The sequence below is a fragment of the Channa argus genome, chromosome 16, assembly GCF_033026475.1.
Source record: "Channa argus isolate prfri chromosome 16, Channa argus male v1.0, whole genome shotgun sequence".
NCBI classification, from domain to species: Eukaryota; Metazoa; Chordata; class Actinopteri; order Anabantiformes; family Channidae; genus Channa; species Channa argus.
The window spans coordinates 22,526,828-22,808,908 of record NC_090212.1 but is presented as its reverse complement, the minus strand read 5'-3'; the positions used below and the strand labels follow the sequence as shown (position 1 = coordinate 22,808,908).

Genomic DNA, 282,081 nt, shown 5'->3' with positions numbered 1-282,081 from the left:
AGCTTCACTGCAGGCTGAAAGGGGTCCATTTATTTATTTATTTTCTATTCTTTCAGCTTATCCCGTGAGTTCAGAGTCGCCACAGCGGATCATTGTCCACGTGTTGATTTGGAACAGTTTTTAAGCTGGATGCCCTTCCTGACGCAACCCTCCCCAATTTCTACCGGGTTTGGTCCGGCACTGCACAGCTGGGGATGGGAAAGGGCTGTTAGGGGTTCAGTGTCTTGCCCAGAGACACTTAGACATATAGCTGGGACCAGGGATCAAGCCACTGATCCTGTGGTCCGTGGACGACTGCCTTACCAACCCGAGCTATGGCCACCTCCCAGGCTGAAGAGGGTCTATAACAGCCTATAATTGTGAGGAATTGATCCTTTGGGAATTAAAGTTTCAGGAAAAGAATTTCACAAGTACACTTGTTTTGGAATGCACACAGAGGATAGGAGAGTAACGTCAAATGTATTTTTTTTTTTTATATGACTACACCCCCACCTTTTCTAAGGCGATCACAACGAACGACATTGTAACCGGATATAAAAATCTTTGTCCGAGACTACTTTATTCAACCCGATTTCAGAAAACAAGACCTATGAACATTTATATTATTATTACCAAGGCCTGACCAAGCTCTGCATTCATCAGAAATACCAGTGTTTTTACACAGGGGGCCAGGGTTGGGTTGAACATTGCCTGAAAGCAAGAGTAAAAGTAGGATAAGGCATTTCCATCTAACAACAGATTTTGACATGATCTCATCATAATTTGCAAGGGAAAGGTTAATGAGAAAAGTTTGATTATAAAACATTTACTCAGAATAAAAGTACACATTAAGCGCAGCAGGTTAATATGATGAAGATGGTTTAAAACTGGCCCACAGTGGGACAACTTTATAGTAAAATTAGCGGAAAACGAGGTAGTATAAATGACATGTAAGAGAAAAAGACACTGGATTTAAAACATTTTCTAAAAAGAAAAGTTCTTCACGCCATAAGCTGTAACACAGCCCAAATGACCACCAAATCAAAAAAACTTTACAAAAATGCCTGAAGACGGCACAAGGGTTTTAAAATAAGGCATGAAATACTTGTCATCATTCAGATCAGTGCAGTATCTGTGTTTTTTTTTTGTGCTTGTTCGATACTGTTTCCATAGAGATAAAAGAGCGAGACATAGGGCGGGAAGGGCAAATGACATTTGTTTATATACAGTCATGTCAGAAATTCCTTCACCGTGAGTGGCAGAAGGCTTCAACTAACAGGTTGATATACTTGTCTATGCTTTTAGCCAAATCCTTTGAAAACCGTAAGTCTCAAACTGAGAAGCACATTTTCTGAAAACTGACAATATTCTCTACCGTTTTATTTATAATTTGTCCGTGTAAACTGAAAACAGAGAAAAGAAGAGAAAAACGGAGGAAAAAAAAAGGGTTTAAGAGCAGAAGTTAGTGCGTGAAATCATCACCACTCTGCTGGAGGAGAGCATAAATTTTCAAAAACTGCATAAAACTAAAACTGCAATTATTCAAAAACTATAAAAGATATTAAAAACATTTACTCAAAGTTTTAATGGTCTCTCTAGGCTGAAGTATGCCCTACTACTTAAAAGTGAAAGGGATCAAAATCTATTAAAAAGCGGATGGGAAGATCACATGTCCCTAATAAGCTGTACATTAATGGTGTTTGTAGCTGAAAGTAGGCTGAAGTAGTCAAGGGCCAAATATGTAGGGAAGACGGAAATCAGAAGAAAAAGCATTTCCATAAAGAGAATGCACTGTCAATGCTTCAGCAGTGAAAGGATTTTCTATGCAAAGGTGAAAAAGGGGTGAACTTGCCTTTTAAAAGTTGTGTTTCCTGTCTGTGTGGGTGTCACTGGATCATGAGGGAGAAAAGCTGTCAGATAAAGTGTATGGACACAGCTCTGAGACTGATAACATGACCTGATCAGCTGTGTTTGTTACCATGGTAATGACTGCTTTGAACCTGCTGAATCACTCACATATGCTGAAGACAGGCTGCAAAATGTGAAAAGGTCCTATTAACAAAATAAAAAACTGAGCAGTAGAAGGTTTTTTATGGTCAAACACTCACCTGTGTTTCCTGCCTTTACATCTTCCAGAAGTATCTCGCTGACATTCAGTCTAAGCTCCAGAGCTGAAGGGGAAATCATTTGATCAATATTTTCTTCTAAAACAGTGAGTCTCCAACTGCTAAACATTTAGGTATATATACTGTGTCCAACTTCACATCTCCATTAAATCAGGTGAGTAACATCAGTGATAATGAAAAATTGATAAAAAATCTGAAGTGCTCTTGGCACTTTCTATGAGCAACAACAAGACACAAACCAGTGGCTTAACTTAATGTTACAGAAATCGTTTCTATTGTAGGTGAAAAATCTGATTTTATTTTTAAAAAGTTTTTCTGTGAACTCCATGAAAGAACCAAGAGGTTAAATAGTCTACAAGGGAGTTCCTCGGGGAACCATAAAGGATCCTACATGGTTCCAGTCTGAAGAATCTCTAAACTTTAACTTTTTTCAACACATTTCTCCTGTAAGTCAACGTCTTTGACTTCACTTTACCTGAGTTGTCAGTCTTCAGATCTTCCAGATGTTTCTCGCTGACACTTAGTCGTTCGAAGAGCTCTAGAACAAGAAACGTCCTCTTCATTAGTCAATAACACTAGTGCCAGTATGTGTAAAGAAATACCTGTAGTACCTGTTGTGTTACTGTGTTGTTCTCTTAGTCTGGACTCCATCAAGAGAAGATCAGCAGACTGAACTGATACACAGAATAAATAGACAAAACAGAGGTGGACTGAGCATTAGGGTTTTGAGAGGACCTCCCAAACAAGAACCATGGTTATGAAGAAGATTCTCTTAAAGCTTCAGTGACACCTGTGTTTTCTGTCTCCAGATGTTCCAGATTTTTCTCGCTGACCCTCAGTCTAACCTTCACAGCTGGACAGGAAATTACTTGTGTAATTCATTAATCAATAACTAAATGTACCGCTGAACAGTTAAAGAAATTACCTGCAAGGTGAGTTTCCAGTTGTTCCAGATGTGTCTCAGTGGATCTCAGTCTGATCTCCAGAGCTGCTGAAAAAAAAACCCCACACCTTATTTGTTCCATTCACACATTAGGCGATGGTGAAAATACTGAGGGACATATATGGAAGTGGTGTTGTCAGTCTGCACTCCACCAGAGAAAGCTAAAGGTCCATTAAAACTCAGCAGGGTTCAATAAAAACTACACTACTGTACACTACACTACTACTATTACTATAAAAGAGTAGTTTTACAACCAGGAGGTCCTCAGGGTTCCTCAACATTTTACAGTCATTCTAAAGCTGTTTAACCTGTAAACAACGTTTGGAAATTAAAATGAATTTAGCACATTAAATGATTAGTGTCACCTGAGTTTCTGACAGTTTCTTTATGATACAATAACTCTACCGAGATAACCTCAGGTTCTTTGAAGAACTCTTATTTTCCAAACACCACCACCCACAGGGATGATTACTCTCTGCTGTACACACAAAGGAGCTCCCCAGGGAACCTCGATCCTCTGAACGTCTGCTTGATATAAAAGCTTCAGATGTCACACTCAAACAACTGTCTTCAGTTATACAGGCTGTTACCGGTGTTTTCAAGATATTTCTTCCTTATGCTCAGTCTATGTCCAATTTGAACAATCCAACAAACAAATCAATAATAAATGTCTGCTGTCATGAAAACACTCCACTAGACTGGACTCCACTAAAGACAATTTGTATAAACTTCATTAAAGGACAACCAGAAGAGTTTCACCTGAGTTCTTTGTCTTCAGAGATTCCAGTTGTTTCTCACCAACACTCAGCCTGATCAACAGCTCTGCATAGAGGAAGGTTTACTGCAGACAACAATCTGATCATGACTGTGGTTCCTCTACATTTTCAGCTCACCCACAGGTGAAGGAACAGGCTTTTGGACTGTACCATTGTTCAGTTTGATCTGCAGACTCTCAGTGGAGTTTAGTTTTCTTTCCAGCTTCATCAGTTCTGTGCTTTGTTCTGAAAACAGTGGATATTTGACTCAGTCAGATGCAGTCTGTTAGCCCTCAGCTGTCCTGCCAGTGTACAAACAGAAAACTCTGATCTAATGAGATCTGTGTCAGTGTGTTTGTACCTGTTGTATTTGTCTCCAGCTGCAGCAGTTGGGTCATCACAGTGGACAGACTGTCCTCCAAAGACGACCAGTTCCTTGCAGCTGAAGGGACAAAAACGTTTTATTAGGCTTCACTTTCTCTGTGCCTGTAGCTCATGTTTCATTAGAAGTTTAAAATTGTAGGACTTTTCCAACATTTCTGACCAGGTCAGAAAGTTTGTTTGTTTGTTTGTTTGTTTGCTTCACGTTTACCTGGGGTTTTTGTCTGCAGCTCGTCTAGGTGATGTTCACTAACCCTCAGTTTGTTGTTCAGTGCTGAAATCAATTAGACTACATAAAGTGAAATAAATTGACCCAAAACTGAAAATACTATACAACCACATATAAATGGGAAATGCATAATAAATAATAATAAATACACAACTAATGAAACAACAACAAGAAACACAGCAACTCGGTTTAGCTGTGTTAGCACCAAACTTGGGAAACTTGTGCTTGGTGGCTTGGGAAAGATACCAAACCCGGAGTTCCGCCTGGTGGTTCATGTGTGTGTGTGTGTGTGTGTGAGAACTTATAAAGTAGAAAAGTTCTACATAAATGCAGACCAGTTACCATTTACTTTGAGGAACTGGATCCAGATGTTCCTCACCTGTATTTTGTCTCTTCAGCTCGTCTAGGTGTCTGTCTGCTTCCTTTAGTTGAGTCTCTACAGAAAACAATTCCTCTCACATTTTTACACATTAACTGACTTCCCCGACCAACCGTATGATGTTGGGAAGGAAATTAACAGTAGATTTCAGAGAGACCTGTACCCACTTTACCTCGGAGCTGGTGTCTCTCTGCAGACCGGTTAAGTTTTTCCTCCAGATCGTCCAGTCGACTCTGCAGATCTGAAACACATGTTCACTGTTTACACCCACACACTTGTTTCTCTCAGTATTTGAGTTTTGTGGATAAATTTACTTTATTCAATGACAGTGACTTCGATCAAAGTGAAGAATCATCATTCAGACTAAACGAGGAACGAGGGAATCTCTGCAGTTTAGTTGTAGATTTGTTAAAGCTAATGATAACTTTTTATATTTTAAAATGTAATATTTGAATTTGTACAGTGAGGAATGACAACAGTTACCTGATACATGTAAAAAGTACAATATTTGATTATATAGAAATACAATGTATCATAAAATAGATATGTTCTAATATGGTAACAAGTACCTCAACACTGTACTAAATGCAATACTTCACAGTTTATGATTCTGTGACCTAAATTAAGAGTTTTACTGTTAAAACTGCTTCTCTGTCAGTTCATTGCTGAAATGTTTAGAGGACATTAAGGCCTGGATGGCTTTTAACTTTTTACATTTTAAAGACTTAAACACTGAGGTCATTATGTTGGGAATTAACTTATCTAGTGGGACTACCCCTGTAGACTAGGAACCCTTGGCTGAATACGCCAAATCTGACATTATTAACCTTGCGTTTAAAATGGACACTGACCTGAAGCTTGAAAGCCAGATCCGGTCTGTTGTTAAGTCTAGTTTCTTTCACTTGAGGCAGCTGGCCAGAGTCAAGCCCATTCTCACAAAGCAGCACTTTGAAACAATAATCCATTCCTTCATTACCACCCGGCTGGATTACTGCAATGCACTTTATCTTGGCATAAGTCAGTCGTCAATTTCTCGACTGCAGCTCGTCCAAAATGCTGCTGCACGTCTTTTAACCGGCACTCGAAAATATGAGGATATTTCTCCTATTTGATCTTCACTTCACTGGCTGCCTGTGCAATTTAGGATCCATTTTAAACTTCTTTTATTCGTTTTTAAATGTTTAAATGGGGCTGCCTCACTTTACTTCTCTGAGCTATTGCACCCATATGTTCCATCACGATCGCTTAGATCAGCTAACATACTGCTTCTGAGTGTACCAAAAACTAAATGTAAGCTCAGAGGAGACCAAGCTTTTGTAGTTGCTGCTCTAAAACTGTGGAAGGAGCTGCCCTTGCACATCAGACAGGCCTCATCCTTACCCGTTTTTAAATCCCTTCTTAAAACCCACTTGTTTTCATTGGCCTTTGGCCCAGGCTGAGTTGTTGACATTATTTTATCTGTTCGCTGTATTATTCTGACTGATTAATTGTTATCACACGTTTTATGCTATTGTATACTTCTTATTTTATGTTTTTAATCTGTACAGAACTTTGGTCAACCTATTTTTTTTAAAGCGCTTCACAAATAAAGTTACAAGTTACAAAACCTGATTGTCTTCACAAAGACTACTGTACCAACAAAGGGCTGTTGCCGACCAAGATGTGAAGCAGGATCCACTAACCCACATCTACGGTCCTTATAACTGCTTTCATATAGGTTGATGAGGTTCTGAGAACTGATGAAAACATGGCTCTGATTGCTCAGTTTGATCACCTTCCGTGTTTGACTTCAGTCCACCGTCCAGCTTCGATTCTTTAGACGAAATGTTGGAGGCTGTGGATGCTGCTGGGGACGCTGGTAGAGACTCAAGTGGAGACAGTGATTGAGATGCAGCTGAAATGATTTAAATCATTTTAAACAGCAGTTTCTTTTGCCTTGTCCTCGAATGCATTTTTTAAGACTGACTCGAGATTATCAAGTTGGTTTGAATTATTCAAACTTAGACTACAAGTCCTGCCTGTCAAAGTCTGAAAAGAGCCAAACAAGTCCAAACCAAGTGCCAGGTTAAGGCAACGAGTCTCAAATGCACATGTGAAAAACCCATGTCAACAGAGATAAAGTCCTACATCTGGATTATGTTCCATCTTGAGACAACTAGACCAGGTGACAAGTGATAAATTAACACAGGTAAGAAACAAATAAACACAAAAAGATTCCAAGATCAAACTGAGTTCAGAGTTTGACCCACGTTCCAAGACAAGAAAAGTAGTCAACAGTCAAAGTTTTTTTTTTTTTACTTTGTCAGATTAAGATCCATGACTTGGATCCACATCACTGCTGCTGTAGGTCCAGTTCTGAATGTAAAGTGCTACTGGTCATTATAAAGGAAATAAAGAAGTGGGTCTGACCTGAGACCTGCATCCTCAGCTCCTCCATCAGACTCTCAGAGTTGCATAGTCTTGCTGCCAGGACTGAAAACCAGCACAGAGAACACAGGATACACTGACAACACTACATTGGATATTTGGGGTTTTAGCCCCTGGATTGAACTGAACCATGTTTACAGATCTGGACATGGAAGAACTACTGCACTGTGATGACGATGACCTGCATTCTTCCTCCTCAGCTGCTCCAATGTGCTCTCACTCGCCCTCAGTCTTGTCTGCAGGAAAGGCAGCTCTGCAGCCAGAGCTGTGGAGGAACGAAATGACAGGGTTACCACGGCAACTGGACCAGTGCCCATACTGAGGCATCTGGACGGTTTGTGACTGTGAAGGCTTTTTTCTGACTCTGTCTCACCCGTGTTCTTCTTCTTCAGGTCATCCACTTTGCTTTCACTGAGGTTCAGTCTGGACCCCAGAGACCACAGTTCAGCTGCTTGAGCTGAGACACAAACAAACAGTTCAGACCAGATTGAAACAAGATCCTCAGGCTCAATCACATCCTGTCACATACAGACCCCACCCACCTCTGCTCTGCTCCTCCAGCTGCTCCACCTTCATCCTCAGGTCAGAGTTCAGCTCGGTCAGCAGCCTCCTGTCAGCCTCAGTCCTCTCCATCGCCTCCCTCTGCTGGACCACAGCCTCCTCCAGCCCATCCAGGCTTCGTCCCTGCCTCTCGGCCTCTGCCTCTCGGTCCCTCAACCGGCTCTCCAAGCTCCGCAGGGTCTGACGCCGCTCCACCTCCTCCGCCTTCAGGCTCAGGACCAGCTCGTTTAACCCCTGCAGCTCGTCCCAGAGGACGGGGAGCCCCGGAGGGGCACCCAGCCCTATCAAGGCATCCTCCACTTTCCCCTGACTGACTTGTGGAGACAAAGAGAGGAAGAGCAGCAGAAAGCGAGCAGCTGACTTCATACTGGACTCAAAACCTGCTGCTACACCAGAGTCCAGCAGCTTATGCATGAACACTAATCTGAGCGAGAGCAGCAGGAAAAACTGTTTCCTCCCATCTGGACATGAGCAGTTACTCAGTGACTGTCCAAACAAACATGAAGGTTTACTCTGGGACTTTGAAAATAAAGAGAAACCGAAGAAATCCAGTCAGTTTGAATAAAAACCTAAGATTAAATCTTCAAATGTGTTTAAGGAAACATTTTGCAAATGTTTGGTCGTCCTCATTCAAAGTACAAACTCACGTGTTAGAATTGGAGTGTGCCTTTTGTTTTTTTTTTACCTAAAACAAATGATCTGATTTAGCTGACACGCTAATCTGCAACTCACAGAACAAAGCCCTCAGTGATCAGCTCACATGCACACTCACGTGCACAGTAGCCACTCCAAGGATTGTTTGTTTCAACTTTAATCTGCTTCAGCTCTGTGGGGAACAGGCATGTGGACGTGGACTTTGGAAAAAACGATCACTTCAGAAAATGAATCAGTACTGGATTTCTGGATTCTGGATTCCTGCAGTTTTCATTAAAGAGGAAAGTTCATTTAGACTGTGCTGAAGCAGCTGAGAGTTCAGCAAAGTGCCTCTCATCAGTATCTGACCCATAGTGTGTGCGCGCACACTGTCTACTTTTTACACGTTCTCCTGTTTCACGGCCATTATCACAGTTTTAACTCTTTATAGCATTTTGTTTTTGCTTGTGCAGTTTAACTTTCTGTAAATATAAATTTTCTTTATACGTCTCATCTACATTAACTATTGTATTGTGCAAATATTTTACTGTGTCTTAAATTGTCATTTCTTATTTTTACCTCCTAAGCTTATAGCAATATGTCTCACGAGGAAAAACAAGTTCACATCACATGTAACAAAGCATTAGTATCACTAAGCAGAGGAAAATGGGCAAAAACGTATATAAATGTTTAAATAATATAACCAAAAGGAAAAAGTATTTTCTTAAAAACCAAAATCTTTAATGGCAACTCAGTCAAATTAACAATCTTTAAAACACTGTTGCTTTAATGCAGTTGTTCTCAGTCCTGGTTCACATGGACCCTGCTCTGCTTGTTTCCCCATCTATTCAATGCGGATCACCTAAATCAACAGCTTTTAATCAGAAACTGGAAGATACCACTTTACTTTGTCTGTCCGCACTCCACCCAGATTTGAGATGGCATCTTTCAGCTTCAAAACGACTAAGAAAAAAAAAAAGTGGGTAGTTTGAAAACAAACAGAGCAGGGTCCATGAGGACCAGGATTGAGAACCACTTAACAAATCAAACCATCATTGTTCTTCACTTCCCTTCAGTGTGTGAGATGTTGCTGCAGATCTGTTTCAGACAAAGATGTTGTCAGTTCTACTTACACATACAGAACTTCACTGCTGGGATTTTTTTTTTAATCCTCCTGACTTTTTCCAGCTTCAGTCTCCTGATGCTCTAAACACTTTTCTATCCTGAGAACAGAATGAACATTTGATTTTATTAAAAGAAACTACATATTTTATTCAAACTGACTGACCCAATCGATTGTGAACAGGGTCAAACGCTTTCCACCACGTTCACTTTGATCGGGGTGTTTATCACCTTGGTAACCACTGTTCAGGAGTCCGTTTGTCTTATCACAGAGAACCCAACAAAATAACAATAAAAAAAAAAAATTAAAAACAAAAACCATAAACTTTCCCTTTACAATGAGGACTCAGGCTGGCAGGTCGACAGGAGGACGATCATCACACCTCTGCGGAAAGAACATGAACTCCACCTTTCATCGTGGTTTACCTACGATTATCTAAACACGTAATAACTAGTTTTAACACCACAATGTGTTTATTAATGCTCAGCACCGTCTACCGGCTTGTCCTTTATTCTCTGGTTCTGTAGCAGGAGGAGTTAGAGGTTTTAAACATTAAACACTTTGTTCTGGTCTGAATGATCAAAGCTGGTGCTGATCCATGGATATTTTAGTAGCCCACAATAAAAACAAACTAAATCTGATGCCTTTCCTTAATCTACTGTGTTTCTTTACTGTGTGTCGTCCTCCGTAGTGTTGCAGCATTTTACAGTGTAAATGTTAAAAATCCCACATCTGCTATATGAATAATCAAAGTCATTGTTTCAGTCTCTTCCTGAGATGACTAAAAATATAGAAAAATCACAGCTCCACCTGAAGGAAACTAAGTAATTCATTTAAAATGTAAACTAAATGAAATTTGAACTTATTGTGTTACATTCATGTGGTAGAATTGTGTGTTAAATGTAAAACAGTAACAGCACTGAGTCAGTCTGCAGCAGTGAGATGTGTCTTCACATAAGCTCAGGAGTCACATTCTCCTTTTATCGGGTCACTAATTTAAGATTACAAACGTGGTACTGGGTCTAATTTTATAGCTTTTCGCATCTACAGCAGATCAGTCAATGTCAGAAAAATAACATGTACTGGTTTTAGTTGTAAAAAATTCACATTCAGCAGACTCAAGATCAGCAGATACCCGATATCATCAATGACTAGGATCGAGATCAGAAAGCTAAACTTCAGGCTACATTTCACTGAGTCAAACCCTAAGTTTTTAAAAATTTGTTTAAAATTTAGCAGCTCAGGTGAAAGACGATAACAGACAGTTTAGTGTTTAGTAGTGGTTAACAGGATGTGTGTGTGTGTTTGTACGTTTCAGTTTGTAACAACTTCTTAAAGCTCAACAAGAGGAAAGAAACACTAAAAAAAAAAAAGAAAAAGAAAAAGCATCCTTTAGTTCGCAGGGAGTTTAGACCAAGTTCTACCTGTTTACAAGTCTAATTTAATGTATCATGTAAAACAAATTTCAGTATCTGGAACCAAATCAGCTCTGAGCTTTCTAATTGATTCTCTCGTCTCAGCATTTGTGGACAGTTTTAGTTCTGTATGTTGAGACACATGTGAGAGACACCTGTTTTCTTCGTCACATGACTGCGATTGTATGTTCAGTGTCTCGATGACCTGCTGACCTTAGACCTGCCAGCCTGACCTCTGACGCCAGTACACTCCGCGCCAAAACCTCTAGGAGTCCAAGATCTGAACCAGTCTAGTCCTGACTGGTTGATGTTAGACGATCCAGTTGAGTCCGGTTGCTCAGCGCTGGCCGGTGTAGGCTCTGAACCAGGAGGTGACGGAAGCAGCAGCGGAGGAGATCATCCCTCCACTGTTGGCAGAGGGCTGGGAGACCTGCAGTGCACTCTGAGAGAGTTCCATGGACTGCAGGAAGATGAGACAACCGTGAAGAACAGACTGAGGCTTTAAAACCCCAATTCCGTCATTATAAAAATGTTTCTTAAATATTTCCCAAAACCAATCACTTTTAAAATGATTAAAATTAAAATCACTTTTAAAATGAAAAATCTTTTAAATTTATCATTATTACTGTTTTATTTTTATTGTTGTTCTAAGAAAATTTTACACTATGTGAATCACTTTGGATCAAGAGAAGCTGGCTGCAAACAAAAATGGTTGACTGCAGGATGTATTAAATTTTAATTTCAATATAAAGACAATTAAATATACAAGCTTTCTACTGTTAGGCAGTAGATTGATGTTTAAGTTAACCTAAACCTGGTCTACTCCTTCAGACCAGCCCATGTCTCTGGTGTGATGCGGGGGTTTCTACCTGTGATGGGATGTCACAAAATCGTGGACTGGGCACGGTCTCCCAGTCTGTCCCCAGGTCTGTCTCCTCATCAGTCACTGCCTCATCTCCACTCTCCTCTGCCGGCCCTGCAGCCTCCGGCTCCACAAATTCCATCGACTCCTCCAGGTCAACGCTCACCTCAAAGGGACCCGTCCTGAACACAACAACATGAAATTTCTCTTCAGTGTCTGCCGCTGAGCGAGGCTGATCCAACAATGTGACAGATGTTTCCAGAGGTGGGACAAACTGCAAAGTCTAAAACGTCCAAGTGCTAAAATTTCATCACGCGCTCACCAAACTCGCCAAATAAATACAGGGTTCGATTTTTAAACAGAGTAAATGAGTACAGAAATAACTTATACTAATCACTACATTTGAAACTTATTTCAAAATAACAGTTTAAGTTGAGGTAACTGTTGCTCAGCTGTTACAGAAAGTTGTCCACGATAGCGTCAGTGATCCCTGGTTCCTTTTGTCAAAATGTCTGACGTTTTGAAACCTAGTTTTGTCCTCGTGTATCAGGCGCTTTAATGGCTAAAGTAAATAAATAGTACATAAGTGTGTTCTACTTATTTACTATTTAGTTAAAGCAGGTGTAACTAAAATTGTTGTATTTTATGAAGCCAACTGATCCAAATGCTAGCGGACCTGATTCACAAACAGTACATTTTTCAGCCATTCGCTGAGCTCATTCGCTGCACACATTTTTATAGCGGAAGATTTATTGTTTGAGCAGAGAGCGGGGAACAAGTCACCTCAGGTCAAAGGGCTAAAGTTAAAGTAAAGCCACGATTTCCCGTGACTTATGATTTTGTCAAGTCTAAAGTCAAATTCATGATACAGGTCTTCACCTCTCTGTGTATCTCACCTGCCCAGGTTGTCGTTGTCAGGGGAAACCAGAAACATAATGTTCCTCAGAGTGTGATGAGGATGGAGCTTCTCACTGTCGACAAGCTAAACACACACACACACACACACACACACAAATTCAAGCAGTTTTTAATAAATTACAGTTTATTTTAATTAGGTGTCCATCACAGATTAATTTGTGTTAAAAAAAATTCAGGTATTTTGTTGAGGCAGAAGGCCGCAGGTTCAGTTCTATGAGTCCCCTCAAGGACTACAGTGGGATTTGCTTTTCCCTCTTAAATAATTCTGAGCCCAAACCAAGAGTCAGTTTAAAAAGACTTCAGCTGCTAAAAAAGAAGCAATAACAAAATAGTGAAAAGAAAAAAAAAAAAAAAAAAGTGTCTGACCTGTGAGAAGCAGAGATGGAGGATGTTGGTGTTCAGTTTGCTCAGAGCTCTGGTAAAGCGGTATCTGCTCAGGTTCTCCCCACAAAACTCACTGAGGAACAAACACATTCAAAAATTCAGGCACAACCCAACTCACACGTTTTCCTGAGGAGATGAAGGCTGCAGCAGGTGCATCTTACCTGTTGCAGAGCTTTTTGGGCAGGTTGACGTCCAGGATGTGAGACAGGATGGTGACGAGCTGCGTGGTGTAGCAGAGAGCAGCACTAATGGTGTGAGCAGGGTTAATGTGGTCCATCTCTGTGGCACAAGGGAGGTCAAATGATTTTTTAAAAACTTTGATCAGTAGTGAGATTAAGTCCGAATGTTCAAAGTGGATTGTTTGCACACAGTGCTGCCACTTTCAACCTTTTCTTGCATTCTGGCACTTTTTGCAGGCTGCTGGTACTGAGGTTGGTCTGTTTGCCAAGATCTGCATTCTGTGCTGAAAGCTCTGGCAAAGTGCTTGCTGTTGATTGTCGCCGTTAGAAATTTGAAGGCCTCAGGTTCCCCCACTGATGCGGTTCTACCACAGTTTTTTAAAGAGGTTATCACTACTCTGGGGCCTTCTGCTCTTGGTGTTATGAACAGCAGCCTTGCCTCTTGTGTCTTCCCAAGACACTAAACACTGATTAAAAAACCAGCCCACTGTTGTCCAATTTTAGGCCCATTTCTAAACTTCCTTTTCTGGCAAAAATTCTGGAGGAAAAAAAAAAATTATACGTCCAATTGAAGTATTTTTTGGAGGAAAACATCATTCTTGAGGTTTTCCAGTCTGGCTTTAAATCGCTTCACAGCACTGAATCGACAGTGCTGAGGGTTTTTAATGATATACACTTAGCTACAGACGCTGGGGACTCAATGCTACTGGATCTAAGTGCTGGCTTTGACACAGTAAATCATAGCATTCTGATTGGTCATTTAGAGCAATGGACAAGCATCCGTGGCACTGCTCTGGAGTGGTTCAGGTCAGACTTGGCAGAGAGAACATTTTGCATACAAATTTATAATGTCCAGGCCTCTTCTGATCCTCTGTTATAAGGGGTTCCGCAGGCCTCAATTCTTGGGCCTCTGCTTTTATCTCCCTCTTTCTGCTCCCCCTTGTCTCCATTCTTAGAAAGCATAATTATCCTTTCCACTGTTATACAGATGACACCCAGGTGTATGTGCCACTGAGATAGAAGGACGGCTATTCCATAAGCTCCCTGATGGAGTGTCTTTAGAAATTAAGAGCCTGGATGGCTCTTCAATTCCTCCATTTTAATGAAACATTTAACACAATTTGTTAAACCTACTGTCACAAATTTGGGTGTTTGGATGAGCAGGATAGTGCAGTGGTGAAATCCAGCTTCTTTCATTAAGACAATTGGCAAAAGTTAAATCGTATATCAAAAAAGCACTTTAACCCATGCTTTTGTCACAACTCGGCTGGATTACTGTAATTCTCTGTATTTTGGTGTCTCTCACTTGTCCCTGTCCCGTCTTCAGCTGAAACAAAATGCTGCTGCACGTTTGTTAACTGGAACACGGAAGAGAGACGACATCACCCCGGTTTTAGCATCGCTGCACTGGCTGCCTGTTCATCTTAAAATTAATTTAAAATGAAATCTATTTGTTTTTAAGTCCTTAAATAGTCTTGATCCACCCCATTTCTCTGAGTTGCTATATGTGCAGCCCCCACTCCAGGTTGCTCAGGTCTGCTCCACAGATGTTTTACGCTTATGTTGCCTATCTATTAAAAGATTTTTGGGCATCCTGACCTCATTTCTAGACTTTCTGATGTTTCATCAGTGATCATGTTTTTTTTCTTGAAATACCCAACAGTTCAAGAACTGTTGTAGGTTATTTGGTTCTGTAATGTGATGTTACAACATGAGTAGTGAACTGAGACCAAAGAAGGATCAGATCTAACCCAGACCTAATTTGAATTGTAGAGGACGAGGGAAACACGCTATAACAACTTGCTCAAATCAATCAACGTTTATCCACCAAATAAAAAAAAAGGACCTTAAATAAAATAAACATTAAAACCAGACAGTACATGCTGCACCTTTACCCTGTTAAACTACCCAATCTGATGTTCAGCCTGACCCCTGACCTTTCACCTGCCTGTCCCTCCTCACCTGGGCCCTGGTTGGAGCTCTTCTCCTCCACCCAGGTGTAGTAGGCAGAGCAGTCGCCGTTGCTGGGCAGGGTGACGGAGGGTCCCGTGATGCTGATGCTGGTCTCACCGTTCTGATCATCCCAGATCCAGCGTCCTGACAGGTAGGTGGTCCTCCGTGCCTCGGCCAGCTCGCTTACCGTGCTGGAAGTCAACACCACGTCACACTCTGCCACCACGTCTGCAGGGTCTCTGAGTGACAAACGCAGGGGCAAAGGACCCGCAAACGGTGATTTCTAACAAAGAACATGTTAATACTTCCTACTACAAAACTGCAGTTCCTTGAGTATTTTGAAATACACAGACCAATACAACAACCACCCCTCCAGATAGTCTAGTCTGATCTGCTCTTCAGTAAATAATGCCTTAACATCAACCCTCTCTGTGGACACACAGAGACGCACAGTTTTTTGATATTAAGTTTATTACCAGCTAACCAGTTATATTTTGTACAAAAACTCAATCACTACATTCCCACAGAATAGAGGAGTGAAAAAGCTGCAGCTCGGTTCAGGTGTGTGTGGCCTCACCTGCTGCCCTGCTTCTCCTCCTGTGTGGGGAAGATGTGTGTGGTGAGCTCCAGGATGTGCTCTCGTCTCAGAGCTGCCAGCTGGTTCAGTCTGTTCTGCAGATCCCTGCCGCGTCTTTCCAGAAGTTCCCCTAGACGGCGGTTGTGACGCTCAATTTTGTCACGTTTCTCCTGGTGACGTCCGGCCCGACGCTGAAGCCTCTGGCTCTCCTCCTGCGAACGCAGGAGCAGCTCCTTGTCTGCAGGAGGAATGGCAATTAGGACATTACTCCCAACTTTGCCCATCATTCCATCTTTATCATCACCATTATAGACAATAACTAGCTGATGATGCACAAAGACATACCACTCTTCACCTCCTCGTTTCCCCAGGCGACCGCCTCCTTCAGCTGCTCAATCTTCATCTTACACGACATAATTTTCCATTTCTGAGAGGAAACAAAACCTATTTTCAGTCATCTGATTAGCTGCAGATGTTTTGAGTTTCACCATGGAGGATGATGCTGTCCAGATGTTTCAGTCTCAGGAAGAGAGAACCTGTTGATGCTGCTCATCTTCATTCTGTTCTTTAATTTTCTCTTGCCAGCCTCAAATGCTTCTTTTTCACATTTCTTCTCAGGCACTGTTTAAAAGGGCTTTGTCTGAAGTTAGTTTAAATGGTGAGTTCTTCTCTAAACAATCTGAGCTTTATTTAGATTATAAGCATCATTAGCTTCTATCAGTATCTTAATTTTTGTTCCAAATACAAAGTAAGAATTAACTGGCTCAGTGAAGTTTGGCCCTGTTTCAGCAGCTGCAGGTTAGTGGTTGGTGGAGCGAAGAAAGGGAGAAAGCAAACTAAACCTGGTGAAATCAGATTCAATACTGAACCTTGTTTCAGTACAGGGAAGCTGTGTGTTATACCATGGTCCGTGTGAATGTGTGTCAAATGAAAACAAACAATCTGTGTGATGAGAACGTCGGTGGGTATCAAAGAAATACAGTGATTGACTAGAAAGACAGAGGGACGAGCATTTCCACTTGATACTAAGTCATAATGTAAAAGGTAATGACATCACATTCTATATGAAATACATAAATATCAACCCTGATGTTGAGATATGTCATTTATTAAAACACAATGATTGCTGGATTACACTGATCAAGTGCATTAATGTTTAGTGGCATCAAAAATGTTTTATGTATAAACTCTGTAGACGACATTACTTATTTTGTCACATGTTGCTCATTAACATTTACTTTTATTAAGCACTTCTGTTTATTTCTCTATACAAACCAACATTACAAATCTCAACTATTGCTCAACAGCCTTCATGGTCTGTAAACCATAACAAATGAATATTAACTTTAAATAGCATGCAGCATCCTGGACTTTTGTTACACATACATCAGACTAACCTGTTTAGAGGTGCTGAGTATTATAAACCACTGTGCTTGCTTTAAGGAATAGTTTAGGTTTTTTAAACTGCTTTTTAAAGAAACCTGTTATTTCTGCATCTGACTGAGCCTTTTGGTTTCTACAGTGTCCTTAAGGTTTCTAGAACATAACTACACTGCAATAAATGACATCCCCACTATACAGGACTCACCTCAGGAAAAATAAAATACAGCACTTCAAAATTGATCTGACACTTATAGGAAATTTCAGGGGTCTCATTAGCTATTTGGAGTCTGTAACTTTAAAAGTTACAGTCTTTTAAAGATCAAATTCACTTCTTTTTCTTCTAAATAGTCCCTTTACTACAATGGGTTTATGTGGTGCGAGATGCTGAACCAGCACCTCATGGCTATTGGTGATCTTTTCCTTTGAGCTGTTCCCATTTAGGGGTCGCCACAGCGAATCAAGTGCCTTCATCTAACCTATCTTCTGCATCCTCTTCTCTCACACCAACTAACTTCATGTCCTCTCTCACTACATCAAGAAATCTCCTTAATGGCGATCAACTTAATGAACATTAAACCACAATACACTATGCTGACATTATTTCTCAATTTTCACTCAGCTCTATAGTAACGAATGTTAGTGTCTGTCAGCCAGGTGCAGATTATGGTAACCAAGAGAGACTGCTGAGGTTTCACATGAGTCTCAGGTGCGTCAGGGTTGTGAACCTTGGGCCCCATCTTACAGATTGACCACATTCTGGGTAAAAACATTTGCGGACAGTGTGAAAAGCAAGAAAGCTTTTGGCAAATAAGAGGCTCAGTCAGACGCATAAATATCACTCAAGTACTTTTAAATCCCAATTCCTCTAAAGCCATGGTGTTGTGAATGTTTTTTCAGCAATCATAAAGCGCAAAGCTCCTCAGGCTTCATTCTCCATCATACTGAAGTTTAAAATCAGAGTGCTCTCTCTAACTACCAGAGCAAACTGGATCAGCTTGTGAATAAGGGCCACCTGTTGTCAGAAACTACAAAACTGAGGTCTGTACTCACCATCTCATCAGACTGCAGCTTCTTGTCCATGGTCTGGATGACTCTGTGGACAGTTGAGATATTCACTTAACTGAGCTTTATTTGGACAACTCCATGTTGATGATGTCAATTTCCTGCGACTCATTAAACAAATAGAAGGAACAGCACAAGATTCTGTGGTATATGACCACATATACAAATCAAAACACTGTCACTTCAGCTTCGTTCTTGCATCATGTTTCATTCCTTCACAAGTGAGAATGTATCTCACACAGATCATCTTCCGATGTTGGCTACATGTCTGAAAGGAAAACTCCCAAAAGAGTTCATGTCTGAAACTGGCTTTAGTGTGAAATGACCGTTGATAAATTGCATTCCCTTTGGTCTTTTTGTTTGGCTCAAGCTGCAAACCTGTGTGGCTTTAATAATACATAAATAAGTAAGTAAGGAAACATTTATACGAACAGTCTATACAAGTTCTACCTTAACCAACTCCCTGATTTCAAGTCCCACACCATCCTGTCTGTATCAGATTTTAGTAAAACCGCAGCCGTCGTCATTGTCACTAAGACTGTTTTACCTCTGTTGCAGCTGCTCCTTTTCCTCCTTCAGCTTTTTCAGACGCTCCAACTTTTCTACATATCTGGAGGGACGAAACACAAACAGCCACATTAAAAATCTATTGCTATAACCTCCATTACAATTCACAGAGCAGAGGTTGTTTTGGTCCTTGAAAGCATCTCAAAGAGTCAGAGAACCAGCCCCTGACATGAGAACTATGAGGACAAAGTTATTTTTGGCTTCCCAATGTTGTGTAACTGCAGCCAAACACCTAACCTTTCTAAACATTAGCACAGACACAGCAGTGAAAAGCTAACAGCTAGTCCAGTAACTGGTAAGTGTCAGTCAAAACTGGCCTTAACCAGATGTAACTGAGGAGGATTTACTGCTAACTAGGCTAAACTGTTAATAAGGCCTCAGCATAGTGTGTACATTATATATTACGTGGTTTGGAAACACCTTTCCGAATTGTGTTGCGGTTTAACTTGGACAAAACACCTCACTATTAAAATAATTTCACATGTAACGCAGGTTCTGACGTCAGCGAGCGAAACCTTAACCTAACGTTTTATTCACGAAACAGATAAAGTAGTTTTTCTTCACAACATTTCGATTTTCTTTTCAGCATCAGTGACACCTCCATCAACAGTCGTTTTATCAAAGCGCTGAAGAGTTGCTGGTATTAACAATAAAGTCCTGACACTGATCGTAGAGCTCTTTATAATAATAACATTGAAAATCTGGATGTGAAGTCCCGTGTACGTGATGAAGAGACAGGGGACCACGGGCTAAAATGTGGAGTTTTCAGGACCCAACACTGACTCTTACCTCTCAGTGTTCCTCCCGTCGAAGTAAACGAAGTCCCCGGCCTGTACGCAGCGGGCACAGATGAGCCTGCGGCGGGAGGTGCTGCACAAGGGGCACCGCTCCACCGCAACGTACAGACCCTCTGCGTCATCCACCGACTCCACCATCACACAGCCCGGGGTCGAGTGAGCCGGGGGAGGAGGGTGATGGGGTCGGAAAGACGGCCTGCCCCCGGAGAAGGAGCAGGAGGACGAAGCAGCTTGGTCCGTTCCAAGTGGTGGAAGTCCAGCTGAGGACGCCATGGAGCGAGAGAGCTAAGCTAATCAGCTATCGACACTTAACGTTCACTTTCAACCTGTTAAAGCTGAAAGCAGCTGAGGTCCGACTCTATACCACGTACGACTCCATGCCGATCGTCTACCTGTTATAATGGCTGTATTGTCGGTGTCTTACGTTGAAAACTGCTACTGGAGGTAAAACCGACTGACACACAACTGGTTTTGTTTTGGTGCGCAGAAACAAGTCCGCCACTTCCGGCTTCCGATGGAAACGTGACGCGTTTGTTTATGTAATGACGCCACATCTCGCATGCATATGGCCAGAAAACAAATAAAAAAAAACAACAACCAAAAACCCTGCACAGAGCCAACTATTTTAAATATCCATAATAATTACCTAACAACATTGAGCAGAAATTGTATTTCAATACAATCTAGAACTTCGACTTCCCTTGTTAAAACCATTTCTATAACATTTTAAGTAAACAAGACGCAGTATAACATTAGACTTCTAGACTAGACATATATTTCAGTTGTAACATATGTTGTTACATCAATACAACATCATTTTAGATATGGACAATGAACAAACGGCAAGTAAATTCTTACTTGCAAAAAATCTCACTTCAGATATCTGCAATTGTTTTACCACCTGTTACCAGAAATGCAAAATTAAAAAAAAAAAAAAAAAAAAAAAAAAAAAAAAACCACCAACAGATATCTACAATACATTTGTGGATATCTGCAGTAGCATTGCTGCTAGTTACAATCCCAATTATAGAGCTCTGAAATTACATTTTGACTAGATCAAATAGGAATTGTGAAGACGTACACTGACATTTGTACTAGTCACAATGTATTGTGGATATTCAAAGTGATATCTGGAATTTGTTTTTCATGTTGTATATCTAAACTTAACAGTATGACTAGTAACAATTAGATTGTAGATACCTAAAATGGGAGTTTCTCCTAGTGAGAATTATTTTGCAGATATCCAGAATGAACACTTATCTAACATGACCTGGTGGACATCTGAAACGGAAATCCTAATACACATGAAAGGCAAAAAAAAACATAATGTGTCCTAAGAAGGATGACTGAGCAGATCTAAAATTTTCTTTTTGTCTTTGAAGAATTTATAACAGATATCTGCAAACATATTTCTATCCCGGCTAGCGATTAAATGTTGCTTTACCATTTAAACTTTGCTGCAAAAAAATAAAAATAAAATTAAAAAAATAAAAATTCATTGAGCAGTTTAATCAAATTCTGAGAGAGTAATGACTATTCTTTCCTTAAATTATTATTAGGAAACATTAAATTATTTTAATTAGTTCTAGGTTTGGTTAAAAATCAGTTTAACAGACATTTTCTGTACAGCGATTTGGAAAACTGTTATTTATTAGTTATTTTTAAAGGATGGTGAAATTTCAACCCAGACTCTAAAACAAACAGCCCACTTATTTACCATCCAGAACTCTGCTGCACAACACAAAATAAAATAGAGACACGTCATTCATTCTATGTACAAGTGAACAGGAAGTCCTCACTGTTTCTTGAAGCCTCTTAGGATCGGATAAATGTTCTCAAAAGCTTCGTAGATCTCAGCTCGTTCTTTAGCTCCTGAAATTCAACATACAACTAAATAACTATTTCAGCTTTATTTAAGATTATTTAATAATGTGCACTAAGTATAAGATATTTTGATTTCACCTATGCATTTAATAATTAATTCAATTTTTTGTCATTAAAGCTCTATTTCATACTTACGAGATGAATATGTCAACATTATTTGTATTTTATAATCAGAATAATATTACAAGCAAGATTGGTGTTCATCTGAATGAAAAAGACTTTTGGGTTTGTAATGAAGAGCATTATTTTACTGTAAATTAATATACTTAAGATGCAAAACACACAGAAATCTTCAGCAAAATGGCCTTTATCAAACAGTGTGTTTCCACAGTTACAGGGACGTTTGAGTTTCATTACCTGTCAGAACCACCTTCCCAGAAACAAAGATGAGCAGGACAATTCGAGGTTTCACCATGCGATAGATGAGGCCTGGAAACAGCTCTGGTTCATAACTGTGGGAAAAAACAGGTCCAGTCAGTTAAAGTGGCACTGTTTAAGTGAAGCTCTGTGGTGCTAAAAATAAAGCTGCCTAATAATTACAGCACCACCCAAACTAAACAAAAATAAATAAAAAATCTGCCAAACAACAAAAAAACACTACAATGAGCAACTTCAGCAGATTGTTTAACAGTTACTCTTGTTGTTAAAACCAGAAAACCTGAATCAGAAAAGACGGGTAAGTCCTCATTACAGTTTTCAGGTCACAGGCTGACAGAAAGTCTGAACTAAATCTGCTTTCTAATCCAGCTTCAACAAAGTTAAATTTCACTTCAGGATAATTAATGGTAGAAAATAATAACACCTAATGTAAAGCTAATGTAAAGCTTAATATATAACAAAGACCAAACAGAAGAAGTCCTTCATTTTCATAATTCTGATGTCTGACCTCAACCTTCATTCAGAAGAACCCATAAACCAGTATCCTGTATGGTTTGGCTTCAAATTAATCAAACTTAATGTGTCAGTTGAAATTAATTCAACCTTCAGGGTTGGACAAAATCCTTCAGCCCTAGTCTGAGGCATGTTAGCTTAGTTTTAGATCCTGGGTCACCGTTCTTCAGACCAGAGGTTGATTTTAAAGATCTGTGTTGATTTATTCCAGCCCTGTTCAATGGAACTGACTTCACCCCAAAGGTGAACCTGTTTGGGCTTGTTGGAAGCTCTTTTTTCTTTCATTAACACAGCAAGGCTAACACCGCCTCCTCAGCAGTCAGGGTTTGTACCTGCTGAACTGCTGGTGGGTCAGGACGAGTCCTTCCAGTCTGATTGGGAAGCAGACATCACAGCTAGCCACCATGTTCTGGATCTTGAAGTCCAGGAAGCGAGCGGGGAAGCCAAGTTTCTGCACCACCCGGGCATATTTCCTGGCTGCCAGCCGTGACTGCTCCTCACTCCAACACACACAGAAAAAAAATGGTTGATAAGCCGGCCTCAGTCACGTCTAAATGGAGACAAAATCTCACCAGCTTTTTGTAACCTGAACTTTAAAAACCTTAAAATGTCTGCCCCTCACAAGGTAAGTCATTGGAGTCAGATCAGATCAGGGTTGGTCACTGTTTTTACAGCAGGCAAAGAATACCAGAACCAATGACAATGCAGCAGCTTCATTAGATTCATTGGTTCAAGTCTAGCTGTGGTTTGAGACTAAATGAGACTGACTGACCTCTTGGCCCCTGTACAGACCATCTTCCCTGAGCTGAAGATAAGAGCTGTAGTTCGAGGCTCACGGATCCTCATGATGACTGCTGCAAACCGCTGAAACACAACATCATCTGTATCCTCACCCTACTCTGAAAACTCACAAAGCAGTCTGACCGGGCCATGTTTGGGTACCTTTGGGTTGTATTCAGCATTTCTGGCTTGAAGGGCAATGAACTTCAGGTCCAGAGGACAACCCAGGTTCACTGTGGACACAATGTTCCTATGAACACAAAACAGAACTCTGTTCCAAGTCTCAAAAGCTTTTCTTCACGTCAGCAGTGAACATTCAACATGCTTCAAGTTTGCTCGCAACAAACTATATGCAAGTATATGGTCAGAAATGCTTTGAGCTTTGGTGCTATTCTTGTAATCATAGCTCAGTTGGTACATTTTACTCTGTAAAAGGAAATTGGTAATAGTTATATCTGGAGATTTTTCTTTGACCAATTCTGCATTTATTGGAATTTTTAAGAGAGAATATTATATTTTGAACTTTAGCAAATGTCACTGGAGTTAGGAAAAACTTTGTGAGGTAATAACTAGGTTGAATACCGTCAGTGTAGGATATCATTGGAACAAAGTCTGTGACTAGAATCACAATACATCTGTAGAAATCCCCAAAAGATCTCTTGTAGGAAACAGGATTGTGTTCATAAAAGGTAAACAATACTTCTTTCTAAATTTGTTTCTATTTCAGAAAATTTTTGGGTGTCAGTGTGTTTGATGGTGGACAGTACAGAGAAACAGGACACCAGGTCAGAGAAAGACAGCAAGTACCACTGTGCATTTCTAATAACCATAAACCTGGACCTGTAGTATTTGTACTGCTAGATAAAGTAAAAATATCAGTACTGTGTTTATGTCCGTAACTTACTGTAACTGTGGGATGATTCCTGATCTCTCTGTCACAGGGGTCATGGGGGTCATGGGCGTCATGGGGGTCATGGGATAGAAGGGGGAAGCGCTGGTCCCCAGTCCTGACATGGACGTCCCCTCCTGGGGATCATCTGCTGCTGCAGAGGCCTGGGAGCTGAAGTCTAGGCTGACGCCGCTGTCCTGAGACACGTCCAGAGCTGCCGTCTGACACCCTGCTGCTTCTGTGGAAATTCAACAGTTAAAGAACAAATCCACAGGTCTGTTTGTTTGTCCTGCGTCAGTCTCACTCAACAAAGATTCATTTCCTGCCTGGGCCTGCCTAGGACTTATTGGACCATCATCTGTAATGTTGTACCTGGGTCATCCTGCGTGCCAAGTTCATCAGGTAGAAAACTGAGGTCCAGCTCCTCCCCCAGTTCCCTGTTCGGCTCTGCCTTCTTCTGTGGGTACGAGGGGTCCTGCAGCGGGGTGGCTGGGCTCTGGAGGCCCAGCGTCTCTCCCAGCATGAAGCTGGAGTCCTGCAGAAAAAAATAAACTTTAGAAAGGTGTGGAATTCACAGAAAGGGAGAAACTGTCCGTCCTGTTCAGACAAATGTGTTCAACACTAATGTACATTTAAAAGGTTGTGATAACAAACATTTAAAATCATTTATCATCAGAAAAAAAGGAAAATTTCACAGATTTCAGAGTAAGATGTTCTGTGGACTTTATGGAGCTGCATTGATGATGTGTTTACTCGCTGTGATGAAATCTCCTGATGCATCTAAAGCTACGTGACGGATGAAAAACTTTTTACTCTCTTCATGAGTTCATAAACACTTCCACAGCTCTGTAGTAAAGATGTAAATCACTCTGACTGATTTACGAGGAATCACAGCCAAATAAAGACAGAAACTAGTAGAAAGTTCTTCTAGTAGTGAAAACAAATTAGGTCTTAAAGTGTCTCTAAGAAGCATTAAACCCCAGGTAGGACTTACATCTGCAATGGAGTCATCAAAATAACGCTCCAACGCTGACTCATCCATGACCGAAGAACCATCTGACCCGATCTATGGTCAACCAGGACCTGGTTCCAGGCTGAGCCCTGCAAAGCTTCACAGCTGCATCCAATTCACACTGATGTGATCCTGAATTTATCAGACACAGGTGCTACAGGAGCTCAGCAGCCTCAGCACTATTTAGACACTTGGACTCCTTGTACTAAAACCTTTCTCCTGTTTGTCACATCTTAAAAACATTTTAAATAAAAAATAAAAATAATAAACTGAAAGCGCTGCACTACAAGTTAAAGTACTAAGTATATACTGAAAACTGTACTTAATGTCCAAAAGTATCAGTACTGCATTAAGGAAGTAATTTCTCTGAGTTACTAATTAAAATAAAGTATTTAAATACTCCTCAACCTGATGCTGTTTATTACTTGAACATTAAAACTCATCCAGATGGGAAATGGATGTTTCTGTTTAAGATGTGCAGTGGTTTCCTGTTTGTTTTATATTTTTTCTGTATTTATATCTTATAATTATGGCAATCGCTTGTTTTTCAATTGTCTTCTGACGCTCCTTTAAGAACAATTGCTTAATATGTCTATGTTTTGTATGTTCAATAAAGTTAATTTGAATTTAGATTTCAGCAGAAATCTTAAACGTTCTTGCTCAGTTGGATTCATCCTCCCTCCTGCAGGGGGATACACCTGCTGCCACCATACAGCAGCAGGGGCTCTGCGCATGCGCGGCGGATGTAAACAAAGAAGCATGGCAGCGTGAGGTTTGGACGAGTTAATGTTAAAGTTATTAGAGAAATCACAACCGAAACAAGATGGAGTCTGTGAAGAAGCGTTTGGCTGAGTTTTCACTAGAGGCTCATGGTAAGAGGAGTACTTCTGACAGTACTGCCGATAGTATTATTACTACTGAAGAGAGCAACTTTATTGCTGATGATACTGTTACAACACGTTTAATAGTGTTTTGGTAAATTGCCGCTTATATAGCGTATTAAAAAATATCAACCTTAAACTTAAGGTGTTAACCCACACCTGCGGACAGTTACAAAATCCTGTAATAATCTACGAATTAGTTTTTTATGTGAGCTGTCACACTTGTCTGAATACGTTTGTCTGGCTCTACTGTTTCCTGTTACAACCGGAAGTCTTTCTCGTTGTAACACTTAGGTCATTTACATGTCAAATAAGTCATAAAACGATGAACATGTTTCTTTAAAATGCACATCTCCAAAACTTTACGATGATCCATTCATTAAACTGAACTGTTGAATTTCATTTTTCTCGCTGATTTCTGAGGATCACACAGAAAGAAAGTGGCTGTGGAATCAAGACCTGTACAGGGAAAATAAACATATAGTCACTGATTATTATTAACAATTTTAGAACTCTACCTGAACCAATCAGTTCCGTACCTGGACAAACCACCTGACCCGCTCCACTTCTACCGCAACTGGATTAGTCCAAATAAGCCCTGCATCATCCGCAATGCTTTCAACCATTGGCCAGCTCTGTCCAGGTGGACGCTAGATTACCTGAGGTGAGGAAATCACACTCACAATACTTGACTTCTTCTGTGGTGGGATAGTTTTCATCCTGTTTCCTGTCTGCAGGGAGAAGGTAGGGTCAAAGGTCATCAGTGTGGCAGTGACTCCTAACGGCTACGCCGACGCTGTCAGTGGTGATAGATTTGTGATGCCAGAGGAGAGACAGATGAGGTTTTCTTCTGTTCTCGACATCATGGAAGGGAAGGTGAGGGAAAAGCCCCCTCCCCAGCATGTTCACTTTCACCTTTGCAGACATGCAGAGTTATGCAGAGATTTCTGAGACAAGCTGACATAACAGTAATGGACGTCCTCTGGGTGTTTTAGGTGGAGAAGAGCGGAGTGTTTTATGTACAGAAGCAGTGTTCCAACCTGCTGGAGGAGCTGCCTGAGCTGACAGACGACCTGGAGCCTCATGTTCCCTGGATGAGCACTGCCCTCGGTAAGTTCAGGACCATCTTTGACCAGGACTTTTACTTGTAACTGAGCATTTACATTTTCCAACCTGTAGTCTTCAGATCTGAGGAAACTGGAGACACTAAAAGCTTTTCACAGACTGGCTTTCACAACTCTTATTGTGTCATTTTAAAAACCTCTTACTGGTACCTGACATGTTGACTGCGCTTTTGGGAAATATTAAGTAATTTTTCACACAAACAACACAAAACTCAAGAGCTGCTTCAAACTCTTTATTTACTCTGCAGTCAAAATACAGGCTAAAAAATATCAGAGTTACAGAAAAATGACTTTGATATTTACAGAAAGACAAAATATACTCTTATAGTCCCTAAATCTTCTTGAAGTGTCGTCATAGTGAGGTCTCTGTCCTCAGAGTTTCTTCAGCTGCTGCAAAGACAAAACACGATTCGGCTCATCATGGACTCTGACATTTTGTATTTAAGAAAAGATCCGAACACTCACCAACTTGACTTCACTGTCCACATTTCACCTAAAGCTGAGTTTGCAGCTGTACAGACAGAAATATTTTTAAAAGAAGTGAGGATGTTATAAAGGTGGTTAGTGAGCAGAAGGAAGAATCTGACTTAGTTTCTGGCTGTTGACTCTCACTTGGGATCATTTTGTCCAAATGCCTCGTGTGTTGAGGTATTTCAGTTACTCTGCAGGAATAACTAACGATTCAGGACTTTAGGGGTGTTCCCCCTCTTTAGGTTTACCTGCTGGTTATCATGGCTAACGTTCAGTTCAGAGCTCTGTGTTCATCGCACTGTGTGTCTATAAAATGCAACCTCATTCATTTGTTTAGTTCCTGATGTGTAGGTGAAGGGACCATGTTGAGATAAATATACAAATAGTTCTGTTTCTCTTTGTATTGTACTTTCTCCCTAATGGACCTGATGTGCAAAACATGTGACCGAATACAAACAAAATCATGTGATTACACAGACAGCTCAGAGACATAACTTAAGGTGTGGTTTAGACACTGAGGTCATGTGACTTACTCACCGGTGGGTCTGAGATGATCATGTCTCTACGTCGGTCCAGCTGCTCAGCTAGACTCCTCAGCGTTCCTCCCATCCTCTTAGGTCCCTTGACTCTCTGGTGGTAGCTGAAATTGTTGAAGCCTTCATGTTTCCGTCCTGGTTTGAACCGGAATAGTTCGTCTTTCTTGAACTCTTCTACAAACCTGGACACGTCCTCCTTCCTCCTGCAGGACGAGGACGTCAGGCGGGACACATACCAGGACAGGTTTGCTGGGTTCCCTCCTATAAAGAACAGTCTGTCTAGGTCTTTGGCCTGAGGTCCAGCCAGCTGAGCGCTATGCTCCACTTGCTGCTTGGTGAAGCTGCCTTTACCAAACTGGATTACAGCTGGAGGGACAGAAACCACATCACAGTGACATCACTGCTACTGCAGTAACTTTTTTTTTGGGATATATTTTACAGTATAATAATCAGTTTTACTGCAAAATTCAGCAGCTACCCAGCAATACCAGAGGTAATGTTATAATTATTAGATACAGAACATATGATCATCAAAACTGTGTATATGTTCATAAAATCAGCTCAATTTTTTCCAACACATTAATGCAGTGATAAATAGAGGCATTCACTGATTCTGTATAAAGAGTTCACTTGGAGCAAATACTCCTGGATTACTTTCAGCAGAAAAAGCGAGTGAACACGGATTTATAACAGATTACAGTGATATGCTGAACCAGCTGCTTTTTATTTGCACCTCCAAACATCTGAAATATGTTAGAACTTTGCACTAAAGACTGACAGGGTTCTTGCAGGGACAAATATAGATCCTTGTGGTGTAATATTTATTAAAACAATGCAGATGATCTGACCTTTAAACTCAGTGATCATGAGCTCTGTGAGCAGGTCCAGACTGATGTTTCCTCCAGGTTTTCCCTGAAGATTCAACACTCTGTTCCACTTCATGTCCTGGGCAACTCGCTGCGGGTAGAACCCCTCTATCCCTGTCACGGTAACCATGACAACAGGCGTGAATCATCCAGTAAAAACACCTGGAATAAGATGTGCCTGTTCTCTGACTCGTACCGGTTAGAAGCTGGTGGCCGCTATTGAACAGCTGCAGGTGTTCTCTGTTCCACAGCAGAACCAGGTCCATCCTCCAGAAGTCCGTAATGGCGTCTCCGTCCCCCTGCTGGATGGCGTCCCGTCGAGCCATGTGATACAGACCCTCCCACACTACTGCTCTCGTGTAGTTCAACAGGAAGTCCTCCCCTTCGGCAGCTAACAAACAAGACTCGGAACAGAACCACGGAGCTGAATCAGAAATAAACCATCACTTGATGAAGCAATGGTGGACGTCCATGTGATGAACAAATATGAAAAAAAGTCTCACTCTGTTCAGCTTTTATCTGCTCGGCTGCTGTCAGACAGTCTCTGTGGTACCACTCATGTCTCCGGCACTTGTCCACCAGTCCACACTGGACCATCTCTCCTCCTTTCTGCTCCTTACAGTGACAGTAGATGTAGGTCCCATCTGAACTGCACTCTGGACTACAGAACCAGTCTTCATGGGGGTCTGAAAGGGTGTGACCCCGAGCACAGGCTTCATGGAACCAGATAACTGGACACAGGTTACTACAGCATCGCACCAGCTGCTCATCAGTTTTCTCTGCAGAACAACGGGGACATGAAGAGGAAACAACTTTTTTGAACATGAAGAAAAAAATGAGAATTTTTCTGCTATCTGATGCACAGTCTTCCTGTTGTGTTCCTACCGTCTTTGCAGTAGCAAAATGGGAATGTTTTCTTCTTCACTCCATCACACTGAGCGACAGCTTCAGCAGCTGCAGCCACAGTGTTGATATCCTCTTGAGGTGGAGCCAACCACACCAGATCCACCAGTCTGTGAGCCAGATTACTGAGCCATTCCATCTGCTCAGAGCTCTGAGATGGATAATCAGAGGGTTTCTGGGTCAAAGAGTCCAGACCACAGTCCGTCACAGCAAACAGAGTCACGTATGCAGTTGTGACAAACTATATCAAGAAAAATACAGTTACTGTCTCACAAAATCCAGAGCTAAATAGAACAATAGTTTCACAAATTATTAGTATACAGAAGGTGTTTCCTACGGAATTTATTTGCACATGAGGTAGTGTTTGCCTGGGCGTGAGTGTGTATGTATTGTGCATGTACTGTGTACTACATGCTTCAAATAGACTACTGACATCCTGATTCAGAACCACAGTTTGACTATTTGACATGATTTGAACATTAGCTGCTGGTTTAACTAGAGAAGAGGTTTTGAGAGTTTTGGGGACAACAGATGGTTCGTCCTCACTGGTTGTTCAGTTTTTTCAAAGTGATAACTCTCACAGCACATATACAATCTTTGGCAGACAGTGGTGTTGCAGCCTTTTTCAAGAAGACAATTCATTTCGTTGGTCTTGTTAAAAATTTGAATCATAGATAAACGTTACCAACACCTGATGTCTTTACTAGGTGGAGTAGAGTGAGGGAAAATATTCCTCTAGTTGATCACGGATGTCCTCGTTCTCTGACAGATTAAAAATACTTGGGTGGTTTCGCCAGTAAACTATGCGTGAAAACACTGTCAGACTTTCTTCAGTGAAATTATTAGTCATGTCAGAAAATTGTTTAAATTCTCACTGCTGATTAGATTACCATCAATCAATTTTGTCCTCTAAAAGCATCTGTTCATTATAGCCAGTCTAAAAAAACAATAATGCGATAATTTATTTGTTCTTAAAGACTCTAGATGTTCATTATTTCAGTCAAAGTTTGTCCTCTGGGTGATGCTAAAGGTCTTTCAGAGCGACAGCAGTTTATATTTCCAGAGTGTTACCGTGATGAAGTCCCAGATGTTGAGGAAGTAGTCTTTGGCAGTGTTGTTAAATGTCTTGAAGGGAAAGAGTGAGATGATGTGATGAAGGGATCCTCGAGAGTTCTCACTTTTCTCACTGAGAAGCATCTTTATCATATCCTGCAAAAAATTCAAGCAACACAGTGACAGAAATGACCACACTTTTATCTAAGTGAAGCATCTGCAGTGCTTTTTATTAAAGTGGAACAGACGGAGCACTTTTTTCTCAGCGTTTTTCTTACTGTAAAGCTGACGGACACTGTTTACTACATTTAGGTCCTTGAATGTTTCTACTATGCAGCTGCTGCAGACGTGATGACGATGTAAATAAATGTGTTCTTGGCTTATTAGTGAACAGATGGGAAATTAGAGAAATTCTTATCCTATCCTATTATTATAAATGTCAACACACTCATTGATTTTTTTTTTTTAACCACACATTGCGAAGAAAAACACCACATATTCTTAACTCTTTATTACTATGAAGCAGTCAGAGGATTTTCAATAATTAAACATAATGCAACAAATATTCTTAAAACTGCTTTTGATGCAATTTATTTCTAACCTCGTGAAGGAGGTGTTCCTTCTGAAACTCTTGCGGTGCTTCTGCAAGTCCGTCAAAGTTCAAGTTTGGATTTCTTTTGGGCGTTTCACTGTTCTGGGTTTTGCTGCCCAGCTCAGTCTTGTCAGTGTTCAGGATGTCCCCACAACACAGGATGGGGTACGGTTTCCCATAATATACAGGAATGTAGTCTTTAAGGCCATATGCTACACTAACCGAGTCCTCTGTGGTGTTTGGTACTATCGCACCCAAACTCACCTGTAGGGAAAAAAACGGACTGCGATTAGAAGCATTTAGGAATTATCTGTTGTTTGGGGAAGTCTTCTTGTGTTTCCCAGTAGGAATTTACTATTTGTTCATGTGGACTTACAGTGGTGCTCTGCTCTTTCATCAGGTGGGAGTAGGTATGAGGTATGTGTTTTACCACTCGTGGTTTCACTCCTTTCAGCACCTTCAGGTTGTCTGCTAAGATTCTCATTACAATGGTCTTCATTCGCTGTCGAAGAGACTCGTACGTCTGAGAAAAAAAAAAATAAAAATGTGTTTGAAGTTTCCTCAGTGACAATCATGTGATGGTTAAACCAACCATATCAGATGTGTGTATCGCATTCATCTATCAATGGTTGGCACAAAAGGTGATTTAGTATCAGCATCATTATTTTCCAGGGTTCCGCCAAAACCTGAAACACAGAACAGTGTTTTACCTGTTTTGATGGGAGAATGCTGTACGGAGACACTTCAACTGCTTTTATCGGAAGTCCGTGGAAGTAACGAAAGTTAATCCGGACCTGATGAGCAAAGCGGAATGCCCAGGTCTCAAAGGTGTACCCTCGCTCTGTAGAGGACACAGAGGGTACCTGCAGCAGACAGACAGGTGTGTGGTTTTACAGTCGGAGTCGCTTCATTCAGTGACGAGCTGATAAATCTAGTTTTAAGTCTTACCCGAACTTTTCCCCAGGTAAAGGTGTACGCGGCTGCCCTTTTGGAGTCATCACAGCAGAACTGCGTCCTTTTTGTCGTCTAAATGCCAACATAATTTTTACTGCTTTGTCCTTTTTTTTTAAAGTACCAACAGGGTTAAAGATGACTTTTTATTATGATGGAAAAGGCATCCAGACAGTGCAAATTGTGGAATTGGCATAAAAACAAACAAACCATATAAGTGGTTTAACTGGTCGATCAGTTTGTGTCAAAAATCTGAATAAAAAATATTCGAAAGTAGAAATGAATGCAAAACTAATTTTAAAAAGAATTGTCACCAATCACACATTTTATTGTATAATTTGCTACAAACTTCATAACTTTCAGGACTAATGTTTTGAATTGATCACCACAGATTTAATTCTGGTCCTCTCCCAACTAAAAACTCAAAGTCTAGCAAAGCCCAACGTCCCCCAGTTTACTGTGTCATGTATCTCCCTCTGGAGGAAAGCAACTTGGCTGCACAGTGCAAACTATATTCCATATGCCCAAGGAGCACCTTTTGCTGATCAGCAAATCCAAAGACATAATTTCTCACCTGGATTTCATCTCTCCATCGCTTCACCTGTTTGTCATGCTCCCCCGCAAGTCTCTTGCTGTGGATCCTGGTGGCGGTTTTGCACTGTGAGAGGCCAAGGCTGTTGGTGATGCTGAAGAGTCTGATGGGGGAGCGATGTCTCAGCATCTCCACACTGAATGCTGTCTGAAGGAAACCACATTTGTAGGTGCTGGTGTACAGAGGCACAGAGAGGAGGAGCGTCACCCTCCGGTCCAGCATCTGCTTCACCTCCTCTGGTGTCATCTGCCTGAAAAAGCAGAACTATCACATTAGTTTCATGACTCTGATGATGTTAATTATTATTAACTCTAGTATTAACCTAGGAATTTATAATGTTGCTTAAGCCCCTTTCAGTGAACAAATATCAGAACAAGCTGGTTGGTTCAATGCCTGGCTCCTCTGGTCACATGTCAAAGTGTCCTTGAGCAACACACTGAACCCCAACTTAGTTGTTCTCGGTGACTGTTGGCCAGCTGCATAGCAGCTCCCCTATCTGTGTGTGTGATTGTGAGTGCGAATGGGTGAATAAGAAGCAGTGTGAAGCACTTTCAGCTCTGTGTGTGACTGCAATGACTGACATGAAACAATTAATAGGTCAGGCTTATCTTGACTGTCATATCTCAAATCCACTGTAGTGGCTTTAAAACAAATGATTATGTTACTGTCCAAATATTTATGGACGTGACTGTAAATCAGTGTTTTTCTTAGTTTTGACCCACCGCACACTACTCCCTTTGCTGTAGTTTTGCTTCTGTTTCTGAATCTTTTTGGTGGGGGGGAACATGGCTCTGAGGCAGGCAACAGTGAGTGGAGCCTTCTCCTCAGCCCATGAAGTAGTCTTATCCCAACTGAAGGCGGACAGGTTCTCGGGGGTAAAGGTCTTTCTGAGTGGTCCATCCAGGTCATTCACCATCGCTTTACGCTGCAAAAACAACTCAAGTCAGGGCATCTTTGTTTTCATGTAACAATATTTCTTGTATAAACACCATATCAGAAATTCAATACTGCAAAGAAATGATAACTGTCCATTTTAAGTTCCCAGAGGGAGGCCAACAATACAGACATTCGATTTAATTTCACTGAAAACATAAGAAAAATATTAAATCTTCATCGTCACAATACGCTCCCACTGACACCTCGGCTCGTTTCAGGGCTCAGACCTTCTTACAGTATTTACTTAGCTCAGCGTGGACAGATGATTAGGGCTCAGCCTGGTGCACAGGACCAGACCCACAATTGAAATAAAGGTTATTTTGGGGCTGTTTTTGATTTTATATATATTTACCCATTTTCCACATTTTGTCCACATGTATGTAGACACATTTGTGAATGTTTTTACTTATTTACATCTGTTTAAAAATGAATCGTCTCTTTGTGGATGGTCCCCATCGGTTTTAGACATGTGTATCCCTCACATCCCGCTCCATTTGTCTTTAATGATCTAAAACCTTTCTGACATACTCATGAACAGAAACAGATTTCAGTGACTCAAACTAAACCCATATCCTGTTGAGTCTGAATGCAGCTTGCAGCTCTTGTGCACAGTGATGAAACTCGTCTCACCTCGTTGGAAATGATTTTGGCACAGATTTTGATCAGAGCCTCCTTGAAGCCGGTCACCTGCTGCAGCCGCCTCAGGTTGGAGGTCAAGTTCTTCTTCTGCAGCAGATCGCAGACTCGGGGGCGACCGCTATTTCTGATCCTGGCCGTCTGGAGCCGAGGGGCTAGAGGAGGCTCCTGGGAGGCGTAGTCATGATCGTTTACACAGAGTCTCTTCACGGGCTGCCTGGGAGCCGTTGGTTCTCCTGGGGCAAAGGCGGCAGGGGGAGCAAAGGGATCCGGGGGGGGTCCGGGCTCAGGCTCGACATAGACCCGCCGTTTTCCGCATCTCTTCGTTTTCCGAGTAACCACACTGACACAGTCGTAACATAAAAACGCGTCTTTGGGGTTCAGGTCCGGGAACAGTATCTGGGCGCTCCGTATGTCCAGCACCTTCAACAGGGACCGTCTCTTGTACCCTTTAGGTGTGTTTACTAACCGGGCGTCACAGTGGCTGCAGCGGTGCTCCCTGTTTCCCCTGAATCCGACCGGGGCTTCGGCTTCGTTTGGAGAGCTCCTAGGTTTCGCGGGCGGTGGTTCCCCCGGGGCGGAGGGAGGAGCAGATGGATCCGGGGGGGATTCGGGCTCAGGTTCCACATAAACCCTCCGTTTCCCGCATCTCTTCGTTTTCCGAGTAACCACACTGACACAGTCGTAACATAAAAACGCGTCTTTGGGGTTGAGGTGCGGGAACAGTATCTGCGCGCTCCTCTGGTTGAGAACGGATAACAGAGACCTTCTTTTAAATCCTTTAGGACTGTTTTCTAACCGAGCGGCGCAGTGGCTGCAGCGGGGATCCATGTTTCCTCGCAGTCCGAGCGAGGCCTCGGCTAACTGGTTCACAGAGCGGGGACTCACCGCCTACAATGACAATAACTTTCTTCACGCGGGAAGGAACACTCAAATACGCTGCACCGTTAAAGTTGAACTTCTCAGTGTCTTTTCAGGCAGATTCAGGTGGAAGTGAAGTCATCATAAAGTGAATAAACTTGACTTTTTCAGGTGAAGTGCGGCTCAAGTCCATTTTCCAGAAAGGAACTGTGTAAAACCCAAGATGGCGGAGGATGCTCCGCTAAAAGCTCGGTGTGCCCCCGGCGGCGAGGAGGAGTATTACAACAACACTGCAAAGTCCTGCACGTGTCAACTGTAAACAGAGTAACCACCTTTACTCAAACAGATTACTGCATAGAAGAGCCTTTAGATGCCTCTTTACATTTAATACCATTCAAACCTGAGACAAAAACTTGTGTTCCTCCTCTACATTTATCTGAGAGCCATAGTTAATTTAAGAATTCGGATGTTTGCAGATGGCTCATATGAAGAGCCTTTAAAATCTGACGTTTTCCTATATATTAAACTACCCAGCAGTATATACAAATACCAGATTAATCCACAAAAAAGGTTGATTGCTAAGTCTGTACTATGATAAAGGCTGAAGTAACATTTCATGTCTCTTCTCGGGCTTTATTGCTTTTCCTTTAAACTGTTTTAACATTTTAATACTTTTAAGTTTTGGAACAAACAGATTTTTTACAATGTCAAGAGTGAAATGAGAACATTGACCCTTCATAAAATTATTACTTACAGTTTGGAGCTAAATTTTAAACTGTTTATTTTAATGTATTTATTTAAATCTGTGAAGTAACTACAGAATACAAAACAATCAGAAAAAAGAGTCGAAGGACCACAGAGAGCATAAAGTCTCCATAAAGACACAGAATGAGTCACTGGAAACACAGTTATTATTAGAACCGCGTTTGTTGGTGTAAAGGAATGAAACTCACCTCACTGGAAATAATTCTTTCACGTTTTTATCAGAGCCTCCTTGAAGCCTTTTATCTCTAGCATTCGGTTCAGTGCGGTGGTTAAGTTCTTGTTCCACAGGTACATGCAGACTTTGGGGATTGGTCCACGGCGGATGTGACAGACTGGGGGAGGGTCAGGCTAGGCGGAGGGGGAGAGCGCAGGATCCTGGGAGGCATAGTCATGTTCTTTCAGGTTCCTCTTGAGCCGTTTTGAAGGGGGTTGTTCTCCTGGGACAGAGCAGCCGAATGAGCAGCGGCAGATTGGGAGAAGAGAGGGCGGCATCCCACGCAGATCCGCCTGTTTCCACTTTTCTTTGTTCTCTGACAAACTAGGCGAAAACAAGTGAAACATAAGAAGACCTCAATGGGGTTCAGATCCGGGAAAAGTATCTGAGCACTTTTCAGATCTGTTACTGATAACAGAGACTTTCTTTCATATCCTTTCTTCTTCCTCTCTATCAGAGCATCACAGTGGCTACAGCGGGGCTTTATGGTGGGGATGGATGGTACTGATGGTGCGTTCACTCCTGTAAAGAAAGACGGCAAAGATTCTTAGATGTTTTTTGTTAGACTAAAAGTGTTATCACCCGTTTCTGTTCATGCTGGGTTTCCTCCAACTGTAGGTGTGTTCATATTCTAATCGAGGAGATCATTCAAATTTTATATTTGATATTTATATAACTATTATTTTATTTACATGTGTATCACAGTTTCATCACATGCTTGTATTAATTACTTCACTTATTCTAATTAACAGTCAAACTAAACCATTTCTTTCTACTCCAGTACATTAATCTGATAACCATAGTTACAGCTTTTCAGGTACAGTGTACTTTGTAGACTTTATTGTGATATTCAGCAGTACATAAGATTGACGATCAGAACAGCTGTAGCATTAAAGTGATGAACACATTAATGCGTTAATTAAACGCAAGACAATTATCTTCACTATTGTGAGATGAAGTGTACTTTTACTTTTAGTACTTCAAGTAGTTTTTGAGCTAATTGTACTTTTACCTGAAACTTTATACGCTGTGGTAATGATAGTTTTACTGTAGTAAATTATATCAGAACGTCTTCCACCGCTCCCTGATCTAAATTTGTCGTATCTGGAAGAAACGCCGGAGTCAGAAGAACCAGGTCTTAACCATCCTGGTACCAGTTCTGAACCATGACACCCGGCGTTAGTCTGAGTAATCCGGACTAAATTAAACCGCGTCCAATGTTCACATCCTTCGTCTCCGAGCGAACTGACACAAAAGACATATACCGGATTAAAGCTGGACTTCACAGATACTGTTTAAGCGGTTTCAGGTGGACGTGAAGTCATCGTGAGGAGAATACACTTACTCAGGTGAAGTCCGGCTCAAGTCCATTTTCCTGAGACGCGCTGTGCGATATCCAACATGGCGGCTACTGCTGCCGGAAGAGGATTTTCTTCTTTGGTTAGGCAATGCAATTCCATCCTCCATTGGTTTGTGACAGTTGTTTTATTTTTCATTTATTCCAGTATTGTGTAGCTGCTCCAGGAGCATCTCACTTTTCCTCAGGTCTCTGTGCAGCTCCTTCCTCTGGTGATGATCATAAGAATAAATCGGTTTCGGCTGTTCCACATTTACGTGTCCATGTGCTGGTACCCAAGCAAACCCCACCACACAGTCTGTTTTACAAAAACTGGGACTATTTCAGCTATTGTTTTAAGTGGCCTCTTCAGTAGTCAGGTTAAAAAAAAAACAATAAACACAGATTTAAAAGGCATCAAAGATGAGAAAAGTTGATCCTAATACTGTACAGAACCATAATAGAGAAAGACACACAGTATTTTAGAGCACTACCACAGATACCCAGAATATTAAAATATCAATGTCTACTCTATCAAAAGCAGCAGTGAGATGCAGCAGAACAAGAACCATAAAATCACCAGTGTCAGTTGCCAGTAGAATGTCATGAAAGACCTTTAGTAGTGCTGACTCTGTGATTGAAAGACCTCCACAACATTTTACTTATCCAAAAAAGATTTCAACTGCACATAAACTACTTTCTATAAGATTTTCAAAATGAAGGGCAGCTTGGAGATGGGCCTAAAATTAGCCAAAATTGTATGATACAGGGCTGGTTTCCTAAGCAGCAGTTGCACTACAGCATGTTTAAATCTTACAAGGGCAACACCAGAAGTCAGACTACTGTTAATAATGGCCAAAACTCACTGCCCCATACTGGGGAAAAAATTAGGAGGGATGGGATATTGAGGGGAGCCAGATGGCTTAAATTGGCCGATCACTTCCTCTAAGAGTGAGAGTCAGAGGCTCAAACTTCTCAAACACAGCCAGGCATAGGACACAGTCAGAGGGGTTATTGGCAGGAGCCGAGATATGGGCCCTTATAGTGACAAACTAATAGTAACAACCTAATGAAAACTGTTTTGTCTTCCAGACTTGTAATTTTTACATCTGCTTTTAGGAAAATGTCCTGATGCTGTGAATTTTTGGCTCGGAGAGGCGAAGGCAATCACCTCCAGTAAGATCTGAACTGTCACATACTGTCTGTTTAAAATGTGCAAACACATGTTGATACTGTGTGATTGTTGTGTTTCTGTGTCAGTGCACAAAGACCACTACGAGAATCTTTACTGTGTGGTTTCTGGAGAGAAAACCTTCATCCTGCTGCCTCCGACAGACCGACCATTCATCCCCTATGGTAACAAAATTAACCAACTTCAATCCAACACTGTAACCATAGCAACCAGCCTCCCCACCCAACACACAGGAACCAACTTCCACCCAAAAGCCTCTCCTTATGGAACTAAATACAAACTGATTATTTGCTCTCCTTTCTCAAACCATGTACTGTAGTTCTCAACACATTTAAACCCCTGCTGGTTTAAATCGCAGCATTAGCAACATCTTAATTTAATGAGTGGTGCTAATCCTGGTCAGTAGATGTCAACTGAACAATCTGCAGGATGATCTGAGTTTCATCCACTGACTTATCTTTAGTAAACAACAACGGTATTTACAATTATGCCAACAAACTGTGTCACTGTGACCACCCAGCTTATTAATGTTTTGTTGGACAAAACATGTTTTGTGCACCAAGAGTGCACTGTTGGTAGTGTGGTCCTCATCAGAAACAGACATGGAGACCTCAGTGTTTCCTTTTTGTTGGGCTTCTCCTACAAATACCTACATTAACTTATTCAGCTGTACTTGTATCTCCTTTATTTGGAATGGCATGTAATGGTATTTTGAACTGTTGGCCTATATTTGAACATGAGAAGTGATGTCAGCTTGAAAAAGGATGGTGACCACTGCTTTAGGATAACCATGGCAACCACACAGCATATTGCAAAAAAGGCCCCAACCCACATCCACCTAACCATGGTAAACATTTCTGTGTGTCAGGTGTGTATCAACCGGCTGTGTACCTCCAACGGGACAACGGTGAGTTTGAGGTTGTTGATCAGAGCGACTCTGAGAAGGTGCGTTCATGTGTTTGTCTGTTATTCTTATACCTCTCTGCTCTATTTAAAGCATACCAGCTAACCCCTTCCTTCCAAACCTCCTGCTCAGGTCCCGTGGATCCCTCTGGACCCTCTGGACCCAGATCTGGAGCGGTATCCTCAGTACTGCAGAGCTAGTCCGGTTCGCTGCAGCGTGAAAGCTGGAGAAATGCTCTATCTGCCATCTATGTGGTTCCACCACGTACAGCAATCACATGGCTGCATTGCAGGTAAGAAGAAAAGATTTCTTATTCGTTCGTTCTCTCCAGCCCACGTATCTGACAGCTTTAACTCCCTTGCTGAAACAAATTACCTAATAAACGCTGACGTATTACTGTGGATGAAGCAGCTGTCAGTGCACACAGTGGTTAAAACCAGTTTCACCTCAACCTGCTGACATATTACTGATGTTTACATATTAATGAATCAATAATTTTAATCCAATAACACAATAAATGGGTCATTATAGTTATTAAAAATAGTTTCTCTTTTAGTACATTGATGCAAATATGGTTTGGGATACAGAAGGCTGTTGGATCGAATCCCACTGCAGATGTGGCCCCACCCGGCCATTAAGAGCCACCTTGGTGCCGGTCCCGAGCCCAGATAAAATGGCTGGGCAGAATCCACGTGAAAGACTCATGCCAAATCAATGTTCAGAACATGTTCTGCTGTGGCAACCCTTGAAGGGACAAGCCGTTGATGCAGATACAGCAAAAACTAGATGTTTACATATACTGCTTAAAAAGATGCATCTGACTAAACTGACGCAATCATCTGATGCAAGCAGACTAAAATTTTCCTGTTTTATGTCAGTAAGAATTACATCTATTTTCTATAAATGCCAGAATAATGAGAGAGAATTTTTTAATTACTTCCTTCAAATTTGGAGGTTTACATACTCTGAGATCACTATGCCTTTAAACAATTTGGAAAAGCACAGATGATGATGTCATGGCTTTGGAAGCTTTTGATAGGGTTGATTGACAACATTTGAGTTAATTGGAAGCACACCCAGGGATGTATTTGTAGAGCACACCTCAAACACACTGCTTCCTTTTGTGACATGGGAAATTAAAAGAAATTAGCCAAGATATCAGGAAGAGAACTGTGGTCCTCCACAAGTCTGGTTCAACCTTGGGTACCATTTCCAGATGTGTGAAGGTGCCACGTTCATCTGTTCAAACTGATATTCTGGATTTTATGGGGAGGTAACAGAGAGAAGCTAATGAAGAAGAAGTATGATGTCTTGATAATTCCTCTCATTAGTCTTGCTGAAGCATTTTGGACTAATTTTTGCTTCATACCATCTCCTTCTGTTGGCTATAGACACAGACTTAACAATAACATAATCAGAGTAGTAGTTAGAATATTTGAACAGAACGTTTTAGGAAATGTTTACTATTATGTGTTTTTACATAGTGTAAATTATTATATTAGTGTAAACATAACCACAGAGCTCAGTATGCAGACTTACTCTTCCTGTTACCTATGTTACTATAATACTTTAATCTTTGTTTGTAAATATTCTGATTTGCTGCTTTTATGTAAATTGGGGTATGTTAGTTCAACACTTCCTTCAGGATGATAAAGTCGTGTCTCATTTCTTATTTTTGTTGATATTATGGTAAATGGTCTGGACTTTCAATCACTAAATTTGTTTTCTTCCTGCAGTGAACTTTTGGTACGACATGGACTATGACATCAAGTATAACTATTTCCAGCTCCTGGAGACGCTGAGTGAGGTCACTGGGTCCACATGACATCACAGCAGGTGACAACACAGTGACTGAGTAATGTCACAGTGACTGTGTGACAGATTTAGTGTTTGTGTCATGTTTAAAAGTTTAAACAGTAAAATAACGTTTAAGTCTGATTTATTTAAATGTCTCGAGGAGGACATTAAACTCAAAATATGAATGACTTTAACTGAATCTCTCAAGAGGTGATGTGAGAACACAAATGTCCCAGTGAGATGCTCCTGAGATTATCTGGACGTTATCCTTCCTTTAAGTACCTCCGTACAAAGTCCAGAATATGTGTATGAGACCATCTGTGCAGCATGTCGCTCTGTCCGGAATTGTCAGGAAGATATAAAGCGAGTGAAGGGACGTATTGACTTTTGTGCTTTGGCAGTCGAGTGATAGAACCTTTAGATTCTGTGTGTATTTTCCATGTAAATAAAACATTTCATTATTGTACATGCTTATGTTACAAGTGCAAAATGGTAAATAGTCTAGACCTAAATAAATCTTTCTATGTTATCAGCAGCCAAAGCACTTCACACTGCTTCTCATTCACACATTCACACACACATATGGGGAAGCGGCCAGGACCCAGCGGATGCAACTAACGTGGGGTTCGGTGTGTTGATCAAAGACACTTCAACCACATGACACGAGTAGCCAGGAATCAAACCACTGAAGCTGTGATTGGTGGAGGACTGTTGAGAACATCATCTGCATAAAAATAAGACACATTCTTAAAACAATGAATAATCTGACCAAAACGAAATAGATACAACAAGAATAAAGTTAGACCCAAAACAGAGCCCTTTGGGACTCCACATGACAGAACAGCCACCTTTGCCATAATGTTGTTAAGAGCAACATTGAAAGACACAGAGAACCCTGGTTCAAACTGAAGGCTATTTATCAAGATGCTATGATCCAACATATCAAAAGTAGACGTTAAATTAAGTAAGACTACGACTTTATAACGAACAGAGGTTGAAATTGGACTGGGTAGCATCAGGAAGCATCCGGTGTAAAAACTGTGCCAAATCAACATTTGGACTAATGATCCAGTGTAGCAACTCTGAACTTACAGGATAAACTGAAAGTACAAAAAAAATAAAATAAAATTTGAAATAGTGCTTAGAGTCCAGAGCCATCATTATAAGCAGTCTCAGTTGAATGCTTTTTTCAGAAACCTGACTGAAATTTCTGTTTATTCTGCTCCATAAAAGTAGTCCTTCTACCCCTTTTTCCAGGATTTTTGACTTAAAAGGAAGCTTGATATTGGACTTAAGTGTATACAAACAAAATCAATGATGTGTCTGATAAGAAGTTACAAACTGTACATCATACTATGGTTTCTTCTTACTAAGCAATCGCCCAATCAGAGTGGTCTTTCTCATTGATGGGGTGATGCTTACCCACTGCTTGGACTGACATTACAGTACAGGCTATAGACTGGGTTACAGATGCTCCCCAATTGTCCGATCATCGCTGCCAACTGACAACCAGTTTGGTTTATCCTGGCCCTTAAAGGAATGGTCGGCAGGAGTAAGTATTTACTGAATGTTTTGTTTATATCTGTTTTATGGCACAAATGTATTATTTTTATGGTTTTATATTCATGCTTTTATTGGGCGCTGACAACACTGTGACTGGGACACACACCTCACTGTGAGAACTGATTGGTTTTTTCGTGGAAGTGTCGGCTTTAAAAAATGGTGCTAAAAAATGGAAACTAAAGCTTTTACTATGGAAACTAAAATTACCTGAGCTTGCAGTTGAACTGCTCTTGACCAGATGTCTCCTACTCCTCCTGAGCTGAAACTGCTCCTCCTGCAGATCACACTTCTTTAGGATGATCATTAGACTGAGATCAGCTCCCGCAAGTCGTGCATCCTCAAGTGTTAAGATGAGCTCAGAAAAACTTTCCCTGTAGAGTCAAACTCTGCACAAATTTCATTCTGAGCAGAAAATACATATAGCAGTGAAGGACAAGAGACAAGGTGAACTATAAATAAATATAGACGAACAGTTTTTAGCAAAGATACATTTTCAGACTGAATCTGTGAACCAAGTCGTATTTTTTTAAATCCCAAACAAGAACCAGTAAGAAAGCACTTTATTAAAGCAAAAAACAGAAGATAAACCACAACAGCCAGCAGACAAACTAAAAACCTTAAAAAAAGGGGGACAAATCTCTGTGTCTCCCCTGATATTCTTTTAATAATCTCTATTTTATATTGCATCATCTCTGAGAAACACTCAAGGCCCCATTTGCTCATTTCCCTTAAAAAGAATTATTACACATGATTGATTATCAGTCAGCTCAACACCAAAATAAAAGCATGAGATTATCCCTTGTTCCAACAGATGCTGCTCATACACTCTGATTTATGTACAAATGTAAACACAAACAAGGTGCAGATAAAGTTCAACCAACCTGACCCCCCCCAAACAAAACAAAACACAATTAGAAATTATTGCAATGTTTCTTTTAAGTCTTCTTTGCTCCATAAAATATCAGAAGAGTAAAGAAATGACCTGAAACTGAAAATATTGACTTTAAATTCAAATCAGATGAAAGCAGCCAGATTCTCACACTTTCTCCTACACAAACTTAAACTGATGATATAAACTGTTGTTAACTAATTCTGTGATGATTAGTCAGTTTAGTTCTGACCTTAGGTGAATTAGATTACAATAAGAGGTGATGATGATGATAAAACATCTGCAGTCAATGAGAACCTGCAGAAAGTTTAATACTGAGTGAGTTAATTTTAATAATCACCAGAGCCAACACAAAATTACTGTGCAACTATTTTCATTATCATTATTTTTATAATATAATTCTTAAAAACTCAAATATTCAATCTAGCTGTAAAAATTTACAGGTTTTCTTACATTTCTTAAAATGAATGTTTGTGTTTTGGACTGATGGTTGGGAAAAATAACCCACATTTCAATATATTACGACCAATTTTCATTATTTTCTGACATATCTAACAAAGAAAATATCAGATGCAGATTTACATCTCAGTTTTGCAGAAATGTATTGTTCATGGAAAAATTAACTGAACAGAAATGTTGGCGTTTTTCAGTAAATTAAATATCTGAAAATCAAAAATGATTCAATAAAAATCAAATTATTAAAGGGAGCGATACCTAAATCAATACGTCAATATCAACTCTACAACACATCCACTTTCCATTTCTTTGCCTGTTCTGGAGCTTTCAACCATTTCCCACAGTCCTCATCAACAGATACAACCGACTCAGTTGCTACAGAAATTTAAAAAAGTGAATAACGTGAAAAATAGAGACGTATATGAAGTAGTAGAAGGATTTAAACTATGTTTAATTGGCAACTGCTGATGTCCTGCTGATGAAGATCATGTTACACAGCTGAAAGTAGAGCTTACAGTCAATCAATTAATTGATCAACAGCAAATAAAATCATACCGAAAGAATACTCTGATGTGAGTTTCTCCAGGTTCTCAGATTTTCTCTTTAGTTTAAACACCAGCTCTAGTGTAAGTGGACCTTGAGTTGATATTTTCAGCTGCTGTTTGTACATGCTAACTTAAACTACAGTGATTTAGGATTAAAACACAACAGTCACATGATGATACTGTGACCATGTGACTGTGGCTTGTGTTCACTTCACCAACCATATTTCCATGTTCACGTCATTAAACTTTGAATGGATAATCAGCATATTGGGACTAAAGAGTGCTGCCGACATGAATCATTCTGAGAAGATGAAAATGTCAACAGTGATGTGATCAGTCACGTGAAGTTACAACACATTTAAAATATGAAACCACTCAAAGATTTCAGCTGCAGCTCTGTTTGACTGTTTGACCAGAAATCAGCTCAACAGAATCTATCATTAGCTTTTGGTTATTGTTTCGTCAATCGTCTTTTTTTCACTGAGCAGCTGCAGACAGACGGAGGAGTCCTGGCCGGGACCCTGGTATCCCATCATTAGCGAGCTGCTGGTAATGAGCGATTGTTTGTTAACGATGTCTTAACCTTTTAACAAGCTGCAGATTTTTTACCAATTAATGAGCACTCATTTATAAACATAATACAGCTGCAGATGATTAAATAGTTTTAGTCATGTTAACAAGCTGCTAATTTGTCAATAACTAACAAAATGATATTCTGGTAACTAACAGGAAAATGTTATTTGCTGGAAAGAATTACAGCAGTATGAACTAACTCAAGTGTTACACACAAGTGATGAGGTGAGGCTGTGAGCAGCAGGGGGCACTACACTGCTGTCCTCTCAGACTGAGCAGCTTTAAAATACTTAAAGGTAATCTCAGATCTAAGTTCTGTATTTCAGAAAATTACCGTCTTGAAACAAAGTTAAAAAGAAGTTCAGTTTAAAATGCATTTTAAATACCTGTTTGCATCTCAGATGTTAACATAATTTATATATAATTATTATTGAATCTCTCTGGGTTTTCAGCTTGGGCTGGAAAGGACAATTGGGACTTTTATCTATATTGTGACGTGTAAAACAAAAATAGTGGAACAACTGACAAAATTATCAACAGATGAATCCATACTGAAAACATTTGATAGTTGGAGCTTTAGTCAGATGCTCCAGAGACAGACCTCAAGTTTGTGTAGCTTTTTTTAAGGCAATAACAGAGTTTTAGAGCAGTTATTTTTCACTTAAATTGATCATTTCAGTCATATTTTCAAGCTTCTCCACTCTAAAGATATTAAGCTTTTCTTTGTCTTTGCTTCCTACTGAAGCTGAATATCTGAACTGTTCTTTGAATGAAACAAAAAAACTTTCAGACTTTCAATCATTGTCATTGTTGTGGGTTCTTCGATAGATAGGCAAGTTAACACTGTGAAATGGCGGCACCCAACGGTTGTCATGGAGACCCACATTGCATCCAGGCGTGTCCCTGTGGGCGCCATGGCAACACATCCAGTACCCAGGCCCGTAGGGTAGCGCTTGGCAGTAAGGCTTGTGGTGCCAGCGGCACAGCGACACATCCCCGCGGCCATACCGCTTCTTGCACTGCTTGCAGGGGTCGTCCCGGTAACGAGGGTCAGAGACCCAGAGTGAGTCAGCGGGCCGCACACCATAGTTCTCAATCACAAACTTGAAGTAATGGCAGGTGCACTTGAGTGCGGCGAGGCTCTGCGTGGGCAGCAACAGGAAGATTTTCACCAGCAGGTGATGCGGCAGCATGGCCAGATATGGCTGCGGTGCCAGGAGCTGCTGCACCCGTTGACGCATCTCCAGGAAATCCTGAGACACCGACGGATGGCGGCTCAGAGGATTCGCCTCCACACACCCTGCTTCTGGACCAGTCTCGTCCCCCTTATCAGACTGGATGGTGGAGTAAGTGGATGAGCTAACAGCAAGGGGCCGAGGCTGGGAGGGGGCAGGCTGCAGGTCTGAGTCTATTTTGTGGTGAGGGGGTTGGGGCTCTGAGTCTGTTGGGAGAGAAGATGAGTCTGTTTTGGGGAGGTGTTCAGCATGAGAAGACAAAAACAGCAAACCTGGCAAAGGCTCCTCCTCTTCAGATAGAGGGGGTGGGGCAACAGTCTCCAACACAGGGCTCTGAGTTTGCAAACAGTTTCTGCCCATGGGCTTCTGCGACTTACTCACAAACTCACCTGAGAAGGGTGAGGATGGTGGAGTCGAAGCTGAGGCACGAGTGTCTGGTCTGGCTGTTTCTGAGCAACTGATTGGCTCCTTGATCTGACTCTTAGCTTCAGGTAGAGATGATGAGGAAGATGATTTCATTGATAATTTCACCGATGATAATGGCAATGCAGGTTGGGAGGAGGCAGGGCTCTGGTCCCCGGCAGCAAGTAGGACTCGTCCCACTGTCCTCCTCAGGCTGTTGCTCCTTGACAGATCTCCCTCTGTTCTCCTCCTCAGACACTCCGACTCCAGCTTTGCCACCATGTCCAACACCCTCATGGTCTCTGGCTCCCCTCCCCTAACCTCTGATCCCTCTCTCACATCAGGATGTGGACCTCTGGAGAGTGTGATGGAGGTGGAGCTCCTCTGGAGAGCAAGCAAAGGTTTGCTGTCTAGCTGCTGCTCGCTTGCCTTCTGCTCCAGGAAAGCTACTATCTCAACCACTGACACCTTGTGCTCCTCCTCCTCCCCTGATGTCACTGCTTCGCCTCCAGAGTGACCACTGCCTGACTGCTGAGTTGAGTTTACAGACGGTTTGAGGACACACTGAGGTGAGTCAGGGACTCGAGTCCTCTGGGCCTGCTGGAGGTTTTGGTTATGGCTCTTTCCAGACCGGCGGCGGCGTTTGGGACTGCAGTTTTCTTCCCAGCTACCTTTTGCCTTTGCAGCCCGTGAAAATCCCGTCATGGTTGAGTTGTTCATACACACAGCCGGCGTTCTGTCCTGGCTGCCTGAGGTCCCAGCTGAGGTGCGCTCGCTGCCCCTGGTGCAGTCTCTCGGTTCTGTCTCTGATGCAAAAATGGCAATCTTCTCGCGGACATGTCCAGGCTTGATAACGGTCCAGATGTCCAGTGGGGTGTCGCCATCCTCTGTGGCAGTCTGGTAAAGTCTGAGTGTGTTGTTATCGCACCCCGGTGAAGGGACGACAAGCTGCAGAGCAGGGCTGGATGACACCTTCAGCCACAGTGATGGCACAATGCTACCGACAATGTTGTTTGTCGGGTTGGTGCTGCGCAGAGTGTTCGTAGAGATGATGCTGAGTGGGAGGCGGTTGCTGATATTGCCATGGTTACTGCCGCAGGTCCTCCGTATTGACACTTGTTGGCTCACAAACAGACTGCTCCGCTGTGATGGCGTCTGAACACCAGCTGCATCCAAACGCAAATCTGAGTGGACAAGCTTCGGACATGACTTCAGATGCATGGTGGTGCCTGAAAGAGAGAGAGAGCATTTGGGGTGGGGGGCATATATGGACATTAATTTATCACAACACAATACACATACATGAAGTAACTTTACATGGCATTGCTTTGGACTCCAGTACTACTGCAAGGAACCTTGGAGTTATTTTTGACCAGGATTTGTCCTTTACCTCAGATATAAAACAAATCTCTAGAACAACCTTCTTTCACTTACGGAACATTGCCAAAATTACGAGCATCATGTCTTAAAGTGATGCCGAAAAACTAGTCCATGCATTTGTTACCTCTAGGTTGGACAGGTTGGCAAGAGTGCTGACTGGAACTAGCAAGAGAGATCATATTTCATCTTCACTAGCTTCTCTCCATTGGCTTCCCATTAAATCTAGAATAGAATTTAAAACCCTGCTTCTTACATATAAAGCTCTAAACGGTCAGGCTCCATCATGTCTAACAGACTTCACCATATCACCCCAGTAGACCACTTCAGAATGCAGGCCTACTTGTGGTTCCCAGAATTTCCAAAGGTAGAATGGTAGGGAGTCTTTAGCTATCAAGCTCCTCTCCTGTGCATCCAGCTTCCAGTTCAGATTCAGGAAGCAGACATGCTATCTACTTTAAGTCTAGGCTTATAACATTCCCTTTTAAAATATCTTATAGTTGTACAGACAGCTCCAAAAGCTAGCCAGCTAAATTGGCATTGACATTAGTCACTTTAAGACATCATATCATTTCATCATATCAATGTGGGTAGTTGCAGACAAGCACTATGAGCTGCTCTTCATTACTTTCCATTGAGAAAGTAATAAAGTTTGATGTTCTAGAAAAGTTAAAGTTGATCCAACGTTTTCTTAAGATGAGCCTGAATCACCCTCTGGTGCTGGTTTCAACATTTTAAAAATTAAAATATCAGCATTGCAGGTCTTTCGTAGCTTTTTGCAGCTCATTTCTTAATGCTGTGGCTGTGTAGTCAAAATGATGTTTTTTAAATTTGCTTTTGTATTGTCCATTGACACTAACAAAACAGACCAACAAGATTTTCTCTCTCTCACTCTCTGTATAGATATATAGATATAAATAATTGAATCTGGTAATACTAATCCACACTTGGCATAAATCTCACATTATAATGGTAAAGTGCTGCTCTCTCTTGAACAAGACCTAGGCAAAAACAGAATAAACACAGTTAAAGATCTTTCAAGGGCAGATCCCAGTCTTCTGACTGAAAACACACGCGTGAGCATCACTGCCTGCTCATCACATGGCAAACAATCACACACTTCATGCACATTCATGTTTATTATCAAAGCTGCAGATGAAGAATGCCTTATAAGCACCGGTTAGTCAGATACTTACAGAGACTCTGAGGAAGTACACTTGCTACTTTTACTGGAACACAGAGTTAAACATTAAACAGATTTTACTTCTCTACTTCTCTCTCAACTGTTTCTATAACTGGAAATGTCCGAGGAGGAAGCTGCAAACAGCTTTCCTCTCAGTTTCTGCCTCAAACGGGACGTTTATTAATCCTGTGTGCAGAGTGTGTAAAGGTTAAAGTGCACGACTCAAATCAGTGTTACTGTAGGTCGTCTGCTCTTGATGTTTACCTTGTTGTCAATTCCCTCCACTCACAAACCAGATGTCTTCATATCTGACCAACAATGGACTTTAAGCAGGAACAAACCGATCCACCACATACAAGCAGTTTACGAGAACGTGGCATTGACACTTTGATTGATTTGATTACACTTCAAACTTTTGCTTATGAAATTCATGATTGGTACAGACTTGTTGTGCATGTCATGGAAATACAGTTTACCTTTCTCCGTTTTGGGAAAACACACTAAAACTTCCAACAGTGACGATATAAAACTTGTCCGCTCAGCAGAAATTAAGTTTGCCCTTGTTGTCTGACTAACGTACATCCAAACTCACATTCTTGGTGTACTAGTAATGTGAATGTTGTATTTCTGCTGTTTACCTCGAGATCAAACATTAAACAGTTGTTGCTGTCTATGACTGTAACAAACCACTGTGCTGTTGTTTGGAGCCTAATAAGCTTCAAAACACATACATTTGTTCCTAAAACTGAACATTGTGTTGCTTTATTATAGTACTGATCTGTGAGTGAACACAGCCAGAAGGTGCCAGACTCCATGTGGTTCCTCTTGGTTCCCCCTTAACCACATGTGCAGACATGTGCAAGAACATAGTCGAACATTTTAACTACAGGATTACATCATGATCAACACACACACCCACACAGCTGTCTGCTGCTCTCAGTTCAGCCTGGACTCATTCCCAAAAACACACCCACTGTGAACAAACCTGACACACATTTCGATGAAGAAAAACCTCTGAGAAGAACCTGGTCGTCACAGATTTCACATAGTTGCTTTCATACTTCAGTTCTTTCTACTTCTCAAACACAGAGGGATCCAAAGTGTAAAACTGAGGAGCCGCATCTAGAAACCATGTCTCTTTTCCCTTCAAGCAGTTTAGAGATGCAAAATCTGAAATATTTCTGTCAAAACTTCTTATCTACACATACTACACAAAATTTTCAGGTTTGTATCAAAATATATGCTGAAGACACATCATTGCATCCAAAAATCTTCTGTATCAAATATGTATCAGAGTAGCAACCAACCCCTCCCTGAATGATAACTTACACCTTAGTGTTATTTGCTGAATGACATCATGGCTCAGAGGTGTGGTTTTTAGTTTATCATTTGTCCCTCAGTTGCTTTGTCGGGAAGGTGTTGAAGAGGGTTTTGAAGCTTTGCTAGGGTCTCATGTCACAGTGACAATGCAGGCATTAGTTATGAGTTGTTGAATCATGTCTGAATGTTTTTTTCACATTGCAGAATGTACTGATGCAGAACTAAAACTAAACATTTTCACTTTTGTTAAGGTAGTGCAACCTTTAGTGTTTTATGGGAAAAGACAACAGAAGCTTGTAGCTTAAATAGGATTTTTTTTTTTTTTTTTTTGGTCCTTCTGGCTTATCTGTGAATTCAGGGTCGCCACAGCGGATCTTTGTCCACATGTTGATTTGGCACAGTTTTTACGCCGGATGCCCTTCCTGACACAACCCTCCCCAATTTCTACCGGGCTTGGATGGGCACTGCACAGCTGGGGATGGGAATGGGCTGTTAGCCGGGACCGGGCTCAAACCACTGAACTTGTGGTCAGTGGATGACTGCCTTTACCAACTGAGCTACAGCTGCCCTTGTAGCTTAAATTGGATTGAACTGTGTTTTTTAATATTGATGTGGAGTAAAGAAAATGTAATCCTATAACTTAATAACAAATCAATCCTCAAATCTTTAGCATTTAAAAAAAAAATAAAAATTCTGATTAATAAAGAAATCTAGTTAATGTGAGGTTCTGCTGATTCTTTTCTGCAGAAACCAGCTCTGTGCAGTCAAGTACAGAAAGGAAAAAACTTAACAAATATATATATATGACACTGCTTTTTTAATGTGCGTGATAAAGGCTAAAAACTGCTGGGAAACTTCTGAGACTCTACAGACGATAAGTGAGTTGTTTGACTTTTGTTCGCAGCCTCAGTGATTTAAACATTATGAAACAAACACTATGTTTCTGGCTCTGACACTGCATTGGGCGGGGGGTCAGATTGTATAACTGTAATGAGTCACTTTCCATGCAAAGTTTTTTTTTTAATCTTACGTCACCCACTCCATGTGTTCACCCAGCATCTGTTCTTTGTTCACAGTTTGTGATGAGGTTCTTTGTGCTTAAACTCTGTCAGGATCAGAGAATAATGTCTTTTAATTCAGGTTTCTTGAAGTTCACCAAATGGTTTTATTACGAGGCTCTTCACTCAAATCATCTTTAGATCACACTTAACCTATTGAAAGACTTTTCCATGTTAAAATGATAAAAGCTAGGTGCAGTGACTATGAGTATTAAACTGGGTTCGGAGATGAACGATTAAAAGAAAACAAGAACTTAGATATGTATTTTCTGTTTGGGTCTAAATGGTACCAGAAGGATTTTTCATAAGTCCTGTTTTTTGGTACAACCATTCTGTAAACAACATGACTTCTTGGTATCTCCATTTTAATCTTTCAGTGACATTCTTCCTTATTTATTTGGCACAAACAAGTCAGACCTAATTTAAAAAACAAATATATAGATCTTCCACTTATTCTATACTAACAGAGTTAACAGTTAAGTTTGTCCTGCAGATGACGTGTTAATATTCTACTTTTTAGTAAACCAAATAGTAATTTTAGGTATTTTTAAGCAAAAGTAAGAAATATTCGATTTCAGCTTCTTAAATGTGAAAACTGTATTTATTTTATTTATGATACACAATAGTAAACTTAATCTTTGGTCAAACAAAACTGGACAACTACAACAAGCATTGGTCAGTTTTTTTGTACATATGGCACATTTTATTTACTTCGGAAGTCAAAAGTTGGAGCTTAAAATTACATCAGACACGAGTTGACCACCTTAAAGCTCAACGGCAACAATAGTTGTAGCCAGATTAGCAACACTAGTTTAAAATAACGGATTATGCTGTATGTTGTGCTTAAAAACGTTGTGGCAACATGTCCACTGACAGAAGGGAGACAGTACTGTTATAACTGCTGATACTCCAGTCTTCGCTCTACTGACGATCAGAGCAGCCATTACAATGTGAGGCTGGGGTTGCTCTTGTCCGCCCAACTTTTCAAGTTACAGATCCGACTTCAGGAGGCGTTCTACTTAAACTTTATGCCTGGGAACTCAGAAATTTAGACTTCGGAGTACAAATGGAATGCAACAATAAAGGAGATATGGTTACCTCCAGACTGTGAGTTGATTGGCTGGTGGTGGTGACAGGGGTGTTGTCCAGAGTTGAGTGACAGCTCCTCTGATTCTTTAGCTTCACATGACTCTGGCTTTCACGGCAACTACTCCCCGACAGAAATGAATGTGTCTCCTGAAGTCAAGATGCTACGATGCCGACCTGCAGGGAAACAGATACATCACAGATTAAAATGAGGATCTTTGTCCTCCTGCTCTCAGACTCCTTTAAATCATTTGGTTTCCTAATCTTGGTCCTTGGTTTTTTCCAACTACCAAATGCTCACCTCTATCAGGTGTTTTCAGTTAATTAGGAGCTGGAAGATATTGTCTCAGATGAGGGTGAGATGGGGGAAGACAAAATAAATTTGTATCTTCCAGGTACTAAATGACTGAACACACCTGATTTAATTAGCACTGGGTAATGCAGGTTCAGTTGGAAAACAAGCAAGGGGCCCCTGAGGACCAGGATTGAGAGCCACTGCTTTAAATGTTGTTTAACAAACTTCATACTGGCTGTGGCTTCTGCTTGTTTAATAGTGTTGTCATCCTTTTATCAGGTTCCCTCAAAGAAGTTCTCTGTAGAGAACTTGTGAAGCTCTGAGTGACTGTTGGGCTCCTGGTCTTTAAACGACCTTCTTGACCAGTATCTAACATCATCCTTCAGTTCTCGTTGTTCTTCCAGCTGCAACACCGGAAGAATCTCATCTAAATACCACAAAAGAAAAATGTTACAGAACATTAACATCATTAACTCAGGTTAAAAAAAATAAAATAAATAAAATAAAATAAAAAAAAAAACACAGTAATGAAAATGTGATCCTGGGTTAAATTGTGTAAAGATGCTGCTTATGCATCAGGTCAGGGCTGGTAGCTGGAGCCACTGAACTGTTCCTGTTTCTGTGTCTGACCATCTTCAGTTATTTTTATGCCGAGTCCCAGATTCATAGGCGGAATGGTGAATCAGAAACCCAGGAACAACCCCGCGCAGTCCCAACTCAGGGAATGTATAATGTCAACGAGCAGCCTCACAGCTGTAGAAAGACCAATGTGTCATCCAAGAAGCTGCTCTGCTACACTGTGCATCTCAGATGCCCAATCAGCTGCCTGAGGCCGCTCCTTTTGTCTATATAAGGCAGCAGGTAATTAATAGCGCGCACTAACACTCACACAAACTAAAGGACTCCTACTTGTGCCCAAAAAAAGTGGCACTTGTGCACCCTGCTTCACTACAGTCCTAATATAAGTTTTAGTCTTTTCTTAGTCTCTCTGCACATTAGCAGAGAGCAAAACATTAGTTAAAGTCATGAAGTCACATTTCACAGCGCAAATGTCACAGAGACAACGGAGGCAAAGGGGATTTTCTGGATAAATCAAGTCAGTGTCTGCGATGATGAGACAGTTGTCCTCATGCTAACAGTGTGGAGGGAAGTTAAAACTGTATGAGGCTCTACCAAGGTCTCCGCCTGTGCTGCGCAGGTTTCTGTCTCAGACTTTACTGGATTCCACTGCTCTCAGCCTCTCCCTCCTCACTGTTTTAGTGAAATCAAACCATCTGACGCTTGTTTCAGCCTGTTCAGACAGACAACCACACCCTCTGCTCAACCACACAGCATGCTGGGAAAACACCAATCACAATGTGAATTCAAAACCTAGTCAGAGCAGAAACATGCAAGCACATGGGCTTAACACACTCATTAATCTCGAACCTAAACCTGAAACCAGATCTGAACCATTAAGAGGGGGGGGACCAGAAAGCATGTCCTCACAAAAACACACAGCATCCACACTAACAGTGCTGCAACTAACAAGTATAATTAGCAGTTACTGAAATGTAATTTAATTTCCTACAGTTCAAATTTTAAAATATCTAATTCTGTCCAAACAACCGAGTAAAACCCACAGTTACACTTTACACATCTTTAATCTTCAAAATATAAAACATAAAAATCAGAGCTGAAAGGTGTGGTGTCAAACACACAGTCAGTAATTAAACCTCTCTGCAGCTAAAAGAAGCTGCACCAACTTTTTCCTTAAGTAATTTATTTTAAATAGAATCGCCACAGCAGTACAGCCGTGTCACTTTTTTCTCACCATAATAAAAATACTCTTTTACTATAAAAATATTTTAAATATCACCACTAAGGCGACTAGTAAATTGAAACGGACTCATTATTTTGCTTCTATGAAAGGAGAATCGATGACCAAACTGGTGTAATGTAGAAAATAGGTCTTCAGACTTCATAAAAAAATGTAGAGATTCTTTATAAAACAGTGTTGTAATTCTAAGGCCCTTAACTCTCACTGATGTCATGTTAAAGTGTTTTATCTGCAAAAACTAATACATGCGAGTCAGGCCCCTCAGTATTTGGACCGATTAGCTTGTCAAATCTAAACATCCTTATCCTAAATCTTATACATACACATTTAATCAACATCTTATTTTTTCTACTGCTCATCACTTTCTCTGGTTTTATAATACCTGTGATCCGTATTCATGTTTCACTATAACACTGGAGTATTCCTGCCTTCTCAATCAACAAAAATACTGTTCAAAATACAGATTCAATGTTGCAAATTTTAATACAAAGGCTCACATCTGCAGCCAAATTCATGAACTGATTCAAAACTATAATCCATAAGAATCAGTATTATTCCTTAGTCACAGGAATAATACTTTTTTAAGACGATAAGCTTAGTGGACAACCCTTTCTACCAGCTGAGCCACTATTGTTTCAACTTGAACTTTTATTTAGAAAAAAGAATTCGGAAAAGTAGTGATTATATACTATTATTATCTGTCAATTTTCACTTATGTATGTTTTGTCCAAATCTGTTTATTTTATTTTGGATAATCAAGTCTGTCCATATTACAAGTTAAATATCTCAGCTACTTTTCTGAGGGAGGAGGTCTAAAAGCTTAATGTCAATCCCAGATGAAACACATTATAAATGTTCCTGTTGACCAATTGTTTTCTAAGTGGAACTGAAGATGAGCCTGCACAGACTCACCTGCTCAGAAGAAAAGACCACACTAACATACATTCACATGCCTGAACAGGCCAATCACCCCGAATCCCTTTTCTGCTTATTATTAGAGGTTTCTCTCTAGTTTTCTCAACTCCTACAAATACTTAAAATATGATAACTTAAATGTCTGTTTCGATATCCATTCTGTAGTTTGTCCCTCTGAGAACAAATACAGCGAGGGGCAGATTCAGTTCCTGGTGATTTTACTTGGCCCAAAACACAACTCAAATGAGTCTAAAAGCAGAGAAGTGAAATCAGTTGTCTGCTGCTGCTGACATCACTACATATTACTATTGACATCTCACACACACACACACACACACACACTTCTGATTAAAATCACAGGACAAAGTGCAGGGAGAGCAGGTGATCACCTCAGAGGAACAACAACACCACATCTGATCAATAAGAACTGCTGTGAAATGACAGCATCATCTCCACCACAGGAAGTGATCAGAAATTATCTGCAGTCATCAATCAGCTGGAGGAAGACCTAATGGAAATTAGGTCTATTATTCACAACAACAACAAGAAAAAAAACCTTAACATTCAATCCGCTTACAATTGGTCACTGATTAGCTATTTTATCATTTCCTCAGTTTCCTCTGACGGAGATGTTGTAAAAAATACACACAGTATGCAGTAGCACTGAAACTAGTGTTGCACAATATATCAATACCTGATAATCTGAGTCATTTTCTCTGATTGTGAGCTGTGTGTGTGTGAGGAGTGTTCTGCTTCCACTGCCCATTTACAAGCACAGTGGGCATAACTGTGATCTGCACACTCACTGTGGGCAGCTCTCATAGTGAAGGAGAGACATGGATTCAAGTATAAAAGCTCTCCCCGATCACATATGACCTGTAGAAAAAAAAAAACAGATGCACAAAGTAAAATTATTTCGCATATGCAGCTGCCTGTCACAGAGAGCTGACACACACCACAAAGTCGGTCTGTAAAAGATTTAGAAGAAGTTTTAAACTGATGCAAACCAAAGGAACTAACATGTCCAACTAAGCAAGCCACCTCATCAAAACTCAAGCTGACTTTAAAGAGCAGCAGGTAGAGAATGTAATAGAAAATCCAAACACACCTTAAATGTAAAGTCAAACAAAGGTGATTTATTTTGGTACAAGCAAACTTTTTTCACCACTAGCGTTTGTTGAGGTGAATAGGGACAAAGATCTGTTTTGGCTTTATCTTTTTAACCAACTTACATACCCTGGTGATATTAACTTTACCCCCAACTGTTGCCAAAATGAGTATGTAGATCAAAAACACAAGTTATAAATGATCAATTTATACTCAACTATTAAAGACTATCACACAGGCCCAAGTAGGGAGATCAGATTATGGAGAACATGTCAAAGCTTCTTTGAAATGCTTTGAAAACACACGTGAGCATGAAAGTAAGAATTAGAAATTATATTAACTGTAAGTCTGGCACTCAGACCCAAGATTAGCCTGCACACTGCACTAATGTATAATTATCACAAATTACCACTTCCTTGATAAAGATACTCAGAGTGCATTTATTGTTTGTGTTTTCTCTTAGGATTTTTCAAAATTTCATAATGACCTTTTTTTGCGTTTCTATAATCTGTCATTGCTTTACTTTTCCTGATGTTATGGATTTATACCAGGTATTGATTCAGTATCTAGATATTTAGGTAGGCACAGTATTGGTATCAAAGTCATAATTATGGTGTCATTACAAGACTACAGAACAGTGTTACAAACATTATCATTAATTATCAATAGAGTTGCAAATGAATTGCCATCGATCATTGCAGGATTAGTTCTTCTTTGTCACACTGCCCCTTTCACCAAATATCATAGACATTTTTATTGAGCTCAGAGAAAAAAGTAAAACTGATTCTGTTCACGTTAACAGCAATGATCACGATTAAAGCTGTCCTGTTTTCCTGGGAACCTAAAAACAAAATGCTGAATGATTCTAGGACAACAGGAATAAAAATATTTATATATAATTTCTGTTTTAACGTTACATAGACAGGTTTAAATAAACGTAAATGAGATCGTGGGCATGAAGATGTTGGTTGTTTCCTGTTGTGGATCAGGTTCTGTTAAAATACAGCATGAGACAGAACAAGCAGCAAGTACCAGCTACAAACACACAAACCCAAACTGTACAACACAACACAGAGGTGACTCACTGCAGGACCACCTAAGCCATAACAGCAAAGAGCAGTTCAGTTTCTACTAGCAAGGATAATATTCATAAACTGTAAATAGTCTGCTTCTTGGAGCTTTTATGCAAAGTGCCTAACAATGTTACTTTACATTCACACAGTGCTTGTCTGACCTACTAGGAGCAACCTGAGTGTCAGTGTTTTCCCCAAGGAATTTTGAACCTTGATATCCCAATAGGGATATATATTTCAAGGCAATGGAAAAAATTAAATACCACATAGGAAGGCCAATTTGAATAAGATGCTTGACAAAAATATACTTATTCATATTTGACGATTTTAATGTTTAGAATGTAGATGTATTTTTACGAAAATCTACAGTTTACTTCTTTGGCTTTTGTCCGATGTATTGTATGACGTAAGTCGACTAGTACAACAACAAATTAAACTTTATGGAAATAATCTTTTAGATGAGGATACTCTAATGCTGGTTCATTTGCTCAAAATCTTAGCTTACTGAATCCTGGCTTTCTGAATTAGTCACTTCTTTCACCTTCAATCTCCTTATGTGTTTGTGTCGCTACACTGCTGCATCTGCATGGTGTGAAAGACAGCTAAGCTCTGTACTGCCATAAAGACTGATGTTCGAAGCAATAATAGAAACAACAGAGCATAATATGAAAAAATAGATGGTTTTCTATAGTTACTCAATATATATTAACATATCAAGCAGCCCTAGTTCTAAACCTGAACATTTAGCTAGGAGGGACCAGAAAAAAAATGTCCTAATTTGGAATGATGGTTGATACATTTGGGACAGTTAAAAGTAGGACTAAATACAGTTGTGAGACACGGAGAAAAATCTATTTTTACTCTCTGCTTAACACAGAGCTGAGATTTTGATCATGGATGGGCTGATCCAGTTTTTTGACCTAGATTTGAGTGGTTTAGCCCATCATGTTTCTATCAACAGTCTTTTAAGGGGCTAATCAGTCTCTAGTCAGCATTTATGAACACAAAAACGATTCGATGTCTTGATGCTTTTTAGCCATCAGTGACAGGCAATGGCATCGGCGGGCAGCCTCTTTGTGTTGTAGTTTTGATCCCAGTTTCAGGACATCCACACGACCAGAACCAGCACAACTAGTGTTACCTCCATCAACCAGTAATGCCTGTCCAGACTTATACTCCATTCACTTCCTTCATGCTTTGTTCCAGACAAAATAAAATCCCTTCCAGGTGTTACCACAGACAACATAAAAATAGGATGCCATGGCTCTCACCAACACAGCTTAAAGTATACTTCCACATTTACCCAGAAGGGGCTGGGAGTCGAACCACTGACCCTTTGGTTCCTGGATGACTGCTTTATCATCTCAGTACACAAAATGGTCGGAAATCTCTACTTACAATAAGTACTTAGGAAAAAGTAGAGGTAAGAGTTCTTGTTCTGGAGTAAAATTCCTCCAGTTATTTGATATATCATTATGATATTTTTAGTTTGTTCTTATTATTTCTGTATAGAACACAAACAAATATCCACAGCTGCAGAGATAGAATTTGGATAAATGAGTCCTTACAAAAAATATTCACCTCCATTAACCAACATAGATGTAACATCTGTATATTGATATGTATGTGTGTGTGCAAACATTACAAAAGTCTGGAGCAGCATTTTTATGGTAAATCTGGTTGACCTGGCTCTAGTTTTAACTGGTTTTACACACTCTCTGGTTCCTGGCCTGAAGGGTCACATGATGGGTGAAGAAAAAAAGTAAAAGATGTATTTACATTTTTAGTCTTTTTTCCAACCATATCTGCAAAATATTGGACAATGTTACTTCACTCTGATTTTTTAAACAAGCCCAAAATACACTTATGATAAGTTTGGAAAACACTTCACTAATAATAATAATAATAATAATAATAATAATAATAATAATAATAATAATAATAATACATTTTATGTATATATTGCCTATATAAAAGATAAAATGTCCTTTTTTTACAGCTTCATTGCACCTTTTTAGTTATGTGCCCATTACAGAACAAATACAGACAAATTTCAGTTTTAGTAGGTTCAGTTAGTTGTATAATAAATGATTGAGTTGCAAGTGGTAAATGCATTTAATCTATAATGACATGCATTCATTATTGTAAACCTGTTTCAGAATTTGCATGTTCAGCGACCCCTGTCACCTCTAAATAAAATTCTCCAAGTAGTGACCACTCCTGACTGTTAAACGTACCGACTGATGTCGCTCTATTTTGTCTGATTTTAGCACCAAATTCATATAGTATGGTCTCGTTTGATTACTTTACATATGTGCCCATACTTTTATCAAGTAAAAACAACTAACCATCCCCTTATTGTACAGTAGTAAAAAACATCATAAATGTATCGTACAAGTAAAAAGTTGCATAAAATGGAAATACTCAAGTAACCCTAACTTCCCATTACTTACAACAACTGCAAGAACAGCTCAGCTCTGGAGCTGCTGTAAACTTCAGGCCTCGTTTACTGATACTGTCCGACAGCGTTTAGCACAAAAAAACACTCAAAATGTGACTCCGAATAGTGTTACGGTCTATTTACCTGAGACAAATAGCCTGCTACCACACAGTCTCATGCAGTTTTCACATGCAAACACACCATCTACAACTGGAGCTCGCTCTCGTCACAAGTCGACAAACTTTGCTAGCTGCAGGGCTAATTAGCATGCTACTAGCTGCGGCCGTTGGATTACATTATACACCTGGCTAACAGAATAGCCCTTGTGGCTAACAACCACAGAGCTTAGAGGAAAACTGCGCGATGACATTTCAACAGACCAAAATTAGAATGAAAATAATTTTACAGTATTTCTTTTGGTTTATTTTCTCACACAGACAAAGTGTGTTAGCATCAAAAGCTAACACAGGGGCCGAGGGTCAGACTAACCTGCACTAACCTCTCTGAGTCCAGGAGAAAAAAAAGCTGCTGGCAGCGACGACAGCCGTTAAAATCCTCCGTCCCCAGTTGGTCCCGTTAATGTGAGATTCTTTAACCGAAAGTTCTTCAAGATATCCGCTGATAAAACGTTGTTTTAGAAAGTTAAACCACAGTTTGAACGAAGCACCACGGTTCAGAACCTGTTTCTTCCTCTATCAGCTACTACTGACCAAGCAAAGTGATGCACTGCTACAGCTGCTACGTCATAACGTCGCAAAAAGGCCAAAGATCGTCTATAACCAGGAGGAGTTACAGACTGTGTATGGCTCCTGTTTTCCTTGAAGACGAAGCCTGTCTTCAGTTAGGTGTTAATTAAGAACAGGAATCTGAACTCTTAGCGACAGCCCTTATTTACTAAGTTCTCACTAAACTGGCTAAATGTTACATTAGTGAAATGAATTAATTGCGATGCTTTATGCTTTTCTATAAGGAAAACAAATCTTGTTTTTATAATGCTCTTTATGTCTTATTTACTTTACCAGTGAGCTGCATCTAATTTTTTGTTGCTATTCTTTTTTAAATCACATTTTAAAGTTATTGTGAGAAATCATTAACATGATCCGTGTCTTCACATAGATGAATATCATTAATTTAATTAATTATTAATAATATCACATAATTAACGGTAAATTGAGCAAATTTGTTATTTCAAAAGTGCGTATTAAACTTGTAGCCTTTTCCATTAATCGGTACCCAAGAAGTAGCTCTCAGTTTCAAAAAGGTTGGTGACCCCTGCTCTAAATGTTCCGGTTACATTCAAATATTTGTAATGTATTTCAAGATACATTTTTAAAACTAATCACAAATAAAATTTTCACACAAATAGCTTTATTAGACTCCTTTTATTTAATGTTTAATATAAGTTTTATTTTTCATTATTACTTGATAACTAACATTAGAAAAACTTGAAATACTGATTATTTGTACAATAATAAGCTTTGTGGCTCAATGGGTAGAGCAAGAAAATTAGTGCTGCTCACCCAGGGACAATGGCTTAGATGCAGTGAAAGAATTCCATTGTAACATGTTTATGTAACATGTATCCACTTTCAATGACAACAATAAAAGCTTCAAGCTTCAAAAAGCTTAATAAATAATGTAACTTTTGTTACCTGATCAGGGACTCCTGTTAGTCCTCTCTCTATATGAGGAGAGGGTAGTACTCCACGAAAGTAGTTTTGTGGAGTACAAATACTTGGTGTCCATCCAGACAATAAACTGGACTGGTCAGTTATTGCAGCATCCTTATATAGGAAAACACAGAGTAGGCTGTATTATAAGGAGACTAATGTCCTCCAACATCTGCAGCACCATAGAATAGCAGACTGGACAAACTAATAAGTAGGGCTGGTTCTGTTCTGGAGGAGAAGCTGGATCCTCTGCACGTTGTGGCTTAGAGGTAAATGTTGTCCAAACACATCTCAATCCTGAAAAATCCCTCTCACCCACTCCACTGTGTGCTGGCTGCACAGAGGAGAAATTTCAGCCAGAGACTGACATTGTCAAGTGCTCCAGAGAACATAACAGGAGATCCTTTCTCCCAGTGGTCATTAAACTGTTCAACTCATCCCTCTCCTGTAAAAGGAGGGGGGGACTTAATGGTCAAAATGGACAAATAATATTGTTTTTATTTAATTTATTATTTTTATTTAATTTACGTTCACTCCTCTAGTTGGGTTTTTTCTTACTTATTGATCAGTAGTTTGCACATATACTTTCCTATTGTCTTGTTTTAGTGGAAGTTTTTTCTTTTCTTTTTAATTTTCACAAGAATAGAAGCTGTAACAAGGCAACACAATTTCCCTATGAGATCAATAAAGTTGTTTGAATTTAACTGAATAAAAAAACACATTTAGCTGTTAATGTTTGAAACATGACAAAAGTCTGAATGTCTCAGCAGTAAGGACAGTCAGACCTTCTCTCTGTACAGTTTGCAGAACCAGAAACCAGGAAAACCAGCAGAAAACTGGCTGTAGATCAGTTGGTAAGGGAGTTGTCCACGGACCGCACAGGTTAATTGGTTTGATCTCTGGACCTGGCTATGTGACGATGTGCCCTCAGGCAAGAGTTGGAACTCCTACGGAAGTTGCTCCTGTTGGGTCAGGTGAGCACCTTGCATGATAGCTATGACAGCGTGTGTGAATGGGTGAATAGGAATCAACATTGCCACGTGGCTTTTATATAAGTGCCATTTACCATTTACCAAAACCATTGCCCTTTCTCCAGTCAGGGGTCAAACCACCACTGAAAACAGACCAACCTGATCAGGCATTCAAGTGTCGCCCTCTGGTGGCAATGTAGAGAAAACCCTCCATCACACAGAAGATGGTTTTGATGTCACAGAGTGGCTTTTAACTAGATTTTAACAGTTACAAAAATGTAGCAAAAGAGAACACTTAATTCAGCTTAGAAACGTTAAAAGTTAAATTGCCTTAACTGAACTGGTTGATTAATTAGTGTAAATTAATCAAAGATTAATGGCTTTCATCTTGTCCCTTCAGAGGTCACCGCAGCAGAACATGCTGAGGACATTGATTTGGCATCTGTTTTTATGCATGATGCCCTTCCTGCTGCAACCCTTCCATTTTTATCTAGGGTTGAGACTGGCACCAGGATTGCCCCTGGTGGCTGGGTGGGATTTGATCGTGCAGCCTTCTCCATCCCAACCCAATGCTGTACCACTGAGCCACCAGCCATCCTAATCAATAAATCAAGTTTCTATGGAAAAAGCTAACAAAGGTAACTGTAGCACAGCACAGTGGGTAGCACTGCTGCCTCACAGCTAGAAGGTCTCTGGTTCTGGTTCTCTGGGTTCCATGTTGTCCCTGTGCTTGAATGGGTTTTCCTCTGGTTTCCTCGCTCAGTCCACAGACATGCATGTTAGGTTAACTGATGAATCTAAATTGCCCGTAGGTGTGAATGTGAGTGTGAATCGTTGTCTGTCTGTTTATGTTGGCCCTGAGACAGCCTGGACACCTGTTCAGGGTGGACCCTGCCTCGCACCCTATAACACCTAAGAACTCATCCTGTTCCACTTCTCCTGAACACTGATTAGATTACAATAGAAAATCTGCCCTGGAAATGTATTTAAGTCTTGTTTTTCCAATGACTAATTGTGTTGTGCAGACTTCATTCTTACTGATTTTGGACAAATCAGAAAAAAATGCAACAACATGTCTGTGCCCCAATGCCCACCAAGTGAGTTGGAAACCTTCCCAGGCAGCAGCTACCAACTGAAGATTACAAACAAAAATCAGGGTGCCTGCTCCAACTGAGCTACAGGATTTCATTGATGTGCAAATGAGCACTATAAAAGCAATATTGCTGATGTCGCCATTGTCAAAGTTCTTGTGCTTCCACTTGGCAAGATGTCGCTCCGTGCAGCTGCCCGTGTGGCTGGTGCCTAAATCCACATCTGGCCTGGGAAAAACAGCTTAAGAGGTGTCAGGTGGTCTTTGTTCTTTGGGTTCTTAGTCAGGGTTTTCTATGGGAGGGAACTTTTTGGAAAAGGGGATGGCAGGGTTCAGAGGAATCTGGACCTCTCTATGTTTGGAGCGCAATGATGCAGAGCTGAACTACACAGTTATTGAGGAGGAGACGATCAATTTACTCATTTCAGTGAAAAACTGCACCAGCACAAGTGCTACCATGCCTTCGTGGTGATGGAGGTCCGCAGTTTCTATTCTAGTCCAGCTCCAGGATTTCTCTCTCCACACCTTGACACCCAGCATGCACTCTCTTACCTGAGGGCACACTCAGTGTTGTTAGTGATGAGGTCGATCGAGATGGTGTCGTCACCTCAATTTCATTGAATTTTATTTCGTAAGGATTTATTTTAAGTCTTGACAATTAAATGAACATTCGTCATAAATATTATTGCTTCGTTGTACATTTTACAGTCAATGTCCTCTCAATCAGACCAAAAGGCAGCAGGTTGATTCTAAATCTTATTTATAACCCTACATCTTTGTAATCACCTACAGATTTATTGTTTTAATCCTCTCAACATCCCCATTAAAACAAAACAAAAATGTCAAATAAACAAACAAACAAAAACAAGAAGACATCCTTCACTAAACAACTGGTTTGGGGGGGGGGGGGGGGGGGGGGCAGGGTCCACCTTGGACAGGTCTCCAGTTTTGTCTAAGGGCCAACAGAGCAACAAACAGACAGACAATCATTCAGGGCTTTAGGGCCACCATTTAACAGCTGAAATTCAAACAGGGACCTTCTACCTGCAAGGTGGCAGCACTCCTAACAACATGTTGATGAAACTTTATTTGTAAAGTATATTTTTAAAGATGACTGATAAGCTTAAAAACAAAAACAAAGGTGAGCAAATAAAGTTAAATATTTTGAGACTAAGCACCAATTAACTGCCAACTTTGTTAAAAACACACAATAGCACTATTTTCGGAATAATATGATTTATTACAGACAAACATCCTGGATCATCTAAGGACATTCAAATCAATTACAACAGAGGTCAATCTATCTGTAGATTTACTAATCATCTTTTGTGGATTAATCCAACCTCACCAAAATCATCATATTCAGTGGATACTGAAGATTTATCTCAACAGTTCCAAATTATTTATTTCTATATCAAAAACTATACAACATGTAAATTTAAAAGCAAAATTTTTTAGAAACTGAAAATCTATTGACGTTGTACTGTAGAATCGATTTAAGGTGTAATGATGGTCTGCTGTTTAGAAAATCTACAAGGAATGCAATGACCATCTCCAGATCACTGATAAAACTCTGCTGGATCTCGAGTAGATCCCTGTATGATCATTAGTACATGTCTGTATGATTCATAGATCTCTGGTGGATCCCCAGTAGATCTGTGGTGGATCCCCAGTAGATCCCTGTATGATCATTAGTACATGTCTGTATGATTCATAGATCTCTGGTGGATCCCCAGTAGATCTGTGGTGGATCCCCAGTAGATCCCTGTATGATCATTAGTACATGTCTTTGTGATTCATTGATATCTGATGGATCTCCAGTAGATATCTGTATGATTATTAGTACATGTCTGTATGATTCATAGATCTCTGGTGGATCCCCAGTAGATCTGTGGTGAAGCCAGAGTAGATCTCTGGTGGATCCCCAGTAGATTCCTTTATGATCATTAGTACATGTCTATATGATTCATTGATATCTGATGGATCTCCAGTAGATATCTGTATGATTCTTAGTACATGTCTGTATGATTCATAGATCTCTGGTGGATCCCCAGTAGATCTGTGGTGGATCCCAAGTAGATCTCTGGTGGATCCCCAGTAGATTCCTGTATGATCATTAGTACATGTCTATTTGATTCATTGATCTCTAGTGGATCTCCAGTAGATCTTTTACCACTGTCGTGAATCCTTTGTTGTGTAACCGATTAACTTTTAGATCGACAATTTGTTGTTGATCATTTCGGGATCTACCAATGATCTATTGGGGATGATACAGGGATCTATCCCATATAGACCATTGGTAGATCCTCAGTAGATCTCAGCTGAAACACCTGTAACATCATAGTGTATTTATTTGAACTGATAATCTGTACATATACAGATAACCCCATCCCTTTATATCTCTGGTGGATCACTATTTGATCTCATCTGGATCTGGTGGTTAGTCTCAGGCCACAGTCTCCATCTGGACGTTGGATAGGGTGAGGTCATAGTAGATGCAAAGCAAGTTGATAGATCTCAGGTTGGTATTCCTGTGTTTGAAGACCAAGAGATGAGTGTTGTTGACGGCCACTTTAAACTCTGTGCTGGTGCACAGGATCTTCATCTGCAAAGACAAACATACACTCATCAATTGGATCACATGTTTGTGGACTGGCCTTTAAGACTGATCTATGTGAATTAAACATTTGATGGAGTGCCTCAGTATATGATGGTTACAGTGTATATCTCATGATCGCACCTTCTTCAGTTTGGCTCTGGAGATGTCTGCTGAATTTTGTACCCATCATCACACTATACCCTCCCATCTGCCTCTCAGCCCCTCACTGGGAATAAAATGTTAAAATGGCATAAATGAATAAATATTTGACCTCAAACGGCTGTCCCCTGGCGAAGGGGAAGCTCGACAGCTCTCTCTCCTCTCTCCCCCATTTCCCGCCAACGCAGGAGTTCCTAACGACCACCTGCTTGCCACCCTCATTGAAGCGAGGGTTGAAGTGGAAGGCCACATCATTTCCTGAACACAGATCCAGTGTGAACCTGCAAAACAGATGATCGATCGATGATTCCTGACTGTTGGTTAGTTTTGCTCAGTTCAATACATTGTCAATTTATTATGAAATGAAAGAAATTGCAGTCAATAGAATTGCTATTAAATAGTACAGTATATAATAGTATAGTAAATATATAGTACAATAGCATATTAAAATTCTACAGTATATATTAGAGTCCATGTATTTGTGTACAGTCAACACAATAATTCTAATAGACTGTTTTGAATCCCTTTATACTCTACAGCCTGTAAATGTTGCTTCTATATTTTTATTTGTCTAGCTCAAAGATTGATTATCTGTTTCTTGTCTTTCTGTCTCCAACATTTGACTTAAATAAAATGATAAAATGACCGAAGTTCAGACTGACTTCTCAGCGTTGGGTTTGATGTTTCCAGCAATGGTGATCAGCATTTTGTCATAAAGTCCATTGGGAAGGCTTTGTTTGAATGGCACCACCTGACAACAAAGACACTACTGGTTATTACATCAACGATCCACCCCTCCATCCCTCCATCTGCCCATATGCCCATCTCACCAGACTCTGCTGGGGGGCTGCAGGGACACCAGGTCCAGGTGAAGGACTGGGCAATCCTCCAGGTGCACTGGGTTGGGGGGAGGGCCAAGTGGGCTGGCTGGGGTTTCCTCCTGGCCACACACTTCCACCTTGAGCTGGACCTCCAGGCCAAGTGGGGTTAGGAGCAGGTTGACCCCCGGGGCCTCCAGGCCAGGTCGGGTTAGGAGCAGGTTGACCCCCAGGACCTCCAGGCCAGGTGGAATTGGGAGTAGGTTGACCTCCAGGCCAGGCGGGGTTAGCAGCAGGTTGACCCCCAGGACCTCCGGGCCAGGTGGGGTTATTGCCTGGTTGACCTGAGGATTGGTTTTAATTTAATCAAATAAACTGAATTTTAACTTTTAATTTAGCAAATGCACCTTGTTTGCCTCAAGTCTGGCTTTGATCATTTCCAGTAAGTTCTGTCAGTTTTAAATGCTCTGACCACTGTAAGTATAAAATGTTTCTATACACTGTGTTGATTTTGGGTTAGTTTAACAGTCAGAAAGAATCACCGGATAGACAGGAGAAAAGCTACAAGACAGTGTAGAAGCCAGTGTAATCACTCTGATTTGACCACATACAGGCTGTTTGTAGCTTGTTTTCATGGCAGAGAATTGGGACCGACATATAATATTGTGGAGGATCATGTCATAGTATTACAAAAACAAGTGCTAAAAAAGTCTTGAATAATTGTAAAGAAAGGGTTTGAAAATTTTCAAAAATGAAGTCGTAGTACATTAAAAAAGGTGTAATGAGTAATTAAAATGTTAAGAGTAAAGTCAAAAGGTGCAGACTGCATCACAGTCCATGGTCTAAGTCCATGTCAAGCCACTACTCTTCTTACCTAGCTGAGTGTATTCCATTGGCCTATTTTTATACATTTTAGAATTATAGAAAATTCAAGAATTGTTGCAATTTTTCACATTCTAAATTCCTCAGATAATTACATTCTTTGTAGACACCAGATCAAGTAGTTTCTCCATATACAAGCTGCTACTTCAATGTCAAAACGTGAAATTCCCTGTAGAGCCAGAGTTTGGTTTGTCCTCTGTGATACTGTACAATAAATAAATATGAAAAGTCTCTAAACTGCATCAGACTTCACCACAATTATCACTTTTTTAATGAGTAAAAATATTTATCGTCAGAATGTTTTCAAAGATGTGGGCATCAGAATCCTTACATAACACTGAAGCACAGAAATCTGAAGTAAGATAATGAGGATGATAGTCTACCTGGCCAGGTGGGGTTGTTGGGTTGTCCAGGCCAAGGTGAGTTCTGCTGCTGCATTCCTGATTGGCCAGAATTGTTTGACCAACCATCCAGAGCGTCTGAGAGCTGCAGAGACACGAGAACACTTTACCTGGGTTCTTCTAGCGTCCCCCAGGTCGTTGTGTGAAAACATCAAACATTACAGTTGAACTCATATTCAGTGTCTCTAATCTAATTCTCTAATTTAATTAGTTTTTCCAGCAAATAAGACTCAATCTTCAGTTTTCTGATTCTCTGTGTTAGCTCCTGAGGCTCATGGGTATCGTAGTCAGAGAGGTTCACAAAGAGTTTCAGTAACTTTCAGGAGTTTAAATTTGAAACAAAAACTGAAGGTGAGTGGAGACCTGCAGCCAATCCAAGTTCACCTGGAGCTAAAGTCAAATGTTATTACACTTCTGAATTTCCTTTAACATGGCCACAGCGTCAGCAGGACAACCTGCAATCATCACATTGCTGATATCAGTATCAGCAATGTGTGTTTCTGTGCTCACGGTGAGTTTCCTCTGTACCGACTGTGTCAATTTGTGCAGCTCGGGATAAGGATTGTGTCTAACACGTATCCACCCGCTCTTAATTTCTTCCTCCTATTTCAACCAGCACACTGTGTTCAGTGTTTGTCACCATGAGCAGCAGCTGCTTTAATCACTTGTTGCATAGTTTGCATCTTTCTCCTCTTTCTCTGCATGTTTTGCATCATGCAATAAACTGCCTTAGGTTCCTCTGCTGTGACACGTTGCAGCTCAGAGCTACTCACAGCAGCGTGTCTACAGTTTGTCTAAAGAAAACTGGAAAAAACAACAGGGGACTTCCTGCCTGTCTGTTCACTCCTGCTCAAACAAACTCAAATACTGAAAAGCAACAGGAGCATCACTAAATGTGTCCCTGTCCCTGAATGCAGCACTGTTTGTGTGCAGTGAGGGTGTGTTCAGGTGAAAGGCTGTTCAGGAATACACACACACACACACACACACACACACACACACACACACACACACACACACACACACACACACACACACACACACACACACACACACACACACACACACACACACACACACACACACACACACACACACACACACACACACACACACACACACACACACACACACACACACACACACACACAGACCTGCAGACATTCAGGCTGAGCAGCTTTAATTATGTGCAGCTGGATTCACATTAAACCTCTTTTCATTCACTTGTTTAACAAACAAGTTCTCTTTCTCTTTGGGGGTGGACCTGCAGGACATGTGTCCTGTTTGGCTAAAAGGTTGTGTGAAGATGAAAATCTGAAATTTCATTCACAGATTGCATCATGGCTTTCTGCTGACTCAGCACCTGGTGATGTAAACTGTGGAGGGAGGTGAAGGTGGTGCACAGACGAGTTGTGTTGTCCCTCAGTGTGCGTCCACACTGGACACAGTTCGTAATGAAATTTGTGCGTTGGTATTTGAAAGGCACTGCTGGACCTGAATCCTGACTCTGTTCATGCAGATGTTTTGTTCCAACATCAGACCAGCTAAAAACTATGAGCACTGCTGTCTGAAACTAAGGAGAAACCAAAGCTCACAGGACCACAGCACACACCTGGTCTACACCTGAGCTTTTTACTGAGCTGCCAATTTCATCTCATGATCAAAATCAGATGATCAAAATGATCAAAATGACAGAAACATTTCTTCAAACTGTGGTGACAGAAAACACAGAAATTTAACAATAAACATGAAAAGAAAAAGACAGGGCACTGAAGACAGGCAGCAGTTGTAGTACCAGTAGAAGCAGTAGTATTTTAGTAGTAGTAGCAGCAATAGTTTGAAGGGGACAAAGATAAAGCTCGACTTACATCCATCCTGCTCGTTGTCGTTCTGAAACACAGAGAACAGGTTTAAATTGCAGCAGCAGCATAATGAGGACATGTCTCAGGGTGTGGTGAATGTGTCCTGACATGAAGAGAACCATGAAAACCCTGAGCCAGAACAACCTGGTCTCAGGGTTTTTATTTCTTCTGAATTCAAAAAACTGATTTTACGAAGCGTTCCTATTTTTCTGACCACTTCAGCAGCAGCTGCTCGCTTCCCACAGTGGACAAGTACAGGCTGGAATGGTTCCTCAAGTCCTGCATGAACTTTACAAACCTCTAAACCTTATCACAGGAAAAAACCCCAACTTCATGTGGACATATGAACATTTTGGGAAGACACTTGTACTCCTAACAGCCCATTCCCCTCCCCAGCTGTGCAGTGCCGGTCCAAGCCTGGTAAAAATTGGGGAGGGTTGCGTCAGGAAGGTCATCCAGCTTAAAAAAAACAAAAAAACAAAAACTGTACCAAATCAACATGCGGACAATGAGCCGCTGTGGCAACCCTGAACTCACGGGACAAGCCGAAAGGACAAAAAACAAACAAAAAAAAACTTGTTCGTGATGCTGCACATTAGGTCAGCATGTCCTCAAATACTCAAATACTCCAATACTGTAATACTCTCTAATAAGACTCTAGTACAATATTAACTTTCCAGTCTTCAATGCGGTTTTTTGGAGCCACAGCAGAATCTAAACCTGACTCCTCTGTGTTTCATAATTATGATTCAATTATTGTCTCTGAGGACATAGCAGAACTTCATTTTATGTGAAGTAAACTGTCTCCTGTGGTTCTGGTTCTGACTCAAAGTGACACCAAACTTTCATAAACGGGACACAAACACCTAAGTGAAGCAGGAAAACACGTCAACACATACTGCAACAAACACCACTGATGCTGTACCTGAGGACACACTGGGTTTTTCCACTGCTGGTTTCTGTGTTGTTGGAGGGTGGAGGGTGGAGTCTCCACCCACACACACACCACACACACACACACACACACACACACACACACACACACACACACACACACACACACACACACACACACACACACACACACACACACACACACACACACACACAATACTGATCTCTGTTGTTTGAACTGAAACCCGACTCTCTTCTTCCTAAACAAATACTGCAGTTCTGTCTCAGCTGAATGAAGTCGTCTTTCCACACAAGCTGTTTCCTATACCAGACCCAAACCTTGATGTCTCACTTTCAGATTCACTTCCTGTTTCTTTTTAAGGACACACACAGAAACTCAGGCAGATACCAGACAAACTGCTGCCAATAAAAAACAAAAATAAAGTCTGAAGAAAAGAAGGAGATGTGCTGAGAACGTACCTGAGTCCACCTGAGAGCTGCACACACAAACAGAGGCTGTGGGTAAACTGCTGCAGTTTAAGTCCAGGAGCCGCACCCTGTTCACACATGCAGGCCACACCCCTAATGAGTGTGTCTGTGTGTGTGTGTTTGGGCCAGTTGCCATGTAAACTTTATTTTTACACTGTTTGTTTGATCCAGGCTATTTTTTCTGTCACGGACACTTGAGCTTGAAGAGGATCACTGATTGATCACGGGATGCTTTGATATTATCGGTTACTATGGAAACTAAGGAGCCTCTCCCAGGTAGCATCTCTAACTGTGACCAAACACCAACTTGTTTCTGTGGGGGACATTTGTCCAATAACAGGAGCTGGACATGTTGCTAATTGTGTAAATGGACATTGGTCAGGGACGTGACCTGTTCAATAACCGTTAAATTAAACTTGGATCCTCGTGTTTGTCCTCAGAGGGACACAAACACACAATGAAGGTGCTTCTGCTGAATCCCGTCTCCTACACAGACATTTAAAGGACGGCTGCTGTTGGTCCAGTCGTGTCTTAAATTGAGGAACCTGCTTAGAACAGAGGAAATGAACCGTGTCATCAGTGTCTCATCAGGCTCAGCTCCTGTCCAACTGATCCAGGATCTGGTGAGGGGGGATACATGATCAACAGGTGTTAGTCCAACTCTAAATCACAGGAGACCCTGGAACTGGTCCCCCTGCAGGTCTCAGACTTTCTGTAAATGTGACGATGACCTCTGATCCACAACTGCAGCTGTGACATGGACACAGACCTTCCTATCTTCTTCAAACTGGTCCAGCAGGTTAGGCTTCCCTCAGTACTGGTTGGACATGAGCAGTGCTCAGTCTTTTTGTAACTGTTTTCAACACATCTGTTGGTTTAGAGTTTGAGCTGTTTTGATCCTGCAAAGCTACAATAATCAATGTGTATTGATTATTGGTTATTGATCCGTGCTTTTTACTCCTTATGACTTTCTGTATTTCAGTGTCCATGATCTGGTAAGAGGGACAGACTGGTTAGAGACATGGTGACTTTTATTAAATGTTTAGTTTTATTCAGAGACAACATGAGACAAAGGTGCTGTTACATAAATACACACACACACACACACACACACACACACACACACACACACACACACACACACACACACACACACACACACACACACACACACACACACAGACTGATACACACACCCTGCAGTAGAACAGAGCCAACAGTGATGATTCATGGTCACATACTGACTGTGTGTGTGGGCTTGGTGTGGTTACGTTACACACACGTTTTGTGTCCTGGTGCCTTTCCTGCTCCCTCCAGGACGAAATGTGAACTGCAGCTTTCAGAGGTGGTAGAAGTAAACCAACAAATACTCAAACATAAGAGTTTCCCACTACAAGTACGAGTACTAACTGCATGCTGAATATACTTTAAGTCCTACAGTATCAGTACTGCAATAACTAAGTTATTCATTGAGTTCGTGATAAAAGTATTTTAAAAACTGTGGAAGTCAATGTTGTTAGTAACATAAATGATTTGTTCCACATGTGGCTCAGAAATTTAAAGTGTTCTCCTCTTGTTCAGTCTAATGTGAAGAACCTGATTTCTTACTAGTTCCTGTGAAAAGTCAACGTTTTGTCAGTAACAGCACAATGTTTTTTTTACTGCTCTAAATTGCAACAAACACAAAAGAAAAACCCAACAAAGAAGCTGATTTTACCACTTGTACTGACTGATACTTCATCCAGTACTACATTAGTATGTACTGGTTCTGTAGGATCTGTTTGGCCTGAAGCTTCAGGAACACGGAGCAGAGGAAAAGTACAGTGATATAAAATATATAATACTCTGCTGTGGCAGAAGGTGGAGCTGTGGATCTGTGGATCCGTGAATCTCACACTTGCTGATGGGGTTTTCAAATTAAAAATCCAAACTAATAAATTCAGTTTGTGAGGACAAGGACAGGTGAGACCGAACCTTTTCACCTGAATAAAAAGAATCAAAGATCCAAAACATCCAGCCGAGGGAAAACCAGCTGTAGAAAGACTAACGTGTGTGTGTTTGCAGACTGGGATAAGACTTGGACACACACCCAGTTCTACAGACAACAGCAGGGAGGGGACTACTGTGTAGAGTAAGGGGGGTGTTTTAGATCAAAGGTTGGTGTCTGTGTTAAGTCTTTACAGTGACACAGGAACATGTGGACAGATTGGAAAAGGTTTTTACTTACTGCCTCCGTCACATGACGTCTGCTGTTAGCTCTGCATCCTTAAATGTTTAAGACAAGCTGAATTCATCAGTACTGCAGGATCCCAGAGACCCGGTAGAGATGAGGCTGCTGTAGGATGTGGATAAATACCTCAGGACACAGAGCTGAACGGATCTTATCTTCTCAGATCAGAGATCTTCTCACTCCGAAGACTCTGAGGAACGAAGACTTCCCACATTCGGCTGCACCTGGTCTCTGTAGCAACTGGAAGAAGGCAGAGAGTCAGTCAAAGTTCTATACACTTCACTCGGGATTCACTTGGAGTAAATAGATTTTAAGGAGAGCAACGTTTGTTTCTCACCCACCATCATTTTACATTGTTGACCATGTGTTATTATTGTAACCACGACGACAGAGGCCCTGTAATGTTAGTACTTTAACCCAGACTACCCCCTCCCCCCTGGAGAAACAGAGAAACTGTTTCCGCTTCTTTTTGTTTGCAAGAACAGAGAATAGTGAACATTGTACACACACTAGCTTCATGCTAAGCAGCCCCATAATGTTCACACACGTTCTGAGGCATAAATCAGCTGTGGACATTTCTGTCTTCAGGAAGTGAACAGGTTGGGTCTATTAGGACAAACCCTCATTAGATCTGAACCTATAAAGACTTATGGACGCTAACACACACACACAGTTTTGAATACACACATATTTGTGGAAGCTTCGTTTATATCAATAAACCCAATGAATAATTATATCTCTGAATTCTTGATCCAGGTTCATCAAGTATATCTAATATTTTCTTTGTCTTTTATTTTCTTTCAATGTGTCTTTCTTCTTCTGTACTCAGCTTCTTCACAGCTTCTTCATTAACTCTTGGATCTGTCCTGCTCAGGCTGATCAGTTCAGAGTGAGGTCCTGGATCAGCTGATGGAGGACTGAATGAGCACTGACAGAGGACAGACAGAGTTCCACTGATAATGTCTGTTATTCCGGGATTTCTGAGCCCAGAGTGCCCCCATCCCAGTGTTAAGACTCTGAGGTCTCTGTAGTGTCTGTGTCGTCCTCCATTGCAGCTTTTTTCACATTTCAAACTTCTTCCAGCTTCTCTTTGATGTGCACTGAGTTGCTGCACTGGTGCATCATGGGAGAGGAGACAGTCTGCAGCTCATTAAACCAAAAGGACTTTACCAGATGTTATGGTAAAAACAGAGACGAGCAAAAAAAGTCTGCTCTGAAACTCATATTTGACTAAAATCACATCAACTTTTTGTCTTGTGACTGAAAACGTGTTTGAATCTGTAAAATCTGTTTGTGGTTCTAAAGCTGCTGATGTTAGCGTCACTTAGCAGCTACCAGCTGCATCAGCTTGCTCCATCTCTGTTTTTACCGTTATGAGCTCAGTCCAGGAGGAGCAGCAGGATTCAGATCCACAAAGTCCAAAGGTAATTACATGTTCAGAACTCGAGCGACCAGAGGACCAGGCAGAACCCACAGTCCAGGAGAACTAGGCAAAGGTCTAAGGTCTGAATCAGAACCAAGCACCTTCACAGACGACAAGAAGCTGAGCATCTGCTGGTGTGGAATAAAATCTTGGACTGGGACACATGATGAGACGTGACAATAGGAGACTCCCAGGTGTGAGGCAACACACAGTCTGTCACTGTGTGTGTGTGTGTGTGTGTGTGTGTGCTCTGACTACATCTGTGCCTGAAGTAGCAATTAAATGAGACTCCATGTTTAATAAATCAGGCAGTACACACACACACACACACACACTAACAACAAAGCCTTTAATTAAAGCAATTTTCACCTGAGGGCAACAGAAGGAGTCTAAATTATTATTCAGATGTGCTGTGATTTAGACTCTGTCCCCGTGTCTCTGCTACAGTTTCTATGAGGGACAAATTACTAACCACTAATCAACAACCACAACTAGTCGTGCATAAACAGGAAGTAAAGTCTGCAGCCGGAGAATTGAACGGTCCAGGTGAAACCAGGAACTGACCTAAGTGTGGGAAATTAACTCTAATCTCAGGTCTGAATCAGCCTAAAGACAACATTGTCCCACATGGTTTTGTTTCTGTTGTAAAACGCTGCTCTGCATGTGGACAACCTGCAGGGGATATGATGGCAGTATTTGTACAATGCTGAGTACTGTAAAAGCTACTTTATGTTGTACTTCATGTTACTACTATAAAGAACTCATTACAGCTCTGATTATCCTGTGATTCACACACACACACATATGCTGGAGCTGCAGCAAATGAACTAAACTGGGTTCAGTGTCTTCAATGTCTTGCTCAAGGACACTTTGACATGTGACAGGAGGACCCGGAATCAAACCAGCTGTTCTGCCTCCTGAGCCACATTCACTATAACCTTGACTGGATTAAGGGGCTTGGGGCCTCGGGTTCTAGGGGTCTATGAGGCAGTTCAATAACTAAGCGGGATGTGTTCTTTAAGACATTTACATTTAGTCATTTATCAGACGCTTTTATCCAAAGCGACGTACAAGTGAGGTATAAGGCAGCAAAAATGTAAGTCAAGGAGAAAACATCAAAGCAAAGTCCTATCAGAAAAGTGTTCACAATACACGAAATGCAAGTGCGAGAACTAGCAGAAAAGTAGTTTTATTTTATTATAGAATAGAAGAACATTATGGGAGGCATCCAGATGTCTCTCTGCAGTCTGTCAAGCACTTCCTGGAGGAACCTGAGGCCCTTTGAGGCCAGGCCAAAATCCATCTAGTGTGTTCTGGGTCCAACTGTTCAGATGCCTTACTACGTGTCTCTTTTCAAGTCAGAAAGACAGACATTCAAACACAACCTGGGTATTTGCGATGGTTTTGGGTTTGAGCAGAGCCGCAGTGTTCTAGTTCATTTCCTGAAGGTATAAATCACCCTGAGGAGTCAATTTACTAATGGAGCTGCTGCAGAGAGGCAATAAAATACAGATGATTCAATACTGGGAGGAACCAAAGGGACAAGACAGTGAAGTCGAGATACATGGAGACAGTGAAATGCAGAGGACATGACTGTAACCTACAATCTGAAATGTCAGTACAGTAGAAAAATTAGAAGAATAAATACAGACTCAGTGTCTCCTCTGTAAATATATATTATATTAACATTATATGGAACATATTATGGGAATATTATATTTATATTCCCAGTAAATCCTGAACTGTGAAGGTCTGATTTTACAGCCAATAAAACATCGACTGTGTTTGTGTGTCGAGCTCAGTCCTTGACTGCAAAGGATGGACAATTTTAATTACAGGGGGATTAAAATGGAGGGGGAAGAAGCAGAGGAGATATTCACATAATAGAACAGAAGTATATTCCATGTCCACACTCACGTCTGACTTTAGTGAGAAATCACTGAGGGTGAATGAAGGACTCAAGTCTCTGGAATTGTCGGTGTAGCTGTTTTTGCTGAGAGCATGTTTCAGAACTGTGTCTCGACCTGAGGATACCACTCAGAGGAATCTGGTTCTTTTGTCCCTCAGATAGAACGTCTTTGTCTGTCCTGCATTTATTGACTTAGAAGCAGTGTGATTGTCCTCATAGACCAGAAAGCTGCCGCGTGGCTTAAACAGAGATTGTATGTCTCTGTTAGTGAGAAATGTTATGTCTCTCTTCTGTGTCTGAATCCTTTAGACTCAGTAGGTCCTTCGTCTCCATCACCCTTCAAAAAACTAAACTAACCTGAATAAATCTGAGCATCTGAGCCTGAACAAAAGCAACTAAAATGTTCCATCATTTAATGAGCTGCTCAAACATTTACAGAGACATCATCAGATACTAAGAACGGAAGATGCTCGAAGTATCTCTGGTTTCTCCTTCCACACCTGACTAAATAAAGTCCAGAAGAGTCTTTTCTGCTCCACGCTGCTGTCACACACTGAAGCTCTGAAACAAAAGGTCAAAATGTGAATATTTCATGAGCACTGCAGAGACAATCTGAGGCTGGACTGTCTTTGTCCTCATCTTCCTGCAGTTTGTCCTGAACAAAGATACTGACTGACGAGTCCCAGTTTTTCCCCATCAAATTTCTCCAAAGTCCAACAGCAGCACTAAGCCCAGGGGAGTCAGGAGGAGGAGAACATCACCACCTTCACTGAGGAGAATTGAAGTCATTTTCAGCTGTTCCTAATAAACTGACCACAGAGTGGAACTGTAGCTTGGTGCAGAGTTGACACCTAAACCAGGGTCGATGTGATTCAACATTACAGAAATAGCAGCTCCACAACTGCAGCTGCTGATCTTTGTGGATTACTTTTTTAGTAGTAGTTGTGACTTCTCCAACCTGGGACCAAGGACACCGGGACATGTCAGCAGTCAAATAAGAGCCGCTCCAGGAGGACAAAGCTGCACTGTGGAACACTGAAGACTGATGGACTCTTTGCTTGAGGCAATAAAGGGTCAGACTGTCTCTACCTGGTCTAAGTTGTGTGTTTTATAAATTCAGACTTCAGAGAAACCAGATCTGAGCTCAAACCTCCTGAGACCAGATCCCCAACAAACCTGCAGATCATTAATATTCATGAAGCCTCCAGTTGTCTTATGATGCTGTGAGTGTGTGTATGTGTGCGTGTCATTAAACAGATGGTTTCAGGGTCAGCACAGACACACACACACACACACACACACACACACAGTAAATTGAGATCATTGTGAGCACTGTGTGTGTGTGTGTGTGTGTGTGTGTGTTTGCTACTCGTCACCTCTGATCCGTGTTTAGCTGCTAACGGTCGTTAACTTTTAGGTTTTAAAAAAAAAACTGTGAAAGTAATTTGGATTAAGTGAAAAATAGCTGTTGATGTCCAGGTCTGATGTGTGAAGTGGAAAGTGTAAGAGCACGTAGGCTTTTTAGAGCTACACACATTGAGTCTAAAGCATAAAGACCTGGTCTTCATCAGCTGATGCTCAGTTGTCATGGAGATGGCTGAGTGTGGTCTTATGATGCACAGACAGAAAATCAGCGAAGAAGACAAAGACAAGTTCAACAGCAGCTACAATCACAGAACCAAACTCTGTTTGCACAGTTTTAAAAGCTCTGGACCATTTTTAAAAACAGCAGGTCTGTGGAACGTGGAGAATCATCTGACAGGAGACTTTGTGTGGACCCCGTTGATTAAGGACAATAGGGATAAGCCCAAACAGCAGCCAGATCCCAGATTGTCTGAGACCTGATGGGCCCTTGACAGTGGTGATGAAGCATTGTTTTATGCTTTTATAACTGATCCTCCGCAACCTTTGACCCCAGAGTGAATCCATATCTAGCTGAACCACAGTCACTGTGCCGAGGAATCCTGGTGTTCAGCTGCAGAATAGGAGGACATGCTGTCCGGTCTGCACGCCTTCAAAGGCAGCAGGGGGGGCTGTCCTCACAGAGATAGAAGGACCAGTGGATGGGTGTGTCTTTGATCTCCAGGGTGTAATGACCTCGGCTAATGAACACATATTTAACATGCTAATGACCCCCCCCCCCCCCCACACACACACACACACACACACACACACTCACACACACACACAGCCTGTCAGTGGGTTAATTTGATCATTCATCAGACTGAGGTCAAACAGGGGACATGAGAAAACACTGGACCTTTAACTGGGATACTGGGTAAAGTGGGGATTTACGGGGATCTCTGTCTGAACAGGATCAGATTTCACTGTGGGACAGGGAAGACCCATTAAGATCCAGCAGAGGACACCACACAGGGTTTGTCTGTTTCATCATGTGGACAGGTTTTATTTTATAACTTCCTGTTCTGATGTTAACAAGCTGGAAACTATTTATCAGCTGCTCTGGGTCACCAGGTGCTTCCTCTGAGGCTCTGGGCTCAGAGGTCACAGATAAGAGGTCATCAGCTGATCTTTGACTCCTCCTTCTGCAGGTTATTATGTCCATATAAAATAAAATGAAACCCTACTTAAGGTGGATATTTTCTTCCTGTCCTTTTCTCTGTCCCCCCCACCCCCCGTCCTTCACCCAGAATAGATTGACCTGGTTTGTAAAAGGAGGTTGGTGTGTGAGGAGAAACTGTCCAGCAGCTTTTATAGACATTTTTATTCAGATTTTCCACTTTCCCACTAACACAGTGTAAATCCAGATTGGGGATCCCCTGCAGGTCTCAGGACTGTCAGTCAGGCATGGTCTCTGTCTGAACAAGGGATCCCTGAGCAACTGCAGGTCTTGTGGAGGACAGAGTGTAAAAAGGACTCAGATTCCACAGCTTCTCCCTGATTCTTCCTGTCTCATATTTAATCTAGTTTGTTATGAACCAAAATCAGGGATTTAAATTGACTGAGTGTCCCCTAAATCATCCCACTGTGCAGCCGGTGTCCATGGAGACGGGAGGAAACGATCCGGCTCTGTTTCTGTGAGGCGAAGCTTCTGAATCAGGAAGATGTCTTTGTCCTTCAGGAGTGTCTCAACCCTCAACCTAAGTGAAGCTGTAAGGAATCGATTTGTTCTTCATACAACACTGAAAAGTGTTGTGATATTTTTCTGCCTCGTTTTTGGAAAACCAACAAAACTAATGATTTTTACTACTTAATAAAATTCTTTTGTTGGTGATGACCCTGAAGTGAAATAAGCTTTGTCAGTGTTTTAAAAACGAATCAAACTGTAGTTAATCAATAACTGACTGTGGTGATGGAGACACTGTTGTCGTGACATTACCCCCTCAAAGACCTTTGGCCCCTCAGGACACAATGTGAAGCAGCTGATGACTGGATCTCTTGATTATTCATTGATTCTTCATTGTGTCTAAACGGCTGCAGAGCGAGAGGTGATGTCATCAGGGCTGGTGATGAGTCAGCAGTTTGGATCCATTTCTTGTGATGTCAACAAATCTAAACTTAGAGAGTTCAAAGGGAGCGTCCTCCAAAATAAAGCTGATCCAGACACTAATGGATCCAGATCCTGGAAGTTTGACAGTTCCAGTCTCAGTGGGTTTGTCAGCATCTGACATTATGTGATAAAGTGATAACACTCAGAGGTCAGAGGTCAGAGGACACAGGTTGGGGGGGCGGGTTAGATGAACAGCACAGTCAAGAACTTGAAGCCATCTCCATGGAAGGAACTCCTGTATGTTGACATAATAAAAATGGATTTTATTGTTTTGGTCAAACTTCACTGTATTTTTTATTTTAATTTTAATTTAAATACCGTAGCCCTAAGTCAACAGGCCTAATATACACAGAGGGCTCTGTGTGTTACCATGGAAACATTCTCACAGAGTACAGACAGTAAATCACTAACTAGTAATGTGTGCAGCTCAAGAAGACTTCTCTTGATCCCTCCGTTGTGGAGAATTACTGACCTGTCTCCCTTCTTCCATTTCTGGCCAAGACAATGGAACAAGCAGTCTTCATTCAACTCTCAGACATTCGTTCCAAGAACAATTTCCTCGATGTCAACCAGTCTGGCTTCAAGCGGCGTCACTCCACAGAAACAGCACTCCTGACTGTCGGGAATCTCTTTGAGCTGCAAAATCCACAGGTCAGTCTTCTGTCTTAATCCTACTTGATCTATCTTCAGCCTTTGACACTTTGAACCATCCGATCCTCTTGTCCACACTCTCTGACTTAGGCATCTCTGGATCAGCTCTAGACTGTCTTTGTTCTTACCTATCGGGATGAACTGTCAAGGTATCCTAGCGGGGGGATCTTTCTCACTCTCATAGCCTCTCTACCAGTGTGCCGCAGGGTTCAGTTCTTGGTCCTCTTCTTTTTTCTGTCTATACTACATCCCTGGGTTCTATCATCCACTTACATGGCTTTTCCTATGACACACAGCTCTTCCTGTCCTTTCCACCAGACGACTCCACTGTCTCATCACGCATTTCTGCCTGTCTCTCAGACATCTCAGCCTGGACGAGAAAGAGACATCTTCAACTCAACCTCTCCAAGACTGAAGTCCTTGTCTTCCCAGCCAGAACTTCGACGCAACAAAACATCAGCATCAACATTGGATCTACAGTGATTGTCCCCACTAATTCGGCCAAAAATCTGGGGGTCATCATCGACGACCAACTGAGCTTTAAGGACCACATCTCCTCAATCTCTAGGGCATGCAGATTTTCCCTCTACAACATCAGATAGATCAGTCCCTACATCACAGAATATACAACCCAGCTCATTGTACAGGCACTGGTCATATCTCTTGTTGATTACTGCAACACTTTGTTGATGGTGTTACAGGTATCCACAATAAACGCAGCAGCTCGCCTCATATTTAATCAGTCAAAAAAGACACATGTCACCCCACTCTATAGATCTCTATATTGGCTTCCTGTAGCTGCTCGCATCAGGTTCAAAGCTCTGTCTCCTGCTTACAGGGTGGTTAACTCAACAGCTCCTGCTGACCTCAACTTCCTCATTCAGGTCTACAATCTTTCCTGTCCAGTGCGGTCTGCCAACGAATGAAGTCTGGTGATGCTAGCACCACATAGAAGACACCAAGCAAAACTCTTCAGCGCAATGATCCCATGATGGTGGAACGAGTAACTCACTCCCAATATTCAAAAAACTGCTGAAAACCGAACTCTTTTGCTTCTTCCTATGCACTTAAATCTATTTTTTTTTAAAAACAACCTTCTTTTCTGATCTTGACTTTATTCTGTAAAGTGCCTTGAGATGACTTTGTTGTGAATTGGCGCTAATAAAGTTGAATTAAATTGAATTGAAGCAGTTCTGTTACAGCTTCTACTTATTCCCTCATTTTAAAAGAAATACTGATGCGGTGCTGGAAGAAGTACTCGGATCATTTACTACAGTAAAAGTATCATAGTAGTTAGTATCTGTCACTTGTTTGTTACTGCTTGTTCCAAACTGTGGTAATATGGAACAGGAACTCCTGTTTCTCTGGTTGGTCTAAAGGTCTCTGTGAACCATGACTCCTCTGAAAAGTGTGCTCATTGTTGCTGTTATCAGCTCAAGCAGCTGCTGGAAATTTATCACAGTCCCTAGTGACCTGTCCACAGCACAGAGGACAGAGGGAAATGTTGCTGTTTCACATTAATGGAAGAAACCGCTTCACACCTTAGACACCTTCAGTTCTGTAATTCTATGGAATGATCTCTGTATCTTAATTCAAGAGCATATTTTTCAATTTGACAGCATACTTAAATGATTTTATGTTCAGGTTTTTTGGCCTCACACTCAAAATGTCCCTGCTCGCATTCAGTTTTACTCTGCACTCACTCCAAACTGTCTGTGTGCCCTCAGATTTCCTGTGCTCCACCTCAAACCCTCCTCCTCGCACTAGGGTGCTTATCTGCGCTTATGAAACTTCTGTTCTTGGACCTTCTGCGCTTGCACTCAAATTGTTTTTTGTGGAAAAACTGTGACAACAATATCAAAAATGGAAAAAAAAATCTAAACATGATCAACTTCTAGGGGAAATATTTGCTGCAGGACTGATTAGACTGCATTACCTACATGTCTATATATATATATATATATATATATATATATATATATATATATATATATATATATATATATGTTGGGGAGTGTCCTCTAATCTACTCCTCACAGAGGTGGAAAACACACACACTGAGTCAGATGTTTTTCAGTGGAGGAAATGAATCTGCTGATGAGACAGAAGACGTTTAGACTTTAAATTCACCTTTATGCCTTTGTATGAGATAAGTCTCCTAAAGGTGGACGTTATCTGGTCAGATCCTCTCAGAAGCTGGGTTTCAGGCTGCTGACATGACAAGTCTCCCGGTGCAGAAAACGTCAGATCACATTTACAAACAGATTTGGACAAATGGACCTTGTATTATAAACCCGAAGGAACTTTGTCACATGACAAATAATCAAAGCTTAAAAAGTGGAGTGATAGCAGAACTAGGAGATCTTTTATCAGCTCTGAACTCAAACTCTCTGCTGAGACCTCTGGCTAGTGCAAGGCATTCTGGGATACCTGGCTATGGCAGGTCCACACAAGTCAGCTCCCAAAGCATCCTGGGTAAAACAGAGGGAGCGAGAAGACTTTCTGTTATTTGACCTGTACTTGGTGAGATATAAATTCTAAAACAAGTTTGTGCAAATCAGAGTACAGAGGAGGACACAAAGTGAGATGCTTTTTTTCAGCTGAAACTGTTGTCATGGAGACAGAAGATGAAATGAATTGTGTGTCTGTGGATGTGTGGACACCGTGAGATCATTTCTGACACTGTGAGGATGTTTCTAAGATAAGGACATTTTTGAAAATGCAAAGAGCTTTCTAACGTGTGACACTATCATAGTAAAAACATTTAAGGTTTTGGGGGGACATAAACTTAAACAGAAAGACAAGTGAATTGGTTTGTGGTGAATTTCCCAGTGGCCGTGTTGGTAGAAGACAAGGACATTTGTTTGTTTTGTCAGGCGCAGGGGGCTGCTGCTGGGTGGACGTGTCCTTCATGCAAACTCTGATATTCAAATTTCTTCTTCTCTGCTTCTGATTCAAATTCAGTGTAAAAATAACTGCAGTAATTTGACTGAAATACAAATGAATTGGGAACATCATGGTTTGGATTGTTTTGACTGTCCTTACACTCACGTCTGTCCTCAACTCCCAGTTAAAAGCACCTTCAATAATCAAACAGGAGTCAGACAACTGCAGCAGCCCTGCAGTCATGCTGGTTCACGGGGTTCATGGTAACGAGGGCAACGTGGGCGGCAGCGTAGGCGAGTTTCTGCTCCTTAGCCTGAAGACGGAGTGGGATGGAAGCTGCTGCGGACGTCTCTGAGAGATACTGCTTCCTTTGGTTTCATGTGCTTGATCCCATTGAGACATGTTACCAGAACGTAAAGTGAGTTTTTCTGTCCTATGCCGTCTTGTAAATCTCACACAATCCTATTTCCAAAAAAGGTGGGTAACTGTGGACAATGTACATACACAAAAATATCTTCATTCAGAGAATCAAAGAAATCTTTGGTCCTCAGGCAGCACTGAATAAAAAAAGATCCGATTCTGCTTTGAAATCCATGCATGGGCTAAGCAAAGATCAACGGCTTTCGGATTGTCCCTTCTGGAGTTCTGCATGTTGACCTGGCAGGAGTTTTTCTACACCAGATGCCCTTTTTGCTCCAACTGTCCCATTTTTTTCCGGGATCGGGAGGTGCCCCTTGGTGGCTGGGTGGGGCCAGACCTGGCGGGGTGGGATTCTGCATCCCAACCCAATGCTCTACCACTGAGCCACCAGGTTCCACAGCACCTCTGAAAACCCCCGTTAGTGGGTCTGCCTCTGAATTCACAAAGTTTAAGCAATGCAAAGAAACAACAAGAAGGTCCAGAAACACTGGCAGCTTGACTGAGCCTGAGCTCAATTAAAAAGGACTGAGGACCAGGGGAGCCTGATGCTCATTTTGGAAATTATGGACACTGCATGCTAAAGAGGTGAGGAACCATCTGACTTGAACCCAGCATCTGTGATGACATTAATGATACAGCATCAGTAACTATCTGAAGACTCTTTTTCAGTGAAGGACTAGTTTATTTCAGTTAACAACATTCTGCAGGTCTTACATCATAATGTCTATGTCCCCCACTAAAAACATTTAGATCAGTATGAAGTGCAGTTGGGGTATATGGGGGAAACCTGAACAGTGTTTGTGTCTATTGTGGAAACTGCAACAGCATGAGGAGAGTGGACAAGAAAAAAGACAAAGAGAATAAAAAGATGAAAGACAGAAAAGCCATAAAAGCTGATTTAAACCAGAGCTGAACCGATAAAACTGGTCTTATTTGATGTGAGATGATGAATCCAGATGTGGTGGAGGGACACAGGCTGTAAAGCGGCTGTCCGTCTGTCTCATCCCTCGCCAGGACGCCTCCACTTCCCACAGACACTTCAAAGTCCAGAATGTGTGCAGGAAACCTCAGCTGAAATAAAAAACATTTTAACCTCCAGTTTTCTTCTTCTCCCATTGCTGCAGGTGAACTGTGCTCAGACTCTCTGTGTCTCTGATTGATTGACTCAAAATAGTCCTGACGTCCTGCCGAGTGTTCTCACTATTTCCTGCTTCTGCCTGCGGGATGTGGACCAGCAGCCTCTGGCTCAGCATCTAAATGAAGGTGTGAGAGTTTGAACATGAGGAAGTCTGAAAGGTCAGAGGTTAAAAGCTTATTTCTGAGCAGCTCAAGCACAGCATCCTTTCAGACGTAGGACAATCAATGACTTCTCCATCAGTCTGTGCTGGTCTATTCCTGCAATTTTCTTTCCATATTCTACACCCTCATCAGCTTGTCTTTGTTGTGTCTTCTTCTACCTTTGTTAGCACTAGTTCTCTGATATTGGCCGGCGTGTCCCAGCCCTTCACAATGTCCTCATAAAGTAAAAATCAGCACTCAAAATGAAATTTCAAAGTAAAATGTAACCATTGAGACCCTGAAGGACATGCGAGACAGCTGCAGCTAAGTGTGAAGGACAGGGGGGCGTGGTGTCTGAAGGTGTTGAGGGAGGTAAACAAATGGCTGTAGTGTGTTTCCTGGGAGTAAAACACTGCAGTGATTTATTCATATTTCCTTTTCGCTGACAGCCTGGTTTAGTTTGTGTGTGTGTGTGGGTGTGTGCGCGTGTATCTCTCTGTGTGTGTTTCCCTGTGGAGTCAGTCTGCCGTCCTCTTGCAGCCAAACCTGCAGCTCTGATGGAAAACTGGAAAAATGTGAATTCAGAGCAGCGCTGCTGTGTTCAGGCTCTGTGGGAAACTGCAGCTTCTTAGTCAGAAACAGTCACTGACCACATTAAGTCTGAATATTTCCAACAGAGCCTAAACACAGCAGCTCTGGTCTGAATTTTCAATTTTCCATTGAGTGGACTGCAGCTCTTATCTGCAGTCCACTCACTGGATACAACATAACAGGACTGAATCCTCTGTCCTCATGTTTAGTGTCTGTCTGTGACCTGGAGTGTTGGTCTGTGCTGTGGATCTGGGGGACAGACTTCTTCATTGTTTAAGACGTGGCATAAAAATATTTGAAGAAGTGTGGCATCGGTGAACATCAGTGGATTGTGGTGATTTGGCCTGATTCCTAAAGCCAGCAGCAGATCAGAGGAACGTTGTGCTGTGAATAACTTTGATTTTCCATTTGAGGCCTGGACTGAACTGCAGACAAACTTTAGTCAGCATCAGCTCATTTACTGTAGCAGCACAGCCATTCTGTGATTGTGGACGTCTTGGAAATGAATCCCAGGACAGTGACTTCCTGTGCACAACACATCTATCGTTGTGTTGTCACTTCACCCACTTCATATTCATTACGGAAACAACCTGAGGACATAGACAGTGCCACACGAAGACTGGAGTCCCACTCACCTGCACATGACTCTGTCTGTGTTATAGTGGGGCTCTGTCCACCTGTCCTAAAATGTTCCCTATTTACAGAGACAAATCTTAAGACAAACAGAAACGAGATGGAAGAAGCGGGAGAATATAAGCATTAAGTATACAACCATCTGTACGACCATATGTGATGGAGTTTACAGCCAAACTGGCCACTCACACACAAACACACGTCAAAGTTAGAACAGGGTGATGTTGTTTAAACTGTCCTGTATTAGAAATCATTGGTCCTGGTCTCAGCATGTTGACAGCATCATTAAGACGACGGGAAAAGGTTCAGCGGCTGGATCCTATGTCTCTGTCACTTATGGAAGACATTCATACATTAGAACTCAGGTCTTTAGCAACTCCAACAGACCTTAATACAGTAGATTTCGTCCAGAACATGGCTGCAAGATTTAAGATGTTCATATTATAGCAGCACTGATGAAATGCAGAACAGATGCAGAAGTGATGAGAAGGTGGAAAACAGCTCCTGTTGTCAGTGGGTGGATGTTCAGGTCTCCAAAGATGATGAGGATGAAGTCAGCATTGTTGACGGCAGACTGGCAGGTCCATTGACCAAGAGAAAAGCAGGTGGGGGAGGGGGGATTGGTCTGGGTGAGGGAGTCATGAAGAGAGAAAGGAAAGGAGAAGGTAAAGTAGTCAGTGTACAGTGTGAATGATCACAGCACCACTGTCCAAACATAATGTCCACATAACGTGCGTTTCTCTGGATTCCACAGTTTTTCCCTTAATCCCAAATTAAACTAAATGTGAATGAGAGGAGACCAGGCAGACTGCGGGTGGGGGGTAGACGAATGACGAAGCCTTAGATCAGACGAATCATATCAGAGCATCAGATTAAATTCACATGAGCTGAACTGTGTCTGAACCGTCTCAGGAACATGATGATCTGTGGTCTCACAGCAAACTGCTTTTTCTCCAGACACACATTGGAAACTTTCCTGCAGAGATACAGTGTAAGACATGATAAGACACAATCGTACAAAATGAGATAAGACACACGAGACAGAGCAGAAACAGCAGACAAGGCAAAACAAGAAACTACTAGAAGAGCAAGTTAGAAAATAAAGAAAACAAATAGGATAAAAAAGATGCAATAAAATGTAATGGGACAACACAGGACAAAGTAAGATCTAATGTGAAGGACAAGAAGAACAAGATGCAATAGATCAGATTCAATGAGACAAAAGATGCAGCCAAAAGGACAAAGACTCACAGATCTGTCTCTTCTCAACTATCAGCAGCGTTTTCCAAACAAAATGTCCTGACAGTCTGCACAAGTAATCTTGTTCCAAAGTCAAAGGACAGGGGACATGGAGCTCTGCACTATTAAAAACTACAGATCAAACAAATCAAAACCTTAAAGATAAAAACTGTGCGTCACTGTCTCCTTATGTCCCCCTGAAATTTTTCCTGCAGCCTCAATCCAGCAACAAGACAACACACAAAAACAGGGAGATGCAACAAGTTGAAATTAGAGGACAGACATGGTAAGACACTGTGAGACTATCAATGACAGTATAGAAGACACACGAGACGCAATAGAGCTAGAAAAGGCAAACAAGATGAAACCAAACAAACCAAGAAACAAAGAAATAAGATGCTGTGTAAACGTGAGTCTGATGCTTTGAAGGACACAGTCCACATGGTCTGTGAAGACTGGACTGAAGGGTTGGACCCTGGATGAAATGCAGTGGTGTCACATTAAATGGTTCTTTATAGTACAGGTTTTGCTGGAGGTTTTAGGGTTTTACACACATTTCTTCACGCACCTTAAAATGAGACATCTGTCCCCCAACAGATTTTGTCTTTTGTTGCTGCTGGAGTGAGATCACCGGAGATCAAAGCACGTCAAAGATTTCATGCATAGGTCAGAGCATGAAAAAGCTTAACACACAAACCTGTGATTGGGCTGAGCAACAGGGGACAGTTCATACAGTTAGTCTACTGGGACACAGCAGGTCCAGGCTGTCAGGACTCAGGAAACAGACAAAGCCAGAACAACAAAACACTGATGTTAAAGTCAAAATTTAATGAAGCATAAAAAAGCTAAAGTCTCAGACATGGCTCATACAGAAGCTAAACACTGACAGAATCGTAACAGTCTTCATACGAGATCATTTACAAGTTTACATCTGGTACCGTTGGATCAGGGAGGAGCAGCTGGGTGGAAAAACCTTAAGAGAAGTCACATTTTTTGGCTGTAAAACAGAGACAGGAGTTTTCAAAAAGAACAGAAAAAAGTCCAAACAGCTCGACAGAAAAAGGCATGTGATAGCTGAACATGAGCTTTCTGTGGCTTTTTAATGCTTCAGACGAGCTATTTATAACTGGACCAGACCCTCACAGGAAATTCAAATCCCTGCCAGCAAGCTAGTTTAATGCTGCACAGAATACTCAAACACAGTAAAAAGGCAAAAACAATAAAAATGAGCTGCTAATTCTTAATATGATGAGAAAAAGTGGAGGGACTGTTGGGTATGTGGGGAAAGTATATGTACTGTACTGAGACTGCTAAAACGGGTTAATTTACCTTCCAATCTACATTTTAAGACTTTGGATGCTAATATGCAAGCCACATGTTTGCTAGTCTGCTAACAACAAGTCAACGAGCAAAGTGAGACACCCAGATAACTCCCTTTTTACTGGGCAAACAGCTATTTAATACGATTCCACATTTAAACCAAAGTTTTATTGGTAGTTTTAACTTTTTCTGTCTTTCAGCCTAAACAGGGCTAAACACTTAAGCTAGCAGTTTTCTTCCACTCTCTATGCTAAAACATCTGGGTGTAACACCTGCTAGCTACACAAAAACTAAGCATTCAAAGCCCCAAAATGTAATGTTTTTATATTTTTAAATAACCTGGATGGTACATGGACTTCCCCACAGCTGCTGGACCATGTAACCTTATGACAGTGGGTAAAATCGAGTTGTAACAGTACCAAACACTGCTGATTAGAGCTTTAGATGTTAGGAGTTTGCTGTATGCTATTAGCCTATTGGCTAACAAAACACCTTACTCATAATTGCTGTAGAAACAACGGTTTAAACCCACAGTATTTATGTTCTGGATTAAATAAAACTGATCTGAAACCCGTGGGTTCTATTTGAGAAGACAGAACAAGATTGTGTGGCTTCAACTTGTTAAAGGAATGTGGCCTTGGTTCCGGATCACAGTTTAAAAACCAGATGAAGTTTGGCTGTTGCTTTGTACTTAGCCACTTTACATTTAACAAAAGTATTTCAGACACATTATTTCATGCTTTAGAGATTTGATTTAGTACCAAAAAACTGAAATACACATCCTGATGTATCTTCAAGGCATCAGTTTTTTTTGTTGTTTATGTCATCAGAAACGGTTTCCTGGAGGACAAGGCCTACAATGAACTGAGGTTACAGTCAGATAAAACAGTTTGTCCAGGTTTAGTCAGGTTTTCTCCTCTAAATGCTAGATAAGTTGGTTGCTATGGTAAAAGTATTAAAAAAGACACATCAGCCTATAAATGTATAAACTGCAGCTCATAAGTGGTAAACGGGATCCAGCTGTCCGTCAGTTTGTACCATGTGTGATGTCCAATATGCACCAAGCAAATATATTAGGATTTAAATAGCTTTCATCCAAAAATAACAACAAGTCAGAATCGTCCCATAAAAGTGAAGCATTTACAGAGCTGTGTCCATTTATGTGGTAATAAATATAAAACTAGGCTACATACAACATTAGATTAACAGGTTCTCACCGTCCGTCCTGTCCAGTGACAGTTTGTCTCAAAGCCACAAAGTGCAGGAAAAAATGAAGGCGGAAAGATCCAACCTTAACCCCCAACATCTGAACTTACTGGACAACTTTCTACAGAACCATCAGGAGACATTCAGAAATGTTTTAAGGAACATTTGAAGAACCTTGTGAGGAACTTTCCAAACACTTCTCTGAACAACTACAACCTCAGTCCTTTAAAAACAGAAACAGTGAGGGCCTCAGTGTGCTCCAAACGTCAAGTTAGGTCTCCTGACAGCAGCTGAAACCTTTTTTCTCGACAATGCAACAGAGTCTGTGTTCTCCTATGCTATTTTATACAATTTATTTTTTTGCAGATTTACACACTTAAATGTTTTAAAACCAGATTGGTGGTGTTTTCAGACCAGTGTTCATTTAGACTGGTTGAACTGGACCAAGGTTTGTTTCCATCCTTGGTATTAATGGTGGTGGCAGATCTAAACGAAGCAGCTGCACTGAGATCCTTTAGAGGAAGTGGCCTTAACCCATTACATACCCAGAACAGACTCAGATAAAACAAGGTCTGACCCGAACTAACAACAGTTGCCTTCTTGATATTAGGGATAAACTCTTGTTCTGTCTTTGCTGCTCCCACCTTAGAAAGATGTAGAGGAATGAGCATTTTTATACTTGTATATGGTTACGATACAGGATTTCGAGGGTCCTGGTTATTTGCTGCACATGTAAACACCATGTTTTAGAACCAACACCTGGTTTTAGCTACCTGGATATGAAGCATACTGTGCCCTGGAAACTGCAGATCCAGGTGTCCGAACAATTTTTGTTGCTACAGAAAGAGGCTGGAAATGTGTCTTTTTCTAATGCATTTTGCTTGAATTTGTTTTTGAATGAAAACAAATCAAAACAAGGGGTAAAGCTCACAAAGATTAAACTAGACCAAACCAAATTATCTTTAGGTTTTAGAACAATCTAATGATTAGGTAGAAAGGCCACCACACATACATTAATGTTTTAATCATGCTTCATTCGTGGATATTATTAAGTATTTGTAATGAATCCAATTAACTAAAGCTCCAGTCAATTGTCCTCCTTCCTTGGTTAGTAATCCAGGTTTGCCTTAAAAACATGAGAAAGACTTGGACTTTAGACTGCACATGTGGTCAGACACATTCGTTTGAAGCGTACTGAGGTACTTCTGGGCCAGGAGAGACACAGGGAAAGAAAGGAGGCCAATTTGATTGGCTACGTCTAAACAAACTCAATCCTCCCCCTTGTTAGAAAAAGTAGTTTACCAAAAAACATCTATGCTGAAGTTATGAAAGCTCCCAGCACGTACCTCCTAAGAACCACAAATCTGCACAGAGGTCCTTGAAGACAAACAGAGGAAAAGTAAAACATTCAGGAAAGTGAATTTAAGTGTGTAAACTGATACAAGTTTGCTGCTTTGGCAGAAATATTGATATGTCTTAATACCACAAAACAGTTTTAAACATTTTATGTTTTTGCATTTTACAGTCCCTTCAAATGTTCTGGTGTTACATTGGCCAAAGAACTGGCTAATGTAATTTGGGCAATGCTGTAGGGATTCCTCCTGGCTTTTGTATTTGACACTGAGGAAGCCTTGGGTTGTTTTAAATGCGGGATGGTTCAATTATGTTAGAAGTGCATGGGTAAGGCACCCCAAAAGGTACGACTCTGGTCTTGTTTGGCAGGGTGGTGGCCTGCTTTTGGCCTGACTCACACAGTTGTCATGAGTTTGAGTGAACCGGACCTAAACCTCAGGATCTTCTTTTTCAGGTTATGAGAAGCCTTAATCTTTACAAAAGCTTTCGCTTGAGATGGAGTCATTTCCTGCCCCACTACCCCACCCCGAGATGCCCCTAACTGGTCCCACCCCCTGCCCATCCCATCTGTCCCACCTCCCCCACTCTCCTCAGTATCACTTGTGGTGGTGCTCCCCTCCACAGAGTCCTCCTCGCTGGATTCGCTGTCTCCAAAGCAGTTGGTGGTATAGTTGGATTTCTCGTCCTCACTAGTGTCCACAATAGTGGAGTGAAACAGCGACGCACATTCAGCTGAATACTCAGAGTCGCTTCCTGCAACATACGAGTACGGACCACTCAATTGGCCACTCGAGGGTCGGTACACCTTGTGTGCAGAAGAAGTCAGCGCCAGATTTCTCTGACGCCGCTGAGCACGCCTTAATGCCTCATCATATGGGACCTCCATTATAGCACGTAAGCGCCGGTAATCACTTCGTTTGTGCTTCGGTTTTGCTATGACCACGACCTGGTCTCGCCCGTGGTGATGAGGATTAAGGTAGTGACCATGATGGTGGTGGTGACCGCTGCAATGGTGGTGGTTTCTATGGTGATGCTTGGATGTTCCTGACCTCAAACTGCTTAGAGTTGAGGTGTTGCATTTGTCCAGGACTCGGCCTTCTGGTATGGACGCAGAAATGCGTTTGTATCTGGAGGACACCCTAGGGGCACCACCACCCAGTCTTTTGGAGACTTTACTGTGAGTAGAGCTTCCATCTTCCACTAGCTGGGACTTTCTGGAACTGGACCTGTGTTGTGTTTTATCCCCTTTTCTCTCAGAGGAAGAATCATTGTGTTCAAAGGCCCGAATCATCTTCACCTTGACAGACTTGCTGCCGCCCTTGTGGAGGTTGATGTTCTGCTGCTGGGTAGAGAGGTACTTGGCATTAACCATGCTACTCCCTCCTTCCCCTCCTCCTTCATGACTCTGGGAGGAAGACCCTATACTAGCCATCTCTGGCACAAGCCTATCATTTTTTTCTGTTTGGCAGGTTTGGAGAGTCTTTGGGCTGTTCTTGGGAGTTGCTGTTTTGACACTTTTAGATGACTTGAGACCCAGGTCCTGGTCTTGGGGGTAACATGGTTGCTTGGTCTCTTTAGTGGTAGTGTTAACTCTGCTTAGCTCCCTAAAGTCATTAGGCAGAGTGGCCGTAGACCCTGCTGAAAGAGGAAGCAGCCCTTTGCTATTCTTTTTCTGCAGACTGTTAGTCCTTGTATGGAAGTCCTTGTTGGCGACAGAACAGCCCTTCTGGATGCCATTACTAGGAGAAGAGCTGTTCGGGTTTTGTACCAAGTCACTGTTGTGGATTATAAAGCCTGCTTGCATCATGTCAGCACTGCAGCCAGAAAAGCCTTTTTGGGTCTCCTGCCCCTCAATTTTACTTTCCATTGACCATTGCCTCTGAGGAGACGACGATGATGCAACATCTTCTGGTGATACTCCTCCATTTGGCCAAGAGGCTTTGAGTTCAGACCCTCTTAGAATGCCTAAACCGGCTCCAGAGCTGGGAGCAGACACCTGCCTCACACAAAGACTAACCTGCCTCAGAATGCTCTTTGATGGGTCAGTGCTGATGCTGGTTCTGGGTCTGCTGGTCCTGATTGGCAAGGCTTTGCGCTGCAGCAGACTGTAGATGTAGCTGTCCAGTCGCTTATGGGACAGCGTCTGGGAGGAAGAAGAAAGGGCTGGCCAGGGGGAGCTCTGACATACAAGAGGAGCTGACATAGAGGTAGGAAGGGGTGAAGTTTCTACTTCAATGCCAGCTTCTGTGCTTTTCAGACGCCCTTCATCCCTACCTTGGCCTCCATGACCGTATTTGTGCAGGAAGACTGGGCTCTGGACAGCCACAGCGTGCAATGGGCTTGGATACCGGTACACATCACTGCTGTTTCTGGCCACTAGGTCGCAGTGGTACTTCAACTGTGGGTCACAGCAGGCCACTGAGGGATCCTGAGTGGGAGGGTGAGGCACTGATAACGAGCGACGGACTGTACCAGAGGAAGCAGAGTCATCACAAAGTCCTCCAACCAGACCGTCACACTCCAAACAGCTGGCCAGCTCATCTGAGGGAAAAAGAGGAGGAATTTTACATTAGTAAGCAGACCCAGACACAGCTGCAGATATTTTCTGGGTTTGGGTGATTTATGTATGACAGCAAACTGGAGCAGGTCTGCTAAAACCAGACCGCTAAACATTTCACAGTTTCAAACACTAACAGTCTAAATGGATCTAAGTTTATTTCAGTGTTGCATTGTTTCCTAATATCAACAGCTGACAGGAAGTTGACTTGGGCAGAGTTGTTTCCAAGCAGTTCTGTTGAAATGGTCTGTTGAATGTGGTAATGACCCTGTTTGGCTGTGCATGGAGAGAACAAGCATTAGTAAGTGGAAAATTCTTCTCTGTGGAGACAGTGTGCTGTGAAATGTTAACCCTCCATGTTCCCCACAGTTCCCGGACATAAGGGGGAACATGGTTTATATGTCACAGCTTATAACTGAGTACACATTGAAAGACAGAGGAGGTTTGGGGGGGGGGTGGAAGAATAACACAGTGGGGGCTGCTCAGGATTGAAAACAACTCAAAACTGTAGACTGAAGGCAACCTTTGGTAAGTACACTGAAAGGATAGTATTTCCTTTTCCTTGAAGCCATTTGAGGCAGTCAGCCTGAAGTGCAAAGTCAGAACAAAAGACAGAAACAGTGTAAAGAGTCATTGCAACAATATGGGACAGAAAACAGACCTGATTGGGGGTCTGCAGGAAAGGGTTTCTCTATGGACCGTGATGGACTGTGTGACCCCAATTTAGAGTAATCTATTTTCAGCTTAAAAGGGTTGGCTCTGCCTTTGTAGAGCAGTAACAGTCACATACAAACATATACATGGGCGGCCTGTCAAAGTATATTTGGCCACGGCACGTTTTTTTAACTGTCTGAGAGAATGACGACAACCTCAGTTAAGTAAAGGATTATTTTCACTCCATCTATTGCGCCTGCAAATTACTTATTTGCTGTTTAAATGTCAAACAGCAGCTCAGATCAGTTTTAAATTGATGACAGGACAAATGAAACATGTTGTGTGTCCTTCGCCCGTCGGGGAAGAAACAACAGCACTACTGCATGTGCTAAATATTGTCTATATGTGGTGAGATGGAACAATCACCTCTAAACGCCTCTGCTCTTGCCCATAATTATCTAAACACCGTGACAGGTATGGTATCACTGAAAGTGTCTCTGTAGTTACAAAAACTCTCAAAAGAGAATGAGACCTCTTCTCTTGTAACCCCCCCCCCCCCCAAAAAAAAAATGTCCCAACCCCCCAGGTTGCCACCACAGAGAATAAAATGAAATTCTGTGGGAAACACTGAGCTGTCATCACCAAGATAAGCTAGTGCTGAACCAACATGAGCTAACAAGGCACAAAGCAAACAAACCTGACTTTGTACTCATTTTTTAGGTGAGATACCACGTGTTTTACAACTAGTTAGTCCATCATGTGTCAAATTTAAGAGCAAGAGCATTTTCTATGCTCCAGAGTCCAAGTGAAACCACAACATCACGGATCTGCTCCACAATTAACAACCTTCAGAACAACACCTACAGGTTAAATGACAGCTATGTGCTTCTTGTGGTAGGATCTGGAATTCCTTCTGAGCTGCAATTTCTGGTCTCTAGAAACATGCAGGTGTAACAAACAAATAATTTGTCTGCCTAAATATAATATTAATAACCATTCTTCCTGCTCCAACTCGCCAAGTTTCTGCTGTGAAAAAGTTTTACTGTGAGTAGGCTTCACTTCCCTTTTCCCTGAACCTCTGACAGTGTCTACAGCATATTAATGTCTATATTTACATGACACATCCCTCAGGGTTTTTATTCACAGTGTGGACAGAACTACCTAGAAAGAAAGGCTGATTATAAAAAAACAACAACTAACTACTGCTGTTCAGTGATGGCTGCACACAATATATTTTGGACTTTTTCACCAGAGCCTGAGGTTTGGAACCTAAGAGCTCAGAGCATGATGATATATATATACACATATATATACATATAGTCTGGAATATGTATATATAGAGTGAAATACATCATATACAAATACAATACAAATACATTCTACTATTTATAACAAAACAAGGATGTAACATCTCAGGAAAAGCAATTTGATAAAAAATACATTCTTCTTAGATGAGACTTAACAGCTGACACTGAGTCAGAGAGCCTGATTTCCTAAGGCAGGTCATTCCACAGTTTTGGAACCATAATGGAAAATGCTCTATCCCTCTCTATCCCTATCCCTATGCTCTATCACCCCTCTATTGGTTTTTAGTGACTGAAGGAACTGGTGGTGGTTTTCGGGGTATGTCTGCCTTTCAGGAGAACGCCTTGGGACATCTGGACCTGATTAACCTGCTGCAAAAATGAGCCGACTCTAGATAATAGTCAGATGAACGAATATAAAATAAATTTTTCACATTGTTCTCTCAACCAAGAGCTGCCAGTGCGACAACAGAACCATGAAACAGTATCTTAAGTTTCTGCGTTCTACTGATACAAATGTCATAAACTATTTTATGACTTTCCAGATCCATTAAATAACAACGATTCCCCATTTTGTTACAAGAACACATTCTGTAAGCAGTCAACAATTGGAGCCCTTTATAAAATAACGTCTTTGTGTAGTTCCAACTGTGCTAGGTGTAGTCAGAAGAACATGGCCTCGTCTACACTGTGTTTTCCCTTCACGACATATTTGCAGTTCCCTGTTAGTTGTACAGTAAATAATGTCACTCCCTAGAGATTGAGCTGCTGTGAAGTGTTTGATGATGCATAAAGTTCCTCTGCAAATATGATCCTATCAGCTTAATGTGTCTTCAGGGAAGTCCTCTGTGTGTTTTGGGTGTGTTCACATTTCTTATGAGATTATCTCAGATCTGGATGTTTCTCAGCCAAGTGTGAAGGAGCCTCATTGCATGAGCCAGAACCACCACAGTACTTTGTGGTTTTTTTGAGGATCGTGCAAAGAACCAAGTCCTTTGGATCATGTTGGAGCAGGTTAAAGGTTAGAATGGTTTTCATGCAGAGGGAGTGGACCTATCAGAGCAAGACGCAGGGTGGAGTGTTTCTTTTATATCATGTGACCAATCGGCTCATCCAGCTCATGATTCATTTCCTCTCACAGCATCTTTTTACTGTAGATTTAAGTATCAGTAATCAGATTACTTTTAGTCTTATTAAATTAAACCAGATTCATATAGACACGGTACAAAAGACATAATAAATTAAGAGTATTGGCAAAACAAACCCTTCAACTCCTAATTGCCCCCCCAGCCAGACAGTGTGTTTAAACCTTTGATGATTTGTAGAATCTCGTAGCCACACACTAAGAAAGATGAGATGCATTTGTGGTCCACGTTCACATGGACCATTTCTGATTCATTTGCAGATGTTAATTAAAAAAGTAAAAACTAACAGCTGAAAGGAGGACTTTTATTTTCAGCGTATAGGCACGTTCACCCGGTCTCCGAGGGGCGCCCTAAGGAAGGTTTCTGCATGCAAAGAGCTGGCAGCAGGTGGGTCTGTACCTGTGGACAGGAGCCGTCCGTCAGCCTCGGCCATCGAGCAGAAACACTCACTGAAGACCGAGTTGGACGAGTTGGACAGAGAACCAGATGCTCCATCACTCAGCTCGTAGAAACCTGAGGGAGAGAGAGGAAGAGACAACAACATGTGAACATCATCAGTGACGGGTAAACTGCATCACAGCTGGATCCAACCATAACACAGCAGCCCAACATATATATGTTTATATAATTAAAGTTGACAATGATGTGCTAAGATTTACTTGAACAAAATTTACAACCCTTTATGTTGTTTATTAGGTTATTGATTCAGATGTGTTTGGGTTTTATTTTGGTTTACTTCAATTATTACGGTATTAAAACGTGTAATTGTGATAAATGGCAAATTAATCACATATATTATATATGATCAGAATTTACTGTAAAGGGACATTTAGGTTTTAATACTCCTATCAACATTGGAGCGGACTCATGGTACTGACGGTGCTGACTTGTTGTACCTAATAAACTGACCACTGAGTGAAGATTCATTCATTTCAACACGACTCAATAAAAGAAATGTAGAAATTGGTCTCTATCACTGATCCTTTCTCTGATGTGATTCACTTGTGACCAGGTTCAGCTAGTCGAGGGAGGGAGGCTGGTTTAGTGTGGAGGTTATTATATGGTGGCGATAACCCTGAATGTGGGTGTGTGATATTAGAGAGGTGGTTCATTTCCTAAAATGACAAATTATTGTTTTATTCCAGGTAATAAAGAATATTTTGATACCTGAGCTCGGCCGGCTGTCCGTCTCCGGCTGGTCACGTGACATGTCAGTGTCCAATCTCAGGTCACAAATCTGTCGGTCCAGCTCCTGTAACTGACTGATGAGACCGGCGTCCCTCCTCCGGAGACAGTTCTGTCAAGCACACCGAGGTCATGTTAGAATTCTGTTTCCTATTTGCTTCTCAAATGTCTTAGTCCTGATTAGTCCAGAAGAAGACAGCACAGTTTAACACAGAATAAATGTTATAAAGCAACAAAAACAAAGTGAGAGCACATTAAAAATGGTTTGCAGCAGCAGACCAGACTCAGGTTTTGCTGAAAACTGCCATCATCTGTTGAACCAAAGCAGCAGAAAGTTGCTCAGTAGCAGAGACTGATGTTTGGCTTGGTCAGAAGAGGACGGATGAGCTCATTCAAACCCAAACTATAAGACATACACTGAAGCAGTAACAGGGACCAGAACAGCAGGCAGCAGCGTGTCAGTCGTCTGTACATAAACTGTTACTGACTCTCAGCAACCGGACACTGGGGCTCGTGTTCTGATGATTCTGTGACTGAGCCACTGTCTGTGGTATGTCTGAATGAGAGAAGTTCTTTTCCAGTCTTTGTAAGGGGGGGGGTGTCAAAACATCACACATCACACTTTACACTTTCTACAGAACCATGTGGGGACAAACTGCTGGACAACATAAAATGTAGCTTAATGCAGGGAGGGGCAGAGTGGGTCTGAAGGTAAACCTGGACTGAAGCAGAAACTGATCTCTGTCTCTCCCAGAGGAAAGTCTCCAAATTCTCGTCCACCGACTGGAGTTGGTTGTTTCTGTAGAAATGCTGAGAAGGAACAGGCAAAGGTTTTACTGTGTGACTGCTTCAACACAAACAAATGAATCTGTTCTTGGATCATGTTTCATCGCCTCACTGCGTCAGGAAATAACACAGCCCCCCCCACGTGTTTTCACTGTAGGGGAAACATCTGGGGGAATGCAGCCTGACATGGTGCAGTTCTAATCCAAGTTCTGGATGTCCTTGGCTGTTTGGTTTTTGAGGAGACAGATGGAGTGTGTCTCAGCGTCTCTGTCTGTTCATGGCTCAGTCACAGGAATGCAGCGCATGACCTGAGAACAGCCACACAGTCGACATGGGGGGGGGGGGGCACTCTTTGTCTTTCTATGGTGGTGTGGACACAGATAAGTTAAGGACCACTGTGAATATGTGTTGTCTGGTTATTTCTCCTTCAAATATCTGAGGGTGTAGACCTAATTTCAGAATTTGGGTTAGAACCAGGTTTATGTTAGGGAAAGGGGGGGCACTGGGGGATGGGGTTAGAGAATGCATTATGTCCTCCTGGCTACAGAAAAACCACTGTGTGTGTGAGACAGCAGCTGCTCCCTGGAATCTGCAGCTTGTTCAAACAGAAACTGACACTTATCCAGCTGCTGGTCCTGTCAATCAACCAGCTGACAGCTACGCCCCGCCCACCAGCTCCACAGCTGAGTGGCAGGAAGTGATGTCACACACACATTTCCTGTCCTAATCTGACAGACTAAAAATGCCCAAATGTCCACGGAGTCTGTCCACGTATTTAATTATTTGTGTTGTGCATCATCTCCACCTCATCAGTATCCAACTCTGGGACAGCTGGGTCCTGATTTAGACCCATAAACCTGCTTTACATCTGTGCATTCAACACCTTTCTGCACTGAGCTGTGAGCTCAGAGGACAAAGAGTGACCAGACAGAGACACAGATCCACTGCAAAGAGACGAGAAGCAGGTAGAAAAAGGTTAATTCTCCATCTGACCAAAGAGAGATGAAGTACAGCAGAGAAGTACAGCAGAGACCAGGACCACATCCAGATTCCTGTAAAGACAGTTGGTGTCTCAGCTACTTCATCACTGAGCGGAAAGTAGAGCTGCAGAGTTTCCAGCAGCTCCAGGAATCTGCATTTGTTGCTGGTTTGAGGGTGTGTGTGTGTGTATGTGTGTGTATAAACTTTAATCCAGATTCAAGTTTAGAGCTGCAGATTTAGGACAGACCCAACTGACCTGGATTGTGGTTCTTGTGCTAAGGTCAGACCTGCAGACAAATTGCCACACACACCACAGTTTGTGTTTGGACAACAAAGGCCTGGCCCACAGGGATCCAGCTACAGCCTAAAACCTGAAATCAGTATTTGGTAAATAAAGGATCTGATTTTTCACTAATGGAGAGACACCATGTCCTCACCAGGTGTTTCCTCAGTAAAACCCCAACAGATGATTTTCCTTTTGCATTAAGTGGAGGACAGACAAGCAGCCACACACAAAGCCAGATAGGAACGACTCAGGACGACTCAACGACATGTACCTGAGAAAAGGTTCAGAGTTAGAGTTTTATCACAGATGAGAGATCAAGATCAGGTGAAATCATTATTCCACACAAGCTCAGAATATTGGACAAAACCACCATGGTCTGTTATGTCCAAACTCAACCATCTTCACTCTTCATTGTGACACATACATAGCAACAAATTGTCTTGGGCCACTGGTCCCTGACTGGCTAATGGTGGTGGGGGGGGTCTAGACCAGAAACAAACTAGTGTGTGTTTGCCCCAGTTGGTTCGTCACACCTTGGTAATTGAAAGCTGGTGTTTAGACTTTACACACACACAAACACATACACCCACACACTATGGCCCCACTGGAACTTCCAGCATCCTCTCCGATCTATGGGGGGGGGGGGGGGTGTCAAAGCCCGCTCTGCATATAAAGATATAATATAAATAATAATATAAAACCTGAGAAGCTCCATATTGTTAATATTTGTACTGTGTGTACTTTGTTACTGCAGAGTACTTCCCTAACACACGCATGAACCTGGTCTGACCTCGGCTTCACCCCTGACCTTTGACCTCTCCCTACACACCTGAGTCCCTCCTTCCAGACTGCGTGACAGGTCACGATGCGGACAGGTCGGGACTCACCAGCTGTTTCCGGAGCAGCAGGATGTTTTCCTCCAGCAGCTTCTCCTCGGAGCTTATCGGCACCTCCCTCCTCCGCTCCGCTGCCTCCTCCACCTCCCCCTCCACCTCCCGGAGCTCAAGCGCGGCCCGGACTAACACCTCCTGCCGCTGCCGCAGGAACTCCAACTCCTCGAGCCCGGACATGGTGGCATCCAGCCGCTCCCGGATCGAGCGCAGCCGCTCAGCGGCATCCAGGTCCGCGGCTCTGTCCCGCCTAGAGGCGGTGGACAGCAGCATGTCCTCAGTCAGACTCTCAGCAGCGTCAGGGTCCGGTGGGTCTACCGGAGTTTACAGGCATGGTGCGGAGCAGGCTGAGAGCAAACTCCTGGTTCAGTTAATCGAGTTAATAGGCCAGGTTAAATGGACCCGGCATAAGGTGGATCCAGACTCAGATTGTCAGGCTGGTCTCCTCTGCAGGATCAACCGGTGCTTTAACGGTCCTCCTGAGGACAAACAAGTCACATTAATCCCGTAAACGAGTCCAGGCTCCACTCTGGTAGACTTCCAGGTAACTCCCAACACGGCGGTGCCCGCGGTGATGAGTCGATGAGACAAAAAGAAGCAGAACGCCGGGACGACCTCCGTCCTGCTCGCGTTCCTCCCGAAGCTCCAACCACACTGACTGACAGCGTCCGAGCGGAACGCAGCCGAGTAACACCCGCCCCCTCTACGCCGCCGGACGGACAGACGCTGCGACGACACTACAACTATCACAAGTATTTCCTGTTGGAACCTTCAAAATAAAATATAGTGATAAACTTGGGTTATTTATTTAAAATTATAATAGTAATGTTCCGTTTTTTAACAAATAAAAATATACACAAAACAAACAATTGATAAACTTATAAAAGTTGAAGAAAAAGATTTTGAAACCTTGATTGGTAGGAAATTAGGTCAAACAAACTTAATTTTCATAAAACTATTGTTGTGCTTTGACTGTCACGTTAGAATTCTGTGAACAGTGTTTTGAAATTTTGTTTCGGATGGATCATCTGTGGTAATTCCATATTGTTCTCCATCAAACACAGTAAATACTGGTTCAGCCTGGCTGTTTTTATTGGTTTATTTTATTTTTATTTTTCTCTAATTTAGAGAAATGATCATTAAAAATCTAAATGAATGTCAGTAGTCTTTAATTCCCAGACCCAAAATAAGCCAGAGAGAGAGAGAGAGAGAGAGAGACAGGATTTTTTTGGTGTGGTAGCTTTACATTGGCAGATGTAGTGAATACAAATTTTTTAAGACCTCATATTAATTTCGTTTTGTAATAAGACGAGACACTCCCCAAAAATGGTAAAACGTTAAATCTACTTGTTACACATCATGGCGCACACAAAATTCATTTTAATTTGAAGGGCAAATTCATATGACTTCCTGTCTAGTTTTATCTGCGTTACTTTTCTCTTCTTGGGTTTGATTCCTTTGGGTCCTAAACTCTGGGGGTTTTCCATTTTCAATACAAACTCACAAAATGAGTTTTGTTGAACAATCGTCTGAACCATAAACCATCAAATCTCAGTTATGTAATTATGTACAATGCACAAATAAAATAATTAAGGTGTAGTGCAGCTCTACATTAATATATTTCTAGTATTTCATCTAAGAGTAAAATCATGGTTGATTTTTTTCTTTTTAGTTAAAAGTCATTAAAACCCAATATTTTAGCATTTTTATAAAAGCTTTACTGAGAATGTGAGAATGCACATAATATAATAAAATAAATCAAAACACATGCATGTTCATCACTAAGAATATGCTTAATTGTTCTCTTTATAAACAGAGAAAGTCAGCAGTTTTTGTTCAGTTGTTGGGCCATTTCACTGATTTCAGTTTAAACTGTATATCTATTAAATATTAAGTAGGCACATTAGTATATTATTGGGGGGTGGAGTCATAGAAAACGTGCTGCTGCTATTTTATTTTAATGTGAAAGTCTTGATCTGTGACATCCTTTCCTGTCTGCTCAATAATTAAAAATCTCAAACTGCAATAAACTGTCAGCAGACAGATAACACATGTTCACATACTTTTGGCAAAGTGATCTACAGAGAAACTAAATCTGATTCTAACTAAAGGTCTTAACCTCCACTCTGAAATATTGAGGACCAAACATTGAGGATTTCATAAAAAATTCAAAATGATTAATTTCAGATTTTCACTCAGAACGGAGAAAATAAAGCTGAACTGAGTCCAATACATCCACAAGAGTCCCAGTCTGAGTCAAAATGCCAATATTATAAAGAGACAAAGCATCAGACATAAGACTGAGTCCAACATTCACAAGACAGAGGAAACCTGAGACACATCCAAATCTCCAAAGTGACAGAAAATCAGTCATGTGACATTACGAGTCCCTAGTTAAAAAAGAAATAAAAATTTAAAAACAGCAAGAAAACAGACAAAAAACGGAGAGGTCCAAACACAAGACAGTAACCAGTCAAACATCCACAAAAAAAGAAACAGAAACGACAGGTTAAGGTAAAAAGAAATAAAAAACCCAAGAGATAGCCCCCCGATTGGGTAGAGAGGTCTTGGACACTCCAATCAGGAGCCAACAGTGTTTTCCCTACTTGTTGAGTCTGAGATTAAACAATGTGCAGAAATGAGTCAACCCGACCCTAAACAGGAGACTCACAGCATTTTGTTGTTGCTTTTTGTTGCTCTTTATTTTTCTCTCTCCACTTTCCACTTACCCCAACCGGTTAAGGCAGATGGCCGCCCACCCTGAGCCTGGTTCTGCTGGACGTTTCTTCTGTTAAAGGGAGGTTTTCCTCTCCATTGTTGCCTATGGCTTGCTCAAGGGGGAACTGTTGGGTTCTCTCTATACATCTTTATAGTCTTGACTTTATTGTGTAAAGTGCCTTGAGATGACTTTGTTGGGAATTGCCACTGTATAAATAAAGGTGAATTTAATTGAATGTGGTTAAAGGAAGTGATGTCTGAAGTGCTCTTTAGGAAGTTAATCAGCTGTTTACCTGTGTTTAAATGAGCAGCCTTTATCACAAAAACATCATGTCTGCAGACTGGAACATGGAGGGGAAGATGCATTGTCATGACAATGGAGTGTTTAGTTTGTATTGGCAGGTGATGAACAGGTGTAAAGGAGGACAAATGTCAGCAGGTCTGAACACGGAGGAGGGATTGTGACACAATGGGTCCCCAGGCATAGATATGTATCAAGACCCCCCCCCCTGCCCCCTCAAACACACACAGGCACACAAATACACACTGTAGAGACACAAAATAACCTCAGCAACTGTGCCTGTTGAGCTTGTTCAATTATCCTGAAGAACTAAACTGTCTGAATAATGAACAAAGAGAACCCTTAGCATGTCCTTAGTCTGCAGACTGAGCTGATGAGGAATGTGTTAAATGGTCTGCACTTATACAGTGCGTGTTTGTTTCCCGAGGCTGAGATCAGTTTAATCCTCTGCCTGAGAACATTGATCATCCCACGGACTCTCAGATCCTCAGACAGACCATCAATCAGTCTGATCAATGCTCACACACGCAGCCCCAGACCCGAACGCCAACAGGCTCAGGTGTCAGGTCAATGGCAGGAAGTGAAATTGCTTTCTGAAACACACCGCACATGCCCGACAGAGTTTATTAAGAGCACTTATTTATTGTTAAAACACCATGTGAACACATCGATCAGGGATATTGATCAGTGAGTAGCTGCAGACTGAATTCATAAAGTCTGTCCCCACTTCTTTCTAGAACACGTCGTCTGTGGAGGAGTCGGTAGTTGCTGCTTCACTGAGCGACTCCTCCATCAGTTCCTCCTCCTCGGGTCTAATGGAAGGCAGGTGAACATCCATCCCCCTGGTTCCTCCTCCCTGCTGCTGCTTCTGCTGTGCGTCTGTAGAAACAAACACATCAGATCTTTACTGCAGCCTCTAAATTCTAACGGGTGAAATCGGCTCAGATGAACTCCCCTTGAAAACACACAGAGCTGCACCCTAACTTCTACAATCTCTGCAAACAGGTTTAATCAAGCTTTAGTCAGAGGCAGAAATGTGTGGTTTTAAATGTAAGCGACTACACATGGACCGAGTCCCAAAAATAGACCCCACACACAGTCAGAGTGTGAATGGAGGCAGTGTGAGCAACTGATGGAGGAGTTCACTGAAACACTGAGCTCCGTCTGTGGGTTCAGTCCTGACCAGGACCAGCAGCCATGTGGGAGGTCTGCTCTGTTAATGATTTAGATTTTTGCAGCAGTTACTGTGCCTCTGTTAGACCTGCACCTCCTCACATGTTGTGGTGTAGTCTGATTTGTTTTGTCCTGTTAAAATAATTGGATTTATGTACAAATAACAACAGTAAAAACAAATAGAAACGAGTCCATGAAACAAAACTGAGACTAATGGAGCCACAGCATAACAGACTGAATCAAATACAAATCACAGAGCTTTCTTTTCCTTTGTTTTCATGATGTATTCTGAGCAGCAGCACTTCCTGTTGTCATACTGTGTCCATGTACCATGTTACTGTGTTTATACCCCAGAGACAGTTTTCTGTTACACTACAACAAAGATCTGAAGTGAGAGCAAATCTGGTTATTAGAGAGGTGGACCAGACCCTGCAGTGATAGTCAGACACCTACACCTGATGCCTGAGACCATCACTGCTCCCTCAGCTCCATCCCCTTACCTTTCGTCTGGACACCATGAAAATCTTACCTCCACCTAAACATGCTTGTTTCATCTCAAACAAAAAGCTTCATTACACTACAGACTCTCTGTCTTCTCCTGTTGCTAGCCTCACCCTCTGCATCTCCATGGCAACATAATAACTAAAACCCATCCCTCCGTTAGCTGGTTGCTGTACTTACCCACGTTGTTCTAATTAAAGATGAAAATCATAAACCTTCAAAGTATACACACACAAACACTCTCTCTGATTGGCTGTTGCAGTGCGATGGTATAAATGCTTCCATGACAACAAATGATGTTGGCTGCCCATCAATGGATAAAAGCGCTATAGAAGCGACTATTTACCAAGGAATCAAACCTATACATGCCCGTATAAACATCCCAATGAAGTATTTTATATTAGACTTTACTGACCATGTAGTGTACTACCAGGTACTACCGCTGTTTGCACTTAGTCTCAAAGTGATCCTGAATAACTAGTCCAAACTTCAATCACTTGTAGACTGGATTACTATAACTCACAATTATTAAGATGTCCCAGTAGTTCCCCATAAGCCTCCAGTTAATTAATTCAAACCCTCCTTCTCACATACAAAGCTCTTAATGGTTAAATTCCACTTGTGGTTCCCAGAATTTCCAAAGGTAGAATGGGAGGCAGAGCCTTTAGCTATCAAGCTCCTCTGCTGTGGAACCAGCTCCCAGTACTTTTAAGTCTTGGGCTAAAACCTTCCTCTTTGATAAATGTTGTAGTTAGAGCTGTTTCACCAGAAGACACGGGCTAACATTACGGGCTGCAGGAATAACGTGTCAGATTGGGTACTGAGCTTTCTAGGTGCAGGATTGCAGACCTGGACTGAACCTTTCACAGGGACACATCCTGGTCCTGACTGAGACACTAGTGAGACTGTGAGAGAAACACTGAGGGTCAGTTCATATGAGAACACAGAGTCAAGTGTGTTCACAGCTAAAGTCAACACAGACCCAGACCCCCCCCCCCCCCCCCCCCAGGTTTAGTAAAGGATCTGTGTTTATTGACTTCACATCCTGACTCTCATCCACACTCTCACACTGCTTCCTGTTGACATTAAAGCTACACTTCACGTCCATTCATCGCAGAGCACAGCACCAACACACTGATGGGCTGAACCAGTTACCGAAGGACAATTATCGAGTAGATAGCTCTGAGCTCTAAGACACGAACTCTGTTTTTACCAAAAAACAAGACTAAAACTAAATAAAAAAGAAATGTGTGTAAACATAAAACAATCTTTACATTACTCATCAACAAATGAAACTGTGATCCTGACAAAGACACAAACTAATTGCTGTCTCAATGCAGTGAGTTAGTTGTCCAGAAACTAGATTTAGACTGGTCCTTGATCTGTTTCTTTCTAATTCTTATGTCCAACAATGCACATGTTAAAGGTTTTTGTAAAAATGCTGTGCAGTAATTGACCAATCAGGCATAGTAATAGGCCCTTCAGGAGCTATCAAGCTGTACTGAACTGGAAATAAAGTGAGAACCTTCTGGGGGAAATGCAGGAAAAGGAACTAGGTTTCCCAAAAGTCTCCTGGTACCTTGGAACAGTTCTGGCAGTGGAAATGGGCCTATGGTGTCATTTGCAAAAAGTTTAGATGAAGTTACGCTGAAAATCTTGTCATGGACCAGGTTCTGGTTAAGTGGTCTTTTGGTCTGATGGATTGAAACCCAGGACTCTATTGCTGTGATGAGATAATGCTGAACAGAGGAACTTTTAAGACCACGACTCCATGTCTGGTTCCACTTTCTCCGCCGGGTCAGATGTCTGTTACCTCTCTTTCACAGTAACTGAACCTCTGCTTAAAACATTAGACTAGTACATTTTTGTACCGTTTCTTGAGACAAACAGTGAAACACCGAAGACCCACAAAGCAGTTCATGATGAAGACCATCATCTCTGAATGCAGAGACAAAAATTCAACTGTCAGCATGTTCTCTTTCTCTCTCTCTCACACACACAGCCACACACACACACAGAATGAAGCGGCCCGGCAGAGTAAACATTCCCATGTATGGAGAGGTGGTGACAGGCCTGCTCAGCCACGAGCTGAACACACAACGATGCAGCAGTGAACTTCTACTGTGTTTTCAGGCACGAGCACAAGCCTGGTTCCAGAAAAGTTGATACGCTGTCTAAAAAATAAAAAGGCAACGCAATGGTTTAACATCGCATTCAGAAGTTTTATCGTTTTTGAGAAATTTTTGTTCATTTTGAATTTAATGGCAGCAAGAAATATACATGTATAGAAAGATTTTGATCAGAGAGGCTATGGACAAAATGATTAATCAAGAACATAAGTAGATTGTTTAATATGATGGAAAAGCTTTGTTTCTCTTCCTGAGATCTGGGTTAGAGACGATGACTCCACAACGTCTATCTTCAGTAAACAGTTTTATGTGTTGATCCTCAGATGCTGTGCTCACTGCTGGAGCCTGATTCTGATCTGTGAATAATCCAGTTTCCACTGAGTGAGTTGGAGCCTGGCTCCACCCCTCAAAGCCTTCAAGCAATCAATGATGTGACTCAGAGAAAGCTCCTCTTTACCCAGAATAAGAATCAGACTTGTCATGATGCTTCCCACTACCACCATGTTCTGCTGGAAACTTGAGGCACAGCCATGTTTTTAAAGGCTGCAGGTTGATTCACTGAGACAAGCCTCTGATATGTCGATCAAATCCACCTGAGAGTCACCTGAACATGAACTTCATGTAAGAAAGCTCAAGATCTGAACTTCATATGAAGAAATGAACGTGGTCACTGACACTAATTCACTTTAGTTCTGATTCTTTACATGTTTCTGAAGCCTCAAACGTTCTGATTATTTTCAAATTAAAATGCAGCTGCTCTCAGACTGTTGGACCAAGTCTGTGTAACAGTGACCAGTAAAGCACCGTTGCTCTCTGCTGGTCAGATGCTGACGTGCAGCTCAGCTTGCTCTCATGTGAAACTAGTTTCACTGGTTGGTATAAAGAACTACTTACAGCTTTAGTCTGAAAACTTTTCTTAAATTTATTTATGTTCATAATTTCATTTAAAACCCCAACTTAGTTGCTCTCGGTGAGTGTTGGCCATGTGTACTTTTCAGTGTATGAGTGTGGGTGAATAAGAAGCATTGTGAAGTACTCTGAGTGCCAATAGGTAGAAAAGCGCTATATAAGTGCATTTTATATTCATTCATAATCATTTTAATGTATTTGTTGTGTTTCAATTTGGTTTTCTTTGTGCATGTTACCTGTGTGAATGTATAAATTGATATTTAAATGATTATTAGTATTATTAAAATAATTTAAACATGAAATTTAGGTGTCTAAAATTTAAAGCTGGTGTGTTAGTTTACTACTGTCGAGTAAAAACCTGCTCAGGACTAGAGTTTCAACATCACAGCAGTAAAGTCTGATTAGACTGAGTACAATAAAAATAAAAGTACAGACAACAGCAGGAAGTTACGGTGTGTAATGTGTGAACCTGCAGAACATTTTGGTTTCCTACCTGCTTGTGGGTTGTTCTGTTGCAGCAGGATAGGAACCACCTGAACACACAAACACACACACAGAATAAGATCATTTTAATCAGTGGCTTACCGGCTGTGTACTAACCTTGTTATTGTAATCTGCAGCAGATCGGTAATTAGATTACTATGTTGGTACAACTGTCTGCAGTTTAGATACAGATACAGGAACCAAACTACATGTGTTTCACCTGTGCTGCAGTGTGTGTGTTCTCCAGGTGAGGAGGGGGGAGGGACAGTGACAGGTCGATCTGGAGGTCAGAGCTCAGCGTATCGAGAGCCTCCATCATCAGATTGTCCATGGTAACTGAGCCCTGATTGGTCCCCTCAAAACTGACTTCTGACATGTCTGAGGAAACAGACACGGTGTCACACAGTCACTGTGTGAGTTTGCAGAGGTGGAAAGCAGCACGTTTATTTAAGTATTTCCTGTTACTATCTTCCAAGTATCAGCACCTGTAGTAACTTACTTGATGCTACTAAAGAAACTAAATGAACACTGATGATTTTCATAGTAAATTGTCAGAAATCTGGTTTTTGACGTTAAGAGATTAAGTTTACTGATCAGTTGAAACATTTTACAAATTTTTAGATAAGCTTTAAGCTGTTCAAGTTTATGGTTTATGAAACAGCGGTTTAGAAACAAATTCACAGTGTTCTGTGTCAGAGTCTTGACATCAGCTAGGTTTTGAAGAGAACTCGTTTTGACTCTATACAGGCTCAACTAAAGTATCATGTGAAATGCTGCATAAATAAATAAATAAAGTTTGTAATACTTTTTAAGCAGATCCAGCAGCAGGTCAATAGACATTTTTCTACCATTAAACTAACAGAATAAACTCTGTGGCTCTGACAAAGGAAGGAGATCCTGTTTTCTACCGGTCTGTAGAACATATCAGACGAGGAGCTGAAGAAAAAGATGTTAATGATAGCGACTTATACATGGTTTTAATTATGGATTTAGTTTCCTGTTGTGCAGGTGTAATTGTCCTGTTAAATGTCACCCGCTGACTTTTTATTAGTTTTTTGCTTGATAGTAAAGACCAGCAGCTTTTTATACAAACAAAATTTGTTTTTTGTTTTTTTTTTTCATTTCATTAAAAATTAGTTGTTTCAGTGTTGAATGTAAAACAATAAAGTTTAATAAAGTTTGGTGTAAATAAAGTGCTGTGGTACTGAGGCAGAGATGAATTCATGTGATGAATTTACAGATTAAACCTTAAAAAAGCAGAAACCAGCAGACAGGGCTGTGTGTATTTGCCCTCAGGTGTGTCTGCAGGCAGTCATACCTGCACACAGACTGATCTGTCCAGGTGAGGAGCTGTGATCCTGCTGGGCCATCATACTCTTGCTGGAATTTGTAGTCCGGTTGTCTCTCACCTCCCCTACACTCATCTCCTCCTCATCCTCCCTCCCCCATGAGCCCTGAGGACAAAGCAAGTCAGAGGTCAGAGATCATGGTGTGTGTGTGTGTGTGTGTGTGTGTGTGTGTGTGTGTGTGTGTGTGTGTATACCTCTGGCTGTAGTCTCTCTCCTCGGTTGAAATGTCCCTGCTCCCTCTTGGTCAGCAGGTGGTCGTGTCCTTTGACCTGTCCTTCACTGGGGGGGTCAAAGTCCTGTGAGGGGACAAACAGACAAACAAACTCATGTTACTGCAACAGAAACATCAGTGCCCCCCCCCCCCCTTTTGGGCAGTGCCTCAGAATTTCTCACCATGTCCTGCAGCTCCTGGAGAGAACTGGAGAAACTGCACATGGCCCCCTCCTCTGACAGAAACACAGACAAGAATAAAACACAATTTCAGTTACCTCAGATGTTTCAGCTCAGAGCCAGCAGAGGGCGCTACTCCTCCTGCTGCACTGAGAGCCTAGCCAGTATCAGCGATGGGCAGTAAAGTTATTTTTTGTTGGTCTGCATTTGATCATGTGATATTCAAATTTTTTTTCCTCATAAAGAATCATTGAAAAGTAACATCCATAAAACCTAGAAAAACCTGACTACATTTATCTGGGTGGATCATTTGGGTCCTTATTTTTGACTAGAAACTGAAAGATTGAGGATTTTTTCAGCCTATATGCAACTGAGTAACTTTGGATTCTGAAGTGAATGGAGGCTATGTTTCAATCCAGTAACCAGTTCTAATAATACTCCAACAGAGAGTTTCTGTAGTTTCAGAAAATCCAACAGAGCCATACATCCTAACTCTAGAGGATGACATCATGTCACTGTGAGTTATGCTTTCATGCAGATCATAACTGAAGCTGATTTTATTTTTTGACCTCCAGTTTTTGGATAAATACAAATATCAGACTGGTATCTGTTGATACCTGATGGTTACCTGTGAGAGCAGCCTGCTGGTTGACACTGATGAGCAGTTCTCCCTCTGAGATGTGTTTCAGTGCTGCATCAGTTCCTGCTGTAACTGCAGTACTACTACTACTACTATTACTGCTGCTGTTGCTGCTGCTGGAGTCCTCTGAGGAGCTAGTTGGAGACAGTGGTGCGGGTTCAAGAACAGGGGGTGGGGGAGATGGGGAAGGAGGAGGGTGGGGGGAGGAATGAGGAGGCTCCTCTTCTGCTACTGACATCAGCCTGCAGAAAAGAGATAGCAAGGATCCACATCAGACCAACTGATCCAGACCAGAACAGACCCAGTCCGTCTTGGTCCCTTCAGTCATCAGTTGTATCTGTGTGTTTGTGTACATACAGTGGTGGTTTGTGAGTATCCAGGTTCTCCTCTGGTCTCTCCTCCTCCAGTGGCAGCTCAGCATCTTCCCAGGCAGCAGAGAGTGAAGCTTGATGAAGGACAGGTGGAATGCCTGGAGAGGGTGTGGGCTCTGGGCTGGGGGTGGGCGTGGCTACAGGGTCTTAGGTCAAAGTCAGACAGAAACAGAAAAGCTGTTGTGAGATTAATTTGGAAAAAACCTTTCATGTGAGGATCAACTCTGTGAGATAAAACACACATAAACAGATATTTTGGTGATGAGGGCTAATGCTAATGCTGCCACTGCTCACCGCTACTTTTCTATGCGGAAATGGTAATGCATGGTAATGCTACTTAAACCCACTAAATGTCTTACACATCTTTATTTCTTCTTTACCTAAACTACTTCCTTTTATAAATTTGCTCTGGTTTTCTTGAACAACAAGCATCTTCAGATTTGAATGAACTGTCTGTTCTCAGTATGAACATGTTGATGATCATCTCAGTTCTCTTCTGCAAAATGGACATTTGATTTTCTGGGGTTCTACAAGCAACTCTTTGTATTTTACAACCCTAAAATTCAGAGGGACACTAAACCAAAGTTCCAGGGGGGCAAGCATGGTGGTCCTCACTAACTGTTTTAGGATATGAAACAGGAGAATATACTTTACTCACTGAATTTAGGTTGACACAATTTGAGCAACATTTGCGGGAAATAGCACCAATGTTATTACAGGTCTTTAGAAAAGGATGAAAAGACATATTTCTATGGTCCACATGCAGACTGGTTCTCTTTCAGCATCAGCACCAAATTGAAAATAACAAGAGAAAAGATGCAGACTGGGATGGAGCGTGGTGGCCTCTCTGTAGCTCTGTATCTAAACTTTATTCTTGGATGTTTAATCTCCGACCTCTGAGCTCCAGGTTTTCTCCTCACGTTTCACATAAACAACTTACACATTTCTCAGATTTTCTGTTTATTTAACATTATATTTCCTGTCCAATGACCAACATATGGAAAGCACCTGCCGCAGTGGCATGAGTGATATGATTATTACAAGTACTTCTACTACTAATACTGTGTATCTTGAACACAATAAACACTGCTAACAACGCTATGTCTGTATGGTACTGTGTGCTGCTGTTTAACCTGGAACTGTGATTGGCTGAGACTCCTCAATAAACAGGCTGACTGGTTCAGATGGTGGGGGTGTGGTCAGGGGTGTGGCATCTCTGCAGGCTGGGGTTGGACTGGCTGAAGGGGTGGGCACTGGAGTGGGGACCAGTGGGACCAGTTTGTCCTGGAACAGAAGCAGGATTAAATTAAAGATCAGAAGAAAGACCAAAGAGGTTTTTCAGTCCTGAGTGTTTCTACCTTCTGAGCTGCTTCTGGTCCTGGTCCGGGTTCTGGTCCTGTATTCAATGCCTTCCTCTGACCCAGCATTAGTGTGACAGTCTCTGTCAGAACCTCATTAACCAGCTGCCTGATCAGAGCTGAGTCCACCTCTATGTTGGAGTCCACAAACAGCTGCACACCTCCACCTCCTGCTGCCTCCACTGCACAGACAAAGTTCACGTCACCCTTTAAACGACCTTAACAGGTTCAACTGAACTGCATTATTGTTACAAAGCTTAAAGTCTCCTGATTCTATCTCTGCAAAAACACCTTATATAACTGCAGCAGCTTTTGTGAGGGATGAACCACCTTAAAGTGTCACCAAACCTTCCCTCCATTGGTGTCACTTATCAGACTGAAAACGTAAACATCCAACAAGCTTCGCTTGTCAGGGTGGAACTAAATTTTCTTCTTATTTTTATTAGTTATTAGGGGGCGACTGTGGTGCAGGAAGGTAGAGCGTTGTCTACCAATCTCACAGTTGTTGGTTCAATCCCCGGCTCCTCCAGTCACATGTTGAAGTGTCCTTGAGCAAGACACTGAACTCCAACTTAGTTGCTCCCACTGAGTGTTGGCCATAGCAGCTCCCCCATCGTTGTATGAGTGTGTGTGTGTGTGATTGTGAGTGTGAATGGGTGAGTAAGAAGCAGTGTAAAGGTCTTTGAGCAAAAGCGCTATACAAGTGCAGACCTTTATAGATTGATGCATAATTTCTAGATTATAAATTGCTTATGTAAAGATTTAAAGACTTTACACAATAGAAATGATTCTATAAAAATGACAATTCAATATGTTCTATAGAAACAGTTTCCACTAATGAACTGTAGGTTTGTCTGATTGTGATTAAAATGAAAACAAACCAATCAATGAGAAATCACAAACATGTTCGCTATGTTCTGATTGGTACGTCAATCAGTCTACTTGCCAATGTCTGAGGTAACACTCCGCTCTTCAGACTCTGATTGATCAGTGGAAATCTTCTGGGCGGGGTCAGGTGGAGGGGGCTGGTACATCTGTGAGATCATCCTGGACATCAGCTGCTGCTCAACCCTGAAAACACCAGAGAACAGAAACCAGAAGAAACCACTAGAAACACAACATCCTGTCAGCACCACAAACGCCCAGTTTCTCACCATTCCACCAGCTGGGTCTCCAGGGCACCTTTCTGCTGATCAAGGACCAGGATGGGAGCCTGATTCTGCTCAGGGAGAGCAGGCAGAGCTTGTGGGGGGAAGACAGGACCCTGGTACATGACCGGAGGAGGAGATGAACCCCCGTCCAACTCCACAGCCTCCTCACCTACTGCACTCACCTCCTCCTGAGACACAACGACAGAACAACTTTACTTTTGCAGATCAGCTTTTTATTACTGGATAAATTAATTGTTTTACAACCATATTATTTTTAGGCTGGTATAAAACAGAAAACAATCTGTAGATCAGAACATTTATCAAATAAAAAAAAACTGCTCTTCTGAATCATTTTAGTTTCTAGTACAACCATAATTCCAAAGAAGTTGGGACCATGTGTAAAAGGTAAATAAAAACAGAATGCAATGATTTGCAAATCTGACCAACCCATATTTTATTCACAATAGAACATGAACAACATATCAGCTGTTGAAGCTGTTGACATTTTACAATTTAATGGAAAATATTAGCTCATTTTGAATTTGATGGCAGCACACAGGGCAACAAAAAGCTGGAAAAGTAATTGCTCCAAAAACAAATGGAGGAGTATTTGATAACTAATTGCAAAATATGTTAATATGTTACTATTAAGTTGTTTATGTGTAACGGTGAATATTTGAATGAATCCGTTTTTGATAGTTAAACTTGTGGGACCTGTTGGTGAAAAGACTCCACAGAAATCTGCTGAAACTGTGGCAGTTTGAACTGCTGTCAATGAAAGAAAACTCGTCATTGATCAGTCTGTGAATAAAATCTATCCATGTTTGTCTCATCTCCTCAGTCACAGTCTGGTTCTATCTGCCCAGCAGGGGAAGCTGTGGGACTGCAGCTGGTTCACACTGAACCAGTTTATCTACAGATACCCAAGGAAGAGCAGGACGAAAGGAAGATGTTACCTGGATGATATCAGCAACAAACAGTAAGTCTGTTCCAGGGAAGACTGTGTCTTCCTCCTCCACCCCACTCCTTCTCTCCATGATGTCGATGGTGTGCGATGGAGGATGAGCTTCACCTGCATCCTGCTGCTCCACCTTCTGTCAACACAACAGCATCTGTCACATGTAGTCTTCAGCTAGTGGTTAACATTAAAAAGTTCTACAATACATAAAAAACGGCAGCTTGGCCAAATCTTGGCAGGTGTTCATATAAATGTGGATTGTAGAGACATGACCAGAGTGTGTTGGTCTGATCAGTCAACTATGTCAGCTTCACTTCCTGTAAATAGCTCCAACAACTTACCTGTTGCTCAGGTGCTTTGTCGTCCAGGGCAACCACACTGACGGTAGGAGGAGCTGTGGGTGGTGATGTCACTTCCTGCTGATGTTTACTGAGACAACACCTGGAAGATGACTCTATCTTTGGACGACCTGAGGAAAGTTACATTTATTTATTATTTATTTATGTTAACATTTCTAATACTATTGTTTTACTACTAAGGTTTATAACATTGTTTTTAGTCACATTAACACCTTTTTCCAAAATTTTCATCTTTCCTCTATTCCTTTTTATTATTTTATAAATTATATTTTTTCTAATTTATGCTGTTTTCATATTCATATTTTGATTAAAATTTCTTTGATGTTTATCAAAAAATTTTATTGAGCTGTATTTTAACTATTTAACTTTTTAATTTAAATTTATTTTCACCAAGCATAAAATTTACTTTTAGTTAATTATTGTTTTTACAGTTTTCCTGTTTACAATTGTCTAATTGGACATTGTGAAATAAAGGTAGAGAAGAAAAAGAAAAATATAGGGTATTTAGGGTAACAGAGTTTAGTACCACCTTATTTACACTAAAACATACATACATACAGTAAAATTCAGTAATGTTAATTAGATAACTAGAAAAAGCCTTTCCAAAAAGAAAATGCACTTTGAATGCTTCGGCACCGAAATGATGCTCCAAGCAAAGCTGAAAAAAGCTGTTTTTGCTGAAATAGCTGAAACTGTTTTTGCTGAAATAGCTAAAATAAACTTCATTATATACTGATTACGCAAACTTCAAAGCCAGTTAGCCTAAAAACGTCAAAGGCAATTATTTGACGTTGGCGATGATGTCATCAATTTTTAAAAGTATAAAGGTATATAAATCTTAGTAAAGCTGAACCCTTTAAAAATCGAAAACTGTTATTAGCAAGTATACCTCAAAGTATTTTTAAGTATACAAGTCTAAAAATCCTAAAAAGTTTAAAAGATATTTAAAAAGCCGCATACATGCAATAATGTCCTTTATAAGTTGGACGTTTTGAAGTTGGAATGTTGTTTCCAGCTAAAAGTATCCCGAAGTAGTCAGGCGCCAAATATGTACGGAAGATGGAAGTCAAAGTAAGAATAATAATATTCCTAATATTAATAATAATAATAAAGAATAGGATATTAGATTAGGTAACAGACCTAGTGGGATCGCCACGGGAACAGACTGAATGTCAGCAGAGGACATGCGGGTAGAGCTGAAGGTGTGATGATGATGTTGCACGGGTGAGACATTAAGGGGTGGAGCCAAACATGTCTGGGTCTTACAGGACTTCACCTTCACACCTGAGAGACCCCAGAGAGCAGAGAGGAGGAAAGATTTAAGTAATAAATCAGTAAACCGATCACAGGTTTGCTGCAGCTGGCCTCCACCATTATCCCAATGCTTTAACATGTTACATTACTTTTTTCAGTTTTTTAGAATCTGCAATAATTCTTCTACTTTTTTAATTCTTTTGAACTTCATGTTTCCAAATCCCTGAATTTTCTAATTATATCCAGGTTCACAGGAACATTTCACAGATTTTCCAGGTGATTTTAGATCTTTGGAATCTTTATAGTTATTATTCACAGTATCTGTAACAAAATCCGTATCCGTATATTCAGTTAGTCCAACACTGAAATGGAAAATGAATTCTAGGGACACAGATTTCTTTTGTTAATTACTTTTCACCTCTGACACTCTCCACCAGGCGGGGGCGGGACTTCCTGCCAAGTGCCAAGGCAGGGGAGCTAAAACGAAGGTATGGACTCTTCTTCAGGGTTCGTCTCAGGCCGTCGTAAGGAGCTCTGCCGTACAGACGTGTCAGGTACGACTCCCCTTCCACCTGTTCTCTATCCGTCAGCACGCCTGTTGCTCTGTCAGGGTCCACCCCCTGAACCTGCAGACAGACTTCATCACTGACAGGCTGCTAACCTGTGAGGCACTGATTACCCCAATGACATTCATTAATCAGAGTGTACTCTTACTGATCTGTGTCCAGGTGTCTGTGCTCTGCTTCCTCTTCCTGCTGCTGTCTTACTTCCTATGCCTCTGAGCATACTCATTGGCCTCTTCTTTGCTGGGTGGGCCGACCCTCTGCAGGCACCCTGCTGAGATGTCACTGCAGTGTCTGCAGCTCTGTGGTGGACGGCGTCCTCTGAGGACATCTCATCCTAAGGAGGAGCATCATTAGTCTTAGCAGTCTTAGATGTGAACTAGCTGGGTTCCTTAACCAAGGCTTTTCACAATACAAGCTTTTTTCCTTAGCCACCCTTTGAAACATTAAATACCCATTAGACCTATTTCCTTTTTTCTGACACGCATGATACATTGTTGTTATTCATTATTTTTTTAAGTTCTAAAACTTTTCATTCTCTGATACTTTTTGTTTCTCTTGTGGATGAAGACTCTGGTCCAGACCAGATCTGAATTTCACTCATGGCAACTACGCATTTATCTGTTTTACAATTACATGTACATGTCCTGCTGAGAGGTCACCTGGATGTCTTTGGTTAAGGTGTTGATCCAGGCATCCACAGTCTTCTTAACCCGCACCTCCTCAGTCCAGTCTCTGCAGAGGACAAAAGACACAAACTGAAACCCTGGTTATGTTTCTGTTAGAAAGGTCGCAGATATTTTTATTTATTAAGTAAAAAGAATAAAATCAGCAGTAAGATGAACTTGACAGAAAAGTTTGGATGGACAACATAGAGACTGATTATCTAAACAGTCTCTTCAGTCTGACAGCTGTCAATCAAGTGATGTTTGAGTTTAGCTTCAGCTCAGGATCGCCTGCAGGACACTCCAGCTGTCAATCAAGTGAGTAAACACACACACACACACACACACACACACCGAGCCTTCCATAGCTCTTTGGACCCTCACTGTGCGTCTGCCACTTCCCAACTCCACCCATAACCTCAAACAAATATTTGAAGATGAGAGAACAAAAAAAAATTTCCTCACAACAACAATTCTGAAGCACACAACCACACAAAGACATATTTGTGTGTGTTTGCCCACCTAAAGTACGTGCCCAGAAAACTTTCCCCAGCACATTATGACTGCGGATGTATGAAAACCCAATGTCCAGATTATTTATATGAACATCAACTGCACAACCTGGACATCGTTCATTCTACTTATTTTCATTTTTTTCAAGCATAAAAGACAACCAGAACATGTTTGCTGGGGCAGGATTTAAAAAAATGTGTGTAATAATTATTTTATGTAGAAATAAACTGTTAAAAAACAAACTTAAACTGTAAATGTAATTTACCCTACAAGAGATTTTAGCTTTGTGCTACATTTAAGCTTTAGCTAGCAAGGCCAACCTTGAATTACATAAAGTAAGCAGTAGCTACATGTTAGCAGACTAGTTAGCAATAGCTGTTTTTTTAGCAATAGCTACTAATTATCAGAAAGGTACCAGTAGCTATGTGTTGAAGAATTGAAAATCTGTTAGCATTAGCTACCTGTTAGCAGCCAGCGCCTCCAGTTGGCAGTGTAGAACTTCTCCAGTCTTGGCTCTTAGCAGAGCCTCCAAGTTTTCCTCCAGTACTCTCTTCTGTCGCTGAACCTGACGCAGAACCTGACCTGCCTCCTCCAACATAGATGACACCGCAGGTCTCTTCTGTACCAGCACAGACTGGAACTGCTGGGACTGGGTTTGCTGGGTATGGTTTTGTTGGGACTGGATTTCTGGAAACAGGCTTTGATGGGACTGAATTGGCCAGGATTGGCACTGAAATTGTTGGGACTGGAAGTGGTTTGGTTGGGACGGGTTCGGATGCGACTGTTGGGAATGGGAAGGGGTTTGATGGGTGGGATTTTGTTTGTCTTGGAACACAGTTTGATATGAATGAATTTGGGATTGGGGCTGGGATTGCTGGGAATGGTTTTGATGTGACTGGAATTGTTGGAAAGGGCTTTGATTGGACTTAACATTTTGTGATAGGGGCTGGTTTTGATGGGAGTAGTGTTGCTGGGACTTGATCAATTGGGACTGGCTTTGCTGGGAGTGGGACTGGGATTGGTGGGAATGGCTTTGATGAGATTGGACTTTTTTGGATGGATGGGCGTAGTGTTGTTGGGACTTGGATCTTTGCGACTTGGTTTGTTGGGTCTGGTTTTGGTGGGACTGCATGTGGTCTGGTGGAGGACTGGTAGTTCTCAGAGAGTCTTCCGGCTGTTGGATGACAGAAAGTCCTTCAGATTTCCAATCAACAAACTTTTAGGCTTCCTCACCTCAACCTTTCTCTCTGCAAAATAAAACCTAATTCTGAGACCTCACCCATTGGTTTCTGTGTTTAATATCTACTCACCATCAGCAGCATCTTCATCTCACTCTTTAAACGTCCCATTTCCCGCAGCACCTCATTGGTTCTCCTCACTGGCTCCTGGCTGTAATTGGCTGAAGAATGCAGGTGAGTTACTTTGTCCCTGAAGTAATAAAAGAACGACGGTGATGTTAAGATGAGATGTAAAGCTGGATGCAAGCTTTGCATCCCCTTATTTTGAATAGGCAAAAAGAGTAAAACAAAACATTTTCATCAACACAATAATTCAAGATTCAAACAATCCAATAGGGAAATTGTGTTGCCTTGTTAAATTTAGCTCCTCTCCATGTGAAAAGTAGAAAAGAAAAAAACTTTCACCAAACCACACAATAAAAAAAGTACATATTAAAACTACTGATTAATAAGTAGGAAAAAACGCAGCTAGAGGAGTAAACGTAAATGAAATAAAAATACTATTTGTCAATTTTTACCATTTTGTCCCCCTCCTTTTTATAGAAGGGGGATGAGTTGAACAGTTACAGGCCAGTGGGAGAAAGGATCTCTTGGCTGTGATCAGTAATATTTAATCCACATTCAGCTGGTACAGATGTACTTTCTTCAGAAATTAATTTGAGTTTGTTTTAAATGAATTTATTGAGGATGGTTCTGAGCCAGAATATGAGGACATTTCTACACCGTGTGTTCATACTTGTGTTGGAGACTTTGTCCACACAACCATAATAAGATGTGGACACACACAGAGGTAGAGACATTTCACTGTGTGCTGCTAACAGAGTCACTCTGAGGACAGTACAGTCTGAAGGGTGGGGAGAAAATGGCTGCCACTGTAACCTTATGCTCTGTCATTTAGCAGCTGCTGCTGCTGCTGTTGCTAGGCAACACCTGAGCGGTTTACCATGGCAACACTAAGCTGAGATGCTAAAATACTTTTTCATTCATTGAGAAAAGAGATGGAGTTCTCTTTGGACCCCTCATTCCTCTACATGCCAATATTATTTCATAAATGTTTTAGGAATGAGTGGTGATAAATATTAATGCAGTGTATCTCTCTCTGTCTCTGTCTCAACCTTTTCTTTGATTTTGTCCTTATGGCTTCCCATCATCCACACTCTCGCTCTGACAGGAGGATTTAAAGCCAAATCAAAGCACAATGTTTAGCCACATGGGATTGGACAAATAATCTACTCGTACATCAAGAGAAAAATACAATCTTTTAGTCGGACGAAACCAGATGTCCCCCTGGATCTTGGGAAACTGAAATGATGTTTTCCACATCCCACTAAGGCTTAGCCTGGACCCAGAAGGATTAAAAGTGGGTCCACAAGAGCCAGATGTGATAAATGTGGATCCATTTGGACCAAAATGGACCAATGTGGACTAAATGTAGACTCACATGGCCTAATGAGGGCTAAATGTGGACCATTGGGACTAGGCAGCATCTATTTTGGCTACATGCGAAGCCTTCTGGGTGAAATGGGCTAACTGTGGTTCTCTAGGAATATTTGGTAAATGTGGAGCCATTTGGAAAAAACAAAGTTCCAAACAGGATTTTTATAGACCAAGAAAATGCTGGAAGTTAAGCCAGGTGAGAAGTCCCAGGTTAGCTAATTTAAAACGTGTCTGTCTCTCTCCACTAATTCCTGTTAAAGACAAAGAGGTTTAAAACAAAGGCACCCATAGTTGAACTGCTAATGTTAGCAGCCAATGCTAGTAGACTGTAAACAACAGGGACTGCTGTTATAGACTGGAGAGTGGATTAAGACAGATTCTTTTGAATTATTTATGGAATTAATTGAGGTTTACATAAATAAATCATGATAAAGATTCAGGTGAGATCTACAGACCCAACCAATCAGATTGAGACAGAGAGAGCATGTCAGCTGGGGTGTGGGTGTGTGTGTGTGTGTGTGTGTGTGTGTGTGTGTGTGTGTGTGTGTGTGTGTGCGCGCGCACAGGGGAGGAGGAGAACTAACACCAGAGGCAAACAATAGCTTTATTTTCAGCCATAGGGAAAGAAAAAATAGAAACACAGAGAGAGACTGGACACCACATCCTATTGAGACACTTGAGAATGGGGAGTGGTATTTGTGGGGGATGCTGAGAGTAAGATAATGCTGACATCATCGTCTATAAATGGAATCAATGCTGCGAGGCGAGGACAAATCATACATACATACACACACCTGACCTCCAACCTCCAGCAGACTCAACTTATAACTGTTATGTATTATTCCTCTACTGCACAGTGTCGCCTCTTCTTCTGAGTGGACGACCTGACGCATAGTGATGTACAATGATGCAAGTCGCTGGTTAATCTTGTCAGCTGGAGAAGGAACTCAATTAACTAATAAGCCTGCTCTGGTGTTTTTGAACATTTATTAACATCCTGTTGTTTATCAAAAAAAGTGCTACCAAGTTTTATAGTGAGCAGTGAGGTGAATTTAGTGTCTTTTGTAAGGGTCGCCAGTTAACAGCTGCTGAATATCTGTTTGCGCCTCATTTTCATTTATATTGCAGATGCCAAATTTCCGCACCTTATTTATTTTAACAATTATTTGTTATTTCAGCAACTGGGTCCTGTTTTAGCCATAGTCACTGATTTTGTTGACATGCTTTAAAAACTGGGTGCGACACAGAGTTGATATACGTTTCAAACCAGGCCTAAATGACAAAATGAAAGTGGATCCACATTTAACACATTTTCCCTCTGGGCCTTTGTTTCCACAGCACATTCCTGAATAAATGATGCTTTAACCCAGAGGCATGTAACCACGGCAACCACAGCATCCTGCATGGCAACGGGCAAAAACGAGGAGGGAAACAGACTGCAGTGACGTACAGACAGAGGAAGCCAAAGCTGCATCCAAAACATTTCACCACATCTCAGCTGTTTCAATAGAAAACAATAGAATTAGCTTTAACAGTCAAGTCTGCCAACGCAAACAAGGAGTGAGATTCAGGGACGAAATACTTTCTACACAGTATGAAAATGGCATTAACAATACAATATGCCAAAGTTTAAATGTGTAAAACAGTGCAAACCAAAAAACTGTTGATGGATTTTACTTTACTTGTCATAGAGTCTGATCCAAATAATTGTTTTTATCCTTAGTTTCTGTCATTCAGACGCTGCAGAGTCACATCCACAGTGTTTTTAACCCAATGGTTTTATCCCTGCCACTCCCAAACACACACACACACATATGTGATGTGAGGACTGCTTGAATTCTAAACAGGAAGCCACCATGGAAACCCCACTGTGTGTGAGTGTGTGGTAATCAGCATGCACACAGTGGAGCTGCTGCACTGAGCCAAGGGCACCTTAACACACACACATTCCAGGTGTGTGTTATTACTCCAAGAGAAAAATCTGCAATGCAGCAAAAAAACCAAACTACTGTACAACTACTACTGATACTGTAATACTGATACCACTACTGCTGATTCTGAGACCTTTAGTTTTGCATCTTGAATCTCTCGTAGGATCATTGTCTTTCTCTGCACGTCTCTTTGTGCCGTCTGCAGTCATCTCTGCTGTGGAACGTACTCTCAGACTTCATGTCAGTAACCCCAGTAACACTTTATGATAAGGGTCCAGGAATTCTTATCACTTTATGCATGAAAAATTATAAATTCATGCAGTTTTGCAGATTCCCCTTAAGGTGGCATTCAGTGGCAAAACAAGCATAAACAGGAAATGGAATTGTCTGTCCACTTGTTTTGACAGACAGTTACTAATACTTGCTACATACAAATATATTTAATAACTATACAGACAAATGTAAAAGATAAGAGATATTTGCAAATACAAGTTCTAGTCCCTATTTAGTCTCTCTTCCAAAGCTGAAATCTGCAGCTATTTGGGTGGTTTTCACCAATTTTCAAAAATAAATAAAATAAAATAAAACAGAACGATTGTATATTTTAAGGGACTGTTGCTCTATTGAAGTCCCAGGCTGTCCACACTCAGTTCTCTGCTGCTTCCTCACTGCTCCACAACAACCTGAGATTTTCCCGTTTGTGCTGCAGTAAAGAAACAGCTCTGCAGACAAAGACTCTGCAGTCTGTCTCTTACATTATTCTTCATCTACCCATCCTGCTGGCAGCGGTGGTTTCCATGGCAACTTTCAGCAGCCCCCTCCCCACCCCTCCCCCACTCTGAACTAGCAGCAGCTACACGTCAGCAACACATCTGTAACATGGAGAAAGATGTTTTTTTAATGATTATTTTTATCAAAGCTGCAAACACACAGAGGTCGAACACTGTTTACCACTAACAACACACACTGCTGTTTACTACTGCTACTACAATTCAATTTCAATTCACTTCATTTCTATAGCTCCAAATTACAACAGAGTGATTTCAAGGCACTTAACATTGTAAGGTCAATAGAGAAACCCAACAAACACACCCTAATATTTTTCATACTGTACACATAATTACATTCCATTAATATATAATAATACACATGCAGGTAATTTTTTCCAGAAAAATTCAGATAAATAAAACATATAGTTTTTCCATTTGGATTCAATGAATCTTTTGAATGGTTTGTGGTGGCGACTTAAACAACAGTTGTCAGGGAAGCTAATAGGAATATAATATTCTAATACTATAAAACCATATGCTAATAAAATATTTTTGCTACTAAGTTGATTTAAAAAGGGCCATTAATTATTAGTTTCTCTAGATCATGGCATTACGTTACCAAAAACAGCTTTTGAACCGTTCCCTGACAGCTTCCATCCCGTCCATGTGTCTTGCCACCTCTTTTGTAGCTATAGTTACCAGCTACGTTTTACTTTAAATAAACAACTATAATTTCTACATAATCTGATCTCATGTATTATTCGTCATTATTTAGTCTAATAAATCCATCTGTTTTCTGTCACAATTTGTAGATACAAATTAATATTTACATTTGTTTTACTTATCAACTTTAAAATTTCACGACTTTTCTTTTTAGCACAGTAAACAGTTATGAGTGACTACGAGAGACTTCGACATTTTGATACTACAGCATTTGTATTTTTTCTCAAGTTACTTTTTGAATCCAGGACTTTTCTTCAAAGTTAAATATTTACCTTTACGTAAGTAAAATATATCAGTGCCACTGCTTCCTGTCCATTCAGTCAGACAGAAAAGTCACACATCAATGAAAAGTTTCAAACCAATGAAATTTATTACAACTGATTCAGCTCCAAGGCACATTACAAGATCACATGTGTTTGTTTCATCCATTGTATCATTATTATCATCTGTCATTACAGGACCAAGAAATACAAAATAAAAACAGAAACAGGCCAATGTCTTCTCGTGTTGCTGGAAAACTGAAAAACATAACTGCTGAAGTAAAAGATTTATTGCAGTAAAAATAAAAAATAAAACAGCTTAAAGAAAAATTTATTAATTACTTTTAAAATACAGAAAACTCTACGTGTTTCTAAAAACTGAAATAAATAGTGTAAAACTGGTATAAAAACTAAAAACGTTTTTATAAACGTGATTTAACAGACGGTGTGATGATGAAATCAGTGTTACTGTGACTGAGAGCTGTCGCTGAACCTTTTTAAACACGTCACACCATCACACCTCTGTCACCTCCACAACGACACAAACACTCCAACTCTTTTGTTTTTTGAAACATCCACATGTAGAGTATTTATATGTTTCCATCTCTGCACAAAGATGAACCCAACACTAGTCCTTTACTGCAGCTGCTCAGCCTGAAAACCTTCATTTCTCCTTAAAACCCATCAGTGGAACTGTCGCTGAGTCTGAAACCCACACAATGTAATACTCTGTATGATGCACCTACATTTCCAATATTATCCCACCTTCAAAACTTCTATACAAAGTGAAAACTTCACAACATCACCGTATGCTGATGATGCTGATTAATCCACTGTTACATATCAATTACAGTATTAAAGACTTAAATTTCACATTTGCAGCTATAAATGTGACCCGAATGCACTATGCTTTTTGCCTAAACATAATCACTTTACCGATTTCTCTCAGTGGATAAGAAAATTGCACTTTACTAGAAACAATAAGTCAAATTCTACATAAATCATAGATTACCCAGTAAAAACTGACTAACCTCATTAACTAAAAAAATAATCTGAAGCAGGGCTGCAAGTAATGAATGTGTTCCTTACTTATCTATCGAACAACCTCACTTACCAAGTATATAACAGAGGTGATCAAATAAAGGTAAAAATATTTATGAATTTCTGCATCATCGCTAAAAACTCTAGAACTATAGACCCAAAATACCTGCAGTTTTGTGTATCTCAGTCTGTAAACTTTTGCATAAAAAGGGGAGAGACACACACAGCTGTTCACTTTGGCTACTATCAATTTAAAAATGTCATAAAAGTGATGACATCAGTTACCAGTAATATGGGGTCTAAATTATCTCTGTCCAGAACCGTACCAGAGTCGAGATTTAGAATAAGTGAGGTTTAAAAAATATTGACACGTCCATCAGATGCACATTGACGTCTTGTTTTGTCCAATTAACGGTTCACAGAAGACTGAAAAATAACCCACCTTTTATTCCTATTTTATACCAGAACCAGGAACCACTTTGTTTCTGACAGCTGACTTCTTTGTTGCGTTTCAATTCTAGAACTTGAACTTGAACTTTAAATATCATCCATTTATCAAATTTTTTTAAAAATTTTTTGCTCACATCTGTGTATGTTTTATTTTATTATTGTGAGTTTTTAGAGTTGGCCAGAGTGAGGAGAAAGTCCATTAAACAATTATATTTTCTGTGATTTTCAGTAGGTTGCACTAACACTGGTGGAGGTGGATCAAGATGACAGAGTCAAAGACACTTTAATCAGTTGTCCCGTGTAAGTCATGAAATCATGAACTAAATATGCCTCCATGTCTGTAGTTTTTATGATTATTGAAATACATGTTTTATATCCAATATCTGTTTGCAGTTACGGGAGCTGGAGTCTATCCCAGCTATTACTGGGCAGAGGTAGAGTCAACAAAGACACAGATTCAAACTCACATTTGGGCAATTTAGAGTCACCAATTAGATTTTTGCTGCCTTGTACCTCACTTGTAAGTTGCTTTGGATAAAAGCATCTACTAAAAGACTAAATGTAATTAATCTCACATGCATGTCTTTGGACTGCGGAAAGAAACTGGAGGAAACCGACGAAACACGGGGAGAGAAAATGTAAACTCCACATAAAAAAGCTGCAGTAGGCTGAGAATTTGAACTGGGGACCTTGTAGGTCTGAGGCGGCAGCAATAACCCATGTTTTATATGCGTATTAAAATGATTTTATATGGCCTGTCATTAAAAAATTCCGTATCTGGATATTTAACATTTTAATTTACCATCTGAGCTCTGAACTGTTCTTAAAAACCTATTAGGCTTAACCTCCAGTAAGTGAACAGGATCTAAACTACTTAACAGTCACAGATTTATTTTGGTCACGACTTCACCATCCTCAACTAGAGCTGCTGCTTTGTTACCATCCTGCAGCGAAAACTGGATGGTGATTGAGGCACGATTCTTCTATTGTTGATTGTGTGTAGAAGGCTATTCTGCACTTCAGTTGTTTGGTTTCAAAGTATGTTTCTTGTAATTTGGGACCAATCAGTGTTTGGCGAATGTAGCTGATGATGTTTGGAGGAGTTTTATTGGACAGGCAGTTTCTCAGGGATTCTAATTTTGAAAAGGGGACACAAATCAGTTAGAAGTTATTCTGATCTATTTTTCAGTATTGACCTTGATAATCAACACATTTACCTGTCATTTAGTTTATAGTAAAAACAGCCGTTAGTTTTATTTGGACCTGGACAGAACGTTTCCTCACCTGGGAGCTCTGTACACACTAAACTGCTGGACACTATCGGTTGTTATAGGAAACATCTTTTTTTAAATTCCTGCTCAAATAACTTAATAAAGTAAAGTCATGTCACTGCAGACAGACACACAGCCCACAGTGTGACACCAGCTACAGAAATGAAGGCATACATGTTTACAACGATCATCCACAACATTAACACTGGTGCTCTTAACAATGTCTTGGAGGACAAGGGTCACCATGGCTGCACAGCCAAATTTGACACACTGCGTCTCAATTCAGGACATGCCTTCAAAAGCTGCTTCACACTGTCACAACCAGGCTTTGTCCCATTTCAAAGGTTCCTTCTAATGTGGCCAATGGTTCAGTCTTCATAGTCTACACAGTCTACAGAAGCAACATGCCTTTGAAGACCGCGTACACTGCATCTTCCGCAGAATGGAGTCCCAAATTGAGACTCAGCTACAGTGTGTAGAGGTGGTAGAAGTACACAAACTCAATACACAAGTAAAAGTGCAAGTATTGGCTCAAAAAGTAGCACTTCAAATTTTTGACTCACGTAAAAGTTTTTTGTTTTTTTTCCCGTGGATTGAACCACTGACCCTGTGGTGTGGTCCGTGGACAACTGCCTTTACTATCTGAGCTATAGCCGCCCCCCTTGACTCACGTAAAAGTACTTAACAGTTAATCTACATTTTACTTAAGTACAAAAGTAAATATGCTCCACTTTGAAAAGTGTATTTTTAGCAATACCGATTATGGTAATTATGGCAACATATGAAAAGTAATTGATGAAAACTAAGGGTCAAAGGTCACTGTTGGTAAAGGTGGAGCTGTTTTAACCACTTTATGTGCGGACAGGTGGTTAAACCATAATGATACATCGGCATTTATTAGTTTATCATATTTTTATATATAAGATCTACCTGGTGGTGTTAATGTTAATGTAACTGATCTGTGATCTTATGATGAATCAAAAACATTGGTTATAATATAAAATTACCAAGTGGACTAATTGATGTTTATGGGACTCCTGTGATTAATATGGGAAAATGGCCAAGAACCTGAGCCTCCAGACGGGCAGCGGTTATTCCACATGGCCGGGTTAAACTAAACATGACGGTTCACTGGACTGATCCAGTTCTTCAGAATTTATGTTGGGTTTTACTTAAGTGTCTCAACATCATGTTTTTTCTGAGATCAATAAAGTTCTTGTGAATCTGGATTCCGATGAGGCTTTGACACTAAGGTCTGGACAGAGTGTTGAGTGGTCATTCACATGATGAAAACCAACAATAAAATAATTCAATTCACTCTCTGACAGCACGTTAAGCTGTTTTAAACTGTGATGGACATTTTTTAACTGTTTTCTAACATTTTGAGTTAAACCAGAAGCGGAGTAAGTTTCATCGCTGCCACATTAATCCCTATAAAATGCTGGTTCATTTAATAATGTTTTCATATTTGGGTGAAGATTAGAAGCTCATAAATTCACTTAATTACAAAACATTAAAAATAAGACTGTGTCAGATTATTGAAACAAAACCTCATCTATCATCATATCAATGTTATTATTACTGATATACTGACAGACTGGCTCAGATTCATAATCACGCTGATCCTAAACCCTAGGGTTTTTTAAGGATTCTGTATTTGCAGCCCTGCTTCTCGCATTCTAGTGTTGATTAAACAACAGTCCATCAGCATCCAGGCACTGATTACATTTCTCTCACATAGAAAATCAGGTTCTGAGGCTCAGCAGACACATGTGGTTCTTTGTGTGTTTCTGAAAGCAGAGAGGAGTTCAAACTGCAGCCCCTCAGGGGTCTCTCTCCTTCTTTACCTTAACATCTCCAGCCAAGATGGTGGCTATCTCCCCCTGCATGAACGCCCAGGGCACGTTGGAGCCGACCAGGGGGCACTTTTCCCCACTGGGGCAATATACCTCCCCCGACGCTCCCTGTGCCTTGATGCTCTCTCTGGAGCAAGGGAAGCAGAACTTGTGGCTGGGGACGGAGGGACACTGCACAAAGTGCGTGTCCTCCAACCGTTCGTGGCAGATGGTACAGCACAGAGGGCCGCTGTTGGCCATGGGGGAGTCGGGCACGTTCTGAGCGTGCACCTGGTCCATGCTACCTGCGGCCTGAGAGGACGCGGACAGACCCAGGTCTCCGTTGCGTGAAGAGAGGCGCCTCTGTCCGGACACGGAGGCAGGGGAAACCGGGCTGCTGCTGTTATGTCTTGAGGAGGAGGTGGTGGAATGAACCGAGTCTCTGTCCTTAGTGGGAGAGTGCGCGTTCCCGAGCGTGTCCGCCACAGACATTAGCGCGGCCATCGGGGACTGTCCGTTCTGCGGAGGGGCGGTGGACTCCGGGGGCGTAGCGCGGCCAGAGGGGAGACCGGGGTGTCCCGTGCCGAGCGGAGGCGGCGGCCCGGCGAAGGAGCCCGCAGCCATGGAGAGTTTGAGGGCTTCGGTCTGGCTGTTGATCCACTGCTGCCGCTGTTGCTCGTCCGTCAGCTTCAGCCCGCTGTCTGCCGAGTCCGGCTCCGGGGACGCTTTCCTCTTCCGCACCCCGGGTCTGGAGCTGCTGCTCCCGCTGCCTGAAGCCAACGCCCGGCCGGGAAGCACCAGGGAGGTGGGCAGCAGTGGGTAGCTGCCGTCGATGTAGGGCTGCGGCAACATATCTCCCCCCACGCCCTCCTTAAAAAAGCGCAGGGACTCCGGCAGTAAATCACCGAGCAGGCGCCAGTCACCGGAGCCGTGCTTCTTCTCGTACTCCAGGTACTTAAACCCGGAGGACAAACCCCGGCCGAAGTCCTTCATACAGTCCTGATACATCTGCTTGGCCACCCCGGAGGCGCTGGAGAACACGTTCCCGGAGCCGCTCGGGTACTCGATAAAGATCTTCAGCTCGTAGTCCAGCCCCGGCTTGGCAACTGCGTCGAAGGCGAACACCCTGCCGACCAGCCCGTGGTCCTTCTTAAAGCGGACGTCGAAGGGGGTACAGCCGGACAGAGCGACCAGCGTGTCCCGCACGAGCTTCGGCCTGTTGGCCCACTCTTCCTGTCGGTTTCTTAGGCTCTCGCTCAGTTCGGACAGAGCCTCCGCGTTCCGCTGCTTCTCCTTAAGCTCCCGCTCCTGGTCGGTGCTGGACACAGAAGCGGGCCGCTTTCCCCCCGGTTCCGACAGCCCCACCTGCCCGGGCAGAGCAACGCCGACCATGGAGCCCTGCGGGGCGGCTCTGCCAGTCAAGCCGTGCGGCGCCGGTCCGTTAAGCAGGGTCTGAGGCAGCAGGTTCGGCGGTACGTTCATTTGTCCCGGGGCAGAAACCAGCCCACCGTGGCTCCTACTCCTCGAGTTCGGGCTTTGTCGGTTCAGCTCGGGCGGTCCGTCGTCCGGTTTAAACCCATTGGGTCCTCCGAGTCCGTTGGGCAGCCTGGTGCTGCTCCCGCTGTAATCAAACCGAGCCCGGCTGTCCGCGCCGAGCGGGTACCGCTCCAAACCTGGCTGCTGGGACTTCCCTGCCCCGTCCTGGTGCTGGTGGTGATTGAGCTGAGCCGCTGACTCCTTCCCAGTCAGTAACACCGACTGGCTCTTGGCCACGGCGGGCTGCTGCAGCGGCGGAGGCGGCGGTCCGCCTGCGGGGGACCTGCCCTCCTGAAAGCCGTGTGCTCGCTTCAGGTGTCGGGCTGTCTCAATGACAAACTCGATCCGGTCCGCGCCCTCGTAGTTGACGCAGCCCCGGCACACGGGCTCGGTGAAATCCCAAATCATGGCCCAAGGCATGCGGGGAAGGTCGCACAGGTAACATGACTGTCTGCGGGACGAGGAGACCTGCGGGGAGGACATGTTCCCTCTGCCCGTCTCCCTCCCTGCCTCCTCCGCGGAGCTGCTCGGTTCTTCCCGCGGATTAAACCAAGAGAGGAGGAGAGACAGGCGGTTATTGCTGCTCCTCCTGCCGCTGCTGGAGAGACTGAGGAGGAGGACGTGGAGGAAGAGGGGGAGGTCTGCGTGCCTCACTCCCCGAGAAGCTGAGGAATTTGGATTGTGCCCCCCCCCCCCCCCCCTCCTTAAGGAATGCCACCTGGCAGAGTAGTAACGTCACTGCCCCCTCCCCCTGCAGCTTCTCTGAGACTGAAATGACACGATGCCACTTGTTGTCCTCCTCCCTCTTTCAGTCCTCTCATCCGCCCCCCTCCCAGCCTGAGTGAGGGGCTGCAGCAGTGTGAGCTGCAGCTGCTGGTGTTTACTGCACTGAGCAGGTCGCTTCATGTGTTGTTATTTTTGATGGAAAACTTACAGTGTGTGTGAGTGTGTCTATTTCGCAAAAGATGGAGAACAATGTCAATATTTTGCTGATCATCTTTCCTCTCTCTCCTGGACGTTCAGGAGCTGTAATTCTGCTGCAGAGACATGAAGGAAAAACGTGTCTGTTGCTAGGCAGGTTTCACCTCTGTCTCCCCCCGACACATAGTGATTGTGTTCCTGTCCGCACTGTAGTTTCTATATTTGTCATCACATAAAACGTGAGGATCCACCAGCTCGGAAACAGTCGAGTTATAGATAGTCCTGTGGCAGAAAGCCAGCCCGCAGCTCTTTTCATGATCGTCCTGCTCTTAATTTGTGTTCATTTCCGGGTTTAGTTGAGATTTTGCCCCAAGAAAGCTGTTCACACTAATTTTCTACATTAACTCAGTGTACAAATGAATATTGGCAGATTAACAAATGAGCAACAGCAAGGAGAAAAATTAGCAATAAGCAGAGTCCAGACAGAGCAGGACAGGGTGAGTGTGTGTGTGTATATATATATATATATATATATATATATATATATATATATATATATATATATATATATATAAAATATGTTACAGTATAACTTGCATTATTTATTTTACTATTATAAGAAATAATCTGGAGACATGGGAGATAAGATGTTCTAATACCTTTTAGGGGCTAAAGAGAATTGTTCAGAGCTGCTCTGACATGTATTTGCATTAGAGCTTTTTCAGACAGCTAAGGCTTCTGCTCATGTCCAGGCAAAGGTTGGAAGTGACATCATGAGAATTAGACTTTCGGTTTATCCTTTGAGTTCAGGGTCACCACAGCGAATTCTCCCAAATTTCTACAGTGCTTGGGAGCTGAGTTTGTCTCTGGTTAGAACATATTTTCATTTTTAATCACACCTCATCTTTGAGCTGTTGTTTTCTGCCTTATTTGACATAAGATAAAATGCAGTTAAGTTTTTTGACTGTTATTGTTTGTATTCTGATGTCATGTTGACTTTTGATGACCACAGGAAGTGGCAGTGGACAAATATGAAATAAATGTTACCAACCAGCAGGTTTAATCTCTGGTCCATGTCAGCCACACACACACACACACACACACACACACACACACACACACACACACACACACACACACACACACACACACACACACACACACGTCACTGATGGATACCATCTGTGTTGCCATGGTAACGCCAGTCGAGAAGGAAGCTGCTGTATATATGGTGAGCTGCAGCCCCCGACTGAATAATTATGCAAATCCTACTCTCTCTCACTCACACACACACACACACCAATTTTCTGCTGCAGGTTAAATAAAGATCAAGGCTACGTTACAGTTTGCTTCTGATCTTTCTTTTAAATTTCTGGAGATTTGATTTATTTGGTGGAATAATCATCTGACACTGTGCTCGTGTTGTTACACTGACATATAAAAAAGGATTATTGTAAGGAGGTTTTCCAGGCTGGTATCTGAATAATTTATCTGCAAAAATGTAACTATTATCAGATTTAAACTGCTCAGATGTGCAGATCTTTTGCTGTTCTTTATTCTATGTATAAACTGAATATTACGAGGTCTGAACGATGGTTGACTTTGGGGACAGAAAACCTTTAGTTTCTTAAATTTACTGACAAAACTAATCCACGCAGTAAAAGGTAATAATTGGGTGTGTTCATTAGAATGCACTAAACACACACATCATACAAAAAGACATGAGACCCATTTGGACCTGATCAGACTTGGGTCCTGGATGTGTTTGTGAATCCCACCACACCATGTCTCCTCAGTTCTCAGCACATACTGTAAAATTTCTGATTCTCCAGGACAAAAGTTGTTGTTTTCTATATATATTTAGTGTGGAGTGATGCGTCGTGCCTGTGTGATTCGGAACAACCCTGATTTATTTTCAGTCTCTGTTTAAAAAAAACTGTCAAGCTCAAACCCAGAGAAACACCCTCTTCCCTCCCTCCCTTTCCCCTTCACCTGGTTTGCTCTGGCCATCGGTCACTGCTGGGTGTTGCCATGGCAGCTGGGCCGGTCTCCATGGCAGCTGGGCCGGTCTCCATGGCAGCGGCGGCAGCAGCAGCAGAAGCAGATGCAACTCTGGTTGCAGAGGAGCTTTGCTGATCATTGTTGAGGACGTTAGCTAATGGAGACAGAAAAAAACAATAAGCCTTAGTAGAGACTGAGGAGTAGAGACAAAGAAAACTTGTCACTTGTTCTTTAGCTGCACATTTAAGCTTAAAGATATTTTAGATGTGAGTATTTCCATCATGATTGTTGCCTGCAGCTTCATCGTGTCATTAGTCTAGTCTGAAGGAAAGTAGGAGATGCGTGTTTATTCAGGTGTGTGTCCAGTAGACCGTGGAACATTACCAACTGGACCATTTCCTCTTTAATATTGTCCCAGCTGCTCTGATCTCACCTCTGCAAGTCATGTTAGCATTTGATTTTTATACTATGACGAATTATTCTGTTGCATTAGTTCTGGTTCAGTTTGATTATTAAAGACACATTGTCCCATTGTGCTTTTTAATCTAAATATAACATTTTCTCACAGATGCAGCAGAATGTTGATTTTGATGCTAATGATCAAACCTCAGCAACAGGTGGTTTTTAATCAGTCAGAAACCAGAGATTCATAACTATTCGGTGAATCCAACAAAGCTCACAGAGAAAAGGTAGGGGGATTTAGAATGCACATGCAGTCAGGTCCAATAAAGTATATTGAGAAGAAAATGTTTTCATAAAGACCAAAATATAAACATGAGACTGATGCTTTATGACAAACAGCTGCAGAACATCAGCAGTGAACTGATGCTATAAATAACCTTTTGCAACAAACAACCTGGTTTCCATGACAACCCCATACCTATCCCACCAGGGCTAAAATGGAAGAAACCTCAGTCTGGGTCTGAGATGGGAGTTTCCATGGTTACAGCCTCAGTGTGTCAGAGACACTGCTGCCTCCTGCTGGTCACAGTAACTTGTTACATCAGTAAACCTGTTAATTTTCCGTGTGACCTGATGAAAGACGACCAGTGCACCTGACCCACTGGGAGCAACTTGGGGTTCAGTGTCTTGCCCAAGGACACTTCGACATGTAGCCAGGAGCGGGGATCGAACCACTGACCCTGTGGTCCTGAGCTACAGCCGCCCCAACTATTATAAAAACAAAAAGATCAGTTTCTCCTCTGAGTAGCTGATTAACTGATAAAACTCCACTGGCAGCTTCTGTTGTTTCGCTCTCTAACCAGTGAATGGGGTCAAATCTCTGCTGTTATGTTGCTTCAGGCAGTGTTTTCCGGTACCTGATATTTATGTGATGCATACAGAATCCCCACAGATCCAAATCATCTCACTGCCTCCAGCAGTCACCTTGTGGCCTGCTGAGATCCCCTAAGACCAAGGGTTGTGTGTTTACCTGCAGCATCCAGGTGCGTGATCTGCAGACAGGCTGGTCGAGCTGAAGCTGTAGGGTAAGACGTCGTATTAGTTGCAGGGCCATTGACCGTCACTATCCTGAGGACGGACTCCAGCAGCTGGGTCTAATTGGAGGAGAGCCAATGAGAAGCCAGACAAAAAAGAAGAGTCAGCAGCACCTGAACAGGTGAGTATGTTTTACCTGCAGCTGCAGCTGATGGCCGTACAAAGTCTCCATGTGCTGCAGCGTCTGCTGGCTCAAGCTCTGTCCCCTGTGTTTGCCCTCCCTGACAAATAGACGGTGAGGTCACAGAGATGTCATATACAGAGGTTCTTTCAAGTTTGTGAGCCATGCAAATTAGACTGTGACCTAAAACATGAGTGAGTTTTACATGATCTGTAGATGGATGAGAAAAGTTTTGGTTTGAAAAAGACAAAAACCAAACTCTACATTCCAACATAAAAACCTTAACCCATCTGTGAAACATGGTGGTGGCAGGATCAGGATCCTGCTTTGCTGCGTCTGGTCCAGGACAAATTTCCATGACTGATGCAGCTCTAAATTCTACAGGAAAAGGTTGGTGTCCCCATTTAAACTGAAGCCGAGCAGGTTTTCTCAAAGAAGCTTTGATCAACATAAAGTGGATCACGCAGCAAGACAACAACTCAAAACACACAAGTTGTTCTATTAACTAAGGATTAATGCAGATGAAATGTGAAGTATTATAATGTCATTCATTATATCATATCATTATTTGGGTTCTTCTGGTCTCGTTTTCTGATTAGGTTTTGGGTCATAACGATGCAGAAACAAGAAAATCTCACCACTGTACATACATTCAATATATTCACAGGGTTGCTCAGTGTCCTCAAACGTGAAGAACAAACATGTCAGTGTGTTTACCTGTCGGCCTGCAGCAGCTTCTGAACTCCATCTGCCAGCTGAGACACTCGAGCCTCCATGTCTGACTGCGCCTGGACACACACACACACACACACACACAGAATACAACAGTAACACAATGCAGGAAAGTAATGTCACTTCACAGTGTCTGAGTTGTGTTTGAACCCAGTTCAAATTTTTTGACAGCACAACATCCTCTGGCAAATCAAATCTGCATATTACAGAGAGATGTCTCTGTAATATTACCCCCTCTTTAACTTATAATTGTTACCACATTTTATGGTTGTTTCTAGAAATAAAAAGAAACACTCTTATTTTAGATGCATTTGTCTGTAAATGTATGTGTGTGTAGTATTCTCATGTTGTACAGAATGTATAATAGGTTTAAGACAAACTCTGAATCATGACATTTGTGCAGATAGACTGTGTACTAGCTGTACTACAGTAATGAGTACAGTAACTCCTGTATCAACAGCTTAGTGAACTCATCTACCTTAATGAGCGGAGCTGCAGTGACAACAGCTGCAGCGGCAGCTGCCGCTGCTGCATTGGTGGTATCTCCAAAGTGAGCAGAGGAAAGCCCCGGCTCCATCTGGACACTAGCTTCACCCACTGTATCCTGGGAGCTTAATCGAGGACCTTCACCATCCTGAGAGCTGGGTTGGTGCACCTCTGGGTCCAGCAGCTGCACTTTGATCTCCCTCTTGCGGGGGGCACTGTGAGATCTGAGCAGCACAGAGTGGCCGACAGGTGTGTAAGACAGGTGAACATTCAGTGGCTTCTTATGAGCACATTTTTGAATTGTTTATTTCATGTTTATATTTGTTCTGTAAAACTTCTGTCTGGTTTATGAAAATGCACTAAACTCCCCAGGCTTTTTCAAAATTTATGACAAAGGTTTCTTGGATCTCACCGCTGTTTTAAAGCTGCGAGTACGACTCCTCGACCTCCGGCAGTGAAACATGATGTCAGCAGGTCAGTACCTGTGGGTGATGACAGTTCATTTAGTCTGAATTTAGTTTTAGACACCTGTTTTTTCTCTGCTCAGACCAACAGCTCACAGTCAAAGGTTCAGCCATTGTTTTCATTAGAGGCTCAGTTACTGATCACATGCCTGACAGCGATTATTGATTTATTGACTGATTGATGAAACCAGTTCTCTCACCAGGCTGTCGGTCACTCTGTGCACCAGGAGGGAGCGTCCTGTCTGGGCTCAACTCTGCTGCTGGAGGCTGGTGGAAGAACAAAACTAAAACACTTCAGAATCAAAAGGTGTCAGTAAGTTTAATGTGGTTAACTGCACTAACAAGCAGGTAAATTTAAATCTTAACAGAAATGAAAACCAAATTCACTGAAAAGATCAAAATAAAACAAAAAGCAACGAGATCAGAAAGATGTTTTCAACTGTAATTTCTAAAACATCTGCATATCAAACTTAATGCCTACTGTCCATGATATCTGAGCAGGACAGACAAACTACTGTGCTGTAACAAATCAATGCAAATGCTGAATTTTAAAGTAAACTCTGAACAAACATTCCTGTTTAACAGGCTGGAAGCAGACAGCTCCAGGGCTGATACATCTCATTGATTAGTGGTCATTAGTGAACGTTGCACATAGTTTGAAAAGTCTTTCCTTTTGTTTGACCCAGTTTTAATTCACGGAATTGGAGACTTCTTTTTTATAGTTGTAATGTAGTTTCCATAAATGAACCACAATAAACTTGCAGCACCCAGAGCCTGGAGGTTTGAACCTCTGATTTGGATTAGAACCTTTTCCAAGTTATACTTGAAATAATTAATTAATGTTAACAACTAATCAAAGAATAAGTTTGAATTCAACCATCAGATAGAAGCTAAAAGACTCATAGAGGTAAAAGACTCACGCTTCCTCTTGGTTTTCTGTTCTCTTTGGTGGCTACAGGGTTCTTCAGCAGCACCTGCCTGATCCCTGATGAACAAACACAGAGAGAAACTGGTTCCAGTGGTGAAATAAATCAACCATTACGGAGTCAGTCCTGGACTTCTGTTTTACACACTAACTGGAGCTTGTTGTTAACCAGGTTCAGGCTTTCTCTAGGTCCAGATCTATAAATGTGTCACACGTTTTTCATATGAGGGGGTACAGGACTGGTTCACTCATGAATATTTATGCCTTTCACTGAGATCTTCCTGGTAAAACTATCAGCTAATTATTATAACTGATGTATATAAATATTATTTTAATATTGCGTGAGGCTGTGGTAGAGACGGCAGTGGGAAGTACAGGTGACTGTTCATTCTTGTTACAAGTGTTAAACTGGTCTCATTTATCACATTGCCCCTGTTTAAAGTCGATTTGCCAGCGCTTCAGCCAAATGAAGAACACAGTTACATTTACAGTGTTGGTGCAGTGCTTGAGCACAGCGTGAAGACTGATCACAGCTGTGTGATAGTGTGAGGACCCAGATCAACCTGTGATACCTCTGCATCTCCCATCCACAGTCATGTCACAGTTAGAGAAGTAAACTTCTTTCGTCTAATAAACACGTTTGTTTACTCCACGAGCTATTTCCAGCATTTCATGACATTTTGTCATATTTCCTACACAACCTGTGTAGAAAATTATCTCTTTTAGCCTCAAACAGTTGGTTAAATCTAACCACATGTGATATTTAGAGGCTAAGTCCTGGCTTTGTTGGAAATGGTTACAATGTACCATGTGGGCTTTTATTTAGCATTTTAAAGACTTTTACAACATTTAAACAGACTTAAATTTTACTTTGAAAAGTAAATAGTGTCTACAGCAATTTGAAAATTTTTTGAAGCGTACAGTAGTAACATTTCCTTCTTATATGTAGTGAAGTTTAAGTATGAAGCAAAAGCTACTTTGCTTTTTGTATAGTACTTGAGTAAATGTGCTCTGTTGCTGTCAGTCAGCTGTACCAGTAGTTAGATGTGAAAAGCTTTTAAATTTCACTGAATTACAAGCTAGAATGTTGTTTGTAAAATGCTGACAACAAGATAAATTTATAAATAAATTTAAATTTTTTTTACATCTTTGAACAGTTGACTGGACAGAACTTATCTTTCACTTGGCAGTGCTTTTAAAATCTGTGGTCTAAATAATATACAGCATACTTCCCCTGCTATTGTACTAATGTAATGTCAAAAAATTAAAATCAATGATTCTTATCTATCGGGACGAACCTTCAAGGTATCCTGATGGGGGCATCTTTCTCACGCTCATACCCTCTCTACCAGTGTGCCGCAGGGCTCAGTTCTTGGTCCTCTTCTTTTTTCTATCTATACTGCATCCCTGGGTTTCATCATTCACTCACATGTTCTTTCCTATCCCTGCCACGCTAATGACACACAGCTCTTCCTGTCATTTCCACCGGACGACTCCACTGTCTCATGGCGCATTTCTGCCCGTCTCTCAGACATCTCAGCCTGGATGAGTGAGAAACATCTCCAACACAACCTCTCCAAGACCAAAGTCCTTGTCTTCCCAGCCAGACCTTCGACACAACACAACATCAGCATCAACATTCTCCAGGGCAGCAGATTTGCTCTCTACAACATCAGGAAGATCAGACCCTACTTCACAGAATACACAACCCAACTCATTGTACAGGCGCTGGTCATATTTCGTCTTGATTACTGCAACGCTTTGTTGATGGGGTTATCGATATCCAATCAGACCCTTGCAGATGATCCAAAACGCAGCAGCTCACCTCATATTTAATCAGCCAAAAAGGACCCATGTCACACCACTCTTTAGATCTCTACACTGGCTTCCTGTAGCTGCTCGCATCAGGTTCACAGCTCTGTCTCTTGCTTACAGGGTGGTTAACTCAACAGCTCCTGCTTACCTCAACTCACTCATTCAAGTCTACAATCCTTCCCGCTGGCTGGGTCTGCCAACGAACAACGTCTGGTGGTCCCAGCACCGCACAGAAGACACCAAGCAAAACTTTTTAGCAACGATCCAACGATGGTGGAACAAGCTACCAAATTCTGCACGCTCAACAGACTGCTGAAAACAGAACTCTTCCGCATCTTCCTATGCACTTAAATATATATATATATAAAAAATCCTTTCTGCTCTTTCTCGCACTTGCATCTCGTGAAATGTGCACACTTTTCTGATAGGACTTGTTTTCTCCTTGACTTAGATTTTTGCTGCCTTGTACCTCACTTGTAAGTCGCTTTGGATAAAAGCGTCTGCTAAATGACTAAATGTAAATGTAAAACATTCACAGGTCACGGGTTCGAATCCTCCTTTATTTTTTCCTTCATGCAGCTAAGTTACAGTGATTTCCGTACTGAAGAGGGTTCCTAGTTTCATATTTTTCACTAAGCCAATGTGAATACTTCGGTAAACGTTTTTGTTGTTCAATTTAAAACTACCCAGACAAATTATTTGATATGAGGACTTAATTCCTGCTTTGTCGGCATCGGGTCACATCTGTCTCACTCACGCAAATATCACCAGTTAAACCTGAACACCGGAGATCTTACCGGCCTGACGCTCTGCTGCAGACCGAGGAGGAGGATCGGGGTCTGACCTCTGTCGGGGCTTCGCCCGCTGATGCTGCTTCTCTGTTCCGCAACTCAGACGCTGAACTGGAGGCGGATCCCGCATCTTCCTGACTGTTATCTGGACCGATCCGTGTCCCGGTCCGGCTGCATGTCTTTGGTCAGGGAGAGGAACTTTGGTGGAGCGGATTAAAACGTCCCCAGTGTCCGAGCTGCAGGAGGACTGATCTGGACCGATTTTATCGGACCAATCCCCGAGAGTGTGTGAGCTGGAGTCGGGCTGAGGAAACATACAGACGGTTCTTTAGCTGAGTTGTAGCTGCTTTCTTGATGGCGATTAGCATGCAGGCTAACGTCGGCCAAGCACTTTCAAACTTCCCGCTCCGGCTTCAAACGCTGACAAACAGCGAGTGGACGGTTAAACGTCGGTTAGGAAGCGGAGTCACTGCGGAAAAGTCGGGTTTATGTAGTCAAATGGTTTCAATAGAACAAACAGAGAGGTCAAGAAAGTAAGACACATAAACTAAAAGAGTAAAAGCATCTAATCTGGAAACAGCAACTATTACTGACAACAAAACACAGCACTTCCTGTTTCCGCCGCCCAACAGAGAGCTAAAGAAACTACAACACAGACGTCTTACTCCGCCTCGAATTCAAAACGAACCAAAGTTTCCAATCAACTACATGTTTAAACATATAATGTATTTCATTCCGTTTGTTATATAAACAGTTGGAACATTATGAGCATAAACAAAATCGAAACACAGTGAAGATAAAATTTGGATATCATTAGGAAAAGTCATTATTGTGAGGATACAGTCGAAATATTGTGATAATACATTTAGAAAATTTTGATAATAAATTTAGAATTTTTTAAGGATAAAGTCCAGATATTGTAGGAATAAAGTCAGAATATTATGGGGAAACTGTTTGGATATTGTGAGGACAAAATGGAAATACTGTCAGGATAAAGACTGGATATTATACAGATCTACTTTTCCATTCGACTGTTCCCTTTTAGAAGTTGCCACAGCGAATCATCTGCCTCCATCTAACCCTATTCTCTGCATTCTCTTCTCTCACACCAACAACCAAAAATTAGAATATTGTGAGAATAAATCCAACTGTAGCTCCCATTCCCCTTGATTAACTCTGCTGTTCTGGCAGCTTTGCGCAACTTATTTCTGTTTGCAATCAGCCTCCTCTGCATATGAACAACTCACTTTCGCTCATTCACAGTCAAGTTTGTTTGCAGTATTCTAACCATTTCTCAGTATTATTTCCCAGGGTGTTTTTGTGTTTTGTTTATGGACTGACCCCCTGTTTATGAACCTTTTAACATAATGTGTGGAGTTTTAGTTAAAGTGTTTACCCTGTTTTTGGACTGCTCTGTCTGGGTTTTGATCACTGCCTGAATTCTGACTTTCTTTAGCTGTCTGACTCACTGTACGTTTATGTACCTTGTTGCATCACATTTTAACAACACTGCAGAGAATGACTGCATTATGAGGATAAGGTCCAGCCATTCAGAGACAAAATAAATCAAAATCATCCAATTGTAAGGGTTCCAAGTTACACTATCAAAGGTTTACAGACCAGTCTTTATCAGCCCACCTTTAATGACCATTATATTAAAATTGTATGAACTGTGTTGCAGTTGATAGTGAATCTGGAGCCCAGGATTTAAAAGTATAGTGTATCATTAGATATGGGTTACATTTTACACATATGTCCTAAAGTAACACTGCAGTAATGCATATAGTCTCTCAGCATCATTTGACTTCATGTAAATCTGTCACCAGGAGAAGTTATCAACATATCAGGTGCAGGACAAGTGGGTGAGGTAGCAACAAACACAGGCTAACTGAGAACCTGTAAAGTGTGACAGAGGACAAGCTCTATTCTCTAAAATTTTGTCTTGCTGAGAGGTGGACATCTTGTTTATGCTTTTACAAATGCATATCTGAAAAGATATGTAATTAGTTATTGGTATCAGAGTAAAGGAGGCTGAATACAAAGACACTTTTTTTATTTTTAAACGATTTTGAAAACCATTTATCAATTTTACTTTCACTTCACAATTATGTGCCACTTTGTGTTGGTCTATCCATAAAATCCCAATGAAATACATTTACGTTTGTGGTTGTTACGTGACAAAATGTGGAATAGTTCAAGGGGTATGAATATAGTTCAAATATAGTACAAATATTGTTTAATGTACATTTATGTGACAGATGTTACTTTTCAAGATGAAGATTTTGTATTACAGATACAATAAACATTTAATATCCAACATAAAACAATGAAAAAAAATTATTCCTTATTTTTTTTACCTCTCCTGTGAACCATCTCAAAATCTTTTAGATTTTATAGTCATTAAAACAACTGCCACATTGAAATATTGCATAATGTACATACATAAATACACTTTTGTAGTAATACTCATGTACTTTTATGTAAGTAGGATTTTAAATAAAGATTATTCTTTGATTTCTTTTTTAATTAAAAGTTTTAAGTACTTTATCTGGTGAGGATGATACCTGACTGAAGTAATAAACCAACAGTGTCTAGTAGTTTAAGGGAAGTATCTGGTGCAGTACTCAGCAGGAACTGTCAGCTGATCCGTCTGTTTCATTTCTTGCTGACTGAAATCATAAACTGCAGAGGGATGATGAGGTAATATTACACTGTGTCACTTAACATCTCTAAAAGTCTTACTTAATGTTACATTGATAAAATTGATAAACGTTCTTTTTGCACCTTAATACGTGTTGGTCACTGCATTTACTGGGTGGTTGTAGGAACCGTCCCTCTTTCACTGATTTACATGAAGTCAAATTTTACAGATGAAGTCTAACATATCATCACCTGATGAGCAGCTTCCACAGCCACAAATCTGAATTCACATACAATCAGACAGAGAATAAAAATGGAAAAACTTCTTCTTCTCATCATGGCTGCACCAGGCAAGTTTTGATTTTCTTGTATCACAGTTCATTAGGGCTGCAACTAATGATTCTTCTTTGTCAAATAATCTATCAATTATTTTCCAATTAAGCTCTTTGTATATTTTTTAATTATAACAATTTATTCAAAATAAAAATGTAAATTCACCAATCATTTATATTTAGATATTTTATTTCATCTTTTCTTTAAACAAACAAACATGACAAAGTCTGTACTGAAGGACATAATTTAAACCTTCTGACTGACATGATGCGATTGACATTTATTCTATAGTACAGTATTTAAATTAAGGTAACTTAAACGGGTAATTTATAAGTTTGACTTTCTTTAAATTCATATTCATATTATAAGCAGATTGCAGCTGCTACAGGGTCCTGCCTGGTTTGGGACTGTGACAGTCACAGTGTCCACCAGAAACTGTGGCACATTAGGTTGAACAGCTCTGAACTGTTTAGTTCTGGTCTAAAGATTTTTACTATCCTGTCACGTAATAAAAAGAAAAGCAGCACAATCATGACGGAGAAGCTAGAATTAGCTAATGTTTTGTCATTTCTTTAAAAAAAATTACTAAACAATTAGAAAATAAAATACATTTTAATCAACTAATTGTTATCCAAAGCGACTTACAAGTGAGGTACAAGGCAGCAAAAATCTAAGTCAAGGAGAAAACATCAAAGCAAAGTCCTATCAGAAAAGTGTTCACAGTTCACGAGATGCAAGTGCAAAAGAGCAGAAATGTTTTTTTTGGTTGTTTGTTTTTTTTTGTTTTTTAAGAGATTTAAGTGCATAGGAAGATGTGGAAGAGTTCAGTTTTCAGCAGGTCAATGAGGGAGGAACTGAAATTCAAAGTCATTTAATTCAATTAACAGATATAGTTGTATAGAAGCTGTGACACAAAGGTTCCATTAAGATCTTTACTGAATATTTCAAAAAGGGTTTAGAGAAGTGGGGAAAGGGTTTGGGGTCAGCAGCTGACGATGGAGTGTTTGGCTTCTGGGAACCATCTGAAAAATAGGCGGCGCAAGAGAGGTACAGAACGACTTTGAACACAGGATGAACACTAGATAGTGGCTGTGTCCAACATCACTTCTTATTTAATATATAGTGTGTTCACCATTTTGTAGTAGTGTCCAAATGTTGAGTGTGTAAATCTATCCACCATGTAGTGCACTCAAAATGTCCCACAATGCAACACTAAAATTAGAGTACATAGCTTTCACCCTACTTTCTCGTAACAATCCCACAATGCAACACCCCCCATTTTAGAGATGGGGCTCAAGCAGTTTTTAGTGATGACGCAATGTGACAATGGTCTGCAAGTGTCCTAAATGTCAATCGACTGCTCACTATTGATTGAACTACTTGTATATTATATAGCGAGTGGGGAATGAGTGAGTAAGGGGCGATTTTGTACACAGCCAGAGAGTTTTGTTGAGTATTGAGCAGGTCAGTAACTGTGGGAGAACATTGCTTTAAAAAAGTGAGAGGGCTTACTGGTGACTGGTGACAATTGGTGGCTGACAAGTAGGCAGAGCCCAGGAGGAGGAGCAAAGGGCCTGGGCTGTTATAGTCATTACTGGGGCCGGGGCAGAGTGAACAGAATCAGCACAAAATACTGATCCAGTTTCCATGAATCTAAAATCAACTACTTTAAGCTCTACTTTCCAACCCTGTCTCTGCTGTAATCAATAGCACAAATCATATGAATATAAGTGTCTATCTGTCACTGCAGGGCTATGTACGCTTTCCTCAGATGGTGCCCGTATTTTCTATTTGGTTTATGACCTGAAGAACTGGACTGAAGCACAGAGTTACTGCAGACAAAACTACCATGACCTGGTCACCATCAGCAGCGTGGATGACATGAAGATCTTGAACAAAATGGTAGAATACAGCAAAATGGTCTACCTGACGAAGGGATATGTGAGTGTTTCTACCCGTTTATCTGTTTCTTACGGCATTCAGCCAAGAAAAAAATAGGACAACCACACTAATTATAACTAACTCTTGATGTCCAGGTTGTTCTTTATGTACAACATAAACTTTTTATTGTAATAGGCAGATATGTATGAAGTTTCTGAGTGACCCAGTTCATTGTTCTCTCAGAGGTTCTGTTCAGTGGTAGAAATCATTTCACCTCTCATCTGAATGACTTCATTAGTTCTAAGGAGCTGTGTTGTCCCATGTCCTTGTGAAGTGGTTGTTTTTTCCTCTCTGTACATTCTTTGCAGCACTGGACTGTGTATGACACTGTTCTGCTTATGCCTAGGATTTCTGTCCTCAGGTGGACTCCTTTCTACCTCAGTGTGTTGCTGGGTTTGAAATGACAACGTTGTCATTCTATATCGGTTATTTTAAGGACAGAACCAAACCTCAAGGAGAAGTCAATGTCCAAACAAAGGCCAGAGCAAAATAGGCAAAGAGAAGTTTTAACAAGTCAGAACCTGGTAAAATCAAAAGACACCTTCTCCAGGCTAAAAACCTTCTTTTTTAAAAAAGCTTAGAGCTGCTCAGGTGACAATGAACCGTACCTTACCTCCTATAGACTTAGACTGCTGGGAGATCTCCTGATGGAATGAGCTCCTCTCCTCTCTTTTTTGTCCATGCATTTATATGTCACCACTGCATGGCAATCTTTTGTCCTCTTTCTCCCGTAGTTGTCTTTGTCTCCCTGTCTCTTTCCCTTTCTGCAGGTGTCCCCAGCTTTGGAGTTGTGCATTTCCAATAGGCAGTTATGCGTCCTAACTTTGTTATTGCTTCTTGTTAATCTTTTTCTCTCCGCTCCCTTCAACTGATCATGGCAGCCCACCCTGAGTCTGGATTTGCTGGAGGTTTCTTCCATTAAAGGATGTTTTTCCTCTTTGTTGAGGACGTTGTGTTGCTCAAGAGGTGTTTGTTGGTTTTCTCTACAACTCTGCGATCTGTCATGATTTGGCCCTATATGAACAAATTAAATGAACATTTAACAGAGTCATCAGAATGGGTAAAATGTAATGAGCTGATACGGGACACTGGAGAACAAAGGCCTAAGAGTCCAGACACACAAGATCACACAAAGACAGGTGAACTGGGTAAAAGCGTGGAGTCAAAAGACCTTTAGTGGCTGGAAGTGGAAATTGAGGAGATTAATGCAGTCACCATAACAAGAGATATTTAGATCTTTGGAATATAACTGATATTTTTTTGCAGAATTGTCCCTTTCACCTAATTAAAGAAATAATTTTCTTCCAACATCCATTTAACAGTTGTTGGGACTGTTGTAGCTCAGTTGGTAAGGCAGTTGTCCACAGACACCAGGATCGGTGGTTTAACCCTATATGTCAGTGGGTCTCTGGGACCCACAACAGCCCTTTCCCCTCCCTAGCTGTGCAGTGCCGGTCCAAGTCCGGTAGAAATTGGGGAGGGTTGCATCTAGGAAGGGCGTACCAAAACTGTATCAAATCAACATGGAGACAATGATACACTTTGGCAAACGTGAACTCATGGGATAAGCTGAACGGACAAAAGAAACAATCCATCTAACAGTTGTTTAGATCCAGTATTTTAGTCTAATAGATTGATACTAATAATGCCAATGATGCTGTTAGTGTGGCCATAAATATAAATATGTTTGTGATTTAAAACACAGTGAGCAGCTTGAGGTATAGCTGCGTCACATTAAAGCAGTCCCTTTATATATGAAGTTAGACTATTGTTGTACTGTTGCTTTCAGTATGCTTGGACAGGGCTGTATGATCCTGTGGACACCTGGAGGTGGTTGATGGCCGATCAAGCTTTCTACAGAAATGGGGAGGCCGGCTTCAGGAGCTGGGCCAATGGTAAACCAGGTGGCACCATTCAAATTACAAACCACTGTGCTGCCATGAATAGTGCTGGACTATGGATGGATACTGAATGTCAAAGTGTCACTACAGCATTCTGCTTTAATATCACAGGTGGGACTTTTAACTAACGACCAGTCAATTCATATCACAACAAACTGTGTCTCTGCTCTTTTCTTAACACACATCAACACTCACGTTGAACTCAGACCAGGTGTGGGATTCAGAGCTGCATGAGTAGATACAATAACAGTTGAATAAGAGAAAGTTGAATAAAATTTTCTAAATCATTAATCTTAGTAATTATTTCCAGGTTTACAGAAATTATCTGGTTCCAAGTGCTCTACTCATTTGCTTTGCCGTCTCCTTTGTGGACTACTTTGAATTACATTAACATGCACAAAATGTCCTATACAATTACAGGTTTATACAGGTTATAATACAGGTTTGTCTGAACTCCACCTCTATGGTTCATTTCCAGGCTATGTGACATTTTTCTTCATTAATGTCAACATGACGTGGCCTCAGGCTCAGAAATACTGCCGAACTCACTACACAGACCTGGCCAGTGTGAGGAACCAGGCAGAGAACCAGATGATAGCACAGCAGGTCCCTTCTGGTAAAACAGTCTGGATCGGCCTGTACAGAGACACCTGGTCGTGGTCCGATGGAAGTGACGTCTCATTCAGGTACTGGAGACAAGATACAGTGGAACCCAATGGAAAAGGATATGAGCCCTGTGTAACAATAGACTTCAGCACCAATGGGTACTGGGAGGACTGGCCCTGTGACTACAAGAAGGAATTTTTCTGCTACGATCTTGGTGAGTCAGAATCTTTTTTCCCCCCTTACCTTTGATATAAGATTTAGACTTGAAGCTGCAATAATTCAAAATGATAAGCTAGGGTGTTTAAGTGGTGACAATCCCTCCACCCTACATATCCCAAATGTACAGGGACTGAGCTCCACAGGGCCAGTTGACATTGATACTAATTGCCTGTGGAAGCAGCATAGTGACTCGTGGCTGTAGATGTAAGGTACTAGTTTTAGGGCTAGACCCAATAAGGTGCTTGACACAACTACGCAGTTTAAATAAGGTTTATTATAAAATATAATTGTTGGCAAAGCAGCATGTAAATGTAGTAAGTCCTCTGACTCACTAGATGGGACTGAACTTCCAGTCTATGAGAGAGCACAAGATGAGCATCTTGACAGTGATTTGTGGGATATGGGGTCTGACAAAATCTAAAGCTGAATTTCTAGTGGAGAGGTTAGTGCTTCAATCCCCTGCTGTAACTGTTGAATTGCCTGTTGTTGTGAATGTGAGTGTGAATGATTATCTGTCTCTGAATTGGATGTGTTACTTCTCTGGAGCCTTGCTCAATTTTTGGACTCCGATTTTGCCTATTGCACTTTGTTGCTTGGTTGGACACCTGTCTTTACTCTTGCCTAGACTCAGACTTAGCCCATACTTTACTGTGTTACTTTACCCCCCAACAAGTACTAGTTGACAATAGAGAGGAAATACTGCCTCTAAATGACAGCAAAAGCGTTGAAAAGAGTTAAAATTACTGTTCGCTTTGTTCTTAGTCATTAAGAAGAAGGTGATCCAATTGAGTCTGTGGAATCAAGACCCTTCTCTGAATCTGAATGACCCAGCTGTGATGGAAGACATGCTGAAGCAGGTAAACATACTTGTGCAAAACTAGCAAAACCACATGGTTAGAAGTAAAAGTCCTGCTTAGATTTGTAAATAGTGGTTGATTGTTCTTAATGAACCAGCTACAACAAATTTTCTGATCTTTATTTAGTGTAACAGCTTAATTTGCTGTAAAAATAGTATTTAAGCCTTTAAGTGAATTAAAATCACTTGAAAAATGATTCAGATCGAAGAGTCTGTAGCTCAAAATGAAACAGAAAAAGATAAAGTACACAAAAGACATGGATTTACATTGAAATAGGTTGGGATATTGTTACTACACTGTCAGATTTGTCCCTTTTGTACAAACTTACTTTATACAAATAAAAGAAGCCTTTAGCTCTTTATTATACTAGTACTGGTTCCAACATACTTAAATACTTTGGACACCGACAAACAATGATCCATGATGGTTCTGGAGACCCTCCAAAAGGGGAGAGATCACGAAGAGTTCCAACGTCTTATCCAGGAACTTCACGTCTGGATGATGGTCTCTATAAGGCTCATTTTAGTATCAGTCCAGGACAGTTTGTTATTGGGCCTCTTCATGTAATTGGACAATGAAAATGTTTCCTTAAATAGAGGTGTTCATTGAGCTCCTGCGAAAAACATGAGGTGCTCCGCTATGTAAAAGCAGCAAGCCAAACACTTCGGTGTCATTGAAAACAATGACAATTTCTGTGTTGCAGTCGTATGCATGTCTGTCCAGACTGATATTCTAATCAGTTTATTCTTCTGACTGGACATTTGTGGCAAATATGAATAGAAAGAACGGACAGCAATGAAGTGACAGTGACATTAACCTTTGTACACTGAGATTACCAAAATCTAATCAGGTCATCCTTGAGTTCTGTTGGAATCAGAATCAGAATCAGAAAACTGCACAGTTAACAACAGTTAACAGTACTAGGAATTTGTGTCAGGTGCAAACACAAATAAGGTTAAAAATGCAAAAGGTGTGACACACAACAAATAAGAAGTATGTACTCAAAGATAGAATATGGATTTGGGGTCATATGGTGTAACCTCCAATGCACTTGATAGTTTAATTTTAGCACCTAGAGTTAGATTTTACTATTTGTATTCTGCTCATATACTTTTTGAATTTTGCAGCTTTACTTTCGGAATTTTCCAACTGGCAAAATGACCATAGGGAAGAGAAATGTTTAGTGCTCACTGTGGACTGCAGGCAGTATAAAGTGAGTTTTGTGTCTCAGATCCAACAGAAGCTTAAGGACGTGGGACAGACCGTAGACGTCAAACTGAGCTGGAGGAAGCAGTCTGATGAGAAGGTCTTCCACAAGGAGGAGAAAGAAAAAGAAGAAAAATATAACTGTAATGATATGTGAAAAAACAAATGATAAATTATGGTGAACAGAGATAAATGATAAATGATGCATCTTTGACTCAAACTTACATTGTACAGCCTGAATAGATCAGCTGACCCAAGCAGGCTGTTTATACAGTACATAGACATGTACACATAACCACCTTATGTATGTATTTAAAATGACATTTGAGCTCATGGTGGGTAGTGGAGTCGTACTGGAGTGCAATGTAAGAAGAGGTGGTTCTAATGTTTTAACCACCATTTTAAATAATGGGCCAAAACATTTAAAACACCTCATCCTATAATAAACACAAAGCAGAAATATCACCTTTCTGACAGTTTCAACTTAAAAACTGAGAAATTGTAACATTGTAAAAGTGGGATTCATGGCATTGAATTGTACAAGTGTACCTAATAAAGTGTCCAGTGTATAATGTGGTTAATGTTTCAGTAAATTTCTCTATACTGGATCATGGGGTTCTGTAGCTTTCTGTATATCCAGCCATATCACAGTCATTCAATACATGTCTACTAAACCTTTTCTTTCTTTTCCTTTTTTTCTCTCCCTCTTATTTTCCCTTGGTCACCTACAGTCAGTCAATACCTCCTTATGTCCCTACATGAGTCCAGAGTTTTTTCTTCTCCAATGTTTTTACACATTTTTGTCCATTTGTCTAAATTTAGTTTGTTTACTCACCATTAACATCTCCTATTTATTTCCACTCTTCACAGTTCCGTGTCCAAGTTAATTGTATTCTGTTTTCTGTCTTCAGGTTCCTGGTTTGTCTCAGCAGTTTGTGTTTATGTTTTTTACTTGAAAGTCTCAGCATTATAGCAGGTTTACTTTTCTAATGCCACCTCAAGTGCATCTGGAAGGCCACTATCATGTTGCTCTGCAAGTTCATGTCTATACTGTTTACTGGATCACGAACTGCTCCAGAGACTGCAGCTTCTCTTGCAGTGAATCTCTTTCTTTATCTCCACAAGCAGCAGCTCTTGGATAAATTTAATTTCTAGTTTCCAATCAGGTCATCCCTCCAGGAATATTGTTCCAAATCATCAATTCTCTTCTTCCAACGTGGTTTAGTTTTCCCTAATAATTAAATCCCTAAACGTCTTCCATTTGTACCATTTCTGGTATAATGTAAAGGTGATGTTCAACCTAGTGATTATGTCATAGGTCAGATTAGGTTAGTTCCAGGTTACTGGAAGGCTGAAGTATAACAAAACTATATTAAAGATAAAGATGTTGAAGTAAACAGCCTGGAAGTTAATTCAAATCGGTCTTTAATGTTTCGAGAAACAACCCAATGCAACATGGTATTAGAAGGGGAGTGACTTTGAGCAAAAGACTATTAAAAAAAAAACTAACCTAAATGAGCATGGAGGATCAGTCAGCATAAGGGCACATTCCACATATCTAGAACCACAGCGCCCTTGACCGTGACCTTTACCAGTAGGAGATTTGAGTGTTTTTACTGGCAAGTAATTTGAATTCTTCCAATGCAAACCAGGTGAACACACTAGTATGTTGCATGGGTGATGAGGCTGAAGACCTGCTACGAGGGCTTGATTTCACAAGCAAGCAGCGCCAGCAGTACGAGTTTTGACATATATTTTGTTCCAAAAAAAACTTGCACAGAACGGGCACAGTTTATCAAAAGAGTACAGCAGCCCACAGAAACAGTGGACTCATTTATTACAGCACTGTATGCACTGGCAGAGAACTGTGAGTATATTGAGCTGCATGATGAACTTTTTAGAGATAGAATAGAAGGTGTCATCACACCTGTCACCATCAAAGAGGGAGATGTAAATAGACTGTTTAAACAGCTGAACCCTCGGAAGGCTGCAGGCCCAAACTATCCCTCTCCACCCTGAAACACTGTGCCAATCAGTTGTCTCCGGTATTCACAGACAATTTTAACACCTCCCTGGAGATCTGCCATGTGCCAGTCTGCTTTAAGACATGAGCCAACGTACCAGCCCCTAAAAAGGTGAGGATAATGGGACCTTATGATTACAAACCCATTGCTCTGACTTCTATGGTCATAAAGTCCTTTGGGCGCCTCGTCTTGTCCCACCTTAAGGACATAATAGACTGCCTTCTGGACCCCCTGCAGTTCGCCTACAGAGCCAACAGATCTGTAGACAACGCTGTAAAAAATGGCCCTCCACTTAATCCTCCAGCATCTGGACTCCCCAGGATCCTATGCCAGGATACTGTTTGTGGACTTTCAATGCTTTCAATTCAATCGTTCCAGCTCTGCTCCCTGACAAGCTGTCCCAGCTGGATGTGCCTGACACCATGTGCAGTTGGATTATGAATATTTGCAGCTGATTCATCCTATGACCTGGGTGCAGTGATGCTCTCAGACCACCACACAGAAGACAACAAGCAAAACTCTTCAGCTCAATGATCCCACAATGTTGGAACGAGCTACCAAACTCTGCACACTCAGCAAACTCACTCCCATTATTCAAAAAACTGCTGAAAACGGATCTCTTCTGCACCTTCCTATGCACTTAAAACTATAAATATGCCCATTCTTGCACTTGCATCTCATGAAATGTAAAAACTTTTCTGATATTTTTGCTGCCTTGTACCTCACTTGTAAGTCGCTTTGGATAAAAGCGTCTGCTAAACGACTAAATGTAAATGTAAATGTGTAAATGTAAATGCTACAGAAGGAGGGAGAGAACCGGTTACTGATTGTTTACGCTTCCAGGTAACTAACAGAAACAGAACAGAGATACGCTCAACTGGAGAAGGAGGAAATGGCACTGATCTGGGCCTGTGAGAGCTTCAGCAACTTCATCATCTGACTTCATTTTGAGTTGGAAACCGACCATAAACCTCTAGTGAGTCTTTTAGGTGGACAGGCTCTATACGCGCTCCCCCCTCGCATCCAGAGATTCAGGCTTAATGAGATACTCTTACACTATCACACACATGCCAGGAAAGAGCTTTGTCTATCTAGATGATATATTCATATTTTCCAAATCCCTCCACGAGAATCAACAACATGTCCAACAGGTTTTACAAAGACTGAGACTGAACAAATTCTGTTAAAGCTCAAAAGTGCAAGTTCCAAGATAAAACTGTGTCATTCCTAGGATTTCTGATTGGAGAGAGGTGAGAACGGACCCTGTAAACATGTGTTCTGTCACAAAAAGGCCCAGACTCGAGACAAGAAAAGAACTGCAGCACTTCCTGGGATTTCTACATTCGATAAATCAAAAGCTACAGTACTGTTGCCTGCCCCCCTAACCAAGTTAACATCCCCTGCCACCCCATTTCACTGAACCTCCCAAATGCAGAGAGCGCCTTCACCTGCCTGAAGGAGTTGTTGGCCACCTCACCCATCTTGTCTCAGCCCGACACCTCCTGTCAGTTCATTGTCAAGGTGGACGCTTCAGAAGTCAGTGTGAATGTGGTCCTTTCCCAACACATCCCAGCAGAGAGAACCTGACCCTGGCATCAGACCCCCTGGCCTCCTGTTCATACCATCTCAGGTCCAGCCCCAGGTTCTCAAGCCCACTGTTTAAAATTCTCCTGGCACCCTGGTGCAGACCACTCCATCGACTTCATCTGGCGACACGTTTGGTGGCCCTCTCTCCAAGGACACCAAAGTGTTGGTCGCAGCCTGTGTGGGAAAAACCACCAACGCAAACCCTGCCAGTCTCCTCCAACACCTTCCTGTCCCTGATAGCCCTTGGTCACACATCGTCCTGGACTTCATTTCTGGACTTCCCTCCACATAATGGAACACTACTTTCCTCAGCATCGTAGATTGTTTCTCCAAGGCAGCCCACCTCGTCCTCCTATCTACACCGCCTGCAGCCACATAAACAGCTCAACTAAGTTGTTAAGCAGTGAAAAGGCTTTGATGAGAAAAACCCTCTTGTAGAGGCAATCTTACTTGTATCTGATGGTCCAACATTTATCCACTCCAGAGATCACTGTATGACGAACACTGAAAATTTATTGAATTCCACGTTTTTCAAGCTGTTTCTTAGCTGATAACGGACTAGTTCTATAATACAATTTTACGACTAGCAATTTCAAAAACGTGTTCACGAATCAATTCCATCAAACAAGTTTTTGGTTTGTAAATCCACAGAGCACGTTTCTCAAAGTATGGCTAAATCCACAGAACACAATAAGAAACTATGTGAAAGGTAAACTCCTAAGGCACACTATAAAGGCAAACCTCGAAGCCATATGATGTCATTACTGACATCATCAGTACACATACATATACTTCTTAATCTAATTAACCTTACAATACACAACATAAACAAAAACAGGAAATCCTGGTTGGCTTATACACCTCTGACTTGTAGGCCCTTTAACTTTTGACATGGAATGACTGTAATTCTGGATGACAATGTGGAGATTTTTAATTGCACAACTCTTTTGGTGTATTGAGAGTTTCTGCCTTTTCTTGTAAGATGAATGTGGCTTCACTTTACTTACACATACACGAGGAGTTCATTCCCTGGGTTACTTATGGTGGAAAACCACACTGGAACAGCTGTAGATGTATTGCTCATGCCTTGGACCGTTCTATTAGGTGTTTTTTTATTTGACATTTCATTGTTCTGCTGAGATTGCATTACTTCCCCTGACCTTTCCCCTGATTTCACGTTTCCCACTCTGTTCGTTTCAAAAACTGCTGTTCTTTCCATCCTTTTGGCTCTTCGTGTAGGCATGTTGGGTGCTTCCCTGTACATGTGTCACAGATGCTCCTCTTCTCACAGCTCTTTGAATGACGTCCTGGTTTCAAACATCCAAAACACAAGTTTTTCCTTTGTACAAACTTGACTTGTCCTTTAATTTACTTAGCCTGTCACGTTTAGGTTAAGGGAGGACCCAAGTGAAGAGACTGTAAGAGGGATTGCAAATAACGAGGGGCTTTATTGACGGATGTAAGTAGTAAACAGAAGTCGCTCCTAACAGGAGGATACTAGGAACCGGCTACAGAACAAAGAAAACTCAGACTAACCAAAGGGACCAGAACATGAGGGGGATTAACTTAACAGATAGTAAGAAGGTAACTTAGGACAACAGGCTCAGGAAACAAATAAGACTTGGATAAACATAAAATCTAACACGGAGGGGGACTAAGGAAAACTGATAACCAGAGGGAAACCAGATAAATAAGGCACAGACAAACAAAAATCACTACACAGGAAAACAACGAGGAAGTCTAAGGAAACTAACAAACAGATAAACTAAATTAACAAGACACGGAAAAACAAAACAGCAAGCAGGCCCATCACCAAAACTCAGACCAAAGGGGAAAGCTGCACAGGGTCCCAAAAACAAAAGTCCAGGAGATACAAGAGTCCCAAATGCAAGAGTCCATGAAATTCACTATCAGCTTTTACCTCCAGAGTCCAGAGCCTGAGGGGTTGGTGAGGGTAATAATGATGACAATGACAGCGGTGACCACGACAAAGACAGTAACCACAATGGCAGAGACCACATTAACAATGACGAGGATCTGGCAGGGGAGTGAAGGGAAGACTGAACTTAAATAGAGGGGGAACAGGTGCAAACAATGAGGGACAACGAGGGTAAAGCTGGGTGAACAGAACCAGGAACAGGAAGTAAGGAGAAGGGGCCACAAAATAAAAGTCCAGGGACAGGAAGTGCAACAAGATCCTGACATAGCCATGAACTTCCAACATGTGTGAATACAATGTGATGGACACCACTTCACTTCCAGGGTTTCTTCCGTGCTTTTTACCAGTACATGTGCACCAAAACATGGAGGCTTTTCACCATCACTGGACTTCAGGGCGTGAAGTTAGTGGATTACAAGCTACCTTAGCTTATAATGTAAGGAAGTCAACAAACTGTTTGTTCCAAACTTGGAACATTTGGTTTGCTTCTTCAATTTCAATGGCCTTCCTGTTCCATTTGGCTACTAACCAATTAGGAGCTTGGTAAGGATCCTTTGGTTTTCACCACAGTCATTTAGGATCCTGCGATCACAAAGGAGCTTCCATACTTTTCTTTTAGGATATTCTATGATAAGCTTGGTCTGTACCTAAAAGAAAATAACTCTCAATAGTTGTCATTACAGGACCCCCTACATATGTGCGAATGTAGTAGATTTTCTCATTCACTGAAATGTCCTATCATGTCTATCAACATTTGAAAATTTTCCAGTCTGTGTATCTTAGTGGATCTCTACTGATGGTTCAGATGGAACAGAAGGTTCTGGTACTGGGAGGTGACTTACATTGAGAGACTCTGCTATTACTTAAGCAAATGCTGTGGTTTTGTCTTTCTTATGAACATTAGCAATAGATATACTGTGTATACTGTGTATACTGTATATATGAATACACAGTAAATAACTCATTAAAAATTTACACTGCTATAGTCTGTCCACTGGCAAATCCCTAGTGAGCACAGACACACTGATTCTAATAATGAGCTCACATATATATAAATATAAATATAAATATAAATATAAATATAAATATAAATATAAATATAAATATAAATATAAATATAAATATAAATATAAATATATATATATATATATTTTGCTTGCCTTGTACCTCACTTGTAAGTCGCTTTGGATAAAAGCGTTTGCTAAATGACTAAATGGGAATGTATATATATATGTATGTATGTATATACATATATATATATATATATACACATTTAGTCATTTAGCAAATATATATGTATGTATGTATGTATGTATGTATGTATACATATACATATACATATACATATACACACACACACACACACACACACACACACACACACACACACATATATATATATATATATATATATATATATATATATATATATATATATATATATATTCATTTAGATGTTTCTAAATGTGTAGGTTATTTACATAGACACAGAGCTCAGAAAATATGAGCTCTATATAACTAGAGTAACACATCCAGGCTCCAGTCATCTGATTATTCATATCAGTTCACGTTAACCGATTTACATCAAGTCAAATGATCCAGAAGGTTTATACAGTGTTTTTGTTTCATATGAAAAGCAGTTTTCATGGCCACAAAGCTGATCTCACACCAAATCAGGAGGTAAAAATGGAAATAGTTCTTCTGCTCATTATGGCTGCAACAGGCAAGTTTTTATGTATTTATTTCTCTTTCACAGCACCTTTACAGTAAACTGCTTTATTTTCATGGCTGCAAAACTTTTATCAAGACTTTAACTATGGTGAGGCAGTAATAATAACTGAGCCAGTTCCACTCTATGAAGTTATAAGTTTAGAAGCTAATTTCAAAATGACCAGAGGTTCAAAGAATCCAAATGTAAAGGGGAAATTGTAAGTAAGTTTACCTTCAACCACTGGTTATGTTGGCTGTAATATGATTTTTCTACAAGTTGAATTAAAATGCATATGTTTCTGTCCCTGCAGGGCTGTGTGCTACATTGTCAGATATTTCCCGTCAGTTCTCTTTTATTTACAACCAGATGAACTGTTCTGAGGCACAAAAATACTGCAGAGAAAATTACACTGACCTGGCCACTATAAGCAGCATGGATGATGTGTACATTCTGAACAACATGGCAAATAGGAGCCAAACTAACACTGTGAGTTGTCTTGTTTTCTCACTAACCTGTTTTTTCAGTGGTCATTGTTGTATCACAGTCCTATTCAAAAGTATTCGAACAATAAGGCAAATTCATCAGGTTCATTCATGTTCAAAAGATGGAGATCAAAGTATTCCAGTTTGTACTTGAAGGTGACACCATGATATATTAAACAGTACCTTTTGTCTGGTGGACTGACCCACTGATATGTTGGGTGCCTATGTTACATTGATTTCTGAACATTTGTAATGTGAAACACAAAATAGAAGAATTTTAAATCTGAGCACCTTGAGGTTTATTACTGTTGTACCTTTGCTTCCAGCGGGCCTGGATAGGTCTATATGATCCTATTGACAGCTGGAGGTGGTCGATGGATAATGGACGTTTCCACAGAAACGGAGAGACTGACTTCAGGAGCTGGGCCGATGGTCAGCCAGGTGGTACCCAAATTACATGGCACTGTGCTTCCATGAATAATACTGGACTGTGGATGGATACTGACTGTCAAACTGTCATGACAGCATTCTGCTTTAATGTCACAGGTGAGATCCTAAACTGATTATATTTTTAATATCACACCAAACTGGCTCTCTCCCTTTTCTTTATGACCTTTTGGGAGTGTTGGGCCTGGGGGGGGTCTCCTTAATTAGTAGTTCGGAACCAGCTGTGGTTGTTGCTGACACTAAAACTCAGGTGTGAAAGGGCTTCAGTGACTTTCAGACTAACCATCAGACGACTTAAATAAAAAGCAGGACATCTCTGTGTTCAGACCAGATGTAGAAGTGTTGTCTCTGCACACTGGACTATGTCTAGAGATTCAGGTCTAGACACTTTTCAAGTTGGCCTTTCACACACGTAACAGAAACAAACATAAAACAAAGGCAACCTGAGCAAAGCAGACAACCTGTGGCTGTTGTTTGACAGTCAGCACCACCGTATTATAGGAATATTTCTCTGTCCCTTAAACTCAGGATGAACGTTGGAGTGGACACTTCCTCTCTTCACATTTTAACCAGACTGTAACTGGATCATTTCCAATTGTGGGAGGGTTTTCGATTAAAGTCTGCTTCTGTCAGAGACTGAAGGTCTGTTGTGTCTCACGGGCGAGGTGCATTCAGGGACACTGCAAAGCGCAGGTCATTTGTGTTTTTTCAGAAAAAGGCCATATGCAGGTGTAGACCCAACTATATGCTTCTCCTGTCTTTAGTTTATAATTCGCTCACGTTAGACATTAAACAGATTCTCTGCTTCAGCTGGCTCTTGCTTGGCTGTAACTGAACTGCATCAGAGAATATTTGTATAAAGTAGATATGTTCTTCACTTGTAGTTCCTGTCATCTAGCAGGTACCTTTAAAGCTGCAGAGCTCTGGATAGAGGAGCATTTGCCTTGGATTTGCCTTATTGTGCTCTACATGTTTTGTACGTAAATAAAAAAAACATTGTTTTTTGTGGACTGCGGACATTCATGACACGTGCTAGACAGACGTCTTTGTTTGGTCTGTTTTGGAAGTTTTCTGACCTTCAAAAAGGGGTTAGAAACAAATGTCCATGTTACTAAATCTGAAATGGAAATCTTTTGATTTTGTCTCATGTAGATGTTCTGTAAATATCCAATGTCTAATTTCTATGTACATAAAAAATGTTAATTTGGACCTTTGTGTGGATGTGTAATGGATCTTCAAAACCATCCTAGATTTGCTTTGTTGTCTTGTACATTAATGGACATGAATTGGAAAGAATTTGCATTTTTAAAGAGTTCCAGCTTTTCTGGAAATGTGGTATGTATTGGATCCTTATCATTGTTATTCTAAACAGCACTTCACTGTGGTTCATTTCCAGACTATAATGTGAAATTTGTCTTCATTAATGTCAACATGACGTGGCCTCAGGCTCAGAACTACTGCCGAACTCACTACACAGATCTGGCCAGTGTGAGGAACCAGGCAGAGAACCAGATGATAGCAAAGCAGGTCCCTTCTGGTAAAACAGTCTGGATCGGCCTGTACAGAGACACCTGGTCATGGTCCGATGGAAGTGACGTCTCATTCAGGTACTGGAGACAAGATACAGTGGAACCCAATGGAAAAGGATATGAGCCCTGTGTATCAGCAAGCTTTGAAACAAATGGGCAGTGGGAGGACTGGCCCTGTGGTGAGAAGAGACCTTTCATTTGCTACAGTCGTGGTGAGTTGGAATCCATGATTACAGACCAAGTTAAGACATCAACTGATATTTGTGTTAACAGCAGAACCAGGAAGTGAACACACTGTAGGACTCCAGCTAGGACAGGCAAAGGTTGACATGTATGGAGTTAAAACAATGCAATAATGATTTCTAAATGTACTTTATGATTTGCAAATGTAAATGCAGGGTACAAAACTTTACTTATATCTGAATATTGTATTTGTAAATGTGCAAAATCACATTTTTACATTTTTGTGAACAAAGTCATTGTCTCAAATGCAAATCTTGATAAAATCTGCTAATTTAGCATGGCAGTGTTAGCCACCAAACTTATAGGTGGCTAGTTAAAATACAGCTACCAGCTAACGTTACTGTTGCTGTGTTAAATGATTAAACTCGTATCGTTTATCAATGGGTTATAAGTGGCCCAGCTGATGATCGTGTCACTGCCTCAGGTTCATGTCAGTGAGGTTGGATACGTCCATAGAGACTAGTTCTCTGATTTCTAAATCAGAATTCTGATTAGTGAATTTGGTGTTCAGCGCTGCAGACAGTGGCCTCTACAACGTAGTGTTTGCGGGGAATGATGCACCTTCAGTGGCAGCATCCTTCGCTACCCAGAGTGCGAGCAATTATGCTAATATTAAAGTTATCGGGGTTTATGTGAGGAATTGTAAAAAAATGCAAGGGGGCACATTCCAGTGTCTTCTTGTGTCAGACCCAAGTCTGGATAAATGCAGAGGGTTGTGTCAAGAAGGGCATCTGACATAAAACACATGCCAAGTCAGACTTCCATACCGGATCGGTCGCAACCCAGGTTAACAACCACCGGCAATGGTGCTTTTAGCCTTCAGGGAGGTGGATTAAATTAGGCTACTGTTGGTCAAAGGAGAGGAGAAAGATGTGTTCGTAAGCAGAGAGAGAAGAGGAAAGCCAAGAGTGTAGGACTGACAGGGACTTTGGATGTTGGGACTCTGACAAGGAAGGATAGAGAGTTGGTGACATGATGCAGAGAAGGAAGGTGGATATACTGCGTGTCCAGGAGACCAGGTGGAAAGGTAGCAAGGCTAGAAGCTTAGGAGCAGGGTTCAAGTTGTTCTACCATGGGTCAGATAGGAAGAATTGGAGTAGGAGTTATCCTGAAAGAGGAGTTTGTGAGGAATGTTCTAGAGGTGAAAAGAGTATCAGACAGGTTGATGAGTCTGAAGCTGAAATTGAAGGTGTGATGTTCAATGCTGTTAGTGGTTATGCTCCACAGGTAGGATGTGAGTTAGAAGAGAAGGAGAAATTCTGGAGTGAGTTAGATGAAGTGATGCAGATCATCCCCAGATGTGAGAGAGTTGTCATTGGTGCAGATTTCAATGGACATGTAGGTGAAGAGAACAGAGGTGATGAGAATGTGATGGGCAGGTTTGGTCTTCATGACAGGAACGTAGAAGGACAGATGGTGGTAGACTTTGCAAAGAGGATGGAAATGGCTGTAATGAACACTTTCTTCCAGAAGAGGCAGGAACATAGGGTGACGTATAAGAGCGGAGGTAGAAAACCTCAGGTGGACGACATCTTGTGTAGATGTTGCTGAAAGTGACTGTACATTATTGGTAGAGGAGAGTGTAGCAAGACAACACAGGATGGTGGTGTGTAAAATGACTCTGGTGGTGAGGAAGATGAAGAGGACAAAGGCAGAGCAGAGGACGAAGAGGTGGAACTTAAAAAGAATGTTGGGTAGTTTTCAGTAAGGAGCTCTGAAAGACTCTGGGTTTTCAGGAAGTGCTTCCGAATGACTGGACCACTACAGCTACTCTGATCAGGGAGACAGGTAGGAGGTTACTCGGTGTGTCATCTGAAAAGAGGAAAGTGGACAAGGACACTTGGTGGTGGAACGAGGAAGTTTAGAAAATCAAAATATAACTCTACTTCTACCTGAAAAATGCCTCCAGATGACAATAATACGTAAGAACCTTCAGTTCTGATTATGTCATCTTGTTGCTCACACTATGGAGTTTGTAATCATGGTCAATCTGCTTTTCGAGAGATCCCCCAATTGACATCATCTGAACTTCTAATGATAAAAATCATCTGGAGGAGTTTTTCAGCTACAAGCAGAGAAATATTTTAATATAGTGAAGTCAGAGGGAAGTTTAGAAGCATTAATGTGCATTTACACCTAAACTAAAGCCATAGAAAGCAAGTTGAAAATGTGTTTAGTTACCGTTTAAGTAAAAGTACAAATACATAAAAGAAGATATTGTCAAACTAGGGATTTTTGTTGTTTGTTTTAGTATATGATAATAATCCTGGTGCCCTAATTTGACTGAAGGCCCTTCAAACTGGTGCTGTGTTATAAGTGAGATGCAAATCTAGTGAAGAGAGAAGAGTGAGCCGGTGGTTATTCAAATATCAAATTCAGTTGGCATCAGATTAATGTGTGAAAGGGTTTATGTTCACTGGCTGCTCTTTGACTGTGGCTCTTTATAGCTTTTCTCTGGAAACTGAGGGAACTACAAAAAATGTGGTCCGAACACAAAGCATTGAGCTACAGAGTTTCATCACAATCAGAGTCCTGACCATTACAGTCATTATGTTTTTCCTCAGTTGTGAGGAAGCAGGTGATCAGACTGCGTCTGTTGAATCAGGACTCGTCTCTGGACCTGAACGACCCAGCTGTGTTGGAAATCATGCTGAAGCAGGTAAACGTGATGGGCGAGGTTCTGAGATCCTTGACTTTATTCTTAAAGTTCAAAACACCTCACTAGGCTTAATTTATGGTTCTGTGTAGCTTTGGACCGGACGCAAACCTCTGACCCTGTGGGTGGCCAGTCTACCAACTTTGCCACTGCCACCCCTTCTTTTGTGACGTACTTTATTTACGTAATTTTAGTAAAAGTAACTGCTGTTCACCAACTATTAGCTCCAACATCCGCTCAGTTTAAAAAAACATTCACCACGATACACAAGAGACTCTCCACATGTTGTTGAGATCTAGGAGGTGTGTAGGTCCCCTAGACACTGATGGATCTACAAAGAAGGATAATTTCTCTCCAAATACTGCCCATTTAGTCCTGTAATACTGCAGCTTCAGTGATGCTCAATAAGAGTACACATACCCACCGTGGGCTGCTTCTTATGACAGTAAAAAGTGTGTTTTGTGTCTCAGATCCAACAGAAGCTGAAGGACGTAGGACAGAATGCAGCCATCAAAATAAGCTGGAGCAAACAGTCAGATGAAAAAGTCTTCCACAAGGAGGAGACAGAAGGAGGACAAAACAGCTGTAATACTGTATAAAACAGGAAACTTCTTAATTCAGAAGTTTGATCTGTAAAATGTAGTAAAGAGTTCATTTTGTTGGTATATTAGACTCAGAGTTCGTAGTATTTTATCTTTGTTTAAAATGCTGTTGTGAGGAAAACTCACCTGCTTTTACGCAAGTCACCTGTTTGACCAGCAGACAGTAGCTTTGTTACCTGTAACCAAGGCCACAGTAAACTCACATGGTCATAAAGCAGCTTGTTCTCAAATTAAACTGGGTCTTAATTGAAGCAATAACACAAAATAAACTCTGTGACGAGACTGTCTCATTATTCAGCGTGTGCAACACATGCAGTCAAATGTACAGCAACAAGGACTGGATCGGTCCTGTTTATTCATTCAGTGTGTGATTTGCTGAGTTCAGATTCAGAAGATCAAATATTTATCCTTGTTTTATAAATGCAGTGTTGTGCAATGTTTCAGGTGAAAAGATGGCGTCAGTGTATGCTGTGGCCCACCATCGCCAAACATTTGTGTTCATCCAAAGCATCGACTCTCTTCTGGTGTATGATCGCCAAACAAACACTTGTTGATATTGGACTGTTATCAGCGGAAAGTTCAGAAGCCTGTATCTCTGATGGTGTGAGGGTGGGTAAGTGCCAATGCTGTGGGCACCTGACACATCTGGAAAGGCTCCATCAATGCTGAAAAGTACATAGAGGTTATAGAGCAACATATGCTCCCATCCAGACAACGTCTCTTTCAGGGGAAAACAATGCACAACCACATACTGCATTCATCACAACAGCATGGCTTCACAGGAGAAGAGTCCGGGTGCTGAACTGGCCTGACTGCAGTCCAGACCTTTCACCAATACAAAACATTTGGTGCATCATAAAACAAAACATGAGTTGAAGAACACGCAGTGCTTATAAATATGTGGACAGGTCCATTGAACAGAATATCCAAACAGGTTTAAATGGCCTTAGACTCAGAAAATGTTTGTTCTGTAGCTCAGCAGAGAAATGGCTTTTAGTCAAATGTCTCATACATGTTAAATTCAGACAAACTACATTTTATCCCCAGCAAAGAATCTTTTCAAGTCCTGACTGTGAGAGTGTCCTCTAAAAGCTGGGTTAGGGTTCAGGTTGGGATCAGGGTTAGGTTAGTTGCTTCCTTTTACTTTTCATTGATCTGTTCACTCTACATTAATTAAAGTTGTTTGATCATTTACATTTGTGAGAAATGCGTTTGAACTTTTCTAAATTAAAAATGTATTTAACAGATATTTAAGTGTCCACATGCAGAGACGTTTGGGAGCACACTGTGCAACAGGACAATAAACACCACATGAATGTAATTAAGAATTAAATAAAAAATGACAGCTCCATCCTGTGTTCAGACCCATGTCCTAACTTCTGGCTCTCTCTTTAGGCATTTTTCAGGAGGCGCAGTTTTTCGATGGCAAACTGACTGAAAAAAATGCTGCTAAGCTTCAAAAAAGGATTATTAAGCACTGTTAAAACAATTAGTAACCAAAAATCTACGAATCTGATCTGGATTTATTATCAATAATACTCAAACTGAGGACACCTCCAGACCAAAACATTCAACTATTTAAATTATAGCATAAAGATTTTGTAGAGATGACATAATCATTTCACTTAAATCATGTATAAGGTGTTTTACTAAGTATTGATCCACAAGTTGAGTTTACAGCTCCAGTTTCATAAGATTAGAAACTAATTTCCAATATTAGCTAAATACAACCAGTGGTATTGTTACAGGAGGGTGATGAATTTAGAACATTTTGATAAAGTTAAGAGAATCCTGAACATGATCACATCTTACTGAGGAACACTTTAAGCTTTAAGTTAAGATAAAGTTATAGATAAAACTATTACTGATTTTAAAAAAGCCGTCCAATGTCCCATTTTATGGACATTTTATCTCTTCTCAGACATTTGTCTGATTTTGAAATGCAGGCTAATATTTGATGAATGATTTTCAGCAAGGTTCAACATTAACATTAGCCTCATAGCACTATCCCAGTGTTTGGACATAAAACATACTGATGCTTCAGAAACATGTTTTTGGTCTTGCAGGCCTGGGACTTAAAAGAAAAAAAAGAAGAGAAATCAATGAAAAGGTGCTGCTGCCTCCAGCTGAGAAAACTCAGGGTGGAGCTCATCCTCAATCACCAGCTGCAGCTGAATTTCAGCTCCTTTATCCATATTCTTCTTCTGGTAAAAAACTTGTAAAAATATGTTTTTGTGAAGGTGAACTGGACTTTCAGAGGCTCCACTTCCTCTCTCCTCGTCCTGCAGTGCCACTAACGAGCTGCTTGGGGGCCAAGATGGTCCTGTGACCAAATGTGTGTTCTGCTGAGGTCTGGCCATTGGAATTCTTGTAAACATTTTCTAAATTAATGAACATTTTCACTACTAAGGAATTATGTTCTCCAGAGGATACAACGATCAAATAACTCTCTGGAATATTGCCATTGCATCTGGTTCTCTTCAGGTTTTAAAGAACTGTGACAAGGCAACTTTATTTATAAAGCACTTTAAAAAACAGGACAAACTGACCAAATTGCTTAACAATTTAAAATGGTAAAGCCAAAATAAATACATTATTATTCTTGTGACTTTTGTAAAACACATAAAGAATCTATCTTTCACTTGTTTTTATCACTGTGTATACTCTAAATCATTCTGGATAAAGATGCAATTTTGTGTCAGAAGGAAATTGAGTGTTAATTTACAAATTGATGTGTTTGATGTACTGTTGTCTTTTGTTGACAATGGAATGTCGAAGATTTCCTTTATAGTTCAGTTACTCATCATTTGAGGTAAATTTCACATCCATAAATCTAAATGGACCAGCTCCAAACCCGGCTTTTACCGATTTATTGTGGAACTGAAACACAATTAGTAACTGATATAAATAAATATGTTGAAAAAAATGAACTAGCTGCTAAGCTGCAGAAACACTCGGACTGACGTAGTTCCGGTGGCTGGGACGCAGATGGAGACAGAGCGGACTGTCTTTCCAGCGTCTTTCAGCTTCTGTTGGATCTGAGACAAAAACCTGCGTTTTACTGTCTGCACCTCACAGTAAGTACTAAACATTGTTTTTACTAAATTTATACACAGTGATTTAATGTAAAAACTAACATTATAAAGTTCTTACTTCATCCTTATTTTTTGCCTTATTTTGTTTCCAGGTTCAAAAAGAAAAGTCCTTATGAGATCAGGGGGTTTTGCAGATTAAACAGATAAGTTTCATTGTTTGATGTTACAATATTTAGTTAACGCAGGACTTTTACTTCTAACAGAGTACTTCTACTGACTAAAGTAAAGGGTCTCCCATCACATTTACCTGCTTCAGGGGGTTTTCCAACACAGCCGAGTTGTACATGAAAGTATATTTTACACCATGTACATGGTACTTGAACTTAAGCAAATAATTTGTGGTACTTTTGCTGATAGTGAAGTACTTTATGAGGAAAGCGCTTGCACTTTTACTTCAGTATGAGTATGTGTTCTACTACCATCTCAGTTATTATCACCTTTTTTTAAGAAAAGAAAACCGAATACTTTAATCAACACAGTGCAGACCAACAGTGACAACATGTGGAGAACAATTACTCATATCAAACCTTCCATCTGACAGAGGCTTTTGGTCAAAGGATATTTCACCTCGTTACAGAAAAACTGAGCATGTGACAATAATCGACAAAAAAGTTAAAAAGCACAGCAGCAGCAGGAAAAGAACCCCAGTTGAAGACACGACTCAGTAAATGAATAAAGTAATTTTCTTCAGCTCTTCAGTGCTCACTGGAAAAACAACAAGATTAAATTGAAAATTTGCTGTTGCTCAGTTGCATTTAATACGTATAATTTAACATGTAGTAAGTGAAAATTCTGGTAGTTAAATACTTTCCACTCTTTACACCCAACTTGTTCTCTAAAGATAAAGGCGATAATCAGGTAGTTGTTGTCATCATTTCTAATTGTTAACAAGAAAAAAAACGAAGAAAATTTGATTTTATGTAGGAACTGTCCTGGGCTCTTGTTGCACTCCGGACGATCTATGTAGTAACATACTGTTGGCCGTTAGATTTAGGGGTCAAACCCTCGCCACATTTTGTTTTCAGGTGTCTTTGATTTTGTTTTTTCGGTCAAACCCACAGTAGGAGTCAGTTACGTTCAAATCAACGTCAAATATTTGGTGATTTTTGTGTTTGTTAAGTGAATGTAACGTTCTTGAAGACTTTGAATCTGCGGTGCAGTTTGTCCGATCTCACATGTCCTTCAGTCCGCTGCTGCCACGAGGATTCTCGCGTCAAACATCCACCAGGTAAAGGATAAAACACAGCGCAGCTCTGCAGTCTGTTAGCCGCAAGCCTGAGTGTGGAAAGTCAGAAACGAAATCTGTTCAAAGACGTACGGATACACGAAGATAACGTTAGCCGGTAGCTACTTAGCTGTTAGCTTAGCCGGCCTACAGAAACAGAACTAAAAAAAATATTGTGTCTATCATATGTTTTATATCGTGATACAATTTCCATTAACCGCTGCTGATGCAGCAGTTTCTGTTGGACCAAATTAAATTTGAATTAATTTGTTAAAGAATTAACATTGGAAGATAAAGAACTGCAGAAAATTTCATGTTTAACTTTTTTACAGCATCGATTAAATTTCGATGTTGACTTTAAAAAAGGGTTAAAAAAAGTCACATGTAGTCTAAAAACGTATTTAAAACTAAAAAGCTCTAATGGTTTGTCAGCAGAGTCGATTGTATAGAAGGGAGTGAGCGTTAAAATGGCTGATTTATGACCGGAGTCTGGTGCAGGAGCTGATGTGAGCTGTTTGTTGTTTACAGAGACTGAATCATGGCTGTGCAGGTGTCCGAGTCTGACCAGGTCAAGCAGGTAACAGCTGCCACTTTCCATGACTGATCAGAAAGGAGCAGAGGTTTTACTCACAATTCATTTAGTTATTATTTAAACTAACATCCATTATAAAACATTTCTGTTAATCTACTGTTAATCATTTCTATAAGTTTCCAACAAATTCACTGACTAGTAAAAGTCACTTTTTATTTGATCAATATTTAAAAAACTTTTCACGAAAGAGTGTTGGTGAAAACCAAAAAGCGCAGAGACACCTCATACCTACAGTGAAGCTCAGTTGCAGGGGGGATTTGGGCTTGTTTTACAGCCACAGGACCTTGACACATTGCAGTCATTGAGTTGACCATGAACTCCTCATTAGCATAAGAGTCTAGTGGCAAATTTGAGGCCATTTTTATTATTATTATACACAAAAACAGAATTTAAGGAAGGGGACTAAGTTCTTTCTTTGTTATGTTTTACATTTAATTTACCGCTGAAGGTTGTGAGATCAGTTAAAAACAAATGTTGCCTTCAGTCGTCTTCATTCTGTGCTGTGTTACAGTTCAAGGAGTTTCTGGGGACGTACAACAAGGTGACGGAAAACTGTTTCATGGACTGTGTCAAAGATTTCACCACCAGAGACGTGAAGCCAGAGGAGGTAAAATATCAAACTTTCTCATCTCATCAGCAGGAAATGAGAGAAAAGACAGGAGTTCATGTGATTGGACGGTGGTCTGTGGACGCTGTGATTGGTTATTGGGGAGGAGTGATGATGCAGAGAATGGTTTCGCTCAATAAGCTGATGATGTCATGTGATGTCACATCTTCTCTTGGCTGTCTGACCAATCCCCTCATAAGTTTTATTTCTCAGGCGTGTCTCAAAAGAGCAGTCTGGGTTTGGTTTTCAACACTGAGTCACAGCAGTTAGCAGATCCTTAAAAAGCTTTAAATTAGATGTTCAGAATTTGTTTTATCATTAGTTATATATTAAAACACTTAAGTCTGATTTTCAATGTTGGAAGGTCTAAAATGTTTGATTAGCAGACTCATTCGAAATAAAAGTTTGACTGAAAGTTTTTTCCTTCCTTTCCTTAGGTTCAGTTCAGGTAATTAGAGTTCAGTTGATTAGACCATGTGAAACAGCCAACCTGGATTAAAGATGAAAAGATACAGAGCTGTGTTGTAAAGTCTCTGTGTGGAGCTCTACTGTAAACTGTGTCTTTTGAAGCTGCATTAATACTCAGGATTTTAAAAGTAGTAGTAGACTGTTTTCCTCCACCTCACTCAGACTTATTTGGAGTCTTCAAACTTTGTCGTCTTCAGTCTTAGACTGATGTTGCTCCAAAGTACTACTAGTATTAGAGATGGACAACAATATTACTGTAAAGATGGCTATAGTAGGTAATTGTTTCTATTTCATGTGATTTGTCCATCTCATCCCATCTAAATGTCTTAGTGTACAGATGCATGTCTATTGTTCCTACTGTAATACTGTGTGCTTTAAATTGCCCCCTGGGGACAAAAGTGTTTTTGAAGTTGAATTGTTTTTGGACATTTCCTGTGTCCAACGTGATTTAGCACATTTGTTGCAAACCCCGTTTTCCAGCAGGATGTTGGGTTTTCTTTGTGGATGTCTTAAGTAAGTTTTTAAAAAGTGTTTAGCTACTGTGGTTAGCAGCCTCCACTAAACTGGACCGATACATTTAATTTTTCGCCTGCATCTTTTGTCACATTTTCTTTGGAGGAGTCATAATGAACAGAGGAGCTCAGTTTGTTACAGGGACAGAAACTTGTGTCCATCACAGTGAGAAGCATGTGTCTTTTATCTGATGAAACAAATCCTCAGGAAATGCTGATGGTGTCACGGAGCGTCTGATGGGGACCAGCTGTAAATCTGTTGTTTGTGGTTTCAGTCGAGCTGTTCGGAGTCCTGCCTGCAGAAGTATCTAAAGATGACTCAGCGGATCTCCATGAGGTTTCAGGAGTACCACATCCAGCAGAACGAGGCTCTGGCTGCAAAAGCTGGACTGCTGGGACAACCTCGCTGAAGCAGGATTCTGGACTAAATACAGCTTTTGCAGGCTGGTCCTGGTCCAGAAAGAAGTCTTGGACTGTTGTTTCCCGAAAGCATTCAGTCTGTGTGAAAACGTTCCGCTGCTGAACTGGACAGAAAAAGGATCTAAGTGTTGAGCATCATGGGAGAATTGTCCTTTTGTTTTTGTTGAAATAATTTTATATTAAACATTATGAACCTCAGACATTTGTCTTATTCTGTATTAAACATGATTGTTTTTACCAGAGACGTGGACACTTTACAGCAGCGAATGCGTTTTAAACTTTTCTGCAGAACAAGGTAACAACCTCAAACATCTGAATTTATCCAAAACCTTTAAAATATATTGTCACATTAAGAACAAGAAACCAGCTAAATGTTGGCATTTAGTCTTTAACATTTTCTGCTTTCACTGTTACAGCAGCAGCTCTTACTGTTTGATTTTAAGTAGAAAACTCAACCACAGTTTTACAGATTAAAGGTCTGATTTCACTCATGATGATGCTCTGCTGGAATTTACACTAATCTGATCACTATCCTGTTTATGGTCATGGAGGGGATGGAGCGTATTTCAGCTCTCATTGGGTGAGAGGTGGGGTCCACCCTGGACAGGTCTTCAGTCCGTCTTAGGGCCAACACAGAGAGGCATACGCAGCGGCTCTGCCATGAATCATACTTTTACAAAGTTATTTCTCTTTTTTTTTTTTTTTTTATTTTCCCCCAGGTTGAAACTGTCAGAAAAGTGATTGTTACTGAGGTCAGAGTAAGTGGTGGAGTCATTCTGGAGCACATTGTAAGAAGAAGTGGTTCTAATGGTTTGGCCAACATATATAAAATTGAGGGGGCCAAAACATCAGACCCGCCTCTTATAATTTATGCCAGTACGATTCCATGGCCACTGTATCGGATTGTACAAGTGGTCATATTGTTATGCTTGATCCCATAGTGCTTGTATCAACGTGCTGTATAATGTTGCTTCTCATTCACCAAACATACCATCAGCAGCTGGGGTTCAGTGTCTTGCCCAAGGACACTTCAACACGTAGCCAAGAGGGACCAGGAGTTTTCCCATTGCCCTGTAGTCTGTGGACAGCTGCCTTGAGCTACAGCCAGGCAAAAAAAAAAAAATGAAATGTTTATAAATGGATCACAAAAAATGCAAATCAATTCAATTCAAACATATTTGAGAACAGAATAATGGTCAAGACAAATTTGCATATTAAACTTTACTTTACCAATAAATACCTGACAAATCCTTGGCATTTTACTGATCAGTTTTGTAGATATTCAGATGTGATTTCCTCCCAGGGCTTCTGCACAATTGACCAAAGGTGGCAAAGGTCAAACAAAGAGCATATGAGGACTTGTATGCTGGGTTGGACAGTAAGGAGGGAGATGGTGGATTTGTACAGGTTGGTGAGGCAGAGAGATAGAGATGGGAAGGATGTGATGGGAAGACGCAAGGAGTATTTTGAAGAGTTGATGAATGAGGAAAACGAAAGAGAACGAAGACTAGAAGAGTCGAATGATGTGGAGCAGGAAGTATCAAAGATTAGTAAGAGTGAAGTGAGGACGTTGTAGAGGATGAAGAGTGGAAAGGCAGTTGGTCCAAGAACGAGTCCAACAGATGCAGTATTTGCTTTGAGGATGCTGATGGAGAAGTACAGAGAAGGTCAGAGGGAGTTGCATTGTGTCTTCGTAGATTTAGAGAAAGCGTATGACAGGGTGCAGAGAGGAGCTGTGTGTGTATGAGGACGTCTGGAGTGGCAGAGAAGTATGTTAGAGTGGTGCAGGACATGTATGAGAGCTGTAAGACCGTGGGGAGGTGTTGTAGGTGTGACAGAGGAGTTCAAGGTGGAGGTGGGTCTGCATCAAGGATCTGAGCCCCTTCTTGTTTGCTCTGGAGATGGACAGGCTGACAGATAAGGTTAGCAGGGAGCAGGTGGAGGAAAATCTAGAGAGGTGGAGGTCTGCTCTGGAAAACAAAGGAATGAAGCTTAAGACAGAATACATGTGTGTGAATGAGAGGGACCCAGGTGGAACGGTGAGGTTACAGGGAGCAGAGGTGAAGAAGGTGCAGGATTCTGAATGGTTCAGAGCAACAGAGAGTGTGGAAAAGAGGGAAAGAGGTGAGTGCAAGCAGGTTGGAACGGGTGGAGAAAAGTGTCAGGTGTGTTGTGTGAAAAAAGTATCAGTGAGAATGAAAGGAAAGATGTTCAAGACGGTGGTGAGACCAGAGATGTTGTTCGGCTTAGAGACAGTGGCACTGAAGAAAAGAAAGGAGCCAGAGCTGGAGGTAGCAGAGCTTAAGATGTTGAGGTTCTCTTTGGGAGTGACGAGGATGGACAGGATCAGGAATGAGGACATCAGAGGGACAGTTCATGTTAGATGTGTTGGAGATAAAGTCAGATTGAGGTGGTTTGGACATGTTCAGAGGAGAAACTGTGAATATATCAGTAGAAGGATGCTGAGGTTGGAGCTGCCAGGCAGGAGGTCTAGAGGAAGAACAAAGAGGAGATTTATGGATGTAGTGAGAGAGGACATGAAGTTAGTTGGTGCAGAGGACAGGGTTAGATGGAGGCACATAATTCGCTGTGGAGACCCCTGAAAGGGAACATCCCAAAGGAAAAGATCTGAAGTCCACTGCTTGTGCATCTGGCCCCACTGCAACATTTTTTTTTCCCTATTTACCAACCTTAGGGTTTTGTTCTTGGCAAATCTGCCCATGAGACCTGGTGACCTGAGTCTTCAACTCACTGTCTGTGCACACTAGTTTCTCTCGTTTTTCAAGGATGCAGCCAATTCAGGAGCAGCGAGGAGTCGTTTGCTCATGGACTTTCATAAGTACTTGTCTTCTGGACAGTTGCTTTTCCTAGTTGCTGTACGTCTCTAGGGAGAATAACATTCACCTTTAAAAAAAAAAATCTTGGATTCTTGGCTTTATCTTAAAAAAAATAATTTTCCTTTCTCAAGATGAGTACAGACTGACGCATTTCTGACGGAAGCTGTTGTTGTTTGGTCATTTTCACTTGTAATTTAGACTGAAAATTATGAAAATCAATTTCCCTATGGAGGAGAAGCACAAAACTAACCAAAACACAATGTTGGTTTACTGGACATTAACTTATATTAGGATGTTTTCAAACCTGGGAGGGACATGCAGGTTCAGTTTGAGTGTTTGCGTACTTAAATCTGCAAAAACAGTAGAATGGCACAGATTAGTCAGGCAGTTATTTCTGAAGGTTTAACATGCTTCATTCAAATATGCTTAAAAATAGTTTTCCCTTTGTGTTTTTTGAGATACTTTTACAAATATTGGATTGAATTAAAACAATAGAAACAAAAGTTTGCAGATGTTTGTGAACTGTTTTCGCCAGTGAAGATAATATTGAATCACATTGTTTAACTGCCTCTGCTGCAGAGGGTTAGATACACATACATGAAAGATTGTGACGTAAAAAAACAAAACTCATATCTCATAATGTTGCACCAAAAAATTAACTACCTTAATTTTGGAACATGGCTCTAAAACATTACTAACCACATCAATTACTGACACACTGTTTAACACTTCTGCTTGTGGAAATGGATAAAAGTGAAAGTCTTTCTGAGGTAATGAGAAGCACCTGAAGGCACAATTGACCACTCTTGGTTGGTGATCAGCATCAGGATCAGGGCTCTGAAATGAGAGGCAGCTGTAGAGTTGATACAGATTTAAAAACTTTATTAGAAACAGAGAGCTCTGCTTATTGTGCACACTGTTCCAGCATGGCTTCTGTTTTCAGGAGGAAGTGTGTGTTTCTGTATTTACAGTCATCGCTCTCGAAACTGCCGCTACCAAAACACGAGACTGAGGGACTGAGGAGTTTCATAATACAACAGTACAAACAGTCTTGTCTTAAAAAATATTATAAATCATTCTTTACAGGCGTGTAAAACGTAGTTCTCAAATACATGATGTGGTTTTATTCTTTTCTCAGAGCTTTTTATGTACAAAACAAATGTTGAGGAGCTGAAATCAGCTTTGGCCCGAGCTAAACAGAGGGGAAACCACCGAAGAAGAGTCAGGGGGACTTAAAGGAGGGGTTGAGATAGTGCAGCAGAAATCCACTGCCAGCGACGTCAGTACTGAACTCAGAGACCTGATGTATGAAAGCTCAATTAGGTCAGACCAAGAAAAACTAAATATTGGAATAATAATAATCATGGGAAGTCTGTAAAATGCAACCCAAAATATAACTCTACATATGACTAAGTTTTGAAGTTTTAATTCCTAATAAGGACAAAATATACATATTGAACCAAATGTTTGACTGAATGTTTTTTAATTCAAACTAATTATTTTAAGTTTAGAATTATGATCCTTATTTAACGTCAAATTATGGGAGTAGAATTTATTTAGGGAAAAAAAAAACCTAGGAAATTAGGAAACAGTAAATTGAAACTGACTTAAAACGATTACAAATTGCTAAATAATTAAAATGTATGTTTATGGGGAAAATATGATGCCTTTTAATAGTAAAATGTGCCTACAACACCATTAGTTCAAGTTAAACCTACACTTGTCAAATTATGAAATACAAGGTAACTTTCACCATGCAGAAGTATTTTGATTGAAAATGTAAATTTTGGCTTAAATTTATATCATATCAAGTCACAATAACAGCTCAGAATAAAATAAGTCAGAATTACGATTTTGGTTTTTTAAGTTTGTTTTACCCAAGTCAAAGCTGAGATAACTGACCCAAATTGTAATTCAAGTCAAATTTCCTGATTTCAATATACTGAAATATGTCAAAGTCATTAGTCCAAGAAAATTAGACATTTTGAGAGATTAAGTCACTTTCAATTTACTAAAACAAACAAAAAGTTAAAATAAAAGATTTACAGTCTCAATATTAGAGACTTTAAATCAGTTAGCTCTACTACAATTCAAAATTCTGAAATGATGTGAATCAACAAAGCGAATCAACACCAGAACTTTAAGTTACACATTTTAAATCAAAATTATTGACGATTACCATTTTCCATGAATTTTTGTTTTAGTCGCACCTGTTTTTAATGATTTGCTATTCTGGCAGTAGTGACCTTCCAAAATAAAATACACTTAAAAAAAACAAAACAAAACAAAAAACTCTTCTGTTCAAACAATACATATTTAACAAGCTGCAGATGCTTTATTTAAATTATTTTACACAAAAAAAAGTTTAATTTCTACAAACACTTTATTTTGTCTCCTGCTGTGATGTCAACTTTTTTGAAAGTTTTGTTTGTTTTTACCAAAATAAAAGCTCTGAATTTATATAAAATGACCAAAAACACTCACAGCAGGAAGTCTGGGAACATTATTTAAAACTTTTTTCTTATCTTAAAAAAACCAAACAAAAACAAAACAACAAACCTTTGCATAATGAACTGCGTCAGGAATCGGTTTCTTCTTCGATGTGTACAGTGTTGTACAGGCGCCCTCTGACCCTTCATCAATGAGCCCCCCCATCACTGAGTTAAAGTACTGAAGACGCACTGGGGCAATGAAGAAAAGGAAAAAAGGAGGTTTTTTTAAAAAAAAAAAAAAAGCGCTATGTGGTGGCTGAAAAGCCAGCAAGCTGATTTTTATGTCTCCTCGAACAGGAAGTCAGTCCACAGGTGAGAGGGTGGGGCTAAAGTCAGATGGTATTACTGCGCCCTTCCCTATCTGCCCCCGCCGCTCCTACTCCCACAAACTGAAGAAATGATGGAGTTTCCGTTGCTTGAAGCTCAGACATCAACCTGGAGGGCAAATGTATTTTCCCATTATGCCCTCACATAGTAGATTGAGTGGCGCCTGGTGCTGGAGGGGGCAGGGCTGAGCAGAAATGGGTGGAGTCTGTATTGGCGTGTCATCACCTGCACTCCACAGCAACGGTGTTCTGAGCAGGTGAGGCCGAGGACGGACTCATACCTGTGTCCGACGAACCTGAGGAGGTTGACGCTGTTGTGTTCGACACTGAAACACAAACAATCACATTTCAAAGATTAATTTTTCTTAACCCAAACTAGCAGAAGAACTCAATTCAGTTGAATATTTCCACCTCAGTAAAGTAAAGTAAAGTAAAGTAAAGTAAAGTAAAGTAAAGTAAAGTAAAGTAAAGTAAAGTAAAGTAAAGTAAAGTAAAGTAAAATAAAATAAAATAAAATAAAATAAATAAATAGACTCGTACCTTCTCTGTCTTTCTTCTTTAGTCTCTTCCTGCGTCTGTCGATGGAGGCCACCTCTGACTTCAGGCTCATATAGTATTTCCTAATCTCCTGCAGCTTCTCCTGCAGGAAGGAGATCCTCTCTGTACTTGACATGCTGTCCAACTCATCTGAAGGGGAAACCAGAAAAACAAAGTCATTTCTTGTGTTTTTGTTCCCGTTCCTGACTGGCACGTCACTGGCATTTGACAGGTAAAGTGAAAAACATTTCATCCTGTGGAGGTTAGCAGTTTGTTCTAAAATGACCTTAGGCATCAAATAAAATACAGCTGCAACGGACATTATCTATTATGTTGATTCCTTATTTGGTCGCAGTCATCACGATACACGACGATTACTTGCAGTATTTCTCACATTCATTTAAACAGTTACCACATAGTGTGGTATTCATGACCTGGATAAGCCACAGAAAATGGATAGAAGAATGAATTAACCAACAGTACTGCAGGTTTTCCTAAAGTAACATTACTTCCTACAGTGAAGACCTTTAATTTCCTCAAAAGCAAGTCCTTGCATCTTATCTCTGTGCTGACACGTGAAAATGTCAAGAGCTGTTTACCGAGCTGGAACGTCCACTTGTACGTGCGCTGAGGGGAGGGGAAGTTCTGCTTGTCTTTACTGTGAGAAGACGGAGACGAGAGACCAGGACAACGGGACTTCTGAGACTTGGACAAAGAAGAGAGACGAGACTGGTCCTCGCTGTCACTGCTATGACCTGCAAAGACAAAGTTTATCATGGGCTGTTTTATAACAATAAAACCCTCAATTTATATCAGTGTGTTGTGTCGTCAAGCTGTGACAAATCTGGGTTGAATTCAGTTTGAAGCAAACGTGTCAGAGTCTTCCTGCAATGACATGTGACAGAAGCGCTGCCATCACACACTGTGAGCTCACCTGCTCCGTTTTTCTCCACCTTTACAGCTGTGTTTGGTCGCTTCTGGTTGCGTTTCTGCTTCTTGGCCGACGGGCTTGAGTTACAGTCCATCACCCTCTTTTGACCTAAAGGGGTCAAAGGTCATAAAGGTCACTCACTACAACCACGTTGCTTATACAGATCACTGCTTTAATTGACAACGGCAAATGTAACATTAAGAGGATCCACCATCTTAAGTAACCAGGTACGACAGTGACTAGGTTACAGGTCCTGACAGTTACACTACAATTCATGTTTTCTTCCCCAGTGCCACCTTGTGGTCAGACTGAGAAGCACAGGTTAGAGTGATGACAAAGCTGGTGAGGCTCCATTATCAGGGAACACAGATTTTAAGGGATTTATTAGAAGACTAATGAGAAATCACTGACATCCAGAGTTTAGTATAAATACACAAAGCCTTATAAAGAACTTATCAGAATATTGATGAAAAGGGCTAATTAACCTGAGCAAGACCACAGTTTTCAGAGGTTTCACAGGAGCATATTAGAACTAAGTTTGCCTCAGTGGCTACATTCACATCACAGCTGAAGTGGCCCAAATCCAAACTTTGTGCCCCTTTTCAAGGAAGTGTGGACAAAGCAAATTTTTGGAATGTGAACCAAAATATTTGTTATGTGAACACAGTTAAAGTGTTTGTGTTGTAACCTGTAAGTTCAAGCATGACCGCGCCTCCTCCTCCTTCTTCTCCAGGTGTGGTCTTACCTTTGTCCTTGTTCTCCTGCAGTGACAGCAGGGAGGTGGAGGAGGTAGTGCTGCAATCACACCCAGGACTGGAGTCTGTCTCTGTCTCCCCCCTTGCTGCTCCGCCCTCCTCCCCAGAGCTCCTGACTGTGTGGAGTTCCTCTGGGCTGAGGGTGGAGCTTTGAGCTGCAGTGGGCTGGCAGGGGCTGACAGGGGACTGGGATATGTGCTTGGCGTGAAGGGAGGGGAGAGAGGCCTGTAGGAGGTGTGGCAGTGGGGGTGGAGTTTGTTGCTGTTCCCTCATCACCAGCAGGAGGTGCTCTGAGGAGATGGTTGGTTTCTCCTTTTCATCGAGGTCATCGAGGTCAACCTCGTGGCAGACCAGCGCCTCAGGGTCAATCTGCGGCTCCAGCTCCTCAGCTGGGGAGGGGTCCGGGGCCTCTGGATTGAGTGGAGGTGTCCCAGCATGGACCTCTGGTTTCTTCATGGCTCCACCAATGAGACGTTCCTCTGATGCCTCCACTAGCATCTCTATTGCAGGAAGGGGGAACTCCTCTGTCTTCATCACACCCTTATTTCTCCTCTCAGAGTGGATTGGCGAGGGGAGGGTTTTAGGTGAAGCTCCAGCTGCCTTCTTGGTTGTGGTGGCAGGGGTTTTGGGGGAGGCAGCCTCCTCCTGCCTCCTGTCAGGGCAGAACTTCTTGTCTGCTCCTCTCTCTTCTGCCACTTTGCGTTTAAGTGCCACGCTGATTCTATCTTCAGGTAAAACCCTAACCTCCGCCTCCTCTTCCTCCTCTGTGGCAGAGTCTGTGTCCGAGTCCACTATAGGAGACTCGAGGCAGAGGTGCTGGGTGGGGAGGCAATGGAGGACAACCATGGGCTCATCCTGTCTCTTTAAGACACTGTGAGGAGGAGAAGACAGCGCAACTGTCTGAGAGGGGCTGGGAGCAGCTGTGGGGGTGGGAGTGCACAGGGGGGTTTTGGGAGGAGTCTCAGAGGACGTCTCCCTGAGGATAGCCTTGCGACTTTTGCCCCTTGGGGAGGATAGAGGAGTGGACTGGTCCTCCTCCTCCACAGCAGGTAGAGGGGATGACACCTGCTGCTGCTTCTCAGGAGACAATTTATGGAGCTTGTCAGGAGGAAGAGATGTCCTGTTGGGAGACGTCCTGAGTGCCTCTTGTCCAGACGTTATCCTTTGTTCTGGAGTGGTTTCGTTCTCTGGCTCCGTCTGCAACACGGTGCCTTCTTTCACAGGCTCCTCCCCCTGCTCTGGCTCCTCCAGCTCCTTCTCTGGTGGGCTAACGACTTTCTCCAGTGGCATGCTGGGACACGGTGATGCTGCAGATGTCTGATCTGTCGTTGCTGTGATGACAGTGCTGTCACTGTCAGGCGCTGCGATGTTGGCAACCTCGCTTGTTTCCTCCTCCTGGCAGGATGGGCCTTCAGACCTTCCTCGCCATGGAGATGGCTTTTTATCAGGCGAGTCTTCTGATTCACTGTCGTCTGAAGAGTTCCCAGAATCCTCTGCAGAAAGAGATATTGCTTATTTTTTAAGGATTAAAGTGATCAATGACAGAGAGAAAAGTTGTTTTGTTTTTCTCACCATTGGATGCTCTGTCTGAGTCGTACATGCCAGATGTTCTCCTGGTTCTCCTGCGAGGAGTGTCTGCAGAGAGGATGAGACTTCATCAGAAGGACAGACACTTGTCCTAACTAAGGCTGGGCAGTCTGATGATCTTATATTGTGATTAATCTCAAAGGATAGGCTCCTTACAACAGTGAGGCCTTCAAATCACATGAGACAAAAATCATATTTTCCTAATGCCGTTTATGGAACTTACGGGGACCAACATCATTGCTCTGTGCAGACATATTTAAATGTGGATCTAAAGCTACTGTGAAGATTCAGATGTAAATCACGTGAAAATTTCCTTTAGTGTAAAACTGTAATCAAACAGTGCTGATCATCAGCAATAAAAAAAAGTTTTAGGTGTTCTACACCAGGACTTCACGGCATCGTGAAGCGCTACATCATTTACTAACAGACACGAAGCTGATTTTCTGCCGAACTGCAAAGTGTGAAGGTGCTGCTGGTGTGAGGGATTTTATATTTCACATGGTGACAGTCTCACCTTGGTGATTTCCAAAAATCAAGCAGGTGTCTTTACTTTTAGTCAGAACAGAACATTTCTGGCACAACGCAGTCAGTTTGCAACTTTGCATGCGTTTAAATGAAAGAATAAAAATCAGCAGACTGATTTGGTTATACAGTTTTAGTATCTTACTGTCTCCGTTGGACATGCTGGATGTCGTCTCAGTCTTGCTGCTCTTGCCATTGGATCGTCCCTCACTGCTCTGTGTTTTGGACACGCTGCATCCTGCTGAGCTGCTTGGTGTGGTTCTGATCTGTGGACGACCACGCCGTGCTCCCATTGGCTTCACCGCTTGCTTCTCCTCGTCTTTATCTTTGTCCCCCTCATCTTTGTTCTGCTGAGAGAAACTGCAATGAGGACGAGTCTTACCTGCATTTTACCAGAACCTCTACCTTGATGGTTTCCACTAAATTAAACCTTATTTAAATAGCACTAAGGGGTACGGTCATGATCTGAAGAGCAAGAAAAATTTCACATGGAGGCACAAACACTGTATCAGAGTTCAGGGGGGCTCTGGTCAGACAGCCAAGAGGAAGTAGCATCACAAGACTTCAGTCTAGTTTGCGAAACCTGTCTTAGCATCATCACACCTTGCCTTCAGCCGGCCACATGGAAACAGTCCGATGCCTCACCTTTAACCTTCTCCTCTTTCTCTTTTTTGTTCCTTTCTCCACGGGCCAGATGATCCTGTCGGCCTTCACCCACTCGTCGTACCTGTAGAGCAGACAACTATTAGGACCAACTGTTAAGACACAACCACTGGGCCAACTGAGAAATCTCTTCCCACAGAAAAATTATTCTCAAGGGGGTGAGCTTTGGACCCGGAGTAAACAACATTCATTTAACTTCATTAAATTAGGAAATCTCTTATCTCAGGTAAAGTTTGGAGGCTCTATAGGAGATGACAGAGCTGAAAATCCAAATATTTATTTCTTTACTTCAGTGTTACAGTGAAAACTCTCACAGCTGCTTAGATAATGTGCACTCATTCATTCGTCACCACTGAAGCTGACGAAAAGACAACCTAACTTCCACAATGAAGAGTTTATCATAAGAACAACTTGCAGGCTATCAAGCCTAATAAATCAATCTGTGTCAAAATCAAAAAGGAAATGACACTGCACACACATGGATGTACTGGAAACGTACTCATGTAATAGGGTACATAGGGTCTGGTTAACTTAAATGGTCTCCTCTTTCGTCACACTTGCGATCATGTGTCTTAGGCTCTTCAATGTAATGTGCGAGGAAATAACAAGAGGAGAGAGGAATGGAGGAGACCCACTTGTCATCTGATAAACTGTAACGTTCCTAAAGCGCACAGAGAATGATAACACCTGCTAAAAAGGCATTATATTATATATGCTGCTATATTAGTGTTTGCATTTATTGATAATCTGTTTGTCTTTGTGTGTAAAACTCCCTATAAGATTTTATTCGTTTCAATTTGAATCAGGTCTTTTGGTGAAGCTGTAATTAAAGTACTAGCACAAGCAAAAAAAAAAAAAAAAAAAATGTGTGATGAATGATGGACATGTGCTTTATTACTTTGACCTTTTTAACATGGATCCAACTGTGAATCAGAACAAATAAATTCCAAAGTTTCTATAAGATAGCAGTTAAGAATAATATGGGATTTGTCACGGTACAAAACTGCAGCTTCAGATCAGTCACCAACAGATCTCTAATACAGGGGTGTGTTGCTCTGGTAAAAGACCGGTGAAGGATGCACCTGTGCTTTCTCACTTATGCCTCCTCAATCCTTACTCCTCTGAACAGAATTAAGGGAATAAAGAATCCTTAATGATCAGTCCAGGAAACAACTTACGGGTCAACCAATGAGTTATAAGGAGAAATAAGGTAATGAGAAGTACCCATTAACATATGAATATAAGACCACCAGAACTGATCTTTTCATACTGACTATAGTATTGACATGGACCCAAAACAGAGACTAATGCACATGCATCAATATTTCAGTCACAGTACTAATTATACCACCACACTACAATTGACTGTGCAGTACCACAGCGATGAGAGAGGCAGAACAACAACAGAGTTCCTTCAAATACCTTAAAAAAAACAAAACAAAACAAAACAAAAAAACTTAAAAGGGTAAAAGGGTAGTAAAGTAAAACTGATGCTCTGACTCTAACAGTCTACTTTTCCGCTCACATGTTGCATTTACTTTACTTACTGAAATGATCACCAACAGCTGTAAGAGCTGGAACTTCTGATTTGCAGAGCCATTTGGATATGGAGGGATGTCAACTCTGCTGGACATGTTTCACACATTTTCATTTCAGAAAATATTCCTGCATCATATCTGTATATGAGGAGGGATCTTTCAAATCCGTATCAATTGGGGGATAAAAGTTTCCATGTATGTAGAGTTGTAGGGGTCACAATACTTTCTGAAGACACATTTTAATCTGACGTGTTTCTACTGTTACATCCACTTTCAGTGCAATACCCAACAATGACTGAGACACCCGACAGCAGCTGCACCTGACAGATGAATGAAGAGAACAGCCATGCATTAAGCTAAATCACCCGTTAAAGAACCTCGACGGACGAAGAACTGAGAAGACTTACAGAAAAACAAAGGCTCATATCAAGAGCTGTGATTGGTCAGATACCAACATATCTGTTGGCCTTTTTGTGCTGAGGTTTTATTACTTTCTGTTTAATTTATACAGCAACTGTGTGAGACAACAATATGGGCCCAACACACACTGACCTCACGTTCCAGCCATAGTAGTGAACCAGGTAGAACTGTTCTCCATTGTCCATGTCAGTCTTCTTGATGTGAGCCTCGTAGATCTTCTGAGTTTTGCCTCTGCCATATTTCACCCTCACTTTTGTCCCCGTCACAGAGTCTCCATCCTCCTCTTCCTCACTCCTGACACACACAATTCATTTTCTGAGCACCAAGCATCAAATTGTGATGTTACTTTAGAAGTGTTTTTTTTTTTTTTAACCCAAGTTGTGTCTCTCAAGGTCTGTCACTCAGCGACCTGAATCTAAATGTTAAGCGATCATATTAGTAGTCTGAAGCTGCAGAAACTATGTGTGTGCCTGGTTTAGCATCTAAAGTGACTGTTTATGTCAATGGCCTCTAATCAATAAATATGACATTTTATCAAGAGACCAGAAACCAGCTCTAATCTGTGCTAAATTTAAAACTCAACCTACTGCTGTTGTATTTCTTTCAGTCTCACCTGGCTCCTCTCCTCCTCTCCACCTCTTCCTCCTCCTCCTCCTCCTCTTCCTCATCTCCTTCTTCTTCATCTTCCTCATCTTCCTCCTCCTCCTCTGAGCCTTTCTCGGAGTCATCCAGTCGTCTATTGCTGCGTCTCCTCACCTCCCTTGGCTCCTCGCTGTTTTCTCCTCCTCCTCTTTTGTCTGGTCTGGAGGGTGGTTCTCTCTCAGCTTTCAGCTGACTCCCCACACACCTTCTTCTCCCCTGAAAACAGAGCAGTTTACATTTACATTTAGTCATTTAGCAGACTTTTTTATCAAAAGCGAATTACAAGTGAGGTACAAGGCAGCCAAAATCTAAGTAAAGGAGAAAACATCAAAGCAAAGTCCTATCAGAAAAGTGTTCACAGTTCACAAGATGAAAGTGTGAGAAAGAGCAGAAAGGAAGGTGTTTTTTTTAAACAGTAAATCCACTGTCTTAGAAGATTTGACAGTTTGTAAAGATTCCCAGGGTCTCACCCTCGGCGATGACTGTCTCTCCATCACCTCCTCCTTCTCACTCTCGCTTTCTGACTCCGCCTCTTCAGTCTTGTCACTGACAGGCTCAACTTTCACCTGTAAGGACTCTTTAAGCTCTGCTTCTGCTGTGTTCTGATTGGTAGGTGTGGAAGCAGGAGGGCAGGGATCGTTGTGATGGATGGTCCTGAAAGTGATGGAGGCGGAACGGCAGTACTCCTCGAATCCGTACAGGTACCTGAGGACACAAAGCACATTATTGGCAAACCAGGGAGCTGATAGGAAATGATTCAGGAGAGGGTGGCTGATGTGTTCTTACTTCCTGTAGGCAGTCTTAACATTGTACGATGCAGCAGAGTTTAGCACTGGGATCCCCAGGTCAATGTAGACTTGCTTCCACACTGTCCCAGACTCAATCTACAAACAGGGGAACAGAGTCAGCCTGAAGCTGGGACTGCAAGCTGAATAGACCTTTAAGCTTCTTGGGCTCTGGTCAGACAGCTAAGAGGACGTTACATCATACAACTTCACTCCAGCATGCAAAACCTGTCTCAGCAACATCTCACTTGGCCTTCAGTAGGTTACATGGCCCGTAGAAGCATGTTTATTCTTTGCTGTGGTGGAACAGAGAAGCAGCTGTGGAGTAAATAAATAAATAAACAAACCGGCCCTCACCTTGTGGCAGCCTCCCAGGTGGTAGACAAGTCTGAAGAGCTTGAAGAGATTCAGGTCTTTATAGCCCAACACCGGAGGCTTATTAATGGGAGTTCCTGATGGACAGAGAAACAGTGTTAGAGCATGTCCACACTAAGATTTGACCTGAAAACACGGGAAACTTATAAATATCGTAACTCTGACAGGCCATGAATACAACAGCAGCATGCAGCTGTGACCCAGTCTCACCTCTGTCTTCCATGAACTTGTAGAGCTGCTGCAAGAAGTTGTCTCTTTCCTCAGGGTCTGCTTCCTCCTCCGGCTGCACACAGAGAGGTAGGTTAGGACCTGACTTCCCAGCAGTCCACCCATCCCCTACCCCACAAATAGTCATCCTGTGTCTCATTTGAGTCTCACCTCCTCCTTTATGTGTTTCTTCTTTTTCTTCTCATCTTCAGCTTCCTCCTCCTCTTCCTCTTCTTCACTCTCCTTATCCTCTTCATCATCCTCATCATCGCTGGACGATGAGTCCAGGATTTGACTCATGTCCATCTTCCACACATCTGGAACCTTCTTGTTCCTCAGGAACATCTGGGCTGCCTCAAAACCTGAGGACAAAAGTAGGGGGAAGAAATGACAAATGTGGGACATAAGGACAGAGCGAAACAGATGTAGGCAGAAAAAGAGGTAAAAAAAAGAAGGCAAAGGAAAGAAGGACAAATAGAAGAAGGGTCAAAAAGGTGAGATGATAAGATGACAGCAGAGGAAAGACAGGTGGAGGGTAATAAAGGCGAAGAAACACAGGTGTTGGTGGAGGAGGACGAACATGATGGAGCACAGAATGAAAATAAAAGATGGAAAAACAAGATGACGAGGGGTAAAAATAAGAAAAGGAGAATGGAGAGGAATATGAGTGAGAGAACTTAGTTGAGAGAAAAATTAAATTAAATTAAGAGGAGAAGGACAGAAGAAATAAAGAGGGAAAATACATAGGGAGAGTGGAAAAAGGTGTAGAAGAAGAGCAAAAGGAGGAGAGAGTAAAGAAAGATCAGTAGCGAGTTCCGTCTGTGAGTCAGCGGATGCCCTGGTTCACCTTTCCTCCTGGAGAACTCTGATTTAGTAATGCTGATGGAGTTGACGGCATGGACGTGTCTCCTTGCTATCGTGTAGCTGCAGGACGAAGCAGAGATAGAGACGATCAGACTCTGATCAAACTCTAGCAGCCTCCCATTACTGATCAATAAAATAATAATAATAATAATAATAATAATAATAATAATAGGACTCACAACTTGGCATCGCCAAACGATCGGACCAGACACTGATCCTTCTTCACCACAAGCTCATCGTTACAGCTTGGAGACACCACCTGCAGGACAGACACACAGCTGCAGTCAGAGCAGGGTCATGTGGGGGGTGGGGGGCGGGGGGCATTGGACAAGTAGAGGTGTGTTTGTTTACCAGAGCCAGGAACCAGTTGCTGGACTCTTCTTCGCTCTCGATGCTGCAAACTTTTCCTAGCAGCTCATCATGTAGCCTCCTCCGGTCATCTTCCTCATCCTCACTGGATGAAGACTCGTTCTCCTCATCAGCACTGAGACAGAAAGTGGGAAGGTCAGTATTTCAGGTAATGTTAAAGTAGCAATTATTTTAAAAATGCACCATGTAGAGTTTTAAACTTTCAGCAGTGTTTTGTTTGACTGGACCCAGTGATTTAGAGGTGATGAAGATGCAGCAACAAACAGAAAAGAAGATGAAAAATCACAGAAGCAAAGAGTAGTAAACAAAAACTAACTACAGAATATATAATTTATGTCTGTCTATGTCCCTGATTGTCTCTATGCATGCTGTATAAACAGAGTTGTACAAATCAGGTTGCAGACTCACACAGCCTGGGACGAACGCCGCCCACCACGATTTGATTTCTTGCCGATGACCGGAGTGCCAAAATGCTCTGGGTTCGTCAACGGTAGCTGGTCCAATGTCTGTGGGGGATAAGATATTTTAAATATTACTGAAGGTCTGAGAAGATTTCAGATGTTTTTAGAACTGGGAATCTAAGTAGTGATTCACCTCGCTCTCTGCAAAATGTCTCTCTCCCTTCAGACACAGGGATGTACGACGGAGAGTCTTCTCATCTCCATCATCAAACACTGAAACAAACACAGTTCAGTTATCAGGCTCCATCAGGACAGTCACAATACGAAGTTATCCTGACAAGGGATTGGTCAGACATCCAAGAGATGATGTGGCATCACATGACATCAACTCACTGAGCAAAAGCTTTTATTCCTCCCCGACAACAAATCAAAGGTTACAATGCTTGTTCTGTACTGGTGAATATTCCTGTGAGTGAAAGCTTGCTATGAAAAAAATGGAGTAACTGCACAATTAGTATTTCTTTAGAACCGTGATGATTGTCTAGGTAATAAACCAAGCAAAACATTGCAACAGACACTGAATTTGCTTTAGATATAGCCCAGCTTAAAACTCTGTAAAAGACGACGGGTTGTGAAAAAGGAGTTTAGGCAAAACGCACTGTTTTGGGCCAGAACCAGACTAATCGATATTTTTGTAAAACAGAATGACCACGCCATCAGTCATAGCTATAATTTCTAGCTGTGACTCTACCAAATTATGTGAGAGGTTCCTGGGCCAAAAACAGATTTTTTTGGAGACAGAAACCGGCTTGATAATACAAAATACCTTTTTTCCTGAAAGGTGATCTTCAGCCTAATCCTAAAGGCACTACTCACCCTGGGTGGTTTGAACTTTATTCATTCTTGTCCACTGAGGACACAGAAGTGGTTTTTCTACACATCTACAAAACCATCTTCATTTTCAGATCCACCCTCTAGCAAGGGCACCAACAGCTTCATCATTCCTTTTTCACTTCTTTGTATTCAGTTATATGTAGAAGAGCTCTCTGTCAGTGTCACCAAACCCATCATGAAATTTAAAACGTACATGCAAGATGTTAGTCTTTGGATCAGAAAGGTGTGGACCATCTCAGTTGTCCATTTTGAAACACTATACTGTAAAACCCTCAACTATTTTGTCTAAAACTCTCCATCTGATCGGTCTGCCTGTCAAATTATGTAGCCTAAACCTGCCGTTCAAAATTCAGGTCAGAACAGGGCAGGAACTGTCCATACAGGTTTGTAATTATCTAATATTTAGTTTCTCCATAGTGTATTGTTATTATTGATACTGTAGTAGATACACACACACCTTGTATGAATTGAGGATCTGATTGTAAAGCTTGCATGAAATTTGAATTTTAGGAATACGAATAGAATTCTAATAGAAGAAGAGTCAAAAAGGTGAGATGACGGCAGAGGAAAGACAGGTGGAGGGTGATAAATAGAACAGAATTTAGTTTTTTTCAGATGTGCTGTGTGAGGTTTCTGACATAATTGTAACATCAGGAGCCCATTGTCTGGAACAAGTACTTACCCACAGTGTAAAGGCTGGCGTCTGTCAGCTTACTGATTATAGCTTCACTGGACAATCCCTCACTGGTTTTCACCTCCACAGTGGAGCCCACCTGAACAACGCACAGAAACAGGCTTTAACGTCCAGCTACTTTAGGCCAAATGTGAGTGATTCTCTGCTTTTGGACGCACATGAAACAGACAGAAACCCATGACAATAATGTGATTTTGGGAGAGATGAAAAAAAAAAAAATTTAATCATTGTGTAAAGTTTAGTTCATCACCAACTCCTTGGCAAGCTCAGATGACCACGACTCGATCTCGTTAATGAAGTGTGAAAATAGAGGAATTTGAAAAAGAAAAAAGTTTCTTCTAATCTGACAGGTGGAAACATGGTAACACCTAAATGCAGGCCTGTTTGAAAGCAATAGGACAACAGAAATCCCATCAAATGAGCTATTGCCAGTTACTCTCCGAGCCCTATTTTGTGGCCTGTACGTGATCATATTACGTCCAAATTGTCCAAAAATGTAACCAAAATTATCTGATCAGCTCCTGTTTGAGGTGCTTCACGGATGTGCAGACAACTATCACAGAATTACTGTGATACTAAGGACATCATCAAAAGTCTCAATGAAGTTCTGCTGACTCTTCTTAAATGAGGTCTTTTCCTCACACTGAATCTAACTCTGTTCACATTTGTCATTCATCTGAGAATGAAGATTTTTGATTTACACAGTGGCTCTTATCCTACTTCAACAGTATATGTTACATTACAGAGGTGCCCAGTGAAGATTGAGGAAGCTGTAGGCAGCAACACAGCGGGCCCGACTTTTAAAGACACTCCTATAAACCTGAACACTGACAGTCTGCTTACCCTCAGAGATCCTTTGACCTGGTCGTCCTGCACCACCTGGGACGTACTTTCACCTTTCAGTGTCACCTGTAGAGACATGGAGACGGGGACATGCCGCTTACAACTCACGAACACTGATCAGCCTCAACATTATTGCCACCTGGTAGTATTAATATGGAAATATGATATAGGTTTTTATAAAATATCATGAACCATAAATGCTGATGTATCAGCTGCCTGATACATGCCCATTCGCTCACTTTAAATCCTGACAATTCAGGACAGAGCAGTGTGGTCCACACAAAGAATCTCACACATAACCCAGACTTTGTACTAGGCAGCTCGCAGGTTAAACTGTGGATCATCTCATATTTTTTATATACAAAATAAAAACGAACAATGTCACTGTGATTGCAGTAAGTTACACGGTGGGCTGCAACTCTGGCCTCATTTTAGCCTGTATTTGTTCACATTTAGAAAAACCAAGTTTATCATATTCTGTGAGTCTGTTGATTTTTTCTAACAGTGGACAGACAACCATTACTGGATTACTGATACTGGATAAAACCTAAAAACATTCCAGTTCCTGCACCATTAACTGTGACATATTTTATCAGTGAAATTATGAGTGAAAAAACAGCTCTAGTTTCAGCCACAATTCAGTTCACATGGAATGGAGGCTGCGTTCAACCATTTATGTCTGATTTAGTTAAGCAAAGCTTTATGAACAAGTTCTGATTTAACTGGAATATACCATGATACCTCTCTCTCTACCTCTAGAAACAGGTTTGCAGTAACACAGGTGTCCTAGCCCATATCTGAGTGTAGTCTATTCAGTGTTTGTGAAGCATGGACTTCCTGTCTGCAGGTAACCTGGGTCCTGTGTGTCTCACCTTGACCTTCACCATGCGTTTAACAGTCTTGATCTTGGCCTCACAGAAGGCTCCTCTGTACTTGGCGCTGACATCTGTTCCCACTGTCAGATAGGCAGGCTCGTCAGCTGCCTGAAACACAGAACGTACACATCAGTACACATGCAAACAAGCAGCAGAGCAGCCAAGACGTTTTTGATGGTTTGAGAGATTAACATGTGACAAAAATGTCAATTATTTTTCTTTTTTTTAATATTTCCAATCACACTGGTCCTCTCTGCTCTGAAACAGCTGTACTTCATTTGTTATTCTCCACCATGACTAATAAAGCAGAAACCACACTATGTTGCACACTGTAACTTTGAGAAGCACCTTTCTTATTTGTGGATGGAAATTTGATGGACATGTCCTAAAAATCTTTGCAGCCCATTTGAAAATATTAGCATTTTTTTTATCTTTACCCGAAGTGTCTGAGTATTTGAAATAAGACATATTTTAAAAGTTGGACTAATATCAGGTCTGAGATGTGAGAGAATGCAAGTCTGTCTGACACTAGCCTAGCGTGTGGTTATCTGTGTCAGTTAAAAATGTGACTAGAAATATGTCACCACAAATAGGCACCTGAACATTATAATAAATATCCTGTGTCTGATGAAAAGCCTTTTAAGAGGGAAATAAGGTTTCCACATGACACTTGTAAAGCCCCAGTAATGTACAGACTTAAATGACCCAATGTGTCTTTGAACTGTAAGAATTTGTGCAATATAAACTCATCTGACAAATATAAAAAGAGTGTGCATCAACATTAGGACACAGACAAAGTAACAAACAACCCCTCTCTGCTGGACAACTTAATACACATTTGTAAACATTTTTCATCTTTGAGACTTCGCTTCAGGTTTCTAGACAATGAATTTCACTTTGCTAGTTTCAGTTTCAGTCATACGTTATTTTAAACACAATGACATTTCTCTGCTCGCCACCAGCTTTATAGTTTGCATGAAGTTGAAGATAAAACCAGCTGTAACTAAACACTGAGGGACAAAAAAATTTAAATCCTTTGCTTATATTAAAGTACTAAAACTAGACAGTAGAAACACTCTGCTAAAGAACACTATTGTTGTAACAAAGAAATAAGACTGAGTTTAACTTCAGAAATGGTCATAACTTTCCCTCACAGTTCAGCAAAGAGCATAAATGCAGCAGAAGCAGGACCAAGTGTCTCTGGGGGTTTCGGGCTGGTTAATGATTATTCTCAGTTAATCTGTATACTACTTTGTTCTAAGTTTTTTTTTCCAGTAACGTGAAAAATCCTGAAATGTGAGAATCTGAGATGAGCAGCTGGGAATGGTTCTGATAATAATTTCAGTTCAGATCAAGGTGGTAAAACTAACACCACTCTAACACCAAACTATTCTCTCACCTTTCCTGCCTATTTAGTGTGTTTCGTCTCTGACATGACAGATTCAACCAGGATACAAAAACTGATGTAAACAAACATGTATAAGTCAGCAACACTGTTCTTAAGTACAAACATGGCCAACTAACTTAAATGTCCTCAAGTCAATGAATAAACTTAAGATGTCATTAGAGCAAACGCTACTTCTGCTTGAGCTCCGTAACATCTACAAGTTTTTTACTTTCACACAAGAAAATGGTTTAAAGTTTAAATTACTTTGTATAAAACAGTTTCTTTATTTTTTTAGTACAGAGTCCCCCTCCTCTCATGCTATTCCATTGTGTGTTTCGGAAAACAACAATGTGACATTTTTCCTCAGTTTTAATGTATCTACAGTGACCAAAATGTTACAATTAAGAGCATGATCCAATTCACCTTCAGGTAACATTAAGGACACTGTGCGGCTGCAGAAAAGCCTCCCAGTGAGGAGCAGAGTAACAAAGGACAGGGCTAATGAGAACAGAGACTTTGATACTTCACTCCTGCAGTTTCTCTTAGCGTTTGGCTGCTGTTAATCCTTAAATCACCGTTACCGACAAGTTGTGTTACTGCCGTGACTTAAACATTCTGTTATCTTTTCTTACACAAAAAAATGTATTTTTTTTTGGTTCTGGGGTGAGTAAAGTAAAGGCTTTACATTGTTTTATCTTTTATTCAGTTACACAGATTCTACTAGCAAACTCGGAACCAGCCTCAGATTTAATAAAAATGTTGCACCCCTGGCCAGAAGCAGCAAACATTGGATTTTTTTAAATTGAAAACTATAAAGGTTATATGTTAATCAGTAGTAAGCTACAAACATTACAAGCAGCCTGACCATGTCAGTTATATTTAGAATTATTACTAGATGCAGTTTTAGTAATTTCCCCTTTTAAAAGCTGTTTGTATACTAGGTACTGTAGCATGTAGCATCTGTCTTCAAATTTCTACAACCCCTTGTGCACAAATGCAACCCCACCTACCATTTTTAAAGTTGCTGGTGGCTTTAATTTCAAAGTATGCAGATATTTGTCACATAGTCTCATTTCTTAGCTGCAACATTTGATATGTTGTATTTGCATTCTATTTTCAAGTTTTACAAGTATTTTTTTTAAAAATCATTGCATTCTGTTTGTGTTTATTTAGATTTAACTTTCGTTCTGTCATTTTAATTCAATGCTTTCCAGCGTTTCCTCTGCAAACAGTTCTCAATAGTGAAATTATCGGGCTTAAATCTCAGCTGCCACTACAGCAAAAAAAAATAATAATATTGGAAAAAATTAAATCTCTCCTCCCTTTCAGTAACAACTGTACCATTTATATTTTATGGCTAAACCTACATGTTCTATTCATTAGTTTAAACCATGAACAGTCCTAAATTTTGAGATGATTCAGAGTAATGACTATTAACTAATAGTCTGCATTACATACATTAACATTTTGTACCAGGTGTCCCCTGCTCTCTTTCCTCTGAAGATCAGATGTGGGAAGAAAATGAGCCACTTAATGAGATCAAGCTAAAAAGAAACTTAGTAGTAAGGCTCGTTTTATATGACTAATATTAGCTAGAATCTAGATGGTGTCTCTCTTTTTAGCACAGAGGCATGATTGTTAATGTCCGACACATAACACCTGAGGACAGGACTTTTAAATTCTTGGCCTTTTCAGCAGGTGTTTAATCAAGTTTGATGGTAGAAGTTACAGTACAACGTCGATGTTGACGTTAACTAACAAATAGGTTTAAACATGAGATGCGAACTTGTATTCATTGACAGAAAGGGAGGAGACACTGGAGGAGACAGAACTAGCTAATGTGGGGAGTCCTGTGCCACAACGATTACCAGCTTTATATTGTGTGAACGACGACAGTTGGCAGGTCATAGGCAAAGTATAAAGTATGTGTGAGCTGCAGTACAGCAGTGTGACAGACGAGACCATGCTGCAATGTTTTTATGGCGTTTTTATATTGCAAGGTCATTCAGAATTAATGGGGGATTGGTTGAAATAATTGTTGCAAACAGTGAAAATTATTTAGAAATCATGGTGCCACAGCTCCTAATAACATTTAAATGAACTAAAACTCTTAAATTATTTCAAATAAATTAATAAATGTAAGGCATTGAGCACCCAAACTTGGAGTTAAACTCAAAGTTTTGGTTTGTCACTTCGGACGTTTTCCCAGGCCACACGTCTGGAAGCACTGTTTTCCTGTCACTTCCTGTCTTGTTTACTTCACTATCGTTTCTCTAAGGTACATTAAATATAATCTTTCTAGACGTGTGCGTTTGTGTTCCATTGTCTGAGTATCTGTACATTTTGTGGACTAGTAAGCAGCCTGAACGTGAAAACACTGGCTTATGGCTCTGACACAAATGCAAATGCTTCCAGTGTAAAAATCGTAGTGAGACAGAGTCAAGTTGGAAATAAACTGGACAGAGATTACTTGGACTGGGAAATATACCAGTGCACGACAAATCAGTGCCCAGTTTAAGTAATGAGAAGCTGGTTCCAGCTGGATGTGTGTCGCAGGTCAAACACTCACCTTCATCTTTTACGGCTATTTGAGGGAGTCCAGCTCTAAAGATTTGGGCTCACTGTAAGACAGAAACGGGACAGGAGGTTAAAGTTGGCGGGACAGCAGCAGTACACAGACAGGGACAAAGTGTCAAACTGTCCTGAGGTGGTAACTGAATGCTAAGCTAACCAACCAGCCTCTCACTTGTGTTAGCTCAGGCATTCTTCTCTGGCTCGGTGCAGCCCCCTCCCTCCTCCCTCCGTGCCCGGATCAGATCAAATATGTGGCACAAAAAGCTCTCACCAACTCCGCTACTTGGCCTGACCACGGAGTCCTCGGTGGCAGCTGGCTGGAGGTTAAATGTCGGTGAAGGGACACCGAGCGGCCGTGGATGAGGACGAACCGCTCGTTCCCGCTCCTCTCCCAGCTCCACTGAGTCACGTCGCCATCACAGCTCGCCATGTCAGCTCGGCTAGCACGGCTAACTTCACCCCCCCACACACACACGCCACCTCCGACACCGCCAGCTAGTTAACAGCCAACTGCTGGGAAAACGGAGATACAAAACCGAGTCCCAAATGGGGCCAAAGTCCAAACAGCGATTGTTTCCCGCGAGGAGAGCGAGCGAGCCGCGGCTCCGTTCTCCGGTTCGAGGCTAAATTTAGCTAGCGTTAGTTGGCTAACTAGCGACTGAAGTCGGCAGTTTGTGGATCATATGGCGATTTAAACCGTGAGATAACAGCAGAGCAGCCTCGGCTAGCGACAGCTTCAGCTCACCGTCTGGATGATAAACTGAGTTTCTATCCAACCGAATAAGAATCTGTGACAGTCGACGGAACAAAAACTGTTGCGGATTTATTTATTTAATAAGCGGCAGTTCCACAAAAGGCGCAGGAGCTTCACATTTCTTCACTGCGAAAACAAGCCGCTGCCGCTGCCATTCAATTCACACACCGCTCGGTACAACAGCGAATAACTGGAATGCTCACGGCCTCTCCGGTGACATCCACCCGGCATTGTGTGCCCGATCTATCGTTGATTGTTCCCGTTCAAAGTTCTGGTTTGGTTCAGGGTAGAATAAGAAGATCTTTATACTTACATTCACCAACACGGTTGCTTCCCCTCTCGCTCGGGTTGCAAAGCGAACAACAAGCTGTTGAGCCCCGAGCTCTGTTTCCCGGTACCCGATTGGCTGCGGTGACAGTGGTGGTCGCAACGGAAAAATCTGATTCGTTGAGCGAATCCTCGAATTTAATAGGACATGTCTCCTCTGGCGTCGCTATTGAAAGATACGAATGCGCCGCCACGAGGGAAATGACGGCATCGGTTGAGTAGCCGTCAAATCAGAGGCGAATTCAAGAGAAAAATCCGGTTACGGGATATCACGATTGGTTGAGCGGATTTTGTTTGCGACAGCAGCGCGTCGCTATTGGCTGAACGCACTTCCTCGTCTGTCCCGACACTTCAGGAAGCCCTGCCCCGATACGTGCCGAACACTTGTACACCAAACTGCATTTAGAAATCTTTGGAATTAAAAATACCTCGTTTATCGACGAGACTGTGCTTGTGGTAGAAAATAGCGCCATGCATTTTAAAAACCAATATATTTTTTAAAGCATCTGCTACCAAATCATTACTTAATTTACTGGGAATTAAACTACATCAATTCGCATGTTCTCCGTGTTACAATGCGGTCGTCACTGAACCGAAATGAGGATCCATAGAGGATCAAAGATTAAACTAAAGCTTAATTTCAATTTATATGCAAGGTGTTTGATACATGACATGTATGCCGAAATCAGGTTGTTTTATTGTAATTTTGTTGGCGTCCATATGTTCCGTTTGATTAAAACAATAACTCACGGTTTTCTGCTGTGAACCTGCGGTGGACACTTTATAAAATGTAGTTTGGCGACGTGATTTCCATATGCGAGACGTCACGTCGCGGGCATTGTGTTGGTTTTACAATAAACCGCTCGATTATGTTTTTACAGCACAGACATTCAGTAAAACAGCTGAGGTGGAGACTGGAGATTGACATTCAAAGTTAAGATTAAATTTAAAGGATTATTTGGTTGAAGACACTCTGCGTTTGTGGCGCCGTTTGTAGAGTGAAGTGGGCGGGAGCATGGGCGCTTTTACGTAACCGGAAACTAGTGACGACAAGTCCATATTAGTCTTTTCCTCTGTGGAAATGTGGAGGTTATTTCTACACAACAGAACACTGTGAAACAAGTGAAAGTCCGTTTTCATTCGAAAAATAAAGTATTTAACCACCGTTGAACAATGTTGCCTCAGTTTTCTCCAGAAATCTACAAATTTTAGTAAAGGTTTTAGTAAGTTTCATTCACAGTGACATTCCGTTTTTGTCCAACCAGAGGTTTGTAGTTTTCAAATGGTTACAGTCATAAGAGAAATCTGCAAATCTAAGATCAAATGTTTGGGATATTTATTTAAAACTTATTAGAAAAAGTGTCAGATTTTCAGTTTAGGTTTAAAACGAATGATTTTTGATTAACCAAGTTAACGTCTTTAAACCAAAATCCCAAATTCTAGACATTCCTCTGTGTATTTAAAATCTTGGTTCTGCTTCAGTCAGTGGTGTGACAATCAGATTCATCTATGGTTGTTGTTTAATCAGTTGACTGCATCCTGTGTGTCTGTCAGGCAGAAAAAGGGAAATCACATTGCCGTTTTCTTCAGCTTGTTTTATTGTCAAAGTTGAAATTCAAACCAAGAGCGACATGAATGTTGTTAAACTATAAAACATAAAAAAAAAAAAAAAAAAAAAAAAAATCAGACGTGTTTGTCAGCAGAGATGGAGACCATGTTTAGAGTTGGGGGGGTTGCATGTTGTTGTTACATGTTGTCTTCATCAGAGTCATCGTCCTCCTCCAGAGAATCCTGAAACAACACAAAACATTAGAATGAGTCGACTGAAGTGGCTTATAGCAAAACTGACAGTTTAATTCATTTTAATTTCCTTATGTGATTTGAGTGTCTAAGGACAGAGGATGCAGTTGTAAAGTCTGAAAAGCCCTGTGGCAACTTTGTGATTTGGGATTAAGAAAGAAATCCATCTGCATTTGCTACTGTACAAAAAGTTTGTTCTCTGCAATATGTACTGTATGAAGATAAGAAGCAAATGTTTATATATAAACTGAGTACAAAGACTACACAGCTACAACTCTAAACCTCTTACATTAATTACTTTAGTTTAATATTTATTTCTGGTAAATTATTTTATTCCAGATTGCAAACTGGACAATAAACCTGATTTTAATGGCTTTTCCAGTTTTACAACATGATGATGCAAGAGTTTTTATACCGAGCAGAAACGTGTGTGTGTGTGAGAGAGAGAGAGAGACTCGCCTTGGCATATTTTTCTGCTTCCTCTCTGACGTCCTTAGGCACCAGCTCATGTCGTCCATTTGTGACTTAAGGACACACAAAAGTGGAGTCAGAAGCGTTGCCACGGCAACCACAGCATCAACAGCAAAGCAGTTACATAGCAGGTGCTATGAATTTGTTTTAAATACTACAAAACTTGCTTTTTGTAGATAGTGTTACATTCATACTGTGTCAGGTTACAATGTTGACTTGAACATTTTAATTTTGCAGAATAAAAACCCTAAACTGAAGAAAAGAGAGCACAAAGTCTGTTACCACGTCAAACACATAGAGATCATTGAAATATTAACACACAATCTAAGTCAAAGCTGTTGAACAACTTAGCCCAAGAAAAAATATATGGATGATAAGGTTTTTATATTTGTCCCCTAGCTATTTTTGCATGTTGTACGGTTTAATGAAAAACATTAACTTCGCTTAGTCTTTGCCTTGAATTCCAATTAGATGTGAAATATCTAATATGATTCATATTCGAAGTAATTCCTGCAGTAATACCTCCTTACTCCTTGATTCCAGCTGTGAATCTGATGTTTAATGTACTTCAATGACGGCAAGTAACAATTAAATTTACTCAAGTGCTGTACATACAAATTCAATCATTTCGTACTTATGCATTTTAAAGAAACTTTATACTTGTTTCCTGATGTGAGTGTGAACGAGTGAATGAGAAGCAACATTGTAAGCACTTTGGATAAAATCACTATAAGCAGAACATTTATGTGAAGATTTAGATTTTTCTCAAAAAAACTGAATCATCAAATACAGGAAGAGAAAAAAGAGAAAATTTCTTCAGCTAAATGAGCTAAAAGGACTAACAGGAAGTAGAAGCTTCAGTAAAGAGCCACAGAGACAGAGATTCTGATTGGTTCTTACTTTCTCCGACCCAACTGAGCTCCAACTCAAACGCTTTGTCTTTCACCTCGTCGTGAACAATGTAGATTCTGCAGAAAAAGGGAAAAAACACATTTAGAGGACGGGGGGGACAGCTGTTCTACAACCTTGTTGTAGCTGCCGTTGACAAGTTTAGTTTTAAAGCCACAATCAGCTTTGTTAGCACTGCTGTACTAAAATACTTGATGAAATAATTCAGCAGCTGTTTCAAACTGTGCTAATCTGAGACGAAAACACCTAAGAACATTAAACTTCCTGTTTGACAATGACACAAAGAGGAACTGAACCAGACCAACAGCTAAAGATTAATAAAACCAGTTACACACCGTGTTGTTTCTTTATAACCTGTCAGTCATTAGCAAACAGCTACGACTACAGAGCAATAATTAGCAACTATGAAAAATCATTGAATGGTTTCAGTCTTTTTTAAGGTTTTCAGCCTTGTCATTAACTTATGTATTAACTGGCCGAGACACAAACGGGGCCGACCGGTAGACAAAGGTATTCTAGAAGAGACATTACCTGTTCATTAAATCTGGTGAAAAACGTTTAATAAATCGGTCTTATATAGCTCAAGAAAGGGTTAGACCTCTCAACTTCTTTCGTGCTAAAATCCGTACAATTAGAAACCGGCTCATAATTCACAGATTCTTTTAGACTCACATTTTGGCGACTTCTTTGACGAGTTCTCTGCAGGTCATCTCTTTCATCTGATGAAAACGCACACAGTGAACATGAGGCACAAAGAGGGGACAGTCAATGTGTGTGAATGCGTATCCAAACTCATCTACACTAAAACTTCTTTCAGACAGGTTGATCTCTTAACATTTGTGCATAAAGCGCAAATCCAAAGCTCAGGTAAACTGATATTAACTGTCCAGTCACAAGGTAAAAACAGAATAAGGTTAGGAGACACAGCAGAGATAAAAAGGAAAACTCTGCAATTACCAATAGAGGCGCTGCTTGACTCATTGTGCAGAGCTCTGCAAAATCTCTTTACATGATGAGGATTCTGTCATGTTAATATGAGCAGGAAGTTGCTCTGCTTAAAACACAGAGCTCCCTCGTCTCCCTGATTTGGATCAACAAAGTTGACAACACAGCTAAAGTCACTCTGCTTTGAGCTTAATCTCTGCAGTGTGAAGAATGAGATCTGGTCCACTTACATATGTGGTTCTGGGTCTGCCTCATATCTGATCTGTGTCTCTGTGACCGCTGTCAAAACACTTAGATCAAAATGAATGTGCTTTTTTTAACGTCTCCTGTCTGCATCTCATGGTCACTCAGTGACGAATCCTCACAACCGGTTAAAATAAACGTGAGGGAGAGCAACAACAGAGATGGGGGTCAGTACAGGATGTTTATGGAGAAGCTTCTGTGGAAGGCAAACTGGAGGACCATATTGTAAGCAAGCAGCTTCTGAGGACACTGATTTGTTATTGTCGTTCATATGTGGCTCATTATTCTGTTCAATCTGAGCATGAATGGCAGCAGACTCACACCAGAGCTGAATATATGTCAATGACAAGAACATCAAAACTGACATATCAGCTTTAGGGTCTTGGATGTGAACCATAGTGTCAATGCACAAACTGGAAACTGAATGTTTGACCTTTCCAGTTATCCAAGTGTTAATAACAGTGATGAACCGATGCAGGTCTGACTGACCTTAAAAAATGTACTGGAGAGGAAAAACTCACCTGCAGTTTTTCAATCTCTGTCTTTGCAGCTTGTTTTGCTTTTCCAATGGCACAGCCCCAGTAACCCTGGACACACAAAATAAGGGTTTGTTACTGGTTGAACTGGGAATGTCTGGTGCTCTGAACTAACAGGGATTCTCTGTGCATCAGTGGTATAAAAACAGATGTTTTCTCTTCCATTGGTTATTCTTTAAAAATCCAGAAATCCACTATGGACAAGAAAAAACACAATAAATTTCAATAATTCAAACCTTCACACACTGTGCAATTGTGTCATCTGGTATTACATTAATAATAAATGTAGAAACTTAATCATGTGTAGATAAGCTGCAGCAGGGGAAGAAGTACTCAAAGCGTCTATTTAGGTAAAGATATTACTACAGTGTAGTATACTACTACTTACAAGTTAAAAGTCCTGGACTGGCAACCTTACTAGAAGTACACAAGTATTAGAATCTAAATGTACTGATAGTATCAAGAGTACTCTTGCAGAATGATATATTGTCATATCACAACGCATTAATGTGTAAAGATCACTAATGAAGATAAAGGTGGAACTTCAGCTATTTTTGGAATTATTATAATGTTTTAATAGTTGGAGGGTTGGTCAAAAAAAAAAATCAAGGTGAGGACTCACCTTAATTGATTCAGCAAATTCATACTTATTATAAGTAATCCATTACATACAGTCCTGTACTGAGCAGTACAATGCTGCTGACACATGAATGCAGACAGTACAACAGTAACAGGGGCTGGGTGTTATTATTACTACTACTATTATCGTATTACAGTTAAAGTTTTATTAGTTTAAAAATACTTTCATACTTTTACTTAATATTTCAAAGGGTTTTCAAAATATTTTCACATTATAAACAAACTTTGTCCAGTGAAGAATTGTTAGCGACTTACGTATGAGATGCCCGATGGGTCGACCATGTAGAGCTGAGGACCATCGTCTTTGTCGTATGAGCCCAGGATGAAACTGTAACAAGACAACAGCATAGACCTGGTCAGACTGCAGATGAGGGAACCCTCCTTAAAAACTGCTGCTAGTTCTGTCAACCTGGACAGGCTTTGGTGTTTTTTTAACTTTGTTAACTAGAGTTTCTACACTGTCCAGCCAAAACAAAATCAGCACCTGGCTTAAATTAGGCAAACTGGATAATTATTGCAGTGATTAATATGTCTCTGCAGGCAACCACCTATTGAACCCTAAATGATGTAACGAGCAGGTGCTACCTGAATGTACTGAATGACCAGATTTTTCAAACAATGTTGTTTTTCAATTCTCATGGCATGGACACATTTGAATGTGACAATGCCAGGATTCAATGGGCTCAACTTGATAAGGAGTGGTTCAATTAGCTTAAAACATAATTTCCACACATACATGAGCCAACTCAACCCCACTGAGAATGTCTGAGATGTGCTGAAGAAGACTTTATATAATTGTCCGAGTCTCCTGTAAACAATACAAGATCTTAAAGCAACTGTGTATCAGAAGTATTAGATAGTATTGTGACATTGTATAAGCTCATAGAAACAACGAATAATAAATGTATAATCAAAGCTAAAGGTGCTCATACAAAATAATAGGTGTGTGACTTTACTTTTTGGCCAGACAGTATATTTTATTGTGCATTTAATATGTTATTATACAGTGGTGATTACATCAACAGGTTTGACCCATTTACATCCAAAAGTGTCTTGGTCCTGATCCAGCTAACTCTTAATAAGCTGCACTTCTGTGGGATTGGGTTTAAGGACTTGTTACCATGACAATAGCTCCAGATGCGGTTTAAACCAGACAGAAATCATTGTTATTCTGATTTTAAAAAATCCTGATACAAAGATCAGGGCCTTCTTTGACTGACATTCCTTCAGGTGACAACAGGTTTAATTGTGTGTTGTGCGTCATGTGAGTACAGCTCAGGGATTGGTCAGACAGCCAAGAGGAAATGACATCACAGGAGCTCAGTCCAGTGAGCGAAACCTTTCAGACTCATCATCCCTCCCTTCTTATTAATTATGGTGTAATGTTTCTCTTCTCAGTTCTTATCTTCACAGACTCACCTGCAGCCAAACGGCCTGACGGCGCTGTACAGAGTGTAGGCGTGGACGTACATGGCCACTCTGTCTGACAGGTGCTGCAAGGACAGGAAAAAGAGTTAGCATAGCATCAGACAGACAACGCTATCCGATCAGATACTGTTATATGCAGATGTTTTGGTGGAAATCCAGGGAAGAGTTCAGAGGACAGATACATCTTAACTGAAGAGTGATATTTGAAAAGTGTTGCTGCTTTGTAGATTAGTTAGCTTGACAGTAACTCCACAGCTCCTAACCTTTCAAAAACGTTTCCGAACTGCATTAGATTTCTGCCTGATGCACTGTTGGATGTTTAAACTAAACTAAACTAAACATGAACTAAGCTGTGTTCCTGTGCTGGCTGTGAGGGGCTGCACCCCGAATTAAACTCCTCTTTTGCGCTCAGGGATGTCTTACACAGAGCCGCTCGACTGTCAAAGGAACTTGAGAGATTAAAGAGGATGTTTGTCCATCAGCACATGCTCAAAAACAAATCTTACAATAAACACTGCAAAAGTGTGGGTAAATGGATACTACAGCAGCAGTGCCATAAATTGTAGTATTATGAATGATTAAGTTTGTATCCTCTGTCCTGTGGTTACACTTTCACTGGCACATCACTGACACTTCATGGTTAGTGAACTAAAGTGGAGAATGGTCGTCACTGATCACCTTTGTTCTAAACATTTTCGGGCTGTTTTCAGATTCAGGTTGTGGAGTCTGTAGGTCTTTGGTGTTAAAAGCTGATTTCAGTTTGTTCTGAAAAGACAAGCCGAAGTGACAAGAATGTGATCTAAGATGATGCGTTTACCTTTAGGGGAATGTCATGTCCATAGTTTGATCTGAAGTTAGACGCTTCTTCTCTGGCGACTTCAGCGAGTGAACGAGCATCTGCCAACAGGCCAGCTACAGCCTACAGAGAAAGAGGGAGAGGGATTCTTCATTTCCTCACACCACATCCATCTACAGGAACATTTAACTGTCACAGCTCACAAATGAAACTTATGCATTTATGAGACAAATTACTCAATTACTTAATTCATAAACCAATATTTCCTATAAAAGGTTTTTATTGTGTGTGGTTACCATGCCAACGTGTCTGTCAATGTTAAAGATGCGTTTGTTGGAGCCCTCTTCGTACAGTTTGGACAGAACAAGCTTCTCCACCCCAAACACAACACCGTCTTTACAGCGAATAGCGATGGCCGTGCTGAACAGACATGCATGCAGACACAAACGCACAGTTACATGTCAGACTTCATCCAAGACTACATATCAGATTTAGATTCTGTCTGTTTTAAGGTTCCAAATCTTTGAAATAGTCATCACAGTAATATTGGACAGCTGTTTAAGTCTGGGTCAGTGCTCACAGAGGAGAATGTTCCCAAAAAACTAAGGTGATCTTTAACAGAATTAGTTTTGCTAAAAACACTTGGATCAGATACTGTGGACATGCTAACCTGCTGTTCTCTACAGCCTTCATTGCATACTCCACCTGAAACACTCGGCCATCTGGAGAAAAGGTGGAGGCCGACAGGTCATACTGCAGGACATAGGGACAAGTAGGGACAGACAGGTAGACTGAGAACACATTCAATAACAGAGTGAGGTGATATGATAGTGGACAAATTAATAAATGAAAGTTAGTTGGTTAAACCAAAAGGGAGCGATTCATCCTAAACTCTTAAAAATAACGTTAAAGTACAACATAATCATCTCATCTAACAGACGTAAACTTGATTTCTTAAGGGAATCTGACATACATGTACATGTCGGCTAACATCGGCTCTGCTCAAACAGTGACATTACTCATTTTTATAAATATGGCGTGTAACTCTTTAATAACACCAAACTATGATTCTGACCTTAGTTTTATGTGTACACTTTAAAACACACAAAAAGTTAACTGAGACCAGGGACGCTTTCGATTTCAGTTTAGCTTCGGCTAGCTAACGTTTGCGGGGCCTCGCCGTGGCTGTGACTCAGCAGGCTAACAAGCTAGCAAGCCGGGAAAGGATTTAATGAATGGGATTTCTAAATATTAATGTGGCCTATTCTTTGAAGCACTAAAGTAGTGCTAAAACAGAAACACTCAAAGAAGAGTTAACACGAAGCTTCATACTAGCTGCGAAACACTTACCCCGGTCCCGATAGAGCTCATTTTAACACAAACTGTGACTAACACTCCTCCGCCTGCTGCGCCTGCTGCGCCTGCGCTTCATCACACTGTCAAAGTAAAAGCACCTTTACATCCGCTTCCGATTGGTAAATTCAAATTAAAACTCTATAGGACACCGTCAGCAAACGAAGAAACTGCTATAATAAGCTTTTTTTTTTTCACCAGAAATGATGGTCGATTTTAATCCGCTACACACGAAGAGATCAAATATAGTCAAGATTTAAGCCACGAATTCATTACCCCATACCAAATAAAGAGCTGACTCATTTTGTCGGACATAGTTTGTGTTATCATTGCAGAATCTTGCGAACATGTCTTTGACTGTGCAACCAAAGCCCAGATTTAAACCCCACAGACACTGATAATCTGATGAAGCCTGAGAGGATCTGTCATGAAAATGTAATAAGCTGTCTACATCTACCCAAGAAGATTCAGATATGGATTCCAAGACTTTGTGTTCATGAAAAAGTCGGACGTTAAGCTCTTCTCTCTGCACCCGTCCAGTCTCCAGATTACCACGTTCATCCTTGTCATCTAAATAGATTTTGTTTCGCAATAGTAAATATGCCAATAACTTCTGGTGTATTTGTTTGGGAGCTTTCTTTAAGTAATAACAGACCAGATCATTCTCTTCCTTTGACCTGATTTTCTCAGCTTACTCTGAGATCAATGGTTACTATACATCTCTGCTGTTTTGATGAAACCTTCATGAAGATGTAGCTGAACCTAACATGCAACAAACCTCTGATTTCTGACCTGTCTAGTAAACTGTCAACACAGAAAACTCATGCAAAGCAGTTTCCTGTTTCCAGTTTGAATTTGAACTCAAAAAACATTTCTCACGTGCCAACAGTTCAAAGTCCAGCATCTGTGATGGTGAGGGGGGATTAATGCAGACAACATGGATATCACATGTGCAGGGCTCCATTCAAGCTGAAAATTACACTAAATTTTGGAACAACACGTTGCGAGAAGGTGGCATGTCACAAAATGTCAAACCACAATCTTATTAGATGTCAAGCAAGAACGGGGAAAATGTTCCTTTTAAGAATTAAAGGAGTTCGACTTGTCAGGTAAATATGACCATTTTTAAACATGCTGCTGACATCAAATTCAAAATGAGAATATATTTAGAATAAATGAAAACTGTTTTTCTCAGTTTCAACATTTGCTATGTTTGTATAGGATTAACACTCAAAAGAAAAAAAAAAGTTTCAAATGATTTGCAAATCATTGCATTCTTTTTATTTACATTTTACACAGCGTCCCAACTTTTCTGAAAACAGGTTTGTAATTAGAAGAAAATGATCTCATTATGGGGAGAAAACTCTCACTCTCCTGTCCAGGAAACCGTTGACACAGACAACTGTTAAGAAAATAGTCCGTAAGGTTTCATTCAGTCTCAGTGTGACTGGGGTGAATTACAGACCTGCTGAAGTTCAAACAACTAAAATGTTGTGAATTTCATAATCTTATTTTATATTCTTCTTGTCATTTTATTTTTTTTTCATCATGTCTCCATCTTGAATCAGTAATGGAAGCTTTGGTCACATAAGAGTGAAAAAAACATTCGTATACAGTGCACTATAAAAAAATTATAATGGGAACAAAAACACTTTTCATTCTGTGATTCTTTTCACTTTTTCTTTACAATAAATCAAACAGACGTTAAGGCAAACAGACCGAAGCTCCGTCAACTGGAATGACAAAACATAAAAAAAATAAAAGAAGCTACAGTTAGTGATGATGAAGATGGTAATGACGATAATTAGCGTTCATTAGTTAACTAATACAAACATGTACAAGGCTGTTTTTTTAATTAGTGACGTTACACTTTAATAAGAGCAGGAACCAAGAGCTGGACTCAAACTACCATCACACAGCAGCAGCAAAGGAAGTTCACCAACACAAAAAACGACCCCTCAACACACACACACACACGCCACTAAAATAGGGGGACCGAGAATGGAATTTGTGATACGACAACTAAAGCAGCAACAAAAACTGGAAAAACGACACATCACAAAAAGAAAATCTCCATCTTATCAAGTAGTTTTTGTCTAGTCTGAGTCCTGAATATCTCATTTTCTCAGAAGGAACCAATCACAAAATCAATTATTTAAAAAAAAAAAAAAAAAAAAAAACTTAAATTGAAGAACTTTTCTTGCTTACAGTCCTTCTAAAAAAAATGACATCCAGGGACATTTACTGAAAGCACTGAATGTCTGTTTTTAATTATAGCAATCTCAATTTAATCTCATTTTCTAGACTATATTTTCTAACAACGCAGGACAACATCCAAAAGGAAAAACAAAATGACAATGAAAAGTCAAGATATAAGATGATTTAGTGCACTTTGATATTTTACAATTATGATAAAATGATCTCATAAATAAGAGAAAACTCATAATTAAAGATATGGTCATTAGACTTGAGATTATAAAATCGCTCCTTTAGTTAGTTTTTACATGATTCTGAGATCATGAGATATGTCAGAAGATTTTCTTTTTCAATAAATTCACTTACGAAGGTTGTAACTCATAAGTTAAAACAAAAAAAAACTTCATGACTCTAGGAAAGACAAAAAAGACTTGGTAAATTGAAGGTTCTGAATGCATGGAGACCAGGCAACACAGACTGGGACCAGTCCAGTCTGCTCTGAGTGATGCTGTATAACCCTTAAAGGGGAAGCAGATCTCTTGTTAAACCAGCAGTATGTGCAACAGATCAGATCATGTACAAGCAGTACCAGTACAAGAGTTATAGGATCGATAATGGACCAGTATTATTAGTACAGGGGCTACAGGTCAGTCACTGGACCAGCAGTACCAACAAAGGTGTTTCAGGCCAGACAAAAGGCCAGAAACACCAATAAAGGTGCTGCAAGTATAGTACAAAATAAAGACAACTAGTACAGGTGCTGCTAGAGAGAAAGAGGGAGAAGATGAGACCGAGGAAGATGAAGATAGCGGTGTTTGATAAGTGATGAAGACTTCCTGTGAGTGGTAACACTCATTTCTCTCTCGCTATTTGCCGATTCTGTGTTGTTTGTCTATTCTTCCATGCTGCGCCCACAGTGGATGTGTCCAGATGGAAATGTGAGTGGCTGCTGCAAGGGGCGTGTCCAGCTGGGTATGGGTGGAGTCATACAGTTAAGTGTTACCTTTGAGAACTCCCAGACAGCTCTGCAACAGCTGGAGGTTTCCCTGCAGGTGAGACACATGTACAGATCATATACGTGACATGAATCATGTTGAATTAACAAATTGCTTTATATTTAGAGGTTTTAAAGACATGTGTATATTGTAGCCATCCTTAAATTGTATTATCACAGAAAAGTAAATTAAGTAACGCTATAAACTGGCACAGTTGAATACATTTTGGGTAAGCCTGGTATATTTTTGATACATTTTCAACATTAAAATCCCTAAAACTTTACATTATAATATAAAGCTTTCAACATATTACAATCCATATATTTATCCGTGTCATCAACTATTTGCATTTTCTCTGTCACACAAAACTCCCATTTCTGCAAGAAAACCCCATAAAAAAAACTTGTCTGATTAAATACCATAATATTGAAGAAATGTTTTAAATATTATTTGTAGAACTAATGAACCACTACTTCACATATAACTATCAAAATCCTTTTTATGTCCGTTTTAAATGTACATTCATAATTTATTTTAACCCCAAACACCCCAAACTGTTGTTTTAGTGGTGCTCTCTTTAAAATATTCTAGTACCTTGGCATGTTTCAACTCCAGCTCTGCCAGTTCCACCAGGTTCTTCCTAAAAGCTGCCACTCGTCTCGTCTTAAAGTCTATGAGCTCTGTTTTCAGAAACCAATCTACTGTTAGAAACTCGAACAGACACCATTGAATGTACTGTAAAACATGATCAGAAATTATTCGGTTCCTGCATGATTATCACATTTGTAATCTGGTACAATTTATATTCTGATCATAACAAGGAACACAAAGTAAGAAGAATTGTGAAAAAAAAAAATCACACAGACCAGGAAAAGCAACAAAGAACAGGAAGTAAAATAACAAGGCCTGACACTCAATGAAGGATCAGGGTGTGACCTTGCTTAGCAGACTCTGAGATCTTCTCGAACTTGTGGCAGCAGAGCTGCTGGCTGGTCTCTGCCTGCAGGACATCTCTGTTTTTGGCTCGAGCTTTATCCAGAGCCTTGTTAGCATTCTCGTAGTCCACCAGAGCCCGGCTCCTCCGGTACAGCAGGTCCTGCAGTGGGCCACATAAGCAGAACACTAATAATATTTAAACAGTGTTCTGATCTACTGATTAATTATTTTGAAGCTGTGAGCCACAGATAGCAGAGATGTAAGACGATATTGACAAACAAGCTAACATGTGGGTATTTTTAAAGTGTTTGTTGAGGCTTTAAGAACTATATACAAAAACAGACTGATGCTTCAGTCTGACCTTGGCAGCCTGGGACTCTCTCAGATAATATTTTAGGAGGTCGGCGAGTTTCAGGTCTTCATCTGCTGCAACTCTAGCTTCAATTTTCTGCAAAAACAACAGTGAAGAGACAATCACTAACGTGATTTTGTAGACAGTGATATGGTAAATGTTCTGCACTTACATAGCGCTTTTTTACCTATTTGCACTCAGAGCACTTTACACTGCTTCTTATTCACCCATTCGGACTCACAATCACACACACTGATGGGGTAGCTGCTATGCAGCTGGCCAACACTCATTGGGAGCAACAAAGTTAGCGTTGGGTGGGATTGATGGACAACCGCTCTACCTTTCTGTGCCACAGTCACCCACGAATGTTACACTCACTCAACCCAAGAATGCTTAACATGTCTTACACTTTTACATGTACTGTAATTAAGTACAATTTTGAGGAATTTTATATAACATACTTCAATTGTTTGGTACTTCACACTTTGACTTTGCTATATTCCAAGGCAACGATTGCATTTTCTCAGCTACATTTATATATTCAGACTTTTACTGTGAAATTCAGCAGCTACCCAGCAGTATGTGAAATAGTTCTTTAGAGGTTATTAGATCCAGAACACATGGTCGGAAAAGAAGCGTATACGGTTGTTAAAATCAGCTCCATCGTTATCAGCTGCACCATTAAAGTTAAAGAAAACATTAAAGCACCATTATATATAATCAAGTTATAAAATACTCACTTGATTCATTTTAAATGACTTATTGTGACTTCAAGATTATCCTGATGATGTATTTATTTACACGGTGGTAAAAGTACTTTTACATAAGTAAAGGACTTTAAGTGCTGCTTCCACCTCTGGTTGATGTACATTTAGCCATAAAGCACACTGTGTGATCTCAAACTAACATACCCTTGTTTTCTCAAACAGCTCTGACACTTTGAGGAAGAACCTGAAACAGATGAAAACAGGAAACGAATCAATACGAGAACTGATGACATCATGATGACCGATGGAGCAGAGGTCTGTAGGAGCCCAGCAACTGCAGCAGATAATAACTAGAGCCAAACCACTGACCGTGTTGTTTGTGGATGACTGCTCTACCAATTGAGATACAGCCAGGTCAAAATCAGCTGCAAAATTAGAAAACTTTGTTCGTACTTGCAGAGGTCTGTGGAGTCCTGTGTTCCTAACGTGTAGAGAGTAGAGGCAATTCTGTTGATGTCGTCTGCAGCGTCTAAACAAATGCACACAGTGAAAGTTAGTATCATCACAGATGTATAGGTTCTAATTCCAACTTTCTGCTGAGTAAATCATCTTAATATTTGATTTACACAATAACATAACATGTAAGGTTCCCCCAGTTGTGGGTCTTTACACCTACAGAACTCAATGCTCACTTTATTAGGTACAGCAAGACAATCTAATGGATTCTAGTGAAACAAGGCTCAGCCTTCAGGTGTTCACAAAGTTTGGTGCCGTTCAGAAATGTTTACTACTCTTTACTGAAAATACTTGCAAACCTAAGAAACCATTAACTATGGGCACATATTTACATAACACATTTTCCCAAAGCCATGATTCACATTTATGTAGTAGTAGAGGGAGTAATAAATGAAAATTAAATAATAATAATAATAAAGGAGGATTACACTGGCACTGACATTATTTCAGTGCCACAAACTTATTAATTTGTTATTTTCATTTTTTTAAATCAATACATAAGGGAAAAGGTGGTTATGTTTAGTTAAAATTAAATGTTTAAACCTTCAAGTGAAACTGATGTTTTAGTGAATGTTGCAAATTATGTTAAATTTATGTATTAAACCCCAGGCAGTTTTTATGGGTTAACTACAAAAATTGAACATGACATTAGACTGTACAGGTGTACCTAGTCACTAAGTCTACATCACTGTGGCATCTCTTTACATACAATGCAACAGATAAAAGTATGAATGAAAAATTTCCTGTCTGGTAAAAAGCCACATCTTCTGACACTTTGTGCTAAACCCAACCTGACTCTTACTTTTGTGTGAGCGGATCATTCTGTCAGATTTGGCAGAAGCATCTTTAACTCTGTTGTGATATTCTAACAAAAACGTCTTCTCATGCTCAAAAAAATCGTCCACATCCTGCAACACAGACAGAAAAACAGTTAACATCAGTTCAGTCTGACGAAGGACCAACAATACATGAACTCAGCTCTCAACTTATGCTCACCTTGACCCCCGCCACCAGGACGCCGTCGGCCGACTTTACCACATTCTTAAAGAAGTCTTCCAGTTTCTCCTTCTTGTTCTTTCCTCGAACGCTCAGCTATTAGAACAGAAAGGCCAAAGGTCACAACAACAGACAAAGATGTGTGATCTGCAGGAGTAAAGGTTCCAGCTCACCAACAGTGAGAACAGGTGTCATGGTGAAAATCAATGAAAAACTACAGGCTTTAGCAGATGAATTCATCACATCAAGACACTTAGCTGAGATATTAAAATAACTTATTAATGTCAGCTAAACCTGGCACAAAGGGGAATATAATCATCTCTTAATGATACTTGTCACACATTTTGGACAGTTTGATCTGATTTCCTGTCTTGACAGACTTAATAAATGCGAGACTCGATCTTCAAGTTGCTCTGATAAATCCTGAAAACACAAAGGGTCTCGCTAATTAGAGTTTATATGAGGTGTTAAGGGTTACTCACGTCCTGGTTGTACTCCAGGAAGACATGGAAGTTGAGGTCTTTTCTGAGGACTGGATGAGCTGCCACGCGACACAGGAAGACCTCGTGCATGGCGACAGTCTTCTTAAAGATGGCCAGGTACTCTCTGAGTGAAGACACAGCGGTGAGTCAGTCAGTGCAGCTGATAACAAAGATCTGATGAACAGCTGTGTGACTTTGACTCACGCCTCCAGCTCCTGCTTCATCTTGGTAAACTCCTCCTTTGTCATGGATCCTTCTCCCTCCCCCAGCTTCTGCAGTTTCTCTCTGGACGCATCAAAGTCTGGTCTGGGGGGCGCAGGGGGGATCTACACAACAACAGGAAGGCTGAGAGTTTAAAACATCAGTATGCATGCTGTTCTTTTATTGTTATAATAACAAGCTTTATGTACAAAGCTGAACTCCACTAAATGTGCAAAAAACAAATCTCAGCAATAATTAAATAATAAAATGAAGATCAAAAGGTGTGACTTACCACTTCAGAAACAAATTAAGCACTTTGGAAACCAAAGTAAGTTAAAAAATGATATTATTAGATGTTTTAAACCTTGTATTTCTTCTGCTGCTGTTTATACGTAATGTGTTCTGTTGTTGAAAATTAATTAAAATGCTGTTTAAAACAAGAACCATAGGTAGCAGCTGTAAAACTGAGTGTGGTTTATGTTTCTTACAATGTATCCTGCATAGTCTTCATTTTCCACAAATGAATCGTGAAGCCAGATGAACTCTTCATGCTGTCGAACCACAGAGAATTCGTTCTGCTTAAAGTTTGGCAGCGTGCTCTGCGGAAACAGTAGTTTATAGCGTTGACAGGATTTTATGAACAATCAAACTTCAGAAGCTAATTAACTGCGATCAACACTTGCTATTTTATGTTTTCTTCAAATTAACTAGTAAGAAATTCAGACTTTTGAAGTGGTTCTCTCCTTGAATCTGTACATTAATTAAACTTAACATTGTAAATTTCTGTAAAAAACATGGAGGCACATGTGGAACAAATTTGGACCAAACTTGTAAATTCACTTGTAAATAACAGTGTGTAAATAAAGCAGGTGATACTTTGAACTTCACATTACAGCTTGAAAGCATTTGAAGCAGTGGATTACCTTTACAGACACATACTTGAACATTTACTTAAGTATTCTGTACCAATACCACCTTTGCAATGGCCTCACCTTGGTGTGGACTGTAAATTTGACCTTGTCTCTCTCACTCAGGGCGTCAGAGATGTCAACCTGCAGCGTGGCATCCGTCTGCAGATCCACATTCACCGCCCGCGGCTGCAGAGAATGACACAGATGATACATCCCATAATGCACAACATTCAATGATCAGACAGCAGACAGTCATGGTTTGATAGCTGATTAGCAAAGCAGCATCACACTACTACAGGGATTTAAAAGGTTTCTCTGACTTTAATCTCTTCTTCTGAAAACTGCAGCATCTGAGATTACCGAGACATCATTGACTAAATATTTGAATGTAAATAAATATTAAGTATAGTAATTGTACTTACAGTCTTTCTTCATTACATTTATCTGACTGCTTTAGTTACTTAACAAATTTATATTTATAATTCACAAACAGTTCTCGTTTCCAGTTTCTCTAATCGGAAAATTAACTTTTTTGTTTGAATATTAGAGATTCGGTTAAGAGCTCAATGTAGACTTTTCCTGATTTTTTTATTGTTTTTTTAACTAATAGGGGCGACTTTGGAGCAGGCGAGCAGAGCGGTCGTCCACCAATCCATCAGTTGTTGGTTCACTCCCCAGCTCCTCTGGTCACATGTAGAAGTGTCCTTGTAATCAACATTGCAAAGCACTCTGGATAAAAGCACTGGATAAGCGGCCATTTACAAATACAACATTAAAATTATAATTCTTATTATTAATTACAGTTCATAAACTATTGACAAACGTAATGATGTAGTATCTTATCACATTTTTTGTTCATTTTATTTGTAATGGTCACTTTTAAAACATTTTCCAGATTATACTTCCGGTTTATAATTTATGTAAAAATACTTCTAAATGACTACTTCGACTTAAATACATGGCCTCGATACTTCTGTCACCTACTGACAGTCATGTGACGGTCTGATGTTTAACAATCCGTTCATGATCTGAAGCTAACACCTGTAAGCCAGGTGAAGCTAATGGCCTGTGGCTGCACAGACCGGGTCAGTGTTTGTATTCGCAGCGTGGAAAATAGTTTATCCACAGCGGGGAACCGGTTTAACAGCAGTTATTAAAACCAATGTAACTACGGCGGCAGAGTCAGAAAACCAACTGTCAGACACAGCCCGTTACCACGGAGATTACGTTAAGCGCAGGCGGCTAACCAGGCTAAGACCCCGAGTTGAGGCTAACTGGCCTTTAAAGCTGAGCCGAACACAACACTGGGTGAACCGTGACACCCAGACAGGTAACAGAGGTAGCTGAGCAGAGACAGGTAAACAGCGAGCACTCACTCCCCGGTCCTCCTCGGAGAGGAAGTCGGGTCCATCGTCCAGCCCTTCCTGCTGCGGAGACACAGAGAGCAAAGACTCGTTAGTTTCCCGACGCTCACATTCACACAACGACAACAATGAACACCGGTGAACCGGAGTGGTTCACCGGGGCCCGATACAGACGAGGACACAGAGTAAAAAGACGACGAAAAACAGACGCAAAGAAAGGAAAGGAGAGAGAAAAACCAGAAACCCACCATCATGGCTGCCAACGGGTGGAGACAGGAAGTGGCGTGACGTCACGACGGGCGAGGAGATTACAAAAAAAAAAAACCCAAAGTAGAATATCAAAAATAATATCAACGTAAAGAAAACAAAGCTGCGACTTTCGTTCTAAATACGTAGAAATATCTAAACTAATGTTTCTATAATAAAGATATAAAATATTTCATCTACAAATCTACCAATCAAATAAATCGGACGGGAAAACTCAGAAAAAGTAATGTCTCAGTGTCTCAAAGTACTGTCTTACTGTCTCAATGTCTTCATTTTAAAAATAATAATTCATTTATCATTTTGTGTTTCTGAAAGTGTGGTGTTTTGTGTGAAAATCGAGAAGAGTGTTTTCTTAGTAATTTACCTTTTTCGGCAGGGAAACGAGCTGTAAACGGAATAAGATGATAAACTCTGAAGATACTGTGTTTGTGTGAGTATCTGCTCGCAGTGTCCCACAGTAACCAGCAGGAGGAGACAGGACTCTGTGTCTGAACCCAGATGAATTAAAGTACCTACATGTACATGTACACAAGTGTGTATAGTGTGAAACAGGTAAAGTGTACGTGTTACAAAGTGTAAAACAGTGAGTGTGTGTAGAAGAGGAAGCGTTCAGAGATGCGGACACTGAGGTTCAAACAGAGTTTCCTGCTTCTCTCTGTGGAAAAACTCCACCATGGAAAGACTAAAACACCCTGAACAAACCTCATTCTGTGGGGTAAGACAGGTCTCAAAATCCTTCATCCTCCACAGGATGGACTAAGTTTAGCTCAAAGACCAGGACATGTTGCCAGTTTGGATAGTTTTTTGTCCATTTGGCCTTTTTTTCATAACTGAGCTGTAAAGAATTATCTAAGCTCCTGTATGGACATGTAAAGGCACCTATAGACACTCGCATGCTTTAAAGAGTAATGAAGGGAGGGGGTGTTTTCCCCTTTCTGAGGATATCAGTGTCTCTGATGTTCATGCAGATAAACCTCCACAAATCCCCATAAAAAAGAGAGGCCTTCATTCAGAAACTTATTTTACCTGTTTTTTGTTTTTTTTTTGTCACAGAGATTCAGTGACATCTGAACCCATCACAGAGAAGTCATCTTGATTTAATGGGGACACTTTGAATAAACAACGACACTGGGATATTTTCAGTGAAATCTGGGAACATCTTAATGCTACAGCATCCTCCCTGCTCTGAAACAGTTTAATTTCACTCAATAAGCTACATCACACTCTGAACATGCAGAGCCCTTCAGCTGGTCTCATTTTTAAAATTAGGATAAATAAGAAGCTAATAAAGTAATAAATCAAGCTGAAATTGTCAGCTCAAAAATACTGGCGTGTCAAAGTATATTTCTGTTAACGAAATGTAAAAATGCAGCACACTGTAATTTTAAGGAGAAAAAATATCACTGACCAAAAGTGACACAACAAATAAATAAGTGTAACTAATTAAAAAAAGACTGATACATTTTCATTTTTATTCCTACATCTATATTTAATCAAACATTTCCGCATTCATTTTTTCCACTTGTTATTCCTTGTTTATATGTACATTTAATTTTGTTCATTTTTTATTTTATTTTTTTCTCCACACGTGTTGACATATATGGGCTCCCATAGATCTCCTGCACCAACCCGTTGTATTGTCTCTCTGCAGCTGGTCTGTTGCTGTTGTGTAGGTGATTTTGTGTACTGTGCCTGTTGTGGTTTTTGTTGCTCATCTCCATCCAGCCTGTCCTTTTGTGGATGCTGATGACGGGACGCTGAAGCATGTGTGGTCCAGAAATAGCAGCAGGAGGATCAGATTCTCCGGAGCTTGTGTGTTGGCAGCTTTCACCATCTGTTTCTGCTCTTTTATATTTTATACACCTTCTTCTGTATTAACGACTGAAGTAGCAGCTCCAACAGCAAAAAACATGAGCAGGAAACACAAACCTGGTCCTGGTTTTTGCTGGGGCTGACTCACACTGGATGCTTTCACAGTTTCAGGCCTTTTATGGTCAGGAATTTACAGCTTTCATTCATTCTGATCCCAAAGCTGCTGGACTCAGACAGGAAGTCAGGACTGATGTGGACTGAGGTGTCACAGTTAGTCCAGGTTTGGTCTGATCTAATAAAGTAACAACTACACTGAGCACATTACTGGTCTATGTCCTACGCTGAAGCCCAGAAGGAAACAGAAAGTGAAGACTAATTAAATTATAACAAGTCCATATTTAGAAACAAAACTCAGAGCAGTTTTCATTATTATGTTGGGCAACAGGTTCTCAGGTAAACTGAGTTGTTACAAATTTATTAACCCTGTGTATTTTTACATTGGCTGATCTGCTGTAACTTTTTCTGTGATTTTCCTCCTGCTTCAGGGCATTTAACTCTCAGGCCGTCATCCTTCACTCACTGACTTCATGTTGGAAACAGAACACAAATTATTTACGTCTGCATCCTCTTATTAGATCAAACATGAATGATGTGGGGTCTCCTGTGGAACCTAGAGTTCCGTGGCTTCTCTCTGGAGACTTTGTCTTGGAATCTCAGAACATCACTGAGCTGGAATAGTAAATATCAAAATCCCAACATTTCACCAAATTAAACTTTATAGTTGTAGAGAACTCCATTTGTGTCAGCAGAACCTAGAGAAACATCTGTACTCCTACATAACCCTGTCTGTGTTTATAGATGTACGTTCTAAATTTTGTGAAAATCAGGTGGTCCTTGTTCAAATGAGACCATATTTGTTCTAATGAGGCCTTCCAGGTTCTGTGTACCAGTTTTAACAGGACTCTGATGGGTTCGTAGTAGGTTCAACATGGCTCTGGTAAGTTTACACTAGTTCTATTAGGGTTTTAGTCCTCTTGTAAGGGTTTTGATAGGGTGGTTCCAGTGAGGATCTATGGAACTCAGTACTGGCATTACTGAAGTTCTACTGGACTAGACTTATTTTAATTGTACTTAAAAAAAATTAAGTTGAGTTCTACAAATGTCACAGACAGTGGGTTCTGATATGGTTCTACTGAGGTTCCAGTAATGGTTTTAAATAGCTAATACTGGTCTGAACTATGTTTGAATACTGATTCTAAAAGTTTGTAATGGTGCCAATGTGCTTCAAGTTGTTTTAATGAGCATGTTTAAATGGGGTTTTGCTGAAGGTGCACAGGTTCTAATGAGTATTACAGGAGCTTAGACCGTTTAAATGATTTCTACTGAGTCTGTGGTGCTTCCAGTGAATGTTTACTGAAGTAACCCTGGTTTTAAACATTTGTTTCCACTGGTTCCACTGATCTCATACAGGTCTTAGTAGGGTTCTACTGATGGTATTTTGTCCTACCTGCCTACTGGAGTCTCACTGGTTAAACCGATGGTCTACTGAGGAACTGCTTCATATACAATGCTTCTACTGAGGTTTTTCTGATCTTCTAGTTTCATTAGTTCAGTTCAGATGTGTTTTACAAGGTTTCTACTGGGGCCAAACTGATTTTACTGAAGTGATGCTGACTTGAGTGGTTCACAGAACATTTTCACCGAGAGGTCAGAATCTGATAACTGTTCACAGGTCACTTAAGGTCACAGATGAACCACAGAGAGGAAGTGGAACCTGCCTGACACCTGTTCATGCAGCCGTCAGGTGAACGACCTGAGGGTGAAAGCGCTCTGTGACTGGGGGAAGCAGAGACGAGGCAGACAGGCATCAGATCTGCCACAGGCTTTTATTGCAAAGTGGCTTCCTGTGATCTCAGAAACAACGTTCCACTTTAAGGCTCCAGATGTCGTCATGTTGTTGTTGTTCTTGTTGGTGTGGGGTCGTCTCTCACTGCTGGGGTCAAATCTGCTTCATGTAGTGTTTCTTTACAAAATAAAAGTGCACCCTAACTAATTCTGGTGTGACGGTTACATTCAAACTGAAAGTAAGGCGACGACCAAACAGCTAGAATGACGGTGAGTCCGACAGGAATGAAAACTGAGGTCAACAAACATTAGTGTGGTGACATTTAACATCAGGATCTTTTCTGTCTCAACCTGTAGTGTTTTAACACTGTGCTGGCAAATACTCTTCTCTTCTGAATGCATAGTCTAACAATGTGTGCCTGGTTTGAACATACTGGAGAAGAAACAACACAATAATAAATAAAGTCATATGTAAAAAAACCCATGTGCTGCAGGAGTCGCCTCCAACACAAACGGCTGCTTCCTTCACATCGACTTTTTGGCAAAACTCTGGCTGTGAGAGAGACAACTTTCCTGGGGTTTGGTAGTGTGTTTTTTTTCTGCCAGGCAAACAGAAGTCATGTGGCAACAAACTGGGAGGTGTTTGCATATCATTATGTTAATGAGATCTCCATGTTGGAAAAAGCAAAAAGAACAAAAACAAAAAGAAAACAAAGATGCCTAAAGACGCTAACTCCTTCAGGACATGGATACAGACAGAGCAAGCTGCTGGGTGAAGCTGCGGTGTTCAGGTGGGGTCAGGTGCTTCGGTCTGGATGGCACGGCGGTTGGCTTGGGTCCGCTCGGCCAGGACGACATCACAGCGGTTTGCCCTCCAGAGACACCACCACATTCCCGCCCAGCTTCTCGGCCAGCGTCCTGCGGTCCTGGATGTCATCCAGCCCATTCACCTGCCACTCATGTTTAATACCTGAGAAGACACAGCTGGTGTCAGCGAGGGGTCAGGGCCAATACACAGGTCCACACACTGACACACCAGAGCTCGATAACTATTAACATCCAAGGCTGATGAGCAGTAAGTTACATTAGAGGTAAATAAAAAACAATCTTTCACCCTTTAAGTCGATTAACCGATAAATCAAACTAACCAACCACAACACTCAATGTTGACTAGCAACTACTAAGACGACCAAAGACACAAGAGTCCAAGCACAAGTACTTACATTTGATTACTGTCTGATATAGTGCACTGATACGAGTACTTAACTGTTTAACTTCTAGTATAAGTCCCTGGAAAGTAAAATCCTCAAGAATCCACTGCAGTTAGACAAATTTCATGTTGTATAAAATATAAAAAGAGCAGTAATTACGCAAACACTGAAATTCTCACGCATTCTTCTGCCAAAACAAATATGACAGCAACCATTGTTTAATACATGTAGCAACAAAAGAAATGGAATAAATAAATAAATAAATAGAACAAAGCACAGATTTAGGGGAAGATCCTGGATGGAGAAGTGTGGACAACATGGACTGTAGAGTCTGCACAGGAATATTAAGGGAAAATAACTTTGAAAACAAAGAGAACTTCAGGTTCAGTTCTAATTACTGTATATAACCCTCATTGTGGCGGATGTGGAGGTTTTTAACGTATTCTTGAGAAACAGGAGCCTGACTGTTTGTAACTCGATCTGCAGACTTTAGCACAGCAGAGATTATATTCAGTTTTACTTTTGTCCTCATCAATTATCTATAAACTATCAATTAAAAGCTATAAACCACAGACATTTGTCCGCCGCCACCTACCTGCAGAGGTTAATGCGGTACTGGGAGCAGTATCACAGAAGTTTTACGAGTATAATTACACAAACGTAGGATCGGGCCGATGCCCCACACTGGGACATCCTACTAACAACCAATGACTTAAATGACCCAAAGTTAAGAAATGAAAAGTTCTGCCCTCCCCCATCTGCAGAGGGAGTGAGTGAGGGTGAATAAAGAAAGTTTAACTGCAGTAAAAATGGCCTCGCACCCTGATGCTGACGAGGAGGAGACCGCAGTAAGCAAAAGTTTAAAACCGTGATTCTGGAAGGAACCAGCTGGGATGGACATGTGACTTACATTAACACTCAGAGCCTAATCATTGTGAATCTGCACCATGCCTCACTCCAGTGATGTCTGAAGCCAGCATGTCACATGACAACTCACCTGTAAACTTCTTTTTGATGGCGTCTTTAGAGCTGGCGTAGATCATCTTGCTTTTCAGTGGGGCGCTCTCTGGAGCCCTGAGGAACCAACACCACAGTCAGAACAGGGGGAGAACACAGAACACAATCTTCTTCATATTTTTAGGCAAATTCAACTTAATATTTCTTCTTTTTATAGTTAGAACTTGTAAACATATATTGTTGCTGAATAACTTTGAACTTAAAATTATGTATTTAATGAATTTACTCCTTTAAGTTGCAATTAGTTCTGTCAGGGAGAGTTTACTCCCCGCTTGTTTTTTGTATTTTTAAATTGAAACAACATAGGACACAGACACTTTATATTTGAGAAACAGCAACAAAGCCACATATGATATTTTTGCTTAAAAACTTTGGAAAATTGCTTATTAACTTTTTGATGATCAACAGCTCAAGAAGAAAACTTCACTCACTTGAGTCAAACGTGTTTGTTTCTGAGACCAATAAAACAACTCTGCACTAAACAGCTGATACTGAGAGGAGACATCCATGCAGACATCTGATACTACAAAGAGTGTAAATGACACTCATTGCTGACTTAGTGTTTGTGTGTCCTCAAATCAGTGATGAAATAATCGTTAACTTAAAGATAGAAGGACAAAACATTATCTGCATTGTGAAACCTGATCGAGGTCCAGGTGAATCCAGACACATTCTAATGTGTCAGCAATTAATCCAGATGTTTGGTCCTGGACAAACAGCTGTCACAGCCTGAGAATCAGCAGTTTCACTTATTATGTGACTGCTGCATGATGAGCAGAGTGTTGCCCTGTATTTATTTCTGTCACATTTAACAGGTAAACACACCTTTGAGAGTCGAGGGTGAATGATTGAAACACACAAGTAATTCTGTGGTTTGTTCTCCAAAAAGTAAACGTTTGTCAGAACATTTTCTTCTGTTTTCTATCACAAACGTAATAATTTCCGTTTTCTGATGAAAGACTTTTTTTGTTCATGTTGGATGTAGAGAAATCAGTCCATTTATGTAGAAATAATCTGGTCATGACCTTTCTTTAATTGATATAATTATCTACACCTACTGTACATTTATTGACATTAGCAAAGAAACGTATGTCAATGCAGGACGGTTTTCACTCCAACACTGAATGTTGAAAACACTAAATTTAAAAGAGAGCACTAAGTTCAGTTTGTTCTGGTCCTAAACTGTATTTTCTTTTTTGAGTTATTATTGTGATTCTCTCTGCACCGACATGGTTCAACATTTCTGTTCAGCTACTTTTCAGCAGCGACTTCTCCTCAGTAACACACCGATACCATCACAGTGAAGGAGATGTTCCTCCCTTCTGTGTTTCTTGTGCTCCTCGATGAGGAGAGTAAATCAACAGGAATTAGTAATAGCACAACCATTAGTCGAACTTTATACTTTTATCTATTAGCAGCTGTGGTATGACGGGAGTTGGGTGACTACCTCACTTATACGATCCTGCACCTTGTGTCAAACTGTTACTCTGCTTCTTTAATTGATTGATTTATTCTTACTTTCTGTAAAACCACTATATGAACTAAGCATATAAGAGCAAAAATATCCTTTGCAATAAATATAAAAACTTATTGTTATGGCCAAACAGCGACTCTCTTTGGTAGATTCTGTACCAGAAGATAAAGACAAGGTCCTCCTTCTTGGACTCCTTGGTCTCGTAGGTGGCGTCGTACAGACCGTATCTGCAGTCGTTGAGTGGCAGCAGCTTGACGAAGCAGGCGTAGGGGTCGTCCACAGTCTCTCCGATGTCCCCGACCAGGATCTGCTTCCCCTCTTCCACGATGATCTTCTTCCTGTCATCGCTCAGACAGAACAGCACAGCCTTCTTCCTCTTCTTCACCTCGTCCTGGGTCGAAGACTTTCTCACCTTCATGTCGTTAAACACCTTGATGACCTCATCGTTCACGGTCACACCTGATGCCTGGAAAGGACAGTTACACGTTACAAAGATCTGGTGTTGAGAAGACGTGTTAACACTCAACTGCTGGAGATGTTTCTGCGTTTATTTTATAATCAGTCACATGTCTCTGGTTCCAGCTTTTGCAGATGTCAAACTGAAAAATTCTGGGGTTTGGACGAAATGAGACACAGGAAGACGTCACTTGGACTCAGACAAACTGAACCAATCTACTAAGTGAGAAATTAACAAAACTTTCTACAGAGACATGAACTGAACATTTCCTCAGGCCTCCGCCAGTCACATCTCAGACTTCTGAGGACATGAAGACCGTTGCAGTGTGAAAGGTCCACAACATCTGGAAGTTGGTTGTTGGTGAAAAACACAATTCATTGATAAATTTGCAGCAATAATAATTGCAACAATAATGAGAACAACTACTGTTCGCTGCAGCCACAATTAAGACATTTCAATCATGTATAATGGATCAGTACTGTAACAGTACTTTTAACAGGACTGGTATCGTCCACTACTTTGCTCCTGCACAAACAGATTTTACGCTGAATTTATCCCAAAGTAAAATCTGCCTGAATTCATTTAGGTTTGAACTCAAAATAAATGGAAACAAACTCAACTTGATCTTAAAATGGGCGCAAATTACACTGTTGAAGTTTGGACAAAGTCTGTCACATCCTGACAAATAAAATACACAGAATTTATTTTCGGAGCCTTCAGCTGTATACAGTTTAACTTTAAAAGTAAAACTTTAAAAGCTTTTTAATCACACTAGTGGATTAAAGGTCAGACTGATGAACACTGTTCTGTCAAGGAGACTTTACAGGAACATTTAATATCTGAAATCAGCTTTACATATGGACTTTTTTTGATTTTTAAAAATTATTATTATAGTATTTAGAGCCTGAACCGTGGCCCTGGACTTCTGCAACCAAGTAGGCCCAGAACTTACATTTTTATTTGGCACTAACACTGTTCTACTGTGCTAGAGAAATAATGAACTAGAGGAATCTAAAATTTACACGAATCAAGGCTGCCACTAATGATTTTTTTCATTTTCAAGTAATCATAAATTATTCTGATAGTAAATCCACACAATATCAGAAAAATAAGCCATATATAAATGTTTGGGGTGGTTTGATGCTTTAGGAGCAATTTTAACCATCAGAAGTGAAATATTCTGTTCACTATAAGAGAAAACACAGAAATGCCAGAGATTTTCGTTTGTGGAGATCAGAAAACATTATTTTCTGTTTCATCTTTGCTTGAAAAATAAGTTGACATGCAAAAATAACCATTTTTCTATTGTTTATTTTCCAACAACGACACTGGCATTTTCTAACCAAAATCAAAAAGGCAGATTCATCACTAAAAGTTTCCCGATAATAGTTTCAGCTGTAATAATTTATTATTGGATTCGGTTATTTTTTATTTTAATAAATTATGGTTATATCATTTACTCTATAAAACAGTAAAAAGTGCATGAAATCCAGCTTCAGAAAAACGTCATATTTTGGTATTGTTTGAAAATGTTATTATTTATAAAAAATATTTCTGATTGATTTTCTTTAATTAACAAATTCTTTCGGTTCCAAAATTATTAAATTAAATTCTTTAGAGAATTAAATAAAGAATTAAACCGGTTAACTGCTTAGAACTACTTAATTAAACTAGTTAGCGTTAGTCAACAAGTACTAGTTAGTTATCAGTGAGCCCGACTGGTTAACTAGTGTTAACCGGTGTCGGTTAACCGGCAATCCGCCTGCAGGCCTCCACACAGCACAGTAACCGTCTGTGCCTGGTCCCGTTAACTAACCCGGACTAAATCCACCCCCCTGAACCGGTTTTGCTCGGTTCGTGGAGCCCAGCCGTTCTGGTCTGGTCCGGCAGTCTGTCCCGGATGGGTGCGGGCTGGTCAGCCCAGCAGGACCACAGCCGGAATAAGATGGCCGCCCCGGGCCACACGGCCTGGGGGCAGGCCCGGCCCAGCTCGGCTCGGAACACGGACTGTTACACCGCTAAAAGCAGGAAACGTTCTGCTGATGTCCCACGACTAAGTCCCTTTTGCGGGGGGAGTTTGTGGGTAACGCCAGCACCGAATAACCGTGGGTGTCGGAGCCGAGCGGCTGAGTAACGGGAGCGGCAGCCATGCTAGCTAACATCACGCTGCCCGCGGAGCCACATAACGGTCCACGGACACCCGCAACGTCCGGCCCGCACACAAACCGGCTCCTTTGGACCTCTGTCCCACCCGGGGGACAGTCTTCGGCCAATTCTTACCATGTTGTCCCGTGGTTTGTCTTCGCTGCTTCGCCGTCAGATCGGGGTTTCTTAGGGGTGAAAGGTAGCGGGGAATGTGGCCGGCCGACCGGAGGAGGAGGAGGAGAGGAGACGGGGGGAGGGGGAGGGGGGAAGAGGGAAGGTGGGGCCTCACGGAGTCGGACCAGACCGGTTCTCCTCGCAACTGCTTGTAAAGGGCTGCGGGAAGAGCCGAGGTTCAGCTCAACACTAAGCGCAAAATAAAAAACTAAATTAATAAAATCCGATTTTGTCCTGTTTCTACTGCAGATCACTGAACGTGGGGCGACATTTCTGGGTGAATTTTAGAGTTGGGCGGAAAATAACGGAAATTGGTTTCTACACATGAAAATAAATTAACATGTTATTAAATGTGTTACAGTGATTTGGGATACAGCCAGGAATTAATTTGTCTTTAGATTGAAGCGGTCCGTCATCTTCAATTCAACTTTATTTATATAGCGCCAATTCACAACAAAGTCATCTCAAGGCACTTTACGGAATAAAGTCAAGACTGTAAGGATCTATAGAGAGAATCCAACAATTCTCCCTTGAGTAAGTCCTAGGCAACAGTGGAGAGGAAAAATCATCATGTATTTTATTAGATTGAGTAAGATTGAGATTTTAAATGTGCTCACATTTTTTTAATGAATTATCACATTATCAAAATTCCCTCTCATGTAAAACAGAAATTAATGTATATACAGTGGTGGAAAGTAATTAAGTGCAATTACACAAGTAATGTGCTTAGGGAGAACTTAAAGTACTTGCACCTCAGTTTAGTGACAACGTTTCACCATCCTGTGTAAAACTTTAACTGAAATTTGAATAAAAATACAACAATATGTAATAAAAACCAGACTGGTCATTTACTTGTTGCTGGTCTCATGCGGGACTCGCTCTGACCAGGTGAGGTTTTAGTGGCAGCTTTAACCTTAACAGCCTTTCAAACCAGAAGTCTGCACCTCTTTTGTAAACCATCTCTGGATGAATGTGTAAATCTCACTAAAAGGTGGAGCTGATTGTAAATACAGAACTGTAATAAATACAAAGTAGCAGAAAAAAAAAACTTAAGTACATCAAACTTGTACTCAAATACAGTACTTTAGTTTCAATGGCTGTGGGTGTGTATCGGTGTTTGTGTGGTTGAACTGATGTGAGGTGTGAGCACATCAACAGGCAGCAGCTGGTTATCAAAAGTCAATTTATTAATTTTACATCAGAACGAACAGAGAGGGCATCTATCAGTCATAAATAAAGCAGAGACTTCAACTAAATAAATACACAGCAGCAGAGGGGGGGCTGCAGTGGCTCCAGTGTAGTGTCTACAGTTGACCCCCACCCACCTCCACCCTCCATAACACACACAGCTTCAGTCACACTAACATCAGAAAAGAAGAACAGCCCAACAAAACACACGCAGGAAAAGTTGCAGTAGTCAAAGTACAAAAAAAACAAGTACAAATCCACAGAGGCAGCTGGGGTTTTTAAAGGAACAGTTCAACATGTGACTAAAATAATAGTTGTGAAAGTACTGGGGGTGTATTTTTGTACTTTGATGTTAACGTTAAACCACCATAACTTCATTAATCAAATGTTTGTTGTGTAAAACAAAAACAAAAAGAAAAAAGGAAAAAGATCTTCCACAGTCTGAATTGATGTCACAGCGATAATCCTAAACCCACGAATAGGTGGTTTACTACAACGTAAGGCTGGGAAAAACAACTAACTGGAGAAGATGGAACTATTAAACATTTGTAGTTTTTCCCTGGACATTTGATTAAAACATCAAATTAGATTATTTTCAATTGATTAGTCAGTCCACCTTCACACATCCAATCCCAAACTCAACACAGATGCCCTCACTGAATGTTGAACTATTCCTTTAAGGCTCATTTTATCAGATCCAGTATTTCACTTTCTCAAGGGACCCAACTGTTTGAGATCATAAATTGAACACCATTGTTTCCCATGTTTTGTCTAGATTCATTCCTTGCTTTTGGTCCTGGGATGTTCACATCTTAGTAATTCTTCTTCTTCCTGCTGCTTCACTGATGATCACAGCAGCACAGACTTTGTTCCACGCAGCATGTTTGTGTTTAAGCTGTATACCTGCTGCAGTCCGAGCACTTTAGCAGCACATTGCTCACAGTGGTGCTCTTTAATCAGACACATTAAATTTTGTTTTTATCTTGGCAGCACTAGATATATTTGGTCCATATAACTCTGATAATGAGCCACGATCTGCTTCAGCTGCACAGTCTCAAAATATTTTCATTCAAATCACAAATTTTGTCCCTGAGCAAACAAACAAACTGATGTTTTTTTTTTTTTTTATGGTCAGTGCAAAGCTCAAGTTTCTTTAGTGGTTCTTTTTTTATTTTGTGGATTAAAAAAAAAAATAAACACAACATCAGGACTCTACTGTCCTTCAGCACCACGGACACATCCCTGCTACATTTCCACTCTGTCCACACAGACGGGAGAAAAATGTCCTGAACTTCCTCAGGTTGGAGGAAATCTAGTCCACAACTTTTCTACTTGTCTAACAACTGACCAGCTCACAGGAGCTGCAGGTTTGTTTTCAGAGAGAAACTCTGGATCAGGTGAGAGCTCAGAGACCAGGTAACATCCACATGAACTCCAGTTGTACCTCTGTCACTTTAACATTGTTTGGTTCCTGTCAAGTTCATGGCCTTTGACCCCTGCACTGAGCACCACACTGCCAGATAGAAGTGTTAGACATGTTGATTGGGGTCAGAAGTCATGAAGGAAAAAAACCTGAATACACCATATCAGTCCATCGGAGGAAGACAACCGCAGCACCTGCCCAATTCTAGACTAAAGATCAATCGGGCGGCAGCAGAGTGGGTGGGGTCACTGAGGGCATTTGGTTCAGTGTCGGGAGCGTTTGGCGAGCGGGGCGGAGCCGCGCTCTAATAGGCCGAGTTTACAGAGCTCTGAGTGAAAGAACTGCTGCAGGCGGACGCCAGCCTTGGCCTCGTTAGTGTGACGGGGGTTGTACTGGAGACAGTTGGAGAACATCAGCTCCACATCTGAGACGAACTCACCTGGAGACACAGAGACAGTCGACAGTTTTCAGTTTCAGTGACATAAAATGTTTTTTCCATGGGCCAAATATGGAAATTGAACAAATAAATCGGATCCGTTTTTCCACTGAGAAATCCAATGAGCATTTGGAGCTTTTCTTTGTCCGTTAAAGGACGACTCGGCAGACAGACCTCAGGCCTCAAGAACTTTAATGTGAAATCTGATCAAACAAAGTTTCAGAGCAAAATTCCCTCACCTGAGCTTTGATATTCACAGTTGTTGACTTTCTCCCTGATGGTGCTCAGAGCAATCGGCTTTTTGATGATGTCATAGTAGTCAGGCACCTGCCGACAGGTAAGTACACAGACAGGTAAGTCACAGACAACACAGCAGCACAGACGGCTCCACATTCCCACGGTGAGCATGTACCTGAGTCCTGGACACAAGCTTCATGAAGGGCCAACTGTCCTCATGTCGGACCAGCTCCACAATCAGCTGCTCACAGGCCGACAGCTCATGGACTCCATGGTTTCTCCCAGAGGAGCGTCGGCTGGATGAAGACGAGGAGGAGGAAGAAGAGGGAAGGACAGGGAGGATGGGTTTCAAAGGTTTAGGAGAGGGAGCAGTATCTGGGAGAGGAGCAGAGGGGAGAGGTTACTGGTTTCACCTGTGATGGTGAAGCTGCTAGTCAGTTGGTTCCTTTTTGTCATTTACTTGTCAATAGGTGCTTTAAGATGCAGATTCACAGTTTCTGATTATCTGCCCACAGAAATTAATGTATATACAGTGGTGGAAAGTAATTAAGTGCAATTACACAAGTAATGTGCCTAGGGAGAACTTAAAGTACTTGCACCTCAGTTGAGTGACAACGTTTCACCATCCTGTGTAAAACTTTAACTAAAAATTTGAATAAAAATACAACAATATGTAATAAAAACCAGACTGGTCATTTACTTGTTGCTGGTCTCTTGCGGGACTCGCTCTGACCAGGTGAGGTTTTAGTGGAACTGTTTGATGCAAGGATCTCGTGGCTTAGACGGGAGCTGCTCCTACTCCCAGAACGTGGTGGAGCCTTCCCACCAGATGCCATGTTGGCCTTTTTACCTGAGGACCTAATTGACAACAGATGGAATCAGTGAAGTTAAACCAGCGCCACAGTAAATGAGTAAAGAGGATTACAACAGAGGCTGACCTGGAGGCTGATGAGTTTTTCCCTGTGGAGATGGTGTTCGTCTTGGGTGTGGCCTGTTGGCTCTTGCCTTTGGGGGGAGGGGCCTGGCTTTTCTTGGTGCTGCACAGGTTATTAAAGGTGGAAAGGCTTTTGTTTAACAATAGTCTTTATATGTGTACGGGGCCCTGATTCGCTAACGCAGTAAAACGAGAAACTTCCCCAATTTTCAACTTGCTTTCTATGGGATACTTTAGGGTGTAAATTTACATTAATGTTTTTAAACTTCGCTATTAAAATATTAATCTGTTTCTAGCTAAAAAAACTCCTCCATATGACATCACCCAAGCAGGTTTTTTTTTAATAATTAGTTCAGATGATGTCATCTCTGAAAAAGCAGGTTGACCATCATTACAAACATAACATAATCTGAACCGAAGATTCCTCTAAGTGATGTCATCTGATATAAGTAGAGAGATATTTTGATTTAGGGAAGTCAAAGGGAGGTTTAATGGCATTTATGCACATGTACTACCCAAATAAAGAAATCTCTAACTGCCATTAGTAAGTATAGAATCTGTGATACTGACGGTTTTCAAGCAAGGGTTGGGTATCCTTTGAATTTTACCAAACTGCCTAACAGACTGTAGGTGGCAGTAGCAAGCACATCTGCACCAGGAGAAGATGCTTCTCCACTGGAAAACACACTTTGACAGGCCACAAAGTTAGTTTTCAAACCTCATGGTTTACATGAGAAAAGTCATTATTTAGGGGCTTTTGTAAAAGTGTGTTTGGTTTGTTTACCTACACATTTTTGTATTGATGTGTGAAGCCCCTCACCGTCTCCTATGCAGTGAGGAAAAGGCCCTGAACGGCCATAGGAGACAAACACTGTCCAGTCTGTCAGTTTGATGCTGTGCTGCTTTAAATGTTTACTCACATTTAATGTGCAACCACACTTGCAGATACTTGACAGTTTACTGTGGTCATAGTGTAGTAGATTTTCAACATTAGTCATGCATGCTAATTCATATGTTTAAAAAAATAAATAAATAAATAAATACTGATGTGCTTTGTCATGTAGACATGTGCAATGTAGGTCCTCCTGACAGACGGAGGACCTGTATGTCCTCACAGATAGATATGTAGCCTTTGTTTGGAACAGAAAAATACTGTTGACTTTTCTCACTTTTTAAAGCTTGTTTAAAGTTTTGATTCTGATATTTCTACGCTCACCTTTCTTCTTGTTCTTCTTCCTCCACTTCCTCCTCTTCTGACTCTTCGTCTTCCTCCTCCGACTCTTCCTCCTTCTCTCCTTCTTCCTCACTGTCCTCTTCCTCTTCTTCCTCTTCGTCAATAGAGGAGCGCTGTCGAGAAGGGAGGCGACTGGATCTCTGTTTGGGCCGACAGTCTGGACAGAACCAGTCCCCCTCCGGAACCGACTGAGACAAACACAGAATAAGCAAAGTGTTCAGTTTTAGTACTGCACTCAGCTGTAGGGAGGTAAACTTATATTTTATTAGCCTTTACACTGACATGATCCTGACTACCTTGAGACGGGGCCTTAGACAGTGGGTGTGGTGTCCTCTGTCACAGCCGTCACACAGCAGCATGTTGTCAGCATCTCCTTTTCGTCTGCAGATGCGACAGCGAGCATTGAGGACAGAGCGAGACCAGAGGATGCTTCGCTCCAGACTGGATAGGTGGACAAACACCTGAACACACAAACATGCAAATTATACAGAAAACACACAGTATCAGAGTCAGAGAATCAGTTTGTTAGGACCTTTGTTGTCCTGTTTTTTCACTGGTTGATCAATTAAAAAGTGTGTACATTTTGAGTCTATAGAAAAAAAATCTACACAATTTTTAATCCAAGTCTACAGGATGTGGAGGTGTGTGATGAAGTCTAAACTAATGAGTTAATAGCTGGTTTTCTGACCTGAGACAAGCTGGAGCAGGACTGCAGAGACTCCCTCCAGCGTTCCAACACCGTCTTAATGATGCGACCACTGTCGCTGCCATCTGACAGAGACAGTTTATTTTAAACAGTTAACAGACTCGACTATGACTATAATTCTACTGACGACAAACCTCAACATGATCTCAGGCTATTGAACACTGGACCTGATTATATTATTTCCACATTGTTCTTCATCAGTTTATCAACCGCTGTGCTGAGGTTTCCCTGCTTGTCTCAGTGATTACAGGAAGTCTTACCATCACTGGCCTGGTCTTCATCTTTCTTCTTGTTCTTCTTTGCTTTCTGGTCTTTCCTGGAGTCTTCTTCACCTGCAGGGAGATGACCCAGTTGTCAGAAACATCCTCCATCACAGTGAGATGCAGAAAGACCACTAGAGGGCATCTAGAGGAGCCGAACTACTGACAGCGTAGGCAGAACCTGGACCTCTTATCTGATCCATTTAGAACCTATATGATGTTTCAGACCTTCCCAGGCCTGGAAAGTGACTCACCCAGTGGAGCTTTAAGGAAGCGTCTCTCGATGCCTTGCTCAATGTGAGTGAGGGCCTGCGCCAGGATTCGAACTGAGCTGCTGACAACCTGAGGAGTCCCACTGCCGCTGGTTCCGAAAGCGGCAACACCATCTGACTTCACCTCCTGCAGCCTGAAACATACAAATCAGCAGCGTATGCTGAAATATAATTCACTTGTCAGGTTATTCGTAACACCTAGCTAGAACTCGGCGTACCTGTCTCTGGCTCTTAGGTGGTTGGAGTCCACCTCCATGGCCTCCACTCGGCCGTTCATCCCTCCATTCTCTCTGCTGTCTGAACACAGCACCTCGTAGTTTCCAGCTTCCAATGCCGAGCGCCATACCCGTCTGTCCATCACCTGGAATAAAACAGAGACCCAATGGTGAGATGAAGGTTATCTGCTGTGACAGTTTCTCTGATCATGAACAGGAATGTGTACCTTCAAGGTTCCCAGAGTCCCCTGGTGGATCCGGTCTTCGATGTCCAGCAGCAGGTCTCTCAGCCTCACCTCCAGAGTCTCAGCTGCAGTAGTGCATTCTGGGACGGATCGGGAGGACTCAGGATTATCTGGATTAATGTGAAAGGTGTGTGTTTGCATAGTGCCAAACATCAGTGTCAGACCTCTGTTTGATCTATATTCTGTGAATTCATTGAGTTTATGGAATGTGACATGTCACCTGTGAATTCACCTGTATGTCTGTACTTGCTACTGTCACAGCTCTGCAGCACTTGTTGCAGCCTCTCTCTCTCCTGAAGCAGCGCCTCCTTCAAGCTGCTCTCTCTGTGGCCTCTAGGGTTCAGGGCCTCGATCAGCTGATCCACCTCCTCCATTGAGCTGTAGAATGCCCATTGGTTGGGACGGTTCACGGGTGGCCCACATGTGTGGAGGGGGACAGGGCTTGAGCCAACACTATCCGGGACGAAGGTGTAGTTAGTCGAAAATTCACTGAACGCAGTTGTATTTCACAAACAGAACCAAAATAAACTGTGACCCACCTTCCCTCAGCTGGCTCCTCCTTGACATCCTCTTCCTCCATTTTAGTTGTGGCGGCGTCCTGTTCAGGTTTTGGCCGCGGCTGCAGCATATCCTCTGTCAAGCCGAAGCAATCGTCCTCCACAAACAGAGCTGAGGCAGAGGGAAGGAGCCAGTATCTGCGATACAGACGATCTCTGCCCAGAGGGAGAAGGCAGGTGCAAGCTGCCGCCTTCTGAAACTGCTCCTGCAGCTCACGAACCTGTGGACAGGACGGACACATCAGTCTTACTGTTCCACGTTTGTGTTCTGTGGTTTATTTGCAAGAAGAGTGAAAACATGAACGTGTAAAACTGACAGGAAATGAACCCAAAATGAGAATAAAGGTTTTTATTTTCATTATTATTATTTTTTGATCACAGCATGGTGGTGGAGTAGTTAGGTCTGCAGTCTTTCTGTGTGGAGTTTACATGTTCTCCCTGTGCTTGCCTGGTTTTCTTCCATGTACTAATTTTTTTCTCCCACAGTCCAAAAAAAATGTTAGGTTAATTGGTGTCTCTATATTTTGGTTTGAATAACAACAACCACACTGGTGTAAAAGCAGGACTGAGTATTTTCCTTTAGCTGAGATGATGTCTTCTTTTATACAACCAACAGTTCAATACCTAAAATCATGAAATTTAAGAAGCTGGAACCAGCAAATCGTTAAGGATTAGTGGTTAAAAAATAATTTTCTGTTTAGTTCCCTTATTATTGACAGGAGACACTTCAGTTTTACTATAAAAAAATAAAAATAAATAATAATAAAAAAAGTGTCTGTTTCTGACCTTCTCTTGCTCCTTCTCAAGCTCCTCTGCTGTCAGGCTGAGTGGGGGGCAGGATGAGGGTTTGGGATCAGAGGTCATCTGCTGCTGCTCCTTTTCTTTTTTTGTGACTTTACCTGGAGAAGAAAGGAGAGACAGTCTAGAAGCAAATTTAACACAGTGTATTCTGTAACTCTGCAGCTTCAATTGGGGCATTCTGCTTATTATTTGTTTTATTTGTTTGCTGCATTACGTTAAAGTTGAAGGGTGAAGTTGACATTTCCTGACTGTGTGTCACAATAAATGCAGTACATAGTTTGCTCATGTTCATGTTGGAAACAGCACTGTTTGACACCGTTACTTAAAATTATTCTAAATTGTTTCGGAGATGTATTTGGTCAATAGATTCAGAACAAAAGAGAGAACTTCTGTAAGTTTCTGTATGTTAGAATTCTGACAGACCTGCGCAGTATACAGCAGTTTTTTTATTTATTTTTTTATTTATTTTTTTATTATTTTTTTTTACCCATCATCATCTTCTTGTCACCGAACGAAGAGTTTTGCTCATCCTTATCCTCGGGGAACTGTTCTGCCGGAGTCTCACTGCAGACACAAACATGTTCCCCAGGTGCATACATTTACTGACATCATGTTTTGACGTACTAGCTGTATCTAACAATGCCCAATAATAACTAATAAATACTGAGTGTGAGCTGACTCTACCTGTTCGTCTGGAGTCTCCCTTTCAGCTCCTGCTCCTTCAGTTTCTCCTCCTTCTCCTTCAGCCTCTGCTCCTGCTCCCTCAGCTTCTCCTCTTTGCGAAGTCGAACCCTTAGCAGGAAGTTAAAAGCTCAATTGTGTTTACCTGCTTGCACATGCATGTATCTCAAGTGTAACTGTGGGTTTCTGCTGTGTATACCTGTGTGCGGCCTCCTCTCTCTCTCTACGATGTTGTTCAGATCTGATCTCCCTCAGCTCCTGTCTGGTGGCTCTCTGCTCCTCCACACAGTCTTCGATCAGATCTCTGCTGGATGCCAACGTCAGCAGCTTTCCAACCAGAGCCTGCAGGATCCTCAGCTTCTCCCCTACACACACACACACACACACACACACACACACACACACAAACATTAATACACACTCTCCTATAGAGTCAGCATGTATCAGTTCATGTTTAACTAGTATGTGACTGGTTTGCAGCTCACCTGGCATCAAGTCATACACTGCCGTACATGAAAGCCTCTTCAGCAGCACCGGCTCGGCCAATCGCAGCTCCACACAGGGGTCGTCCATCAGAGTAAACCCCCCCTGCTTCTGGTATCGGAACTTGGCATTGCCATGGTTACAGTCAGCGCCAGATGCCAGGATGTGCAGCCGCAGGATCTCTGAGAGCGTGCAGCTGTCAAGGTCCAGTTGCTTCAGGCTGCAGCCCTGATGCAGCTGAGGCCAAGCTGCAGCCAGCGAGGCAACAGCACTCAGAGCAGAGTGGGTCGGGTTAGAGTCATCATCCAGAGCCTCTGTCAGGTCTGCACACAACACACACACACACACTATATTTTTAAGAGGGGTCCTCAGTAATCTGGGTTACACACCTCACCACCAATAATCAGCTGTGGAGTTTAGACCAGGAGAAGTTAAAATCAATTGGAGGTTGGCAGTGGGTTAAAGGGCCAGGTAAGACATTTAATCAGTTATGGTCCTCAGAAGGATAGAAATACAATGTGTGAGTCTCTGACCTTCAGCCTGGTCTTTTGCCACCTCCTCCTGCTCCTCGTCCAGAGCTTGAAAGATGGCCGACAGGAAAAAGAACAGCAGCTCACAAAGAGGACCCTCAGGATCAGAACCCACCAGAGCCTCTTCGAGAACCTCTGCGCAGAGACAGACAAGGTGTAAGAACCAACACGCCTATTAAAACCATTACACATTCTGGAAGCTCTGCACAGTGGGAGAACCTTTCCTGGAACCAATACGACAGAGTGGACACCTATTAAATCAAACATTAAAAACAAGAACAAACAGATGTGTTGGAAAATGCAAAATCTTATTAGAACAAATGTAACTCCCACATCCTCCATAAACACAAAATAAATTCAAGCACAGGAACCAAGCAAACCAGATCATCAAATCAGAACAGAAAAGTTAAAATGATTTTAATGTCTGCATCCTGTTCAGCACCTCCGTTCGATCTGTGTGATCGTAAAATGAAAGATGAAACCTAAAAAAAAAAAAAAAAAAAAAAAAAAAAAAAAAAAAAAAAAAAACTTTGACTTGCTGGATCTAGGGTTTTATAGTGAGATGATATTCTAACCAAGAGAGACTCCATCAGGGAATTCATCCTTCAGGTCGAAGGCCTCCCCAAATGCCCGCAGAAACTCCAGAACCATGAGAGCTTCTCCAAAGAGCTCAGCCGGAAGACGTGTTCTCACTGGAATGGGACTGGGCAGCTCCTAAAGGAACCAACACAGAAAACACATCTTGGTTCATTTACAGCTATGAGCTTAAGTTGTGTGTTTCGGCCCAATCTTCACCCACATTCATTTTTGATTATTAGAAAAGGGATTGTAGCTGCAGCACGAGTTCCAACTTAGTTTTGTTGGTGATATATATGAGAGAAACACTTCCAGCAACGTGTGACTTTGATGTGTTTACTGACCTTCAGGTCTTCACACTCCATGTCCTCTCTGGGTTTGTTCCACAGTTTCAGGCGCTCGGCGTATTTCTTCTTCTCTTCCTTAAGTTTCTCTCGCTCCTGTGAATCAGACTCAACACGTTAACACCAAGTTTATTTTGAATTACAGGTGCAGAAAGAACAGAAGTCTCACCCTCTCCTTCTCCAGCTTCTTTTGTTCTTTCTCCTCTCTCCTCCTCTGCTTCTCCTCCTCAAACCTCCTTCTTTGCTCCTCCTTCATCTTCTCCCTGTCCTCCTTCTCCCTCCTTTTGGCCTCCTGCGCCTCCTCCTTCTCCCTCTTCATTCGAGCTTTGTCATGAGCTGTAGCAGCCATCTCCTCCCTCTGCTGTAGCAGCTTCAGCTTCTCCTCCGCTGCCTTCAGCAGCGACGAACCCTCCTGGAACCATGTCACAAAGATTACTCCTCAGAAATACTCTTTCCATTCAAACTACGTAAACAAATGTTTTACCTCCAGCATGGAGCAACTTCAACAGGTCATACGCAAACTTAAAGTTGATGCTGCAGCCAATTACAGCTATTGTTCTCACCTGTTCAGGTAAGCCACACCGCCCACTTTTAGAGGGGTGGCTGAAGGGAAACAGCGGGGGCTCATCAGGGAAGAATTGAGAGAAAGTCTGTTCGGACAGCCGGTACTTAGCCACTGTCGAGGGCTGAGACAGAATGAGACATTGTTATCAGTGTGAACACAGAACGCCTGGGTAAAGAAACACAGGCACAGCAGGACACCGAGGGTCATGGGTAATGTAGTTCTCACCTTGAGTGAAATGGTACCATTCTGAGGTTCACAGTGTTGTTTGAAGAGCAGCTTCAGTCTCTCTCTGGACAGAGTTGTCTTCCTACGACTGGACAGACAAACTATCAATGTAACTAATCATGTTTGTACCTCAGATACGTGTAAAGATGTATGTGCAGTAAAAACTGAAAAGGTACCATCCAGACCGTAGCTAAAAAACTGCTATGACTCCTTCCATCAAGATTGCGGGGTTTATTTCTAATTTGCCAATCAGCAATAAGCCAATATTACAGTTTAGCCCCAGTGTAAACTCTGTGTGAATGCAGTTATATTCAGTGTTTAAACAGTATGACTGAATGTCTGCAGGTCAGACTCACCTGATCTGACTGGCTTTGACGGTGAATGGCTCGCTGTGTTGGGTCTTCAATAGCCTCACGGTGTATTTAAACACTGATGGACTCAGAGGCTTCTTCTTCTTCTTCCTGTTGACAGATACACACACCATATCACCACATTTTTCAACTCTTCACCCTCTGACCAGGTGACCTTTGACCTACTGACCTGTTAACATGAGATGTGGGGCTCTGGAAGGCGCTGCTGTCATCGTCGCTGTCACTGATGACGATGGTGTTGCTGTCTGTCGGCTTGTCGTGCCCATTAGCAGTTGAACCTCTGTTCAAACTGGAATGTGGTGAGTGTACCAGAAGGATCTCACATACATGTCTATAACACACACGCACACACAGAGTCATGAGGGAACGCCCCAGAACACTTAAGGAGCTGACTGTATGGACGACAGGTAGACAAGTCTCCCAGAATGCATTTTAAGACAAGCATCAACACCCAGACTCGCTGCTCATGCACCTCTCAACTTAAAAATAAAAATATGAATTAAAAAAAATAAAAAAATAAAGCACCTGCTCAGATGCGGTTATTAAACAGCGTTTCAGGTTTCTCTGCTCCCCCAACTTTTGTCTTTAACCTGTACTTTTTTTATTTATAGAATCAGTGATTTGAATTAAGGCCCTGTTGGCTGATGAGGAGTTGGCAGCCACCAACTGGAAACCTCCTCACTCCCTCACCACTGGACTAGTGAATGGAGCTGCTGGAGCCGTTTGACCTGTTCTAACTTGTGCAACCACATCTAACTCCCACCTACTATTCTGGTACCTGGCTCCGTTGCGTCCTGTGACATCTACTGTCTCTCCGGGGAAGAACCGGTCTTTGACGAAGGTGTAGACATCCTCGCAGAGCTCTGTCAGTCTGCAGCGATGGCTCAGAGAGGCCAGGTGGAGCAGAGGTACCACCAGACACTGAGGAAAGTTCTGCAAGTTCTGCTTCGCCCGTCGCTCACTTTCCAACGCCTCCAGGTACGTAAGGCCAGCTCGGCCCGTCAGAGCACAGCTCCACACTAAACTGTTACACAGGATGGTTCTCTCAAAAAACTCACTGTGGAAGCGAACGAGGAGATATTCCAGGTTAGTGTGTCTCGCACTTGAGGTTTTAGCGTAGATAAATCAAATCACAGTTCCTTCTGTATTGAAGGCATTTTCAGAATATTCCACAATTCTAAACTGAAATTGGATCAAATATTTTAGGATAAAAAGGATGTTTCTCAGGTGGTGACTCAGCCTCTGAAAACAGAAATGACACATTTCCTTGTTTGATGTGTTCACATGAGGCAAACAAAAACATTATTTTACATGTAAATAAAGTAAATTCCACATACTTGACTGTACTTTATGAAACTTTATCTTTGACTTCTAATTAAAATCAAGCCAGGATACATATGATTATGGATTACTCAGCAAACTTTTTTCTATGTCATTTAATTGTTTGTGGAGCTGCAACAGATTAAAAGAAACCTATTCTGATTATCAATAAATTTATATTTTAAACAACAAAACATGACCTGGATTCTCTTTTTAAAATGTGAGATAAATTACAGTAAACTGAACATGTTTGGGTTTTGGACTACTGGTTGGACAAAGGACATCTGAAGACATTGTCACCTTGTCTGAAGACAACAATGATGCCGACCCCTGTCAGGTACTAATATTAGCGTTTAAACAGAAACCTCTGGCTGTTGGCTTACTTATGCCCTTTCTCAGTTTGTGCAAAGTTACGTTTTTTCCACCGCAGCTCAGCAGGGAAACTTAGAGAGGGAAGTTTGTACTGAAAGTAACTTTGGATGACAGATAAGTGCCCGAAAATCCTTAGCACATAACAACTGTGACTTTTGTTCCCATCACTCCCATTAAAGATGTATTCAAATCAGTCTAAAATGTCTGTCTGAACAAGACCACTGATCAGTGTCACGGTTTCTAAGACAACCTGTGGATTGAAAACATGTTAAAAACTGAGATCCTGTCCTTTAACCTCTGCCTACCCCTGAGTCTTGGGAACTAACGTTTAGCTCGTGTTAAACTCTCCGGACTAAATAAACCGTGTCTTTCGTGACACGGGGCCTGCTCCCACTCAGCTAGCGGCTAAAAGTAGCTGAGCTAACCACCCACTGACAGCTTCACGGTTAGCGGCACAGCTAACAGCCATTAACCAACTTTAGCTGGTAGCTAGTTGGCTAAGTTAGCTAAGTTAGCTTGCACTACACCTGCCCCTCTAAAACTGCGGTCTGACAGCGGCCAGGTGTTTTCACCCGCTTCCTGTCTGCGGACGGAAACGTGTAACTTTTATTAAGCTCACACAAGTTTTACTTTTCATTGAGAATAAAGTTTGCTTTGTGTTGTCTGGAAGTTTGCCAACGGACCAACTGTCAGTCATCGGGACATCAGTCAAACTTCCCCTCGTTCGTTCTAACTGCTCCTTAACAGACCCACAGCCTACAAAGACTTACTCATAGGTCCTGAAGACTTCGTGAGTTATTTTACAGAGAAACACCTCCTCGTCTGGCCGCAGGTCCGCCGGAGGTTTCTGCCGGATGAAGGGTTTTCTGTGGAGAAGCGGCATCTCTCAGCCCCGCTTCCACCGGCCGCACTTTGAAAGTGAACAAAAAAAAGAGGGAGACCGGCTCACAAACACCGAATATAAGACACCAACTCCAGTCAACACCAGTCAAACTCCCGCCTCAGATTGTAGCCGGGGTCCTGAAGTGAAAGTAACGGAGGGGAGACCGAGCTGAAGATGGGCTCTTTTGTTAGGCGATAATCTGCCCACATGGAAGTGTGCTCCTCACGGTCTGAGCTGACACGGTCCGATCCCCGGCCCGAAGAAACACCACCGCAGCTACAACCCGCAGAGACCCGGGAGAACACCGCAGAAACGGGTTCCGGGTGGTTCTTTACCGAGTTGTGTAACGATGAGGCGATAATCCGCCGAACAAACTGAAGAAGAAACAAGTCTCCGGCTGAGAGCGGCTCACTGGCGGCTTGTTGACCAAGTTTAACTCCACTTCACGGCCCCCACACGAAGCTGGGAATTTTAAGTTTTTAACTCCTCATGTTACTGTAAATTCAGTGTGATAGGGCTTAGTAACAAACTAAGCCTAAAGACATGTTGTTAAACATGTAAAATACACACAGCCATAGTAAAAACATAAAGACAAGCAGCCCACTGTGCTTCAGTCCAAATTTGAAGTACTCATGCTGAATAGAGTATTTGATTTTATGTCACTTGATGCAACTTTTAATCAAATACACTTTACTCCACTGCAGTTACCTGGCAGATGTACTAGGTACTATGCAAACACTGTTTAACCTTGGTGTAAGAATTATTTTGGCTCTTTACTGCAGTACAAGTACTAATATAACAGTGTGAAATATATTACAAATATGAGTCCTGGATTTCAAATCTTGCTCACATGAAAGTTTTGAAAAATACTTCAGTTATACTCTTGCAGTAAGGTGTCAGTATAATTTTCCTGTTGTCTATATTGTTAAGTATTCTGTACAGGACTCTGAGTAAAAGAATATTTTTGATGATGTTTTGATCATAATAGAAGCTTTTTTTGTGATCATCAAATTAGGAGATGATGAGTCCACACAGACATTCACAGTTTGTTCTGTCTGAACCTCAAATTGTGAGTGATGTTAAGGACAAGCACGGAATCCTCAGATGTCCATAACTGCAACCAGGGAATATCTGGGGTTTAAAAATGAAAAACTACATCAGCTGTTAACAAGTAGCTACTGGATATGTTTAGCTCCACTTGTCACAGTTGATATCAAAGCTTTGTATCTTAAAAGTTTTTCCTGTGATATAACTGCAGGATTCCTAAACTGTTAAGTGATGCTCTCAGATAAATGTAGAAGAGTAAGGAGTACAGTACTTCCCCTACTTCCCACTTACCTCTCCAATACTGCAGATGAATACTACCAACTATATTCAACAATTCAGTTACGACATATTGTTAAAGACTAACATAAAATTGAATTTCACAAACTTCCTAAGTTTATAATCAGCTCCATCTAAAGTAGGATAGTATTTCTGTTCTGTGATGGTATGTTTAAACTGCTCAGCATTTGTGGTTTTAAATTAATTTACTGATGAAATAACAAACCAGTCAAAATAAGTAGTTATCCGTTTAACCATTAAGTTTCCTACTAAAAAAACGTCAAAAGAACAATTACATCAGATAAAATACTAACAACGTCAATTGTAGGCTCTTAGAATCCTCACTACATCATCAAATTTCTTTTGTCAGATAGACAGTCCAGAACTACAACAGTGAGTTAAGTGGCCTGTTTTAGTGAGACACGGTAACTCAGACACGTAACAGAAACTTTAAGGTCCTCTCAAGACGCTAACTTTTTCAGATGTTGTGATGTTCCTGAACACACCTTAACAGTGGAGTAGGAGGAAGAGGCTTCGCTGTCCTCCGCAGCACCGATTGGTCAGCTGCCCTGCCGCTCCACAGCTCTCAGCCAGTGGTTGGCCAGGAAACGGGCCCGCTATGTGTTGCGAGTGAAGCTGAACCGCGACGGCGAAGCGGGGGCGGTGACGTCAGAACAGTGAAAGACAGGAAGCGTTGACGAGTCTTTTTTGTTGGGTTTTTTTTTTTTTTGCGTTGAGTGTTGACGCAGGGTGTGTAATAGCAGGAGGTGATATCATCAGCGAAGAGTCAATAAGAATGCACAATAAGCTGCTATTTAATATTTTTATTTACTCTAATCCTGATCGTTTGTTTCTTTGAACTCAGACCGAGATTTATTTGTGAATCAATGGGTCAACTTTGATGAATCCGTTGAACATTTGTGTCTTTATGTCTCTCTGACTGAGAGCTGGGGCAAAAACAGAATTTCTAAATGACAACCTGTTGATTTGGGGGAAAAAAATCACATGTATTTTTTTCAGTGTTTCCCTCACTGATATTTTAATAGTACATAGTACATTTTAATAGTTTCATAGTACATCTATACTGTGTACGACCACTAAAAACGGAGAAGTCTACAAAGAAATGGAGTTAAGTCTATTTCTTTAAAGGCTACTGCCTACTATTGTAATTTATGGTTTTAAAGGTTTATTCCCACTATGTCACTGGTTTCCTATTTTATTTTAATCTAATTTATTTGTCTTTATTAAGCTTCATTGATCAGGCTTTTATCTTTTGGTTGTTTTTTTAGGTCTATTAATGTCCTTTGCTCTGGCATATAATAATCGTTTTAGTCGAATGTGAACCACCTGTATGATTAAAGTGTAACTGTCAAGCATCTGGTGGAGGCAGGTTCTTCGGTTTAACTGGAGAGTTAATTAAAAAATTAATTTAAACCCTGACAAGACAAACCCTGAAGGGTACAAACTTTTTTCATAGAGTAAAATATAATAAAAATTATCCAAAACTATAAAACAGAAAAAAGAAAAAAAATGTATTTCAAGTGAAAACCGACATCAAAGCATCAAATATTTATTAAAACCTGAGAATTTGACTTCTTGCTGTTTTTTTATTAATAAAATAAAGGAACACACGTTTTAATGACAACAGCATGACAAGTGCAACAACAAAGGAACCAAGATACTGACTGGATGGTTTCAGAGTTCTGAGCTGGAATCTAAAAACTGTAGTCCAAACCAGTTCAGACCACATCCATATGAGCCCAGAGCAGTTCAGAGTCAAAGCAGTTCAATGCACTTTCAGATCAGGCCAGACAATTAAGAAAATGTCCAAATCAGTCCGGCTCAAATAAGTCCAGTCCAGACCACAAGCCCAAAGCATCAGAGAAATTGGGACTAGTTGAGAATCAAACAGATGAAGTTCAGACTAGCTCAAATTAATCTAGACTAATTCAAACCAGATCTTAAATCTGGCTGATTGAAGTCAATCCAGAGCAATGCAGACCAACACAAACCCGTTCAACCTAGTCCAGACCAGTTCAAGAATCAGACTAGTTCTGAACAGTGTGAAGCAGCACAAACCAGTCCAGACAAGTTCATATGACCCGGTACAGGTGGATCTGTCTGAGACTGTCTGTGTCTGTGTCTCTCCCCAGGTAAACGTCATAGTCCACAGGCAGTTCCTCCACCCACCCGGGCTGCAGTGCCTCCTGCTGGACACAGTTCGATCATATCATTAAACAGGAACCTTTAAACGACCAGAGAGCTGATGCTCCCAGTTCCTCCAGAAAAAACCTGGTTCATCTTTCTTATTTTCAGTGCCTAAACTCAAAACTGTGTTGACTAACAAACTTCAGTAATTGTGTGTACAGGTGGGTTTTACCTGCAGAGCGTTCAGACTCTCCTGTAGACTGGGAACCGTCACCAATAGAGCTCCTCGCTTCCTGAAGTTCTGCGTGATGAACCTCCACGCTCTGAACACACACAAAATGTGTGTATTTCTGTGTTCTTTCTGTACTGACTGAATTTAATATTTGTGTATCTTTCTGTGTTTTTTATATATTTGAGTATTTCTATTGTATTTCTGCATACATACTTGGAATCTGTATGTCCTTACCTCAGCTGCTCGCTGGGCTCCATGAAGAACTCAAACACGTTGTTCATGATCAGAACATCAGCATTCTGCAGCAGAACGTCCTGCGTGCAGATGTCAGCATGAAGAACCTGCAGGGGAACAGGCTCTACTTATCAGAAACAGCTTATTTGAGTTCTACTCTCTTTACACAGATTGTGATGTCACAGCCTGGTGGGTAAACCTTTCACAAACACTGATCCTTATTGATCTGTGTTTTAACTTGACAGATCAGTTAAGTGGTTAGTAGTTGGAACAGTGTTTTGGCTGAAGCAGAGTTGCAACATTAAGAACTAGAATGTAGGCAATACAGTTACAATAAAACTAAATAAATCTGAGTGAAAACCAGCAGAATGGAGCTGTATGAGGCAACACGATTTTTTTCTGTGTTGTTCTGCTTTTTTTGTTCTCTGGTCGCTGTGTCTTGAAAGGTTAGGTAAATGAAGAAGTGTAGGTACCAATGATGTCATCAGTGACGTCACATAACTGCCTTTAAATGTCTGTTGCATAGTCTGGTGTCAGAGAAACAATGTTTTGTTACAGCTAATGGTGCTACAAGGTAGTAGTGGGAAGTTGCGCATGTAGCTTCTTCCGCATCTTCCTATCCACTTAAATCTCTTAAAAAAAAAAAATCCTTTCTGCTCTTTCTCGCACTTGCATCTCGTGAACTAATAACACTTCTCTGATAGGACTTTGCTTTGATGTTTTGTCCTTGACTTAGATTTTTGCTGCCTTGTATCTCACTTGTAAGTCGCTTTGGATAAAAGCGTCTGCTAAATGACTAAATGTAAATGTAAATGTAGCTGTGGAGGTACGCGGAGAAACGGGTTTGTGGACTTATCATCTTAACATTTTCTGTGGAAATACTTTGTTATGAGCTCAATTGTGGAACATGGAATTCAATAACAGTTGGGTGTTTGTCATACAACGATGTCTGGACTGGATCATTTTTGGACCACCCAACACCTGTAAGCCTGTCTCTATAAAAGCATTAGGAAATGACTGATGAATTCTGTGGGCCATTCAGAAACGAACCTGAACTCTGTCATTAAGTCTGAATCTGAGCAACACATCGTTCTGCAGCTGAACAAATTCCTCACTGAGCTCCACACCGATCAGCTGAGAGGCCGAGCTGTACACGTAGCCCTGAACACACATTAACACACAGACACACAAAAATACAGTCAACAATTCAAATTCCTTTTGTTCTGTGATTCCATTCTATAATTTTATTCATGTTCATGTGTCTTTGTAGATTTAGAGAAAGCGTATGAGAGGGTGCAGAGAGAGGAGCTGTGGTATTGTATGAGGACGTCTGGAGTGGCAGAGAAGTGTGTTAGAGTGGTGCAGGACATGTATGAGAGCTGTAAGACAGTGGTGAGGTGCTGTAGGTGTGACAGAGGAGTTCAAGGTGGAGGTGGGTCTGCATCAAGGATCAAGGCTCTGAGCCCCTTCTTGTTTGCTCTGGAGATGGACAGACTGACAGATGGGGTTAGCAGGGAGCAGGTGGAGGAAAATCTACAGAGGTGGAGGTCTGCTCTGGAAAATAGAGGAATGAAGCTTAAGACAGAATACATGTGAATGAGAGGGACCCAGGTGGAATGGTGAGGTTACAGGGAGCAGAGGTGAGAAAGTTGCAGGACTTTAAGTACTTAGGGTCAATGGTTCACAGCAACAGAGAGTGTGGAAAAGAGGTAAAGAGGCGAGTGCAAGCAGGTTGGAACGGGTGGAGAAAAGTGTCACAAAGAGGAGATTTATGGATGTAGTGAGAGAGGACATGAAGTTAGTTGGTGTGAGTGAAGAGGATGCAGAGGACAGGGTTAGATGGAGGCACATGATTCGCTGTGGAGACCCCTGAAAGGGAACAGCCGAAAAGAAAAGAAGAAGTAAGAAGAATTATATTCATGTTCATCATAAGTTTGATCCCTTCTGTTTTATTTTCTGGATGACTGTGCCCTGTGGGGGTGCTGCAGGTCTCTGTTTCACATTAATGTGCTGTTGCTCTGTTTAATCAAATGAGTCATGTCACTCTGTGATAATCATTATTGTGGAACAATCACATCCATCTTTTATATAAATGTTTTTCAACTCAGATTTTGGTTGAACATGTGAGTTAAACTGAAGGAACTGTTGGTGTCCTCTGCTGGGTGTGTGTGTGTGTGTGTGTGTGTGTGTGTGTGTGTGTGTGTGTGTGTGTGTGTGTGTGTGTGTGTGTGTGTGTGTGTGTGTGTGATGACCTCTGACCCCATACAGAACAGCTCCCAGTCTGGAACCAACGTCCACCAGCATCCGACCACTCAGGTCTGGGAGGACGTTGTGGAACAGAAACTGAAGCTCTGACACAGAGAAAGAGTGAGAGATGAAGTCTGCAGGAGGAGAAGAAGCAAACTGTGAGCACGTCTCCAAACAAAATGAAAGTAAAGCACACAATAACACACTGGTTGGTTCCCACCCAGAGGTGCAGTCCTGGAGGATCCACAGCTCAGGCAGTAGGTCCGGCTCATGGTTCCCTCCTCACACAGAGCATCCACCTGCTCGTCATCATACAGGAAACTGTCCACATGGACTGTCGGCCGCGTGCACTGCTGCATCTGAAATGCATACCTTCATCTTTATTATCATTGTCATCACCATCATCATCAAAAAAAAAACTGCTGACCAAATCTTTTTGGAGCAGCTGGGTCATACATTGCTCCTGACAGCACACTTTTCCCTTACAGAACACAATAAAATGTTGTAGTAGTTTTTATTAACAGTGTGCAGTCTGCTGTAGTACTGGTTGGCAGTATTCCTATAAGCAGAAATCCCTACAGCACCTTGTGGTGTGCAGCAGTCTCAGAGGCCAACATGGCATCCAGAGGCAGGCGGGCTCTCAGGTCGTCAGCAATGCTCTGCAGCATCACCGTTCTGTTGTCCAGCTGCAGGTCGTCCAGCTCGTCTGCAGGAGACGCACACACAGGCTTCTGGGTAACGTAGTCCGAGTAACTCACCACTGTATTCAGGTGTATCATTGTTGAGGTGAATAAAGTACACAATACTCAAGTTGACAAGCAAGTACTTCCCTTAAAAAGTACTCCATGACAAGAAGTACCACATTAAAAATGTGTATTCAAGGAGCGTAAAATGTACTTGAAGTCCAAAAGCATGAGTACTGCAGTAAAAGTAAAGTATTTGACCCCATTTAGCCTCATAAATAAAGTTTCAGCAAAAAAATAAATAAATGTAAACTGCAAACAAATTTTCGTTTGAAACATTTTTAGTGATGAATAAAAACCTGACGACAAAGGTCGGTTTTAGAGACATTTGTCGTCAGAAGCAGCAGCACATAAAGGTGGAGCTGATTTTTTTTATTTTCATGTACTGACTGATACTTCATTCATTCACAGTACTACATCAGTAGGTTTGGTTTCAGTGGATTCTGCTTTAACAACCATGAAGCTGTGAGATACACGGAGTGGAAGAAAAAGTAAAGTACCTTCCACTCCAACAAACCCACTGACGCTGATGCTTCAGTAAAACTGGACTCTGGATCAGACCATGTGTGAGGTGAGTTGTTCACCTGAGTTCCGGATCCAGTGGAGCAGCTTCGGGAGCTCGGGCGGACTCACTCGGCTAAGCAGTTGCTTCAGCTCTAGCTTCGCCTCAGAAAGATTCATGTTGACTCGCAGACGGCAGCAGAATCCGCTACGCAGCTCCCGGAAACGTGTCTGAGGTTTAAGGTGGACCCTGAGACCGGACCTATATTTGACCCAACAGCAGGTTCAAACATTAAAAAACCTGTCACAGTGATGTCACTTATTACAATCTGACCTAAGCACATGAGTAAGTGTCAAAAGACGTTTATATTATTAAAACAATTAAATGTACACTGACTTTTTTCCTCTAAATATCAGACGACCTTAAGAGACGTGTTTTTTTTTCTAAAAACTTTATTGACTACAAAAATATGAATTAATCTGTAAACTATTGTAGTTCCACTTTGAAGACAGAGAATCAGTAGAATCAGCCACATGCAGAGGCAGGAGCGTTCCACAGTCTGGGAGCCACAGACTAAAAAGAAGGATCCCCCCGATTTTTAAAATAGGTTTTAGGGACCACGATTTTGACCTGATGACCTCAATGGTCTAGAGGAGCCATAAGGGGTCAACGGGTCCGAAATGTACTCAGGAGCATTGCCATGAAGGACTCTATAAGTGAGCACCAGGATTTTAAAATCAGTTCTATATTTGATTGGTAACCAGTGAGGAGAATATAAAACCGGTGTGATGTGGGATCCTCTGCTGGTTCCTGTTAAAAGCCTCGCTGCTGAGTTCTAAACAATCTGAAAGCGATTTATAACACGTTTGCAGACAAGTGAGTTAATAGTCCAAATGAGATGAGAAAAAGCATGTATGATCATCTCTAAGTCTAAGCCTCATTTTAGAAATATTCTGTAATTGATAAAAATAGTTTTTGACTATCTGTACTGAATGTTGATCTAAGGACATAGATTGATCAAATACAACAACAAGGTTCTTGAGGCTCGACTGAACAGAGGAGCCTAAAGAACCAAGGCGTTGCCTGATCTGCAGAATTTTCTTATCTGAGGCAACAATCAAAGTTTTTGTCTTTTTTGGATTTAGTTGAAGGTAGTTACTGCCCAACCACTCCCTATTACAAGACAAACATTCCAACAAGCTAGACAACAAGTGAAACTCAGACTCCCAGAAAGAGCAATACAGCTGAATATCATCAGCATATAAGCGATAAGCACATGCTTAAAACACTGAATTATCTGAGCAAGAGTTGTCATATAACATAAAAACAGCAAGGGACCTAAACCTGATCCCTGTGGTACTCCACATGAAAGAGGGATAGTGTCCGACATGATCTGGTTTATCGCAACAGAAAAAGTTAATGTTGTTGAGGAAGCTGGTGATGGAGGTGTATACAGAGAGATGGGTTTGGACCATAGGATTTCTGAAAGGGTGTGATAAACACTGAACTCCACAAACAAAAGCCGTGCATGTGTTGAGGGCTGTTGAGGTGGTCTGGGATGTAAAGGGGACTCACGTTAACTGCATCATCTACTGTAGGCATAATGCAGGGGGTCCAGCAGGGGCCCTGTGATGGCGTTCAGGTGGTTCAACTTTAGTTGTTCAAAGGATTTCAAGACCACAGATGCCAGAGCGAATGGCCTGTAGCTACTTGGTCCTGTAATGGAAGCTTGGAGTTGTATCTTTCAATCCTGATGTAGGATTTCTTAGTGTCACTTAGTTTATCTAAGTTTTCAGCTGCAGCTTCAAAACACTCCAGTCTGTGCAGCCATTGCTCCATCTCCTCACAGTTGCAACTACAGGCTTTAGAGATTTTAGTTTTTCCTTGTGGATCAGGAGGTGATAAATCATGAAGTGACCTGAGTGACCCAAAGCTGCTCTGTTCCGAATAGTCGTGACTCAGACTTGTTTTCCTAAAGTCTCCAAATATGATGAAAATGTAGTCTGGGTGTTTGTGTTTTAAGCTAGTTATATAGTCAGATAATTGCGGCAGTGCAGTCATTTAATATGCACAAAGCTTAGAAGATAAGATGATTTAGAATTTCTATCTGTAATAAAACCAATGTGGCAATGTGCCACACAAAGACATAAAAACAGCTTTTATAAAACCAATTTTCTCAAAATCAGTTTATCATCTATAATATTTTTAATGTTTGCCAACAATGTTTCAGTACTTCAAAAATGAAACTTAGGCTGTGTTATTGTTGGTGCAGCACCATTTAGCAAAACAAATGTGACAAAGCTCCACCCCTCACCTGACTCACCTGAGACAAAACAAGAAGCGGCTATTTTTTCTCTGACACTAAAGAGACACCACCTAACAACCAGATGCTCAGATTCACTTCAGACCAAACCAACAACTTCCTATGACTGAGTCCAGCTACAGGAGAGAAAAGAGGAAAACTACAACACTGCTGCTTCAACCTGCTGACACCACACACTGAAGGTGAGTTTGACTAAATGTGACTCAAAGTGAAAGTAATGTTAGTGAAGTCAGTAAAGGAGGGAGGAGAGTCATGGCTGACTGTACTTTGTGTCGGCTGTGTTCACTCACAGACTAAATGGCTTTCAGACCTTCAGAGAGTCTCTGCAGTCTGCATTCGGAGAAACTCAAACTCTTCTGTCTGGACCATCAGCAGCTAGTGTGTCTGGTCTGCAGAGATTCAGAAAAACACATCAACCACAGGTTCAGACCCATTGATGAAGCTGCATTGTATCACAGAGAGAAGCTGCAGAGATGCCTGAAGGACTTGCAGGACAAACTGGAGCTCTGTAAAAATGTTAAAGGGAAATTTGATCAAACAGCAGAACACATTAAGATCCAGGCCCGACACACAGAGAAGAAGATTCAGGAGCAGTTTAAGAAGCTTCACCAGTTTCTACAGGAGGAAGAGGAAGCCAGGATGGCTGCACTGAGGGAGGAAGAGGAGCAGAAGAGTCAGAGGATGAAGGAGAAGATGGAGGCTCTAAGCAGAGAGATAGCAGCTCTTTCAGACACAGTCAGAGACACAGAGGACGAGCTGAGAGCTGAAGACGTCTCATTCCTGCACAACTACAAGGCTGCATTGGACACAGTCCAGCAGCGCCTCCTGCTGGAGGATCCACAGCTCTCCTCAGGAGCTCTGATAGACCAGGCCAAACACCTGGGCAACCTGAGCTTCAACATCTGGAACAAGATGAAGGACGTGGTCTCCTACACTCCTGTGGTTCTGGATCCAAACACTGCTCATCAAAAACTGATCCTGTCTGAAGATCTGACCAGTGTGACATATGGAGACAAACAGCAGCTTCCTGACAATCCAGAGAGGTTTGATTTTCGCTGGTCTGTCCTGGGCTCTGAGGGTTTTAACTCAGGCACTCATAGCTGGGACATCGAGGTTGGAGACAGTATGGACTGGGAACTGGGTGCGTTGGCAAAGTCTGTGAAGAGGAAGGGACACATACAATCTGGTTTATGGACAATATGGTTTGATGATTGGTAAATATGCAGCATGGTCACCACCAGCTCTAGAAACTGTTCTCCCAATACAGAAGAAGTTCCAGAGGATCAAAGTAATTCTGGACTGGAACAGACGAAAGCTGTGTTTCTTTGATCATGATACTAACACACACATACACACCTTTACACACACTTTCACTGAGATGATGTTTCCATATGGAATATGGAATAACCTCCCAGTGAGGATTTTACCAGTGAAAGTCTCTGTGACAGTGGGATAGAGCAGTTAGAGATAAACACAGGTGGTGGAAGAACACACATGAAAAAAAAGTGCAAGCTAGGGCGTGGTCATAGCCACAGCCACAACTCCACATTACTTATTTATTATCATAATACAGGTAAACATAAACTAATTGTGCACAACTATGTTGGCCTATTCTTTGTGGTGCACTTTATTCATGTTCTATATGCATGTATGCTGCAACAAGAGTGCCGACTAGCTTTAGCAAGAGAGATCATATTTCACCTTTACTAGCTTCTCTCCATTGACTTCCCATAAAATGTAGAATATAATTTAAAACCCTGCTTCTTACATATAAAGCTCTGAACGGTCAGGCTCCATCATATGTAAAAGACCTCATAGTTCCACAGACCACTTCAATCTCAGAATGCAGGCCTACTTGTGGTTCCCAGAATTTCCAAAGGTAGAATGGGAGGCAGAGCCTTTAGCTATCAAGCTCCTCTCCTGTGGAATCAGCTCCCAGTTCAGATTCGGAAAGCAGACACCATCTCTACTTTTAAGTCTAGGCTTAAAACCTTCTTATATATATATATATATATAAACCTATAACCTAGTTAGTTATAGTTATGCTGCCCCCCCCCCCAATGCACTTAGCTATGCAATGCACTTAACCCTCTCTCCACTCCTCTCATCCAACATTTATTTGTCACCATTGTATGACATTCAAGCATCCAAGCAGCAAGAGGGAGGGGGGCTGTTTGATAAACCGTTGGACTCTGGTTCTTAAGGACTACAGCACAATCCGGCGTACTGTAATCCTGCACCCGATCCTCGCAACTAGAATGAAGCTCCAGCTGTTTGCTGTGACCGGGGCCACCCTGTCTGAGTGGTGAGAGTCTGTTTATTGACATCTCTATGATGTGATGAAGCTTAAAATCAAACATAACACAAGCTGCTATCAGACCTCAAACGCTTAACATTAATCTTTGTGTTTCTAATTCTATGTATTTTTTGCCATTTTGTGCCCATTATTTGAGTGTAGACTGAATAGAGAGACAGGAAAACGGGGCAGAGAGAGAGAGAGAGGGGTGTGACATGAAACCAGGGTCCACCGTTCAGGTGTCAAACGGGGGAGATTATGATTACAGAGTCCGTGTCCTTAACCACTACCAGGCAACTATAAGACACCCCCTCTTCATGTAAATCTAACCAACATTTAACACTGCAGGTACAACGGCTGGACTCTCAGACTAGAGAGAAACTTTCTGAGCCGGTTCATCCCTAACATGCAGCCTCTACCCTACATGTCTGCTACTGCCACCACCAGCTCCACCTCTGCAGCCTCTGCCTCTCCGGCAGTTTCCTCCACCGCTACAGCCTTCACCCCTCACCCCATGCCTTGCACCACCGCCAGGCAGCAGATCCTGAGGGAGGAGCAGCAGTCCCTGGCCATGGAGATGGATGAACTCCTCAGAGAGCCTAGGAAGAGACACTTTCAACCCCAGACTTCAGCAACCTCCCCTTCTGAGGCAGCAGCTTCCAACTCTGCAGCCTTCACTTCTCTAGCAGTTGCCCCCAACTATCCAGCAGCCTCCACCTCTGCACCCGTGGCCTCCAACTCTCCAGCAGCTACCTTCACCCCTCACCATGTGCCTCGTACTACCGCCTGGCAGCGGAGGCTTAGGGAGAGGCAGCGTCAGCTGGCCATGGAGGGGGGGTGAACCCCTAAGACAGCCCAGGAAGAACTTCACCCACTTCCTGTGTCGTTGCTGTGGCCAACCAAAGACCAAGCAGTTTGGTCACAGCCGCTTCAGAGGAGAACACTTCTGCTCCACTGCAAAGGGCTGCTCGGTGGAGGAGTGGCTGACAGAGAAGAGGAAGCAGCATTCAAAGAGTGAGTCTGCTCTACACCATCACATCTGTTTTAGTGTGGAAGTGTTTGTGTTCAGGTGTTTTGACATGTGTTTGTGATTTATTCCCTGCAGAGTAAATCCAAACTGTTCAGCTGGTGAGTTGTTGGATTTAAAAACATATTGCACAATATACTATTTTAAGTACATTTCTCATGTCATTTTTTGTTTTCTTGCATTTCATTGTGAAGCACCTTGTTCACTTAGTTTGAAAGAGTACTGTACAAATAAATATTATCAGTCCTTTAACAAACTGTAGAATCACCCTTTTATTTTCTTTAAGTGTTTTTAACATAGTAAATATATTTTAGTTTCAATGTACAATCTAAAGTTCACTGAAAAATATCATACTTTGTAGTTAAAGCTGCTGCTTCCCTACACCTGAGGTGAAAGCTTTTATAGTGATTTCATTACGTTTCAGAGTTTTCTACTCGTTGTTTGACCACTGGACTGTGTGTCTATGAATAAAGCTGTTGTGGGGATGTTTGTTCCTATTGTAGCTCTGCAGAAACCTTGCTCCTTTGCATGATTTACTGTTTGAACCTGTGGACACCTCCTCCTGGTTTAAGAAACAGGCAATATTACAATTGTGTCAACAGTGAGATAAAACATGTTTCTCTGAAAATACCGAACTACAACACTGACAGGCTTATTCAGTGTTCTTAACATGTATTATGTTAATATTACAACAAACTAGAGATTTACACACATGTCACATGGTGAAGCACTGTATTTTGACATGAATAGCAATTGACATAATGTGTCTTATTTCTTAACATAATAATCATGTATGTATTGCTGCAATGATATCTCAGTAGGAGCTGGATAAATGTTTTACAGCAGCTTTTTCATTTAAACACTTCAAATGATACAGAAAGTTTGACTTTAAAGTTGTGTATCCTCATGTCCCTCCCTAAAGCAGCAGTATTGATTAAACAGCAAACTGACATTTTCCCTCACAGTAAATGGTAGAACACCAGACTGTGTAATCCAACAGAGAGAACATTATGATTATATACAGTAAAATATAATAAGAGTACTCTAAACATTGTTAAAGCAATTTTCCTTCTTGGAAGAATTGTAGACAGAAATCACCGTGATGAACCATCTCAGTTTAATACATGCGGGCATGGAGAAGAACACATGGATGTTGAGTGTTGTTTCTCCCTTGTGTCTCTCAAACCCCTTCTATTTATACTTAAACCGAAGAAAGGAACCACCCTCACAAAACATACATGAAGAAACCAGGTGCAGGCAGTTGACAATCATCACTCTTGTCCCTTTGGTTATCTGAAGATGTCAGTTGAGAACCAATAAAACCCTTTTATTGCACCTTCTTGTAGATCTTGTGACCCCAGGACTCACTGTCTACTACATTGTTTTGGGCCTTATAACAACAAAGTGCCTACTGTGATCTTAAGCAGTCCTCTAAACACGACACACCCTGTGACTTCTTGTCCTCTTTGTGACCTCATCAATAAGCCCATCTTGGTTGACTATTTGCCAATTATCTAACCATATGACTAAATTTACTTTATTCCCCCACAACATCAGCACAACGTAGGGCTTAATAGATGTCACATTGATCCTTGAAACCAGGTCTGGCCTGACTCTCCTGGAGGGTCCTCCGGTCCTGCTCCTCCCTATTCTTCCTTCTCCACTGTCATCCTGGATGGAGGGCATGAGCCGGTTTGTGGGGCAGCAGGAGGCACAGAGGAGGTAAAGGTGGAGGGGGACTGATGATACACATTTGGGATGGAAGGAGGCTTTGTGTGGACTTGTCAATTTTGTAATAAGACAAACGGTCAGACAGTTATAAGCGTTTAACTAATGAGGTCCCACTTGGTTTTCTCCAGATTTCACTGATTACTCTGTCATTTGTACATGTAACAAGGGTTCTGATAAGCTTTTAAGAGCACATGGGCAGGACAAAACTGCAGGCTGCAGAAAGGAGCAGTTTGTCCTTGGGATTGATTACAAAGTGTCCTGTAGAAGTCTAAATAAGTCACTTTCCATGGCATAATTTTTAAATCTACTCAGTTCATGCTGTGAAAAAGAGCTCTGCTGTGTCTCTTCACTGCATAGTCTGCTCCAACACAGGTAAAATCGGAGTCATGCTTCCAAAACTAGTCAGAATTATTTAAATCTACTGATATTCCTGCATGTGACCTAGTAAACTAGTGGGTAAGTGGGGTTTTTCTACTTAACTGCATGGACACGCAAGTCATTATGTACCTTGTTTAGGCTCTGTCTCTCTGTCACGGGGAGGCCATTCTGTAAACACAGTACAATAAGGTGACAGAAATAAGCACCGCATGGCACAAGCAGCTTAAAGATGCTGTAAAATAGCAGAACTTAGTTAGGATCCAACCTGAATGAAGAACAATTTCCTCATTAAATGAGTCATTTCAGTCTCCTTCATGTTTTCTGTTCAGCGTAATATGAATCAAATTCAAACGTCTAGTAGGTTGAAGAGGTCGACTGGTTTGAGTAGCAGCATAATGTTAACAACCTGAAGTCAACTTGAATTCATAGAAACGTCTTTGTCAATATGCTAAATGGACAGAGAAAAAGACATAAATCTGTTTACACATGAATGTTTTATTTTCCAGTATCTGATTCTTCCTGGACTACTTGATGTCTTCACATAATGAATAAATGATGAAGTACTCAGTCTGCTCTGCCTCTTACTTGAACCCATCTGTTTCTCCACAGACACTAGACAGCATGTTTCACTGTGGCCTTGGTAAATTGGTTTCAATCATGGATTTAGCTTTAGTTAGCGACAGGTATCTGATCTGATGTTTGACCAAAGTAATAAAATGATAAAAATAAATAATAATAAAAATAATAATAAAAATAATAATAATAAAAATAAAATGGTTGTTTACCTAACCAGCTGATAATAAAGTGCCAAATGAATGAAAGAAGTGTAAATATTCCAATTAGTTTGAATCTAACCAAAGTAATATGACAATGACTAATAGTATGTCAAATGCAGAATGCACAAAAATCTCTTTTGCTTTGCAGAAGATTTAATAAGAGAAGTTCTTGTAGCATGTTGGCGCCAAGGCTCCTCTTCTCTTTCAGACCAGTTCTGCTTTGGAAAAAACTCTTACCCAAGGTACAGACGAGGCAGGAGGACAAAAACATTTGAAAGCAAGATATTAGAGGTGCAACGATAAAGTGCAGCTGTTTCTGTTAGACAGCTCTGTGGAGCAGAGCCCACATTTTACCTACAAATAAAATGAAAAGTTGAAAGGTCAAAATGATCCCAGACTGGAGAAAATGTCCCTTTTCTCGATGGTTTCATAAATATGTGCATAATAATGAAACAAAAACTAATTCAAACAGCAACAAACAAAGTCTCCTCCTCCTCCTTTGAGCTTCCTGATAAACCCACTTTGGTGCCTCACGACACAGCAGCTTTGTCACGTGATTCTTCTCAACGCGACAGTTCAGGGTTTCGCTCTTTGTGATTGATACACACGCAGACGCTTCACTACTGTTTAACCATCACTCGTCTGGTTTAAAACAGAGATTAAAGAGGCTCTAAATGTCACACATGACAACGGAGAAAACAGAGGAAGAAAACAACGGGAACATTGACTCAATATGAGCTGATGTTTGAGTGAACCTGAGACTGAGATGACACAGTCACACCTGGAGGAAAACTGCTACAATGTGATAAATTAACAAACTCACTGAACTTTATTACGGATACAAATACACGGTCCAGGATAATAACACCGTCACACAAAATACAAACAGCTTTAAAAAGACATTTTATATTTTCACAGTTGACATTAAGCAGATTTAACTTGGTCCGACCAGCTCACAGCAGGAACAGAGACTGGCGGACATCAGCTGCAGCCGCGCTCACAGTCATGGTGTCAACGCAAACTCCACCCGCTGGCTTTGAACCCCAGGAACCTTACAGAACAACCCACAGGACTGAACAGAGTTCCCACAAGTCTCGGTGACCCCTCCCCTGCGATTGCATAGTTCTACGTCACTCCGTAATCACGATTACATGTAATGTAATGAAATGTGACGCCATGTTGAAACCGCTATGCTGCTCTTTTTCCTTCTAGAAGGCCTCTGCTTCGGTTTTGGGTTCTGAGTAGTTCAGGGAATAAACAGTAACTTCTGCTCTCGGTGGAAACCGTGGATATTAAACACAAAACCCACCAGGAAAAAAAATCAAATCAAATAAAATCCGGAAGCTTTTTTGAGGGCGGCTGTGATTCGCGCCAAGACTCATGGGTATTGTAGTAAGTAAATGAGTCGCTGTCCACTCTGGAGGACCGCTGTCCTGCCCACTACTGATCAACTGCATAAGGTGTGTTTTGGTCGTCACGACCTGGAAGACACTAAACTGTCAAGACAAAGAAATAGTTCACGCGTATTTTCTGTTTTTCCTAATGATTTAGTACATTCTCTAAGCAAGAATAATAAATGATAGAACCTTTTTCTTTTATCGCTACATTTCATTACGTTACGTTCACGTTAAGACTCACTGAGTAAATGCAGAAACGTCCAATTAACATGAGCATATTATTGTCATTTGAATAATGCTGAGCCGTTTATTCTGCTATTTACAGGACACAGGAAGTCGTGGTTTCATGTATGAACTACAGCTGGACGTATTATATATAAACACAGTATATATATTTGTACACTCTACAGAAGTTTGGGATTAGAAGAAGTAACTTTATTCTCATAAGGAGCCATGAAATCTCGCGCATGGCTCTGACTGAACTGCCCTAACTCACCTCAACATCAAAAGGAATGTTTTTTCTATCTGACGCATGGATGTGCTGTTCTGATTCTGATTCTATAGCAGGTTAGCAGGTACAAGTTAATATACCATTTACGACTCGAACTTTAATTTACTGTGTTACTCCTTTGAGCATTTATTATTGTTAATCTAATATGACAGTATCGTGCTGCTACTTTCTTAGTACACTCTAGAAAGACACTGTGCCTTGTTACTAACACGTGCTGTCAGTTGTTGAACTGGATCTCACTTCCTTTTAGACCATGAAAGTAATACACTTCATCTAATCCTACCTGGGGATTTGTCGGCTCACAAAACATGAACTTTTATTCAAATCAAATATCATTAGAATCTGAATTTTGTAGTCCCAATTTAAAAAAAGAGGGGAGGGGAGGGGACTATGTTTGAGAGTTTGAGATATTTTGTTGAAATAAATTAGGTTTTATTCATGGAATGCGGTATAACGATATTTGTATTTTCTTTTGCACCGAACGGTAAACGGATTAGGAGCCGGATACCTGTTAATGGCTCATCAGTTGACATCAGTCCCGTCTAAATGTGAGTAAAACCAATGATGGTTCAGCTTTGGTGTCTGCGGCGACAGGCTGACACCTGCTGCTGAGCGTGAGGAACTGCAGCTCAAATGTAGAACAGAGAAAGAAGCAGCAGGAAGCAGGAGGACAGTTGGTCTTTTCCTTTTCTGGCTGTAGTCAGCACAGCCAAGGCAAGAGCTGCCTCACTAAAGTGAGTCAAAGGACTCTGATGAGAAGCTGCTGCGGCTGTGAAATGCTGCTGGTTTCTCTATCCTGGTCCCACATGAGACCAGCAGAGAGACGTTCACATCTTCACAGCGAGAATCCATAATGTGGTCACGCTGTGCGTGTAATCACACATTTAGTTCTGTCCACAGACGGTAACAGTCATAATGTGATTTCTCCTGATTGCTCCTCTGTCCTCCCAGGCCCAGTCTGAAGAGACCCTGGTCTGTCTCATGTCCAAACTGCTGATCATCACCCATTAGGGAGGAGGTCAGCCGAGTGATCCCACACTGCAGCCTGTGTGTGTTCCTCCCTCAGCCCTCAGCCTGTCCTCTGCCCCCCCTCTGTCGCTGTGTGTGTGTCAGCAGCTGCAGGGCCTCTGGGAGGAATGCAGGGGGAGGAGCTGTGAGTACAGCTTTTGTTCTTTGTCCAATCCTCAGTGCCTGACGTACAGGCTATTTGCATAAAATTCCCATCAGCCCCCTTGCTCCTCAGCTCCTCGCTGCTTATGGGAACAGGACCGAGCCAATCCGGGTCAGGGCGGGTCACTTGTGGGCCACTGTTGCTCACTGTGGGTCTCTGCACATCTCCCAGGTGTGTGTACGCAGACCTCTCTGCCCTGAATGAGGCTCAAAAAGCTGCTGAAAGCCGTCACCATGAGTCATGAGCGTGGTGCCTCGGTGCCCTCTAAATACAAACCAGTGACGTAGAACAGTTGTGTTACTTCGGTAGCACATATACTAAAATTGGAACGATACAGAGAAGATTAGCATGGCCCCTGCGCAAGGATGACACGCAAATTCGTGAAGCGTTTCTCATTTTGTTTTTACCTATCAACGGAAAGTAACACACACACACACAGACCAGCAGTGGACTCACACAGCGACCTAAAAGCCTGGTTTCCACCTGTGAGAAACTAAAGAAAACCACGACAAATACTCGTAGGTCACACCTACAATAATCTAGCGACATTCAGGAGCAAACAGCTGCAGTTTGAAAAGCTCTAAATGCACTTTAGTCTGGATCTGGATAAACACACGCTCTTTTTGTGTTAAACCGCTTTAGTGCGCTCTCCACTGCTCACGCTTTTCGCGCGGCCTTACGTCACATGACCAGCGCTCATCTAATCGTTTGAGCCGGGATCGAGGTCTCAGGGCTCTACTCATGTTGTCTGTATTTCAAAAATACTAAAGTGTAGTGTATGTTCACTTGGGAAACGTAGTGGATAATGCAAAAAAACTGGGTTTCCATGATTTTCTTTAGTTTGTCACAGTTGTCTGTTCAGTTTGTTTAACATGTTAAATGTTAAATCCTGCTCTAATCTTCCCAACAAAACCTTCTCGCAGCTTTGGTATCTGGAATCATTCGTCACCATGAGTCAGGAGCGTGGTGCCTCGGTGCCCTCTAAATACAAACCAGTGACGTAGAACAGTTGTGTTACTTCGGTAGCACATATACTAAAATTGGAACGATACAGAGAAGATTAGCATGGCCCCTGCGCAAGGATGACACGCAAATTCGTGAAGCGTTCCTCATTTTGTTTTTACCTATCAACGGAAAGTAACACACACACACACAGACCAGCAGTGGACTCACACAGCGACCTAAAAGCCTGGTTTCCACCTGTGAGAAACTAAAGAAAACCACGACAAATACTCGTAGGTCACACCTACAATAATCTAGCGACATTCAGGAGCAAACAGCTGCAGTTTGAAAAGCTCTAAATGCACTTTAGTCTGGATCTGGATAAACACACGCTCTTTTTGTGTTAAACCGCTTTAGTGCGCTCTCCACTGCTCACGCTTTTCGCGCGGCCTTACGTCACATGACCAGCGCTCATCTAATCGTTTGAGCCGGGATCGAGGTCTCAGGGCTCTACTCATGTTGTCTGTATTTCAAAAATACTAAAGTGTAGTGTATGTTCACTTGGGAAACGTAGTGGATAATGCAAAAAAACTGGGTTTCCATGATTTTCTTTAGTTTGTCACAGTTGTCTGTTCAGTTTGTTTAACATGTTAAATGTTAAATCCTGCTCTAATCTTCCCAACAAAACCTTCTCGCAGCTTTGGTATCTGGAATCATTCGTCACCATGAGTCAGGAGCGTGGTGCCTCGGTGCCCTCTAAATACAAACCAGTGACGTAGAACAGTTGTGTTACTTCGGTAGCACATATACTAAAATTGGAACGATACAGAGAAGATTAGCATGGCCCCTGCGCAAGGATGACACGCAAATTCGTGAAGCGTTCCTCATTTTGTTTTTACCTATCAACGGAAAGTAACACACACACACACAGACCAGCAGTGGACTCACACAGCGACCTAAAAGCCTGGTTTCCACCTGTGAGAAACTAAAGAAAACCACGACAAATACTCGTAGGTCACACCTACAATAATCTAGCGACATTCAGGAGCAAACAGCTGCAGTTTGAAAAGCTCTAAATGCACTTTAGTCTGGATCTGGATAAACACACGCTCTTTTTGTGTTAAACCGCTTCAGTGCTCACGCTTTTCGCGCGGGCTTACGTCACATGAACGGCGCTCATCTAATAACTTTAGCCGGGATCGAGGTCTCAGGGCTCTACTCATGTTGTCTGTATTTCATAAATACTAAAGTGTAGTGTACGTTCACTTGGGAAACGTAGTGGATAATGCAAAAAACTGGTTTTCCATGATTTTCTTTAGTTTGTCACAGTTGTCCGTTCAGTTTGTGCCTACAAATGCTGGGACAGTGTTTACAAGGCCACATTCACATACGTGCACTGACAGCTCGTCCACGTCCAAGTTCCCCATGTTCAAAAAACGGAATTCCACCATCTTCAAAGATTCAAAATTCAAGATTCAAAGTGTTTATTGTCATATGCACAGACAGAAAGCATGTTTCCCTGCACAATGAAATGTGCCTACATTCAATGTGCCTACATCTGACGCAACGTAATAAATACATTTTCATGTTTCATGAAGCAAATAAAAAGTGTAGTTTGTGTGTTTTGCTTTGAAACCCAAATGTTAAATCCTGCTCTAATCTTCCCAACAGAACCTTCTCGCAGCTTTGGTATCTGGAATCATTCGTCACCATGAGTCAGGAGCGTGGTGCCTCAGTGCCCTGTAAATACAAACCAGCTGTACGGAAAAGTTGTGTTGCTTCGGTAGCACATATACTAAAATTGGAACGATACAGAGAAGATTAGCATGGCCCCTGCGCAAGGATGACACGCAAATTCGTGAAGCGTTCCTCATTTTGTTTTTACCTATCAACGGAAAGTAACACACACACACACAGACCAGCAGTGGACTCACACAGCGACCTAAAAGCCTGGTTTCCACCTGTGAGAAACTAAAGAAAACCACGACAAATACTCGTAGGTCACACCTACAATAATCTAGCGACATTCAGGAGCAAACAGCTGCAGTTTGAAAAGCTCTAAATGCACTTTAGTCTGGATCTGGATAAACACACGCTCTTTTTGTGTTAAACCGCTTTAGTGCGCTCTCCACTGCTCACGCTTTTCGCGCGGCCTTACGTCACATGACCAGCGCTCATCCAATCGTGTGAGCCGGGATCGAGATCTCAGGGCTCTACTCATGTTGTCTGTATTTCAAAAATACTAAAGTGTAGTGTACGTTCACTTGGGAAACGTAGTGGATAATGCAAAAAAACTGGGTTTCCATGATTTTCTTTAGTTTGTCACAGTTGTCTGTTCAGTTTGTTTAACATGTTAAATGTTAAATCCTGCTCTAATCTTCCCAACAAAACCTTCTCGCAGCTTTGGTATCTGGAATCATTCGTCACCATGAGTCAGGAGCGTGGTGCCTCGGTGCCCTCTAAATACAAACCAGTGACATGGAACAGTTGTGTTACTTCGGTAGCACATATACTAAAATTGGAACGATACAGAGAAGATTAGCATGGCCCCTGCGCAAGGATGACACGCAAATTCGTGAAGCGTTCCTCATTTTGTTTTTACCTATCAACGGAAAGTAACACACACACACACAGACCAGCAGTGGACTCACACAGCGACCTAAAAGCCTGGTTTCCACCTGTGAGAAACTAAAGAAAACCACGACAAATACTCGTAGGTCACACCTACAATAATCTAGCGACATTCAGGAGCAAACAGCTGCAGTTTGAAAAGCTCTAAATGCACTTTAGTCTGGATCTGGATAAACACACGCTCTTTTTGTGTTAAACCGCTTTAGTGCGCTCTCCACTGCTCACGCTTTTCGCGCGGCCTTACGTCACATGACCAGCGCTCATCTAATCGTTTGAGCCGGGATCGAGGTCTCAGGGCTCTACTCATGTTGTCTGTATTTCAAAAATACTAAAGTGTAGTGTATGTTCACTTGGGAAACGTAGTGGATAATGCAAAAAAACTGGGTTTCCATGATTTTCTTTAGTTTGTCACAGTTGTCTGTTCAGTTTGTTTAACATGTTAAATGTTAAATCCTGCTCTAATCTTCCCAACAAAACCTTCTCGCAGCTTTGGTATCTGGAATCATTCGTCACCATGAGTCAGGAGCGTGGTGCCTCGGTGCCCTCTAAATACAAACCAGTGACGTAGAACAGTTGTGTTACTTCGGTAGCACATATACTAAAATTGGAACGATACAGAGAAGATTAGCATGGCCCCTGCGCAAGGATGACACGCAAATTCGTGAAGCGTTCCTCATTTTGTTTTTACCTATCAACGGAAAGTAACACACACACACACAGACCAGCAGTGGACTCACACAGCGACCTAAAAGCCTGGTTTCCACCTGTGAGAAACTAAAGAAAACCACGACAAATACTCGTAGGTCACACCTACAATAATCTAGCGACATTCAGGAGCAAACAGCTGCAGTTTGAAAAGCTCTAAATGCACTTTAGTCTGGATCTGGATAAACACACGCTCTTTTTGTGTTAAACCGCTTCAGTGCTCACGCTTTTCGCGCGGGCTTACGTCACATGAACGGCGCTCATCTAATAACTTTAGCCGGGATCGAGGTCTCAGGGCTCTACTCATGTTGTCTGTATTTCATAAATACTAAAGTGTAGTGTACGTTCACTTGGGAAACGTAGTGGATAATGCAAAAAACTGGTTTTCCATGATTTTCTTTAGTTTGTCACAGTTGTCCGTTCAGTTTGTGCCTACAAATGCTGGGACAGTGTTTACAAGGCCACATTCACATACGTGCACTGACAGCTCGTCCACGTCCAAGTTCCCCATGTTCAAAAAACGGAATTCCACCATCTTCAAAGATTCAAAATTCAAGATTCAAAGTGTTTATTGTCATATGCACAGACAGAAAGCATGTTTCCCTGCACAATGAAATGTGCCTACATTCAATGTGCCTACATCTGACGCAACGTAATAAATACATTTTCATGTTTCATGAAGCAAATAAAAAGTGTAGTTTGTGTGTTTTGCTTTGAAACCCAAATGTTAAATCCTGCTCTAATCTTCCCAACAGAACCTTCTCGCAGCTTTGGTATCTGGAATCATTCGTCACCATGAGTCAGGAGCGTGGTGCCTCAGTGCCCTGTAAATACAAACCAGCTGTACGGAAAAGTTGTGTTGCTTCGGTAGCACATATACTAAAATTGGAACGATACAGAGAAGATTAGCATGGCCCCTGCGCAAGGATGACACGCAAATTCGTGAAGCGTTCCTCATTTTGTTTTTACCTATCAACGGAAAGTAACACACACACACACAGACCAGCAGTGGACTCACACAGCGACCTAAAAGCCTGGTTTCCACCTGTGAGAAACTAAAGAAAACCACGACAAATACTCGTAGGTCACACCTACAATAATCTAGCGACATTCAGGAGCAAACAGCTGCAGTTTGAAAAGCTCTAAATGCACTTTAGTCTGGATCTGGATAAACACACGCTCTTTTTGTGTTAAACCGCTTTAGTGCGCTCTCCACTGCTCACGCTTTTCGCGCGGCCTTACGTCACATGACCAGCGCTCATCCAATCGTGTGAGCCGGGATCGAGATCTCAGGGCTCTACTCATGTTGTCTGTATTTCAAAAATACTAAAGTGTAGTGTACGTTCACTTGGGAAACGTAGTGGATAATGCAAAAAAACTGGGTTTCCATGATTTTCTTTAGTTTGTCACAGTTGTCTGTTCAGTTTGTTTAACATGTTAAATGTTAAATCCTGCTCTAATCTTCCCAACAAAACCTTCTCGCAGCTTTGGTATCTGGAATCATTCGTCACCATGAGTCAGGAGCGTGGTGCCTCGGTGCCCTCTAAATACAAACCAGTGACATGGAACAGTTGTGTTACTTCGGTAGCACATATACTAAAATTGGAACGATACAGAGAAGATTAGCATGGCCCCTGCGCAAGGATGACACGCAAATTCGTGAAGCGTTCCTCATTTTGTTTTTACCTATCAACGGAAAGTAACAAACACAGGAAGGAAACAAAAATGAGGATCGCTTTTTTTGCATTATCCACTACGTTTCCCAAGTGAACATACACTACACTTTAGTATTTTTGAAATACAGACAACATGAGTAGAGCCCTGAGACCTCGATCCCGGCTCAAACGATTAGATGAGCGCTGGTCATGTGACGTAAGGCCGCGCGAAAAGCGTGAGCAGTGGAGAGCGCACTAAAGCGGTTTAACACAAAAAGAGCGTGTGTTTATCCAGATCCAGACTAAAGTGCATTTAGAGCTTTTCAAACTGCAGCTGTTTGCTCCTGAATGTCGCTAGATTATTGTAGGTGTGACCTACGAGTATTTGTCGTGGTTTTCTTTAGTTTCTCACAGGTGGAAACCAGGCTTTTAGGTCGCTGTGTGAGTCCACTGCTGGTCTGTGTGTGTGTGTGTTACTTTCCGTTGATAGGTAAAAACAAAATGAGGAACGCTTCACGAATTTGCGTGTCATCCTTGCGCAGGGGCCATGCTAATCTTCTCTGTATCGTTCCAATTTTAGTATATGTGCTACCGAAGTAACACAACTGTTCTACGTCACTGGTTTGTATTTAGAGGGCACCGAGGCACCACGCTCCTGACTCATGGTGACGAATGATTCCAGATACCAAAGCTGCGAGAAGGTTTTGTTGGGAAGATTAGAGCAGGATTTAACATTTAACATGTTAAACAAACTGAACAGACAACTGTGACAAACTAAAGAAAATCATGGAAACCCAGTTTTTTTGCATTATCCACTACGTTTCCCAAGTGAACATACACTACACTTTAGTATTTTTGAAATACAGACAACATGAGTAGAGCCCTGAGACCTCGATCCCGGCTCAAACGATTAGATGAGCGCTGGTCATGTGACGTAAGGCCGCGCGAAAAGCGTGAGCAGTGGAGAGCGCACTAAAGCGGTTTAACACAAAAAGAGCGTGTGTTTATCCAGATCCAGACTAAAGTGCATTTAGAGCTTTTCAAACTGCAGCTGTTTGCTCCTGAATGTCGCTAGATTATTGTAGGTGTGACCTACGAGTATTTGTCGTGGTTTTCTTTAGTTTCTCACAGGTGGAAACCAGGCTTTTAGGTCGCTGTGTGAGTCCACTGCTGGTCTGTGTGTGTGTGTGTTACTTTCCGTTGATAGGTAAAAACAAAATGAGAAACGCTTCACGAATTTGCGTGTCATCCTTGCGCAGGGGCCATGCTAATCTTCTCTGTATCGTTCCAATTTTAGTATATGTGCTACCGAAGTAACACAACTGTTCTACGTCACTGGTTTGTATTTAGAGGGCACCGAGGCACCACGCTCATGACTCATGGTGACGGCTTTCAGCAGCTTTTTGAGCCTCATTCAGGGCAGAGAGGTCTGCGTACACACACCTGGGAGATGTGCAGAGACCCACAGTGAGCAACAGTGGCCCACAAGTGACCCGCCCTGACCCGGATTGGCTCGGTCCTGTTCCCATAAGCAGCGAGGAGCTGAGGAGCAAGGGGGCTGATGGGAATTTTATGCAAATAGCCTGTACGTCAGGCACTGAGGATTGGACAAAGAACAAAAGCTGTACTCACAGCTCCTCCCCCTGCATTCCTCCCAGAGGCCCTGCAGCTGCTGACACACACACAGCGACAGAGGGGGGGCAGAGGACAGGCTGAGGGCTGAGGGAGGAACACACACAGGCTGCAGTGTGGGATCACTCGGCTGACCTCCTCCCTAATGGGTGATGATCAGCAGTTTGGACATGAGACAGACCAGGGTCTCTTCAGACTGGGCCTGGGAGGACAGAGGAGCAATCAGGAGAAATCACATTATGACTGTTACCGTCTGTGGACAGAACTAAATGTGTGATTACACGCACAGCGTGACCACATTATGGATTCTCGCTGTGAAGATGTGAACGTCTCTCTGCTGGTCTCATGTGGGACCAGGATAGAGAAACCAGCAGCATTTCACAGCCGCAGCAGCTTCTCATCAGAGTCCTTTGACTCACTTTAGTGAGGCAGCTCTTGCCTTGGCTGTGCTGACTACAGCCAGAAAAGGAAAAGACCAACTGTCCTCCTGCTTCCTGCTGCTTCTTTCTCTGTTCTACATTTGAGCTGCAGTTCCTCACGCTCAGCAGCAGGTGTCAGCCTGTCGCCGCAGACACCAAAGCTGAACCATCATTGGTTTTACTCACATTTAGACGGGACTGATGTCAACTGATGAGCCATTAACAGGTATCCGGCTCCTAATCCGTTTACCGTTCGGTGCAAAAGAAAATACAAATATCGTTATACCGCATTCCATGAATAAAACCTAATTTATTTCAACAAAATATCTCAAACTCTCAAACATAGTCCCCTCCCCTCCCCTCTTTTTTTAAATTGGGACTACAAAATTCAGATTCTAATGATATTTGATTTGAATAAAAGTTCATGTTTTGTGAGCCGACAAATCCCCAGGTAGGATTAGATGAAGTGTATTACTTTCATGGTCTAAAAGGAAGTGAGATCCAGTTCAACAACTGACAGCACGTGTTAGTAACAAGGCACAGTGTCTTTCTAGAGTGTACTAAGAAAGTAGCAGCACGATACTGTCATATTAGATTAACAATAATAAATGCTCAAAGGAGTAACACAGTAAATTAAAGTTCGAGTCGTAAATGGTATATTAACTTGTACCTACTACCCTGCTATAGAATCAGAATCAGAACAGCACATCCATGCGTCAGCAGGTTTTTGTTTGTGCTCTTCGTGGATTCACCTGAAGTGGTCTAAACAGGTCTCTATTATTTACAGGTCGTGACTCCTCTTACATTTATGTCACCCTTTGTCAGATTTCTGCTGTATATGATAAATTAATGTGAGCTGTGAAAAGATGACCCTGTTTAAAGCCTGTAGAGGCAGGACTACATTCTGTGCTGTTATCAGTCTCCTCCCACTGTAGCTGCTCCACCTACAGCTCCTCCCTGTGTGTAGACATGGTGTTACACTGACCCACACTCGTTTTTTCATTCTCGATTCCTCATTTGATGCTGTCACCACAACTTCATGAAGCATTAATGATGTAACTCTGTGCCACTGTTTTAATGTGTGCTGTTACCAAAGTGCAGAAAATAATTATGGAGTTTCGCATTTTGCTGATCGCTGACTGATGCTATTTCTGCTTAAAACAGAACTGAATGGTGCATAAACACACAGAACGTTTTTAAGCATCTTCCCTCTGAAAGACCAAACTCTGATTAGCTGGAATCATTTTATATGAAACTCCCACAGCAGTACAGCTGTGCCATGGTAAACTTTATTGAGGATGGAAGGTTTTTCTGGCCATCAATAAAACATGCTGTTCTGCAATAATGATCAGTTTTGACTCAGAGGTATGTCAATATGTTTATGAAGTGTTTCTAATGTTTTGTCCTCAACATTTATAAATAGAAGCACAATCACAGTAATACATCTGTAAGTACAACCTGTTTATCTGACTTTGTGACTGATCTATGGTCAAGGGCAAAAAGTGACCTGGGAGTATTTGTTTCAGAAGCCCACAGAGCAATGGTTTCATTACAATAACATTTAATTGCAGTATTTTGCAATATACTAGTTGTTCGGCTTAGAGACAGTGGCACTGAAGAAAAGACGGGAAGCAGAGCTGGAGGTAGCAGATCTTAAGATGTTGAGAGACTCTGAATATTTCAACCCCTGATGTTACCGCTTATGTTGGACAGGGACCACCGTGCCTGCCTGCTAGTCCTCCACCGGGACAGGTCCTCTGGGTCCCACTCAAAGATGCAGCTAGACAGATGCCGCATGAAGTCTGGGTAGAGAGGGTGGCTCTTTGAGGTCACACCTGCTGCCAATCTGTCGAGGAAACTCCTGATGTCCAGTCTTACCAACATCTGTGGCCACATGGGGAACAGAGCAGCTGCTGAGTGTCCTCTGTCCCAAATGCAGCAATATCTGTCCAGGTAGAGAACCAGTGGAGGATCCTTTCCAGCCCCCCCGGTATCGCTCCTGCAGACCCTTGGACATGTCCTGCAGGCCAAAGCCCTCGGTCTGTGTCAGGACGGACACCAGAACTAACCCAGCTCGTTCCCCACGCTGCTCATGCAGTGAGCAGTACCAGCATCAGCTCCGGCCAGTTTTGTCGTCACCTGCATATGACAGGTGATAACAGTTCACAGACCTCACAGGGTCAAAGAGCCAAACCAGGAAAACCACACATACAACAGTGTTTCCATTACACAGCAGGAGCCTGTAGCTGTGGCCCTGTTTACGATCAGAACCCAACTCTGAGTCTCTGTGGTTTAAAGTGTTCACTCCTGTTTCTGCTTTGTACTTTGACTTAGTGTTTAAAGATCAGCTTCTGCTGCTTTATACACAGCTTTAGAAACTTACAGCTGATACCTACTGAACCTTAATGCTGAAGAGGTAACAGAACTGTAGTGTTTCACCTAGTTGAGCTTCAGCAGCTGTGCGACAGAAACGGCTTAGTTAAAGTAGATATGGACTTATGAACAGACAGTAGCAGCCACAGTGAGCAGCAGCCATGAGGACACATCTCTCACACATGCACAATATTCCTGAAATTCTACAGACTTTATCCGGAGGTTGTGTATGTGAGGGTGCAAGTGCCTGAGTGAGACACTTCAGTGCTCTAAATAAAATACTGTGTCCCACAGTTTAAATTTTCTATCATGTTGGGCCTCCTGTGCACACTCAGCCCCACTAAACTCAAGCAAGGTTTCTCCTGTGAGACACTTCTGACTCTGACGATCCCCCGCTGTGTGTTACATGTGTGAAACGACAACTCTGGGTAAGGTACATAGCTGATTTCTCCTGACATTGTCTGCAGTTTATATTTAAAAGAGGCTTTACGTTGATCTGCGGTGCAGTGGAAAAACTGCTTGCTGCTGTTTATTGTGAGGTTTGATGCCACTAACAGTTACATTATCATTACACAAGACACATTATGTCATGTTTTAACATCATTATCAGGATGAAAGATAAGAGATGAAAGATAACTCACACACTTACTATTTTAATACCAGACTAGAGTTAAATGTTCTCACCTTCTTGCTTGAGGTCATGTTAAGGAGGGAGCCAAAAGTGGAAGTCACCTTCGCCCTCAGCTCATCAATCCTACTAAAGGACTCCTTGACATAGGCAGCCAACAGCCACATGGTGGTGGGCACCGGCTGCAGCTTTGGCAGAGGAGGGAGTGGGAGCGGATCCACTTCTGGCACCTCAAACCTGCTGCAGGTGAGTAGGTAGTGAGTGGCTCTCATCATCCACTCTGCCGTGTGCTGCTCCACCAGGAAGGAGTGAAGGCGATGGACGCTGCCGCCGTCCATCATCAGAGCCAGTAGTTTCTTATTACAGGAAAGCCTGCAGCACAAAGCAATTCTCCAGATAAACACCCACTTTGAGGCGTATCTGAAACCTACTAAAAATCAGCGTCACACCAGGCTGCACGTGCAGTATATTTACTTGTACGACATCACTACAGGGAACAGCTGCTGGTGGTGGAGGCCTAGTTGTTTCCTTACACCTTCTGACCAACCGGCAAGCTTCTTCCTACAGCTCCTGTGGAGAAAATGATTTTTAAAAACTGTGTTCGTGTTGTTCCTGCAGAAAAATTTTTACTTTCCACAAAAAGAGTTAATAAAACTGCAATCGTTTTTAAGCAGTCTAAGCCCTGAAAAGCGTCACCAGTACCTGCACTCTAGGTATTCTGTGGCCACGTAGTACCATCCATCAGTGTCCAGAACTTTACGGACGGTTCTGTAGATGCAGCAGCCCATTAGTTTAAGTCCACAGTCAGGACACCTGAGGAGGTACTGCCACATCCAGTAAGGGGCCCAGAGGAAGAACGGAAGCTGGAAAAAGGCGTAAGGGCTTGAAGGACACTGATAGTAATTCAGCTGTGGACCAGGTGGGTGGTACCACAGCTGGAGGTCCAGAGAGAGGACTGGCCTCCCTGTCTGGTCCCTCACAAAGAGGACCTTGCTGACCCACTTCTGCTGCTCTGGAGGTAAAGTCTTCCTCCAGGGTTTAGGCAGAAGGAGCCACAACAACAACAAGCAGCTTCAGAAACGCACGAGACCGATTAGTTAATGTTTAGGAGAAAATTACAAACTTCTGCTTGAGCAGCAGGAGCATGAGAAGGAGATTCTGTGAACAATCGGGAGACACGATTAAACTTCTCAAAAGTTTCATGATCGTTCAACATTTCTCATTTCTTATTTAGCCAATTTCCTGAGTCCAGGTTTCATGTAGGGCCTGTAGCCCAACTGAGAAAACTCTTTCTTGAATGACAAGGCACGAGCTGTAATTGTCTGAAAGACATGTTTTTGGAAAAATTTAGTTTTCTTATTATGGCTCTGTTATAATTTCATAATTATTTGAGTTCATACAACTGTTAGAAATGTATTATTTAAAACGGTCTTTATGTGAGATGCTAAACTAATGTTTGGACGAAAGTTTAATTGACTCGTGAAAGTTTTTATTTTGATGGATGGGTCATCTAACTAGAGTTGGTGAGGGGCATCACTGTGGCATTATGGGTCGAGGTCAACATGGATACAGAAGAAAGATACACAGCCCCAAAGTGACCTTATACTGCACTTGGTTCAAGAGGCGCACACGCTAACTGTGCTCTATTTAAGTTGATGTGCTTTAGTACGGACACTAGCCTGAGAGATTTTGACTTTGACTGGAAAACTCTGCTGAGTCTGCAGCTTTATTACTCACATTCTTTCTGTTTCTCTCATTTTTTAAATCTGGAAACGTCAGTGTTATATAGTCTGTATTGTTTGAAGGCTATTGACAACATATGTAACTCACTGGTTTTGTGTTGTGCATGTGGGTGACACAGGGTAAAGGCTGATTGTACTGAGTTGGCTGAAGTAAGTAAGCAAAGAGGCTGAAGGGAGTGATCCAGCCCGACAGTGGAGCCGGGAAGCCCACCCCATGACGATACTGGGAACTTTGTCCTGATGAAATGTCTGAGTGAACATTTGGCTCACTGACCCCCTTCTGCTGAACTCATCCTATACATGAGATGGAAACACTGGTGTTGTTTTAGGGTTTACAACAGTTCCTGTGTCAGGAAGCTCAGGACTGAGTGGTTTCAGTGTCAGCAGCACATCCACATCCAGACTGGGTTTTATCTGCAGCAAACATGGAGAAAATACAGGAAGCTAAACTGGATCTGCTGTGCTTATTTTATCCTTTTTAATTTAATACATTTTTAATAATGTATTATTTATGCTGATGGCTAAAGTCTCATTGTGCATTAAAAACTGGACCAATCCGGTAATGCGGCCTTCAGGTGCACTCTGAAAATTGAAATATCAGTCTAGACACTAGACTGCAGCAGCCACTCACTGGACAGTGATAATAAAATAAAATATTACAATGATGTATATAATAATAAAACTATTTGTTCCAACATGTTTGCATATTTTCAACACAGTAATATTTGAGATATGTATATCTGCATCTTTACAAATAACGGTTCTGGTAGAGTTTGAACTCCACAGCCCAAATGAAGATTAAAGAATGATCAAAATAAATAATCGGTATTTAGATTATAATATGTTTATTTCAGAGATTAAGGAAAAATCAGTTTAAGAATTGTTAAGAATTCGAGTTTAATAATTCTTAATTGAGTGAAAACTACGAGATCAGTTAAAATCAGTTTATCAATCAATGCTTTTAAATGATAATTTATTTGCCATCACATTAGATGAATGTAGACAACTTTGCCAATACATAAAAGAACTAAGGAGCATCAGTAAAGTCACGATTTGACTGTTTTCACGATCTGTCATTGTGGAGTAAAGATACACGTAAGAAGTAGACAAGTCTCTAAAATAGGTTTTATTTATGTTTTGCAGTTATTTTAACATCCAAATCAAAACTGTTCTCGTGATCTGTACACGTGTGGTTCTGATGTTACACTATATTGCCAAAAGTATTCGCTCACCCATCCAAATAAATGAATTCAGGTGCACAAAGCAAGGTGCATAAAGACATGGATGAGTGAGTTTGGTGTGGAAGAACTTGACTGGCCTGCACAGAGTCCTGACCTCAACCCGATAGAAACCTTTGGGATGAATTAGAGCGAAGACTGCGAGCACTGTGTATTATGTATTTCATAAACACACTCCTAAACCTCGTGGAAAGCCTTCCCAGGAGAGTGGGTGGGCTGATGTCATATTAAACCCTATGGATTAAGAATGGGATGTCACTAAAGTTCATATGGGTCTAAAGGCAGGTGAGCGAATACTTTTAGCAATATAGTGTATTTTTCCTCAGAACGAAATAACTTTCTAACTCTTTAGGAAACACAGCTCGGACTGGTGCTGGGGGATATCCTTGTTTCCGACAGCACATGAAAGCAGCATTAGCGCAGTGCAGCAGACTGACGGACAGAGAGACACACGGTCCACAGACACCCATCACGGACGCATCTGTGATTCATACAGACTCTGCCGGTATAATATAATTGTCGGTAAATTAACGGCTCATGAACACGGAGGAAACGAACGTGGAGCCTGAGCATGAGGCTAAGACCAAAGATGCTCCAGAACCGAAGGATGCGGAGGATCCGGTTCAGGTCGCAGCTGATGCTGACGCGACGGAGGCCGATGTGAGCGAGGCAGACCTGGACCAGGATGAGCAGGAGAAGCAGCCGATGACCGGCGGAGGAGACCGGGCCGAGGACGCTCCGTCTGCCGATGGAGAGGCGGTGTTGTCGGGGGAGAAAAACGGCTCCGTGAAGCTGAAGATCCCGGAGGAGGTGGAGGAGGTCAAATTCATGGGGCTAACCAAGGAGGAGCTGCTGAGGGTGGCGGGGACCCCGGGGTGAGGAGGAGCACACAGTAGATTTACTGTAGTAAATTTAGAGTATGTTTATCATTTTACTTCAGTGCAGGTTTGGATCAGCAGGGTGCGGCTCTGATGCCTTCAGACAACATAAAGACAGTCAGATGATGTGTACATGAGTACATGTAGGAGTACTGTAGGAGTACTGTAGGAGTACTGTAGGAGTACTTCCTTTGTGTATGACGCCTATAATTTACATGGAAAAAACGGAAAACCACTAGAACTTTTCAAATTGCTCTTAATATTAATGAGATGGACAGAGAATTGGACGTGTAACAGTCCCTGGTTCCAGTGGAATGGAACCTTTGGACATTTTAACGGGGGCTGTGTTTCAGGTGAAAACAATCAGCGACACTGTTGGAAACAGGAGCAGTTTTAGATGCCAAATGTAGCCTGGTTTGACTTAAGAAAACTACTTGTAGTTGGACACTTTGTAAAAATTGTAATGTCATCTGGATGGCAACATCTTGGAACATCTGATTTTGTAGTTTGAGGCAGTGTTGTGATGTCTGTCTTGTTCTCTCAGCTGGGTCCGGACCCGCTGGGCACTGCTGGTGGTGTTCTGGCTCGGCTGGTTGGGGATGTTGGTCGGAGCTGTCTTCATCATCCTGCAGGCTCCTCGCTGCAGAGATCTTCCCCCCACCAACTGGTGGAATAACGGCCTGCTGTACCAGATCGGACATGTCCAGGCCTTCACCGACACCCACAACCTGAAGGGTGAGAAATGGCATCTCTAGATTTATCTGTACGATTCTCGAAAAATAACAACCTAAACTGATAATTTTGCTCCGAAAGAAGCAGCTTCCTTGTTTTATTTTGAACACGCAGAGCTGAGTTTAGCTTCTGTTTGCTTAGGACATTTAGAAAAACAGTTTTCTGTCTTGGTGTTTAGAGAAATGAGGAAGAACTGCAGTTCTGGACGGTAACAGATAAAACAACAATCTCTTAAGCAAATTTCAGCAGGGACAGAGAAGAGGAAGCAGCAGGGAATCTGACCAATTTGGTTTTTTATTGTGACCAGAGCAGAACTACACAACAAATTACAGGATTACAGGAATTACAGTTTTCTTTCAGCACGTGATAGTTGTTATTAACTAGTGATGGGCGATACCAGTGATTTCAGATTCGATCCGACACCAAGTAATACCTTGGCTAGTATCGCGATATCGATCCGATCCGATATCCAGAGTGTTATGTTAATTCTGTCATCTGATCACGATGAAACACGATCACGTGAGCCCTTACAGGGAATAATTAAAAACATTAAAACGACAGCTAAATCATTGTTCAACCTATTGGCATTTTTAACATTTTCATTATTTTAAATAAAACGTATTAACGTTCTGACTTATCTCCATGACAACAGCATGACACTTTCTTTATCAGGTGAACAGTTTATGTCACCTTATATCCATGACTCGCCCTCATCTACATGTATGTCTTATATACCCATCTGTATTTCCTTCCCTTTGCTTAAAACCAATTATGGATTAGACACACTTTGCCTATTTCTACAATTCTCTTGAAACAGAAAGTTCGTAGCGAAATAGTCCGTGAATAAATATGATACATTTCGGTCCGAAATGCTGCCTGTGTTTGGAGGCGGAGCCGCCAGCCGGCCGAGCACGTGTCGAAGAAGTTTAGTTGAAGATTGTGGCTCATGGGGCGGATCGGCGGAAGGAAAAGTAGTTCCTATGCGGTGCATCACAAATAATATACAAATTGATGTAGAAGGAGCAGAAAACATTCGGATATGACTGCAGAGAAAATAAACAGAATATATCGATATTTTAAAATTGGCCGTCAAAATCGAAATATCGATATTTTGGTATCGATCCGCCCATCACTATTATTAACTAGCATCCCTCCACCTTTACAACCAGCAGTCATCCTCACGACACTGCATGTCCTGCAGGTCTGGAGCAGAAGATGGATGGCCTGTCTCAGCTGAAGGTCAAAGGTCTGGTGGTTGGACCAATCCACGTCGCTCCACCTGACGAAGCTGCGAATCTAAGGTTTGAGGAGATTTCCCCTGAGGCTGGAAACCTGGAGCAGTTCAGAGGTCTGATGCAGACTGCTCACAGGAAGGGTGAGGAAACATTTCCACGTGTGAGATTAACCTGAAGTTACAGAGATCAGGAGACACCCTGATCAAACATTTCAGAATGAAATCTGTTTATGAAGCGATCGACCTCTCACCTGTGCAGGTATTTCTGTGGTTCTGGACCTGACTCCAAACTACCAAGGATCATCTGGACCCTGGTTCGCCAACATCAGTGTGAGGAACGTAGCAGAGAGACTGAAGGTGAGCATCAATGTACAGGACACACTCAGCTGGTAGAGAATGAGACAAACTGCTGCACTTTGTGTCAAATATCGATGTTTATAGTTTTTAGATTCAGTGTGATTTATACAGGAGAAACCTCCAGAAATTGGCTTAGAAATCAGAAACAGACACTTTTTAACATTCCCGAGAATGTTTCAGAAATGACATTAGGTCCGAGGGAAACTTCTAGAATGATTCTTGGTCACAGCTGCGTCTAACATCTGTTGGTTTCTCCTCAGTCTGCTCTGGTGTTCTGGCTGAACGAAGGCGTGGACGGTGTCCAGCTGTCCGGGGTGGAGCATGTAGCCAGCATGGTGCCATCTCTGTGGAGCGACATCCGAGCCATCGTCCAGAACAACACGGACGAGCGACCCAACAAGAGGTCAGAGAGAAGGGCCCATTTAACTTGCACACAAAGCAGATTACAACACAATTTTTGTTGGGATCATTCCAAAGCTGCTGTTCAGTTGGAGTTTCCAGAGCTTCCAACAAGTCCAGTAGCCACTGAACAGCCCCTTTGGGAACACATGTTCAAGTTTCATACTAGTGTATCTAAAATCCTGCTTTTCTCCAAAGGACAAAGCCTCCACTTTCAGCCTCTTCTTTCAGGTTGATTATCTGTTCATATGCTAAAGTCCAGATGAGAGAAAACCTTCATGTTTTTAACTTTGCTTTTGTAAGTGTGTTTGCATCCATAACACTTCAACTTCTAATGGGAAAGTTTGGCTCACACAGCTGCAGGTGTACATTCCCTAAGCTGTCAGGCTGCTCACACGCTGCCTGACATTAATGATGACAGTTGTAGGGCTCCTACAACCTACAACCTGAATACCTGCAGACACTGCTCAGGGCTGGAAAAACATGGGCCCACTCTAAACATTATTATTTTATTTACACTCAATAACTTTCTGTGTTTTCCAGGGTCCTGATGGGCGTCACTGAGCGCTCCTCGGCTGAAGAAGTGTCCTCCCTCCTCTCGTCCTCTGGTGTCGACCTGTTGATATCTAGAGTCCTCTGCTTTAGAGACATGGAGGCCACGGAGCGTGCTCGGTCCATCCAGCTCTTGTATTCCTCCCACAGTCAGACTAAGTTGGTATGGAGCCTGCGGGGGTGGGCCGAGGGTCACCTGGCGTCACTGGTGGGTCTGGCTCAGGTCAAACTGCACCAATTACTGCTGTTTACGCTGCCCGGGACGCCAGTCTTCAACTATGGAGACGAGATCGGACTGATGGACGAGGTGAGGACAGAGTCTGTCACAGTGTCTTTCTTAACATCAGCAGCAGGTGACACAGGGTTTTCTAATCCTGCAGTGTGGGTACAGCATAGTGTATGCACTCAGGAATGTGGTAAAGTTTAGTACGGTGCAGTAACATTAGTACTAACATCAGTATCTCAGGTAAAATTATGACTCGCTTTTTTTTTATCTTTTCGATGTTGACATTTTATCATCTTTGTTACAGGGAACTAAGTTTCCTCAGATGCTGTGGGACTTGGATGAGAAGGTTAATGATACTCTGCAGGTACAAATAGTGTGTTTTCTACAACTGTTTACTGCAACTGAGCCGATCAACTGATCAAAACAGAAGAACATGTAAAACTGACTGCAAATGATAAAAAAGCCAAGAAGTATCCATGCTTAGAAATGCAGTACTGGTATTAAGAAATACAGTAAAACAGCAGAAATGGTATTAGTAGAAGTAGACCCAGTAGTAGTATTAGTACAAGTTCTAATGGTTTAAGTGGTGTTGTTGTACAACTAGTATCATCAGTAATAGTTCCAGCAGCTTCTGAAGTTGTGGTAAAAGCAGGAAAGAATTAGTATTTTTCATAGTTGTAGTAGTACCAACAAAGACAGTAACAGTACAAACAGTAATACTAGTTCTTGTAGTAATGGTGGTTTAAGTCATACTATTGTACTGCCAGTATCAGTAATAACAGTAACAGCAGCCCTTGTACTAGTAGAAACAGTAAGAAATATAGAAGTATTTGTAGTAGTAGTAGGCTCTACTAACAGTGGTGATAGTACCAAAAGTATTAGTATTTGTCACAACAACGTCAGTTAAAGTAGTAGTAGCAGTAGTTTGAGGAGGCATATGGGTAGAAACAGTGACAAAGACAGTAGTATTAGTAGTACTAGCAACACTAGCAGAGCAGGAGAACATCAGTAGTAGTGTTAGTAAAATAACTAATACTAGTTATAGTAATTAAATTAGTAGTCAGAGTGCGAGGTTCAGCAATACTACAACAGTAGCAGGGATAAAAACAATTGACAACAATTGTGTGCATGTGTGTGCTCTGTGTGTACAGGAGTACACAGTTGTTGTAATACAGTGAGCAGCAGTTACAGTACTATCATCAGTAATAGCACCGCGTTATAATGAGTACTGTGCCCTGATGTTGTCCTCTCTCTGTGTACAGGAGGACAGGGCTGAGCGTCTGTCCTGTCGCAGTTTTTTCCGCGGTCTGAGTGAGCTGCGAGGTAAAGAGCGCTCCCTGCTGTTCGGAGATTTCGTCCTTCTCTCTAACTCCTCCTCATCACTGGCGTACCTGAGGGTCTGGGATCAGAGCGAGCGCTACCTGGCTGCCTTCAACTGGGCCGACGAGTCAGACGTGCTGCAGCTGAGCGGCGCGATGCTGCCCCGACAGGCAACCGTGGTCCTCAGCACCAACAGCAGTGCCCTGCCTGCAGACAGCAGCGTGGACCTGACGAACCTGCGGCTCGGCCCTGGGCAGGCCACACTCCTCAGGTTTCCCTACACTGGATAGAAACAGAGCCAAGACTCTGTTTAACATGCTGCCTGTTGTCACCTCTAGTTATAAAATATTGTTAAAGCCTCGTTCAGACAGGATCCACATCACAGGGCAGAATTTGACTGATCTGTAAAGTAGATTCAAAGGTGAAGAGAGAAAATCTGTAGACAGAGATATAAACACTAAATGAATGTCCTGTGAGATGAAGATGTTCATAAACCCAATTAGAAATGAGGGAAAAAGATGCCACATATTTTCATTTACAATCGTTTAAGTTTTCTCCAGTGTCACATTACTCCTGTCATAGTTTGTACATCCATGAGCTCATTACAAACATGAGTTGATCACAGATAAATCAGCTAATTTTAATGGGCACAATTGAAATAAAGAGAAAATGCAGGCTAAGGAAACACATGGTACTATCCAAAGGTTTAATCATGTCAACTGGACTTTTTTCTGCTTGGTTGGAAACATTTTGCTGTTCATTCTTCAGTCTGAGGGAAAGTTGCCTCATTTGTTTCTCAACCCACCACAGAATGTTGGAAGAAGACTTCACACATCCACCAAGGAGGCCACACATAACGGCCCCATCCAAGGGAATTAAGGGTGTTTAGAGTCATAAACATTACATCTCTGCTCCGCCCTGCTCTCACCTCCCCTATTATCCACCTAGCGAGTCTGTTCAGGCTGTGAGAAACTTTCTATTCCAAACATATGGATGTAAATGATGGGAGGAGCAGGAAACATGAGCTCCTGGTTGAGAAGAGCAGGTGGTGTTAAGGTCATCACTCCTTATCCAGTCTGAAAGTGGCTTTAATGGCTTTTGTTCTTTCATGTTACCAGTTTCTTATTGTGTGATACACTCACTCTGTGTGTTGTGCAGTCTGTGAAGCCAAAAATAAAACTGAAGAATAAGCATTTTTTTCTTATTATAGATTTACAGTCGACATGCTTTAAATGTTGTAACTTTTATTGCAGAGGAGATATTTACTACTGCAGACAGTTTGGTAGATGTTAGCCAAAAACTGAAGCATATTGTAAGTTGTAAATAAAACAGGAGCTCTTGAAAATAAGAAGTATTCAGCAGAGACTTTTTCCTTCATAATAATAATAGCTTTATTTATAAAGCACTTATCAAACAAAGTGCTGTACAAAGGGAAAAAAAGAAAAATAAAGATCATTAAATAAAATCACGTTACGGGGCGGCTATAGCTCAGTTGGTAAAGGCAGTTGCTTACGGACCACAGGGTGAGTGGTTTGATCCCCAGCCCTGGCTATATGTCGAAGTG

General features: G+C 41.4%; 19 protein-coding genes, 13 non-coding genes and 1 pseudogene across 62 annotated transcripts in view; 14 read left to right on the top strand and 19 right to left on the bottom strand.

Moving 5' to 3' along the window:
* LOC137101311 (putative leucine-rich repeat-containing protein DDB_G0290503) overlaps positions 1–8,995 on the bottom strand; it is an 18,076-nt gene extending 9,081 nt beyond the window's left edge. For 4 of the 7 annotated variants that reach the window (XR_010911017.1, XR_010911018.1, XM_067479577.1 and 1 more), the window contains exons 1-16: positions 7,762–8,995; positions 7,593–7,676; positions 7,401–7,484; positions 7,202–7,264; positions 6,567–6,686; positions 4,965–5,033; positions 4,793–4,849; positions 4,396–4,458; positions 4,165–4,245; positions 3,975–4,049; positions 3,808–3,870; positions 3,031–3,096; positions 2,896–2,958; positions 2,717–2,779; positions 2,581–2,643; positions 2,088–2,150 (exon numbers count right to left, since the gene is read on the bottom strand). Coding sequence is in view for 2 of the 7 variants with exons in the window: in XM_067479577.1 (XP_067335678.1) it covers positions 2,088–2,150; positions 2,581–2,643; positions 2,717–2,779; positions 2,896–2,958; positions 3,031–3,096; positions 3,808–3,870; positions 3,975–4,049; positions 4,165–4,245; positions 4,396–4,458; positions 4,793–4,849; positions 4,965–5,033; positions 6,567–6,686; positions 7,202–7,264; positions 7,401–7,484; positions 7,593–7,676; positions 7,762–8,194 (1,510 nt within the window). In the remaining 5 variants the exon portion in view is untranslated. The remainder of the gene's footprint in view (positions 1–2,087; positions 2,151–2,580; positions 2,644–2,716; positions 2,780–2,895; positions 2,959–3,030; positions 3,097–3,807; positions 3,871–3,974; positions 4,050–4,164; positions 4,246–4,395; positions 4,459–4,792; positions 4,850–4,964; positions 5,034–6,566; positions 6,687–7,201; positions 7,265–7,400; positions 7,485–7,592; positions 7,677–7,761) is intronic. The other 3 variants (XR_010911019.1, XR_010911020.1, XR_010911021.1) reach the window with 3 other exon arrangements.
* Positions 8,996–9,130: 135 nt separating this feature from the next.
* atg14 (autophagy related 14) lies at positions 9,131–20,116 on the bottom strand. The gene is made up of 11 exons (XM_067479586.1): positions 19,626–20,116; positions 18,817–18,879; positions 18,258–18,300; positions 16,170–16,251; positions 15,825–16,062; positions 15,257–15,486; positions 13,277–13,394; positions 13,098–13,188; positions 12,710–12,795; positions 11,821–11,995; positions 9,131–11,411 (listed from the first exon to the last, which is right to left on the bottom strand). The coding sequence occupies exons 1-11, from the start codon at positions 19,904–19,906 to the stop codon at positions 11,289–11,291; spliced, it is 1,530 nt and encodes a 509-aa protein (XP_067335687.1). The 5' UTR covers positions 19,907–20,116; the 3' UTR covers positions 9,131–11,288.
* Positions 20,117–20,235: 119 nt separating this feature from the next.
* On the bottom strand, positions 20,236–25,697 carry tbpl2 (TATA box binding protein like 2). Its single transcript, XM_067479587.1, is given in 8 exon segments — positions 20,236–21,505; positions 21,875–21,969; positions 22,741–22,908; positions 23,181–23,272; positions 23,351–23,438; positions 24,093–24,445; positions 24,448–24,612; positions 25,072–25,697. Coding segments are annotated over 8 exon segments (1,086 nt in total). The 5' UTR covers positions 25,120–25,697; the 3' UTR covers positions 20,236–21,428.
* An 86-nt stretch (positions 25,698–25,783) lies between these two features.
* Positions 25,784–42,234, top strand: jmjd7 (jumonji domain containing 7). 2 transcript variants are annotated; one of them, XM_067479588.1, is made up of 9 exons: positions 25,788–25,961; positions 26,481–26,634; positions 26,708–26,846; positions 26,966–27,080; positions 38,926–38,982; positions 39,067–39,162; positions 39,867–39,943; positions 40,035–40,194; positions 41,639–42,234. In XM_067479588.1, the coding sequence occupies exons 1-9, from the start codon at positions 25,913–25,915 to the stop codon at positions 41,725–41,727; spliced, it is 936 nt and encodes a 311-aa protein (XP_067335689.1). In that variant the 5' UTR covers positions 25,788–25,912; the 3' UTR covers positions 41,728–42,234. The 2 variants fall into 2 exon arrangements, with proteins under 2 accessions (XP_067335690.1, XP_067335689.1); XM_067479589.1 differs by lacking the exon at positions 38,926–38,982 and having other exon boundaries at positions 25,784–25,961.
* LOC137101309 (uncharacterized) lies at positions 27,318–38,048 on the bottom strand. Of its 5 annotated transcripts, XM_067479570.1 has the most exons (17): positions 37,816–38,048; positions 36,445–36,992; positions 34,625–35,804; positions 33,781–33,983; positions 33,041–33,308; positions 32,464–32,541; positions 32,226–32,378; positions 31,892–32,038; positions 31,525–31,779; positions 30,942–31,079; positions 29,853–30,111; positions 29,471–29,746; positions 29,164–29,391; positions 28,950–29,081; positions 28,103–28,467; positions 27,560–27,605; positions 27,327–27,484 (listed from the first exon to the last, which is right to left on the bottom strand). In XM_067479570.1, exons 3-16 carry the CDS (start codon positions 35,459–35,461, stop codon positions 27,588–27,590), a joined length of 3,357 nt encoding a protein of 1,118 aa, XP_067335671.1. In that variant the 5' UTR covers positions 35,462–35,804; positions 36,445–36,992; positions 37,816–38,048; the 3' UTR covers positions 27,327–27,484; positions 27,560–27,587. The 5 variants fall into 5 exon arrangements, with proteins under 5 accessions (XP_067335672.1, XP_067335671.1, XP_067335669.1 ...); XM_067479571.1 differs by lacking the exon at positions 27,560–27,605 and having other exon boundaries at positions 27,318–27,484; XM_067479568.1 differs by lacking the exons at positions 27,327–27,484; positions 27,560–27,605 and having other exon boundaries at positions 27,614–28,467.
* Positions 42,235–43,807: 1,573 nt separating the features above from the next.
* On the bottom strand, positions 43,808–61,765 carry fbxo34 (F-box protein 34). 6 transcript variants are annotated; one of them, XM_067479584.1, is made up of 4 exons: positions 61,525–61,765; positions 53,399–53,563; positions 49,703–49,740; positions 43,808–48,591 (listed from the first exon to the last, which is right to left on the bottom strand). In XM_067479584.1, the coding sequence occupies exon 4, from the start codon at positions 48,581–48,583 to the stop codon at positions 46,520–46,522; it is 2,064 nt and encodes a 687-aa protein (XP_067335685.1). In that variant the 5' UTR covers positions 48,584–48,591; positions 49,703–49,740; positions 53,399–53,563; positions 61,525–61,765; the 3' UTR covers positions 43,808–46,519. The 6 variants fall into 6 exon arrangements, with proteins under 6 accessions (XP_067335685.1, XP_067335681.1, XP_067335682.1 ...); XM_067479580.1 differs by lacking the exon at positions 49,703–49,740 and adding an exon at positions 53,914–54,108 and having other exon boundaries at positions 61,525–61,764; XM_067479581.1 differs by lacking the exon at positions 49,703–49,740 and adding an exon at positions 53,914–54,108 and having other exon boundaries at positions 61,535–61,764.
* A 4,220-nt stretch (positions 61,766–65,985) lies between these two features.
* lgals3b (lectin, galactoside binding soluble 3b) lies at positions 65,986–72,999 on the bottom strand. Its single transcript, XM_067479954.1, has 7 exons — positions 72,862–72,999; positions 71,494–71,515; positions 69,608–69,710; positions 68,355–68,686; positions 68,187–68,275; positions 67,637–67,805; positions 65,986–67,371 (listed from the first exon to the last, which is right to left on the bottom strand). Exons 1-7 carry the CDS (start codon positions 72,948–72,950, stop codon positions 67,213–67,215), a joined length of 963 nt encoding a protein of 320 aa, XP_067336055.1. The 5' UTR covers positions 72,951–72,999; the 3' UTR covers positions 65,986–67,212.
* A 17,450-nt stretch (positions 73,000–90,449) lies between these two features.
* On the bottom strand, positions 90,450–104,073 carry dact1 (dishevelled-binding antagonist of beta-catenin 1). Its single transcript, XM_067478943.1, has 4 exons — positions 103,306–104,073; positions 100,348–100,477; positions 99,580–99,693; positions 90,450–96,061 (listed from the first exon to the last, which is right to left on the bottom strand). Exons 1-4 carry the CDS (start codon positions 103,579–103,581, stop codon positions 93,915–93,917), a joined length of 2,667 nt encoding a protein of 888 aa, XP_067335044.1. The 5' UTR covers positions 103,582–104,073; the 3' UTR covers positions 90,450–93,914.
* A 2,769-nt stretch (positions 104,074–106,842) lies between these two features.
* Positions 106,843–143,955, bottom strand: kiaa0586 (KIAA0586 ortholog). 2 transcript variants are annotated; one of them, XM_067478941.1, is made up of 29 exons: positions 143,345–143,955; positions 140,728–140,792; positions 140,008–140,074; positions 139,756–139,825; positions 139,336–139,567; positions 138,843–138,913; positions 138,141–138,225; positions 137,940–138,063; positions 136,499–136,661; positions 122,404–122,521; positions 121,555–122,267; positions 120,578–120,650; positions 120,067–120,252; positions 119,771–119,978; positions 119,239–119,382; positions 118,081–118,208; positions 117,738–117,875; positions 116,785–116,969; positions 116,577–116,701; positions 115,631–115,812; positions 115,406–115,556; positions 114,259–114,418; positions 113,890–114,143; positions 113,265–113,317; positions 113,066–113,167; positions 112,841–112,976; positions 111,743–111,900; positions 111,533–111,572; positions 106,843–107,206 (listed from the first exon to the last, which is right to left on the bottom strand). In XM_067478941.1, the coding sequence occupies exons 1-29, from the start codon at positions 143,652–143,654 to the stop codon at positions 107,061–107,063; spliced, it is 4,587 nt and encodes a 1,528-aa protein (XP_067335042.1). In that variant the 5' UTR covers positions 143,655–143,955; the 3' UTR covers positions 106,843–107,060. The 2 variants fall into 2 exon arrangements, with proteins under 2 accessions (XP_067335042.1, XP_067335043.1); XM_067478942.1 differs by lacking the exon at positions 143,345–143,955 and adding an exon at positions 142,031–142,297 and having other exon boundaries at positions 106,845–107,206.
* Positions 127,537–134,997, bottom strand: irf2bpl (interferon regulatory factor 2 binding protein-like). The gene has a single exon (XM_067478945.1). It carries the CDS (start codon positions 134,066–134,068, stop codon positions 132,038–132,040), a length of 2,031 nt encoding a protein of 676 aa, XP_067335046.1. The 5' UTR covers positions 134,069–134,997; the 3' UTR covers positions 127,537–132,037.
* Positions 143,956–147,306: 3,351 nt separating the features above from the next.
* Positions 147,307–154,108, top strand: LOC137101749 (C-type mannose receptor 2-like). The gene is made up of 6 exons (XM_067480528.1): positions 147,307–147,358; positions 148,062–148,252; positions 150,042–150,264; positions 150,632–150,973; positions 151,741–151,835; positions 153,067–154,108. Exons 1-6 carry the CDS (start codon positions 147,307–147,309, stop codon positions 153,196–153,198), a joined length of 1,035 nt encoding a protein of 344 aa, XP_067336629.1. The 3' UTR covers positions 153,199–154,108.
* Positions 154,109–169,817: 15,709 nt separating this feature from the next.
* On the top strand, positions 169,818–173,378 carry timm9 (translocase of inner mitochondrial membrane 9 homolog). The gene is made up of 4 exons (XM_067479705.1): positions 169,818–170,584; positions 171,110–171,158; positions 171,685–171,780; positions 173,036–173,378. Exons 2-4 carry the CDS (start codon positions 171,120–171,122, stop codon positions 173,168–173,170), a joined length of 270 nt encoding a protein of 89 aa, XP_067335806.1. The 5' UTR covers positions 169,818–170,584; positions 171,110–171,119; the 3' UTR covers positions 173,171–173,378.
* LOC137102006 (small nucleolar RNA SNORD53/SNORD92) lies at positions 171,884–171,968 on the top strand. The gene has a single exon (XR_010911163.1). It is a non-coding gene; the product is annotated as a small nucleolar RNA SNORD53/SNORD92 (small nucleolar RNA).
* Positions 173,379–176,884: 3,506 nt separating the features above from the next.
* arid4a (AT-rich interactive domain 4A) lies at positions 176,885–198,161 on the bottom strand. 8 transcript variants are annotated; one of them, XM_067479693.1, is made up of 25 exons: positions 197,766–197,990; positions 196,694–196,745; positions 192,735–192,845; positions 191,863–191,928; positions 191,008–191,098; positions 189,625–189,704; positions 189,439–189,536; positions 189,013–189,145; positions 188,841–188,920; positions 188,645–188,721; positions 187,969–188,159; positions 187,801–187,873; positions 187,573–187,667; positions 187,217–187,314; positions 186,901–187,135; positions 186,402–186,646; positions 185,921–186,082; positions 183,813–183,894; positions 183,313–183,517; positions 182,631–182,693; positions 180,992–182,551; positions 180,307–180,411; positions 179,972–180,127; positions 179,376–179,522; positions 176,885–179,161 (listed from the first exon to the last, which is right to left on the bottom strand). In XM_067479693.1, the coding sequence occupies exons 2-25, from the start codon at positions 196,697–196,699 to the stop codon at positions 179,058–179,060; spliced, it is 4,263 nt and encodes a 1,420-aa protein (XP_067335794.1). In that variant the 5' UTR covers positions 196,700–196,745; positions 197,766–197,990; the 3' UTR covers positions 176,885–179,057. The 8 variants fall into 8 exon arrangements, with proteins under 8 accessions (XP_067335794.1, XP_067335797.1, XP_067335798.1 ...); XM_067479696.1 differs by having other exon boundaries at positions 178,741–179,161; positions 183,313–183,514; positions 197,766–197,982; XM_067479697.1 differs by having other exon boundaries at positions 178,741–179,161; positions 181,049–182,551; positions 197,766–197,980.
* On the bottom strand, positions 183,694–183,773 carry LOC137102005 (small nucleolar RNA SNORD53/SNORD92). Its single transcript, XR_010911162.1, has one exon. It is a non-coding gene; the product is annotated as a small nucleolar RNA SNORD53/SNORD92 (small nucleolar RNA).
* A 1,192-nt stretch (positions 198,162–199,353) lies between the features above and the next one.
* Positions 199,354–206,960, bottom strand: psma3 (proteasome 20S subunit alpha 3). Its single transcript, XM_067479703.1, has 11 exons — positions 206,897–206,960; positions 206,217–206,299; positions 205,843–205,966; positions 205,568–205,669; positions 204,742–204,815; positions 203,578–203,650; positions 202,669–202,734; positions 201,632–201,678; positions 200,951–201,018; positions 200,039–200,103; positions 199,354–199,570 (listed from the first exon to the last, which is right to left on the bottom strand). The coding sequence occupies exons 1-11, from the start codon at positions 206,915–206,917 to the stop codon at positions 199,526–199,528; spliced, it is 768 nt and encodes a 255-aa protein (XP_067335804.1). The 5' UTR covers positions 206,918–206,960; the 3' UTR covers positions 199,354–199,525.
* Positions 204,605–204,682, bottom strand: LOC137102007 (small nucleolar RNA SNORD53/SNORD92). Its single transcript, XR_010911164.1, has one exon. It is a non-coding gene; the product is annotated as a small nucleolar RNA SNORD53/SNORD92 (small nucleolar RNA).
* A 1,749-nt stretch (positions 206,961–208,709) lies between the features above and the next one.
* snx6 (sorting nexin 6) lies at positions 208,710–216,860 on the bottom strand. Of its 2 annotated transcripts, none has more exons than XM_067479701.1 (14): positions 216,804–216,860; positions 216,568–216,618; positions 215,273–215,377; positions 214,769–214,879; positions 214,284–214,405; positions 214,080–214,203; positions 213,598–213,693; positions 213,404–213,509; positions 212,539–212,614; positions 212,290–212,329; positions 211,388–211,474; positions 211,027–211,186; positions 210,685–210,770; positions 208,710–210,141 (listed from the first exon to the last, which is right to left on the bottom strand). In XM_067479701.1, exons 1-14 carry the CDS (start codon positions 216,807–216,809, stop codon positions 210,088–210,090), a joined length of 1,224 nt encoding a protein of 407 aa, XP_067335802.1. In that variant the 5' UTR covers positions 216,810–216,860; the 3' UTR covers positions 208,710–210,087. The 2 variants fall into 2 exon arrangements, with proteins under 2 accessions (XP_067335802.1, XP_067335803.1); XM_067479702.1 differs by having other exon boundaries at positions 216,568–216,615; positions 216,804–216,828.
* Positions 216,861–220,501: 3,641 nt separating this feature from the next.
* cfl2 (cofilin 2 (muscle)) lies at positions 220,502–227,064 on the bottom strand. The gene is made up of 4 exons (XM_067479704.1): positions 226,919–227,064; positions 224,340–224,647; positions 222,688–222,764; positions 220,502–221,449 (listed from the first exon to the last, which is right to left on the bottom strand). Exons 1-4 carry the CDS (start codon positions 226,919–226,921, stop codon positions 221,337–221,339), a joined length of 501 nt encoding a protein of 166 aa, XP_067335805.1. The 5' UTR covers positions 226,922–227,064; the 3' UTR covers positions 220,502–221,336.
* A 1,059-nt stretch (positions 227,065–228,123) lies between these two features.
* baz1a (bromodomain adjacent to zinc finger domain, 1A) lies at positions 228,124–242,266 on the bottom strand. Of its 2 annotated transcripts, none has more exons than XM_067479197.1 (29): positions 241,703–242,266; positions 240,019–240,297; positions 239,410–239,571; positions 239,226–239,330; positions 238,870–238,957; positions 238,643–238,765; positions 238,249–238,491; positions 238,080–238,175; positions 237,735–237,873; positions 237,163–237,294; positions 236,632–236,952; positions 236,346–236,511; positions 236,150–236,257; positions 235,953–236,029; positions 235,451–235,563; positions 234,647–234,885; positions 234,328–234,560; positions 234,090–234,217; positions 233,866–234,008; positions 233,630–233,781; positions 233,376–233,447; positions 233,098–233,180; positions 232,706–232,870; positions 232,392–232,597; positions 231,180–231,278; positions 230,942–231,099; positions 230,417–230,616; positions 230,244–230,331; positions 228,124–230,007 (listed from the first exon to the last, which is right to left on the bottom strand). In XM_067479197.1, exons 1-29 carry the CDS (start codon positions 241,813–241,815, stop codon positions 229,832–229,834), a joined length of 4,407 nt encoding a protein of 1,468 aa, XP_067335298.1. In that variant the 5' UTR covers positions 241,816–242,266; the 3' UTR covers positions 228,124–229,831. The 2 variants fall into 2 exon arrangements, with proteins under 2 accessions (XP_067335298.1, XP_067335300.1); XM_067479199.1 differs by having other exon boundaries at positions 234,340–234,560; positions 241,703–242,265.
* Positions 242,267–244,692: 2,426 nt separating this feature from the next.
* On the bottom strand, positions 244,693–251,997 carry zgc:109986 (uncharacterized protein LOC553566 homolog). Of its 5 annotated transcripts, XM_067479201.1 has the most exons (9): positions 251,858–251,997; positions 249,327–249,505; positions 248,584–248,759; positions 248,220–248,358; positions 248,012–248,133; positions 246,803–246,913; positions 245,753–245,859; positions 245,519–245,609; positions 244,693–245,348 (listed from the first exon to the last, which is right to left on the bottom strand). In XM_067479201.1, the coding sequence occupies exons 2-9, from the start codon at positions 249,421–249,423 to the stop codon at positions 245,232–245,234; spliced, it is 960 nt and encodes a 319-aa protein (XP_067335302.1). In that variant the 5' UTR covers positions 249,424–249,505; positions 251,858–251,997; the 3' UTR covers positions 244,693–245,231. The 5 variants fall into 5 exon arrangements, with proteins under 5 accessions (XP_067335302.1, XP_067335301.1, XP_067335303.1 ...); XM_067479200.1 differs by lacking the exon at positions 251,858–251,997 and having other exon boundaries at positions 249,327–249,575; XM_067479202.1 differs by lacking the exon at positions 251,858–251,997 and having other exon boundaries at positions 244,693–245,345; positions 249,327–249,575.
* Positions 251,865–254,406, top strand: LOC137101168 (nuclear factor 7, ovary-like; annotated as a pseudogene).
* A 6,742-nt stretch (positions 254,407–261,148) lies between these two features.
* LOC137101994 (U6 spliceosomal RNA) lies at positions 261,149–261,254 on the top strand. The gene has a single exon (XR_010911152.1). It is a non-coding gene; the product is annotated as a U6 spliceosomal RNA (small nuclear RNA).
* Positions 261,255–261,865: 611 nt separating this feature from the next.
* LOC137101992 (U6 spliceosomal RNA) lies at positions 261,866–261,971 on the top strand. Its single transcript, XR_010911150.1, has one exon. It is a non-coding gene; the product is annotated as a U6 spliceosomal RNA (small nuclear RNA).
* A 611-nt stretch (positions 261,972–262,582) lies between these two features.
* Positions 262,583–262,688, top strand: LOC137101991 (U6 spliceosomal RNA). Its single transcript, XR_010911149.1, has one exon. It is a non-coding gene; the product is annotated as a U6 spliceosomal RNA (small nuclear RNA).
* Positions 262,689–263,568: 880 nt separating this feature from the next.
* On the top strand, positions 263,569–263,674 carry LOC137101996 (U6 spliceosomal RNA). The gene has a single exon (XR_010911154.1). It is a non-coding gene; the product is annotated as a U6 spliceosomal RNA (small nuclear RNA).
* Positions 263,675–264,285: 611 nt separating this feature from the next.
* Positions 264,286–264,391, top strand: LOC137101990 (U6 spliceosomal RNA). Its single transcript, XR_010911148.1, has one exon. It is a non-coding gene; the product is annotated as a U6 spliceosomal RNA (small nuclear RNA).
* A 611-nt stretch (positions 264,392–265,002) lies between these two features.
* Positions 265,003–265,108, top strand: LOC137101989 (U6 spliceosomal RNA). The gene has a single exon (XR_010911147.1). It is a non-coding gene; the product is annotated as a U6 spliceosomal RNA (small nuclear RNA).
* Positions 265,109–265,988: 880 nt separating this feature from the next.
* LOC137101995 (U6 spliceosomal RNA) lies at positions 265,989–266,094 on the top strand. The gene has a single exon (XR_010911153.1). It is a non-coding gene; the product is annotated as a U6 spliceosomal RNA (small nuclear RNA).
* A 611-nt stretch (positions 266,095–266,705) lies between these two features.
* Positions 266,706–266,811, top strand: LOC137101988 (U6 spliceosomal RNA). Its single transcript, XR_010911146.1, has one exon. It is a non-coding gene; the product is annotated as a U6 spliceosomal RNA (small nuclear RNA).
* A 473-nt stretch (positions 266,812–267,284) lies between these two features.
* Positions 267,285–267,390, bottom strand: LOC137101987 (U6 spliceosomal RNA). Its single transcript, XR_010911145.1, has one exon. It is a non-coding gene; the product is annotated as a U6 spliceosomal RNA (small nuclear RNA).
* Positions 267,391–268,001: 611 nt separating this feature from the next.
* Positions 268,002–268,107, bottom strand: LOC137101993 (U6 spliceosomal RNA). The gene has a single exon (XR_010911151.1). It is a non-coding gene; the product is annotated as a U6 spliceosomal RNA (small nuclear RNA).
* Positions 268,108–275,217: 7,110 nt separating this feature from the next.
* slc3a2b (solute carrier family 3 member 2b) lies at positions 275,218–281,708 on the top strand. Its single transcript, XM_067480536.1, has 8 exons — positions 275,218–275,694; positions 276,242–276,432; positions 277,631–277,804; positions 277,923–278,020; positions 278,281–278,423; positions 278,963–279,278; positions 279,502–279,561; positions 280,460–281,708. Exons 1-8 carry the CDS (start codon positions 275,357–275,359, stop codon positions 280,805–280,807), a joined length of 1,668 nt encoding a protein of 555 aa, XP_067336637.1. The 5' UTR covers positions 275,218–275,356; the 3' UTR covers positions 280,808–281,708.
* The last annotated feature ends 373 nt before the right edge of the window (positions 281,709–282,081 follow it).

Coding starts and splice junctions, on each gene's coding strand:
- atg14 (XM_067479586.1), bottom strand. CDS start 19,906: ATGGCGTCCTCAGCTGGACTTCCACCACTTGGAACGGACCAAGCTGCT. Junction 16,063..16,169: donor AAACGAGGAGGTGAAGAGTG/GTATGTCTTTGT, acceptor TTCCTCCTGCAG/ACAAGGAGCTGCTCCTGCGT. Junction 11,412..11,820: donor TTTGTGACATCCCATCACAG/GTAGAAACCCCC, acceptor ATCTTCCTGCAG/TCCATGGAACTCTCTCAGAG.
- jmjd7 (XM_067479588.1), top strand. CDS start 25,913: ATGGAGTCTGTGAAGAAGCGTTTGGCTGAGTTTTCACTAGAGGCTCAT. Junction 25,962..26,480: donor GTTTTCACTAGAGGCTCATG/GTAAGAGGAGTA, acceptor TAACAATTTTAG/AACTCTACCTGAACCAATCA. Junction 38,983..39,066: donor GGCGAAGGCAATCACCTCCA/GTAAGATCTGAA, acceptor TTTCTGTGTCAG/TGCACAAAGACCACTACGAG.
- LOC137101309 (XM_067479568.1), bottom strand. CDS start 35,461: ATGGATCCCCGCTGCAGCCACTGCGCCGCTCGGTTAGAAAACAGTCCT. Junction 32,379..32,463: donor TTACCTGGGGAAAAGTTCGG/GTAAGACTTAAA, acceptor TGTCTGCTGCAG/GTACCCTCTGTGTCCTCTAC. Junction 31,080..31,524: donor AGGAACACCTCCTTCACGAG/GTTAGAAATAAA, acceptor AATTTTTTGCAG/GATATGATAAAGATGCTTCT.
- fbxo34 (XM_067479584.1), bottom strand. CDS start 48,583: ATGCATCTGAAGTCATGTCCGAAGCTTGTCCACTCAGATTTGCGTTTG.
- lgals3b (XM_067479954.1), bottom strand. CDS start 72,950: ATGTGTGAACAGGGTGCGGCTCCTGGACTTAAACTGCAGCAGTTTACC. Junction 71,516..72,861: donor CAGCTCTCAGGTGGACTCAG/GTACGTTCTCAG, acceptor TCTGTGTTTCAG/AACGACAACGAGCAGGATGG. Junction 69,711..71,493: donor CGACAACGAGCAGGATGGAT/GTAAGTCGAGCT, acceptor GTGTCTCTGCAG/CTCTCAGACGCTCTGGATGG.
- dact1 (XM_067478943.1), bottom strand. CDS start 103,581: ATGCTGCTGTCCACCGCCTCTAGGCGGGACAGAGCCGCGGACCTGGAT. Junction 99,694..100,347: donor GGACAGCCGGCCGAGCTCAG/GTATCAAAATAT, acceptor TCTCTCCCTCAG/GTTTCTACGAGCTGAGTGAT. Junction 96,062..99,579: donor CGGACGGCTCCTGTCCACAG/GTACAGACCCAC, acceptor TTTTTCCCTCAG/ATGAGCTGGCCAGCTGTTTG.
- irf2bpl (XM_067478945.1), bottom strand. CDS start 134,068: ATGTCCTCCCCGCAGGTCTCCTCGTCCCGCAGACAGTCATGTTACCTG.
- kiaa0586 (XM_067478941.1), bottom strand. CDS start 143,654: ATGTTTCCTCAGCCCGACTCCAGCTCACACACTCTCGGGGATTGGTCC. Junction 138,064..138,140: donor GCCATCAGCTGCAGCTGCAG/GTAAAACATACT, acceptor TCCTCCAATTAG/ACCCAGCTGCTGGAGTCCGT. Junction 136,662..137,939: donor CACGCACCTGGATGCTGCAG/GTAAACACACAA, acceptor TGTCTCCATTAG/CTAACGTCCTCAACAATGAT.
- LOC137101749 (XM_067480528.1), top strand. CDS start 147,307: ATGGAGTGTTTGGCTTCTGGGAACCATCTGAAAAATAGGCGGCGCAAG. Junction 150,974..151,740: donor ATTTTTCTGCTACGATCTTG/GTGAGTCAGAAT, acceptor CTTTGTTCTTAG/TCATTAAGAAGAAGGTGATC. Junction 151,836..153,066: donor TGGAAGACATGCTGAAGCAG/GTAAACATACTT, acceptor TTTGTGTCTCAG/ATCCAACAGAAGCTTAAGGA.
- timm9 (XM_067479705.1), top strand. CDS start 171,120: ATGGCTGTGCAGGTGTCCGAGTCTGACCAGGTCAAGCAG. Junction 171,159..171,684: donor AGTCTGACCAGGTCAAGCAG/GTAACAGCTGCC, acceptor GCTGTGTTACAG/TTCAAGGAGTTTCTGGGGAC. Junction 171,781..173,035: donor GAGACGTGAAGCCAGAGGAG/GTAAAATATCAA, acceptor TTGTGGTTTCAG/TCGAGCTGTTCGGAGTCCTG.
- arid4a (XM_067479693.1), bottom strand. Junction 188,921..189,012: donor GCAACTGGTTCCTGGCTCTG/GTAAACAAACAC, acceptor TCTGTCCTGCAG/GTGGTGTCTCCAAGCTGTAA. Junction 188,722..188,840: donor TCGTTTGGCGATGCCAAGTT/GTGAGTCCTATT, acceptor TTCGTCCTGCAG/CTACACGATAGCAAGGAGAC.
- psma3 (XM_067479703.1), bottom strand. CDS start 206,917: ATGAGCTCTATCGGGACCGGG. Junction 205,670..205,842: donor TTGACAGACACGTTGGCATG/GTAACCACACAC, acceptor CTTTCTCTGTAG/GCTGTAGCTGGCCTGTTGGC. Junction 201,019..201,631: donor GTCAAAGAAGTCGCCAAAAT/GTGAGTCTAAAA, acceptor CTTTTTCTGCAG/AATCTACATTGTTCACGACG.
- snx6 (XM_067479701.1), bottom strand. Junction 212,615..213,403: donor AATGATCCGCTCACACAAAA/GTAAGAGTCAGG, acceptor GCATTTGTTTAG/ACGCTGCAGACGACATCAAC. Junction 211,475..212,289: donor AGCTGTTTGAGAAAACAAGG/GTATGTTAGTTT, acceptor TTGTTTTTGCAG/AAAATTGAAGCTAGAGTTGC.
- cfl2 (XM_067479704.1), bottom strand. Junction 222,765..224,339: donor GACCTTGTCTTTATCTTCTG/GTACAGAATCTA, acceptor TTGGTTCCTCAG/GGCTCCAGAGAGCGCCCCAC. Junction 221,450..222,687: donor CATCAAAAAGAAGTTTACAG/GTGAGTTGTCAT, acceptor GTGTCTTCTCAG/GTATTAAACATGAGTGGCAG.
- baz1a (XM_067479197.1), bottom strand. CDS start 241,815: ATGCCGCTTCTCCACAGAAAACCCTTCATCCGGCAGAAACCTCCGGCG. Junction 238,492..238,642: donor GGTGTGGCTTACCTGAACAG/GTGAGAACAATA, acceptor ACATGGTTCCAG/GAGGGTTCGTCGCTGCTGAA. Junction 230,008..230,243: donor CTGTGAATATCAAAGCTCAG/GTGAGGGAATTT, acceptor CTGTGTCTCCAG/GTGAGTTCGTCTCAGATGTG.
- zgc:109986 (XM_067479201.1), bottom strand. CDS start 249,423: ATGAATCTTTCTGAGGCGAAGCTAGAGCTGAAGCAACTGCTTAGCCGA. Junction 248,134..248,219: donor CTCCAGGACTGCACCTCTGG/GTGGGAACCAAC, acceptor CTCCTCCTGCAG/ACTTCATCTCTCACTCTTTC. Junction 245,860..246,802: donor GACTTAATGACAGAGTTCAG/GTTCGTTTCTGA, acceptor GTTCCCCTGCAG/GTTCTTCATGCTGACATCTG.
- slc3a2b (XM_067480536.1), top strand. CDS start 275,357: ATGAACACGGAGGAAACGAACGTGGAGCCTGAGCATGAGGCTAAGACC. Junction 277,805..277,922: donor GCAGACTGCTCACAGGAAGG/GTGAGGAAACAT, acceptor TCACCTGTGCAG/GTATTTCTGTGGTTCTGGAC. Junction 279,279..279,501: donor AGATCGGACTGATGGACGAG/GTGAGGACAGAG, acceptor TCTTTGTTACAG/GGAACTAAGTTTCCTCAGAT.